Raw genomic sequence first — 282,624 nt, 5'->3', positions numbered from 1 at the left:
GAGACACCTGTGTCATTTCCAGTCAAAAAATAACTAGTTGAATAAAAGTAACTTTAAGTCAAAATTTGCTAGGGGTATGAATAATTATGGGCTTAACTGTACATACTGTACACACATCCATACAACAGTATGAATGATCTCAGACAGATGTGAAAAAGTGAATAACCTGAGCAAACATGAATATTGATGATGTGTCTTTGACAGGTGGTGATGAAGACTACGCTGAACCCGACCATCCTGGTAACGGAAATCTAAATCCCATGTCACATTCTATTTCCTGGGACCCACTGATAATTATTACATTTTGTAAATGATTTTTGTTTTACAATTGTAATAGTTTATTTAATGTTCATGTTGGTGGGTTTGTCCTGTTTTTAGTGGAATGAAAAACTGTTTTCCTTAAAAAAATCAGACACAGAAAGGTGAAGGACTGTGTAGTTTTCATGTACGCTTCTATTTATTTTGGTTATTGACATTGTTTTTATTCAGTTGAAAAATGTTTTTCTTGTTTAAAAAAATTATCAACAATAAATGTTGGTTTAATTCACTATTCTGAGACTACTTTATTGAATTATATTGTTTTTTGTAAATGTTCTTATATTGAATATGAATGTTAATATTATTTTATATGCTGTAAAACACAATTACAGTCTAAACAAATTATACTGTACACAATTACAGTGTTATACCATAAACCACATTTGCAGTACAGTGATACTATAAAACTTAATCACGGTAAGTCTTTCTAACTGTAAACCACGTTTACAGTAAAGCTGTTATACTGTAATATATGTTTACAGTAAAGTGGTTGAACTGTAAAACGTCACAACAGTAAAGATACTGTAGATCAGTAATTACAGTAACTTACTGGCAATAGTGTTGCCAGTAAGTTACTGTAAAAATACAATAAAATGTCTAACAGTGTATCACATAGCAGCTGGAGCAGTCTCCAATGGAGGTCAGTCCACTACTGCCACCTGTGGCCAAGTGCCATAGCCTGTCTACTACTAGATTAACTTGTGACACATCTGCCCCTGTTTCTATGACCACATTGAGTAGAGTCTGAGTGGCTGCACTTACCCTGGTGCATTCAAATCCACATTTTTCTTGTAAAACAAAGGGGGGGCTAGCAAAAAAAGTTTGGGAACCACTGTCTCAACCTGTGAGAGAGACTTCAGTTCTACTTACATGTCAGGAGGAAGGGGACTGATCCTCCATGGATCTTTTACTTGAACGTGTAAAGCAGGAAGTGAAAAATAAATGTTGTTGTTTTTGTTTTTTTGTTTCTTGGCTGTTTCTTCATTCATGCTTGTTCACTTTCAGTACTTGTACCTGACCATCTTCAGAGGAATGTGTTTTTATTTTTGTTAAGTCACCTAACAATGAGCTGTGAGTCATTCACTCATTAAAAAATGTTGACGTCACCTAGTAAGAATACGTAGTTGATTGTTGTTCATTTGCTGTATCATATGTTTGAAAACCCACTTTTATTCCTGGGCTTTAAAATCAGAATGAGTTTGTATTACTTTTATTTATCTTATTTCTCACTCAAATCTTCTAATTTTATGATTCTTTTTCTTAACTCTTATCATATCTCCCTATGTTTTTATTTTTTTAATTATCTTAATTGTACAGCACCTTGGTCAACGGTTGTTGTTTTAAATGTGCTATATAAAGAAATTTGACTTTGACTTTGACTATATGCTATCATTTTTTTTTAAATGCAGTTGTGAACTTTCAGAAGAGGTTCAGTAACATTTGAGTCCAGTGATCTAATTTATGGTTTTGATTAGAAAGAAGTAAATACAATATTTTAGCTCTTTCTCTGATGGGACTGAGACACTTATTATGTTTTCTAAATTCTGTCTACTGACTTTTATCCACAGAGTCCAACATTATTCATTTTGGGACAAATACTCGCTTCCAAAGTGATGGAAGAGTGTTTGCTTTTGTTTTTCTTGTGTTTTTTCTTTGATGAACATAAATAAAGATGTATAATAATAATGAAAGTACTTTGTCGTGTCTCTTTTTACATGTCAGTTGTTTTAATCATGTAAAATCCCTTTTTATCTATTTGCATTTTTTTGTCCACTCTGGGTTTCCTTTTTTTTTAATCATTTATAGTTATTAATACTGAATCGTTGCTTCCTTTTACGCAATCACACTGGCATAATGTTGACAGGAAGCAGGTTTGAATTGGTTTCACAGGCATCACTTTTATGAAGACTTTTTTAATTTAACTCAAATAATCTGTTCTGTATTTTATCAGGTGCTTTTCACATCAGTTAGGGAGGACGCCTCAGTGTTTGGAGTCATATCAACCATTAACTTGACCCAAACTAGTTGAGACTGGAATATTTGAAGTTATCATAATAGCTTTCTTAAGAAAACAGGCAGGTTGAACTCCTTAAATCCAGAATGGAGATGGTATATTGTTTGTTATGTCAGATTAATCTGCTTTCAAAATCAACAAAGAAATAGTTTGTTAGTGTGTTGAATCCTGAGAATTCCAGACTTTATATTTAAGTGTGTTACACTCAGGTTTGCATATTTGTGAGCAGCACAACAGGAACAGTTAGCAATGCTAAAAACATGGGCGTAACAGCCACGTGAGAAAACGTTTACAAGATGATTTATCATTCTGTCATCGTTCCTGACAGCTGTGTTTGGGATCACGGGAACACGTGTGGAGTTTCACTTTAGGCCTTTCAGAGTTCCAGGAAGTACTTTAACACCAAACTGTGATTTTTTTTCTGGTAGTTGTAAGGGAAGTAAGTCAACTAAGCCAAATAAAACTTCACTAAAAACTGAAAAACGAATGCTAATAGCTCAAACAAAAAAAACTGTGTCATCCAACTGGAAGTGAACTTTGACGTCTACATGAGCTAATCCTTATGTTTGTCACTCTTTTCACTTCGTGGCCTAAATTCCCAAAGCCTCATTCTTCCTTCTCATCAAGGATTTGGTGAGCATGTCTGTCATGTTTTGTCTGGTGAGCGTAGGAGGAGCCTAACCAGACAGGCAGGAATAAAGAACCTGTCTCCTACACAGTGCCAGGAAGAGTCTGTTGCTAAAGGAGCTGCTCAGGGCCTCTGCAGTATCATGCAGGGGGTTAGCAGTGTTGTCCATAACAAACCTTTGCTTGGCTAACATCCTCCTCTCACCCACCTCCTCTTTGGAGTCTAGGGGACTGGCCAACACAGAGCTGGCCCTCTCTACCAGTCTGTTATACCCACAGCACCGTTCAGTATATTTATAGATAGCATGTGAAGAGCTGAATAACAAAAAATACCAGGAAGTTTTACACTAGCAGTTTCACCTGTCATCTCTTTTACATGATCTTACCGTAATGATCCACACTCTGAATTACAGTAAAATACTGTCTCAGCTGACTGCAGGTTTCCCAACTTTCTAAACAGTCAAGCTGCATAATGAGCAAAACCAGCACCATTGCCCAACAATGAGACACAAGCTAAGTTTCATGATCGTTGATATGCAAATTGAATTGATTGTTGATCAATAGCCATCCACAGAGTTAAGGAATGGCTGCAATCACAGTATTGCAAATTGGTGAAATATGTACCCTCAGGCCCCCTCCTCAGGTCAGAGATTGTCGCTCCTATAATTGGTCTCTTTGAGTCCTTGCTCAAACAGTGTCCTTGTCACAGCACTGGGTCTGGTCACTCAGTGTCTGAGTTTTGGGTTTAAGTTATGCTCTTTGAATTATGATTTTCTGTTTGTATTATATTTATAGTTCCTGGTTTCTAGGCTTCTGTTGTGTTTCTCTGCCTCCCCTGTGTTCTTAGTGAAGGTTTAATTCTGTTCTCCGTGTGTTGTATGCTTAGTCTTAGTTTTCTGCCTTTATGTCTTCCTGTGCTCCACGTCTAGTTACTTTTGTCTCTGTGCTTTATGTTCCCTCTGTTCCAGAGCCTGTCATGTTTCCACGTCTCTGTGTAAAGTCTGTGTCTTTGCAAGTCTGTCCTGTTTTACTTTGAAAGTCCTTGTCCTACTTCAGTGTATTCTGCTTTGCTTCATTTGTCTCCTTATGTCTGATTTGTCCCACCTGTTCTCCATCCTCTAGTTTTCCTGCCTGTTCAAGCCCTGTGTCGTTCTCTGTTGGTTGCTGGTACATCTTCTTGTCATGTGCTGTGTTTCAGGTTTTTTCTGGTTCCTTGTCTCAGGTTGCATGTTTCTTGTTAGCTTTCCCAGTTTAGGTTTTTCCCAGTTTAAGTCACTTCCACTCTCTGCTTTTGTTTGTATTTCGCCTCCCACTGTAGATAAAGCTCTCTCACAGTTAGTCAGTAGTCAGAGCCTGCTCTTGGGTCCACACTCCTCTCCACACGATCTACCCTCGCAGATCATGAAACAGCTCTTCAGTGCACATGAGATCAGTGGCCTGCAAGTATAAATAATAGCAGAGTCTTGGCTTGATGAGGCCTCCATGTCTGCGCTCCATAAAAGCGTTGAAAAGGGGGGTGTTCAAGTTCGACAAGAAAGCATTACAGTGATGCAAAACAGAATGGGGCAACTGTTTTAGAAATTACTGGAAACCAAAATTGTCATTGTAAAAATGACCTGCACCTTCCTAGTTCAAAGTGCAATGCTGTGACAGCGTGCCAAGTTTACACACGAGCATATTGGCAACGCTCATGCAGAGAACAAGCAAGAACAATAGAATTACTACTTATTGTACTGGAAGTGTGAAACACGTGAGTTTGGTGTGGCATTCACATGAAAGGTTAAACAGGACGCGTCCAGCGGGAACCTGAATGAGTGATGACACACTGTAAGTGTGAACCAGTGAAACAAAACAGAGCAGAGTAGGAACAGTGATATTTGTAACAGAAGCAGGAGCTGTAGCACCTGTAGTGTGTGGAAAACAAAAGAATCACTTATTTGGAGTTCAGTATTTGCTTTGGCAGATATACATCCATAGACCTTTTCATTTCTTCTTCTACATAAACTAGGAATAATTGAAGCTTTAACAGATGGTGGTATCAGGGAGCCAGTCTGTGTGCTGGCTGCTGATGGTGTTTATTGTCTTTATTTGGGTGTGTTTGTACTGATATGCCAGTACCTAATGCAATTACTGTAAATGACCTGAAAAGCATTCCTGCATATCTTTAGCTGGCCATGTGTCACAATGGATGGATTAGAACAATCCAGCTCTGACCTGGGAATGATTCATCCCAACAACCATGGGTGTGTTCATCAAGCCGTCTGTGACACAGAGCTTCCTCGAATGAATTACTCTGTTTACAGATTTAAATTACTACAAACTTAACAATGAAAGATTTTACGATTTGTGGCATCTCGCAGCAACATTACTTAACACCCTGGATCATGTCTACAGCAACATACACGGTGCATACAGGGCTGCACCACATCCCCACTTTGGACAGTCTGAGTACATCTCTCTGTTCATGTGGCTTACAGACAGAAACTGAAACAATTGAACCCTGTCATCACACCTGTTAAACTGTGGACCACAGAGTCTGAGAGCATCCTACAGGACTGCCCAAACAGACTGGGATGTGTTTCAAACTGCAGCCACCAAGGAGATCTGCTCTGTCACTATACAGGACTATGCTGAATATGTGACCGAGTACATCAGTGCCTGTGTTAACAATATTGTGCCCATCACACACATCAGAAAGTTCCCCTGTTGACTGGATCAGCAGTCAGGTACGACGCATGCTGCGTACTCGATCTCTCGCATTTAAATCAGGCAATGAGACGGAGTACAAAGCTGCGAGGTATGGACTGAGGAAGGCCATTACAGCGGCCAAGAGGCAGTACAGAGAGAAGCTGGATGACTTCTATTCTTCTGCTGACCCCGGTGGATGTGGCACATCACAGAGTTTAGGGCCGCCATCCCACACGTCAGCTCTGCAGGCAGTCTGCTAGATGACCTCAATGTATTGAGCCAGCAGGACCAGATAGCATCCCGGGACGGGTCCTTAAAGCGTGTGCTAACAAGTTGGCTGATGTTCTCACTCCCGTCCTTAACCTCTCCCTCAGCCAGAGTACCGTCCCCACATGCTTCAAGACCACAACAATCATCCCTCTTCCCAAGATAATATAAGATAACATAATAATTTTTGCGCATAAGGTCATCTTACATATTAAACCAGCATGATTTGTATTTTCATTGTTCTAGTTCTATTTGTACATTTTAACCTGCATCTGTGTTTGGACAGCAGAGAAAGAATTTCATTGCACAGAGAAATGCTTTTCTTTGTACACATGACAATAAATGCTTTGAAGATATTGAATCTTTAACTGCTTAGTACAGGGACAAAGTTGACAACAGGGTCCAATCAGGGGTGGGGATATGAATTTTCCCACAGGGTCACATGAGAAGCTGGGACAGTTGTGGAGGTCTGCACTAATAAGCTTATAGACAGCGGCCCTCCACAACAGTCCCAGCTTCTCATGTGACCCCGTGGGAAAATTCACTCCCCATCCCTGCTCTGGAGACTGTGCCATTGACCTCCTTTGGGTTTTGTCTTAAACTATATTATTTACATTAAGGAATTATATACCTGATCCCTCAAAGCATTGTTTTTTATACTCTAATTAAGTTTATATTGCTGAATTTAGGCCTGTTTTTGTAGCCCACAAATAAATATTTTCTGTTTGAACCCTTTTCATGTTCATCATAAAAGGAAACGTATGTCCATGATAACTGCATACAAAAACATTTGCAACAGCGAACAGCAATTAAAATGTAGAGTAAATACTAGGAAAAGCTAACAGGGAGAACAAGAATAACCGGTATAACTCGTTGGGAAATTCCTCTGTGGGAGGAACTTTGTACCGTGTCTTACTTTTTAGAGAGACGAGTGTGTTTTTGTGGACATTCGTTCTGCGTTCATCACGTCTTTCAAGACCGTCTGCCTGCATGACCTAAACAAGTAAGTGATTATTTATACCAACCAGACAGCGTAGAGAATAAATACATGAAACAAGACATCAGCTGCCTTTTCTTCAAGATAGACTGACTTTTGATCCAAATATTGACAGAAATATTTTTAAATAGAGGCACAGAAATAGTATAAGTAGATATGTCAGAGATGATGTGTAAAATGTAGGTGTATGTATTGTGAATGTAATCTGAGGTTTCAATCTTTAAATTAGAGCAACAACTACTATTACTTTTACATTTTTAACACGTTGACTGGAGTTTGAGTGTTAGAGAGAACTCAGTAAGGGGAGAGCAGTGGCCAAATAAAATGCATTAATAAAGAGCTGAGGGCTGATTTATTGGGGAAAAATTCAAGTGAGTAAAATAGTAAACATAGTGATGAAATTGTAAGAAAAGGTTCAGAAACAATTTCTCTTTATGTTGTTTTCATTTGAATTTTACCCATTGTCTCAAAACGTCTTTCTTTTAATTTAGTTAATCTACGCTGAAATAAGAAGCATTTCTTTGATTTTAAATCTGTCTACAAAGAAAATTATTGAATGAAAAGTCTGAGATTTTCTCCACTATTGACTCTTTCACAGCCTATTTTTTTGACCTGTTTACTGGTAAATCCATTAGATTCATAAAAATGTTACAATATGTGGTCACTAGGACCTTCAGGCTCTGTTTGTTATGGCAGTAAATTGTACAGTTTTCACAGTTTGTTTGCTGTTGTGCAAATTTCTACAGATTACCTTGTATATTTGCAGTCTGCAGATTAAACTTAAACATAGTTGTTGTCTGAAATAAATCTGTCCACTTTTCTCTGCGCTACAGCATAATGAGCTTTCATGTGTTTTCCCCTATTCTGTGAAATATAAGTGAAAAGGGCACACTGGACGCTTTACTTTGATCTTATGTTTAAAAATGTTCTTTAGTCTTCTTGGTTTGCCATTTAGATTTTTTAAAACTTAGATTTATACACCTGCATCTTTACAATCTGACCTGAAGAGTTTAAATCCCATAGTGTACAGAAGAATTTCAACATGTGTGGGTAACAAAATGTTATTTCTCTGTCAGAAACATGGCCTCCACACTGACTGAAGAGCAATTTCAGTGCAGCATCTGTTTGTACAGCTTCAAAAACCCTGTCTCTATACCATGTGGGCACAATTTCTGCCTGGAGTGCATCAAACGTTATTGGGATGTGGCGCATAAGTCAGAGTGTCCGCTGTGCAAAGAATCCTTCAGAAGTCGCCCTGAACTCAGGGTGAATTTGGCCTTAAAAGAAATCACTCTAATATTTCAAAGGTCGGTTGATTGTAACTATACTATAGTGTTTTATTTCAACGTTTTAGCACATTTGATTGAAACTAATCAGATGTACATCATCATCTTAAAGCTTGTTAAAGGAAATGAAAGGATTCAAACCAGCTCCAACAAACAGACCCATCATTCCACTACAGCCATCCAGGTCTGAAGAAGAGAAGGAGAGCAATAAGATCAAGGTGGGAGAAAGAAGTGGTCAAATATAACGATGCTCATGGATTATCTTGTAAGGAACTCCAGATAATCCAAGATGTAAAACACATGTTTTCAACTTCAACCTCTGCAGACTCAGATAAAGAAGACCCAAGAGCAGTATCAACAGATGATCCAGACCCGAATCAGAAAGACCGAGGAGATCAAACAGTCAATGGAGCTGAGCAAAGTGAGCATTGCTTTTTAATCATTTACAGACATGAACATTTCTTGGCCTGTTTGCTCTCTAAGAAACAAAACTTCAATTAATTTGTTTGTAGAAGCTCACACCAGAAGAAAAATAGCAGTGTTTCACTGCTTCATGTAGACTGTATATAAAAGACAGAGGAGACTCCCCCTGCTGGTCATTAAAAAAAATGCATTAGCTTCACTTTTCAAGCCTGGAATCCACTTTTGGCTTTTATTTACAGTTTATCCTGCTATTATATGCATTTTATTTTATTTTTATTTTTTTTTAGAAAAAGGGGCAATACATATTAATGAACATTTTAATAAATGTAAATATGCCAGATTATAGCCTTGGGCTAATTTCCATCTGCAGACCCTCTGGCAGGTTGGTGTTAAACACAAGTTAGTAAAAACATACAGAGACACTATTTACAGGTCATGTAACAGAGACAAAAACAGTCATCACATTATACTAGAACAAACAAATGACAAGAAGAGTGGACACAGAGGACAGCATAGATAACAATAACGGAAACACATCAATTATATTGCACAAACCCCAGTATTGCATATGCCCTGACTATCGTGATATTGCGTTCACCCATTGCACTAACAGTTGTTTCCCTTTTAGTAATACACTAACTCTTTTTCCCGTCCAATATAAAGCATGATTATTAAACATGATCACATGTTTGTGTGTCCCTCAGCCGCCCTTTTAAGTGACTCTTAAAGATGGGTAGACTTGTACTTTCCCTCACTGACAGTGGAGTGAGGGAAAGTATGTAGACTTAAGTAACCATGTGCACAAAAGACTCTGATTACAGGGCAGACTAATTATAGAAACTGAAAAGCTAAAATCCTTTCATATCTTCTAAAGTCAGGATTACTTCAGGCAAAGTATTTTTCCATCTTTAGTAATTCATATATGGCAGTGAGGCTCTGTTTTAAGAGCTCTGTTGATCTTTTATTAGTTGTTTTTAGTGATATAATAAACCTTCATCATGTAGACATAAAGAGACATAGAAAAGTAGAGCTGAAGGTTGGTTGGGACAATAGATCAACTGTTATCAGAGGACTGCAGGATGAACTCACTGAGATCATCTTCTTTTTGAACTTATGTCTTCTTTTGGGGGGAAATGTGATAAATTATGGGCATATTAATAACAATGATCATACATAAGCAGTTTTTCCCTAAGTTTAATTTGTTTTGCATTTCACTGACGAAGGGGTAGCAAAGTACAAAGGTGGTGCATTTTAACATATTTCACATATTAATTAAACTCTTTTCATATCTGCAGAGAAATAAAGAAAGAGAGATACAGGCCAGCGTTCAGGCTGCAACAATGATGGTAAGTGCCATTGAGAGAAACCAGACTTTGCTCATCAAGGAGATCGAACAGAAGCAGGAGGTGGCTGAGAAGAGAGCAGAGGAGCTTCTCAAGGAGATCAGCCAGGAGATCATTGAGCTGCAGAAGAGACGCAGTGAGCTGCACCTCCTGGAGCACATTGAGAACCCAGTTCAACTCCAGCAGGTCAGAATCAGTATTTATGTTTAATATTTCTGCTCAGCCAAGCAAGTTTAAAGCATCTAAAGCTATTGTAATATGATATGAATACAAACCGGCCTGTCTGCTTTCTGTCACTGATGCTGTTTTAGAACTTTTTACGTCTGAACGCTCCGATGTCCGTCAAGCACTGGGCTGACGTCAGAGTCCAGTCGGACAGCTACGTGGGGACTGTGAGGAGAACTTTCTCCAAACTGGTCGACATCTGCCAGGAACTGGAGAGGAAACTGTGTGCAGAGGGTCTGTAATACTTATGATGACATAACATTATAGTCTCTGATTTTAGGACACAAGACTTTCTTTGTATCACCGGTTCCTTTGGTTTTATCAAAATCCTGCCACTTTTTGTATTGCATATATATTTATATCATATTTTACACTATAAGTCTGCACATCACTAACTTTAGTGATACACTTAGGGTCCAAAAATAAATCTTGTAACATTTGCTAAAATATTAGTGAATATTTTAATTGTTCTATGTTAATGTTTAATGAAACTAAAATGAAACAGTTTCTTTTCTGATCTTTTGCAGAGGTAAACAAGATGAATAAATATGCAGGTATGTGTATGGATATGATATTTATATTGTGATTATGTTATATGGATTACACAAGACTGAAAATTTATCACCACCATATCTAATAAAGACTATTACTGATGTCAGTAGAAAGAAAGTGGCTCTACACACTGAATTAAATAATCTTTATACATGTACATGATTCAGAATACAGATACACTGTTGCCAAAAAAGGTGACTTCAGTAACAATGCTTCAAAACAACAGGGTTATTTTTTCATATTATTTCTTTAATCCTGAAAAATATGAATAAATCTGAAATAGCAAATCTTTTTGTGTTTTTTTTCCTGTTTCTGTCTCCAGTGGATGTAACTCTGGATCCTGCTACTGCTGCTGGCTGGGTGGTCCTGTCCCCGGATAATAAAAAGGTGAGCTGTAATTATCAGCTGCATGATTCCTGACTGTAACACCTTAACAAGAACTCAGAGTTAAACAAAGTCTTGTCCTGTTCACAGCTGTTGTCTGTGAATTACAGACAACAGCTAATAGATGACAGATATTATGCAGGAACTAAAATGATGGAAACTAGTGGCCCAGAACTCAGGAAGATGCAAAATAATGACAATTATGGCATCAGTAGTTGTTTTGAATGAATGTGATCGTGGCAATCCACAGGTGAGCATGAGCTACCAGCAGTGGAGGAACCCGCTACCTGACGACCCCCGCAGGTTCAACTCCTGCGTCGCCGTGCTGGGAAAACAAAGCTTCACATCTGGGAAACGTTACTGGGTGGTTCAGGTAGGATAAAAGGATCAAATAAATAACTGCTGTGATCAGTGTGAATATTATCCAAAGTGGAACACAACAGCTTTATTTAGAGTGAGATTTGGATTAAAATACACCAAAGAAAATTACACATGAACACACACACAACCTGTGACTAGGACTGTATAATGTATATGATCTAAATAAGCAGGAAAATAAAACTCTTTACGCCCCCTGGTGGCTACATGATGTTCACTTCTGATTTTATATCTGTTGTGTTTACTGTCAGTAAAAAAAATTATTATCAGTGTGTAGAGCCCTACTCTGCAGTTTAGCATAATTTTTGTCCTTCTTTGTGTTTCAGGTTGGGGATAAAAGAGACTGGGATCTTGGGGTGGCCCGGGAGTCCATCAACAGGAAGGGCGCCATCACAGTTCGCCCTGATAACGGTTACTGGGCGATATGCCGACGTAACGGTGGTAGCCTGTGCGCCTGCGCTGGGCCCGCCGTCACTCTTCACCTTAAAGAAATTCCTCAGAAAGTCGGTATATTCCTGGACTATGAAGAAGGCTCGGTGTCCTTCTACAACACAGAGGCAAAGACTCACATTTATACTTACAGCGGGCTCACTTTCACTGAGCCGCTGTATCCGTACTTTAACCCCTGCATACATGACACCGGGAAGAACACGGCCCAGCTGGTTATCTGCCCGATCGAGGCTGGGATCACTGCAGACACTTCAGCACGTTGAGCGAGAGACTTGGAGGATCCTTGTTAAAACCTCGAGAGCATCCACATTAGTTGTTTGGATAAGTTGTAATCTGTAAATGCAAACAAAAGGCACTGAGAGCAGAATGAAAGACCAAGAACAGGAGAAAATATTCTTCTCCCAAGTGTAAAGCGAACACCCTGAATATTATCTTGATACAGACTGCAAGCCCAAGCTTAGCTCCTGCAAGGTGTTTGGACATATTTATTTATTTATTCCAGTCAAAAGCTATAAGTTAACCACAAGGTTTGCTATTGTCTCTTAATCTTCCTGATAATATTTATAAAGAGGTTTTTAAAAAGAGCTAAAGACCCAAGCAAGGGTTCATCTGAACCATCCACTTATGTCTACTAAGGTAGGACAAATGTATGTAAATGGGGACAAAACTTCCACTGATTACCGACACTGTTCTCTGACAATGACACATTAGTGATGGTTTAGGAACTATAAGATGCACCTATACACGATCACTGCGGTGGATAGCACTGCATGAATCCTGCCTACATTTTTACACTACTCATTCTTTGGTAATTTATTAATATGGTATAACTTATATTATAGCTCAAGACCTGATTTAAAAGAACTTTATGAATCCAACTTTGTTTGGATCTTTGGTTTAAGATCAGGGACACGTCACATAGTTGCATGGTCTTATGAGTTCAGAGGTGCATGTCTGTTTTTAGTTGGTAGCACGTAGATCATAGTACCACAATAGTATATTAACATCAGTATATGTTGTGCATGTAAGACATCGAGTATATATAATTTCTTGCCATTATTGTAAAAATTTGGATTATTGTGATGTATTTAAGCTGAAATAAATGTGAACCGAATCCCTGAGAGTCTGCTGTGTTCTTTTAACTTTTTATCCCAACACAGAGTTTAGACAAATTCTAAAGTTAGAATTACAAAATGGATCACAGAAAACATATCTATTGTGCGGAGTGCAAAAAACACTTTTTAAGATAAGATAACCTTTATTAGTCCCACACATGGGAAATTTGTTTTGTTACAGCAGAAAGTGGACAGTGCAAAGTTACATAGCAAAAATTAGAAAAACACTGGAATAGGATAAGAATAAGATACTGTACACAATAGAATAAAATAAAATACTTTATACAATAGAATACAAATGCTATATACAACTGAGTATAATACAGCGATGCCAGAAAAGAGTATTGCACTTACTGTTATTGCACATGTGCAGATGTGTGTTTGATCAGTTGACAGCAGATAGAAGGAAAGACCTGCGGAGTCTCTCCGTCCCACACCGTGGGTGCCGCAGCCACTGAAGGAGCTGCTCAGTGCTGTCACAGTCTCCTGCATGGGGTGGGAGATGTTGTCCAACAGGGATGACAGCTTAGCCACCATTCTCCTGTCACTCACCACCTTCACTGGGTCCAGAAGGCATCCTAGAACAGAGCTGGCCCTCTGGATCAGCCTGTTCAGTCTCTTCCTGTCCCTGGCAAAGATGCTGCCGTCCCAGCAGACCACACTGTAAAAGATGAGGCTGAGGCCACCACAGAGTCATAGAAGGTCTTCAGCAGTGAGTCCTTCACTCCAAGACCTGAGTCTCCGCAGCAGGTACAGTCTGCTCTGCCCTTTCCTGTAGAGAGCATCTGAATTATGAGTCCAGTCCAGTTTATTGTTCAGATGAACACCAAGGTACCTGTAGCTGTCCACAGCCTCAATGTCCGTACCTTGGATGTTTAGTGGTTGTAGTGGAGGATATTTGTGCCTGTGGAAGTCTGTGGGACTCTCCCCAGCCTCAGGCTCAGGTTGAAGATGGGCTCCATCACCCCACACAGTTGGTCTGTGCAGGACCTGACGACCCTTGAGCTGATGCCATCTGGACCCGCTGCCTTCTAGGCTTTCAGTTTACCTGGTTACCGCGAAAACAGCAAACAGTTAACACCACGCCGATGATGTTCACAGGACAGCAAGAGCAAACGATTGGGAGAATCTTGTCGTCGTAATCGTTCCCCTCGTACGCTTTATTACTCCGATTTCAGTGTTTTTCCTGCTCAACTAAAGCGCGCAGTTTACTTTGTGTTCACTCAAATGGAGTCCGTCAACTAGCTCCACCTGTGACCGAGTGCCATAGCCTACAGCCAGATTAACTTGTGACACACATCTGCACCTGGCTCTATCGCCACGTTTAAATTCGTTCCAAGCACAATACATTTTGGAACTTTATATTTTGCCTGTTTCTGTGTCTTGCAAATAAACCTTTACAATAAATGAAATGGTATTATGTATTTATTTTTGGCCTACATCATTAAGAAATGCCAAATTATATACACAAAGTTATAGAAATCACCACTCCCGTTGTTCCTGATGATTTCAATAACATCACATAATAACATGTAATATCACATCCTGTAAGCATAGCCTGCCTGTTAGTCATGGGATTTCCGGCTCTTTTTAGAGAACCAGCTCTTCGGCTCGGCTCACTAAAAAGAGCCAGCTCTTTTGGCTCCCAACCGGCTCTTCAGGTTGTTTTGTTGCTTTAATTAATTAATTATTAACAATAATATAAAATTCTGCACAGGAATTACTAGTGTAAAAAAATATATAAGCTGTGGTTTTATTTATATATAAATATATACGGTGGCCCCTAGAGACAAAGCACATACAAATTCCAAAACACATTTCTAGCGTTAACTGAACTTCCAAAACAGAGCAGATCACTTAAATTACACAATTGAAAGCATATGTGTATTGTTTATGTATTTATACACAAGCACTCATATATTCAAATAATTAAAAAAAAAAAAAAAAAAAAATGTTAATTTACCTGTTACTACCACACACCAAATCCGGTCGTTGGTACTTCCTGGCTTGTGTAGCCACTAGGTAACAAAAGCTCAACACTGCGCCTAGCATCCTGTCACAGCGAGGTAGATGAGCCGTGTAGGAAATAAAGTTGGATCCGAAACAAAAAAACAAGGAGCACAAGAGACCAAACAGTCCAAAAACACAAGAAAACAGTTCAAGAACACAGGAAAACAGATCAAAAAACAAAACCAAACCAGAGCTCAATAGGAGTCCACGAACAGTTCAGGGGGTCGACCCGGAGGTCGACAGCACAAGAGCCAAAACAGTTCAGGGAGCCGACCGTGCACACGGCAACAGCGGCGGTGCAGGAAAAACCAATCAGGAGGCTGGCCACTTGGAAGGCAGTGGCGGCCACCGAGCAGGTCCGGAGGCCGGCCGCGAAGCCAACGGTGGCGACGAACTTTCTCCGGAGGCCGGCCTCGACGGCCATAACGCCCAACTAGAGGCCTAGAAAGCGGCCGGCAGAGGCGAGGCGGAACAGGACGAGCTGGGTCCCATGACGGTGTGGCAACTGCAGGACCAGACGAGGCTGGACCAGGCGTGGACGAAGACACAGAGGCTGACGCTGCAGGCGTGGACGAAGACACAGAGGTGTCATGTTTCGGCTGTGTGCAGGCAGGAGAAGGACCCAAACGCAAAACTCACCACGCAGGAATTAAACTCAAAAGCTGCTTTATTGCAGAGTGGCAAGAAAACCATAACAAAACTAAACTAATCTGGGACATGGATAAACTGACACACAGGGAAACACAGCCATGAGGGAGACTACGACACTGACAAAGAGAAAACACGGGGCTTAAATACACAGAGGGATAACGAGGGAATGAGACACAGAAGGAGAGCACAGCTGGGAGTAATCAGGCTGGACGAGACAAGGGAAGTAAAACTAGAAACACTGACACTGACATGAGACACGGACCTTCAAAGTAAAACAGGAAACACACTGACTGAACTCTAGACATGCAACTTAACAGCAACGGGGAGACAGAACATGAAACATGGTACAGAAAGGCACAGTAGGCAACATGGAACACACAGGGAAGCCATATGACAGAACTTAAGAACTAAACTTTTGATAACCATAATTGAAACCTAGGGAATAACAAAGACAGTACAACAAAGGACTCAAAACAAACCATAATATACAAACACAAGATCTCTTCAAAATAAAATAGGAAACCTAATGAGACGCAGACATGACAACCAGAACTTGACAACGTAAGACACAGACATGAAACACATGAAGAGCAGGGGAGACTTAACAGGGGTTGGAAGACACAAGGGGAATCTAATAACAAAGAACTAGAAAAACTCATGAGCTTAATCATATAAACATCCAAATAAACTAAACTCAAAACACTGGGTCATAAGACCCAGGACCGTGACAAGAGGCTGACGCTGCAGGCGTGGACGAAGACACAGAGACTGGACCAGGTGTGGACGAAGACGCAGAGGCTGACGCTGCAGGCGTGGACGAAGACACAGAGGCTGACGCTGCAGGCGTGGACGAAGACACTGCTGCGGAACCTGACGGCAGCGTGGCGGTTTCAGGCGGTGATGCTGCAGGCGACGAAGTGGACGCTGCAGGCGGCGATGTGGACGCTGCAGGCGGCGATGTGGATGCTGCAGGCGGCAGTGTAGAAGTCGCAGGGGATGATTCAGCAGGTGACGGCTGAACAGACTTCCCCGGACCATCAGCTGACATGAGGATGTGCTGGCTGGGTCCTCCAGGACCCCCAGCAGACGAGGCGTGGGGCTGGGTGGGCTCCTCGGACCCACCAGCTGACTTGGCTTGAAGCTGGACGGGCAACTCGGGACCTCCAGCAGACGTGGCTTGAGGCTGGACGGGCGACTCGGGCCCTCCAGCTGACTTGGCTTGAAGCTGGACGGGCGACTCGGGCCCTCCAGCAGAAGTGACATGAGGCTGGACGGGCTCCTCGGGCCCTCCAGCAGACGTGACATGAGGCTGGACGGGCTCCTCGGAACTTCCAGCTAACTTGGCTTGAGGCTGGACGGGCGGCTTGGGCCCTCCAGCCGACAAAACTTGAGGCTGGCTGGGTTCTCCCGAACCCCCAGCTGACGTGGCTTGAGGCTGGACGGGCTCCTCCGGTCCTCCAACTGAGATAGACGGCTAAATGGGTCCTTCTGATCCTCCAGCAGAGGAAGGAGGCAGAAGGGCGAACTCACTGGAGCTCTCAGCAGGGGATGACGGCTGAGACTGCTCAGAAAAGTTCTCGGGTGAAGTTGCTGGAGCTGGTGGCTTAACCTCCAGGGGTCCAGAGTTGGCTGGCGACTGGCACCAAACCTCTGGGGAGGCCCTGGAGGGAGTTACTTTCTGGGAGATGACCAGCCTCTGAGAACCAGCTAAAGTCTTTATGTAGTGTGTTCCCTGTTTGTAATGAGACGGTGAGGGTGGTGACTGAATGAAAGAGTGGTCAGGCTGCTGAACTAGTGGCAACTGAGCTACAGGTAGCAAAGATGACGGTAATGGATTTGTAACAGGTGGTGGAGTGGCTGACTGAACTGCGGGCAGCTGGGCTGCTGACTGAACTGCAAACTGTATTGCAGACCCAACGTTAGACTGTGGTGAAAGTGTGGATGGGAGAACATGATCAGGAAAGACTGTTTCGGTGAGGTTTACAGCTTCCCCTGAATGAATCAGTGCAGGTGAAAAAGGGTCCCAAACATTTCCATTCGCTAAATTCATAATACCAGGCTTGGAAACAACAGAGTGGAAACAGTCATTAACACAGAGCGTGGGCTCAGGAAAAACAGTCTTTGAAGCGGCGACAGTCTTTGAACATTTTCTGTGTTTCCACTATCATCTTCAGTGGAAACACAGAAAATGGCCCCAGAATAAATTGTCCTTGTCTCTGGCAAAGCAGAAACAGTGTCCCTCTCACTCACCACAGCCGGTGGCTTACATGTCCCGACATCCGGCTGTGGGGTGCTACGCCGACGGCACGAACGTTGCTTTCTTTTCGGAGACTGCTCCGACGGGCCGGGTAATTCCTCCTCCGGCGGTTCGGACGGCACATCCTCCATGGAAGTGAGCGGGCGAGCGGTAGCAGCGGGGGGGTGAAGGTGGAGTTCGTGGAGAAGGAAGTTTTGTACCAGCGGGTGCAGTGAGTCCAATAGCCAGGGATTACCGGAAATAAGCTGTTGTAGCCTGGCTTCCAGAATGTAGAGAAACGCTTCCCCCTCATGCTCTAGCCAAAAGGTTGATTAATTTGGAAGCTGAGTCCGTTATGAGCTCTCGAAGCTCTGTGGGTGGGGTGAATGCCGCTGGATCCATATCTGGCTGGTCCGTACTGTCACGGTGAGTGAGATGAGCCGTGTAGGAAATAAAGGAGGATCCAAACGCAGGCACTTGTAAAGGTGTGAGGGTGGTTTATTAAACACAAAATAAAATGGACAAATGGCGAACGGAGCAAAGACTAAACTATACTGGGAACAAACTGACTACAGAACAGGAACCTGAACATGAATGAGAGCGAGCGAAAACAGATGACAGCAGGGAAACACAGATGAAGCAGGGTGGATACACAGACGGACCAGCAACTACAATGACAGAAGACACGACTAAAATACACACAGAGAAACACAGGGAGATTACACATAGGTGGTGGACACAGCTGGGAGTAATCAACGAGACGAGACAGGTAAAACTGAACACATTCACATGAGACGTAGACCTTCACAATAAAACAGGAAACAAGAAATCACTACACAAAGATGCAGACTCGACACTGAGAGACAGACAACAAATGACACAGACTTGAACTATACTATACAGGCACAACCAAAGGACAATTCCTAAAACATGAATAAACAGACACATAGAATTCCAATGATAATAATAATAATCAACAAAGCACAAGAGTAACAAAATGATCATTTGAAAATAAACCAAAACATAATAAACTCAAAATGCTTGGTCGAACCAACCCAGAACCGTGACACATCCTCTGTTGTCTTTTGTATGTGCTTCAGAGTTCATACGTGTTTTGGAGTTTGTACGTGCTTTGTCTCTAGGGGCCACTGTAAATATACTTTTATTTATTCACTCCACATAAAATGTAATAAATAAATCAAATAATAAAAAAACCAAATATTTACATTTCAACTTTTAACTATTTAAATTTTCAGCTTTTTCCTTTTAAACAAATTTAAAGTGAAACAACACAAAACACTGCAAACCACAATACAATTAAATATAAATTAAAATATGAAACAAAAAGAAGATGCACATTCTCTGTCATATGGGCCTGCATGAATAAACTTTCTGAATTCTTTATCATCTGCAACTGAAAATAGTTGTGGATGATTACTATACCTTTCTAATGTGACGTTGTTGTCCCTGGCCAGTGTTGCCAACTTAGCGATTTTGTCGCTATATTTAGCGAGTTTTCAGACCCCCTAGCGACTTTTTTTCTAAAAAAAGAAATGAAAGCGCGTATCGCTTTTACTCTCAAGAAGCAGCGGGTGCTGTAACGCACTCAGCTCTTCTTTTACTCTTTTACTCTTATGCTGTTTTGTGGATCACAAGGTTTAAAACTACTTATAAACACACACACACAAAGTAACTCCACCAGAGTGCCTATTTCGGGTCATTTTTGCCGGTCCAAGCCCGGGTAAAGGAGCAGGGTTGGAATTGTGACATTAAAAAAAACAATAATTTCTAAAAGAAATTTAATTTGTAGTTCTAAATAAACTCTAAATGCATTTAGGATGTTTTTTATTCACTTTATGTCTCTTCCACGATGTTATTTCTCTCTCCAACAACATAGGTTACAATTATATTAGCATGACCAATTATGCAAATTAGGTGATGACGTCATTTAGCGACTTCTAGCACTTTTAGGACAACCAATAGCGAATTTCCTTACTGAGGAGTTGGCAACACTGTCCCTGGCTCTCTTCCTCTCTCTCTTTCCCTCCCGCTCTGTTCCTGTGCTACTGCGAGTGTAACTACCGCCCCTCCCCCCTCTTCCCAGCGCAAAGCACAAGGCTCCCTTGCGGAGTGAAGCGAAAAAAAGTGCTAGAGAGAGGGTGAGAGAAAGAAAAAAAAGGAGCCGGCTCGCGTCGTTCACTTCAAAGAGTCGGCTCTAAGAGCCGTTTCGTTCGCGACCGACACATCACCACTGCCTGTGTCTTTTCTCTGGAAATTAACATTTTCAGCCAATATAGGTCATTCATGGCTGGAGAGAGTTGGTAGTCATATACAGTCTGTATAAGTGGGGTTAATATAATAAACATTTGTGGGGACATTGCAGTTACTATGAATTTACAGCAGTTACACAGTGATTAGTAATAAACAGAGCCAGTGAGAGTGAGTGGATTTAAGAAAGTGAGTGACTCAGGTGTGTCAGTTGGTGTGTCATCTGTTTTTGAGTGTAGGGGAGAGTTAGAATTTCTTGGTTTTAAAGCTATGTTAGGAATATTCATAATGTAATTTCCAAAACTTGCATATGATCTGCAATTTGTAGCAGATCTACTGACTATCACATAGCAGCTGGAGCAGTCTCCAATGGAGGTCAGTCCACTACTGCCACCTGTGGCCAAGTGCCATAGCCTGCCTACTACTAGATTAACTTGTGACACATCTGCACCTGTTTCTATGACCACACTGAGTAGAGTCTGAGTGGCTGCACTTACCCTGGTGCATTCAAATCTACCCACAAACATATTGAAAGATGCAATGCCAGCAACGTTAATTGTCAAGACTAAAACCAATCATTAAGCAAAGACAACAGGGATCATTTGTTTCTGTTTATTTAGCATGCACAACATTTATAGTCGCCTTCTGTACAGGGGAAGTCCACACATACAGTGTGGTACCACCTTCCGCAGAAAGCTGTTTTCGCGATCGCCTCCTGCATGAGAATATCACCAGGTAAACTCGCGACATTTTTAAACATTTGGTTGTTCAACAGCAACAGGACTGACAGAGTGTGTTTGAGGTAACCTCACAAATGTCACAGATGACACATTTGGTGTTTATTTGCTCTTTTGTCAGTAGCAGCTCCTGAAAAGCAAGTCTACCACACATCTGTTCGACCAACGCCAGTTAATCTGCGACGCCAGTTAATCTGCGATGCCAGTTAATCTGGAACATCAGCGGCCGCCTCGGGTCTCTCCTCCTCCTGCCTCCCCTTCCCTCATCCACCTGTTGGCCTCTGTGGAAGCTCCGCCATAGCCACCACCAAACAACTGACTTATTTTTACACATCTGCCAGCATCTGGCCAATGCACCATCTTTCATTGTTTATACCGTTAGTAAAAGAAAAAAAAAAAGTCATGACCCATAACAACGAAAAATCACCATCGATGGTGGGCCGGACTCAAATGTTAGTGAACTTCTCCAGCTATGGTCGTGCTATCAGTTAACCCTTTGCGTGCCAGCTGTGGCACGCGTGCCCAGGGTTGCCGACCACAGACGTATCGTAAAAGAGTTAGTCATTTATTTTATTACTACCTATAATTTATTGCAGTTTACTTGTATTTGCTTAATTGTTTACTAAATGTTTGAGGTGTGAAATAAACTGCAATGGAGTTTGAAAAGAAAATATGGGTGTGTGTGGTTGGAGGATGTGTTTGTGCGGGGGTGTTTAGGTGGTGGGTGGGGCGCGAATATTTTTCTTGTAAAACAAAGGGGGGCCTACAGGGCTCTAGAGTGCGACCAATTTGGTCGCAAATACGACCAAATTTTTCAGTGGTGCGACTAAAAATAATCTTTGGTCGCACCGGTGCGACCAACTGTTCGGGTAACAAAAAAAAAAAAATCTCTGCAACTCTCCGTCTGGTCAACAACAGACACACATTATGCCCCTATCATGGACTAAACCAATCAAAGATAGTCAGGGGCGGGACCTCTCTGATCGGCCGTGGTCCAGTTGAAAGTGCAGGTGGAAGAGGGAGGTGAGTAGCTTGAATAAAGCGATATCGATTCATTAAATCCTGAATTGACTTTTAAATATAACTGTGAAACGCCAGATTCTCAGATTAAAGCTCACAAAACTATTTCAACAACCACCAAACAGCAAATGAGAGCAGGTACACGGATTCCACACAAAGACGTAAACACAGAGCGGACCCGATGCATCAGAATCAGCTTTCTCTTTCTCGGCTTTCTCACCCGACGGCCCGTACATGGACACACTGTCGGAGCTCACCAAGCCCACCGTCCGCTCTGTGTTTACGTCTTTTTGCGCTGATTCTAAGCTGCAGGTTTTGTCTCTCTCCAACCAAAATTCACTGAGCCAGCAGCAAAAGAAGCAGCAAACTATGCTTCACATTTGATCAATGTCGTCATGAATTCCCTCTGACATTTTGCTGTTTTGCTTCCACCATGATAAAAATCTCTCTCTCTCTCTCTCTCTCTCTCTCTCGCTCTCTGTACTTCAAGAACAGTTTCCCGTCTCAAATCTCTGTTTTCTGCATTATTCATTTGCTTATTACCAGTGTTGGGTAAGTTACTTTAAATTAGTAACTTAGTTACATTACTAGTTACTTCTCTAAAAAAGTAACTCAGTTACTTCAAGTTACTCGTTACTTTCAAAGTAACTAGTTACTAGGGAAAGTAACTTTGGTTTTACTCAGAATTCTCTTGTTAATGTGTTGCTTCCGTAACTGGATACCCAGCAAGAGTGCCAGTCTTCTAGCTTGCTTACTTGCCACAAGTGCACTGTGCCACCTACCAATAGAAAGGAAAAAATAATGTGCACATTTCCATGAGAGAAATCCCACGCCTGGACCGTCGTTGACCGCCGCCATGATTCTAGCCTGCTTTTTACATCCAACACAAAAACTGCAGTCGTGGTGCTTTTGATTGTACTCAGAACTTGGAAATTCTGCCTTCTGAATAGGAAGATGTAGGTAACACCAGACTGCAGATGAGCTGCATACAGAGCTGGACTGGGACAAAAAAATCGTCCCAGTCATTTTGACTAGAGACCGGCCCACCATTATAGGAAAAATCATAAAGCCTTTGAATGAAAATAAACACTGTTGTGACAGTGATGTACACTGTTCTGATGGTATATATGTATCAATCTATCAATTGTTTGTTGTAAGACTCAGATAATTATTTTTTTAAAAGCGAGACATTTTAAATGAGAATAATAAAGAAAAGTATTTCCTTGTGCCCCCCTCCCTGTTAATGCCCTACCTGGCCCCCTGGCAACACTTTGCTAGACCCGCCCCTGCACAGTTACCAGCTGTCAGCTACGTAGAAAAGGATCCTGGTGTTATTTGTCTCTCAGAAACAGCTCATAACTTCCCTTCAACTCATCCATGTCACCTAAAAGGTAAACCTGTTTCTCCATCACCTGTTCAGCTCTGATGATTCAGTAAGGACATCTCCTGGTTTCATCTGCATGTTTCCCTCTCACCAGATAACCAAACCGATATCATGACCAGCAGCTTTACAGCTGTGGCTCCAGCAAACATCAGCTGATACTAGAAATTAATATTAAATAAATTCTAACAACAGCTGATCAAGCTTAAACGTGCTGCTGTTGTTTAACGCGACATCCGCTGGTTTCCTCTTTCTGGCGCAAAGTGGGCGATAAATAAACAAGAGAGAAAAGCCGATCAGCTGATCATTGATCAGTTACGTGATTGAAGTAGAAACGGGAGAGAATGAGAGAAGAAGAGGCAGCTGTGCAGCTTCAGCTTTGTGTCTTTTTCATTGTAGCTGAAGTCCGGGACAAACTGTGTTCCTTTTCACCTCAGTACGAAACGCGTAATATTTTCTCTGAATACGAGACGATTCTGTTTTTAGGGGACGGTTGGCAACTCTAATAATTAACCGTATGAACAAAATAAAGTTCAACATCAGTAACATAGCACCCACCCAGCTGTATAGAAACTCCGTCATGCTAGCTAGCACGCAGTACGAAAATGTCAGCATACCGAAAATAAACTCCACCTAAACTTGGTTTATATCTGACCCGGATAGACTGCAGGTCATAACTTCTTACCTGAAGTTCAGTTCACCTGACACGCGGACCGGCGGCCGCTTCGGGTCTCTCCTCTTGCCTCCCTTTTCCTTCATCCACCTGCTGGCCTCCATCACTTGCTAATGTTATTGAATCTGTGGAAGCTCCGCGATATCCACCACACGAAGTAACGAGTAACGAGCCTATCTAAATCCCAGTAACGAGTAACGCGTTCCTGGTTTTGGCATAATAACTAGTTACCGTGCTCGTTACCACAATAATAACGTAGTTACTGTAACGCGTTACTTAATAACGCGTTAGTCCCAACACTGCTTATTACCCACCAGTCTACCACAGCGCTGTCGGCCGCTGTCTTTTTCTTTTCTTTTTCTTTTTTTCACTTAAATGATCTCGGACAAGAAAGCCTAATTTCTGCTGTTCAATACTGAAGAAATTTAAACTTTTTAAAATTATACAAAATTACAGAATATTGCAGAATATTTTTAAGGTTATCTGCTATAAAAACTCAGGTGAGAAAAATCTCCTTCATGTTTTTCTGTGTTTTATTCTCGTTACTTTCACACAAAGGCATCTGCTGTGATGTTCACAATTCTGATGAAGTCTCATGTGTATCAGTGCTGATAAATGATCAGAATTATAATATTTCTGACTGTCTGAGGCTAAATTGAATCGAATCAGGACTTTGAGAACCGGAATCGAATGGATTATAGAAATCAGTGATGATACCCAGCCCTAGTGAGTAGCCTAGGCCTGACAGAAGTGGATGTAGCTGTGGGTAATAAGAAAAGATGAAAAGAACTATTGATAACTTTTGTGTTAAGTTAAGGCCTGATCCGTCTGAAATTCATAGCCAGCTCTGACACGGTGCCATCAACCTCTGAACGCTGAAAAAGCAAAGTGTATCCAGAAAACACACTTTATGCTGCAATAAATGCACTGCCCAAGTCCCCACTGCCTTTCAGCAGCATGCAACAGCAAACAGGTCGTCAGAGGAGCCAAGATGATGATTAAGTTTAACATTTTCTACAATATTGCCAAAGCACTTTAAGCACAAGATTGTTAGTTAATCATTTAGAAATCAATATTGTCTGTATGGACTAGAGATGGACCGATCCGATACCAGGTATTGGTATCGGTCCGATACTGACGTAAATTACTGGATCGGATATCGGAGAGAAATAAAAAATGTAATCCGATCCATTAAATATCAAAAAAGGACCTCACAAAACTTGCAACACGGCGTAACTCGGTTCATAACCGTAGCACGTCGGAGCAGTGTGCTCACGTGATAGAGCGGCTGTGTGTATTTGTAGCCTCACTACCAAACCAGCATTTCATCTCCGAGGAAGTTATCCCAGAGAGAAGTAAAGCAAGTGTGTCAGTTCATCTCTGAATGTTTGTAAAGCGTACCCACATTAAGCTTAACAACTGATACATGGAGCGACTGCCTCTCTCTCTCCCTCTCCTGCCGCTACTTCATGAAACTGCTAAAGATCAGCTGATCGGCTTTTCTGTTGCGAGTCTCTCTTCTTTGTTTTTGGCCCACTTTGCACCAGAAAGAGGAAACCAGCGGCTGAACAACAGCAGCACGTTTAACCTTGATAAGCTGTTGTTAGAATTTATTTAATATTACTTTCTACACCAGGATCCTTTTCTACGTAGCTGACGGCTGGTAACTGTGCAGGGGCGGATCTAGCAAAGTTTAGCCAGGGGGGCCGATAGGGCATGAACAGGGAAAAGGGGGCACAAAGACATACTTTTCTTTCTTATTCTCATTTAAAATGTCTAGCTTTTAATAAATAATTATCTGAATCTTACACCCAAAGTTTTAATCTGATGTAAAATGTATAGAAGTCCATTACTGTATATAGTAACTGTTAAGTCTAATATACCCTAGTAAGCTATAGTACTTTTTCCTTTGGGAAGATACCATCTGTGCAGTCTGCAATTCTGTAGAAGAAAGATGTTGAATCTATTTAATTATTCTTGAAAAATAATTTATTTCTGTGCATTTTTTTTTCATACTGCATCAAATTAAAGTTGATTACGTCGATTAAGCATCATGAGGTGGAGGGTGGTTCCCTTTTTTTTTTTTTTTGCTGGGAGTTTGCAACCCTATTAGTTAGGTTGCTTAATATTTCTGCTAAGTACTCTTTAAAATACCAGAATAGGGAGGAATGTGTAGGTTTAAGTTTATTAGATTGATCAGTGTTGCTGAACTATGAAATATTTTGGGTGCAGTGTATTTTTTTTACATACAGGTATAACAGAATAGCTTTAGTGTTGTTGTTTATTTAAACTTGAGTATAACCTTATACAAAATGCAGCAAGATATTTAAAAAACAGTTTTATTGATTAAAAAAAACACACTATATCGGATTCATATCGGTATCGGCAGATATCCAAATTTATGATATCGGTATCGGTATCGGACATAAAAAAGTGGTATCGTGCCATCTCTAGTATGGACTACAATTTCCCCCAAAAAAATGTACACATGTAAAACTGCGGTGTTAAGCGATGCGGTTGAAAAATTTGAGTGCGCCTAACTTTTGTGCCGGTACGCCTAAATTTTTAAAGTTAGGCGCACCGGTGCGCCCATGTCAAAAAGTTAGTCTAGAGCCCTGGCCTAGCAAAAAAAAATTGGGAACCACTGTCTCAACCTGTGAGAGAGACTTCAGTTCTACTTACATGTCAGGAGGAAGGGGACTGATCCTGCATGGATCTTTTACTTGAAAGTGTAAAGCAGGAAGTGAAAAATAAATGTTGTTGTTTTTGTTTTTGTGTTTCTTGGCTGTTTCTTCATTCATGCTTGTTCACTTTCAGTACTTGTACCTGATCTTCAGAGGAATGTTTTTTTATTTTTCCTAACAATGAGCTGTGAGTCATTCACTCATTAAAACATGTTGACGTCACCTAGTAAGAATACGTAGTTGATTGTTGTTCATTTGCTGTATCATATGTTTGAAAACCCACTTTTATTCCTTGGCTTTAAAATCAGAATGAGTTTGTATTACTTTTATTTATCTTATTTCTCACTCAAATCTTCTAATTTTATGATTCTTTTTCTTAACTCTTATCATATCTCCCTATGTTTTTATTTCTTTTAATTATCTTAATTGTACAGCACCTTGGTCAACGGTTGTTGTTGTAAATGTGCTATATAAATAAATTTGACTTTGACTATATGCTATCATTTTTTTTTAAATGCAGTTGTGAACTTTCAGAAGAGGTTGAGTAACATTTGAGTCCAGTGATCTAATTTATGGTTTTGATTAGAAAGAAGTAAATACAATATTTTAGCTCTTTCTCTGATGGGACTGAGACACTTCTTATGTTTTCTAAATTCTGTCTACTGCCTTTTATCCACAGAGTCCAACATTATTCATTTTGGGACAAATACTCGCTTCCAAAGTGATGGAAGAGTGTTTGCTTTTGTTTTTCTTGTGTTTTTTCTTTGATGAACATAACCAAGATGTATAATAATATTGAAAGTACTTTGTCGTGTCTCTTTTTCCATGTCAGTTGTTTTAATCATGTAAAATCCCTTTTTATCTATTTGCATTTTTTTGTCCACTCTGGGTTTCCTTTTTTTTATCATTTATAGTTATTAATATTGAATCGTTGCTTCCTTTTACGCAATCACACTGGCATAATGTTGACAGGAAGCAGGTTTGAATTGGTTTCACAGGCATCACTTTTATGAAGACTTTTCTTAATTTAACTCAAAAAATCTGTTCTGTATTTTATCAGGTGCTTTTCACATCAGTTAGGGAGGACGCCTCAGTGTTTGGAGTCATATCAACCATTAACTTGACCCAAACTAGTTGAGACTGGGATATTTGAAGTTATCATAATAGCTTTCTTAACAAAACAGGCAGGTTGAACTCCTTAAATCCAGAATGGAGATGGTATATTGTTTGTTATGTCAGATTAATCTGCTTTGAAAATCAACAAAGAAATAGTTTGTTAGTGTGTTGAATCCTGAGAATTCCAGACTTTATATTTAAATGTGTTACATGTAAATAAGGTTTGCATATTTGTGAGCAGCACAACAGGAACAGTTAGCAAGGCTAAAAAACATGGGTGTAACAGCCACGTGAGAAAACGTTTACAAGATGATTTATCATTCTGTCATCGTTCCTGACAGCTGTGTTTGGGATCAGGGGAACACGTGTGGAGTTTCACTTTAGGCCTTTCAGAGTACCAGGAAGCACTTTAACACCAAACTGTGATTTTTTTTCCGAGTAGTCGTAGAGGAAGCAAGTCAACTAAGCCAAATGAAACTTCACTAAAAACTGACAAATTAATGCTAATAGCTCAAACAAATAAAACTGTGTCATCCAACTGGAAGTGAACTTTGACGTCTACATGAGCTAATCCTTATGTTTGTCACTCTTTTCACTTCGTGGCCTAAATTCCCAAAGCCTCATTCTTCCTTCTCATCAAGGATTTGGTGAGCATGTCTGTCATGTCTTGTCTGGTGAGCGTAGGAGGAGTCTAACCAGACAGGCAGGAATAAAGAACCAGGCTCCTACACAGTGCCAGGAAGAGTCTGTTGCTAAAGGAGCTCTTCGGGGCCTCCGCAGTATCATGCAGGGGGTTAGCAGTGTTGTCCATAATGAACCTTTGCTTGGCTATATCCTCCTCTCACCCACCTCCTCTTTGGAGTCTAGGGGACTGGCCAGGACAGAGATGACCCTCTTTACCAGTCTGTTATACTCACAGCACTGTTCAGTATATTTATAGATAGCATGTGAAGAGCTGATTAACAAAAAAATACCAGGAAGTTTTACACTAGCAGTTTCACCTGTCATCTGTTGTACACCATCTTACCACAATGATCCACACTCTGAATTACAGTAAGATACTGTCTTGGCTGACTGCAGGTTTCCCAACTTTTCAAACAGTCAAGCTGCATAATGAGCAAAACCAGCACCATTGCCCAACAATGAGCCACAAGCTAAGTTTCATGATTGTTAATATGCAAATTGTATAGATCACTGATCAGAGGCAACAGTATCATTCACAGAGTTAAGGAATGGTTCCAATCACAGCATTGGTGAAAGAGGTCCCCTCAGTGCAGAGATGGTCGTTTCCATAATTGGACTCCTTGAGTCTTTCCTCAAACATGTGTTCCTCCCTGTCCACAGTGTCCTCATCACTGAACATAAGACATAGACTCATGAACAGACAGTATGACATCACAGACATGGCAACAGAGGGAACACAGTGACGTGGGACCCAGGCAGGCACAGAGACACAGACTAGACACAGAACAGAGGGGGGCTCAAAATACAAAAACACAAACCAAAACACAGGATAATAATAATCAACACAGCACAACAAGAGAATCAGAACATAACCCATAATACAGAATCATACCAAAACATAAGAAACTCAAAATGACCAAGAACCGTGACAGTTGCGTTATGTTGGTTTTGTTTTGTTTAATGGTGATGTTACTGTAAAATAACTTTGACATTTATTATTGTAAACAATTTTTGTTTATTGTAAGAACTCAATAAATACATGGAAGAAAAAAGAAGTGGTGAAAAAGTTCAACAACAAAGCATAACAGTAATGCAGAACTTAGAGAGACTTCAGTTCTACAGTTCTATAATGGGGGAGCAGTAACTGTTTTAGTAATCACTCAAAGCCAAAACTGTCATTGGAACAAAGACTTGCACTGCCCTAGTTAATGCTTTGCTGTGACAGCGTGCCAATTTAACACGCGAGGCAACAATCATACAGAGAACAAGCAAGAACGACACATGAGTTTGGTGTGGCATTCAGGTGAAAGCTTAAACAGGACACATCCAGCTGGAACCTGAATGAGTGATGACACACTGTAAGTGCGAAGCAGTGAAACAACACAGAGCAGAATAGGAACAGTGATACTTCTAACAGAAGCAGGGGCTGTAGCACCTCCATCAAAGTGTGTGGAAAACAAAAGAATCATTCATTTGGAATTCAGTATTTGCTTTTGCAGAAATACATCTGTATACCTTTCCATTTCTTCTTCTACATAAACGTGGAGCAGGCTGCTCATGGTGTTTATTGTCTTTATTTGGGTGTGTTTGTACCGATGTGCCACTACCTAATGCCATTACTGTATATGACATGAAAAGCATTCCTGCATATTTTTAGCTATCTGTGTCACATAGGATGGATTAGAAAAATCCATCTCTGACCTGGGAATGATTCAGCCCAACAACCATGGGTATGTTAATTAAGGCCTCCATGACACTGAAAGGAGCCTTACTCATAAGAGAAACCAGAGATTCCTCGACTAAATTTCTCTATTTACAAATGTAAAATTACTAGAAACATAAAATGAGAGATTTTACAATTTGTGGCATCTTGTAGCAACATTGCTAAGTGCTTAGTGTGGGGAAGATCTTTGTTCTGTTCCACAGGTCTGGTTAAAGGCTAAAGGTGACAAAGGTTTTGCAGCCGGGTCCAAAGGGTCTCACAGGGGTCGGGAATGAATTTTCCCAAGGGGTGACATGAGAAGCTGGGACTGTTGTGGAGGCCCACTGTTTATAAGCTTATTAGTGCGGCCCTCCACAACAGTCCCAGCTTCTCATGTGACCCCATGAGAGGCTCTGCCATTGGCCTCCTTTAGGTTTATATTTCTGAATATATTTTTGTAGCCCATAAATAAATATTTTCTGTTTGAACCTTTTCATGTTCATCATAAAAGGAAACGTATGTCCAATGAAAGCCAATAGGAAGGTAGATTATTGCTGCACCAAACAGCCTAGAAAGCGCACATTGTCGTTGCCTGTATTTATTAATTGCTTGGATTTAATCTGTAGTTAAACTGATAACTGCAGACAAAAACATTTGCAACAGCGAACAGCAATTAAAATGTCAAGTAAAAACTAGGCAGAGCTAACAGGGAGAACAAGAAGAACCGGTATAACTCTTTGGGAAATTCCTCTGTGGGAGGAACTTTGTACTGTGTTTTACTTTTTAGAGAGAGGACCGTGGTTTTGTGGACATTCGTACTGCGTTCAACACTCTTTCAAGGACTCTCTGTCTGCAGACCTAAACAAGTAAGGCATTATTTATACTAAGCAGATAGTGTAGAGAATAAGAATGCATGAAACAAGACATCAGCTACCTTTAAATTAAAATAGTAAAATTGTCAGGGTCCTGCGTCTCCTGACCCTGCATTTTTAGTTCTTTGTGATTTTTGTATTATTGTACTTGTGTGAGTTATTCTATGGTTTCTAGTTTTGATCCCTTGCCCTTCATGTCTCTCTGTGTCCCCTCTGTTCTGTGTAAGTCTGTGTCTGCATGTTTGAGTTTCCCTCTGTGTCTTTTGGTTCGTCGAGTCCTCTGCCTTACTGGTTATGTCTCTGTGTTTCTTAGTTGCGGTCTCCACCGTGTCAAGTTCGCCTCTCTGTGTCATACTTCCTGTTTTACTTTGAAGGTCCGTGTCTTATGTGAATGTGTTCAGTTTACGCTTCCTTGTCTCGTCAGTTCTGATTTCCCCCAGCTGTGCTCTCCTTCTGTGTCTCATTCCCCTCGTTGCTTCCCAGTGTATTTAAACCCTGTGTTTCTCTGAGTCAGTGTCGTGTCGTACCCTCAACAAGCTGTGTGTTCTGTGTCCATGTTTCTAGTGTTTAGTCACCTGCTCAGGTTTAGTATTTATTTTCCAGTGTTTCAGTCCTCAGTTCCTCTGTTCAGACTTTTGTTTGTCTTTTGGTGAGTTTAGTTAGTACGAGGTTTTTCCCAGCAATAAAGCTGCGCTTTAAGTTGTACTTCCGTGTCTGAGTCCTGCATTTTGGATCCACCACTCCTGCTTGCCTGCCTGCCACACAGCCAACCATGACAAAAATAGTAAAAGTGGATATCTTACAGATGATGTGTAAAATGCAGGTGTATGTATTGTGAATGTAATTTGAGGTTTCAACCTTTAAAATAGAGTAACTGCTACTACTTTTACATTTTTCACACACCTTAGTTGGAGTTTGAGTGTTAGAGGGAACACAGGGGCAAGCAGTGACTCAATGAAATGCATTAATAATGAGCTGAAGGCTAAATTTATTGGGAAGTAAGTGAGTAAAATAGTTAACATAGTGATAAAATTGTAAGAAAGGGCTAAAAAACAATTTCTCTTTCAGTCTTTTCCGTTTGAATTTTACCCATCGTCTCAACACTTCTTCTTTTAATTTAGTCAATCTACCCTGAAATAAGGAGAATTTCTTTGATTTGAAGTTTGACTACAAAGAAAACTATTGAATGAAAATAAAAATTAATGGAACTAAAATAAAAACTAATGAGTAATGAGTGAATAAGTCTGAGATGCTTCTCCTTCTATTGCTTCTTTCACAGCCCATTTTTTGGTCTTGATATAAAAAATGTTGTAATAAGTTATAACAAGGACCTTCTGACTCTGTTTGTAATGTCAACAAATTGCACAGTTTTCACAGTTTTGATGCTGCTGTGAAAATGTGTACAGATTACCTTATATATTTGCGATCTGCAGATTAAACTTAAACGTAGTTGTGGTCTTAGAAGCATCTGAAAAAAATGTGTTCACTGTTCTCTGCATGACGTCATGATGAGGTTTTATTTATTTTCTTGTTTTCTGGGAAATATAAGTGAATTATAACTAAAAAGGGCACACTGGGCTATTTACTTTGATTGGATATTTAAAAATACCTTTTAGTTTTGGTTTCCCATCTAGATTTAAATTTGTTGAGTCAGTTATTTAAAACCAGTGACCTATTGATCAAAATTTTCCTACATGATTCAACATTTTCTGGTTAGACAGCCTTTTTTCGGGCTTTTTAAAATGTAGATTTTTACACCTGCATCTTTACAGTCTGACTAGAAAAGTTAAAATCTATGTTGCACAGCATAGCGCACACAGGAATTTCAGTGATTGTGGGTAACAAAATGTAATTTCTCTGTCAGAAACATGGCCTCCATATTGTCTGAGGAGCAATTTCAGTGCAGCATCTGTCTGGACAGCTTCAAAAGCCCTGTCTCCATCCCGTGTGGGCACAATTTTTGCCTGGAATGCATCAAACACTATTGGGATGTGGCGCATAAGTCAGAGTGTCCGCTGTGCAAAGAATCCTTCAGAAGTCGCCCTGAACTCAGGATCAATCATGCCTTGAAAGACATCACTGAAAAATTTCAAAGGTTGGTTGATTATAACGATACTATAGTGTTTTATTTCAATGCTTTAGCAGATTTGATTAAAAATTAATCAGATGTACATCATCATCTTAAAGATCTTTGAAGGAAAAACCAGGATACAGACCAGTACCAGCAAAGAGACAAAGCGTGCCACGACAGTCCTCCAAGTCTGAAGAAGAGAAGGAGAAGGAGAGCAAGAGGATCAAGGTGGGAGAAAGAAGTCGTTAAATATAATGATGTTTATGAATTATCTTATAAGGAACTCCAGGTAATCCATTATGTAAAATACATGTTTTTAACTTCAACCTCTGCAGACTCAGATAAATAAGACCCAAGAGCAGTATCAACAGATGATCCAGACCCGAATCAGAAAGACCGAGGAGATCAAACAGTCAATGGAGCTGAGCAAAGTGAGCATTGCTTTTTAATCATTTACAGACATGAACATTTCTCTTGTTTGTAACAGCTCACATCAGAAGAAAAACAGCAGTGTTGCACTGCTTCATGTAGACTGTATTTAAAAGACAGAGGAGACTCCCCCTGCTGGTCATTAAAAAAATGCATTAGCTTCACTTTTCAAGCCTGGAATCCACTTTTGGCTTTTATTTGCAGTTTATCCTGCTATTATATGCATGTAGACTTAAGTAACAATGTGCACAAAAGACTACAGGGCAGAGTAATTGTAGAAACCTAAAACTTGTACATCTTCTAAAGTCAGGATTACTTCGGTCAAAGTATTTTTCCATCAGCTGTAATTCATATTTGGCAGCATGTCTCTGTTTAAAGAGCTATTTTGCTCTTTTATGGGGTTTTTTTCAATGATATAATGAAGTAAACCTTCATTATTTAGACACAAGGACACATGGAAAAGTTGGGCTGAAGGTTGGTTGGGACAATAGATCAGCTGTTATCAGAGGACTATAGGCTGAGATCATCTTCTTTTTGAACTTATGTCTGCTTTTGGGGGAAATGTGTTAAATTATGGGCATATTAATAAGAATCATCATACATAAGCAGTTTTTCCCTAAGTTTCATTTGTTTTGCAAAGTACAAAAGTGGTGCATTTTAACATATTTCACATATTAATTAAACTCATTTCATATCTGCAGAGAAATAAAGAAAGAGAGATACAGGCCAGCGTTCAGGCTGCCACAATGATGGTAAGTGCCATTGAGAGAAACCAGGCTTTGCTCATCGAGGAGATCGAACGGAAGCAGGAGGTGGCTGAGAAGAGAGCAGAGGAGCTTCTCAAGGAGATCAGCCAGGAGATCATTGAGCTGCAGAAGAGACGCAGTGAGCTGCACCTCCTGGAGCACATTGAGAACCCAGTTCAACTCCAGCAGGTCAGAATCAGTATTTATGTTTAATATTTCTGCTCAGCCAAGCAAGTTTAAAGCATCTAAAGCCATTGTAATATGATATGAATACAAACCGGCCTGTCTGCTTTCTGTCACTGATGCTGTTTTAGAACTTTTTACGTCTGAACGCTCCGATGTCCGTCAAGCACTGGGCTGACGTCAGAGTCCAGTCGGACAGTTACGTGGGGACTGTGAGGAGAACTTTCTCCAGACTGGTCGACATCTGCCAGGAACTGGAGAAGAAACTGTGTGCAGAGGGTCTGTAATCCTTATGATGAGATGACAGTCTCTTTGGAACAAGAGGCTTTATTCTTTGCATCACCAGTTCCTTTGGTTTTATCATAATCCTGCCACTTTGTGTTTTACATATGTATTTATATCATATTTTACACTTTAAGTCTGCGCATAAGTGGTACACTTAGGGTCCAAAAATAAATCTTAACATTCACCAAAATATTAGTGAATATTTTAATTGTTCTACGTTAAAACTAAAATGACACAGTTTCTTTTCTTTTTTTTGCAGAGGTAAGCAAGATTAATAAATATGCAGGTATGTATATGCATGTGATCTTTATATTGTAAATAAGTTATATAGACTACGCCATATCTACTAAAGACTGTTACTGATGTCACTGTAAAGAAAGTGGCTCTTCACAATGATTATAATAAAAATCTTTATACATGTACATGATTCAGAATCCAGATACTCTGTTGCCAAATAAGGTGACTTCACTAACAATGCTTCAAAACAAGAGAGTTTTTTCATATTGTTTCTTTAATCCTGAAAAATAAGAATAAATCCGAAATAGGAAATCTTTTATCTTTTTTTTTTTCCTGTTTCTGTCTCCAGTGGATGTAACTCTGGATCCTGCTACTGCTGCTGGCTGGGTGGTCCTGTCCCCGGATGGTAAAAAGGTGAGCTGTAATTATCAGCTGCGTGATTCCTGACTGTAACACCTTAACAAAAGCTCGGAGTTAAACAAAGTCAAGTTTTGTCCTGGTGTATAAAAAAAAAGAGCCAACAAAGTGTTGTTGAAGCTGTCAGAAATGTGCATATGTTTGTGTAATTAAGTGTATAGTCATTCGCTTAGTTATGATCACTTAGCTCATTATAGCCCTGTAATATTGCATTTCTTGTCTGTGAAATTAGTCTGTGAATTACAGACAACAGCTAATAGATGACAGATATTATGCAGGAACTAAAATGATGGAAACTAGTGGCCCAGAACTCAGGAAGATGCAAATTATGGCATCAGTAGTAGTTTTGAATGAATGTGATCGTGGCAATCCACAGGTGAGCCTGAGCTCCCAGCAGTGGAGGAACCCGCTACCTGACGACCCCCGCAGGTTCAACTCCTGCGTCGCCGTGCTGGGAAAACAAAGCTTCACATCTGGGAAACGTTACTGGGTGGTTCAGGTAGGATAAAAGGATCAAATAAATAACTGTTGTGATCAGTGTGAATATTATCCAAAGTGGAACACAACAGCTTTACTTAGAGTAAGATTTGGATTCAATTACACTAAAGAAAATTACACATGAACACCAATACACAAGCTTCGACTAGGACTGTATAATGTATATGATCTAAGTAAGCAGGAAAATAAACTCTTCGCGCCCCCTGGTGGCTACATGATGTTCACTTCTGATTTTATATCTGTTGTGTTTACTGTCAGTAAAAATTTATTATCATTGAAGAAGCAATCTAAAGAAATTAAGCCCTACTCTGCAGTTTAGCATAATTTTTGTCCTTCTTTGTGTTTCAGGTTGGGGACAAAAGAGACTGGGATCTTGGGGTGGCCCGGGAGTCCATCAACAGGAAGGGCGCCATCACAGTTCGCCCTGATAACGGTTACTGGGCGATATGCCGACGTAACGGTGGTAGCCTGTGCGCCTGCGCTGGACCCTCCGTCACTCTTCACCTTAAAGAAATTCCTCAGAAAGTCGGTATATTCCTGGACTATGACGAAGGCTCGGTGTCCTTCTACAACACAGAGGCAAAGACTCACATTTATACTTACAGCGGGCTCACTTTCACTGAGCCGCTGTATCCGTACTTTAACCCCTGCCTACATGACAACGGGAAGAACACGGCCCCGCTGGTTATCTGCCCGATCGAGGCTGGGATCACTGTAGACACTTCAGCACGTTGAACAAGAGACTCGGAGGATCCTTGTTAAAACCTCAAGAGTATCCACATTAGTTGTCTGGATAAGTTGTAATCTGTAAATGCAAACAAAAGGCACTGGGAGCAGAACGAAAGACCAAGAACAGGAGAAAATATTCTTCTCCCAAGTGTAAAGCGAACACCCTGAATATTATCCAGGTACAGACTGCAAGCCCAAGCTTACCACCTGCAAGGTGTTTGGACATATTTATTTATTTATTCCAGTCAAAAGTCATAGTTTAACCACGAGGTTTGCTAATGTATCTTAATCTTCCTGATAATATTTATAAAGAGGTTTTAAAAAAGAACTAAAGACCCAAGCAAGGGTTCATCTAAACCATCCACTTATGTCTACTAAGGTAGGATACATGTATGTAAATGGGGACAAAACTTCCACTGATTACTGACACTGTTCTCTGACAATGACACATTAGCGATGGTGTAGGAACTATAGGATAAATCTTTACACGATCACTGTGGATATCACTGCATGGATCCTGCATTCATGTTAAAATTATAGTCTACATTTTGGCACTACTCATTCTTTGGTAATTTAATGTTATATAATTTATATTATAGCTCGAGGACTAATTTATAAGAACTTTATGACTCTAACTTTTATTCTGTTTAAGGTCAGGGAGTTAGTTGGTAGCATGTAATTCAATTTCAACTCAGTTTAACTTATACAGCGCCAAATCACAACAGCAGTCGCCTCAAGGCGCTTTATATTGTAGGGTTTACCTTAGAATAATACGTACAGAGAAAAACCCAACAATCATATGACCCCCTATAAGCAAGCACTTTGGCAACAGTGGGAAGGAAAAACTCAATTTTAACAGGAAGAAACCTCCGGCAGAACCAGGCTCAGGGAGGGGTCATCTGCCACAACTATTTGGGGTGTAGATCGTAATACTACAGTAATATATTAATATCAGTATATCTTGTGCGTGTAAGACATCTAGTATATGTAATTTCTTGTCATCATTGTAAAAATTTGGATTATTGTGACATATTTAAGATGAAATAAATGTGAACTGAATCCCTGAGAGTCTGCTGTGTTCTTTTAACTTGCAGTTTTTATCCCAGTGCAGAGTTTAGAGAAAATCTAAAGTTAGAGTTAGAAAACAGAGCACAGAAAACATATCTATCATTTCCTTTTCACAGAACCTAACACTGCTCTTACACTTAGTGCAACTTACATTTGTGCACAGGTACATTACACTTATATTTTACACTTCACTTACATTTACACTGTAAAATGTAGGTGTAATTTACAAAATGCAAACTATACTTACATTTTACAGTTACACTTGCTTTGCTTTGCTTTTTACAAATGAACATTTTCCCATAAGGTTCTGCTATACCCTGTGTTGTATTAAGTGACAATTGCACTTCTTTGTCTTGTGCATAAACATGATGAAAAACACCAAGTCACAACCTTCTGCTGTTGAGCATTATATCTGAATATCTGAATTTGTAGTCAGATGAATGAAAAGAGATTCCTGAATAAAAGTTAAAGAGTTTTTTTTTACAACACAGCTTACTTAGAATGAGAAAATATGCAGATAAGATAGGTTTTTGGTGCTAATTACCCTCGAGTAGTCTCAGACCAAAAAATACTGCTTTTCTCATGTTTGTACACTAATTACGGAGCCCCGCAGGGGACATGGGAGAAAAAAAAATTACGATGAACTTTTGCGGGATCTCGCAAAACTAACTCGGGATCTCGCAAAACTTTTGCGGGATCTCGCAAAACTAACTCGGGATCTCGCAAAAGTTGAATTCCAACAATGGCGGCAGCTACTTAGTTGTAATATTACTCTTTCTGGGTCACAAAATAAACTTTTAAGATATTTTGAGGCGTGAATGTAGCTATGTAAACGTCAAATATCTGCTCGGTTTACAAGACATCACATATTTGCAAAAGTGCTCCGACGTTTTCGGAGATCTGACACCCACCATCTCGAAGCTAACGGGAAGTCGAGACCTACTACAGCCGGGAGGAACACCGCTCTCCCGGCACATCGTGCCTCGACCTCCCGGTCAGCTTCGAGCTGGCGGCCTCCGAAGAATGCGGCTAGAACTTCTGCGAGATCCCGAGTTTGTTTTGCGAGATCTCGCAAAAGTCCGTCTTAATCTTTTTTTTTCTCCCATGTCCCCTGCGGGGCTCCGTAACTAATAGTTTCTGAACAGCACAGTTAAGGACAGTGACATTCTCTCAGTTCAAATGTGGACTGTTTTTTTGTACCAGTTTATGCCAGTTTATTTTTTCTTTAAGTGCGGACCTAAAAAAAAAAAAAATCTGTAGTCTGAACTGTGACTGAATGAAATGAGCAGCAGTTACTTTGTCGTTCAGTAGAGCAAACATAGGAGCAGACACTGACCCACAGCAGCATTTTTAAATGACCACTGGGTGTCGCTGTAGCCTTAAAATTCACATAGAACCCAGAATGAAGCAGTATGTATATTTCTGTCTCCAAGACTAAACTAAAAGCTGCTGATGACTGAAACATTCGGCAGGTGGCGTGATTTACCAGATAAACCCACGTGAAGGATAAAAGTCCCAAAAACCCTGGCTCTGCTCTGCCTGTACATCTCTGAGTGTGTGGGTGAGGTGAGAAACAGAATGAGGCATGAATACTGTCCACTTTGCTGTCACTGCTTCAGGGCTGAAAGTATTTGGAGATAGTGGAGTTCCTGTCAAAATAAAAATATTGCTCACCGATCCCAAACAGGATGTTGCACATCTGTGACAGCAAAGGGTTAAAGATTTTTATTTATTTATTTTTTTAATTTATTGCAGCTTTGACTAAACCTGATATGTGTTTTGGTTTCGGTTACAGCTGACCATCACCTGACTGCCAAACTAACAACAGTCTCCAGTATAACAGACACTGAGGAGTGCACAATTACAGCAGCTGTGATAAATGTGGATAAAAGCACTGAAGGGGCTTTTGAAGTAGACAAGGTAGTATCCTCATGAGACCCTGAACTGGGATGCACAGATCGCATCCTGACTGTCCAGCATAAGAGTCCAGACTGGCATCTGTTAAAAGAAAACTGTTGTATAATAATGCTGTGGAGGGACAAAGCACAAATATGCAGTATATAGACAGCTCTCCCTTTTTAGCCATGCTTTGATTTGAATCCCACCGTCTCTGTGATGCTTCAGCACAAGATTTGTTACAGACATTCAACTCTTTCCCAGAGGAACAATGCTGCCGATTTTGCAGATTTCCTCACTTTTCATCGGGCTGTATCACAAGAACCAGTTGCAGTTTTGTTTTGTTTTTTGGCTGCGGATCAAATATGTTGAGAAATTTCTGATTTTTCCACTACAAGAGCGAGAATCTTCATGTCTTCCTTCTTTTTTCCAGGCGCCTGATTGACACAGGCTAGGACATCATCCCAGGCTGCTCTGTTCGTGCAGATGATCAGACACGTAACTTTGTTGGACTGGATGGATTCTGGGCGATCTGTAAACTATTTGCCGACTGAATTTCCACGGCAGGTCGAAACAAACCTCAGGTCACCAGGAAATAAACTGCTGCTTCCTGTGGCCACTCCAGCTCTGCCTGGGACAGAAATCTACTCCCCACCAGTGCCACTCCATAACAACACTTTACTCTAAATTTACAGTTTACAGTGATCTTTAAACAACGGCACACACACCAGTTATATAAATATTTCCCAGGTCCATCCCTATTAAATGTCTTACATCCCAGCACAGTAGTCTTACACTAGCAGACATATTTATTTATAGCAAAGGTACATGTAGATTTATCCTTGTTGACAAATTAAAAAAATTAACATGATAAAAAATAAAAACAAATATAGAGGACCCTTAAAGAAAAGCTCTCTATCTCCCCAAATAAACAGCAGGAAGTAAGCTTGAAAAAGATGATTTTTCAGTGCATGAGCTGAAACTTAGCCTCCTGGATGCGAGGTAAAACATCTTCACAGGCTTAAAAAAGTCCAGTTGCCTTTTTGTTCAAGTTCTTCAACAGGAAAGAAGCAAAAACATTTAGAGCATTCACATTCGTCCTGTCAATGACCCGTTCTGCCACATCCCACTTCTCAGGTGAACACAGACACTCTCACAGTGAACTCATTGTCCTGATCATGGAACCAGTTTTAGACTTTGTGTCGTCTCCAGTTTGTACACTAAAAGTTAATGTCACGCCACCACACGGCTGTTATGCCTAGTTGATGCTTGATAACCTAATAAAATCTGGACTTTTTACATTTGGTTGTGAACAACTGTGTTTTAACTCATACCTGTTTAATTTCCAAACCTCAGTTTGTTGTTTAAACCAAATCAATCAGCCTGTATGTAAACCCAAAACTTACGCCGCCCCTCTGACCTCCTCCTCTCTAAAAACAGCAACTAAAGGCAGTATGAGGAGTTTCAGTCGTCTTGTTTGCATAATCAAAGGAGGTGATAGCAGTCTCCCAAGTCTGCTAATAAGTGAAGGAGTCCACCAATATTACCAATATCTAGGGGAGAGATAACTGATAAAAGCCACTTCAAATTAACTGATAACAAACTGACTGTGATATTAAAACCCTCATTCACTGACATTAATGTGATAAAAATACTCAAAGAGCTTTACAGCACCACAGCCTGGGGATTTGTACTGCTGATGTTAAATGTTGAGCCAGTTCTGTCACTGATGATGAAGTTTCAGTCAGCGATCTTGTGTTTTCACCTTTCTGATCTTGGATGTGAACATTAACTGCAGCTCTTCACGTGTGTCAGCAGGAGTTTAGGACTCAGTGCTGCCACATGACTGCATCAGTGAGCAGGTGCACGTGTGTTTCTAATAAAGTGGTCTGTACGTGTACAAAGCTTATTATTGGTTAACAAAACATGATGTGTGTTAATGGTTAAACTACCCGACTTTCACACTGAAGGCTGGAGTCTGTATCTTGTGTAAAAATGCAAAATATAGATTTTTTTTATTAGTTAAGACAAGAAAAAGATTGTTGCTTGGATTAAAGATAATCTTGTTCACAACATTAACCACACTTTACATGCTGAGAACATTTAGCTAAGGTCTTGTTGTGTTTGTTTCAGATAATAAAACATCTCTATTAAGACTCAAGTTAACGTGCATTCAAGGCTTACACTGAAGGCCCTCAATCAGGAGTTCTCTCAGGTCACCATGACCATGTCTACATGCCGAAATGCCCTGAGTTACTCCCATGTGATTGGCCAATTAGATCCTTGTGTTAGCAGTAGAGCAGGTGTGTAAGTATAAGAGGTCTGAGAGGCAAAACCTCCTCTCTCTTTACAAGTTTGTTTCTCTTATTCAGGTGAGCTAACAACAAATGAAACACCTGATCTAAACAATATAAAAGCTTTATTGCTTGACTAATTATTAGATGCCATAAATGACAAATCTTGATGGTTTAGTACTGGAGCTGGATCTAAATTAAGAAAAGGGCCAGAGTTCATTTCAACCTGGTGATAATGTCTGCTTCATGCTGTGAGGTAGGGTTGTTTCCTGATCTGTAACCATGACCATGCATCACCTGATCCAGCTGGTATGTGGAGGTTTTGGCAGCGCTGGAACATTAAACATTCCTCAGGTGTGAGTCAGGTTAGCACAACCCTGTGGGCTGTTTTATGCACGTGCCTTTTGATGAGTTCCTATGGTTTGTTGACTGAAACAATAACAAGGAAAAGTACATGTAATTAAATGTAAGAGCAATGTTGAAGTTCTTCACTTTGCACTTACTTGTGTTCAGAGTTTTCTTCATCAGCTGAACTACTGCTACTTCACACTGAACCAAAATGAGACTGCACCAGTTTGTGTCAGCAAGTATTGAATGGACTCTGAAAATTTGGAGCACTATTCCTCTCTGGACACTGTGAGGCCTGCTTTGGTCATACATCATTTCCAAAAGGTAGTCATGTGCAGAGCTTGGTCAGAGCACCTTAGCATTACAGTTTAACAAATAAGCTTCCTGTTCAGTGGCAATTTAGTCATTCAAAAAATGCTCCTTGTCCCACTTCCTCCTCTAAAAAGCTGTTAACATAGCTAATTACTGTGCCTCTGCAGTGAACATAAGCATTGTGAAATCTCCAGTACTTGCTACAGAAAAAAGGTGTTACTAAGATGTTTAAGGATGCAAACACACACTGGTGCTGTTGTTCCTAAATAAGATATGTGAACAGGGGTGTAGTTTATTGTTAGTACGTATATATATATGTAAAGTTTCTGAAACAAGTTTAATTTTTTATATTTTTTGTTGTAGTACATTGAGTAACAGTGGCATCAGTTATATAAGATTATGTAAGAACATTATTATGTGTAATATTGACCTCCTTGTACTTCATCAAGATGCAAACAGTGAAGTGTTGCTTATGTAATAATACAACAAAGACACATTAATAATTAATCTGACCGTTTATACATAACAGACCTTTAAACATCTGCCTTACACACAAGACGTTAGCTGGACTCGTTGTGTGGACGTGACTCATTGATTTGAGCACAGGTGTGCACATGTGCATAAGTGACTTGAATGATTGATAAATGAATGCAAATGAACACTTGCTGTGTCTTTCCTAAGGCTGGCCTGAATTTTAGGTTTTGATTTTGAAGGATTTTGTTTTTCTGGTTGATCTTGGATTTTGTCCTCTGAGCTGACGATGGAGCGAGCGTCAACCAGAACAAGAGAAAAGATTTAGTGCTAAAGTGACAAAAGGACACCGGGAATTCTATAAGATTTTGATATTAATTTAAATTTGATGTTATTCAGTGGAAAAAACCTCATCATGTTGCACAGATAGCTTTGGTGTGTACCAGAGAAGCTAGAAGTTTCAATTTCATGTGAATTGAAAGTAAACCAAGAACAGAGAGAACACACCTGTGAAAAAGCCAATATTGGGAAATATTTCCATTTTTTTAAAAGCGCTGATAAAACTTCGTGCAGGACACTTGATAAATGGCACTTGCAACATCATGAAGTTACTGTGCACATTAAATAATAATTACTAATATAAATGATTAACTTCAGATTAATGCATGATATGCATCATTAATCTGCAACTGAGGCTGCTGGAACTGACAGACACACTGTATGATCTGGCACACACAGAAGGATAAGCGCTCCCTCTAATATGTGACTGAGTCGGGGTGTTCTGTTTATTCTTCTCTCAAAGATAAGATGGAGCTCTACAAAACCGGTTTGGCTTCCTGAAAATCTTTCTGCAACTCGCAGCTGATAAGCTGAAGTTGCCACTTGTGACCTGACAAAGAAACGAATCTCTGATGCGCCTGCTCTCAGACGCCTCCAGCTCCTCTGCGTCGATTTTCAAGGTCCGAGGTTAAACGAGCTGTAGCTGCAAAGGCAAACTTGTGTCATGTGACAAAAATGCAAGTTAGTTAAAACTAAAAAGCATTTAAGTTTGTTAACTTTATATTAATTACACAGAAAAGAAATTTATTTTGAACAATGTTATTAAATTGTATTTACTGAGATTTTACTGTAAGTAGTTACTGTGACAGTACTTTTTAGTTTAATCTATATCATTATGTTTAATCAATATAAACACATGATAGCAACTTCACAAAGTAAAGCTGATGCTATTATCATCTAAGGTGTTCACTTGTATTATCTCACTACGCTAAAAAGCTGTGAGCGCTTGCGTGGTGTAGTGTAGCAGGCAGCAGATGAAACTTTGTCAGCGTTACAATAAGAGTTGAGTGTCTTTAACTTCTGTTTGCTCAATCACTGCGCCTTACTTTTTGCTATGGATTACCTACAGTGGAGTCAGCAGCTGAAGCTGAAGAACCAGAAACACTAGACTGACTGCAAAACCTGCAAGAATGAACTCAGGGAGGAGCTCGTGAAAATAATCTCAGCACAAACAAAGAGTGGCTGTGAGGAGTATTTAAGTCTCTGTAGGCTGAATGTGCACTACACAGTACGAGCTGCATCTGTGAGGATCGGGGCTCCCAGCATGTCCACCCAAACAGGTACAATGTTATTATTATTACACCGCAGAAACTGGAAGATGAAACTGTGAGAGGAAACAGTGTATACCAAGCAGAGGCTTTTCTTTAAATGTATCAGATTACTTTTACTCAAAAATGTAGTTACTGAGTTATAACAAATGATATGAATGGTTGGAAACATGTTTTAAAACAGCACAACAAAAATGAGCTACTTAATCAGTCGCATTTAGGTTTTTAAGGTCAGTTTTCTGGTGTGGGAAACAGGACTCTACAACAATCTGTCTGAGTTTTAATATTTTATACTCATTGGTAAATATAGAAAACAAATGTGCTGGATGGGTGATCCCTCTGTGGTGTCTTGGGATAGTGAGCAGTAAGAAGTCTGACAATCAGCACAGGGAGCTTAAAACGACTGAACCTGTCCTGAAAAACAGCCGGTTTACAAAGTTTGATTCAAAGCGATATATTGCACTAAAAGTGGAAACAAACTAGTCTGTTAAGTGTAAGTGGTGTCAGCCTGCTGTAACATGACGCACTTTTACTGCAGTATTCACACTGGGTATTTGTAACAGTGCACTTTGTCTTGATTTTTTGCTGGTGCAACATGTTGGAATATTTGTTGGAAACAAATATTCAGATTTAGGTCCCCTCTGGACGTCTTCAGTTATGATCTTAAAATCCATTCTGCAGCTTTTTTGCCTTGTAGAAACAGAACCAGACGTTACATGATCACAGCTCAGTTAACACCATTAAATGTGGTTCATCTGTAGTTTGCAGAGTCTGTGTTGGGACTTTTTATTGCTCTGTAACTGTGAGCTTTCCATCCAAAAATGGATGTTTTAAATTTAATGAAAGGATGGATAAAGCAGCAGTTTCAGACTTCAGGTTTTCTATTTAAAGCAGACAAAAGCAAGCCAGAGTCTATTATCTTGAGCAGACATGTGATGTCACATATTTGACACGTGATTAAAAACAAATCAACCACAACACAAAAAAAGAAAAAGGCTGCCAGGATCTGTCAGGATGTTAAATATACATTTGAACTCTACCTCCAGCTATCATCTGCAAACAGGACAGACAGTACTGACTCTGTTTGTTGGGCACAGTATTAGAGTACCTATAAGGCAATGTGGTATTTTCCAGTGACAAACATGGCCTCGGTACCATTGGAGAATCAGTTCCGGTGCTGCATCTGCCTGGACACCTACACCGATCCCGTCTCCATCCCGTGTGGACACAACTTCTGCCTGGATTGCATCGAAGGCTACTGGGACACGAAGGACAGGTCGGAGTGTCCGCTGTGCAAAGAGACGTTCAAAGAGCGACCGGAGCTGAGGATCAACCGAGCTTTTTCCGACATGATTGAATTCTTCAAAAGGTTTGTTTTACTTCCAGACTCTTTGTGTCCCAATCCCAGTATCTTTATTGCCATTGTACAAGTACACCAAAAGTGAGGGCAGTAATGTACGGTGTTAAAAATAAATAAATAATAATATACAAAACGAGAGACATACAGCAAATGTGTGTACACCAGTCCCTGCATTCACGATACTGAATTAGAATTAATTTTTTAAAACTGCTTTAATTGTGTTTAAAGGTTTAATGGCCGTGGAGTAGGAAGCAGAAATCCCTGTGTTGGTCCAGGATCAACTGACCAATCACATTGTCTGCCCATTTAGTTAGCATTAGCCAAAAAGTTAGCTCTATTAAAAACTTTCACAAGGAAACCGACATGAGTTATCTTCATTTGGCTAATATCCAACCTAACTTGATTATAGAGCCGGGACATCCAGTATAATGAGCAAAACATTGGTTCTTCCCTTACTCTACCTTAAATTGACCATTACCTGCAATGTCACATACAGTGCATATTTACACCATGTCCAGCTGGCTATGCATTGTGTTTCTGGCACACCAGAGTGTCCCTAATTTGATTTTATTGTCTTGTACCGTTTTGTGTTCTCTTCCAGATGGCAGCAGGTCAAATAGATTATAACTTAAATGTACACTGAAGCCAAAAAATGTAATTTAACTCAGATATATTTGAATATATTCAATGATATTTAACTTTATCTTCAAAAGGTCTCTGTCACCCACACTGATGCAAGGGGAGGACGTCGAGCCGGCACACCAGCTATCTGACCGTGAAGACGTTCCCTGTGACGTCTGCCACGGGAACAAGGCCCCGTCGGTGAAGTCGTGTCTGGTGTGTCAGGCGTCTTACTGTGAGATTCACCTCGTGCCTCACCAGAGAGATCCAGCGCTGCAGAGACACCGTCTCACAGATCCGGCCATCTTCAACACCAGCCACCTGTGCAGAAAGCACAACAAGCCCCTGACGATGTTCTGCAAACAGGATCACACACCTGTGTGCTCCAAATGCACAGAGGGCGACCACAAGCACCACAAGATTGTCCCCATGGAGAAGGAGAGCAGGAGGGTGAAGGTGAGGGAAAAGCTTCTTCCTTTGCCCTTCAAGGGAAGTTTTGCTCTCAGAGTGCTCTTGTTTTTTGGTTTTTGGGGGATTTGTTTTCCTGATCTCAGAGTTTTTTTGTGCATTCTTCCTCTCACTGTCCCGGTTTTACATTGTTTGATCTTCTCCAGATGAATCTGAGGGAGACAAAGTCCGACATCCAACAGATGATCCAGGCCAGGCTGAAAAAAATGGAAGACATCAAAAGTTCAGTGGATCTAAGCAAAGTAGGTCGTTGATTGGTTCAAAAAGTCAGGCTTTCAACCAAGCAGTTCATTTATCCGTTTATTTATTTATTTCGTCGATCATTTTAATCAATAGAGGGCCACAGAGAGAGAGATCCAGAGCAGTTCTCAGGTCTGCAGCACGCTGATAACCGCCATCGAGAGGCAGCAGGCCGAGCTCGCCAAGGATCTCGAGGAGAGGCAGCTGGAAGCCGAGAGGAAAGCTGAGGAGCTGCTCGAAGAGCTGGAGAAGGAAATCCACGAACTGCAGACGAGGAGCAGCGAGCTGCAGCACCTGGAGCTCACGCGGAGCTCGCTCCACCTCCTACAGGTCAGATTTATCTGCTGCATTTTACCGTCTCTCTGCTGCATCCGCATCTTAAAGCTGGTGCTCACAAAAAGCTCCCTTCTGCTTTTAGAGTTTCCCGTCTCTGAGCAGGCTCCCGGCCACCAGAGAGTGGTCAGAGGTGGCAGTGCACTCCGATAACTCAGCGGGGATGGTCAGGAGAGCCGTTTCTATGCTGGGGGACATGTGCCAGGAAGTTGCAAACAAACTCTCAGCAGAGGGTGAGTAACCCCACAGCAACATGAACAACAAATCATTGTAAAAATAAATACATTATCTAATTCTTTAACTTCTTTGTCATGCAGAAGTGGACAAGATAAGTGCATATGCAGGTATGAACACAAATATATAGTTAGACATTTTTTCCTATAAATTTATTTGAGCTTCATCAGTACCTGACCTGCCATTTTCTTCTTGTATCTGCAGTCAATGTGACCCTGGATCCCGAGACAGCTTCAGGCTGGCTGGTCCTGTCCCCAGATAAAAAGAAGGTATCGCCCTATAATCAATGACTTTATCACGATAACAGTAAACACACTGAGATGGACATGCTGATTTTGTGAGCGTTTTATGCACAAGTGGAGAAGGAGATTCTTTGGCAGCGATGACGAGCTCATTGTTGATCCTCAGGTGAGCCTCGCCAGCCAGAAGAAGAAGACTCCGCTCCCAGACAGTCCCCAGCGGTTTGACTCCTGCGTCTGCATTTTGGGGAAACAAAGCTTCACATCTGGAAGACGCTACTGGGTAGTTCAGGTGGGATCATTATCTGAAAGTCATGTCCTTAAGAAATAGAAAAAAATCCAACAAATACCAGAGATGCTTCTAGCCCTTCAGTTGATCCATCTACAGTTCACTGAAGACTCATCGGAGATGGTCTCAGTGGAAGGGTGGCTGTCAGGAAAGGCTGAGGTATGCCAGATTAGACAAGAACTGGACTGAAAACCAGTGGAAACAGGTCCGATGGAGTGATGATCCAAATTTCAAATTATTGGCCATTACTGTCATGGTTTGGGTTTGGTCTGCATTTCAGCCAGCGGTGTCTCAAATCTTGTCAAAACTGATGGAATTATAAACCCTCAGATTTGCCATCTTGGAGGTGTATGACTGCTAATAGCTTCATTTCTTAGCATGAGAATGATCCTGGACACACTGCCAGTGCAGTAAAAGCTTACTTGGATAGAAAAACACACAGTGAAACAGTCAGTCATGGATTGGCCTCCCTAAAGCCTGGACCTCGACCTTGTGAGATTATCTGAAGGCAGCCAACATGCAAACTCTGTTTTTGCATTATACTCTGTATTTACATGTATGTTTGCACAATTTAATAAATCTCTTCACCAATGTCCCATTTTCTTAGCAAAATATAAAGAAATTAAACGACGTTTTCACTACAACGGGAAAAAAGAAGCTATGAATTGTTTTAAAAGTGGTTATTCTTTTCTCTTCCTCTTGCTTTTTCCATCTAATTCTTTGTACACTGTGTTTCAGGTTGGGGATAAAACAGACTGGGATCTTGGTGTGGCCCAGGAGTCCATCAACAGGAAAGGTGCCATCACAGTTCGCCCTGAAAACGGTTACTGGGCCATCTGCCGGCGAAAAGGTGGCAGTCTGAGCGCCTGCGCCGGACCCTCGGTCACCCTCAACCTTCACGAAATCCCCAAGAAAGTCAGCATATTCCTGAACTATGAGGAAGGGTCGGTGTCCTTCTATGACGCAGAGGCAAAGACTCACATTTATACTTACGGCGGGTGCAGCTTCAGTGAGCCTCTCTTCCCGTATTTCAACCCCTGTGTTCAAAACAGCGGGAGAAACGTGGCCCCGCTGGTTATCTGTCCTCTCGAGGGAGATGTCAGGGAAGAACAGGACACAGGCATCGATTTAACTGTATGATGTGACGCTAAGTAATGTTTTAGTTCTTATTCTGAACCATTTTTGGTTAAACAAGTGCTTCCCCTAGATGATTAAAATGGTTTTTCCTACAGAAACCACATATCACATGTCTGCATCAGCAGGCAGTCCAGCTGGAAGAGACACTAACACTGTAGTTTGAGTCTCACGCAGGAGTTTTTGTTCCACAGGTGATGTGGACAGTGCGCACAATGTTATTAAGCAACCCTGCCACTGGCTAAGATAGCAAGTTACTTCTGTTTGAGTGTGCAAACCCTAGCATGCAAAAACCTGTACAGCCTGTAAGATGGGAGTAAGTTTTGCTCTCTCTGTCATGAAGTGTGTGCAAAGCGGGTTTTTAACTTTTATTATTCAAATCTTTAAAATACTACTAGACTAGTATTTACTATACTTGAGATGCAAACGCTGAAACTGAAAATAAATTCTAGGTTTTTAAAAAAAAAAGAAGAAGAAAACCAAATATATGAAGCGTTTTTGTGTCCTGTTATTTTGAAGGAAGCTGGTTTGTTGTATATTTTAATGTGAGGTCTAAATAAGCTGCACCTCACCATTATATTCATTCACACGCATCAGGCTTCACATAGAGGAGAAATCCAGCTTTAATGTTTGAACATTAAGGCCTTCAATTAGTATTTGTTTATTTTTTTCCAGACTCTGGGAATATGTTCTATGTCATCAGACAGATTTGTCAGAATATAGGTTTTCATTTTTGGTTTGTTCTAAGGCATAAAACTTTAAAAACTCTTGCGTTTCATCAGATTTGTGCTGAAAGTACCTAAAACTCACCCTGAAACATTTCCTATATCAGTGTCCAGACAACAAACTGAACGACTTACTTTCCTGCACTCACACACAGAAAAACATAAATCCCAGCACCTCAGAACACACACAGATTACATCAACAGAGGGCCCTGTGAAGTATCCATAACAGGCCTCATAAGAGCTCCTCTAACTACTTAAAAACATGCTTCAGTGCTTCCTTTATTACCTCCTTAGAAACACTGAATCGTATGATAGAGATCATCCACCATCAGACCCATCATGGAAGCAAAAAAATGTGCACAGCTCATATAACTGTTAGTTAAAAGTGTCTTTAGAACCTATTAACAGAAAAAGGTTTAAACAGATGTGGTGTGTGTTCAGTAAAAAAAATACATCAAACATTTTATTATAAACAAGAAGCTTGTCGGTTTCTGTAGGTGCAGCAGTGCTAACCAGTTTTAAATGAGTAAATTCTTTGTTTCCTCTGCAACACCTCGATAGATCGTGTCTAACGTGGTGGTAATTTACCTTTCTAAACAAAATTCTCTCATAAATCAAAGCATCCTTTCATGCAGCACTCTTAAAAACCCCAAACTGGTTCCCAGAAAACACATTTTAATATTATTTGTATGTAACAATTAAATAACATAGTATAAAGAGTATTATACATATTTAAGCGATTCTGAGTCCGACTTCAGAGCACAGTTCTGCAGGATGTGAGCAGACGTAAGTACTCAGCATCTTTATGGTTTTATTCCTCCCTCCTAAGCTTTAATTGTTGTTCTGCTCATTTTACTAGGCTACTGTTCTGAATCAGAGTGAGCAGATCCAGAAAATGGAAAATACCCTGAGTGTGCTGAACTTAACACTGACAATCAGGATAAGCGGACACACAAAGCTGGTTATCAGCATGATAAGTTAACTCAGTGTTTCCACAGGGCAGGTGTCAGTATGTGACCAATCACAAACGGTGGTGTAGAGGTTAAACACACAATACGGCCTGAAAGACAAAGCTGCAGCGTGGGTGTGTGTGCGAGGAAAAGCTCTGCGCAGTAGTTAAGTTTTAAAAACAGAATGAATGTGCGAGCGCTTTAAACACTTTGGTGAGAAAGACTGGAAGAGCGCCACTATGCTAATAAATTTTAGCTTTTTGGAAGGCAGGAACAAAAATATGGCAAAAATACAAACTTTGTAAGTTAACTTATCTCTCTAACAGAGCTCTATCATTAGGACAAAGCACAATCTGATGGATTACAGTCAAGTATTTCATTAAATTAATGTAAACTAAGTTTTTGTTTTTATTCTCAGCTGCAGGCTTGAGTGTCATTAATGATCTGAGAGTAAAGAATAAATGAAATCTCTGAGTGAATTAGATCCACGACTACACAAAAATACTGCAAATAGCTGCTCTGTTTTAGGATGTTTATGGAACAATAGAGGAAATAAAACCAGTAAAGTTGGGAATAAAGATGTGTCTATGAATGTTTATTACTGATGCTCATCAGGAAGACATAAACACTTTAGATGCTGTTAAAAATTTACACCCACTCAGAAGTCTGAGGAATCTTCAGGGATGGTGATTTTCTGGAGCACTGGTCCATCAGTAGGCGGTGATTTCATACCTCTTGATCTCTAATCTGAAACATACCCTGTTCACTGCATAAGTTACCATGGCGATATACCTGTCTAAATTGATGAATGTAGTTTAAAAAAGGGGGGGGAAAAGCTATTTGTCCCCGCTATCACCTATTAATAGTCATTGACTAATTAAAAAACAAAACATTTTTTTAATTATAGCAGGGATACGCATGAGTTTGTGATGAATCCTTTAAGTCCCAACACATTTTCTGTAATATCTGAGGTTAGATGAGAAGGAGGGAGAAAAAGGTAGAGTGGGGGTGGGTTTGAGGAACGGTGAAAACAGAAGGACGGCAACGCTCGTGATGTGATTAAACGTCTGCTCAAACGCAGGGGTCCCCTGGAACAGAGATGTAGTGAGAGAGGGAGAATGAGAGAGAGAGAAGGGGAGAGGAGGAGAGATAAAGCTGAAGGTGAGTGTGAAACGAAGCTCTAACTTTACTGAGCTAAGCTGGTTTCTGTATGTTGCTGCAGGAGGAACGCTGACGAAGTGAAAGGTGGGTGATGGAGCATCTGCAGATTCTTTCTTTGAGGGTCGCTCTCGTTAAAACGACTGTACTTTTTGTCATTGCACTTATTGTCGATGCTTTTGAGGATTTTTTGGGACAACAGCTCTGATGTCACACAAGGAAATGCTAATACATTTAAAGGTTCTTCTATAATTTATCAAAGTACTGTCTGAATTCTTGTGTTTGCTTCTTAAAACAGTGGCTTTTTTAATAGTAAGCGTGTTTGTGTAAAGGAATGCAAGCGCAAAGAGAGAGAGAGGGATTAAATTGGAAAGGTGCACGAGGTGAATGAGTGGGAGTGTTTACCCACAGATGGCCTCTCGGCGGTGGGATTGTGATAGTCCGCTGTACCCCCTCCTGAGTCCAGCTGGCGTCACTCACGCGGGCCTCTTCCTGGCCAAAGCATTACCTCATCACTTCTATTTATTTTCTGCTTCAACATAAAGCAGTTTTCTATTAATATTCTCACCGTTTAATTAAGCGGCGATGTGGCAGAGCACCGGGATGGGCTTTTGATTACATTTACAGCAATGCGGGTTTGATAGATTTTAACTGTGCTGAGGCGCACAACTTTTCTCCAGCAGCACCGTGCTGTGTTTCCAGCCTGTTTTCAAAGTCGTCATGTTCTGCTATTAAAACGCAGAACAAGAACGAGGATAGTGTTTTTTTGTATACTTAATATTTTGATGCATGAACTTGTTCTAAAGGACTAAAGATATGTAAAAATGGTGGATTGGGTTGTTGAAGCAAACTAGGGGCAGGAGTCACCAAGGTTCAGGTTTTTGTTCACCAGTAAGTTTATTTGCAAACTAAAGATGATCAGGTAATCCAGTCACATTGAGTTTCGTGCAATGTTTTCATGTGAATAACTGTGTCATGTGCACTACTGATTTGCAGGCCTGAAGCTTCAATCCAGTCTGGACTTCTGACTCAGCACACTTGGCTGATGGCCACTCCTGCCCTGGTGTGAGGGACCGGACGCCACCACTTATTCTGCGCATTTATGGACTTCCTGTCAGTAGTAAGCCAGCTGAGGAGTGCCTGAATCGTCTGATCTCCAAAGAGATGAGACAAAGCCCTGGTTGATGTTTTCTTTCCAGGTGAAATTATGACCCCGCTGGTAAAGTGAGGTGCGCGCCAAGAAGAGTCTCGCTAAAGAGCTGTGGTGACCATTCTGCAGAAGAAACGCGAAGAAAAAAAAGATGTCTTGTCTGTCGTTTACCCCTGCACTCTACCTTGATGCCCACTCCGTCTTTGTCGTCGGACTGCTGCTGCTCGTCCACCGGGGGCCCTCTGAGGTCAGCTGCCAAAATGACACAGAGCCGATCGTGTTGGAGGGAAAGTGTCTGGTGGTGTGCGACTCCACCCCGTCGGCGGAGCCGTCAGGTAATGCCCTGGGCATGTCAGTGAGGTCAGGAACTGGACGGGTGGCATTTTCAGCCATTCGTAACACCAACCACGAACCCTCAGAGATGAGCAACCGAACCATGACCATCTACTTTGACCAGGTGGGTTTTAAGGCTTGTTTTTGGAATAGTGTGGTGCAAGTTAAGGTTTTGGTTGCATTTCATGAGTTCAACCAAAAATGACGCTTCACCTTCTGCTGCACTCTAAAAATGGTCAACAGACACTTACGTTTCAAGGACATAGACCACATTTTGTATTGAATCTGGAGAGGATCCAAATCCAGGACACTGCAGGCAGAAAACTAGCATTTTATCTCAAAAAATATCCAAAATGTCAAACAGAAGTCCAGTCAACACAGAGCAACATGCAGGGAAGCATAGACACTGTGACAAAGACAGAGAGCTGATTAGGGAATGGCCAACAGGACAAGGAAGGACAGTAAACAAAACTAACACAGGAGAGGAAAGAAAACAAACTTTCAAAGTAAAACAGGAAACAACCAAAAAGGAATGATACAGAAATTAATGCAAATCTTAAATAAGCATCACACAAGGAAACAGCGCAAAGGAAACATGCTTTGTTTGGACACAGAAAGATGGAAAACACTGACGACACATTTGTATACCAGACCAGATTATCTTTGTTTCAAAATTTCCAACTTAAAACTAAGGAAGCTTTGAATTAAGTAAAAAATAAAGTGTATTACTAAACCCCTAAATTAATAAACCTCTGATTCTAAAACCAGCAGCATGAAGCAGTCTTGTGGGGAGCCATGTGTGTATGTAGGTCAGGTCTCAGTTTATGTCCCTTTGTGTGCAGGTGAATTTTCATATTGGAATAAAAAAGTAAAAATATAAATAAATTGCAAACCTAGGAAAATAGGTCCCAACTAAAAAACTCTGTGCAGAATCTACTTTCAGCTGCTCCCTTATTTACAAGGAGCCACCACAGCAGGTAGCTCTGCATGTTTGATTTGGCAGATTTGCACTTCCTGATGTAACCACAAAGAGATTTGTGTCTCCACCCAGGATCAAACTGAGATTTCTGGCTTGTTAGATGTAAACCTCCTTCTTCTTTTGGCTGCTCCGTTTAGGGGTCACTACAGTGGATTATCTGTCTCCATCTCACTCCATCCTTACCATCCTCCTCTGTCACACCAACCCTCTGCGTGTCCTCCTTCACTACACCCATGAACCTCCTCTGTGGGCTTCTCTTTTCCCATATTCATTCCCTTTGTCCTCTATCCCTCCTCTGCACAAGTCCAAACCATCTCAATCGCTTTAATTTTGTCTCCAGCTTGTTAGGTAAACCACTATACTAAAGACCTCTATCCATATGCATTGAAATAGCAGGTCAGCAGGCAAATTTTGCAAGTTACATTTTGCATGACTTTCAGGACTCTCAAATAAGACTACAAGAAACAGTCGATAAAAGAGGAGCTTTGATGTCTGTGAGAAAATCTCATGCATAAACAGTTTACTGAGAAACCAAAGTGGTGAACTGACCAGCCAGCCAGTTTAATAATAACCAGAACAGACTGCCATCGCCATTTATAGATACAGCCTCTTCTGCTGCTACTAAACTTGATTTATTGCCATTAAAGTCCCCAGTTACTGATCACACTGTACAAACAGAAAAAAGGCTTTCACAGAAAAGCATTATTACGACGGAGTGACTCACTGCCAGTTCTCTCCCTCCTTGTCTTGTTCTCCTCTGAGGACGAGCACAGTGGAGGCTCAGTGAAAGCCACAAAAAGACTTCCAGTGATTACAGATTTTTGATTATGGATTACACATTCGTGGTTAGTTGGTTGGTTGAATTTGTGAAACTCTTTGCTTCTCTCTTTTCCTTCTTAGATCATAGTGAACGTTGGCAGCCATTTCGATCCAGCAACAAGCATCTTTGTGGCACCCAGAAAAGGAGTCTACAGTTTCAGCTTTCATGTTGTCAAAGTTTACAACCGGCAGACGATACAAGTAAGAACAAAACCGTAAAAGCGTCACGTAACACTGAACGCATCTGTTTGTTTCTCAAAGAAAAGTTAGATTTATTGCTGTTCTAAAGTTTGTGAATTAACAACATAGAGATGCTAAAGTCTGGTTCTTCTGTGATGTCCACACATTACCAGATGAGCTGGGACCTGAGAAGTACTGACAGGAGTCCCAGGAAGGGGCAAATCTGAGAGTCTGTTTAAAAACAGCTGTAATTCATCAACCATTAGTGTGAGGTTTTTGTCCCACCCCTTGAATTAAAGCTGGAAGTCTGCTCTTCCATTTAAAATTGATTCTACTGATGTATAGACACACAATCATCAAAACTGCATCAGCGTCCAAACATACCTGATTCTGTTTTACATGCACTCATTCACATGGCCACTAAAGGTTGTGTTCCTTTAAAATACAACTATAAATAAAGATCACATCTTTCACCACAAACAGCCTCAGTCCCCTGACTTAATATCTGCGAATGAATTTACGGGCTTCTCAGTGTTATTTCAGTAGAGCTGGTTGTTTCCCTGTGTAGCTTTACTTCTAATCGTCCATTTATGGACGCTATTCTCACTTTCGCGATGGCGCTGTACGACAAAAATGAAGTTGCAGTTGTACACATCACATCGAACTTTGTGCCTCTGCCTCCAGAGTTGAGGACATGAGTGCAGTTTTACTTCTTACTGCTATTTTAATGATATCAGTGCAGAGAGAATAATTCACAGATTATACAGAGGAAGAGTTTCGGGGGGGTGATTTCATTCAGTTTTTACTTCTTCTACTCCTGTAGCAGCACTGATGTGGAGGTTTTAGGATACAGTACATACTGTGCAAGGATACAGTACAGTACATACAGTACAGAGCTCTATGGACCAAGCTCATCCCCTTTTATTCCCTAAACTTAATCAAGGAGTTTTGCCAATGCACTATGACAACCTCGTGTGAATTAGTGAGCTTTAGAGATGCTTAGCATCTGTTTCACTTGTTTAACAGCTTACAGGGCATACATAGAGATACAGAGGACAATTAATTTCTCACCAAAACAGATTTAACACACTGTCTTCTAACCAAATTTTCCTTACAAATCTTACATCCTGCTTTCCCAGGTGAGTTTGGTTCTCAATGGCTGGCCTGTGATCTCAGCCTTCGCAGGTGACCAGGATGTGACCAGGGAAGCTGCCACCAATGCGGGTCTGGTGATTATGGAGAGGGGGGACAAGGCTTACCTCAAACTGGAGCGGGGGAACCTAATGGGAGGGTGGAAGTACTCCACCTTCTCTGGGTTTCTGGTGTTCCCGTTGTAGGGTTGACTGAGGTAGGATTATGAGAGTTGATGTTCCGACCATAGTCACAGGTGTGGAGGGGTGGGCGGGTGTAACATAAAGAGTTCTTTGTTACTTTCACAGCCATCGACACAAAGGAAGAGGAATTAACTGATACATTGAACTGCACTGATGCATCTTGATGTGTATCGATGAATTGGTGAATTCACTTTGCACCAAATAATCTTGGATGTATTTTCCATTTTCATCACATTTTTATGGCTTATTGTGTGTTTTTCTGTCATTAGTCTGTGGTTGCTTGCAGTTTTCCTTTTAATGCATGAAATAAGAAATGGCCAATAAAGAAAATAACTGTGTGTACTGACTGCATCAATCTATTAGCACTAACAAATTAATATTTTCAGTGCTAGCTTGCCAGTTAAAATGCTTTATCTCAGAAAGGTACAAAGGAGAATATGATCCAAGATACTTCACTTTCATTAAAATGTTCAGTGTAGCACTTCATTGTTGTCTTAAGTATACAGACTGTCATAATAAAGAGGATTGACAAATTCGGGCAAAGTTAGAAGTTAGCAGTATGCAAGCTAGCTAGCTAGCAGAGATACAAAGATTAGATGTTTTTGTGAAAATCCAGTCTGAAGCTTTTCAATGTTCTTTGTGTTTTGAAATGGGATGTGAGCAATACGCATCTTTGACTGAGAAACAGCACACTCATTAGCTAACAATGACTTAATTCTTTTATTCAACCAGGGCACCGTGCAGTCACTCACACGGCCTCTGTATACCAAATTACTCTCAAGTCAAATGTGAGGCTATCTGTCTGACAGCTAAAGCTTGGCTCAAACTGGCTCATCTAAAAACAAATGAAAGCACAGCACCAAATCTGCAACAGAATGAAGGAAAAAAATATTGGCCAGATTTTTTAAGTTCTTGCTGCTAAAACGAGTTTTTGAATCATGGACCATAGAGATTGTAGCTTTCACTAAGGCCTATGCTAATGAGTGCTATATATCTAAATAATAATACATATTCTATATAATAACAGAAGTGAAAGTGATGCATACCAAACTATAATATGAGTCAGATATTTGCATTAAAAATACTCCAAAAGTAAACATTGAGATGTCCAGCTCAGTGATTTGAATTAGCACAGGTGAGGCCTTAGAGCAGCTAGCTACAGCTAGCTTGATTTACAGAAAAAAAAAATACTGATGTGACTCAAAGGAAGCTGTGAAACTGTTAAGTTTACTTTTTTATTTAGAAACTACAGGTAGACTACATCAACTAGTTTAGCTTTTCAGTTATAATATCGCTTATTCAAATAAACAGAGGCCCTTACAAGCTTGTTAACCATTCTTCTGTTTATTTATTGGGCATACCGTTACCCTTTTCTTCACAAAGGCTGCATTTTGCTTACCATATATGTCCTTAGTTAAATGCTGACACAATTGTGGCCCCCAAACACCCTCTATTACACTTTACATATGCTCTATAAATCGCTCTGCGCAAACAGAAGGTTGCTCTGAAAATAGCAGGCCTCCCTGCTGTTTGTCCCAAGAGCTGTCCTGAAGGTAAGAGATATTGTACTATTGAGATTTTTACTGTGCCCATGAAAAAATGCAGGTACTTTTCTCACATAGAAAGAATTTTCAGTCATGAAAACTGCAGCTTTTTTTGTAAAAGTCATGAATTATACATGAATTTCTGTCTGTATTGGTCGCTCCCTCTGACGCACAGTGCGCACAGCGACAGTGCGCCTCTCAGCGGTGGATCCGGTGACAGATGGAGGGCTGGCAGTAGAAAATGAAACCATTGCCAGGAGCCTGCTGAGTTCACACTGGACCTTCACAACCTATTAGTGTCAACGTCCCGGTGCACAGCAGAGGCCTGTGTTAGCACTTTAGAGAGTCGTGTCTGGAGTACAAAAACAACATGAAGTGCAGTCTTTGGTTCCAAAAGCGAGATAAACTCTGTAACGTCTTCAAAGTTAAAGACAAACACAGAAAATGTGACAGAGAACGTTCACAAAAACACCACCACAGCTAAAGTAAACTTAGAAATACTGATGCAGATTACAAAAGACATGGCTACACATCAGTAATTGGACTGAATCACTGAACAAAGAAGCAGCAGTGCCCCCTACAGACAGGGGAGCGGAGTGAATCTTCCCCTCAACAAATTTATTAGACCACAACCCAATGTAAGGTTTACGGCACAGTGGCCCTAAATTAACAGCATTGGTAATTACCAAAATAAACTTTTATCTTTCAATCATGAATGATCCACCAGTATATATAAGGTCTTTATTCAAAATTATATTTTTTAATGCTTAAATATGATGTCATGTACAGCTGTGAGGCAGGCAGAGGTAGGACCCAGAAACAAGGGGAGTAAACTATAGGAGGTAGTTTGCTGTAACACAGTACTCAAAAATAAAATACAAACACTAATAGAAACAGACAAACCAGAGTGACAGGAAACAAAGGGAACATACAACAAACAGGGACACTGAGGACTTAAATACACACACAGGACAACGAGAGGATGGACAACAGGTGGGAACACAGCCGGAGCTACTACAGACTAAAGAGACGGAGGGAGCATGACATACACAGGACAAGAGACTGCCAAAATAAAACAGGAATAAACAACAAAGTAAGACATGTGAACTTGACAGAGGTGGGCAGTAACGCGCTACAAGTAATGTGTTACTTTAATCCGGTTACTTTTTTCAAGTAAAAAGTAAAGTAAGGGATTACTATTGCAAAAAAGTAATTAGATTACTGTTACTTTTCCATAAGCACACTGCATTACTGCGTTACTAAACCGTGAAATTGTTTGTGAGAGTGTCTCATGACAATGACATAAGAGCCTGCGACATCCGTGGCAGCAACAGGCGTGTGTAGATCAACAATGGATAATATGGAGTGCGGGAGAGAGACAACCATGCAGCATTTAAAGTTTGGAAGTACTGATATTACTTTGAGATTGATTCCATAAAAAGTGACAAAAACATTAGTAAACTCTGCGTGGGAAGAAAACTTATCTCTACAGCGAAAGTTAAACTTCAAATCTGAGCAAGCACCTAGCAAAGCGTCACAGGAATGTGAAATTCACAGAGAAACCCCCCTGGCTGATACCGGGCACCTTGCACTGGCCCCACTCCATACAAAACATTATTTTATTTCATATCCTGGAATATGCAGAAGACCATGACATACAATTATTGCTGTCATCTATTAATTTTCCAATGCACTATTTTACCGAAAAAATAGTGAAGCAGATTTTTTTTTTTTTATTACAATTATAGTTATTTACTCATGTTCATTAAGAGGAACATTAGTTTTAGTGGTTGACTCATTTCATTTCTGACTCCTCATATGTAAGCCCAAGGTGCTCGCTCAAATTTGGGTATGAAAACATAAATTCAGTTTGTTCTTTGCTGGATAAATAACAACATAATATTTGTTTTAAACAGGTTTCTAAAAAGTTTCCCTGTTTTTGTTTTATGACAGGTTAAGCATGGTAAAACAAAATAAATAACCTAAAATAAACACCTATTAAAGTCTTAGTGTGTTCTTTAACTGTTTAAAATGCTTAATAAATGATTCTGATGATAAAAATCCTCTGCAGAGATATTACTCAAATCAATATAAAAATGAAATACTTAAACAACTTTCTGACTGATAGCTTAAAAATTAACTTATTCTTATTTTTTGCATTTCTGTCACACGTTACAAATGGTAGATGTGCATTCTTATTCTAACATTTTTAAAGCCGCTGCCGCGTTCAGGAACTTGCTTATGTTGGTGTCTGAAATAAGATAAGAGCAGATAACAAAACATAAAAAATGTAAAGGAAATACAACACCAATAACTTCTTAGTATATTTATTAACTTGTCATGGTTTTTTTTCTTTAAAGTAACATCAGATTTTTTCCTTTTTCTTTCCACACAAAGTTCACAGGAAAAAAATTAACACTAAACATAAAGTTTACATTTCAAGTTATTATCTCAAAATTGTAAATTACTGATTCAAACTTTTGAATAAGTAGAAATTTTGAGAGATTTAACTGTAAGTTTTGAGATAAAAATCTGAAATTACAACCTGTCGGACTCAAAACAATAAATGTTTTTTGCGTCCCATTATCTAAAATGTCCAGTTTTGGGACAATACCTACCCATCATTTAAAATAAATCAGATACACATTAGGAGGATTTCAGCTAAAAAAAATGGCACAGTTCAGATAAAAACCATCCTAATATGAGAACATTGCACACATACAACACAACCATACCAAATAAATATTTCACACAGCATTGTTCCAGCACTTCATTGAAGCTACGTCACGCTTCAGCACAGTGAAAAATGTGTTTCTTGAGCAAGAAACAAAAAACAAAAATTCTTGATTGAAATTTAAGTTAAGCTGACACTTTAATATAAGTGACTTTTAAAATGTAATGAAGAAAAAGCATGTGTATAGAAAAAAAATTAAATAATGAGGACACTGTACATGCAGTTTATCACTGTAAGAGAAAAGTTTCGACTTAAAATCCACTCTCTATTATTTAAGAGTGGATATTCCTAATGTGGTCCCAGACACACTTCTCTGACCCACCTGCTATTCAAACCTTACTAATGCAGCTCCTTTATTTTTTAACATCTCAGCTACACGTAATGCACCAACAAATCAGCATGTGTAAGCAAACAGAAGTAACGGCGGTACATGTATTCCGTTACTCCCCAACGCTGGATATCACCCTGGGTCAACACACCTGAATCAAATGATTAGTTCATTACCAGAACTTCAAGACATGTTGAGGAGGTAATTTAGCCATTTAAATCAGCTGTGTTGAATCAAGGACACATCTAAAACCTGCAGGACACCGACCCTCGAGGCCTGGAGTTGGAGACCGATGCATTAATGCAAATCCTGCGTTTGGTTTTAAAACACATATTGACTTGTTGTGATTAATAGTCAGTCTATCGTTAAGGCGATTTCTGGCTCAATATGATCTCCTGGCACCGCCGCTTTGGATATTTGTTGACCACAGTTGGTGAAAAAGCATCAACCATATGACCAGACTTGGCCCATAATTGTACTGCTGACAGTGCAAAAGAAAGGTGTGATCTTTTTTTTCACTGGTTTCAGCATTTCAAATAAAATAAACAGAATAAATACAGAAAATAGTAGAAAACAAAAAGCTTTTTCGGAAACCTGCCCAGATATAAAAATCTACTACAACAGATTAAAAAAAAAAAACATGCAAAAAAACAAAAAAAACCTTAAATATGATCTCAAATTTGAGAAGCTAAAAAAAAGAGGGAAGATTAGAGAATACGCTCAGCCAACTCCTCCAGCCATGTTCCCCCAGCCTCCCAAGTGTGGCGGAGGGACGTTAACGGTAGATGGTGCTGTTGGGTGCCTCTTCCGCTCTAGAGGATCTGTGGCGCAGATGTGCATGGTGTTGTTGTCGCCAAGTTGTAATCCAACTACATTGCAGAAGTGCATGTTGACTCTAGGTGCGGCAGGATAGCAGAAATTCCCAGGGCTGGAGGACTGACGCTGCAGAGAAAAGAATATTTGTTTAAAGTGGTTCAGAATAAAAGCGAATCATGTTAGTTTTTGTCTTTGCTAACAACTATTTTGGAAACATTTCATTTGGTTTTCTTGGCTTCAGACAGCTCTTTTTGTTTTTCAGTTTTTCTACTTTAGGACCTCTATGATGTCACTGAGAACCGACGTCCCTAATACACTAACCTAACCTAACTGAACCCTCAAAGCACTTTCTTACCACAAGCCTGATTCAGTCATTCACATTTAAGTACTTTTTTCCTACATTCTAAGTGTTTTTAACCTAATATTAACACATTCATTGTTCAGTGGATACATCGGGGGTCAGTATTTTGCTCAAACATACTTTTACATGCAACCAACAGAAGCCTGAGATCAAAACACCAACCATCCGATTGGTAGACGACCTGCTCTACCTCCTGAGCCACAGCCACCGCTGTGAACTGTAAATGATACAAAGTTAAAGTAAACATGAAGCTGAAATGGAGCGTACCATGTTTCATCTCATGGCTAAAAATTGTGTGTCATGCAATAAACTTTTTAATCTTTTTTTTTAATCAAAATATTTCATAGCATAAGAAATGATGACTGAAGCTCAAATCTAACTGAAGATTTTGGCCCTCTGTTTTGGACTAAAGTAATGGGACACTTTCACATAACACCTACAGGACCTGCTCAGCCATGGAAACACATGCTATGAAGCTCCTGTTGTATAATGTTTGTGCTGATATTAATGCCAGATGATGTTTGGAGCTCTGCAGTTATTGAGTCAGCAGAGCTTTGGACACTTTGGACAAGTTTGCTCTTGTCATGTTCTTAACTACTGCCAGCATATATTTTTACTAGAATTGCTTTTATTTTGACACATTTTAACATTTATGAGGCAACATGCAAGTAACATTAGGGTTAGGTAGCTGTATGCTAAACAAGCACTCTTCATAAAATAGTTATGAAAAGCGGACTAGTCCTCGTATATTGTTTTTCTACTCTGCTGAAGGACCCAAAGCGCTTTATACAACATGCCTTATTCACAGCCATTCATACAAACACTTTTTTCTACACCTAAGTTCCTTAATATCTAACATACACACACATTCATCCATTCATTAAATCACATATTATACATGCATTTGGCCTTCTGAGATTCCAGACTGGATGTACCATATAGGAAAAAAGGGTAGTGTACATAACCCTCACCAGCTCACTGGTGACCAGTGCTGGTCAAGTGACTTGAAAATAGTAATTAGTTACTAATTACAGATTATTTCTCCAAGAAAGTCATCCAGCTACTTTACTGTTTACTTATTTTTAAAAGTAATTACTTGCTTCAATACTTACTTACTTTTTAAAAACATGATACACAACTTAAATAAAGCAATAGACCTTTCAGCCCAATTCTATTTTTTCTGCATGATCCATCATATACAATTGAATTTTTAGTAATGCAGTAACACAGCATGCTTATGGGAAAGTAACAGTAACATAATTACTTTTTTTTGCATAACAATCCCTTTCTTTACTCGTTACTTGATAAAAGTAATCGGATTACAGTAACACGTTACTTTTAACATGTTACTGCCCATCTCTGCTGGTGACCTGGTAAGTGTTGAATTAGGTTAAATTATGAAGTTAATTAACATATTTAAGCTCTTTTAATTTAAAAACATCAAACAACCTCACCTGGTACTGAGAGAAATGGTTTTGCTTAAAAGGTGGGCGCATGCTTTTCAGTGATCCATTCTGCGGCTTCCTCGAAGGAGCTGACGGGGGCTGCGACTGAATGGGCTGAACAGAGGATGGTTTAATTTTATAGCCTGCTGAGTGGGGATGGTCCACCTGAGACACATTGGCAGTTCGATGTGAAGGCGATTCTGGAAGGCAACACATTTATCTTCAGACATGAAGCCACAACAGACACTATTTGACTACAACAAAAGGTTGCCCCATCAGTCAGCCGTTTCTGTTCTGCTTCAGCAACAACTTCCTTCTTACCTTTGACTCTTGTGTTGTCTCTTTGATTTGCAGGCCAACTGCCAGCCACTTCCTGTAACAAAAGGAAATAAAATAATTGCTCTGTTGGTTTTGTGTGACACGGTTTAAACCTTCGAGTTACAGCAAAGATGAAGAATGTGGAATAAAGTGAGGATAAACCATCTTAACTAGCCTCATTTTCTTACAGTTCTTACAGGGTCTGAATGGGATTCGAGGGTAATGAAAATTATTTAGATGCTTCCTGTGGCTTTGGTGTAGTGACAGTGTGTAAAACTGTGATGACAGTGGCTGATGAGCTTTACCGCAGTGTAACTTCCTTTGGATTAGGGCTCACGATAAGTAACACTGATACTAATAATGGTAATAAAAAAACACACACATACTTTCCACTAAAAGTCTCTCACGATTGTTGTTCTTTCACAAGATACGCTGAAAATGTACAAACATTAACTTATTTCTTTTATGAATAAATCTATAAAATACACATCTTGGAAAGCATCTACACTTACTGTAATGTTTTAAACTTTAGATTTTTCTTGTTTTTTTTTTCAAGTGAAACAATAGAATTAAATGTGTGGTAATCTACGCCCCACTCATTACACAAATATGATTACATGTATGTGATTCATAGTGAGCGTTAAATTTTGGCTTAACGTAAGAGTCCATTTCCATCCCCCTCATGTGAAAGTCCTTTACTTAGATGATTGCACCACTTGGTCTTACTTCCTATATGGACTATTTTCTATTATGAAATTTAAACCACGATGTATTGCAGAAGTCTAGTTTCCATTCAGACCACTTGAATTACAATATGTTGAAAGGCTATTTTGGATTTTTTTTTTATGTTCAGTGATGGCACAATGTGAACCTTAATGTAAAACAAACACTGGACCACCAGTTCTAGATATTAATCATTAGTTAGTTCTTCAAGAAAAGTACACTTTATGATTCTAGTATAAATGTAACCTGAATTGAAAGTCTATCAGTCTGTTATGGCGGGGAGAGCAACCATCCTCACTAAGGGATGATTCCAGGGATTTTTCCAGGTTGATGGCTTCTTAAACCAGGGGTGGGGGAACTCCAGGCCTCGAGGGCCGGTGTCCTGCAGGTTTTAGATGTGTCCTTGATCCAACACAGCTGATTTAAATGGCTAAATAACCTCCTCGACATGTCTTGAAGTTCTCCAGAGGCCTGTTAATGAAATAATCATTTGATTCAGGTGTGTTGACCCAGGGTGATCAAGCACATGGTGACAGTGGGAAGGAAAAACCCCCTTTTAACAGGAAGAAACCTCCAGCAGAACCAGGATCATGGACGGGCGGCCATCTGCTGCGACCACTTGTGAGTGAAGGGAGGAAGACAGGACAGAACACACATGTCCTTTTTTAAATTTTAAAATTAATTATAAAATTAACTATTGTGGACAACAGTATTGGTCTTCTCCTCTTAATCTTTGAATTCAGGTGTTTTCAGTCTCATGCGTGCAGGTATATAAAGTCCTGCCTCTGGCCATAAAGTCTGCCTTTACAAACATATGTGAAAGAGTGGATCATTCTGAACACCTCACTGAATTACGGTGTGGTACTGTTAACAGGACGCCATGGTTGCAACAAGTCAGTTTATCAAGTTTCTTCCCTCCCAGTTAGTCAACGATCCCCTGAAACTGCTATTATTGTAAGATGGAAGTGTTTGAGAACCACTGTACCTCAGACCATGTAAAGTTACAGAGCAGGGTCACTGAGCCTAAAAGTTGCAAACCTCCTCTGGCATTACCCTCAGCACAAACACTGTGCACAAGGAGCCCCATGGCATGGGTTTCCATGACTTGTACATGTAATGCTAATGTCGTGCTTATTTTACATTTGCTCTTTGAAAATTCCCCTAGTGCAGTAGGAAGTGATGCACACAGTATTTCCCCATGACTGAAGAAGCGCAGTGTTGAAACACTACTGTATTGGCCAATTCATGGCAAAAGGGAAAGAAATGCCATACAGCACATTTCGAGTATTTGAATGTTGCTTTTTGCCACTCAGCTCATTCTGACTCCAACACTGATGGTTGTTTTATAATTTCAAACCTACATGGTGTTTGGAGCTAATCCTTTCTAACAACTATATATAATTTGTCAGCGTTGAACTCAAGCAAACGTGGCTCTTTCTGCTCACCTGAATGGGCGGGCGCCCTGTAGGGACATCTTCACAAATGTTTGCAGGTTTCACTATGGTGCTTGCTGCAAAAAATATACTGCTATTATTATTATTGTTATTATATTGACAAAACAAACTAACTTTTTATTGTAAAATCAAATGTCTTTTTGTAGTTCTGTAGCATCAGTTCATTACTAGCCGGAAAGACAAATAGAGCTCACATTGCTACATGTTGAAGACAATTAGAAGAACTTGAAAGCTGTAGTGAAGTTTGGTTGTTGTTTTTTTTGCTCTGTTTCACACAGAAATTTTAAATGGAAGCTTCAGAAAAAAATTCATGATTCAGACACTAAGTGAGAAATTAGCTTATCTTTGCATTGACTTGAGTCTCTAATATGACATAGCCACAGACACAAAAAAAATGTAATGAGTGCATTTTCAAATATTGTAGACTTTTTCTTTAATGCACTCATTCAAAAATATGCTTATTGGCCTTTTGCCATGAATATAATATACTGTAAATATAGCTACTGGCACCAGCTGTGAAGCTTAGCATAAATATCTGAACCAGGGCGTATCGCTCTTCCTGCTGTGACACCTATTAAATATCAAGTTGTAATGTATTCACAAGTACACTTTAAATGTGTGTTGTGAAACATATAAAACAATATCACAGAATATAATATATGCTGATTACAGGACAACAGACCTGCAGACTGAGCAATACAGAACCTCTCAAACTGCTCAGTCATTTCCTCTGATTCCGTCTGGTCCTGGAAAGAGGAAAAGAAACAGAAAATCAGTCCGTGACATAAATTACGAAAAAACAAAATAATATGCTGCATCATGTCAAAGTTTCACATAGTACCAAAATTACTTATGTTTATGAAAACAAGAGGTTTGTCCCTCACCAGTTTCTTCAGCACTCCATGAACGGCGTCAATAATTGCACGTTTGTGCATCTTATACAGCTCTTCTGTCACAATTGTGCACACTGCAGAGGGTGTGAAGACAAAACATTAGGGACAGCCAAGCTGTTCTGGTTTTCTTCAGAGTTTAGATAAACTGGTCTGAAAGATTTCTTCAGCAATTAAAAATGTGAAATATAAAGTAAATACTGTCCTTAACAAATGTATTAGTCCACCCGTTTAAAACTAAAAGTTATACTGTTATTTATTAGCCAAATAATGAACTGAATTCACAGGTTTATAACCAAATTTACCCAAATTTAAACTTCTTAAGGAAGCTGGGTTTTGTGTGCATGTAAAGCACTTCAAACTGTGGTACAGAAATAAAATCTCCATTTATTTGCTTAGTCCTGTTTTAATCAATAACAAGAGTCTCCAGCTATGCTAGATGCTTTAAGCACAATGCTAATGTTCAACCTATGTGGTTCAAAAATTAGATACATAAGTAATACTGACCACTTTACTGCATTAAGTATAAAATAGCATAAAATTGATAATACACATAAGAACTTTAAAAAAGCAATAAAAAGGGTGAACAGAAAGACCACATTGCAAGTTTACAAGACTGTGTCACTGATTCTGCAAGCCTCATCTCCTCAGGCACATCATTACAAATTCAAGGGACCCTGATGGCAAAAGGACCTTCAGATTTAAACCTTGGCAAGGTCAGTAGGGCCCCACCTCAGGCTCTAAGACAACCATCCCACCCAGTTTTCTTACCATGAGAAGTGGGTCTTTGAGCAGGTTTAGCCTCCCAGCATCTCTGCATGAGCTCCATTAGTCGTGCTAACCCGGCACGCCCTGCAGCCAGACAACGGATCTCGTCCAGCGATGGACGGTCCCCCTGCGGGATGCGGAGACGAACTATGCTGGACATTGCATCTGCATCAGAGGGATGTGTGCGTCAGAAGAGCATCAACATTTTACATTTCTGCACTGATGATTATTTTAATCATCTCTGCAGTCTTCTGGGGTAGCATAACACTGCATGAAGCTTATTGAGTGGCCAAAAGCATGACTTCAAATAAGCCTGCTAATGTTAAAAGGTACCTCTTTGCCAACCAATTCACCAGATAAACTCAATATGTGCACTTTTGATGCAACCGCTCAGTTGAGACCAGTCCTATTTATTCATATATTTTTATGACTTTCAGAGGTAAAACAAGCTATAAACATGGAACATACTTAAAATGACAGCAGAGTGTTTTTCTCGACATATCAATTACTGTTTCAGGATTTTGTCTTTAAAAAAGCGAGGGCCATTTTCAGGGCCATTTTATTTGAGTTTTGCAGACATGTGACTGCTAACCATGTACCGTTAACTGTGAGCCACTTAGAGGTTTGACAATAATGTGACATTTGGTGAAGAAAACCAAATGAGATGCCGCACTCTATGTGAGAGAGGGCATCTTGGAGGACCACGATTTCCAACGCCATCCTACAAATCACTTAAGAAGAAGAATATTGCTGCATAGTTTGAATGGAAGCGACAGATTTATCTACGAACACTGTCCCGCTGCTCTCAGAGCTGTAACTGAAGTGCGACACAAAGCAAGATTGGAGAAGGTTCGCTTACAAAGTAAAAGCTGTACATTTTAGACTACGATGATCTGGATGACTGAGAACCTGCACAGACATACTTGTGTCTCAGCTCTGTATCACAACATCATAACAAGTTTTACTAAAAATTCCTGAACAAAACAAGTTTGTTTTTTTTAACTAACATGAAAAGCTAAAGGCAACTATTGCAATCTGCCAGCAATCAAGGCAATCACTAGGATGCTTTTGGTGCAGAACTTTCTTTGCTGCTGATTTTGCTCACTAACAGAAACATTCAGGATCCACCAGTTGGGAAATATACATTTTTCCCAAGCAACCAGTGGTTCTATGATGGCCAACTGGGCTTCACTTTTTAGACTGGGAAGTAACCGCTGTCTGTTAGGCTACGTTCACACTGCAGGTCTTAACACCCAATTCTGATTTTTTGATCAAATCCAATTTTGTCTGGTTGTTTACGCTACAAATAAAATGTGACAGCAAACGCGCTCTAGTGTGAACCGTTCACGGCCCTCAAAGCGGCCCGCATGCGCAAAAGAAGACGTCACACACAACGCGCTCTGTTTATGGAAGTAAAAATGGCGGCTACAGAGCTAGTAGGTGTTGTTGCAGCAGTCTATCAATTTCTGCACAATCATAACCAACAGAATTTTGACAAATTAATTAGAGAAAGAAGGACTCTGTGAAAAAAGAAAGCCCGTGCTTTAACAATGGCTTTATTTGGAGCAGTGGCTGCTACCTCCGTGCAGAGGTATATATGCACATGGAGTCGTTTAGCTTGAATAGAATTGCCTCCCCATATGCTATCCATCCATCCATCCATTCACTTCCGCTTATCCTTTTCAGGGTCGCGGGGGGCGCTGGAGCCTATCCCAGCTGTCATAGGGCGAGAGGCGGGGTACACCCTGGACAGGTCGCCAGTCTGTCGCAGGGCCAACACACAGGGACAGACAACCATTCGCACTCACATTCACACCTAGTGACAATTTGGACTATCCAATTAACCTATCCCCACAAGCTGCATGTCTTTGGACGGTGGGAGGAAGCCGGAGTACCCGGAGGGAACCCACACAAACATGGGGAGAACATGCAAACTCCACACAGAAAGACCCCGGCCTGATGGTGGAATTGAACTCAGGACCTTCTTGCTGTCCGGCAACAGTGCTAACCACCGTGCCACCGTGCTGCCCCCCCATATGCTAATCAAGTCCAAAACCTCAGTTTCTGTCCATTGACTCACTCCGTCTCCAGTTTTCGCAGCCATGCTTTCTCGTGTGTCTTCTCCAGCGCTGATAATTGGCGTCTGTCTTGTGTCAGTGACGTAAAAGACGGATTTAATGCGACATGACCGTTCAAACAGCAGTCGCTTTCTAAAACATCAGATATGTATCGGATTCAGTACCACATACGAAAGTGACCCAGGTCGGATTTGAAAATTTCGGGTTTGTGCCGTTGAAATTGTCATACCATGATCGGATATGGGTCGCATATGGTTAAAAAAGTCGGATTTGATGTGCTTTCGCCTGCAGTGTGAACGTAGCATTAGACTCTATGCTGATCACAGACAGTCATAACAGCCATCCCTCAAGAGTCTCTCCATCTAAAGCAGTGCATTATCAGGGGCTGTAACATCTAGTCCTTTTTACTGAATCATTGTGTGAAAACAGTCAGTGGAGTCTTTATTTTAGTTGTTCTGTCTTCTGGTTACACATGGTGAATTTCCACTATGTGGCTTCAGTTTGCTGCCGGTTAGAATCAAAAACACTGGCTATAAAGGGGGCTCTGAGCATCACATGATTGAATGCATATTAACAGAGTCAAATAGGGATAGAAGCTGTTTTTGAGCCAAGGAAGGGGAAGATTATGGAAGCTACCTACGTGGATATGGTTCTTTTCCTGTGACGATGGACCACAACAGTATACCATAGCTGAAAGAGAGATGGAGAAAATCAAACACGACAATTCTAATAATGTATATCTGCAGTCATTGTCGAGTTTGTCAGTCTGCTCCACGACATCAGTAACAACAACACGACCAGATTACAGAGGGAGGAGTTAAGCAACTGGCTGCAGTTTGTCAAATGAGGAAGTCACATGATTACAGTTATGAAAAATTATTCCTCAGCCAAGTTCCCTGGAACCTGTTTACCTCGCGTGTTACCACTCGTATTTTTATTTACCCACCAGCACTGAGCCTGTGGTTAATGGCTGTGGATTAGAATGCAAAGTTCACCGTCTAATGTTGGTGTAAAGGTGAAATGTGGCATTGGTACTAATTCCTAAATATCAAAGGAAAAATTGACTCTTTTACCTGTAGATATCAGATGCCCGAGTTGGGTTGTATGAGATGCTAAATGCCTCTGGGGGCATGTAGCTGATAGTTCCCCCTTCTTCTTCGTCGCTGTGCTTCTTAGATTTCCGTGTGACACTTTGGGAAAACTTGGCAAGGCCGAAATCTGTAAGCTACACGGAAACAGAGGGAAGGAGAAGACAATCAGGCAGTTTGTTTGGACAAAAATACTGTATTTTACACAAACCCACAGTGCATTGTATTAAACATATTACTGCTTTATTAAAGACACCTTAAAAGAAACTGCTCAAACTGTTATCTATCTCATTTTACTGCAATATTTCCAGTCTTTGATGTTATCCATGAAAACAGTCATGGAAAATTATTTAAAATTACATTCATGACTTGTGGAGTATGTAAGTTGCACTTGAGTAACCCCTGAAATGACAAAGCAAAAAATCCACGAGAAATGCTGAAGTAAAACTACATTGTAAAAACCCCCTCAAAAATTAATTACATTGGCCAACTTTCTGAAAATCTTACATTTTAATTTTATAAACACATCACAGAACAAATATTTTTAAATGTCTTTAGATGTCTTAAGAGTTTTAGAGGATATTATTAATTAGGAAAAAATAATAGTAGTAATAAAAGAAAGAATAAGCCTCTATTTCAACATATTTACAGCTTACATGGTTGAGCCCTACATCAGAATCATATGTAAGCGAATTATAAACCATTTTTATTCACCAAAAACCTTTTAATAACCCAATTATTACAGGAGTGCTTCATAATAAAGTAGTCAAAAGGTCTTAATATTAAGCTAACAATAGTAAGAAATGGATTTAAAACCCTTTATTCAAATCAATCTAATATCTGCTAACATATTAAAAAATAAATCCATCTATCCACCAAAATCATCGAAATTTAGCTTCGTTGAGAAAGTTGGACCTATTCCAGCTGTCACAGGGTAAGAGGTAGGGTAGACTCTGGCTATCATTATTGTATTTGTAGAGTCACCAATAAAACACTCAAACATGTAATAAACGTGTTCATTTCATGCTTTGCCTCTTCAAAGCATGAAAAGGACCTAAATTTAATCATCAACGGATGAACACAAGGTCCTACAAGCAGTTGGTATCAAAGAAATAATTGTTGGCTAACAGCTTGTGATTGACGAGTATCCAGTTGTCTGGGTGGATGCTCTCCATCACACACAATCCTGCCAACATCTTTACTCAAGATACTTTGGAAGTCCTGTTTCTCATAACGTCTCTGATTCAGTCACAGTAAATACAGTTGGATGAGGTTTGGGACTCTTTCAAGAGGAAACTCCACCAGTTTTACGCATTAAAGTCTGTTTACAGTTGTGTAAAGCCTTTTGTGGTAAACACCATGATGTCATTGTGGTTAGGCAAAAGACTGTGGCTCAAAGTCAGATGGAAAGCATTAGGGAGACATGATAGGGTGACCAACCGTCCTCTTTTCCCCGGACATGTCCATTTTTCACGTTCTGTCCGGGGCATCCAGGGGGAATTTTTGAGATTGATGAAAATGTCCAGGTTTTCCTACAGGCCTACAGAGGACCCATATGTGTGATGTAATCCCTGAGCTGCTGCTTTGTGAGTGGTTGTTCTGCACTCACAGACGGGACAGACAGGGCGCCTGATGATGTTTAAAAGATGCCAAAGGGCAAAAGCATCTTTTCAGATGAAGTGCTAAAGAAATTTCCCTCGTGCCGTCCTGGTACTGGTAATTTCTGTACCATTATTTATTTCCAGAGGTTTTTACATTATTTTTTGCACTTGTTGACTTTTTATTTCACCATTCAAATTAACTGTTTGCTTAAAGAAAATGCAGTTTTCTTCTTTATGACTGGGCCAAATGTCCCCTTTTTTGGAAATCAAAATATGGTCACCCTAATATAAAACCTCTGCTGGTGATTCAAAGGTTTGAGTTTTCAATGTGAAGAAGAAAATGCAGCTGTTTGTATTTTTGCTTCCAAAATTTATAGAAAATAATTACTTCTAAATCAGCAGAGCACCATTTTAAATCCTAAACAATCACCTTGGCATTCAGAAAGGAGTCCAGCAGCACGTTGCTCGGCTTTAGGTCCAGGTGCAGCAGAGCAGGAGAGAGATTGTGGAGGAAGTTTATACCTAGGGCCACCTGGTGGGTCAGTCTGAAGGCCAGCGGCCAGGGCGGGGGTCCTTGTAAAGATCTCTGTTAGAGTGAGGGCAGATCGTTTTGGTTTTACACTTTGACAATCTCTTGTCTTACATTTTTCTCATTTAGCTCAGTATAATCTTCTACTCGTACATCATTTCTCAATTTAAACCCAGGTATTTGCAACTGGACTCTTCCAGTTCAGCTGCGTTGTTGTTTAAAGATGTTATACATGAAAACCTGCCTTACTTTTCCTCCTTATAACAATTTTAAGAAAGAGAAAAGTCAATATTAGTCTAGAGCCACCCTAACAGCTCTTTGAGGTTGAGCTTAAAGAAACGATGTCTATATGACTGCAGCTTACATGATAATTTAGCATGTTAGCATTAGCTAAGGTGAAGCTAATTATTTTGTAACCAGACACACTGATGAACTCTGAACTACTGACCGTAAACTGAGTCACAAATATGTGTAGATTTCCCTATAGGTGAATCCCAATAGACTTCCATGTTATAATGCTCTACTTTTAAGACTTGAAGTTACTGTATGCATAATTAGCGAGTGCTAGGGTTAGCTATAAAGTCCCCTTGTCTACTCTCTTGTCCATATGAACAAAAGACAGTGATGAAATTTTAAAATAACCCACACTGCCATAATCATTACTGGGAAAGTTGTAGTGTTCAGCTGAGCTTAAACAATATCAAACCAAGATTTATTTACTATTAGCTAACCTTGATTTCTTCTAATGATTATTATGAGTGATTCCTAGCTTTAAGCTCACGACTTGTTACCATGATGGCAATGGTACTTGTACACTGAAAAAAACAATTTATATCTAAGCTCAACCAAACAAGCCCTTAACTTAAAACATGACATTTCCCTGACCCTAGGAGAGATAGTTTTACATGTTGAAAAAAACAATACAGCATTTTAGAAGGGCTTGTTTATGAACTTTTAGGCCAATCTATCCAATAAATTTTGAGACACTATAATTCGTCAAGCCTTTTGGCCTTCATCTAAGTGGACCAGGTATGTTGTTTACCTGCAGGTTGGCCAGCGATCCTCTCTCCATGAACTCCATGACCAACCCAAGCTTTACTGGTCCAGAAGAGGGACTATGACCTTTAAAGACCCCAAGGACTGGAATGACGTATGGGCTGCTTCCTTTACACATCATTCTGACTTCACGCAGCAAGGATGAACTGGTCCTGTGTGTGTCGGATTCCCCCGTCAGTAAAATCCAACACTTGTTATTATCTAAAAACAGTTTGGGTAACCACTTACCCATCGTCATCATGGAGAAGTTTAACGGCCACATCGCAGCACCACTTTTGATGTCTGGCCTTGTAGACTTGTCCAAAACCACCAGAGCCTTTTACTTCCCAGTCATCCAGATCAGAATCTCCAATCTCCACGTGAGTGGGAGAGCTGCGCAGTGCCATAGTTCACTAGAAGAAAAAGGGAAATTTCTTTTTTTATTGTGTTTATTCTACCTTTTCAATCAGTGGCATAAATTAATTACCACAGTGCATATTCAATAAATAATATCCTCAGTAATAAATGGAGATTTAAAGACCTGAAGAGGCATTTACATATGTAATATACATGTACATATTTCACATGGGTGATTTTTTAAGCCTGATATTTTCATGAGCAATCATTTACTCGTGATTGTTTTAAGACACAATGAATTGTTTAAACACACAAATGAATCTCTATTAAGTGACATTTTGACCACCTGGGGTCCTTGGGAGCTGCAGTACCACCAGTGACCACTAGAGTAAATCAGCTATCGACTGTTATGCTAAAATATCCAGTTTAAAGAACACAGTTCACTAAAAACATCTTAAAAGATGACAATTTCAACATGGTTTTGGTTTCTAAAGCTAATTCCCACCTCCCAAGAAATGTCACTACATTTTTTGTTGACACAGCCTGCAACGACTGACATGTAAGGTTACAGTGAAGGGCTAAGAGATATGACGCTGATTTCCCACTGAGGTATAACTCACTCATTAGGCGCCACTTTAATTTGATTTTATTTCATTTGAGTCATTTCATTTCATTGTGTCTGATGAATTGGTGGGGCATTTGGCTTGCTGTGTATCATCTACTAACAGACTATCCAAGAACTCCGTGCTCCAGAATTCACAGTTTTGGTGAGAAAAATTCTGCTTATTTTTCTGTCAGTTAGCACCAATTAGCTGGTTTACTAGCATTAGTACACGACCTTCTCACTTAAATAGGGTCATTTCTAAGTTAAGGGCAATGGTCATAGTGTTTGACACAAAGTTTCAAAGGTAGCCAAATCCAGCCCAGCAGTCTGGCTTCTTGTACTTTTGGTTTGACTCTTTAGATGCTACATTCTTCACTATGTCTGTCTGATTTGTCTATGTTTGGACCACAAAGGTACCATATAGTATATCACACTTCGACTCATCACACAGTGCAATGGACGTTACTAAAAAATAAATAAATAAACTTTTGGCTTTTTATTTCAAAATGTATTATGTTATTTCTCAGAAGTTTGACTGAGTATGTTTAAATCTTCATATATTCGACTCCAATTTTGACCTATTGATGCCAAAAAATGTTTTCTTCAGTGGTGGAAACAAACTTTCATAAACTTCTTCCTTTCAGTGCTACATGCTAAGGTTCATCTCAGTTCCCAAATTCAAAGACTTTACATCTCATACTGAGAGGGTTTTTAAGGCAGGCTTTTTTTTGTGCAGTAATAAATAACCATGACCCTATAGATGTGTGTATTTTAACCATTTAAGATCTACAGTAAGCCTCAATGGTGATGACCCAAAACCTAAATAATACAACTGATTACATATCAAAATGTGTCCTCTTTGTTCATTTTACATTTTAAAGAAAAATAAGTAATCATTCTTACTGAAATGCATCAAAACACTTTTGCATTTACAAAAAAACCCACTAAATCTCTAAAACACATTAGGGTTACTACTTAGACCTCAGAGGGTTAAACGCAGAGGCGTGTGGCACTGCTTCATTCAACATGCCTACCTATATACAAATAAGAAGTAGGTCAAATTAATACTTTTCTGGGTTTATTTAGCCTGAAATGCCAAAACTGATACCCAAAGAGCAGAAGTGTTACGTAACGACTTTCATATCATGGAGTTTTAATGTGTTCCCCTTTGAAAAATGTTTACTTCTGTCAAAGGTGTTACCTTGTTATGTGGTCATCTGCTTAATTTGCTGCCAGCAGCATTATAAATACTGATTTTCCTTATTGCTTCAGTCATCGAGGAAGTTAGAACTCATGTTAGGAGGAACTAAAGTGCCTGTGGTAATGTCCATTTTAAAAGGTAAAATTCAGAGAACTAGTTTTTAAAGTCACACCTCAACACCTACACAGGAAACCACACTCTTTGTTTTTCAGGGGCCTTGACACGCTACAAAAACTCCAGAAAGTCGGCAAAATAAAAGAAACGTGTCAACAATGCAGAAACACAACAGCCCTGCTGTGAAAACTACCTCTGTGGACTTTTTTTTTAGTGAACACTGTGAAGTATTAGAGACTTTAGTAGCTCCCGTTGTTCCCCTAAACTGCAATTTATACGAATTTAAAGGATGCCTAATGTTGTGTCCACTTTGATCCAGACTGACACTATATTAAAGCTTGAAACCATTACAAACTCGTTGCAACACACTCATATAAACACTAGTAAGAGAATCAAGTGGATTTTTGAAAACATGGGGAATTACTCACCCTTAGTTATTTGCTCCTCTCCGTCATCATTCAATCATACCGAGTAAGTGTGAAACCCCTCATGCTCATTCAGTGACTTTCTACTCTCTACTAGAGGCCGGACCTGGTGGAAGCAGAAGCGAAAGTTCAGCTCCGACCAATAAATCTCTTTTCTTAACTTCTGCTTCTGTCTTGCTCCTTTTTATTTTTTTAACCCTATTTTTTTTCCACAAATTTAAATCTTTAAGTGTTATTTATCACCAAAAAAAGGGAAGAGGAGAAAGAAACAGGTGAAAAGTTACAAAAGATTTTTTTGTTGTTATGAGAGTAATAATCATGTTGTAAGAGTTTTTTTTTTCATTTGGCCACCAGATGGTGCTCAACTCAGTGTGTAAGTATGTCAGCTGAGTTATAGTAAATGGGAGGGTTTTACAAAATCACAACACCTCAACTATGGGGGACTTACAAAACAGCCATCACACTTTTTTGTCTTTACGTGAACTTACTTATGTGGATGAATCAGGGCTAAAACACAAATGAGACAAATAAAGACCAGCAAGTAAAGATAATTCTGAAATTAAAATGAATAAATACCCACCAATAAATGCAGATAAAATACATTTAAAAATAAAACAGGTAAGAAAAGATAGCGCCCTGTGTTGATCTTTTTTTTTTTTTCTTATGGTAATTTCATTAAAGGTTGGTTAAACATTATAGATGCAGGTTAACTAGTCCTAACTTTGTAACATGATCAATTAAAAACACTGGCATTAAAAGCCAAACACGTCATTATGTAATGACAAATAAACAGACTCATAGGTTCGCGTCAACAAGCCTTGTTTACGCTCCAGATGATTAAAATAATAACAACACCCGCCCCAGTTCAGACATTCCTGTGTCTTTTTATTACAGGTGTGTCTGAGCACACACCAGACATGTTGTCATTCGATGTAAGTCTGAAAGCAAGAATGATAATTTGATCTGCAATCACATGCTAAAGAATCAGGGTGTGTGTGCTGAGCATTGTTGTCCTGTAGAGCAGGAATGTCAAACTCAGGCTGAATGAGGGCCATGCTGAATCACATACAGGGACATAAATCTAAATTAATCTATAGTGACATGATTTATGTTTAGACCCATTGTCCAAAAAAGACTGAAATTTCTATAGCAGATTGTAAAAAAAAAAAAAAAAAAAGTGCCTTTTTCTTTCCTTTAATTGTTTATCTATTAGCTAATTGCTTTGGTGTAGCATGACTGGATTGGAGCATTGGAGTCTACGTCCAGCCAATTCTGGCCCCCGGGCGTTATGTTTGACTACTGTGATCATCTTTGAGTTGCTTTTTCAAACTGACCTTCATAAAGTGTACGATCACGCTGGGTACAGCCAGCCCTTCAAGTATGAAACTAGCTGCACATAAAAGTGTTCAAACAGGCTTTGCTCTTGAAAAACAGAGACTGCCTCAGTGCAAAAGAATCCACTGAATGTTCCTCACTCTCAAAACCGTCACCTTGTTTGTCAACTTTCATTTTTTCAAGCCTTTTATGTTAGCCAGGTTGTGACCTTGCAGGTGTGCTGAAGGAGCACCTCTCTGTTTGCACAGCTGCAAATGTTTATTGGGGACTGTGGTGAGGCGTGGTCGGCGATGCCGTGTGGACGCACCTGCACGGCATCTGCAATCACGCCCGGGGAGCACGGGTTGTGTGTTGTAAGTTGTGGTGTGATGTGATGTGCAGCTGGGAGCCGATGACAATAAATGGCTCTAAATGATGATCTGTGGTCCCGCCGTGCCTTATTCACACCACAGGGACATGAAGGGGGATGTCCCACCTGAGGAGGGCAACATGAGGTGTCATAGGTGGACAGAAATAAAAATCTAGAAAGAGGCTGACTGAGCTGCTTTGCATCGTTAGTGCAGGAGTAAATAAAAAGAAGGCAATGCAAGGGTCAAAACTCACATCCTTTAGGGTCTGTTTGAGCAGTTTTTACAAATAAAGGATGAGGCAAGTGTTAATCCGCCAGCTATTTAACTCCAGACATCAAGAAGCTTGTTTGAACTTAACTTTAAAAAAAACAACACATTTTCTGCAAACCAATGGGTTATAATCTCAAAACTTCAAGTTATTTTCTTAATATTGAGCTTTTTCTCAGAAGTTTAAGTTAGTAAGTCAGAATTTTGAGATTACAACTCAAGATTTTGGGAAACATTTTAATCAGGCCTCCAAGCCTGACAAGGAGGATTTGCACTGCTGTGCTTTGTTTCAGTCTTCCACACTTCATCTCATACTTTAAATAACAGAGCAGAAACAGTGTAAAACAAAAAAAAAACCTGATCTGGCTATCAAACCTACATAACAATGACACAACACGTGGTAAATGTTGCAGCTCGTCTAAAACAACAATGATGCTTACCAGCATAAACCACTATTCTCTGAACAGCCATGATGTAACCACTGATAACAAGTGTTTGTCTTCCTCAGTGACATGTCATACAGGAGATAAATTAGAGATAAACGCAACACGTGTACGTGCACTTCATGTTGCAGGAAGGCATTGATTCACATACAGTCATGTAGTTGCATCTGTGGGGTGGAAGAATCTAGTGAGCATGCTCAGTTGTTTCTGATTCTTTATCAAGATGTAAAGAAGAAAAAACGACTTGGAAGGGCAGTTGATTGTTGATGCACAAGTATCTTCCACAAAAACTGCTTAACACATATCATATGGAGCATCCAAAGATGCTTTTCTGCACACCTTGGTTGTAACAAGAGGTTATATGGGTTACTGTCGACATCAACAAGGCATTTTCGCACACAGAACTGCCGCTCGCTGGATATTTTCCCCTTTTAGATGGTTCTCTGTAAACAATAGAGATGGTTGTGTGCAAAGATCACAGCAGATCAGCAGTTTGCGAAATACTCAGACAAACCTGGCACCAACAGCCATGCCATGTTCACTGTCACCCTAAATCCCCTTTCTTCCTCATTCCTCATTCTGATGCTCAGTTTGAACTTCAGCCATTTGTCTCAATATTATCTGCACGCATAAATGCACCTAGCTGCTGCTGAGTGATTGGCTGATCAGATATCTGTGGTAACAAGCGGTTGAACAAGCGTACCTAATGAAATGGCATGTGAGTGGTTAAAAAAGGTCTATGTACAACAGCTGTTTAAGTTCTTTGCTTGTTTTTGTTTTTAAATAAATGTCACGGTAGAAAAAATGAGTAAAGCTGTCACCTTCCTGCGCTACTTTGTTTTATCACTTCATATTTTCTGCTAATCAGCAGTTCTTACTTCCTTTATAGACACAGTTTTCCCAAATTTTAGGATAATAAATGTATACTTTTGTTTTAGGGAAGCTCCGAGTCCTCAGCACAGCGATATGACCTAAATCAGACTTTACCCACACAGAAAAGCTTTAAGGGGGATGAGCTCATTGTCATTCATTTTGGATTTGTTGACACAGGATGTAGTGTAGGAGGTAGCAGCTCTCTTCCTGTCTTCGAGACAGACAAACTACCCCCTTGTTTTCCACCTCGAACCGTGGACGGAGATTTTTATTAAAAACCTGCATATTTAAAAACAATATCTATTTTTTTTATTTGAGCTACTGAAAGAGAAATGCGTTACCCAACGGCCTCAGCTTTCCACTTTACAAAGCCTGTCAGTGAGCAAAGTGAAAAAAATTTAGAAAAACTAGAAAAGGAGCGACAGAAAAACCCGTTTCTGACGTCAGTGGAAATCCCCTTTATCTCCATTGTGACTCTGACAAAAGTCAACACCTAAATGTATTTTAAAACAGATGTTCCGGTGCGTGGTTTAATCACACAGTCGTATATTTTTATCCAGCTTCACGTTAACAAAAAACAAAACCTACGACGCCTCCTTTATTTGGATCAATAAGGGAGCATACCGTAAATTCTTTCTGTGTCCGGTATTTCTCCCTTGCAGCCGTGCGCGGCCTCGGCAGGGTTATTATCAGGCGGTATCGCCTGATGTTACTACAGGCGGTATCGTGACCCAGCAAGACGTGACAACCCGGGCCTCGCTCGGTCGGAGCTGGTTTAGTTTCGGTTTTGTGCTCGGGGGTTTTCACCGGCTGGTATGATGTCCCTGCCCGGCGCTCACTGGCTTCCTCATCCGCCCGGCCCCTGCTGCCGTCGCCGCTGCAGGGACGTGACTGTGAGCTGTGCTTCCGCGCAGTGAGCGTCGAGGAGCATGTGGTAAACTTTGGACCGCTTGCGTAGTTGTTTTTGTTTTATGGTTGCGGAAGGCTGAACGGGAGCTGCCGCCGCTGTTGCTGCTGGAAACGAAACTTTAACGGCGCGGATCGAGCTCACGTAAGAAAACGACACCGACGCGTTACTGTTATCATTATTATTTGATGGTTTTATATGTTTAGAAAACATGTTTTTTTTGTTCCGCTAAGAGAAGCGAGATCGTTTCCTGGAATTCAGATCTAATAGAAAAGTGTTTCCCAAACACTCAGGCAGGTCCTAATAGAGCCGAACCATCGGGCCATGGTTTACAGGCTGCTGCTAGACTACAGTTTATTTCTATAAATTAGATTTCTTTGGCTGAGTGGGAGCTGAAGTGGCGGATTGGCCGTTAAAGCGGATGTTTTGTATGGAGCTGGTAATACTATATGAGCCATGTTTACATGAACTCCGAGGATTTCAAGTGCAAAGGTGGCGCATAGGTACTTGTAATGCTGTCATTCTGTGCCCCATGCTTTAAAATGTGGGGAAGCCTGCATTACAGCGGGTGTTCCCCTAGCCGTTTGAGTTGTTGCAGATGTCTGTGAGTTACTATATGAGTATTTCCACAAAAAAAGAGGAAACGGTTCCCCTCCAGCCAAGACCTGCTGCATTCAAACCCTGCCTCGGTATCACAGGGCTGCTATTATTTCCAGCTCCATATTTTAATTATTAGACTCTTCTAGAGCGTGTTTGCATCATTTATACCCGTGTGTATTGATAACTGGGCCTTGGAGCGTTCCTCAGTTTAGGATAGCTCTCTTCTGATTGGCTACATCTGGCAAACAGAAGGCTTGAACAGAAAATGTACATGTAAATGTCATTTTGAGTACACTGTAGTTGTTACATTTATTGGAATCTAGCCAAATGACATGTACTTGATTTCTTAGTATTTAAAATAAATGAACTTTTCATTTTATATATTTCAGTTGCATTTTATTCAGAATTATTGTATCATGTTAATGAATTGTGTTTTTGAGTCTGCTTGAAATCTACACCTAATAGGCAAGTCATAACGGCAAACCCTAGAGATTACGTTATTTCAACCGCACAGGTATAGATGGTGGTAACTGGTTGTGTCAGTTATTTTGTAGGTTCTACACAGGCCCGGCGCAGGGCTCTATGTTAAGGTTGAAGATAGACTGGGTTGCTAATGACCTGCATCAGGTTGAGGTAGGGTTAGGTTCTCATAGGTCCTCTTTTTATGGAGGGATGAGTATATAAACATGGACAGCTCAACTTGAGAGGTTTGGAGACGAAGTTAGAGAGGCAAGGCTGAGATGGTTTGGACACGAGCAGAGGAGGGATGGTGGATATGTTGGACAAAGTTCGTTGAAGATGGAGCTGGCAGGCATGAGGAAAAGAGGAAGACCACGGAGGACGTTTTGGTCTTCCTCTTTTGATGATGAAGAACAGGCAGACAGATGGATGCAACCTCTAAAGAGAGCATCTGAAGTAGGAAGAAGAAGAGTTAGCCAGCTGATTTAGACCTCAGACGCCTAACAGTTGAAACCACAAGTTATACTCTGAACTGGGCCAAGACCCTCAGGTTTCATGTGCAGTTTCTGGGTTAATTAGCCTTGGAACAGGCTGCAACATTTACTAACCAGTAACTATTTTGACGGTAAACTGATTATGTTTAGATTTTGGACTATTTAAATATTTGTAGATATTTCTTTACATAATTAATGGTCGGAACACAGAAAAGGTGAGCATGTGACTGAGGTGTGCAAAAGCTGCACTGACTTGAATCTCCTGTCTTTCGTTGATGTCAGGAAAGACTCCCAGCAGAATGAATGAGAGGAAATGACAAACTTCCCTTAGACGGGAAAATTCATAACCGGTTTTCAGCAGGAGCTGCTTAAAGATAATTAAAATCTACTATGAGTCCTGGTTATCTCTCATGCATTTTTGGACACAATAAGCTCACCTTCATAAAACTGTAAACATTTAATGTACATCATTTTACCCTTGTTAGAAAAAGCCAGCTGTTGTTTTCCAAAACACCCCAAACTGTAATAACTATGTGGCAGCAGTCTTAGTTTGTATGTTTTCTTCCTTTAACCTTTTTTAACCTGACGGATACTGAAATGTGTTTTTTGCAGTATGTTCGACCGTCTGTCACCAATTTAAGAAGAAAGGATGGATGACGAGAGAAGCGACGGAGGCGGAGGAGAGGCGGAGTTGGAGGATGAGTTCGCGTGCGCCGGGATGCTGCGGGGGTCTCTGACCTCCCTGCACAGCACGGTGGAGCGGATATTCAGTGTGGCGTTCAGCATCGGGGCGGACGATCTGCCTCACGGCAGCAACGGCCAAATATGGCTGAAACTGCGAGGGCCGAGCGCCAATGTGAAAGCCGCCAAGGTGAGGCTCTGCTCTTGTTTACAATGCCCTATCAGTCCAGAACAGAGATACGTTATTAGGCAGTGTGGCTCATAAACTCGATGGAAGTTGACTTACGAGAGGTTGCTCACTGCAGTAACCTCTGGCCAGGTCCAGCTTCACTTATCGGTAATTCTAACTGGTAACTGAAACTGGACTCGTCCCATTAGACTCTGCTGGGGATTCATCTGACAAGATGAGTTCACATTAGTGGTGCTAATTTTTCCTTATCCAGTGTTACTGCATTGATTTTAAGCTTTAGTTTAAAAAGGTGCCACAGCAGTGAAAGAAAACAAGCCAGAATACCATTTATGGGGAGCTTTAGCAGTTAAGTAGTAATCATCAGCTGATAGCTGAAGCTCCGCCCTGTTACCAGAGTGGGAGGGGTGTGACCCATATTTGCTTTATAACCACAACAAACTCATTGTGATGAATTATACACCTTCTAAGAGCTGGATCAGGTGACTTTAGTTACGTGTTTCTTTCTATTATTGTATCATCTTTACATTACAGTATAAAGAGTCTTGAGGCCCCTGTTGTTGTGATTTGGCTCCATCTTAATAAAACTGAACTGAATTAATGTATGTGCTGTGACTTACTTAGAAGTACTGCAAAGAGAACCAGAGAGAGCACTGTGCCCATGCTAGGAAAACGCTTGTTGTCGTGAAGATTTTTCACTCAACCTTTTGTGAAATAAGTTAAACAAATCACCTCAAAATGTCCAAAAAGCACACCTCGCTGCTGCTAATCAGGCAGGAAAGAGGTGCGAGATAAAGTGTGCGTCTGAGTAGTCATATATTTGCGTACGGTAGCTGGAAATGTATTTAAGAACTGTGAAACTGAAGCACTTTCATCCCCCCTACTCTCATTTCTCGGCAATATCCCTTTTAAGGAATATTTGCCCGTTCGTTACTTTGAGCTTCTCATCACGATCTGTCAGATCAGGAGGCCTTTTCTCTCTCTTTTAGTGTTTAATCTTTCTTGCATCAACTTTAACGGGAAATCTTTTTTTTCTTTACCCGAATCACAGCTTTATCTCAGGGGCCGCCCAAGCCGGTTTTTTTGTTTTTTTTTTACCTAATCACTCGAGTAAACAATCATTCTGATTTTACTGTTATTTCAGTATCTTCGACCGCCCCGCTTTCTCCATTGTGCACCATATTTCCGCATCCTCGTGCAGGGCTAACCCACTTGTGTCATTAATCCAGCTGTAAATTTAGTTGGGTTTTTTGTGTCTACAGTCTACTAAGTGTAAAGGGACCATTCCCAGGTAATGACTCATCAAAGTTTTTTAGGTGTTGATTCACTCGTTAGGTTTCGGTCCACATATGCAAGTGGCCTGTTGACACATGCAGTCAGAAAGATTCGTTCACTCATACAAAGACTAGCAGACTGATGCACTGCAAAGTCAGTCCCTGTAGTGTAGCAGTAGTAGCTGTAATCACAACGTTGTCGGGCATGTATGCAGTTTGAGAAGACATGCAAACCATACGTAGGTGGACTTCCTCTTTGCTAAAGGGCATTTTGGGAGATGCAAATATCAGCTTGACAGAGTGATATGTCAGTATTGTATTTTATTAATCTCATATTGTTTTACTGTCCTATTTTAGCTGTCTAAAAAAAAATCTTCTTCATGTGCAGACCGCAGCTGTGGATGTTCAAACGAGAATAGTAGGTGTATAAAACGACCAACGGAGGCGGAGATAGAGTGTCAGTCAGTGGATCTGCTGCAGCTACTGTCAGCCAGATGATTTTATAAACATAAATTATAATAAACTGCTTATTACCTTTCCTACTTTCTTTAATGTCCGCAGCTAGATTAGAGCGTGGAGGTTGCAGACTTTGAAACTTTAGCACAAACAGGGGTAGAAGGATCTCCTGTGGACGGACTTCAGTGGGGTCAGGGTTCAGTCATTCGTACCCACCGCATCGGTCTCTTTGTGCGCCAACGGTGACATCATCACACAGCCACATCCATTTATGCTTGCCAAGCACAGCTTTTGCAGCAACATCAAATGGTACGAGGTTATAAAAATCTAGAGGTTCACCATCAGCCAAAACGACACAAGAGCGCTGCTTGTGCTTTTGTTGTGTGGCGATTAAATCGAACTCTGGTTTGTTTTCCCCCTCGGTGCGATTCGTTTGTGCAGATGTGAACACGGCGATCACAGCAAAACAGCTGCACCGAGACCATTTAGAGGAGGTGGTCTTGGCTCAGTCCCAAACAGACTACAAAGCGTGTTTATGGTGAGAACGTGATCTGACTTCAATCTGACTGCATGTTTGAGCTAAACGCCTTCCCGTAGCTAGATATGCTTTACAAAACGTAAAGTATTTCCCAGATAAACACAAATTTATCCATGTTATCCACTAGGTAGTACGCAATACCTAGACACATCCGGCTAGTAAGTGGACTGACCGTTCTCGTGCAGTCAGTCCTTTGGTGTCTCTGAACTTCCACCTTTCTCTCTAAGTGTAGAAAATAATCAAAACCTTAAATATTCCCAACATGATGCATGGACAGAGCATTCAACTCTGGCTCTTCCCATGGAACTTCTTTTTCATAATTACTAAAGTTTAATAACACTATTTTGTTTTTTTGTTTATTTTTTTCAGTTATTTGTGAAAGGAGTTGTGAACCAGGAGGAACAGCAGGAGATTACGTATCCTGGGGTGCTTCACTGTGTCTTCTGCGGAGCCAAAGGCCTGTTCATGGACAGCCTGATAAAAAGCACCTCAGCACATATAGTGGTAAGAGCTCAACAACAGGCTGGTTTCACAGTAATAGTTACTATAAAGAGGCATTTGTTACACCTTTGTTTGTCTACTACATTGGTTCTCTAGCCTTTTAATAACTTTATCATTACTGAATAGATATTTTTATTAACGATGCACGAATTGTAGAAATCTGAGCTTATATTGATATTAAAATAACAACAGTTTTTTTCTTTTTTTTGTATTCATTTCCACTTTTGCCCCAAATAACCAAAGAAATCCTCTTTATAAACTATACCTGATCTGTTTTAAAGCCTTTCAGTTTGTCATTGCCCAATTTTTAGCTGGTAGCAACCAATGTGACACAACTGATGTGCATATAATTATGGGTATTAATGTCATGGTCATTTGGGGCATTTAATGATTTTTTTGAAGTGTTCTTTTTCCAGGGTGGGATAAGCACAGCATACATCATCTTTAATGACTTAAAAACAAGAATTGTGTTCACCAGTTTCAATTTGTTATGGATTTTCTCTAGTCATGATATCTAGAACCCATTGGGAGTGTCAGAAGTTCATTTCTGGGTCTCAGAGACTTATAATGCAAAAAACACGTCGCTCTAAATGAAAGTAAAAAAGGTTTAAAGGGTGTAATACATTAACAAGCTTAGTGTGCCCTTATTCACTGATGATGCAACAAAGATAGTGACTAATAGTGTGATATCAAGAGATTACAGTCCTGTTATTCCAATAAGAAATTACATTATTAGTCAATATCAGTTTTACACCATCAGATGGAAATGTGTCACATGCCTTCAACAAGTTAAAAACTGCCTTCAAAAGTAAGACTGTGAAAGTTTTTGGGAATTTCTGGTCTATTCTTAAGGCGACTTATAGAACGTAAAAATACAACCCTGCATTCTGACAACTTTCTTTTTCAGTATGATTTGTTGCCCATAAATTTCTTGGAACGTATCTTAATAATCTTACTTAAGAGGAAGAGGAAACTCCAGTATGAATATTTTGAGGTCCCAATTTTAATGTGTGTAAATGTTTAAATTAAGGCCTAAGGAGTGACTTTTACGGGTGACTACCTGATTTCTGGGTAGGAGCTAAGTCCATCTCCATGCAGGACCGGAGGAGATGTGGCCCAGTAGTTTTGTCCATATGGTGCACTTTTGCTTTACTATGAGCTTGAGGTAGTCTGGCCATTCTCCTCTGACTTCTGGCATTTCAAACCACTGGCACCAATATCCATGCACATTCAAAGTCACTTGCTTGGTTGATGCTTGGTTTGAACTTCAACGGGTCATCTTCTTCTACATGCCTAAATGCAATGAGTTGTTGCCATGTGACTGGCTGATTAGACATCTGCTTTAATGAACAGTTGAACAAGTGTACCTAACAAAGGGCCCTGTAAGTGTATGTAACTGTATTGGCAGATTTCCGCACCTGGAGAAGCCATAGACTGTAATTAAAACATTGCCACCTCCCATTGGCCTCTCCCATGGGTTCATAATTCCATGACTTAACTTTACCATTACAGCTGTCACCATCCTGCTTCCTTTATTTTCTCAGTCTTTTTAATTAGATTCTGTATTTGAATATGAAGAATTTGTAGGCAAAATAAATAAATTAAACATTGATCTGTTTAAGTAGAACTCTTTTATTCTTTTGGTTTGGTCTTTTTTGGTCTAAATGACCTGCTATATTATTATTTTTCAGTCATTAGTAGAACTCTGATTAATGCCTTTCTGTCTTTCTCCTACCAAATCAGGTCGGCTCTCCAGGATTCCTGCTCATATCTGGCCTGATGGAGCCGGTGGTGCGAGCCTACTCTCTTATTACAGACCTGGTAGAGAGGTATGAGGGCACACAGTCCAAGCGCATGGGGGATGGAGGCTCAGGTGAGTCCCTGGATTCACGACGGGCCTTTAAAACTCTGGTGGAGAAGTGGGAAGACAGGCACATCCTGGATCTTCTTGTGCTGCCAGGATCAGTAAAGGAAATCCTGTTGGACTTGGTGAAAGAATCGGGACTTGGATCAAGCCCTAGTTCATCACTGGCTGATGTAAATACAGAGGCAAGGCCACATGGGGATTCAGAGGATAGGTCTAAAATACCCAGTGCCCTAAAGCAAACAGTCCCTGATCCTTCTAGCACTACTGAGCGATGGGCTGAAGGGATGGCTGCATGCGCAGGAAATGACTTTGCAAATAAAGACTCCTTCTTCCAAGCTTTTCCCATGTCTGCAGGCACCCGAGGGAGGGCAGAGGGTGCTGAGGAAAGACCCACGCATTCACCACAGGAGGTGGGAGAAGAGCACTTGGGCCAAGCAACAGCATCCGGGGAGGAAAAAGAGCAGGAGTTGCAGCTGTCGATGGGAAACAAGGAGTTTTGGCTTCTTTTGAAATTCTTTACCGCCATGGGATACACAGAGGAGGTTGTGAAACGAGTGCTTGCCAGAACAGGACCTAAAGAGGCATCACAGATTCTGGACTTAGTTCAACAGGAGCAGGACCGCAGTGACCAAGAGCAGAGAAATCGGGTTCTCCCAAACCCAAAGAGGGAAGACGCCGTCGACCTGAATCAGACAGAGAAAAACCGACCCTGTGAGACAGAACACAGAGAAGATGGGGGAGAAACAGTAGGAGGCGGTGGAGCCATACGTAGCGATGGAGAAACTGAAGAAGGACGAGAGGGGGAAGACGCAACAGGGGATGCAAGACACAGTCAGGGAAAAGTCAACACAGACGTAATGAATAAAGAGCAAGAGGAAGACTTTGTGCTGGGGGTGTTGAAGAAAGCGGCAGCCAGCTGTGGGTACCCTGAACAGAACGTAACCAAACTGTATAACTTGTTGCCTGATGGATCCACTCACCAGCTGCTCCTGCAGCTGCAGAAAGAGGGAGTCAAAGAGGCAGAAGCCTTCAGAGAAGGACCGAGAGAGATGGATGATGTGGTCTTGGAGACTGGCGGGTCAAAATTTCAAATAATACCAGAACTTCAGCCTTATAAACCTCCAGAAGAGAGAGAATTCGATGGGCGAGAAAAGATAAGGGTGTCAAGGATTGATGGTAGTGTCCCTATTGAGGGACGAGATATTTGGACTAATAAACCCCAGGAGTCACCGGTGACCTTGTACAACTCACAGCAAAAGCAAAACCAGCCTTCAAAGTCACAAACTCCTCACCACATCGTCCTACCTGGGGTCAAAGGGCCACCAATGCCTACTTATGCCTCATCCATGGAACCTCAGCTCACCAATTTCCAATCTCATAAGCAACAAGCCAACACCAACTACTTGCCTAATCCATCTCCCACAAAACAGAATCATCACGCTCATAACAATGGCTCAAGGCACTCCTTTAAACAAGCACTTCAAGCTCCTCAGCCTTTATTCTCTGGCACGAAGGACTCGTCTCCCACCAGAGCGAGGGACAAACGGGGTTTCGCGTCTACTCCTTCGGTGGTGGTGACAGGAGAGCAGCGATTCCTGGAGAGCCTTCAGATCCCCTTTGAACTCAAGCTGACAGACAAGCCCGGAGACTCAAGACTGAGGACGATCATAATTGACGGGAGTAACGTGGCTATGAGGTAAGAATTACAGCAAATAAAGGCCATACTGGAAAAATGCCGTAAAGTATACAATAGAGTAGAAGATTTATTTTGGCGGGGTGTTTATGAGAAGGAAATATGAAAAAAGGAAATATAGATAGTCCTGTTAGGCCAAATGTGAAGGACTTCTTGAGAATTTGAAAACATATTTAGAAATGAGGATCTACTCTTTGTGTCCTTTTGCTCTAAAAGTAAAAGCTTAAAAGGAAATATATAGTTATTACTCCAGCTTAGTGGTACATTATGCCACAGTTTATGAATGATTAGTTGAGTGCATGTTTAAACATTTAAACTTGTTATAACAATGGCATTGTGCATTAATAAGATACCCATGCTGCAGTGGGCCTCTGTCAACTTTCCAGGAATGGTGATTGTATTTTCCAAAGAACTGATTGTAATAGATGGTAAAGGAACACCCGTGACTGATGTGTAGACTCTGTTTAAAGATTTATAAAGTTGTGATCGCAGTGTGTTCATTAATAATTGTACTCTGCGATGGGCTTACCTACCCAGCGAGTGGCAGCAGGAAGATAAACTGACCCAGAACCATTGGCGAACCATGACACTTACACAGAAACACAAAGCAAAGGGAAGGAACAGAGATCAATATATGTAGGTGCTAAATGGGTTTTTTAAAGGGTTTGATGAGTGAGAGTAGGTGCCATCAACAAATACATATGCTGCAGTCATTTTTAGCTCAGAGCTGGGAGTTGCATTGATCCCGATTTGACCATGTTACACATTTTGGTTTCTTCAACCTGCATGGGTAAAGCCTGATGCTCTTCGTATGGCTTATTTGGTGAGCCACAAATACACGATAGTGGTAATAGCGAGTGCCAGTTTTGTAGTTTCACTACTGTTTTGCCATCCTGGAATGGGAAGTCTGGGTTGGTGGGCCTTCTCTGACTTTTCGAGTGGAAAATCCAACTTGAAGGGTTATTCTGGTGGAAAATATAAGTGCAACATATCAACAGAGATACAGATGTCAAACAAAGGGGTGACAGGGTCACAAGGTCTGATACTCCGGGGAATTAGGAACTATCTCGTGATTAGCAAAGTGACATGTAGCCTAGTTCCTCTTAGATGTATTTTTAACTGTTGCTTTTGATTGGACAGCACAGTCATCAAAGGTCAGGGGTTCCAAGAACTGGAAGTCAGCATATTGTTCTTCACTGCGCTTCAACTTCAATATTAATGACTGATGGAGACACACATAGTGATAAAAGAGAAAGAAAATCCAGTGAACTGTGATCATATGAAGCATTATTTGTAACAGTGATTTCTACCTTGGATCATGTCTGATTTTAATGGCGATCTGCATTTTTCCACAGTCACGGACTCGGTCATTTCTTCTCCTGTCGGGGAATCGCTCTGGCTGTACAGCACTTCTGGGACCGAGGCCACCGTCAAATCAGCGCCCTAATTCCACAGTGGAGGCAAAAGAACGACCCCAGGATCAAAGGTAACGCTTTGAAACTTAATGTCTGTGTTGCTGAAATTGAACTCTTGTCAGGGTCGGGAGAGTGTCATGACGTTATCACATAATGATGTTCTCCTTTCTCACACGTAGCACACAGTTTACACAGTGAGCAGTTTTTTTATTACTGGAATATACTTGGTTTAGGTTTTGACTTACAGACATGTGAAAAAGAAAGTCTTTCACATGACTGTGTGAAAAATTAGATACACCCAATGAATTGTTGACTTTATCAGTCTCTCACATCACTGTGGAGGAATTTTGGCCCGCGTTACAAAATTGCTTCAGTTCATTGAGGGTTTCAGGCATGAGTTTATGCACAGCTCTGTTAAGGTCTATTCACAACATTTCAGTCGGGTTAAAGTCTGGAGTTTTTCACAGCACCTTGATTTTTTTCTTTTTCAGCCATTTTGTAGTAGATTTGCTGCAAGTGCTTTCTATCTAACATTCACATGCATTCATACTCCGAAGCTTAGGCAACATGCCCAAGGATATTAGCAGATGACCTGCTCTACCTCCTGGGCTACAGCCACCCCATGCTGTGCATTATGGTATTATATTAGCATCTACACCAGAAATCTTGTTGTTTTTTCAGATGTAGCCTTTTAAATCTAAGCTGTGCTGTCATGTTCTTTTTAGAGAGAAGAGTCTTTCTCCTGGCCGCCCTTAGAAAACAAGCCATACTTATTCAGTCTTTTTCTAACTGTGCTGTCACGAACTTGCGAACTGAGTCCTGTAGAGTCTGAGATGTAGCCATTGGTGGTTGTTGTTTTTTTTATAGTTTCTCTGGATAAATCTGAATGTTACTCAAGTCATTACATTTTTGTCATCATAAGTGGATGCCTGGCTAGCTCAGTCAGCAGAGCTTGAGACTCTTAATCTTAGGGTCATGGGTTTGAGCCCCATGTTGGGCAGTGTGTTTTGTGACAGAACTTATTAAGGAAGTGTGCGCGCAGAATAAAACAGTCTGACCAGTAAATTAGGATGTCCTCTCTTGGGAAGACTGTGGCTGCGTCAGACGAGAAAACTGCCCACACTTGTTGATGATCAGTCAATCGAGTGCGCTTAATTAGAAACACCTGGCTGCTACTTAATCTCTTACTTCCTATATGTGGCAGTGGAGTGAGGTTTCGGCTCAGCTGTAGAGGAGAGGTTTCAGGGGGCAGTGCCAGGAGAGACTAGTATGCATTTTCTGTGTCCCTCCCATTTAACACAGTAGCATCCTGGGGCTGGGAGAGAACCTCACGGGTGGCAGCTGGAGAAGCCAGAAGGACCGAGCGAAAACAGGGCATCATTTGAGAAGACTACTTTAAAGAGTGAAAGTCAATAGCAGAATAAAGAACACAGGCAAAGCTAAGCACCGTGTCCAAGTTTTTGTGTGCTGGGAAACCCACAGCGGCAAAAACCTGCTACACTATAGAAGCATGAAGGACGTATTTAATTTTTCAGAGGACTGGTGTAGGTAAGAGAGCTGTGTAAGCCGAGAGCATGCAGCTCTCAGCTTACATGACACCTTCCTGCTTTTACTGCCAGAGTTTACTGGCCAATACTTTGCTCTGTTCTCACATAGTTGCCACAAAGGAGCTGACAGGTTAAAGTAAGATAAATGTAAAGCAATGGGAGAGTGACATGGGTAGACTTCAGGGCCCCAGCTAAGTATAATTTTGATTTTCGATTAATTTCTTGATTATTTTTTGTTGAAGTAAGAAACTTAGTTTAGTCTGTCAGAGGTAACAAATGTGTTGCACAAGACACCGTGTCTCCGACCACAATCGAACCAGCAACTTTTGCTTGCTAAGCAAATGTGTTAAACTCAGTTAATAAAAACAAAACTTTACTGTTGATAAAGCTCAATTTAAATGAGTGATTGAAACTGCAGCTTTAGAAAATATTTTACTTAAAGGTTTAATTCCAAAAACTCTAGTTCATGGCTATAACTTCCGCTCTATGAGTGTGTAGCTAGCATCACATTGGGGTCAGGCTGTGACCCCATTGTTGTGCATGTTTGCTCCTTGTTCCTGCTAGCTCTGGATTCTGCAAAAGACTTCAAACGAGAAAACAAGTCATGCTTAGTGAATGCAGACTTCTTGTGAGCTTTCAGCATGCGTGTGGGTGTTTCCCCTCATAGCAGACTGCATCGTAAACAAAGTGTTGTTTGTGTCTGTCTCTCAGAGAAGCACTATCTGACAGAGCTGCAGCAGCTGGGCCTGCTCTCCTACACGCCATCTAGAGAGGTCCAAGGCAAGAGGATCAGCTCGTATGATGACCGGTACAAGACACTGAGATATTGTTTTGTTTACACAACCCATCACATTTCATGTGGTTTTGTTGCTGTCCACACTTCAGTCTATCTGGATACAGTTCAGATAAGCCAAAAACTGATACCCATGTTTTTGTGTTTATGCAGAATGATACTGCAGCACGCACAGAAGACTGCCGGAGTGATCGTGACCAACGACAACCTGAGGGACCTCTTGGACGAGTCCCCCGTATGGAGGGACATCATCAAAAAGAGGTAGGGCAGTGCTGCGCAGTCAGGGGGACTGAAATTTTGATTTCCACTAGAATGGTTTCTAGTGGACAGTCTCTGGGCGCTTTTGTCCATTTTTATCTAAAAGATCCTAAAAGTTGGGTTGACAGAAAATACTGTCAATACCTTACACAATTTTTTTCACTAAATACATTTTTCTTCTGCGATCTGTTGCTGCTTGTCCAGTCTTCTTCAGTACACTTTTGTCGGGGATCACTTCATGGTCCCCGATGACCCTCTTGGAAGAGGAGGGCCTCACCTGGATGACTTCCTGCGTTCAGAGCACAGGTAACAGACGCAAGATATCAGATCTTATCCAATCCTTTGAGAATAATTTTGCATGATGCTTCATTTTCTTCCTCAACATCTTTCAGGAGTCCAAATCCAGGAAATCACTCTTTTGCTGGTTCGGCCTCATCTTTCAGTTCCTCCAAACAGCCCCGCTCCCAAACAGAGGTCATCAACTTCCGTGACCGAACGCTAGGGGGCGCACTCGACGCTTTGGGAGGAGGCGGCCGGGGTAGAGGGAGAGGGCAAGGAAAGGGATGGGACACGGGACAGAAGCAGAAGCAGTATGGTGCTGCAGGTCATGGCCAGGGGGCCCGGGCCGAGAGGAGTCCTGAAGAAACAGCCAACCTGAGAGATCAGCTCTGTCAGGTTTTCCCTAATCAGGACAACATGGTGACGCTGGTGCTGCAGTGCCACTCGGCAGAGACGGACATCAACGTGCTGTCTGATCTGATTTTGGAGCAGCAATCAACAAACTAGAGATCTCTCAGTTTTAGTGTTTCACCATAGAATTTTCTCACGGAATTTTGCTCAGTTTTTATTCATTTTCTCGTGTGACAATAGACTCTATGTACAAGATGGATTTTAGCATCTGTGACATCATCTATTGGTTTAGGTCTTTTTTTTTTTTCTTTTTTTTTTTTAATCAGAACCATGAAGGTGAAGTAGCTGAGAAAATTAGGCTATTGTACACTCAGTTTTGGATTCACATTTCAAATTCGGAGGTTGCATCCATCTCTAATATGGATATAGTCTGGATGGAAATACCACAATAGCAACTACAAAGATAGATCGATCCTTAATTAAAGCTAAAACTTGACCAGCTCTGTCAAATGAACCAGCAAAATCCCTCAATGACTGTCAGTTCATTAACATTTGTGTTTGTTGTTTTGATTATTCTTTCAGAACTATACAGATGAATCCACAGGTTTTTGACCACATTATTCTTCCACATTTATGCAGTGCTATCAGTGTTTATTGTGTATTTTATGTTAGTCTGATTTATGTCAAAGCACCAGTAAAACTGAAGACATTCCAATTTGTAGCTTTAATGCCAAATATTAGCATGCTAACCCACCAAACTGGCATGAATGTATGGTTAATACATTAGTTAGCATGCTGACATATTAAACTGACATCCAAAAATTTAGTTAACACATAAGTTAGGATGCTAAAACCCCTAATTGACCACAATCATATGGTTAACACCTTGGTTAACAAGTAAGCATGAATATATTTGCTAGAATGCTAACATACATAGTTAACATTTTAGCATGCAAAAACACCAAATTAACATTTTGGTGCAGACACACCAAATTAATGTAAATATATATAAACATATTGGTTAGCGTGCTAATATTGACATTTAGCTTTAGTACAGCTTCCCAGCCTTAAGTTGGCTTTATGGTTGAGCAGAGGTAGCGTGATCCAATCCAGGGACTGCCCATCCACCTGCAGTGATGAGATGAGATAGCCTTTATTTGTCAGTTGCAGGTCTTTTGCCCGCAACCGAGATGACAGACCTTGCCGACCGTACATACATTACACAACATCACATTGGGGAGACAGGTCAGGCTAGGTAGCGAGGAAAAAACATCGAAATGTGTAACACAAAAGGATAATACAGGAATGCACAGATATCAACACACCATAGCACAATAAAACACAGACGAGCAACATGGGAAAGAGTTCCAGTGAGCGCTGTTGTCAGATGCAGGCAATGTCAACCAGTCAGCAGAATGCTGACTTGTCAACCAGTCAGCATTCTGCAGTTGCAAATGTCATCCAATTACAGCGACGCGCAGTCTAGATTTCAGAGGACTGCACGGGAGAGCGTCTTGGGTGGGGGAAAACCCCCCTGTTTGCCCAAAAGCTGTAAGCAGATGGACACATTTGTGACCATAAAACCAGCCTTAGAGACACTAGCTCAGCAGCAGAGTCTTATTTTTATTTTTTTTGTATTTTTATAAGACTAATATAGTCATTGTGTAATGACACCTATTAACAATCTTTCTCCGGGTAGTTTTAACTCTTGGAAAACTACTGTGAATCCCATATGGTATCATAATGGAGCCATTTTATAAACAGTCAGTCTGCCTTTGGTAATATAAAAATACATATTTTGTGTATTTTTCTTTTGTTTTTCCTTTAATTTTACAGCCACCGGTTTACTTAGAAAATAGGGTGAAAGATTTCTATCAAAGGCACATAGCTTGCACTGAGAATACATTTTGGATATACAGTAACTGGTGTAAGAGAGTGTGTCGTGCTGAGAACGTAAAAACCCAATTTTGCAAAAATCTGCACAATTATATATTTTAACTTATTTTAATTAGGTCTTTTGTTTCGCATAACTTTGGTTATGAGTCTATAATTATATCTTTAAGGTATGTCTGGATGAAGAAATTAAGAGCAAACCAAAACATGGAAAATTCATTCTTTATCAAAATGTCATTGTTAATGTACTTCAGTGTGAATAAATAGCCGTAATCGTATTTGTATTGTTAATATTTATATATTTTATTCTTAATTAAAATAATTTTTTTAAATGGTGTTTCTATTGTCCTCTGTCAATGTCTCCCCCATGTCCATCAGGGAGGGAGCGTGTAATCAATTGCGTTTGTTTGTCTGTCCGTCCGTTTGTTAGCAGTCTAGCGTCCACAGTTTTCGAGATATCATATTTGAATTTTTGTGTCACGGTAGACTGGTAAAAACGGACGTATATTACCCACAGTTTATTCGATCATCTTCAAACCCCACAACAATAATCCAGGCCTTGGGAGATGTAAGTGCCTAGGAGGGCTAAGCATTTGACCTTGACCTTCATTGTTCGTCCCCAAGATCAAAGCTTACCTTCAAGAAATATATGAAGAAACTGTCCGTCCATCCATCCATCCATTATCTTCCTCTTATCCGGGGCCGGGTCACAGGGGCAGCAGCCCAAGCAGAGAAGCCCAGACCTCCCTGTCCCCAGCCATCTCCTCCAGCTTGTCCGAGGAACACCAAGGCGTTCCCAGGCCAGCCGAGAGATATAATCTCTCCAGCGTGTCCTGGGTCTGCCCCGGGCTCTCCTCCTGGTGGGACATGCCCGGAACACCTCACCCAGGAGGCGCCCAGGAGGCATCCTTGTCAGATGCCCGAACCACCTCAACTGGCTCCTTCTGATTTGAAGGAGCAGCGGCCCTACTCTGAGCCCCTCTCAGATGGCTAAACTTTTCACCCTATCTCTAAGGGAGAGGCCAGCCTTTGGAGGAAGCTCATTTCTGCCGCTTGTATCCACGATCTCGTTCTTACCCACAGCTCGTGACCATAGGTGAGGGTAGGGACATAGATCGACCAGTAGAAAAAACCAATATGAAGAAACCATATTGAGTAATATATAAAAGTGCATGAAGATAGTTGTACAACACACCATTTATTTTTTCAATATGTTGCCCTATAATGTCACATTGGTGCCATAACAGCTGATGTCATCATACTGTAATAGAAAAATCCTAAAACAAGTTTTTGTAAAGTCCTTGCCCCATGAGCGGAGCTGCACTCTCTTCTTTTTCTTACCTTCTATCATTTCTACACTTACAATTTTGGAACATGGCTAATATTTTAAGTGAAACAGGCTATATGTAGTGTGGATGTAATCTCTGTAAACAACGAGCTCAGGCTTCAGAAGGCTATTGAATTGTAGGTATATGCACATAACTATCATGATGTGCTACTGACACCTCCTATTCGTGAGGATCAGCCAATGAGAAGAAGGCTGTCTTAAAGGAACAGAGAGCATATCCATACCAAGGCCCAGGAATAAATCGTATGGGAATAATTTTTTAAAAACACAACCGAATTGAGTGTTGTTGCTGATCATGTCCATCCCATTATGGCCGCAGTGTACTCTCCTCTGATGACTGCTTCCTGTAAAATAACACCATGTCATAAAACTCAGATAATCTCAAACTTATTTTTGACCATGAAAATTGGCTCACTGTCCTCAAAAGGCCTCCACAGTCACCAGATCTCAGTCCAACTGTGTGATGCTGTCATGTCAGTGTGGAACAAAATCTCTGACGAATGTTTCCAGCAACTCGTTGAATCTGTGCCATGAAGAATTAAAGCAGTTCGAAACAGTTTATTTTTAATAAAGAATTATGCTTCATATTTTATTGTAATCTAGAGTAAAAGATAGGTCTCATGTTGGATTTGTTCATATTTTTTGAGTACACAAACACATAATACACGAATAAGGAAAAGCTGTCTTTTTTTATCTTTCCCAAATGAATCAGATTTATAGACTTTTATATCAACAGCCATAAACAACAGGAATAACCCAGAGTGGAATTATTAATTTGAATAACGACGGCTTTGTTTCAGAAATGAGAGGAACACAGCAATGAATAATATTAGTTCCAGCCATGTTTGACCAACCAACCATTCATTCAGGTTTAGATTTGCATTATATTTTCCCCTAATCATCATTTTGGAGTCTTGGCACCAGACAGACAAACATTAAAAGCCTGGTAAGAGTAAATTCAAACACATTTGCATATGTGGTGTCTTTTCAGTCAGCATCAGTTTGGAAATGAGAAGCACATGGGGCTGTATACAGGAAATGGAGAAACAAACTTAAAAGCCCTGCATCTCTGCTTCACGGCAGCTGCACAAGGCCACACCTGCTGCTTACCTAATGTGCCAAAATCTACACATAATAGTTTAAATTGTGTCTTTACTTTGTTACTAGCAGCCTGTCACAAAACAGATCATTTGTTCTTTAGTTGAAGAATGAAGACTTTTAAACTTGATAGAAACTCTGTTTTTGCCCTATTATATATGGTATTCCCAAGTATGTTTGCACATTTTTCAATAAACCTATTTATTTGTATTTTGCTATTTTTACAGCATTTTTACTTCTTTAAACATAAAAACTTTCATGCCTGGCGATAAAATTGAAAATTCAATTCAATTTTGTTTATATAGCGCCAAATCACAACAACAGTCGCCTGTTAACAACATAAAACATAAAACATAAAATTCATGTTTTCCTTAAGCTGGTGAATCACTTCATTGACCTCTATTTGAAATAAACTAGCAGTTCGCAAGAGTTTCCACCAGAGGTCGCTCTCTGTCACGTTTTGAGACTTGATTCATCCGGTATCATGTCTGTGCACACCAGGCTTTGACCAGTGCTGCAGTTTCAGGTTCTCTGCACTGACTTTACGTGGATGTTGTGCTTTTATCAGTTTAATTAGCCTACATTAGAACCAGCTCTCCTCTACGTGGAGCTGCAGAGTTACAAGACAAGGTTTTACAAACTTTCTACCCAGAAGCAGCTCGATTTTGGGATGAAGTTCAGACATGTTTTCTCCGGGATAGTTCAAAAGGATAAAAATGTTGGGGTTTTTGTTTGGTTTTGTTTTTCCAAAGAATCCTGCCCTGTTTATTGTATTGCTTTTTTTGGTTTCTTTCCCTTCTGTTACTTCCTTTTCTGCTATTGTTAGTTTGTTTAGTTGCTCTTTTGCAGATAAGAAAACTAAAAGACTCAACAATGCATGCTCTCTTTGTTTGTATACAACAAGAGGTAGAGATTATGACTTGCTACTTTTTTTGGACGTGTCGTCCGCCTGTTACTGAGAATAGATGCTTTTTAAACTGGTTAGTTGAGTTTGGAACAATAGAGAAAATAGACAGCACATCTATTTTAGGATCATACTGAGCAACGCGGGGAGCGTTCTCACACAGGCCCTCGGGCATAAAGAGAGAAACTAAAGGTCACTTAATTACCTTGCCTGTCATAAATTATTCAGCAGTGTCTTAGTCACCCCTGCAGGAGCTTAAGGTGGAGACTGTAGGTCTGCTCAGCCTTTGCAAAACTAGTTTAACCTTTCTCCCTGCATCCCAGTGACTGACAGGTACGGACAGTGTGAGAAAAAACTGTCAATATTCCGATAAACTTTACTCATAATGCATAAAAAGTCAAGCGGTTCACTGCTGTTCTAAGGCCTGGTAATAGAAAAAGAGATACAGCAGCATCATCGGCTGTAATTTTCCACCTCCGTGTTTCCTGATTTAACTTGCACAGTTTCATTTCATCAGCTCATGTCAGTTCCACTCCTGCCATAAAACAAATTTGAGCTTTCATTTGCTTAAATCAGCAGCACTGATGGAGTGACACTGGTTAGTGAATCACACGTCACAAAGGTCTCCTGAAAGCAGCTTGTTTCCTGTTGGCCTGTTCTGAAATCCTGCTCTCTCGCCATGACCGGCTGGCATTGTGTTGTACGTTGGGCTGTATCCGGGCACTTCCCTTTGTTCACGTGCATTTATAAAAGTCAGGCATTTGTTAGGGGGAACTTTTCAGCACCCGCTGCCTTTTTGGACACCTGTTACATGATGATGGACACGCAGATGGTTTGAAATCATATCTAAGTAAGACAATAAAGTAATGACGTCCTTGTGAACAATAGTAAGTAGAGTTGAAAGTAGAGTGGCTCCATGAAATACTACATATTAACTATTTATCATTAATATTCACTAACATGAGTGACATTAGTTAACCCTGTAACACCATGTGTATCACGTGTGATGCATGTCATGGTTCTCAGGTTATGTGTTCTCCATCCAGTCCTCAGTTACTGTGATTATTTTCTCGTGCCTCACTGTGTATTCTCCTAGTTTAGTTATTTGTGTTTCTAGATGTTAAATTTTGTTCCCTTTCATGTCCAGTCTCTCGTCTCTGTGCGTCCTCCCTAGCGTCCCCCGTATGCAGTCAGTCTTCTCTCCGTGTTTGTTTCCCTTCCTCCTGTGTCAGTTCCCTTGTATTTAGTCGATTTGTGTGTATGTTACGTTTCCATTTAGTTATTTCCCTTCTTGTTTCCTTTGTTTCTTCCTCATGTTTCATCTGTTTGTTACCGTTTTTCTCTGTCAAGTTTGTGCCTCAGTGTTCATGCTTCCCGTTTTATTTTGGCGATCGCTCGTCTGGTGTGGGTTTTGTCCAGTTGTGTTTTCCTCGTCTTATTATTTTGATTCTCCTCTGCTGTGTGTTGTCCTCCACCTGTCTCCACTTCTCCTAATCTCCTTCTTGTGTATAAATTCTCTCAGTCTCTCTTTGTCAGAGCATCAGGTCACTATGCCTTTGTGTTTCCTGCTTCCAGTTTATAGTTTAAGATTTTTGGTTTTCAGTGAGTTATCATTTTAGTTCCCTTTTTTAACTTATGTTCCATGTGGTGTTTTTGCCATCAGGCACATAAACGGTTCGTTTTGTGTTAATCACAGTCGGGTTTTTGTGTTTGCTCTTTGGGCCTCGCCCTCCCCCACAAACAATCAGATTGTGAAAATATTAAAGTTTTTGAAACTTCAGTATAAGTGTTTGGGTTTTTCCCCTTTACAAAAACCTAAATAAGTTTCCATGATACATTTTTGAGCAATAAAATGCACCAAAAATGCAAATGTAGTAAATATGATACAAATTAAAGCTCATCAAGTTGATATTTAACTTGGTTCAGGCTTTAAAGGGTTCAACAGAAGCGCCAGACGCACATTCACGTCATTGAAGGTGTGGTGCGCTTAGGTGATGCGTTGTAGAAACCACAGGCAGGTAGCTTGTTGTTAGCTCTCTAGTCAGTTACGTAGTGTCTGTTTCATTTATTTACATTTATTTAAATCATAAATTTAGGTCTATGTTAAATTCTTTGTGACTGTTCTGCTCTTTGGGACATTTCAAAAACACTTAAAACAGTTAATTTGTTTTAAAAATGCACTCTGTTTATTTTATTTCTTTCTAGCACACTAGAAAGCCACGATAATGGCTGTAATACACAAATGATCAAGTATGGACAATATATTAATATTGGCAGTGCTGAGGTGGGTGGTAGAGGCAGGGGCTGCAAATCAAGTTCACCTCTGGGCTCCATGAAACCTTGGGCTGGCTCTGAGTTCATCTTATTTACATAGCGCCAGATCCCAACAGCAGTCCTCTTACACCGATTTAGATAAAGCCAAAGAATAAAACAAATCTACATGTGTAAGCACTTGGTGACAGTGGGGAGGAAAAACTCTCTTTTAACAGAAAGAAATCTTCAGCAAAACCAGGCACGAGTAGGAACAGCTATCTGCAGTAGTGTTGTATAAACAGACAGGGAGTTCATCATGCAAGATAAAGCTGTAATATGAACCTACAGCAACGTGACTAAAAGGTTGATTCAGGATCCCCTGATTCAGCCCCAACTATAAGCATTATCAAAAAGGAAAGTTTCAAGCATAATTTTAAAAGTAGAGACAGTGCAAATTCCCCAAATCTAAATTGGGAGGTGTTGCCACAAAGCTGAAGGCTGTGCCTCCCATTCTGCTTTTAAAAACTCCTTCTGAGAGGTACAAAACATTTTTTTTAAAGTGCTTTTTTAAGGTTAGGAGCTTGATTCTGCTTTAACAGTTGTGTCAAGTGACAGATCACCTCATTGTCAACTCAGCATTTTCAACCCAAAACACTTCTGACTCTGAGTCGTCCTGAGACTGATTGGTGTTTAGACAGAGCTGATCAGAAGTGCCATCCACCCAGCCGACACAGGACACACCGAATCTAACCTTCAGCACGACTTTGGATGGAGGAAACTCATGCAAATAAATAATCAGTCTTTATTCATTCCAGAAGCATAGTCCACAGAAGCAAAAAGTAAGTCACACAACACAAAAAAACAAGTTAAATAAAAATAAAAAAGACAGCGTAATCACCTGTCCATGACGAGACATCCACACCAGTGTCTCCATAATAAAAACTGATAACATCATCATTAACCTGATATCCATCAGCTCCATGATGATTACATTCTCAAAAGGGCTGAGCCTGCAAATAAATTTATACATGAGGTTTCACAATAGAGCTTCAAATGTGCTGACATGGACTGTAAATTGCATACACTCAAAAACATGAAATCTCACCGTTGCTGGTTTAAAGAATCATCTTTAGTTTTATTTTAAGAAGTTGTGTAATTTGGTTCCACCCAACTGTGTTAAGCAACTCCAGTGTGAGAGTGACGTGCTCTAATAGGGTGATATGGTACTACAAGGTCATTAAGATAAGATGGGGCCTGATTATTTAAGACCTTGTGTGTGAGGAGCAGGATTTTGAATTCAATTCTGGATTTAACAGGAAGCCAATGAAGGGAAGCCAATACTGGAGAAACGTGCTCTCTCTTTCTAGTCCCTGTCAGTACACAATTATTTTTTTCAAAGTAAATTTAAAAAAAAGCTTTTTTTAGCACATTGCTGAGTGTTTGTAATTTGAGATTGAGTGTTATCGTGCATACCTGATCTTAGCGCCCGTTCATCACGCACGCTCTGCAGGATTGTAAAACCAGCAGCTGCACCATGATACGAACGTGTGTGTTTGCTGATGTCATAAAATGACTGGTTTGCCGATATAGAAAAAATATTAGTCGACCCATAAAGCTGATTTGAAAGAAAGAAAAACAGAGACAGAGAGAAACAGAAAGAGGAGAAACAAACAACTATTTAACTGATTGAAACTCCAGCTTTTAATTTCACTGCATTTATTTTTGTTTCTATTATAATAAGATTAGACTTAAATGTATATTACTTACATACTATATATGCTGTGTGTCCCTGTCAATCTATTTTATCTTTGGCCTAAAGATAGTTGGTTCCTTGCTAAGTTGTCACAACACTGGTTCATCTCTTGTATTAGGTCCCTGTTTTATGCTTGAATGATTCAGAGGTCAGTGTGAAGCGATTCAACAAACAGCAGACATATTCCTCTGAGAGTGGTCAAGTATAAGGACTGGACTGAAAATGGGTTAACGAGGCAAAACACACAGGCTCTATGTACACCTGCAAGTTGGTGCAGTGATTTTGATCTCTTACATCTATGCAATGAAATACCTTGATGGTGTTTAACAGCAGGTGTTTTTCACTCTCACACTGTAATGTTTTCCCTTTTCTTTGCATATTTTTACTCCTTGTGCACTATTTGTATCTCCCATTTTCTCTTTTTTCCTTCATCTTTGCTGTTTTTGAGCTATACTGTTTTCATCATATATTTGCTTTTCCTGTTGGCCACTTTTTGCCACCAGTTTTTCCACAGAGTGTGCTCTTTTTTTTGCACTGTTTTCATCTCATGTCTCCAGTTGTTTTGCAGTCTACAGTTACAAAAGAAATTGAAGAACCATTTTCTGACCAAAGAGAAGCTCCCATCTGAATTTCTGCATGAAGTGTGGATTCAGTTTGGGTAACTTTTGTCCCTAATAAATGAAACCGTAATTTAAAAACTGCTGTTCTTAAATTACTTGTTATCGTTTTCTTATATTAAAATTTGATTCATGATCTGAAACATGAAGCCATGATAAATATGGAGAAAAAACCCCCCAAAGAAATCGGGAAGATTGCAAAAGCTAAACATTGGAATCACTAGCTTGGGGGGGAAAGGAACAGCTGTGAAATCCACACAGGAATCAGAACTCAGTTATTTTAAACAAGAATCCAAAACTCCGGAGCTGAGGTCTGCTGTGCTGAAAACAGTAAGGTTCACTGCAGCTCTGTCATTAGCCAGCATCGCCTCTAAAACCCTGACACAGCGTCAGATCTTCAGCTTCCACGCAGGACCGCTGAGGAAAACACGACACACCTGCAGCCTGACCTTTGACCCGTCCTCCCGTCTCTGCCTCTTGTTTACCTTCATCATATTTGCATAGCTGCTGCTGCCTGACCGGAGCGCTCGTCCTCGCGTGCTCACACACGCCCCCGCTCACCTGCCTGCCTCGCGCCAGAACCAATCCAGCGGTCGCTCGGTGCGCACAGACATACAGCAAGTTTCTGACGTCTGTTCTTGAAAAGAAAGGACTAATTTCACAGGATATTTTTCACCTTTTTTATTTTGTTATTATTTTTTGTGACCTTCTGTGAAAGTGAAGCCTGCGTGCGAGCGCTCCGTGGATGAGGGAGGAAGTTACGCGTAAAGAGGGAAATGAGGCTTATCGTGTGTGAGGGATCTAAGGCTGTAAGTGACAGTGAGTGAGACGTTAACATCATTTAAAAATGAGGTAAGAATCTCACCTGTCTTTCTAACACACTGACGCCGTTTAAATCGATTAATCCTCGTAACTGTAGCGCAGATGTTAATGCGCAAAAAGCGCCTTTTTTCCGCCTTGACGCACAGTTCACGTCGCCGCTTTAATTTATTACAGCTAAATAGGTTTTAAAGCGACAATAACCACCCAACAAAAGCAAGAAACGCACGCCAAACGGATAGACCTATTTTAAACTGTTCTCAGTCCTGATAAAGTATTTAATTCTTAATATTTTATGCCTCTCTGTTTAGCCAATTACCAGTTTATTAAACTCGGACAAACTTGCTTCCATCATCCATCAGAAACAGAGACAGATGGCTTTGTTACCTTCCCCCTTTTGTCTTTTTTTTTTTTTTTTTTTTTTTTTTTTGCCTGAATTTGCTTTTAAAGCTCTCTACAAACTCTGATTTCCAGGTTTTCCGTGTAGGTAAAATCTCTCTGTGGGAGGCTCTTTCTAAACTTCACCAGCTGCCCTTGAACTTATGCGAGAAATCATTAAATTGGGGGACTTTCTTTGGCGTGACCAACGAAAACAAGACAATGGATCGACTATGTGGCATTCAGCACACAGAATTAAGTTTAAAATAATTTTGTAACGAGATTTTTTGTAAGCTGTCAAACAGCCTTTCTGTGTTATGTAACCTAAAAAAGATGGTTTAAACAAATGGCTTTAAGCGTCCTTCAAGTGTAAAAGAAAAACTCCCATTTGATTAAAAAGAGTTTCCAAAGTTGGTTTTCATCTTAAAGAGATCCTGTTTTGTACATTTTTATGAACCGTCAATCGTAACTATGAAATAGTCTTTTACACATTTTTGAGAACCTGGACTAGGTATCTGTCCCTGCGTTGACTTTCTTGGAAAGCCCCTTCTTCTTTCTGTAAAGTGCTTCACAGACACGCAGAATAGAGTAGTGAAACCAGCGGGCATGGGAAAAGGACCACAAAGTAAGAACAATAACTGCGCTGTCTCTGCCACATGAGCAGACACAGTGCTCCTGTGTTAGAGAGCGTATGAAAGAAACCACGCTGTTGTCATTCAATCTCAAAGTGTGCGGCTTAAAGCTGACCTCCTGCGCCGGGTGCAGGTTGGTCAAGGTGAGCGCTTTGAATCAGATGAATTACTGGGTAATCCCTCCATGACTCTGCTATTAAATCTGATATCTGATGTATTTTTTTGCAGCAGACTGGACAGATTAAAAGGATATTTTAATCTGTGAATTGATGGGGACTTGGAAGTGGCAGTCATGGTGTTTTGCACACTGATCAGATACAGTGTGTGTGTGTGTGTGTGTGTTTAGCAAACTGAGATCAGAGGAAAGGGGAAGAGGCAGATCAGAGCAAACCACTGCATCTAGGTGGTGGCTTGAAAAAATGTTTCCAATGCTCAGCGGGTGCGTCAGCTGCCTGTCATTCCAGTACACACCTGAATAGGGTGAACGCATGAGTGTGTAACTGGGGAAGCGCCTGCAGCCAGACTAACAAGTTTTTTTGCATAATGGGGAAATGACTAGAAGAAGTCGGTCATTAAAATAGCATTAAAACTGAGGGCAGGTACAAACTGAGTGCTATCAGGCTTTGTAAGCTGAAGGTGAAGGTTTGTCTTGGTTTAACCTTTGCTGAATGTGTGGTCTTTCTGTGTTTTTCTTGTTGACAGGGAGACCCTTCGTCCTCCCAGTATGGATCAGAGCTCATCTAAAGAGGTTATCTTGCAGTTTAAGATTCCTTATCGGCAATCTTTGGGTCCGTAACACATCCAGAGGGAACGTCTTCAGCCTCATCGCCTGACTTGCAGAGTGCTGAAAACAGAGGAGCTGGACTCTCTCTGAAACACTCTCTGACTCTTCTCCTTGCTGCTCAGACGTTAACAGCACCTGACAAGGGAAAGTAAAGACAAACAAACACTGTTCTAGTGTGTTTTTGCCATGCAGAGGAGCTGACAGGCAAACAGGGAAAAGCAAAGTGACAGGTTGGCAGACTGCGAAAGCCCTCGCACTCACACTGGGTCACCATGCCAGACGAGTCCCGAGGTATCCAGGCCGAGGGGAAGCCTGGAGCAGAAGCTTCGCAGCTGTCCTTGGTGCCAAATATTGTTGTCGTCTCCAACGACGGGGAGGGCAAAGTCAGCGGGCGCAACATCATTGAGCTGGAGGACTTCACAGACAACTTAAAGCGCTCTGTTAAAAGCAGAAATGGCAGCACAGGCAGCCTCGTCATCGGAGGCGAGTCAGGACTCAGTGCATCCCAGGTTTCCGTAGAGGTGGGAGTGGCCAAAACTGCACAGGCCCCCGAACCAAACAAAGCCAACTCTTTGGTAAGGGGAGCAGGTGCAGATCGTGATAAGCTACAAAGTGACAGCAGGGCTTCGATGCAAAAGAACAGCTGCAGTGATTCGGACTATGGCAGCTCAAAATCCCTCCCCGGTTACGGCGGCGCGAGTTTAAGCGCCGATTCCTGTGACGAAGAGCTGTCTGAGCTCGATGGAAACGTATTCGAAAAGGCTAGCCGGATCTCTCCCATCAATCTTTCTGAATCCAGCTTGAACACCTCTCAGCTTGAGCAAACCCCTAAAAACACTCAGGATGACTATAGCATCGATTCTAAAACTGACCAGACTGCTAAAGCAAAAACTAAAAATTCACTGAGCGGAAGCTCGCCAGAATTACCCAGTGTTTCCCCCAGGGCCAGCCAATCCGGGGACAGCATCGACGTCAGGTGGGCCAACGAAGATGACCCAGACGACGACCGACGGAGCAACCTGTCCAGGCAGACTGTGATAGAGGGCGTGTGCTGCTGCTATCAGGCCACCCACAGGGCTTGTCTGCAGTGCGTGGAGGAGACTCCGTTAATGGTGTCTGGACTGGTGCTGACATTGGTCTTCAGTTTGGTCATCATCATCGTCCTCGCCACCACAAGGGTGAGAATTAAAGTGAACACTTACCTGCCATGGTTCAGTTTAGGAAATGCACCCCACTGAGCACCAGAGGTCTGTTTCCTGGTCCCTTTATGTCTGAATTTGATGCAAGAGGGTGGTAGATGTCCACATCACACACAGTTGTTGTTTCCAAAATAAAAGCATGTGGATCTGTAGTTTCTTTAGTGCAAAATGTGATTAAAATTGTAGATCAGAAAACATAACACCCACTCCAGATACACAGACCAAAACGCTGAGTAGCCTCATTGATGGCTATTTTAATCCAAGTTTCCCAGGGCAAAATACTTTACCCCAAAATGCATCCATCAAGGTGTGATAGGCTGAGCGATTAAAAGTTCTTAGAGTTCAGTAAACAGTAAGCACATTTATTTGTTTATGAGCATGTAAATTCTGTCTCTCACTGGGTGATAACTGTTGTGTTGAGCTTATTAATTATAGATGCTCTGTGGGCAATCTGTATTCTCCACTCCTCCTGTTCTTCTGCAGGCAACCTGCTAGACAAAACTTTGCAAGGAGGATTTACATTAGCCTCTGCTCTGCAACCTCGAGCAACCACTCACCAACCATTTGGGGAATGCACACTTTCCTCCAGTGAGCAGATGGTTACCAATAGGTTGATGACTGGTCTCTGGGCTGAGGCCTGTGACTGAGGCCTAAAGCAGCAAAATATAGCCAGCATATAGAGTCAGATAAATGCAAATCACGTGTTTGACACTGAGATGCCAAAGAATTAAAAGAAAAGATCAGAACTACCTCAATAATCTATCTCTGCTGCACCACTTTTGAGATTATCAATATGAGCGCGAGCAAGGGAGAAATCTTACAGCCAGCGGCACCAAGAAAATGGAGGATTAAACCTGTTTCACCAAAACGCAACAGCATTCCTGCTGCACTTCATTTAGACCGCATGACTTCTTACTGTTGCAAGTCATTGTTGTACATGAAAGCAGTACATACAAGTACCTGCCTTTGAAAAGTCTGTTTTAAGTAGTTTTCTGTCTCTAAAAAAGGGTGATCTGTAAGAACCCGTGTGTATCGTATCAGACAATACAATAAAAATAAAACGTCAAATTATTTGAAAATTTTTTTTTTATCACTTTAAGATAAGATCAGATAAGTTAAGATATGCTTTATTAGTCCCATAGATGTTAGATAGATAGGTACATTCATATCATTACAGCAGCAGATTGGACAGAGCAGGAATAAATAGATCCAGTATATCCAAAGAACAATAATACTATACAAGATAAAATGTACACATATACAAGGTATAATTTTGGTTAATGGTATTTACAAAGCCTTCCCTTTCTATCTAAATTTTGGGGGGAAAGAGAAAGAAAGTTGATTAATCACCTTTTTAGGCTTGAACAAAGGCTTTCACATTCAGACATTCACTATTCACTTTTACCTACTCAACAAGTTTTCTGTTTTGAGGTCTAAAAGACGTCTAAGAAGTTAAATAAAATATAATCAGATTTTTCTTCTCATTTATAGCCCAGCTAAGCTATATAATCCCTCTAACAGAAGAATGATAAAGGAGAAAGCACTTCTTTTCATTGTACTCGTGAATTTCAATTCACTTTATGTTCTCTAAAACACATAGACCTACATTTGAGTCAGAATACTGTCCAGTCTTGTGTTTGCACGGCAGCATTTAGTGCTAACGCTAGCGGCACACTGCATATGCATCACCAAGCTAGCATGCTAATCTCCCTCCCGTTTAATTTACAAATACTAACTTTTAAGGTGGATAGATGACCATAACATTTAGTCAAAACTAATATTTCCATTTTAAAAATAACCAGTCCTCCCTGTCATTGTGAAAATTAAAATACCTTTACTTCCTGTGGCTGAAGCAGATTAAAAACATGGCACCACCTGTTTGAAGCTGAGCCCGGCTTTCACGTCTGATGAATAAAAGCATTTTAATTTTGCTCCTTTGTGCTAAGCAGGCAGGTGTTTTTTGGATATAGTAAACAGCAAAGTAAGCTCTTCCAAATGCATTAATATTAATAGGAAGTACTCCTTTCCCTGCCAGTGTTAATGCTGTGCAGGAGTTTGTGCAGGAGCAGACAATTTAGTTTTCTTTTAGAGCATTTTTTAAGCTTTCAAACAGCTGAGATGTTGGTGACATTAAAGCACTATTTCACTTTTTCTGTCTCTTCACAGACAATTATCGAACATGTGGGCGCTCTGTCCATTGTTAGCATTGTTCTTTGCCTGAGCACGATGCTGCTCGTCTGCCTGCCCTGGCTGGCCACAGTGAGGCGCTGTCGAGGAGCGCTGGCCCTCTTCGTCTGGGGGATACTGTACATCACTGCGATGGTCTTCATCTTCACGGGTGGACAAGTCACAGCGTGGGAACAGGTGAGTCCCAATGGTCCCGAGCCGAGATAAATGGGAGGCTTGCATCAGGATGGGCTCCGGTGTAAAATCTGTGCCAAATAAACATACACATCTATCCGCTGTGGCAACTCCTTGGGAAATAAGGGAGTAATTAAAAGTGAAAAGACGCCCAGGACAGATGGGATAAGCTTTAAATTGCTGCATGTTTCTTTCTTCTTAGGTGGCGTTCTTCCTCTTCCTCTCTCTCAGCGTGTACACGGTGCTGCCTCTCTCGCTGGCCTGGGCCCTCATGGTCGGGATAGGGACCAGTGTTTCGCACGTCATCATCATCAGCGTCTACGTTCCTGTCACCAGACCAGAGACGCCAGATCTGGCTGTGCAGGTTCGCACACATGTCATATTTGAATATATTTAAAGTAGTTTCTAACGGCACGAGGGTCATGGTAGCCTTCCTCTTGTGACATTAATTGTTTTTCTCTATTTCTTTCTAATGAAAAGGATTTGGTTGTGCTGAAATTATAATTGGTGTGTGTTTTGGAAGTTCAGATGTAAATGTTGGCAAATATTTGCAAATAAGATTCACATCTAGAGAGATGCTTCCTTTTGCATGAGCCAGAAAAGAAAAAAAACAAACCTCAAATTCAAATAGAGTGATACAGCGGTATCAACAGGGCTCAGTTACTTTGGAAAAATGTAAATCACCCGTTGTTATTTTTAGTGAAGTCCTCAACACATGCAGTTGTAGTCAGATGTTCATGTTCACTCATCATGTGCGTGACTTTTAATGATTTCTTTTGGATTTCAAGGGTCGGATATAGACACCCCCCCCCCCCCCCCCCCCCCCCACTAATATTTGGGTTACTGTCTCTTGACATGTTGGGCCTCAAGAAAACGCTTTTGGTATCCATCAACAAGCTTCTGGCATAATTCTGGCTAGATGTATGACTACTCATCTTGGCAGAATCGCTAGAATTCATTTAAATAAGTTGGTTTCCTGGCACAGACCCGGCTTTTAAGCATAATGAGGATGGCGACTGGCAGCGGCTCCCGGGCCTGGCAGATCCCCAAAGAAGGCATCCCCTAGAAGCAGTAATAACTGTGCGTTACGAAGGTCATGGACCTCTGCAGTAATATAAGTGGTAGGCCTGCTAGTGAGGGTAAGTAGCCCCTGGCCTCAATAAGGTGGTCGAGGGGACTTTTGAAGGTCTTTCCAGAAGCTTAATGTTAGCCTGCTCTATCTGATCCAAAACCAGCTGTCCAGCTGTTGATCTGACAGGAAGGTGAAGGATATTTCAGTATTCATCTTCCTTGATTAAACATCCGCTTTGTGTGATGTACCAGTATCACTGACAGCAAAACAGCCCAGAGCGTGATGCTACCACCACCATGTTTGACAGATTGTTCGGCGTTCTCAGGTTTTAAAGCGTCACCTTTATTAATCCAAACATAGCTCGTGTCATTGTGGCTAAGTAGCTCAATCTTTTGGACTTTCTATTTCTGTTATTCAATGTTTCTTTTTCATTTTTAAGTTATTGTAGCTTTTGAAGTTTCGGGTTCTGTTATTTTGTTAGTGTTGTTTCTGGCTTGTTTCTTTTTTCGGGGGGGGGTCAGTATCTAGGGTTACTTCATGTCAAGTTGTTTGTAAGTGGCTTAGCTGCCCTTCTGTTTTGTTTGCTAGTCTTCTGCCTCGTGTACATTGTGTTTAGTTTTCCTTCCTTTCCTGTCCTGGTTTAGGTTCACCTGGTTCTTAATTGCCCTGCTGTTTGGTTTTTCCCGATAACTCTCGTGTCTATTTAAAGCCTTTGTTTGCGCGTGTTTGTCTTACTGTTGTTCCTCCTCTGTTTCCTGTATATTGCCTGCTTGTTTCCGCATTTGGATTTAAGGACTTTGTTTTGGGGGTTTGGGATTTTTCTGCTTCTGTAAACAGTTTCTTGTTTATTCAGCTCAGCTTTTCCGCCTGTATTTGGATACATGCTCCTCAATTCATGACAGCCTCATCTGACAAGAAAACTTTTCTCCGGACAGCATTTGGCTCGTCCATGTGGAGAGAGCTGCAAATTGCAGTCGAGATTGAAGGTGTCGATTTTGGAGCAGGGGCTTGTCTCTTGGTTGGCGCCCTCTCAATCCATGATGTAAAGCTGGCTTCAAACTGTGGACAGTGATGCTGGTGTTCCAGCAGTTTCCACTTCATGTTAGTCCTGAGCCTTGGTGGTTCGTGGGTTATTCCTGAACATCCGTGGCTCTTCTTTCAGGTCTTGGCAAAGTGGTGACACATTGAATAACTTGTACTTACATAAAATCATTTAAACCGATGAGCTTGTGTAAATTTACAATCTTTCCTTCTTAGATCTTCTCAGTTAGTTCTATCAAACAAATCATTTTTATGCTGCAAAAGGGAAACCGCCACGGTCATGACCACTAACGAGGCGTTAGTGAGTAGACACTGTAGAACATTCGGCACTAAATGTTTAAGTGACTGCATGTATATGTTTGAGCCTGTATGTATACTTTTGACCAGTATATGTTTAACCTTGTGCACCCAATTATTGTTTTCAAGTCATTAAAGATGCATGCCGTACAATCATTCCACCCTGGACAAAAAGCAGCTCAAAGAAATCATTAAAAGTCCAAAAATTACCACGGCGCTCATTCATGCCCATGATCCATGGATCAAATCAAATTAAATGTGTTTGCAAGCAGCTGTGCAGTTTGCAGTTCTCAGTTAGAAACGTATCTCATGCTCTGTGTCTCTAATTTGCATGTAACAGCATATATGAGAGGACAGCTAAAGTATAAACCACCCCCTCTCCTCTGACTGTTTCTTCTCTCAGCTGGTGGCGAACGCTGTGCTGTTCGCGTGCGTGAACGCCGTGGGGGTATTTCACCTGTACAGGACTGAGAAAGACCTCCGGATATCCAATCAGAAGCGAGAGGAGTTCAGCGCCATACGCTCCCAGAAGGAAATAAAGAAATATCAGCAGGTCAGCTTCTCAAACAGACGTGACTCACATCAGGCCTCCGAATTCCATTCAGACCCGTTTCATTGTCGTTTCATTTGGGTAGAGCATTCGTCCGCTCTCCTTACCTTTGTTTCGTACATTGCAGTTATTTGCTTACACGAGTGACACAAACCTGAAGTATCTGACCCCGCCCTTTATTGATTTTGGCTTGGAGCGTTTTATTGTCTTTCAAGAAAATATTATTCTTTTAAAATGTTTCTTTTGCTGCCAGCGTGACGAACCGGAAAGTTAATTTTCTTCGTCCCTGCTTGAAATTTCCAAAATAAAGATACAAGAGTGTGCTTCAATCCATACTACAGCTAAAGTAGTAAAATAAACAAATGAGATCATTTGATTAATTAATCACGCCTCCATTCCTCTTGGGGGCAGCTCGTTTAATTGACTCTGAATTTAAAATCGTTAAGTGTAATCGCTCTCATTAAAGTCCTCTTTACGTGACACTGTATTCTTTTCTTGCTATTAGTCCAATAGATTAATCATTCACTTGTCTGAAGTCGAGCAGCGTATATAATAAGCGAGCCTGAATGGGAACCATTTACAGCAAGTAAACAAATAGATGAAACTTGATCCACTGAGTAAACATGGCAGCGCTTCAAGGAGGCTTTTGATGGCCATCTCTTTCTTTTACAGCCATTGTGAACTCCTCACCCACCTTCTCCACACACACACACACACAAATGTAACCCCCGTCCTGTCTGTTTCCCCGGCAACAGGAGCAGCTCCTGCTGTCCGTGTTGCCACGGTACATCGCCGTGGAGCTGAAGTCGGAGGTAATAAGCAGGCTGTCGAAGCCCAAGAGCGACGTTGAGAATAAATCAACCTCAAACAACTTTCACAGCCTGTATGTACGGCAGCACAGAGACGTCAGGTGAGCAGCGCCGGGAGAAGGTGCTGATTGTCCGTTTGCGATGTCGCCTGTGATATCGTTCTGTTATTCATGTTTGGTGGGGTTAACTATCTCAAGAAGTGCACAAAGTCCTTAAAATGTAAAAATAGGCAGTGGAAGACGTCAGAATAAGAGACAGCAGACATTTTCAAGCAGGTTAATGGGACGGGCTCGTCTCCTGTATACACATGTACCAAGAAAAGGACTTCAAAAGTAGGAAATCAGGAATGTCCAGCTCATTTTGCATCATGGGACACATGCACTGATCTTAAGGGGGTCAGAAACTTGCCTTAGAAGAAGTTTAACTACTACTGAGATGTCTTAATATAAGAAAAAGAAGGTTTACATGACAAAGCAGTGCTGCTGTAATAAATGAAAGAAATCTAATAGGAATAAATGTGTGAATATCAGAAAAAGCTCTGGGTGGTCACTAATGAGACTGACCTGTAATTATAAACAGGTTTTTGTTAGTTGACAGAAAATGTTGTTTGTTTTCTGTGGAGTAGATAGTAAAAAATCAACAGCAACATATCTGTCGTGCAATTGGTTTAGCTGTGGTGTGAATGGCCACAGAGCAGGCCTTTATCTGTCAGAAAAGCTGCAAAACTCACGAGAATACAGTTAAAAGTCCAAAATTCACGCCCTCCTTCACCTTTTCCAAAGTGGGTCAGATTGGATTGGAGTCTTTACCGGCCCGATTCCGGCACACGGGCCTTATGTTTGGCAAGCCTGCAATAAATTGTCTCAAATTCAGGAGTGGATGGGTGAGGTCACAGTGAAAATGTCCAGCACACGGTCCTGCTGTTTACACCCCCGCCTCCTCCTCCACAAACAAATGTAGCAGTAGCGTCATCTGTTTGTGTCTGATGTCTGCCCAAATGACATAATGCTGACGTGAGAACAAGACCCCTTCCTGAAGACAACACAAACACAGCGCTGTGGTTGTGAACCACTTTGATCTAGAAAAACATTTAACTTAGAGTTATGAACATTTGTTACCACATAACCCCAACTTTGATATGGCGTCATATATGTGATATTTGCGTTGTTCTTTAACATTACCGCAGGATGCTATTAGTTCAGACTCACCAAATTATGACCAAATGCATCATCGGTGTTACGTGTAATGTTTTTATAAGGTCTATATTTAGATTGTACAATAGGGCTACACCTTTAACATTTACACACCTGTTCTTATGTGTGTAAAAAGAGTTAGCTGATAAGATATCTTAGCAGTTTTATCTAAATGCTTATAAAACATCTACAAGTCCTGATTTTGGCTTGGTAGCAGGCTTGTGGAAACCTCGGAGGTGACGATGAAGGCAGTTTATTCATTAGTCGCCAGAATTGGGAAGATGTGAGGGTAGCTTGCAGTGATTATGATGCTTAGAAGGACTTTAAGGCATAGAACAGATCCTTTAATGAATGGATGAGTGTCAATTAATAAGGCTTAAAGTAAAGTAGTGTGTTTGTCTGTGTGGGTTCATGTAGCATCCTGTACGCCGACATCGTGGGCTTCACGAAGCTGGCGAGCACCTGCACACCCGAAGAGCTGGTCGCTGTGCTCAACAAGCTCTTCGGCAGATTCGACGAGATCGCCAAGGTGCGAATACCAGCGCACCCACCCCGAAATAACCCTTTGGTTTCCCCACAAAGACTTGCTTTGTGTCAGCTCTGACCTCCCGGACTCACTTTCTCGTCCCTTTCTTTCCATATGTAGAGAAATGGGTGTCTTCGCATTAAGATCCTGGGGGATTGCTACTATTGTGTGTCTGGTCTGCCTGACCCCATTCCCACCCACGCCAAGAACTGTGTTAAGATGGGGCTGGACATGTGCACTGCCATCAGGTCAGTTTATCTCAAGTTATTTAAAGTTTTACTCATATTTAGGTCGATATCAGGCGATTTTTTTTCTCCACACATACAGACAGCTGTAAGAAAAAAAAAAGGAAATGTGCTTTACATTTGTTTGAAATGTCTGACGTGCCAAAAATAATTTTCCATCTAAGTAAAGCACGTCAGTTTTGTGAATTTGCATGTGATGTACCCTGTGTAACTTCCTCTTTGTGCTTGTTACGCTCATATTCAAATGTACGACTGAAAGCAGACTGTATCCTGCTGCTGGGAGCATACAGTAGCAAAATGTGGAAGCGTTACAACTATAAAGAGTCCATAATACACTGATGCTGCTCAGGTCTTGTGTTATTTTGTCCTACAATGTTCATGAAATGTCGAAATATCTGGCTTTGTTTGCACAGATTGCTCACTATTTGGATAAAAATAGGTGTATAAATTTACATTACAGTGTCATGTGTCAGTCTGATGGGAAGATTAATATTGGGGGTTATTTTAATAGTCTTTCATTTTTGATTTCCCCTCTAAGGCATAAATTGAAAACAGCATTTTGTACAAAAGCAGCTTTTACAGGGCTGTCAGTGTGGGTTATTGTTTAAAGTAAGGATACGTTAACATAAGATTATAATGTTCTTCTGCTGCATCACCATCTTTTCTTGTGTTTCACTGCACAAACAGGGGGTTGCTACTTCTGCAAAGTATTTGCTTTGTTTCTTATTTTTGTTGCTTTTAGCTTTATTAGTCATTAGTAGTTCCCGAGAACAGAAGTTGAATAAAATACTGGGACTTATGGGGCGATCATAGCTCAAGAGTTGTCAGTTTGTCTTGTAATCGGAAGGTTGCCGGTTCGAGCCCCGTCTCTGACAGTCTCGGTCGTTGTGTCCTTGGGCAAGACACTTCACCCGCTGCCTACTGGTGGTGGTCAGAGGGCCCGGTGGCGCCAGTGTCCGGCAGCCTTGCCCCAGGGCAGCTGTGGCTACAATGTAGCTCACCCCATCACCAGTGTGTGAATGTGTGTGTGAATGGGTGGATGACTGAATGTAGTGTAAAGTGCTTTGGGGTCCATAGGGACTAAGTAAAGCGCTATAGAAATACAAATACAGGCCGTTTACAAAAATACAGTGTAAAAAAGTGGAAGTGGAAGTAGAGAATAGCAAAACAGAAGGTTAATTTTTTTTTTTAAACCCAATGAAAGAACAAACAAAAAGGAAACAGCAAAAACACACACAATGGAAATTATAAAGATAAAACACAAAGGAACGGAAGTGCTGGATGTTTTGGATTTTTGATTTCTTCTTATTTTCCTGCGTCTCCCTTTAATCTCATTGGCTCCTCGTTTTACTTTGAAGGTTTGCTTTCGCATGTGTTTCTTTCCTCTCCCACTTCGCCCTCACTCATTGTTTTAATCTGTTGACTTGTCTTTCCGTCTCTGCCCTTTGTTGAGGTCAGCGAGCTGTGTCGAGCTTGACGTCAGAGTTTTCCATGTCAGGAAAATGGCTCTCTTTTGACCTAGCTAAATCACCATGGTAACTGATGCTGAACACATAACCTAGTCTGGAGCAGGTTGGGAGTTTTTCCTTCCAACTGTTGCCAAGTTCTTTCTCACAGGAGGCTGTCTGATTGTTGGGGTTTTCTCTGTATTACTGAAAGTTCTTTGAAGCGATGTATATATTATATATACACACTTATATATATTGTTTTATTTGTCTTTCGGTACTTTTCCTTGTCTTCTTAGCACCGTGGACGAAACAGCAAGGAGTGCCACAAATGATCAGGGCTGAACTTTTCTGATTTCATTCATACCTTTTTTTCCCTGTAGTAACCTGCGAGAGGCAACCGGGGTGCAGATCAACATGCGAGTAGGCGTTCACACGGGCAACGTGCTCTGCGGCGTAATTGGCTTGCAGAAGTGGCAGTACGACGTGTGGTCAGATGACGTCACTTTAGCCAACCACATGGAGTCCGGAGGTCTCCCTGGGTGAGAGAGGCTTAAAGTCAGTTTAAACATAATGAAACTCTGAGCTGTTTTTTATTATTTCTACTTTTAATTTATAGGCGGGTCCACATCACAGAGGAGACGCTCCAACACTTGAACGGAGCGTACGAAGTTGAGGATGGGGACGGGGGGAGTCGGGACCATCTTCTGAAGGGCAGAAAAACATACCTGGTGATTGACCCCAGGAAGCCACACCGTCCTCCCAGGAGGCATGGATTGGTAGGTGTCTGCCTGTCTGTGAGACACGGGTCAGGTTTTTTTTCCAAAAAATATCAAATAAATGTGAACTTCATCCTACTCCTTTCCAAGTATATAAACTATGTGGTAAATACAGATATTTGCAGAAACTGTTTGTTTTTTTTCTTTTACTTTGGTTTTCAGTTTACAGTGTGTTATGTTTTTATTTTATCCGTCAAATTTATTTTTGGTATTTTTGATCCCTGGTAAACTTATTAATACCCACATTAAATTTTCATGTTAAAATACTGCAGCCAATCAAGCTAAAACACCTTTCATTTCCTCGAACCTTGGAAATCCCAACCTCTGACTTCAAATAAAACACGTGTTTGTCTTCTTGTGAATTTCTTTACAACTGCGGGGAAATCATCTCAAAAGGACTCTAAGTATACTCGTGAAAATACCCTTCACTGTTCCTGCTCACATGACCCGTGACTAAAAAAATTCTTTAAAAGTGAGAAGGTGCCAGATTGAATCTTTCGAGTCTTGTGCTGCACGGTAAGGTCAAACGTGTTGTGCCTCATTCCATGTTAGGAATTTCAGCTGTGTTTGTGCCCAGCATAAGGAATCAACACGTTGGCGTAATATGTAATTTCACGACAGCAACCACAGTGTAAACCGTTATGTGTAAAAAGGGAAGCTGTTAGATTAAAAGCTGTTAGGAAGAGCCTGGATGATAGCGGTGTCCCTTCTGGAAACCCTCTGTTGCATGTATTGTATCTGTTAGGAAAACGAATCACAGTTCAAATCATGTTAAGCTGTAATATTTGCCCCAATTTCAGCCCAACCATCTTACACCAGGGGAGAACAGGCAGCGAGCGTCGCTCCGGATGTCTCAGTACCTCCAGTCCTGGAAGAGCGTCAACCCCTTCGAAGGCCTAAGCAACCCCGAGGCCAGACGGCCCAAGAAGTCAACCACCGTACGTATCTGTGCATTTGTGCTGTTGCTGCTTAGTTTCTCCCTCAGAAATGCAGCGTGTCACATCACCTCTGGGTCTTTGCTTGGCCTCTAATCAGCTTTTCATTATTAACTTGTTGTGCATTTGAGTGAGATGGCTTTAGTTCCCACAGTCTGTTTCTCACTGTGTTCATGTTTGTTTGATTCAGGAACGACCGGTTTCACAGGACGACTGGTTAGTACCAAAAGTTAACCAAAGATCATGAGAGAAGTCATGCAAAAATGCATTAGTTGTTTATCTAACATGTTCCTCTTTCTGTCCCAGTTTGGTCATTGATAACAGTGTTAGGGGATCACTGGACACGCTGGACATTAAGAGGTAAGATTTGTTGTTTTTGTGCTCCTTCAGTGTTAAAGCGGTTTTCACAGTCCTCTGAAAAACTCAGTACACCCCACGATTCAGCTGCTCGTAGAACAATTTTGTACAGTTCTCTTAAGGTCCCACTTAAGCATTCGTGTCAAGTTGAGGTCTGGACTTGGACTGAGTCATTGCACCACCTTGATTCTGTTCTTCAGCCATTCTGATGTAGTATTAATGCTTGGGACCATTGTTGTGTTGCTTGACCCAGTTTCAGCCAGGCTTTAGGTGACAGACAGATGGCCTCACGTCTGACTATAGAACACTTTAGTAAAAAGAGTTCGGGGTCCTGTGGCTGTAAAACAAGCCCAAATCATGACCCCTCCACCACCGTGCTTCACAGCTGATATTCTGTGTTTGGCTGTCTCCAAATTTGTCTCTGTGCAATATGACCAAACAACACAACACTTTGGTCTTTCATTGATCCAATAGTCTTGTGGTTTGTAAACCTAAGCTGGTCTTTTTTGAGAGAAGAGGCTTTCTCCTGGAAACCCTTCCAAACAAGCCATACATGTTCAGTCTTTTTCTAACTGTGCTGTCATGAACTTTACAGGCTTCAGTTGACATGTTAAATGTTAGAGTCTGGGCTTTGTGCAGTTTCTCTGAACATTGCACGGTCTGACCTCAGGGTGAATTTGCTGTCAGATCATGTCCTTGTGTTAACAAACACCTGTCTGCTCCAGAGCACCAAATTAGGTTCTCTGACATCTGCTGATGTTCAGTTAATCAAGGACATTTGTCATTAACAGCGCCCGACTCCAACCTTATCCTCTTAACTCCTGTGGACCCTGTGGGGTTGTATGTAGTTTTTCATAAGCATGCGTGACTGTTAGTCATTAAAATTAATTTAAGAAACTTGATTTATTGAATATTTCTGGCTTCTGTGATTCGTCCTCTGATTGTTTTCCAATCATTCATTCAGGAAGAGAGCAAAGAAGCTGAACTGTTTGACTCTGCTGTTCAACGATATCAACTTAGAGAAACAGGTAGATTCATTCTCAGGTCAAAGATGAGATTACTGTACTTTTAAGCACGTTTAAGGTTCTATTAAGCATTTTTAAGCCATTTACACTATTTTTTTGTTCGTTTGTTTGTTTTCAGTTCCGCTTTTCAGAAGTGGAGGGTTTGCACCACTCAATGAGCTGCTTAGGTTTAATTTTCGTGACTCTTTTCACCGTCCAGATGCTGGTCTCTAGGAGGTGAGTAATACTGTTTCTTGCTTGCCGTCTCACAAGCACACACGTCTTTTATTATTTGGGGAGAAAGTGGTGTGAACTATGAATTTTCACTCTTCCACAGGGACTTCGTGATGGCGGTGTCCTACGGTGTGACCTTTGCAGTGATGGTGGTGTTCTTGTTCATTGCTTTCACTGGATACTTGGAGGTAAACAAACCCAGGCGGGCTGTGTTTAATACATATCAACAGGTGATCCGCCTTTTATCGACAGTCCAACACGCGTACGTGCACCTGCAGTTTGGCGCAGCCTCACGGTTGACTGACGGCTCCAGAGGAACACACAGGAGCTTTTGCACATTTAGTCCTGCATTTTTTATTTTTAATACAAGAAAAAAGCAAAGAAAACAATGAAAACCAAACCATCCAATCTTATACCAACTCTCATAAATGCCTGAATGTAAAAATATTTCTTTGCTTTTAATGTAAACAGTCGCTGAGACACGTTTAACACATTTCTCCAAAGAGTTTTCCACATCATGTGTAGGATCGCTTGTAATGCAGCACCTCTGTCCATCTGCTCAGTCTCTTTGCATGAGAGTACCCCTTCACTTTTACCAAGTTTTGTCAACGTTATCATCTCACTCTAATTCTGGCAAGAGCAACGATTTGAATTCAGTTTAATTGAATTAAATAGTGCTTCACAGTTTGGATGAAAAGTGCAAACGTCTCAACATGCAGACACATGTTCATGCACAGCTATAGCTACTAATATCGCCAAGATGTTAAGATAGGTGACGTAATGAGCAATTTTTTATTGTTTCACAGAAATGGCGTTCCAAGATGCCGGTGGGTGTCCAGTGGATATCTGGGCTGTCCCGTGGTGTCTCCACCAGGGCGGTGCTGCGGTTGTTTGTGATCATTATCTGTGTGCTCATCACTCTGCTGATGGCCATGCTCAACCTTGTAAGTTCCTTCATCCGTCATTCTGCCATTAATGGCTCGGAGTAAAAAAACAACTTTTTTCCAAAGTTTTCTTTGGGCATCGGCTGCGTTTTCACTCATTTTCAGGCCGGTCGTTGTACTTTCAGAGGACATTTTCTGCTTTCTACTCACAGCCTTTCATCATAAACACATTGGTTCCCATTTCTTTAGTTGAATCTATTAAACATGTGAAAGATAACAGAAAAATTGTGTTTTTGTATCAACAAGGTTATTCCCAAAGAGCTGAAAACTTGCTATATCTCATTATAATGACCAGTTTGAGGAAACTGGAGGACGAAACAAGATGTGTTAGGCCTAAAAAACTATCTACAGCAGATGACCATCATTTGAAAGTAATGCAAATTACACAAGAACTGGACTTAAAATCAGTGACAACAGGTCTGATGGAGTGATGAATGCAAATTTGAATTTTTCCTCAGTGTCTACGGCCATCTGTAAAACACGGTGGTGGCACTGTCATGGTTTGGGGTTGCAGCGCTGTTGGAGATCTTGTTAAAACTGATGAAATTATGAAAAGCTTTAGATTTTGATCCACCATTCAATACCGTCTGATTGGCAATAGCTTCACTTTTCAGCAAGACAATGATCCCAAACACACTGTCGGTGCAGTAAAAGCATATCTGGATAGAAAAACACACAGTGAAACACTGTCAGCCATGGACTGGCCTCCTCACAGCCCCCTCAGATCTCAGCATATGCCATATATAATTTATTTCAAAGCATGCTTGCATCGGTTTCAATTAATCACTGCAATTAATTCCCTTTTTCCTAACAAAATAAAAAGAAATTAGGGGCGATTCAAGACTTCGGCACAGCATAGCGTTTAGCTATAAATTAATTCATAACAAAACAGTTTATGGCTAAATAATTGTTGATCTTTTGTAGATTAACTAAATGAACCTCTTCACTCTGTTTTACATTTTAATTTCTTGCAGCACTTCCTCCCTGGAAATAACTGCACCGGCATAGTCAACAACACAGAGTTGGAAAGTTTGAAACTCTACACGCTGCCTGTGAGTTAATAAATGTTTTACTGTGCCTTTATTACATGTTAAATAATGTACTTTACAATTTCTTCAGGGCAATGTGATAATTTGTTAGATTTCTTAATAACATTGTTATTTATAGATCTATGTGACTTGTTTTCTGGTCTTTAGGACAGACTTGAACTTTGCTAAAATACTTGACATTTAGCTCCCACATTTCTGAAAGATATTTGGCATAGAGCGCAACATAGCTGCTTGAACTTATACGAACATTTCACTCAAAGTATTGCAAGTCACGCCTAATCTGTTGTACTCGCATATTTCTCCTGCCACCTCCCTCTGTCCAAACATGCAGTATTACCTGTACTGCTGCCTGCTGGCCATGCTGGGAGTGATTGTGTTCACCAGGACGTGCATGTCTGTGAAAACACTGCTGCTCACGCTGGCTGTCGTGGTTTACCTCGCCCTCTTCCTCTATGTTTTCGAGCCAAGATCAAGCTGCCTCATCAGACTGTTTTATAATGATTCCAAGTGAGTACATTCCACTTCTCGCTTAATTATCCACTTTGGTTTTAAGCTATTTGGTTTAACATAGCACTGAATGTTGATGAGCCTCCACAGGAAGTAAAAGTGTGCAGGGAGAGGGTGTAGGAGATGAGGTGGAACTGGGCCATAGTGTGCTTTGCCCAGCCAAAGTGTTGGATTTCCTACCCTTTGTCTACCTCTGAGAGTCCAGATTGTGAATTGTGGTCTGGAGTTTCACATCAGCATTACTTATTCATCGGCTTTCTATAGACTGAGGCCCGCCCGGGGGCGCCGGCCCCATCGGCTGTGTGTGATACAAGACACTGGTCTTTGAACATATATGTAATGGAAACATGTTAGAAGTCTGTACGGTTCTAAATATAACAACATGCATGTGATTTTCCACAGGCCCGGAGTCCTGAAGGACCCTCAAATCATGTCTGGGATTTGGCTGTCCATCTTTTACATTGTATGCATCATACTGGCCAGACAGGTGAGTGTGCGCACAAATTTCTTTAACAAAGGAAGTGCTGTGATTTATACATCCGGATTTAAACCAGTGTTTCTTCGCTTCTCTCTCAGGATGAGCTGAGCTGCCGTGTAGATTTCCTGCTGGAGCGCTGTTTCCAGACAGAGAGAGACGAGATGGAGACCATGGAGAACGTCAACAAGCTCCTCTTGCAGAACGTCTTGCCGCTTCACGTCGCCTCTTTCTTCATGGGCAAAAACATCAATAACCAGGTAAGTAAGACATTCCCAAATGCACAGCTTCTATCCTTTACCTATTCATTACAGATCCAGTTGGGCACGAGCCTGATATTCATATTTATCTTCCGCTGTGTGACATTCCGAGGAATTTAATGATAAAATATTAAAGTGGGCGTGTAAGGACCATTTGCAGCACCACATTTTTGTCCTTGGAGCTTTGCATGATTCACAGTTCAAAATAATTCTTATTTATCAAGAACTGCTCGATTGAGGCAAAAATCAGTTATCCTGTTTGATTATTTGGCACAGTTGAACATAGATTTAAGGAATATTTTTAACAAACCAGCACGGTGGTACAGTGGTTAGCGATTTAGCGTTTAAATCCACCATCTGGTCTTTCTGTGTGTGGAGCTTGTTCTCCCCATGTCTGTGTGGATTCTCTCCGGGTTCCTGCTACAGTCTAAAGCATGCAGGTAGTGGGGTTAGGTGATCCCGAAATTGGCCATCAGTGTGAATGGTTGTCCGTCTCTGTGACTGATTGGTGACTTGTCCAGGGCGTACCCTTCCTCTCACCCTGTGGCAGCTTGGATAGGCTTCAGCCACCCACCTGCAACCCTGAATTGGATAAGTGACAGAAGATGGATGGATTGATGGGGAAAAAAAGAGAATAAATGTGACCGAATTTTATCTGGATGTGTTGACAAAATAAGAATCCTGGAGTCACTGGAAGCCAAAATTTCAATAAAAGTTTAAATCTAGTCGGTTGCATGCCTCTATATTTGTCCTTAATCGGGCTTTGGTGCAGCTCCTCAGATCATCCTCTATCAAAGACAAGCTGCTTTATCTCGTTTGCCTTCAAGCCAGTTTTCTTCTGATTGGCTGTCCCCTGCAAACAGAAGGTTTGTGAACGATAGGTGGGTGGGGCATTCTTGGCTGAGATGGCCATATTATGGATGTCCACTCTGTTTGACATCATACAGTGAAAGAGTAGACAACAATCTCAGAAACAGTGCTTAGACTGGTTTTAATTCTCAATCATTCAATCAGCCATATTTGAGAGCAGTTAGTCTGAAAGCAGATCCACTGTGGAGGGAAAAAATCAATGATATTTGGATGTTGAGTGAGTTGAGTGTTTGCACCAACATGTTAGTTTCGAGTTATGAAACCTTTTCGGAGTTTCACGTGCAAAAAGCAGCAGAACAGGTTTGACTTTTGAAGGCTCCTGCATGCAAATTAGATGAAAATATGCTTATCCTGGAATTATTTTTTTAATCATAATTTTATTTTACCTCCTTTCAGGACCTGTACAGTCAGTCATATGACTGCGTGTGCGTGATGTTTGCATCGGTGCCTCAGTTCAAGGAGTTTTACAATGAGACGAGCGAAAACAAAGACGGCCTGGAGTGTTTGCGATTCCTCAACGAAATCATATCAGACTTCGATGAGGTATGAGGAAGCTGACGCTGGGAAGTCCTGCTGCTGTCAGCGCCAGCCTGCTGGAACATTTTGTCTTTTCTGCCTCTTTCTCACTCTCTCTTCCTCTTTGTGTCTCTTTCCCGCAGCTTCTTTCAAAGCCCAAGTTCTCCTCGGTGGAGAAGATTAAGACCATCGGCAGCACCTACATGGCCGCTGCAGGGCTGACACAGTTGGCTCCGGGGGATGAAAGAAAGGTTTGTGACCCTGAAGTCACAGCTTTAGGTTATCACCATGCTGAGTAGGTCATTACCTGCAGGTTGCGCACAGGATGACTGACATACTAAAGAAAAGAATTTGGATTTGCAAATCCAGGCTTGCAAAGCCGTCTTCTGGTCTGCTTTTAAAGTGTAAACAAACTGCACCCTCTGACTGAATACTGTGATCTCTGGCTCCCCCTACAGAAATGTGACATGTCCTACAGCCATGTGCGCTCCATGGTGGAGTTCGCCATCGCTTTGATGGCCAAACTGGAAAACATCAACACACACTCTTTTAACAGCTTCAAATTGAGGATCGGTGAGTCTCTGCAGAAGAATAATGCAGATGTTACAGATTATTTATAGTCTTGTTATTCATTGTTATTTTCAGAGTCGAATCAGAAGTTGCATTTGCATGATGTCCGTTTATTTTTTCATTTTTATAAACAGCTAAACGATTTAAAGAAAGACAACACGGGTGCATGGATGGTGCTGATCTGACCTCCTCAGACATTCGTGATCTGTCTTGAAAACCATGAAATAATTTCTGTCTGCTGTTCACCTTCAGGGATCAACCACGGCCCAGTGATTGCAGGAGTTATCGGAGCCCATAAACCTCAGTATGATATCTGGGGGAACTCTGTTAACGTGGCCAGCAGGATGGAGAGCACAGGAGTACTGGACAAGATCCAGGTCAGTTTTGTTTTTTTGAATATATCCTGAATCTGTTTCTCTCACCAGTGTTTGATGGATGTGGTGTAACAAGCCTATAATATGATAATAAAGTATTGTATGGTGATTTATTGATGTTTGTAAAGGTGTTAATGCCTTATTAAAGGACGCCAGTCTGATGAAAGTTTCAATATTATTCAGTAAGATAAGATAAACTTTATTTACTGACTCTCAAAGGTTAGGAAAGTCCTTTGTTACAGCGGCTACAAATCAAACACAGCCTAAAATGAAATAGCTTATAGAAGAAGAGCAAACTATATAGCTCAATAAAATAACATAAAACAATACGACAAAACAAATATTTCAAGGTAAAAGCGACAAAGAAGTTTTATTAGATAGAAAAAAAATCTAATAAAATTGTAATGGACATTATTTTTGTTCATGATGGAATCAGGCCTATAAAAAGGACATTTTTATTTTCCCCAATGTATTTGTGGCTATTCGCCTGCTCTAAAGGAAAACTGAAGTATGAAGCTACTAAATGATGGTTTGGGGGAATTGCTACACCCCTGTAAGCCAGATATCACCATGATTAACATAAGAAATAACAAAGAAAATAGAAAAAAATATATTTAAAAAAATAATTCAGTGGATTTGTGGCCTCCTCTTTTCTAATATTTAAGTGCAGTGCAGTGCATTCATTCATTCCCAGTCTTTCATAGCGCTTACTTCAAAGCAAAATGATAACAAAACAAATTCAGACTTTTCTCTTAACATCAGTGTGTTTTTGGGGGGCATTTTTAGTTTTCTGGTAAGAATGCCACACAACAACACTACAATAAATACCATTGATAAGAAATCAATGGTTTTCTAGGCCTGCAACTTCTTCCTTTGTCCAGTTTCCTCAGTATTTTAAGGACACCCTGCTCATCAGGCTGAGATATGCCAAGTTTTTAGCTAATAGCTCCCTGAGAATCACCTTGTTGGTGCAAACACACTATTTCATGTATGTCAAGCTGCCATGTGCACGGCAGGGAACGAAGGAGACGCAACACTGGACAGAGGGAGACAGAGGCTTAAATACACAGTACAACGACGAGGGAACAGAAAACACATGGGGAACACAGCTGAGACAAATTAGACACGAGACCAGGGAAGCTAAACTAAGCACACTGAACACGGAACATAAGACCTTCACAATAAAACACGAAATGAAGGAATGCAAGACTGACACACGAGTTTGGCAGAGGAGTGGAGGAACGGCAGACGAGAGGGGACATGACGGGCTGGGGAAAACGTAGAGTGGAACACAAGAAAAACAAGACACAAGAGGGAATCTAATCATCAAGGAACTAAACAGAGACTACTAGTGAACCAGAACATAAACCATAATACAAAATATTACCAAAACACAAGAAGCTCAAAATGTAGGGTCAAAATGACCCAGAACCGTGACACAAGCTGTGTTATCTTTGGCATTTTTTCATGGATTCAACTGAAGAAATTGAAACAAATGGAGTGTTTTTACAACAGGTTGTTAGTAACAAAGTGGCTAAATTTGGTCCCTTGCTTTTTGGTTAGCAGTCTTTTTTATGCTTGAAGGATTCATAGGTCAGTGTGAAGCCCAACAACAAACATTACTCTTAAAAGGCAAAAAGACTGGACTGAAAACGAGTGAAAAAGCAGAAGATATTTCAGCTAAAACTTTAAAATACCTTCATAAAACCTGGAGAACTATTGTCCAAGAGCACTTTAAGAATTACAAGAAAGTCTGACTCTTTGGAAGCAAAATCTAAGGCGTATAGAACAGATTTTTTTAAGATTAAATTAAATAGAGTTTTTAAAAAAGTGGGTAGAAAAAGAAATTTGTGATATCCAAACAGAAAGCATCTACTGCATGTCTGTATATATGCATATATATATACACACATATAGACACAAATACACAAATTTGCTGGGCCAGTTCTGACCCACAGACTGTGTGTTTGGAGGGGAAGTCCTGTAGTACCATCAGCTTAATCGCCTATTATTTTATTGCAAAAAGCCCCCAAAACAGTCGCTTGGTTGCAATAAAAGAACGTCCATTTCTTTGAGACCCTCAGGTTCTCGTCACAATAAGGCGTTGATGTCTACTCCCCTCCTCATTGGTTGGACGTGCTGAGTGACAGTATGATGCTCAGACAGGACGTGGTCTGATTCATATAATCAAAATAACTGGCGTCAGGACTTTTCTGAATGTGACTCCAGCACGGCACCATCTTTTCCTTCATACTGAGCTGTGAGCTCTGCCTTGGCAGCTCGTTGCCTCTTGTGCTTTTCTGTTGCCTCAAGTGCTTTTTTTTTTGGCACAGCAGCTTAAAGGTGCCTGGAGAGACACACAACCTAACTCTTTTTATTGTCATTTTCTGGCTCGCAGGTGACCGAGGAGACGTCCCAGATGGTCCAGACCGTGGGATACGGCGTCACTCTCAGAGGAAAAGTGAATGTGAAGGGGAAAGGGGAGCTCACCACCTTCTTTGTTAACACAGATCACACGTCTCCTGATTTCTGATAAAGCCTTCACTGCAGGCCATGGCCCAGACACGAGCTGCAGGTGCTTGTTGTTTGTCTGTAGCAGCCAGGCTCGCACTTGCATGACTCATTCTGGGGTTTTCTTTTTTTCTTTTTCCACACGGAGAAACACAATCAGTGTGAAGGACTTAAAATAGAACACCACTGTATGTTCAGCCAGGCCGGCAGTCATTATAGACACCTGCACGGCCTCTATGTGATATAACGGCAAAGGTTAACACCCAGTAATCATTCACATCCACAGAAGAGAAGCCACCGCAGACTGGTCAAAGGAAGGCGCGCAACTGCAAGCAAGCAACCGAAAGCAGGGAGCTTTCCACGCGTGCTGCCTACTGTTTCTGTACTGAATCTGTGTTATCATGTGAAACTGCTGCAGACACTTTTCATTGTATTATTATGAAAACATTAAATGAAATATGCTTTCTTCTTTTTTTTTTTGGTACATTGGTCATGGCTGAATCACACAATACTTGTGCGTGAAGTTATAAGGTACCAAAGATCACTGCTGTTATATGAAGGATCATGTAGGATTTACATTTAGAGGATTTTATTTTAGGTTATTTATGTTTTTCACTACAGACATTTAGGTTTTAGCTCAGATATCTTTACATTTTTCACTTTTGTTTTTTTTACTGTCTTGCTGCATTTGCTGTCTTCGGATATAATGACTCGTCATTGAAGGAAAAACACTGGCACTGCTCATAACTTTAGCTACGCCAGTGAAGAGGGTTTATATATATGCAGCTGGAAACAGGTTTGGTAATATTTTTGCTTCAACCTGAGGGAATCACAAGCTGTTCCATGGGATAGGAACGAAAAATATTTGTGTAAAATGTATTTATTTTTGTGATTTTTTTTAGTATTATTGTTATTATTCTCTAACCTGTGCTTTTATTGTGAAATTCTGAAAAAAATAAGGACTGGCTGGTCATATGTCCTCACTGCTGGAGCCAGAGAGATTTAATGAAACCGTGTAACTCTGAAATATGATTTATTTATCCAGTGTGGCCCATAGCTGTCATTAATTATGCTGTAAAACATCAGAATATCAGTATAATTACGCCATTAAAAAAGAGTCACATGATGCACATTTGGAAATTTTGCACTTTAAAAAGATTTATTTTGTTTTGAAGGATCCTATTCTGATTGTGCTCGGAATATTTCTTCATCTTCTTTTTTTTTTGGATGTGTATTTCTGTGTAAATGGAAGAATTCACTCTATTTATAAGCTAATAAAAAATAAAAACTGATGTGTCTCTGTGGTGTGTGTGTGTGTGTGGAAGCTTCCTACGTGCATCAGTGAGCACTTTAACAAGAACTGTGGAATTTCCCCCTTTGCCTAACACGGTAACGCCCACAGGCGCTCTGATTGGTCTACGCTCCTCCCTCGGTTATGGCTTCTAACTTGCTATTGGCCCCCGCCGGTGTCAGTCAAGCCGCTTCCTGCTTCACAGTGTGGTTTGTTATTGCAGCGGAGCTCCTTTAAATGTGAGGGGAAATGTTGACGGTCGGAGCTCATGAAGTTGGTGAGTTTCTGATAGACGCCTACGAAATTAACTAAACTAACTGTCTTTGTCGTTTGAGAAAATGACGGAAAGTTAGCCTTTTGTCATTTTTAGCGGTATTTTGACAAACCTTCAGTTTGAACGCCAGTGAGGAAAATTTAAACGTTACCTGCCGCTGCTGCCTCTTGGCCCCGACAGACAGGTTGTTTCTTTTTTTAAAACCCTCTTTACGTGTCTTTTAATTAACTATTTTTCTCAAATTTTTAGAAAAATGAAGGGGTTAATTCCACTGTGAACCAGCCACACTTAACACACACGTAAGATGTCAGGGGCCCATGAGGAGATCAGGAAGCGCCGCCCCCCAAAAACGTTCTTGATCTCGACCGACATAAAGGTGCGCGACCAGCTGGAAGGTACCATTGCGCTACAGCGGGGGTTCATCTGCCAGGAGCAAGATTTGGGTAGAAAAGGGGACAGCCCTTGGGTTAAGGTATTAACATATATTTGCATTCACAGATTTACACAAGATTTGACACATGGAGGAACTTGTTGTGTAGTGCTAGGAGGAGAGTCTGAAAGGTGCTACCATTTGTCAGCTTCAACTTTACTAATACAAGCTGTTTTTATTTATCTTACTTCCTTAGAATGATTAAAATTAATTAACATTGGTGGAGTAATCTTGAGTATTTTGTGATAATATTTCGAAAAGTCATTTAAAGTGGTGTTTTTGTGCAATCTCAGTTAATTATATACATTATGCATCACTTGGGTGGCCCATTTCTTTTGTTGCTCCTATCACATTCACTGTGTTGAACTTCAGATGAGAGCATCGACCAGCCGCTGCTGAGTTCCTCCTTTTAAAATCTTCAGAGTTAAATTTCCTGTTGTTTTGTTCTTACTTTTTGCTTCATACTCCACACCACCATCCCTCCTCTCCCTTTTTCTTTCTCCCACATGTGTTTCTCCTCTTTTCCTGCAGGTGTTGGACAATGACTTCATGGGAAAAATAGACAGGAGATTCTTAATTGATGTCCCAGCTGACCTCACTGGCTTGCTGGAGGCTGTTAAAGATCCAGAGGCTCGACTAAAACTTCTAAGTAAGAAGCAAAATACTGCAGATTTTACAGCTGCTTACTTAAAATGTGCTCGAAGCTTGATTTAACTCACTTTCTAAGGAGAGAGAGTTCAGATTTGTGTCTTTTAAGTGCTGCCAGTTACTCATAAGCTGCCCTGTTTTTACTGCACACTATGCACACTGTAATAGCTGTTTAATTGTAGAGCACACTGAAGCTTTTCTCTATTATAAGTACATTTATGGCCTGAAATGTGACCAAAAACTGTCCCAGAGGATGTTAATCAAATGTAATTAGAAGTTTGTAATCTGCTAATTATTTGTTTGTTTGTTTTATTGTTCTGTGTTTTTCAGGCCAGCCTGGGAAGCTGCAGCAGTTGGCTTCTCTGCCGTCTGACTCCCCGCTGTGGGTCCAAATAGGTCAGCAGGATGAGCTGGCAGAGGCAGAGCTGAAGTACATCGGGCCCCTGACCAGAGGAAGCAGCGCTGTGTATTTTGGGGTCCAACTCAAGGTTGGCTTCATCATTGGATTGTTTGAATTTTCAAATATTTAAAGTGGCTTTAATCAGCAGTTTGAACTACTCATATGCTCTATATGGTGTAGCTGATACTGTTAAACCTGCTTTGCAGTTTCTTAAAGAGTAAAACTCACTACCTACACCACCTGTTCGGTACCAAACCTGGGCAAAAAAACATGGCAGAGTATAAAAGAGCCATAGTATAAAATCGCTAAAAGAAGAGACTTCCTGGGCTCTTTTTTTTTTTTTGACTTATTACCCAGAAGATTCACAGGATCAGTGCTGATATGGCTCTGTGGGTGCTAGCGCTACACCAGTCAGCTACACTGTTAAAACTGTTAAAATCTGACCTCAACCCTAGATTTTCATTAGGGTTGAGGTCAGGGATTTTGGAATGCAATTCGAGAAGCTCAGTGTGAGCCTCATTCATCCGTTCCAGTTTTAATTCGTGATTGGGAACACTGTCCTGTTGACACCCAACTATGTCCAACTTTCAAGTGTCCAGCTGTTTTGAGGGGAAGTTGAAGAATTTGGAGGGAGTCCTACTTCATTATTCCATCTACTTTGGACAATGTATCAGTATCACTGCAACAAAACAGCCCTAGAGCATGATGCTATTACCACCATGCTTGACAGTTGGTACAGTGTTCCTTGGTATGAATGTCTGACTATAAAAAAGTTCCCCATTTCAGTCATGCTTGAAGGTGTCAGTTTTGGAGCAGGGGCTTCTTTCTTGGTCAGCACCCTCTCAGTGCATTGTTAGGTTAAGCTGTCTTCACTGAAGCACTAGTCTTGCAGAAGTTTCCACTTCATGTCAGGCTTGAGCCTTGGTGGCTCCTGAACATCCTGACCAATTTCCTTCCATCAGAGGTTGACAGTTTTTTGTTTTGTTTTTTTTTTTCCATCTTCTTCCAGACGTTGGCAAAGTGGTGACACATTACTTACTTAAGTACAGGAAGAAATTAAATTGGAAATGAATGTTTTGGAAAATATCCACTGTAACCCTTGAATGCTGGTTATACATGCCATCCATAGACTGTATTTTCCTCACATCAGATTACATAAAATAATCACAAGATCCTCACCCCGTGTGTGAAATCAAGTAACCCACAGATAGTTTTAAAAAGCCTTCCTAATGTTGTTCATTTTACCCCTGTGCTGCCAAACTACCTGCAGACCCTTGGGATGTGAACCTCTAGGGGTGTCCTATACCTTCTGGCAGTGTGGTGTTGGCAGCTGATCCTTTGTGTCCTAGAGGTTGTTGTTGTGGATAAAGTTCGTTGAAGCAATGCTTGATCAGACTGGGATTTGGCCAGTTTGGACCTTGTTCATCGGACAAATGCTTTCACAGCATGAGGCACCAGACTGCCAGGTTCTGCAAGAGCTTCTTCCCACAGGCAGTCAGGATTGTGTACTCATTTTAAATACACATAATCATGCACTACAGACACACAATCCTATAATTGTTTGTATACATGAAAACACAGTCATCCTCCACAATGCTTCCTTTTCAACTGTTGCTGGCTTGTGCAATAGTTCTGTTTGCATAACTTTAGTTTAATATTCATCAGCACAGACATTCACGTGTGATAACTAACCTTCATTGCTGTTGTGCTTCTTTTACATATTTGTCATGTTAGTTGAGTCCACTGTGCAGTCCTTGTGTCTGCTGAATGGCAGTAAAGTTCACTCTGACTTTGACTTGTAGCTAACTAAAATCAAATATGACAAAAACATACAGTTAGCGGAAATACAAATAAAGACTAGATGTGTACTCACTTAAATAAAACAATAATATACATGAAGGGTCTTCAGATAATTGTGTCAACCTGTGTGAGGAGGCTTTAGCATGACTTTAACTCAAGTGTTTATGTTGTAGTACTTGTTATTAGGATCTTAAATGTGTTCTATGGAACATTTCTAAAAAACAAAATAAATAAAGCTAAAATGAACAGGGTGAATCAATTTTGGAGACTAACCAAAGTTACATTTATCTGAAAAGAAACATTTGGACATTCATAAAAATAAATAATGTAACTTATTAATTCACACTTTTCCTACAGTTTGCTGTCCTGATGGGGAGGCTGGTGCCATCAGGGAGTGCCATTGCCAACAATATGTAGTGGCTGGCACAGTCAGCACAATTACTGCATACATAAAGGTCCAAGGTTTCCGAGCATAAAACTGCACCAAAATATCCGGGGAATCCAATCATAGGGTTTATATACAAACCATAGATGTCGGAACTGAGTTGTTGTGTCACTGTTGTGTAACTATGTTAACTATGTGTGTGATTGTCCTCCAGGGCTCAGCGGTGGGTAGGGGACTAGGCAACGGCACTTACAAAGGCCAGAGGTTATTCACCTGCCCCGAAGCTTGCGCCCTCTTCGTCCCAGCCAGTCTCATCATGCCCCGCCAGTGGTCCAGCAGCTCCGAAGGCCAACAGCGACCCCGCGAGCGAGAACACCACCGCAGCAGCAACGGTCACCATAGCAGCAATGGCCGCCCAAACCATTTTCAGCCGCCACCCCAGCAGCAGCATCAGCACCAGCACAGTCGTCACGTTAGTTTCCGCCAGCATCCACCCAACAGCTCTTCTCAGGTGTCCCCCTTTAGCATCCTCCCACGAACTGCAGAGTCGGCACCCGTCACAACTCAAAACCATGTCCGAGGCCCTGCGTCACCCCCGCTGTTTCGCCCTGGGCAGCGTGTGTGTTTCCCCCTGGATGACAAAGTCTGTGCAGGGGAAGTGGTGTTCTGTGGGCCCCTGCCAGGCCGGGCCTCATCAGGAATGTACGTGGGAGCCATTCTGGTCAGTATGACCCACAAGAGAGAGAGAGAAGTTGTTTGTTTGTTTGTTTGTTTGTTTTGTTTTTTGTAGAAAATAAGACACATGTTAACTGTTAGCAAAAAGTATTTTCCCTCATTTTGACGGGCTTATACAATGTAATGGTGAAGCCGTTCTATCTGGATTTAATGTTTGACTCTGTGTTATGTACATTAGGACACTCCTGATGGTAACTGGGACGGGACTTACAAGGGAGAGAAGCTCTGCCACATTCCTTCAATCCTTTATGGAGCCCTGGTGTCAGTCAACAAGGTTTCCTTAGGTAAAGCAGCTGTTTACACTCAGAAAGTTCAGGCCTCAGTTATTTCAGGCAACTCAACAACTTTAGATTTTAAAGTTTAGATTTTCATCAGTCTTCTTAAAATAAACTGACTTCTATATAGAAAAATGGAATAAAAAATGGCAGATTTATTTCCAGTATTTTTCCACAATTAACACGGTCAAATGAGAATTGACTGAGAAACATAGAGACCAAAAGCCAAACCTGCCTAAATTTGGCAGCTGTCCACTTCAAGGTAATTTCCTTGTGCTTTTTTCAGCACTGCTTCCATTTTTAGATTCTGTGGTTGAGTCAGAAACACAAACAAAAAAACCCTGTGTTACACCTGACTTTGTTAACTGTTACAAACTACGCAAATCTAGCTTTTTTCTTTCCCTACAGAAAGTAAGTCATTACAATACTTGTGTTACCTGCATCACCTCAATTAACCATATAAACCTTGGGCCTACATAACCACACATAACCACACAGTATCTTAAGGGGAATTCTTTTCATTGTTTTACTTGCAAAGTAAGAAACGTTTAAACTGTTTACATGCAGTAATGAAAAATTTTTCCTTTTCCCTCCTCATAAACTGAAGTCACCAAGAGGGAAAAGACACAAGCGCAGCTTTTCTCTCCACCTAACGTGCACCGATCGACCTGACAGCAGTTCTGGTTTCTTCCTGTTAAAAGGGAGTTTCTCCTTCCCACTTTTGCCAAAGCTCTTGCTCAGAGGGGGTTATATGATTGTTGGGGTCTTCTCTGTATTATTGTAGGCTCTTTCACTTACAATATTGTTTTGGTGATTTGGCACTGTATAAATAAAAATGGAATTGAAATCAACTGTGAATCAATACACTTCCTAAAATGAAACAAAGCTCGATAAGTCGCTGTCTTTTTTTCTTTATGCTAGAAGAGCTAGAAAGCAGCAAATGACGACTTCGAAGGAGGCACTTACCAAGTTTACATCAAGTTGTGAAGTGTTTCTGCTTGTAATGGGTCACATGCCACATTTTTTTGACCTAAAACTCTTGCAGAAAAGAAACAATTAACACCAACAATCACTAAGTGAAAGCAATACAGAGATGTGTAAATGAACCAAATGAAAACGCAGTCAAAACAAGGAATTATGTTTTGTCATAAGGGCTGAGAGGATGTGAATGAGGGCTATGTGGACACAACTGTGTTTACACCTGAGCTTTGTAGAGACGAAGCGTTGCAGGAGCATAACAGTAAAAATAAACATCTAACTTCTTCACTTCTGCATCCTCAGAACCAAAGTCCCATCGAACCAACCCCACTCACAAATCTTCCAGAACCGTCCTGAAGGTGGCACTCCCCCCGGTTACTAAATCAGTCCCCATATCACCGCCTGCCTCTGCTCCAAAGATAGCCCTGATGCCCCCAATCAAACCAGCACTTAAATCTCCCCCTCTGCCTCCGCCAAAACCCGCCCAGAAACCCGGGCTTCCTGCCCCTCCTCCTCTACCGCCTCCCAAACCACAAGGCCTGACAGCCGGCCAGCAGCAGCACACCAACGGCACTCACGGACCCGCCTCACCGCTGAGGGCTCCGGGTAACGGTGACGACGCAGCAGAGAATGGAGAGGCAGGATCGGGCAGCAATCTGGAGGTGGGGTCGATGGTTGAAGTGAATGATCCGCCGCTGTTTGGAGTTATCCGCTGGATTGGATGGATAAACGGGATTTCAGAGCCAGTGGCAGGAATCGAACTGGTAAGGACAGTTTGTGTCTCAGTTTTTATGACTTTAATTAGATTGTACACTCAATACAGAGTTTTCTACTTCAGTTTTTTACTTCACAGACGGATTGAAAGCAGGTGCTACTTATAACTGAATCATTGTTTTCTTATGCCGGCAAAGTCGTGTTAGCATTATTATTTAAACAAAAACGGGTTATTTCCATCACCACATTTGTCACCACGTATCCTTTTTCATTATTACACAAACTTCCTGTTAACTTTTATGAGGGCAACGGAAAAGGAAGCTGCAGTTTGTTTACACTTAGAGATCATTCACTCTTTCTTAAAGGATACCTTTCATACCAAGCACTCATGTTTCTGCACGCTCTCTTTTCAAAGAAACTGTTGGCGTTTAATTGGTTCTTGTGGATTGATTGCTGATAAAGTCTTGCCTGTTCTTGATCCTCTTCTGTGTTCTGCTGGCCGCAGGTGGTCTGAAAAGCCTCTGCAGAAGTGTTGTAATGCTGCGTTTTTGGAGGACAGCTCCTTGTTACATAAACACTTTGTATATATTATTCTTGTCACTTGATTCATGACCTCAGTAAATTTTTACCTGGCGAGTTCATGGGCTCAGTCATTGACAAAAGAATTTCCCTCGGGATAAATAAAGTTATTCTTATTCTTATTATTCTTATTAGTTCAGAGTTTGAATTACTACAACATGATGTCCATTTTGTAAATTATCATCCCATTAAGATTGAAATAGGTCAAAGCAGGGTTTGAGTTGCTGAACTCGAGGCTTCAAAAGAGGATAGACAAATGTGTGACATCTCAGTACCTACACATACACAGAACAAAAGATGGATGAAGGCACCAGGAACTCATCAACTACTTAGCCCCTTGCTCTTGAAGTTGCAGTATGTTGCTCACTGTCTGTGGTCTCTTGTGGCCATGTGACTGTGAATCACTCCAAGTATAGATTAGCTTAAGGTTATAGAGAGAGATCTGCTATCGTAGGAGTCTGTGGGGACTGACTCATCCTGGGAGACAGCCTCAAGTGGGCATTAGAGGTACTGCAGTTTTTGGCACTTGTGCCGTGGCTTCACCTTTTTGTTACAGAGGTTACTGCTTCAGCTACATTAATTTTTTTTTTTTTAATCTATAGCAGTTGTAATGCCACATCAAGCTCAGTACAGAAACTGATTTCTTCCAGTATATTGTCCCAGTGGATTCATTTTTACCAGCAACAGTTGAATCAGATACTTTGTTACAGCAGCAGAGGAAACTTGGAGTTTGGTGTGTGGGCTCTGAGCACAAATATGCTGTATATAACACAGGGGGGTGATATGAGCCCCAGAGGGAGGATGTGTTTGATTTGTGAGGCAGGTCAGCACGTAGGACTCGGGCCGCCTGCCTGAAGCAGGTCACAGGTTTCACTCCATTAGTTTAATGACCTTCTATCATACTGGTTTACACTAGGCTAATAAATTCCCACCCTCTGTGTGTGTGTGTGTTTCAGGAACAGGAGCTGTCTGCTGGAACGGATGGCAGTTACCTCGGCGAGCGTCACTTTCGTTGCCCGGCCAACAAGGGGCTTTTCGTAAAGCTTCGTAACTGTAGACGGGACTCCAGATTCCCCGCCCCCGAGATGCCTGTCAATCAAGTGGAGCGATGCAACTCTATAGGTAGAGCAGGCTGTAATCTGACACAAGGCCACGCTAGCACCTCACAGTCAAAGCTCTCTGTCTCATTTTTGCAGACATGCTGATGATCGCTGTTAAAGTGGTATTTATGATGCTCTGATATCTAATACCATCTTCTGTGTCTGTGGCTGCCAGCCTTTGCAGAGTGGGGCAGTGAGCGCGTGGAGGAGCACACTCCTCCTGTGGAGGGGGACGAGGCCCGGGAGCTCTACCAGGGCTGGAAGAAAGGCATCCAGGGTCACCTCAACTCCTGCTACCTGGATGCCACGCTGTTCAGGTAACATCTGAGAAATTAGTTACTCTCCAACATCTCATAGAAAGAAGACTGTTGGTGTAAATATGATGTTTTGAGGTTTGAGAAGCTGGTTTTTCAGATTTATGCCAGATCTTTCAGATGGTTCACAAAAAGGCTGATAATGAATGTTTTTTGTCACTGTGCTCTATAGTGGACCTGCTGTGCTTCTGCTGTGTATACTGTTACAATACTGGATGCTCATATTAAATGTGACCATTAGAAGTGATGCATGTGACAGGCTTTTTTCTGCTGCTGGATGAGGAAGAGAGTAGATATGACTAAGACCGTCATCTCACAACTCCACCCACTTGGAAACCAGTGACTTAGAGGAAGGTTAGCAGTCTAAAACTGCTACCTTCAGTTGAACATATTGAAGGCAAAAGACATGAAAGTGCACTCACATACAATGTCACATGTCCGACTGTGGAATATGTCCAGTGTTATAAATATCTTGGAGCAGTTATTGTGAAGCTCTGTGCGAGAATGTTTGAGAAGGCTTCTTTGATTCCACGTTGATAAAAACAATGATGGTTTTATTTTATTGTGCTTTTACTGAATCGTTCTTATCTTTTTCTTCTTGGTGTCCTGGTTCGGATATTTACCTGTAAAGAACAGAAAACCACTCAGTCGAATGGTGAAGCGGTCTAACAGGCTGATCAGTGAAGCACAGCTGAACCCAAGCATCCCTGCACACCAGACAGTTACAGCGGTTCACTGGTTCAATTTTTTTTTTGCACAGAGTTTCAGTTTCCTCCTTCTGGACAAAGATTTCTGGTTTAAAAACAGCTTTGTTCAAGCAGCCGTCACGCAGATAAACAAATTATAGCTTTGCCAGTTTTGTGGGCTACATGATGCCCCAAATTAATTATTATTAATTCTCGCTTTTAGTATTTTTTGCATGATGTATATTTGTTCCATTGAGAGTGTGCATGTGAGGATGGATGACTCACGACTGCTGAACAAATCTACCTACAGGTATAAATGAAGGAGCCTGGGATGAAATGAGGGGCTGCACCAAGATTGCACCCAGCTGCTTGTTTTATACCCCGTCTGTGTGCTTTTGTCTCCACAGTCTGTTTTCCTGCTGCAGTTCAGCTGACTGTGTGTTATTCTGGCCCACCGACCCCGAAATCGACCAGAGCTCCAGTCAGGCTCAGGACCTTCTACGCTGCGACATTGTCAACCCACTGCGGAGGTCTGTGCTGTTGTCACTGTTGTGTTCATTGTTTGGTTTAAATGAACCGGGAGGTCTGATGGAAGGGACTGTGGTGCCCATTTCCTGTCTCTTAACTATCAGTTTCTGTTGTCACTATCTCTACAACAAAAACTGAAGTTTCTCTCATGACCACTTGAGACTGGCTTTAAAACACGAGTCAGTGGCCATGGTTATCTGATAACAGTACTAACACTACTGCTACTTATCCAGCACAGTGACCTTTGGATTAAACTTAACATGCTTGTTATACCAGTGTTCTGTTTGTGGTCGTTAAACACTAATGTCATTCTAATAGGAAGCCCACAAAGGTTGCAGTCATTAAACACCACATGTTCACGTGTTGACTAGAATGGGCTGAAGCACTTGTAACTTTAGTTTGTGCTCACATTCTTGTCATATATCTGTGAGACGTGTCTAAGGTGTTTGTGTGCTGCCGTGTTTTTAAAGGTACGGCTACGTGTGTGCCAGTAAGACAATGGCGTTGAGGCGACTGCTGGAAGCTGCAAACAGTGATATGGGCTTCACCAACCAGGAGAAAGGTATGTAAGTGTTCTCCTCCACCAGGGACTGTGCTGCAAACATTTTTAAGACTGTGAGGAATGCTGTCATACAACTCTTGTTCTTTCTGTCAGATCCTGAAGAATTCCTCAACAAGCTTTTCCAGCTTCTCCGAGTTGAGCCGCTTCTCAAGATCAGGTAATGTTGCCAACACTTTCTGTTTTTTCTTTTCTTTTTGTCTGCATGGACAGTGTAAAGTAGGACAGTTTCTCACTGGACCTTGGTTCCCAGATTACCTGCACACAGTCATTATCACACACACACACAGGTTAGCTGTTGCATCGATGTGGCTGGAAGTTGAATTTGGATGACATTTTTCCAACACGGCCGCTCTTCTACATTTCATGCATTCCTGTGTGAGAACGCAACCTGCCACCAGTTCACTTTGGTTCAAAGGTGATGGAAATATTTGCCTGGTTGTTGTTGAAGTTCACACTGTCTAAATCTAACTAAAGGAAAATGGACTTCCAGCCTGGAGGTCAAACAGACTGTGGCTCTTCCTAAAACTATTTGACTTTCCGCTTGTGTCTGTAGTGTCCCTGTGAAGACTGCGTTCAGTGTTTTTATGCTTGTCCATGTTGTTATTTGCTTAGAAATCCATGAAGTGTTTCACCTTCCTTTTATGTACTTCAGTGACTCAACGGATCTCAAACTTCACCTCTGACCTTGACTTCAAGGTCACTGTTATTCAAACTTGCCAGAGTTTTTTAATAGATGCACCTGTTTTATGAATTTGAAAGTCCTGTGTTGCATTGATCTCGAGTTATCATGACCACGCTGGCCGCCCACCTGTCTATCGTTGCCAGGGTAACAACAATACCCCATCAGTCTTTTATGGCTGAAGGGTAAAAATGGCTCCAGGTCCTAAAGAGTTAATGCAATACTCTCATTGAACCCCTTGAATTAAAGCTGGCTCACATCTTGTTTGATTGAAAATCTACTGTGAAGGCGCGCAGAGAGAAAAACTACAAGGAAAATTGTTAATATCCAAATATTTATGGATAACTATATGTTTACACAACCAAGCATCAAAGGTGGTCAGTCTTGTTACGCCTCCTCTCACAGTGTTTTAGGATTGTACCCGGTGGCTTCGTTCTGGTGTTAAACAAATTCTCGAGGGAAACAATAACACAGCAACACTGAACGAGACATGATCCACAGTGCAGCCAGAGGGCAGCATAATTAGACGGCTAGATCTCACGAGCTTGGTTTGCAGACTGCATTTAAAAACCGTACACATAAATGCTGGAATTTCATTGATAAAACCTGAAGCATAGACGTGTTGGATGGTTTGTACCACATAGAAAACCACATGCTTCAGGAGGTAATATTTGTTTATAAATACCACAACAATGTATCGAATGTTAAAGGTTTAGCAGTTAAAGGTCAAGTTCAGTAGCTCGAGTTAGAGGAGCTGAGGCCTGATCATCACCTAAGTCTTGAGCTCATTCTACATATTTAACTTCCCACCTTCTTCCTCTCCTCTCAGATCAATGTCTCAGCAGCCACAGGAGTGTCACCTCTATCAGCTTTTCCCACCTGCCCTTCCCCCCTCTCCCTCCTCGCCTGAGTCTCTCTCCCCAGTCGACTCCCCGATCCCCCTCTCCTCAGCGCCGTCCATGAGGGTCGCCAGTGTCCAGACCCTGCTGGAGTCCTCCTTCCTCCACTCCGGCCTCAAGTTTGTCGAGGTGACTGAAATAAGCCTGAGATTTCACATCAATAAGAGTAAAAAGGAGTTGCTATATTTTCCTATGTGTGGCTTGATGTGCCCACCAGGCTCCCTCTTGCCTCTTGCTGCTCATGCCGAGGTTCGGGAAAGACTTCAAAATGTTTGACGCCATCTTGCCGACCCTCAGCCTGGACATCACAGACCTGCTGGATGACAGTAAGGACGATCACAGGGAGCGATTTGTTATTTTGTTCCTGCTCACTGAAGATTTGAAGTAGCTTAAGTTTCTGTTCTCCTTTCTCTTGCAGCTCTGAGGCAGTGTACCATCTGTCAGGCTGTAGCCGAGTGGGAGTGTCTCCAGTGTTACGATGATATAGACATCACTCCTGGACATCTGAAACAGTACTGCAAGACCTGCAACGTTCAGGTAGCCCTTCACTGCTTCAGGTTTATAGAGACATGCGCCAAAGAGCCTCTGCTTTAAAGATGGAATCGTCTGCAGCAGTCCAGCTTAATTCAGCCCAGTGTTGTGGTTTTCTGGATCGCTGATACTCTGTAGACTCGCTCAGTACTCTGTACATGATACAGTGTTTTTTACTCATTGACTTTGATCACCAGGTCCACAGCCACAGGAAACGAGCGTCCCACAACCCGGTGAAGATCGGCGTCCCCGGGGAACAGTGGACAGGCCCCCTGCACTGCACGCGACAGCGAATGTCTCTGTTCGCTGTGACGTGCATCGAGACCAGCCATTACGTGAGCTTCGTCAAGAACGGGCCCCTCGACACCGACTGGCTGTTTTTCGACAGCATGGCGGATCGGGAAGGTGAAACTCAAACACGATAACCAAATCTTAAATTCAGCCAGCGAGGAGCACACGCTCACGTTTCTCCATGCGCTCTCACACAGGTGGAGAGAACGGCTTCAACATCCCCCAAGTGAAGGCTTGTCCCGAGGTGGGCCGCTACCTGAGCTTGTCGGAGGAGGAGCTGAGCAGAGTGGACCCCAGCTCCTTGAGGGAGGCTGCACGCCGCCTGCTCTGCGACTCGTACATGTGCCTGTACCACAGCCCCGAGCTCAGCCTGTACAAGTGACACGGACACTCAGCACAGACATGCAGACTGAAGTGGACGTGTTGTCCTCAGGTTCTTCACTTTGCACAGCTGTCCGAATAAAACATTGCACTTCATGTGAGGTGTAACATGAAATCTGCCTTATTCTCACCATGACCAGCATTTTTTTTTATTACTCCCTCCTGTGAAGTGGGGTTAGAGACTGAAGTTCCCAGTGAGATGGGAATGTTGAAGTGCAGCTTCTTTTCTTTGTGAGTAATGTTAGACACACAAACTGGCCTTCATGTACAAACCCATGAGGTTTTTTGTAACAGAAACTTTGCTCATCATCAGGAACACTCTCCAGTCTTGGCTGCCCGCAGCTTCACACACTCAGAGATGTAAAAATAGCAGATGTAGCAGCAAGAGTCCAAAGGTTTATAAGAAGATGGTGTAAAACAGCAAAGGTTAAGCTGGGTGACGTTTGTTTTACATCTGTAGGTCTGTTATTGGGGCTAATTTTTTGGGTCATCCATGTTTAAAACTGCTTAAATGCCAAACTGCTGCAGATTTATGGCCTGGCCTTAACGTTCACATCTTCTGTACATCAGGAGTTGCAGTTTGTCTACAAACAAGATGCACTTTAAACTCTTTCGTGAAGTGTTGCCCAGTAAAGGACGACAAGTGGTGAGGGTCTGAGAATAAACCACCGTCCGTCCAGAAAACAGTCAGCCATACTTCCACACTTCTACTGTGCCTGTTGAACAAAGAGCCTTATGTTTTGGTAAAGAGCTGTGTACACTTGCCAACCTGCTGGTGAGCTTACCTGTGCCTTAATGATGCTCTCACACTGTATGAAACCACTGTGCCTGTAACATGTAACACATGTACTCTGCACAGTTCAGTTTGCACTGCTTTATTTACACGTCAGTTCATCTGTATATAATAGCATTCCCTGTAACTTACAGCACAGATTGCACATCGATGTTTAAACTGTTAGATTGCTTACAGGTTCTTTAATGTAATCCAGCTACACGCAATGAGATTAAAGATTTGATATTGTTCCTCTGTCTTCGTGTTTTGTTTTGGTTTTTTTGCCTTTTTTATTGTTCAAATTTGTCAAGAAATGTAAAATGTGGGACAAAATCTATGAAAATCCATCTGTCGTCTTCTTGTTTGGGGGATTTAAACCAGACCCTTTTTGCTGTGAAGCAAAAATTGTACACCACTGTGCTTCCCAACTCTTAAACGGCTGAGTGAAAAATAATCATAATTTTCTAAAATCTACTCCCTTAAAAAAAGGTGTTCTGTATATTTTCTATACTTTCTTCCAGTGAAGCTTTCCCTAAATAAACTAATATTCCTGGAGTATAGAGTGGATATTTAAACGGTTAACGACAAGAAACATCATCAATATATCAAAATAGAACAAAAAATCACTGACTGATCATATCTTTAACACTCTAGTGTTCTGTGGATTGTCTACATTATATACTATATTGTCTACACCGCCTAAAAAAAAAAAAAAAACTACTGTTCAATTTTCCTCAATTTAAATAAAGTCTTGCCAGAATTAACCATCCATGTTATTAAAATGAATATTCACTTTAAATCTTCTCCGTACACGGTAACTTTTTTAACCCGAAAATTAACACGTAAATTTTCTATAATTTAAAAATAAATTATTTTATTTCCCCCTTGAGTATAAATAGTTTAGTTTAGTTTAGTTTAGCGGACGTATGACGTAATATCCGTATCAGCAAACTGCGTCATCATTTAGCGCCCCGGAAACAGCAAGACAGCGACAAGGGGATATCTAAACCTGAGCGTACGTCGAAAGCTAACTTTGGCTCTTTCCGTTAAAACGACACCGGTAAAAGAAGTTTTGGATGTTTCTGTAAGGTAAAATATTTTTTAAAATAACGCTTCGCTACCTCATTCACCTATAACGCGCTGCTTAGTCACAGCGTTGTGAGGCGATGGTGACCTCCTGCTTAGCTTCTGGTCGGCTCGCTTGTATTTATAGCTGGCAGCGTGTCGTGTACACACTTGAACCGTTAATGTTAGCTGTCCGGGAAACTGCTTAGTGTTTTAGCTATATAATAACAGAGGTACCCGCTGTTAGCAGGTGCAGGTGCAGAGACACCGGAGCTGTTCCGACATTTTACCTGCAGAAAAAACAGAAAACTGGCTGTTATCCCAGGATCGATCTGTGAGAGAAAAAACAGAATGGGGACAAACTGGGAACTCTGCTAGTAATAATTTATGTTATTTAGGGGCCATTCTTCTGCTAGAGCAGAGATCAGAGTGTGTTCACACAGTGTTAGTTGCAGAGTAAAGTCTTCTCTGCATTGCCTTATTTGACAGCATTAAAAACAAACACACATACACGACAACGTGACAGGTCACTAGTCACTTTATTAGGTACACCTTTTCTTTGTCCATTGCCCTCAATACATTAGACAAGAAGAAATGTCAAGACGTCCTGCTGAAGTTCAAACTGGGCATGAGAATAAGAAAGTAAGTTGATTTAAGTGACTTTAAACGTGGCATGGTTGCTGCTGCAAGACATGCTGGTCTGCTGGCACACAACCATCTCTAGAGTTTGCATGGAAAACAGCAAACGAGCCGAGTTCTCTGGGTGAAAATGCCTTGCTGCACTTCAAAACTAGACAACAGAAAACGTTGCCAGGTCTGATGAGTCTCCATTTCTGCTGCGACGTTCAGATGGTAGGGTCAGAGTTACCAGTAAACAGCATGAAAGCATGGATCCACCCTGCCTTTATCAGCAGTTCAGGTGCTGGTGGTGTAGTGGTGTCCGTAATATCTTCTTGGTACCAACTGAGCATCTTTTAATCTATTCTGTGAAGATTTAAAACAGGTCTGAAGTGACAGCGACTGTATAGCTGCTGCTTCTGAAGTACTAAAGGTGGCTGTGTGTGGTTAAGGCAGTGTTGCCTGTGTTGATGGATTTCTGGGTTTTATTTTCCTGATTAAATGTAACCTTACTTTATAATAAGTGGTTAAAATGTTTTCCTTTTGGGAAGATTAAAAAGATGAAACCTGTTCGATGTCTAAAATCAATGACTTACATTTATCGACTGGTGTTTTATACTCGTACTGTGTCTTTGGCTTTAGAGAAAGCTGCACAAGCCTTTTACATCTGCAGTTATTTATGCATCCTATCTGTGCAGGTGCTTTCTGTCTCCGAGGTCCAGCAGTGTAGTTGGTTGCCATGGCGTCTCCAGGAGGACAAGGAGGAGGAGCTCTGTCAACAAGAGGAGGAAGCGGTGCCAGGAGGATGAAGTGGGCTCTGGAGCTGAGCCTGGGCAACACCAGGTAAATGGAAACTGACACATACCCTGAACATTTGCCCACACCTCCAGGAGGAGCTGTGACAAACTCTGGCATAGAGGTGAGAGTGGTGCAGGCAACAGGTCTGTCCAGGTGATCAAATTTGCATGTAAGATATGATTCTGGCTTTAATGAATTATCAAACAGCAAGTCTTTCATCCTGTAATGGTTACACTTCTGAGCACGTCTCTTTCATTATTTCTGCCTCCCTCCATCACCAGACTGCTGTTCCATGTGTTCCAGGTGTAATTAAAGTTGAAAAAGTCAATTCAGTTCATAAACATAAAAGTTTTATAATCTTAGAAGTTTTCCAAAGAATTTGAGTAATCGTGTCACATTCATTGTCCCATTCCCAGTGAACAGTTTGGGATTGTGTCCTGCCTAAACTAAGTAGTTTTACATCGAATGCTGATCCTGATTAAACACCAAAGGGCATTTGTGTCTCCTGCTAGACTTAAACTAGCAACCTTTTACCTATGTCCCGCCTAAACTACAGATTATTTCTGCCTCCAAACTTTTTAGAAAGCAGCAAATCCAGTTTCTGTTTGTTGACCTGGGCGTCCTCACAGTGTGTGCATGTGGGCTTTACACTCTTGTCTTGAGTGGTTTAAATGCTGATATTAAATTAAATGGCAGAGCTTATGAGACGGTGAATAAAGGTTAAATCTGTTCGTGGTTTTTTTTTTTTTTTTTTTCCGGCTGCAGGAGCCGCGGTGACCGGCAGGGCGGTCAGGGAGATGTGGTTTACCCCATCGGCTACTCTGAGAAACCGGTCCCCGACACCAGCATCCAGGAGACGGACAAGAACCTGGTGGAGAAGGTGAGAAAAGCTCCAGATACACACATTTTTCCTCCTGTTCAAATGGTCCCAACCACCAATCTGTGGATTTAATGTCTATTTAACTTCATGGGTGAAGCCACCTTTGCTGAATTAGTTTTGCTTTACTTTGTGAGAAATAAACACAATAAAAATCTTTTTATAGTGACTATCCAGATTTTGTTTTTACTTTAGTTTTATAGTTTTTGTAGCAGCTTTATAATAACTATAATAACCATGGTGCACATAGTTTATTCTGTCAAACATGTGGAATCAGTACTTTGGGCAGAAACTGAATGTGGATTTTGGAACTGGCACAGAGGAGAGTCTACTTGCCTTCTCACAATGAGTGGTCAGCCCTCAGCCCATACTTTGGAATAGGTGACTTAAAGACAGTTGCTTTTATTTTGATAGGACATTTAAAACAATAGGACTATAGTCAAAATGTTTCCTTACAAACGTGTTAGGCTGAATGTGATCTGCTTAGAATTCAAAGAAAAGAGCTCAGTAAAGAAAGCGAGGCTCAGTCTTGGGTGGATGTAAGAGGGTCTTTAGCAGTGATTTAAATCAAACGTGTGCTGCTTGGTCTGACCCTCGAGCTCTCTCTCGTCTTGCTGTGGTGCAGAGGTGCTGGGACGTGGCCCTTGGGCCCCTGAAGCAGATCCCCATGAACCTGTTCATCATGTACATGTCGGGCAACACTATCTCCATCTTCCCCATCATGATGGTGTGCATGATGGCCTGGAGGCCCATCCAGGCTCTCATGTCCATGTCTGCCAGTGAGTATCCAGCGCTCACACACCGTTTATGTTCCTGACCGGACGCTAACTGCTCCGTTCATCCTCTCCTCCTCAGCCTTCAAACTGCTGGAGAGCTCCAGCCAGCAGTGGCTCCAAGGCCTGGTCTACCTGATCGGAAACCTCTTGGGCTCGGCGCTGGCCATCTACAAGTGTCAGTCGATGGGACTGCTCCCAACACACTCATCTGATTGGCTGGCGTTCATAGATCCGCCGCAGGTAAGGTCGTAAACATGCAGCAGGGATAAATAGTTCTTCAAATTGATACCCTAGCTGTATCTACTAAAAATCTAAGATGAGTTTGACCTTGACCTGAAGGTCAGAGGTCAAGTTTTCTGAATATCTTGTGAATGCAATAACTTAAATGAGGGCTGAGATGCAGATTTTGTAATTGATACCATAGGTGTGTCTACTAGGAGGGTGACAGGTACCACTGCTGGTACTCAGTGTTTTTTAGTAGTTGTAGTAATATTAATAATAATGATAGTAGTAATAAGAATGGGAATAATGGTAGTAATAATAAAAATAATAATAAATGATGACGATAACCTTTAGAATTGTCCCTCCTGTTTAAGTGTAAAGTTTAAGTACATTCACATTATAAAACTTGTCTCAGTTTGTCCACAAAGAAATCCATCAGCACAGCCGATGTTTGGGTTTAAACTTTATTAAGTTTGATAAAAGTTTCTGCAGCTCATTAAATGTCTGTGGACCCTCTGCTTATAAATAAAAAGGGAAAGCTGTAAGTGAATGGTTTGTTTACGGGGAAAAAAAAGACCTCGTTGTTTGTCATGACGGAGCACTACAATCTGCCACTGAGCAGGTTTTCACACTTTGTTCACATTTTGAGTAATTCGAGTTAAAAATACAGCCAATAAAATGAAGTAAAGAGCCTGACACAAGCTTTCCATTAGCTCAGCTTTTGGCTTCATCGGACTGTTTGTTGATAAAGCTGCTGTGAGCAGCTCTACATGTTTGATTTGGCAGATTCTTTCTAACGCAGTCCTTGAAGGGATGTGTGTGGAAGTTGTGACCGCTCACTGGTTCTCTGGATATGTGAAACACTGCGCTGTCTGCCAGAAACATGATGCCTGAAAAATGAAAGAGTAGGTTTGGTCTGTAAAGGAATTTTTTCATGTTTTCAGGCATTTTGGCTTCTTCATTAACTACTTATAAGACAGACGTCTCACGATCCTCAACCTGCTGAACTACTGTTTCTAGCTCAGTAGGGGGCAGAATTGGCTTAGTTTCAAATTTTCCTGAGGTCATGGAAGAAACCTTGCATCATCAATGATGTATTTATTTGGTCGTCAGAAACATCTTTGTAACATGCAGGAACAAATAAAATCTTACCTTTTTGATGTTAAAATACCTCAGAAGTGAGCCTTTGAGGGGTGACCGCACATAAACATTATACAGTTAATGTCTGTTTCATCACGTCCTTCCTTCACAGATATCTGAGCGACTGTTTTATTTGCAGGTCTGCTTGCAAATAAAACGATTGCAAGTTGATTTTAGGTGCAGTAAGCAAAAGTTCCCTGATTTGATCTGGGGAAGAGACGCAGATCCTTCCTTCTGGATTTCCCTCAGGAAGAGCATGCAGTGTTCCTGAATCAAACACACGGAGCCAGTTGCTGTGGCAACCCCTTGTACAGGTCCACAGCCGAAAGTAACTTTGTTACCAGTTTCACTTGGTATTACCCAGCAACCTCCTGCAACCACTTCCCAACCAGTCATATTTAAGGCCTGTTTATGGGAATTATGAATGAGTGTTTGCATCAGAAGTTAATGAGGGTTGTCTCTGCCTGTGGAGCTACCCAGAAAAAACCCAGAAAGTATTCTAATGGTGGTCAAACCACATTTTTATTGACATATGCTGAGGTGTCAGAGGGGAGGTTGTCAGATGTCGACTGTATGGGGAAAAGAGTTAAACGAGGTTAAACATTGTCTGTATTTTACACCATTAATAAAAAAAAAACTCCTCCTAGCATCCACAGTCATGTGCTCCTGACTATAAGAGCTTAAAACCAGCAGCTAACTGCCAATTAACTAACTATGGGTAATTAGTTTAACCGAGTAGTGTTTCCCAGTATTGGTGTTTCAGTTGTCACACAGGTCCCTGCGGTGTCTTGTCACACTGGTTGCTGCCTCTCACTGTACCCACATTTGTCTTCTCCACAGAGGATGGAGATCATGGGAGGAGGAATGGTTCTGTGAAGAGGACCACGTGTGCATGCAAAGGATTGATATGTTGACCTTCAGAGGTTCGATACTGTACATACTCCACCTGAGCCGCACCACCGAGGCCGCCCGGCACAGCTGACACGGAAGAAAATCCAGCTGGCTTTTGTTCCCCGTCCTCAGCAGATCCAGACTCGAAAACAGCACCGCCAGGGTTTCATCTCACACACATACACTATTTGCCTTTTATCAGAGAAACGTTACTTCTGCCAGCTGCTCTGCTTACATTTGCCGTCACCTCTGACGTTCTTCTTTTCTTAAAGCCAGCTGATCATCATATTTACTGCTGTTCAACTACTGTAATTTCAATTCCTTGTGATACATACTTCACATGCTCAAATAGGAGATTATCGACAAGGTTATTTTTGGAGGGTAAACATCACTAATAGCAGAGTGTTACCTGTAACTCCCGAGGGGGTCCCTGGGAGGAGGTCATTTCTCATGAATAGCAGAGTAGTTTTCTTTTTTGTTTTCTTCCATCAGTCGTTCAGTTTGTTGTGAACACTTCATTATGTTAACATGAACTCACCAAGCTAGCCCACAGAATTTACTAACCTGTTTAATTTATAGGTTTGTTTAATTTATACAGATTTGGTTTTTTTCCCTATGAAAATGTTCTAGGAAATAAATCCTTATTGGTTGAATTCAAATGAGTTTGGATGTTTGATTTTTGCAGTGGTTTATTGGTAAGTTGTTTCATGAAGATACTCCAGTGGAATTACACAGAAGCTAAACTATAAACCTTCTAATGAAGGCTGTGTTTCCGAGTCATGTTTTGGTGATTTAGGTGTGAACTACTGGGGACCGTGTCAGGCTTTGGATCTTCTTGTGCAACATGTTTAAATCTGGAGGAAAAAACTTGTTTATTTGCTCAGTTATGACATTTTTCAGCCATAAGCACGAGAGTTGTGTTTAATGTGTCAGAGTGATATGATATTACACAATATGACTGCTAGCAAGAGAAAAATGCACACCTGAAGGCACAGCCGATAAGATTGTTTTTAGTCGGAGACTGCGTACTTCCACTGAGGGTGGATATTTACTCCACCCTGTCCACGAACCCTGTTCAAAAGGTCTGAATCTAATTTAGTTTGTTTGGTTTTTCTCAGATATCACAAAGCCTCCCAAGTCTCTTTTTTTTTTTTTTTTTTTTTTAAATGTTTGTCTATCATAGTCATAAAGAACACTTTCAAGGATTTCTGGATTTATATTAGGGTTGGCTACAAATGTTAATCACTTCTCATTAAAGTCCCAGTTTTCAGAAATCCTGGAAACAAATAACCTGAACCACAATCATGAAGTCACAGAGGTAGCAAAGATATTCCTTTAATGTAACCGGCTTAAAAAATCCTTCAAGGAAATTCATCTCTCCGGTTCAGAAGCAGAAAATGTGGTCAATCCATTTCAGCTGTTTTGTTGCAAATGAAAGCACTGGTTGGAGCAGAGGCTGGTGCTGCTGCTGGGTTAAAGTGGCTCTACAGCCCCATCCAGCTCTCCTCGTGTGACGGCCTTCACACTCTTGATATACCTGACTGTGCTGCAGGGACTAAGAAAAACACAGAGTAAAAACAAAGAAAATCAGATTAGCTCCTTATCCTCCTTTTACCACCCGGACCATTTTGGGCTTCACCTTCTACCTCTGATGTATGTGTGTACTCTATGGTCTCTATGCATGTATGTACACACTCTACTGGCTTCTTTGCCACACTGTGATGGAGGGATTCAGAAAACCACTGAGGAAGGAAAAATCTAAAAGTACCAGTCTATCCTGCCCAGCTCAGCTGACAGTGAATTTAAACTTCTGTCTTTGTGTCATTCCAAACTTTTCCATTCCTTTTGCTTCTTCTTGTGGGTGTGGATTTATCAGCGGGAACACCCAGAACAGAACAATCAGGTATGGCAGAAACCCCAGAGGCCATGAGGGCGGCTTTCACAGCGTTTGATAGTCACTGGTGAATAAATATAAAAGCTTTGCTCTTAATGTAACGTCTGAGATTCAGAAATGTGCCTAAACATATTACATATATTATATTTAGTCAGTCTTCTGCACAAGTTTCTTCATCTATAATGCACACTGAGTGGCAATACTGTGAGTATTACCACTCAGTGTGCATTATATTTACAAACAGCACAGAGGACACACAGAGGGTAGCATCATCTGTATTACTGGTACAGAGATGATGTTTAAAGAGCCAAACATAAGATCTGCAGACTGATGTTACTGTACGTAAATATGCTGTTAATTTATTAGAATAAAAATTTTTGATGATTCAGTTTTTATTTCACCACAAACAGCTTGTGTGTTTACGTGAGGAGAGATGAGATTTTGAACAAAGATTAAGATTAAGATAAATAGATGTACCAGCACAAGGGTTAGAAAACATATATATTGTGCCTTTTAGTGTAAATATGTTAATAAGGTGTGGTGGACAGTGCACACATGGTTTCTCATGCCTTTTACCAGCAGAGAGAAGATGAAGCTCTGCAGCCTCCTGCATGAGGTGAGGGGGACAAACAGGGTATGTGCTGGATGAATGGAGCTCTTCTGGATCCAAGAGGTTCTTATCCTCCATCTACTGGTGTAGATGTCCCTCAGCGGAGCCTTCTTCTCTGCCGTGGAGCAGCTGCCATGCCACACAGTGACACAGTTACACATCTGGACACTCTCCTCCACTGCACATCGGTAGAAGAAGTTCAGGACTGAGCAGACTTCATCCTTCTGAGAGATTGACGGACTGGTGCTTACACAGCACCTTCCTCCTCTGATCTGTCAAAGCATATCAAAGTTTGGTTTTTGTATGACATCAGTTTTAGCTTTTTTAACAGTCGTATGGTATGGTTTTTGTTTTGTTTTTTAAGGTGACACATTACACAGATTTTTTGGTTTTTTAATAATAATTCCACACATGACTTCTGACCGGTTTGTCTGGTCCGACTCGGCTCTCCTGCTGGTGGGCCGGGCTGTGAGCTTACGTAGGGGGCGGACGGGGTGAGGCGAAGCTTTAAATGAGTCTGGGCGGCGTTGCTGTGGCGTTTATTTGGCCATGTGGAGAAGAAGGACCGGAGAAGTTGTTTTTTAGATGCTTGTCGTCTTATGTTTTTGCTGCTCCAAAGGATTGCACGCGAGCGTTTGGCTTCTACTAGCTAACTGCTCTTTTTAATAGAGAGCGCGAGGCACTTTAACTTTTTAATATAAAATAAAAGCAAACAGGGGAAGTGACAGCTTTATGTAACTTTTTAATCAACCCCTCGGGAAGTGTAAATTACTTTTTTTAAGTGTTAAAATTCCTTTAAAAAAAATTAACAAAGTTTTCCAGTTTACCTCGTGCCATGGAGAGGATCGACGACGGTTACTCGGCAACGCAGGAGTATCCACATCCGTTCATTCACAAAGTGAAGCTGACCAGGGCGCAAAGGATCCGGGTAACGCTCAGATATATATATCGATTTAATGTAGAAAATACAATAGAAAAACGCATATAGCGACGTGTTTAATTTTAGTGAACATCAGTCATTGAAACATTGAGTGTTACACCTGAAACCAACCATATGATGATTTTTATCAACACGGAAAAGAGGAGCGAGTCACTAAAAAAGTTATTTACGAAGTATTTACTATAAAGAGTTTTCTCGTGGGACTCTTAAGGTTTCCTCTTTTCTTCTATTTTTGCCAATTTTTTTTCTCATATCGATGCAATCCTCAGTTTAGGCTTCCACAGCTCCCTGTTTCACTATAAGCAAATCAGCCAAGTCATAAATGTTCCCAGCACGGACAGGCGGGGTTGATGATGAGAACAACATACCAGAGGGTTGCACAACTCTGGAAAACTTATCAGTGTGGCTGGGAAGCAATGAGACAGGCTTTCAATTTGGAAACATGTGTAAAACTGCACGTCTATTTGCATCTGAGTGTGTTCCCCTCAGGACAAACTTCACAGGTGCAAAGCTCTAATCTTAATTTTATTCAGTAGTTTCAGACTAAAGTTGTAAAACCACCCAAAAAACCCTATTTAATAGTTACAAATCAGAGTTTTCAGAGAGAATTAACTAACTAACCAATAAATGAGTCCGTCTGTTACATTATTTGACAGAAATCTGTGCCTCATTTGTAAATATTTCCTAAGCAAAAATGTCCACTGTGATTCACTCATTCTGATGAAACTAGGTTTAAGCAAATGTATTTATCTCAGTGCTGCTAATTTCAAATCATGCAAAGTCCAGTTTCTGAGCGGTATGAGATTTATTGGATCGTATGTGTGACTGCACATTTAATGTATTTCTTCTGATCCCACAGGGTATCATCCTCGGCAGCATCCTCTTCCCCATACGCGTCACCTTGGCGGGCGTTTGCTTCCTCATAATGTGGCCCATCGCCCGGCTGCGATTGGCCGGCCTGTCCGAGGAGGAGCGCTCCAAACCCGTGGAAGGCTGGCGCCGCTGGTTTTACCACCCAATCATCTGGCTGCTGAGCAGAGCTGTGTTCTTCTCCCTGGGTTTCTACTGGGTTAAGGTCAAAGGTCGCAGGGCGAACCTGAAGGAGGCGCCGGTGCTGGTCGTGGCGCCCCACAGCGGCTTTCTGGACATGCTGGTTTTGTGCCCGGCCCAGCTGGCGACGGTGGTGTCGAGGTCTGAGAATACCAGCCTGCCGGTCATAGGAGGTAAAGAAGGGTAGTTCATAAGTAGCTCATAGCTAGTTCTTAAGATGTATCAATATACACATTTCCTTCATCCACTTTTTCTTTATTGTGGGTGGACAATAATGACAACTTTCAACTAAAACAGTTAGAAATGACATATATTGTGTAGGGATAGATGTCAGACAACTATGACATGACAGAAGAATAGCAGCAAGAGTGAAAGGGAAGCTTTACAAGATGGTAGTGAGGCCTGCTGTGATGTGTGGTTTGTAGACAATCGCACTGACAGATAGATGGAGATGCTTAGATTTTCCCTGGGAATGATCAGACTGGACAGGAGTAGAAATGAGACAAAGAGACTGAGATGGTGTAAACATGTGCAGAGGAGGGACAGTGGGTATATTGGACAAAGGATGTGGAAGATGGAGCTGCCAGGCAAAGAGGAAGACCTCAGAGGAGACGTGGATGTAGTGAAGGAGAACGTGTAGAGGGTTGGTCTGACAGAAGAGGAGGATGCTAGGGACAGGGTGAAGATGGAGGCAGATGATCCATAAACTTGTTTGCTTTGAGGAAAAATAAACCATTTGAAGCCATCACCGTAGCCTCTGAGGAGCTGACGCACACTCGCACGTTTCTGACACCAAATAATGAATCAAGAAATTAACTGTTAGATTAATGTGCGCCTCCTTTTCCTCATGAATTCTGCTGCCGCTGTGCTAGAAGCCCTGCAAGCTTGCCCACACAGCTTATTGCATGCTGATGTAAGGTGCTGCTGAGCTATGGTCTTAACTAAGGCGCACACGCTGCACCGTTTCAGATGTCTCCATGTCTGCTGTAGGAGAGAAATCTGCCTTTGATCGCGTGTTTGATCTTTTACGGGAACCCCTCGGCTATTCTGCTGACTCAGCCTCCGATGACGTCATGAAGGTTGAGGGCTCCAAGTGTAGACTTCCTTGTTTACAAATCCAGTTACTTGTTTATCCAGGTTGGATTTCATAGAAGTCAAAATGTAATGCTCAGTGTTTGCCTACAGCCTGCCTGAGCAGTTATAGATAGAGTTAAATCTTCTCTTCTTTCTCTCTTTTTTCAGTGAATTTGATCCTCTTGTCTTTACATCTGAATTAGCTGAATTCTCTGCAGCACGGGATAAAACAAACTCACTGCTCGGAATCCATCATGACACCCCTCAGGGCTTCTAGTTGAGCTGTTATTTTGCAGCATTATCTAATTTAACTTAATGTCACTGGTTAAAAAACTGCACATATAGAATGACCACATAACTGATAACAAACACCTGAAAAGTTTCCCAACTTTGCACCCAAATAAGGTTTTAAGAAAGCTTTTTTCTCCTCTGGATTGTAAACCTGTCTGCTTTTAGTCACTTGGTTGCATTTTTGTAATGACAAGTGCCTGGGTGACATCATATTTTCCTGTGCTGTGGAGGTATTCACAGTGCAGTGTGCTGATAAAAGCAGGCATTCGCTCTCCACCTTTTTCACACAAACAATCCAGAGCGATATTTGGCCATCGAGCGGTTAGAGTAGGTGGGGGAACTCCAGGCCTCGAGGGCCGGTGTCCTGCAGGTTTTAGATGTGTCCTTGATCCAACACAGCTGATTTAAATGGCTAAATTACCTCCTCAACATGTCTTGAAGTTCTCCAGAGGCCTGGTAACGAACTAATCATTTGATACAGGTGTGTTGACCCAGGGTGAGATCTAAAACCTGCAGGACACCGGCCCTTGAGGCCTGGAGTTCAACACCCCTGCGTTAGAGGAAAGTACAAGCATGCGAGTAGATCCAAAGATAAAGAAGCGGCCCACACCGCTGGCTCCTGATCTGCTCTGTCTTACAGGGTGTCTTGCTTTCTGGCTCTGATTCTTGTTCTTTTCTTAATCGTGTTTCAGCTCTGCTGGAGTTCAACCAGTCTGTGCTGGTGAGCAGGAAGGATCCAGAGTCGAGGAAAAAAGCTGTCGCTCAGCTCAATGAGAGGTTGACCTCCGACGGCTACTGGCCTCAGGTGAGACGCTTTGGCAGCTGACAAAATGTCACTCCTCCTTCAGCTGGGTTCTTGTTTACAGAAGTGCAATTTCTACCTAATTTTCCCGTCAGACTTTGCAGCAGTTCGAGGAATGCAAAGCAGATTAAAGATAATCTTTTAATGGGAATGGGCCTTCTGTTTTTTTACTGCTTGTGGTTTAGAAAAAAATCTGTAGTTTGTCACAAGCGAGCAGTTGATCACGATTAGATAAAGTCCTCTTGATGGAAGAAGAGGGAAATGATCCACTTTTTTGCCTCACGGGACCACATTTGTTTACATTCGTGTCCTTAACAACAGTTTAAACATTGGAAAAGTCACCTCGGGGCAGCTGTTACTGCTGGTAGAAAGAGAGGGGACACAGATTAAAAGAAACAGCATTTTTGAAGAGAAATAAAAATTGTGGACGAGAAGAAAAGGGATGTTGATGTTTCCCAAAGAGCTGAAAGTGAAAAGAGTCATAAGCAGTCTGAAAGGCCCGTGTGAGGTGGCAGCATTGCCATGACATCACGAGCCTGGACATCACACTCTGTCTCAGCTCACTGCTTCTCTTCATTTCTGTCCAGATGCTGATGTTTCCCGAGGGGACCACGACTAACGGCAGCGCTCTCATCAAATTCAAACCCGGTGAGTGCGACCTACACGTGCAACTCATGTAGGTGACATCATGCTGGTTTTCCAGCTGTTTGAATGAATGATACAGGAATGACCTGTGTGAGCGGGAAGGGCGGAGCTGCACATTGTGCTGCTGCTGTGTGATTCACTGCTCCTCTTTTCCTCTTGTCTGTCTCGATCTCTGTCATCAGGTGCCTTCCTCGCCGGAGTTCCTGTCCAACCTGTGCTGCTGCATTACCCCAACAAGCTGGTGAGTAACACCGTGGACGTGCTGCTGGTGACGGCAGACTCCTTCAGTGGCTCTTTTGGGTTATATTAATCATTTGAGCCCTTCCATATTTTACACAGAACTGCCATCTTTGTCGGCTCTGATTCTGTTTATCATACCTGGACCGTGTCTTCGGTCTGTGACGGATATTCTCAAATGTTCCAGGGTCTTTGTTTTTAAAGAGGTCTGTGATCACAGCTCAGGTTTATGCCACACTGGGCTGGTTTGCCTGAAACTGCAGCTGTTTATCCACAGAGATCTGTACCAGGGAGATGCTATTTGGGCACACAGGCCTCAAAGAGTATCCAGATGTTTCCCATGCACCCCATACATGATATGATTGAATGGCTTTAATGAATCATGTCTTTAACGATGGCCTTGGTGTTCATTAAGGGTTTGTAACGTGTCTTGTCGGCTTGTTTATACTTTGCATATCTGAAAATCTGATTTCACTTCATGAAATCAGATTTATAATCCTGGGAAAATACACAAATAACTCTAACTCCTTAGTGCCTAATGTATCATATTTCATACCTACTGTTTTTGGGAGTTTTTGATGTTTCTACATCATCGATGTGTTTATTTCTTCCATTTCTCCCAGAAATACATTTCTAAGCAATTTTTTTTTAAAGTGGGGGAAAAATGTAGCAAATAGGATACAAATTAAAAGGCATATATGGAAATTAATATTGAATTAATTTTGTAAACAAATTTGTTGCTCTCCATTTTCAAAAAATGTGAATTTTCTGTCAATTATTTCATATTTAGTGGGTTTAAGCGAGTGCTGCTCTGAGCTTCTGGTTGTTTTGGTTTTGTTTTCACAAACCTGCATTACCTGCAGCATAGCTCAGCTGGTACGGATGTGTATATGTCATGTTCTCCGTGCCTCCCCTGTCACTTCCTCTTTTGGTGATGCGTTCGGCACACACAGTCCTGTATTTTAATCAGCTGAGGTTGCCTTTCTGAACACACCGTGATGTTTACTCAGGCACCGTGTTTGCATAATGGTTCCTGCCGAGGTGTGCCAGGACTGACTGGTATCATATATGCTGTAAAATAAAAAAATAATAACCCCTCCCTCTCTGGGAAAGCAAGATAAGAAAACCTTTAATGTTTATTTAAATTTCTTGTCTCTTCTTCAGGATACTGTTCGCTGGACATACAAAGGCACAGCCTGGTGAGTTCCTTCATTGCTTCGCCTCCACATCTGTCACACATGTTTAATGTCAGGGTTTAGTTTGGCAAACCTCTGAAAATGAAAATAAAAATCTACTTGAGGTAAACTCCAAGTAAGAACTTGGTCCTTAAAATATTTATACAAGAGCAGCTTTTCAGCATCCTTACGCTTTTTCTAGAAGCTCTAAGCAGTGCTCATCATTGTCAGCTGTAACAGATCAGCAGGGTCCTGTGCTAAGAAACAAGTCCAACACACCCAGGACGTCTGTCTTTATCTGGTTTCACTTACGCTAACATCTGCAATCAGGATAAGCAGTCGCACGAACGTGGCGATTGCTCGATATGAGCGCGTTCGTGTGGAAAAAGGTGGCGTCGCCAGTCTGACCAATCTCGGGCACGGGTGTATATTTTTACAAAGGAAGATAAAACCGCTACATCAGAGAGATATGAAGAAAACAAACACACGATGTGTGTGAGCTTGAAGTGCTTTTGTCAGACTAGAAAAGATTTCTTATATCAATAAAGTTTGGCCTGTTTGAAGCTGGGCAGTGGGCAAAAAGTGTGACTGCACAAGTTCAAAAGACTTCTCGGTGCCACGACTCAAATATTAAGAGACGTGTGTTTACAGTTAAGGGTCCCATCAAAGTTTTCTTTGGAAGTTTGTTTTTTTTCCTCCCAGCTGCAGCTCTGATGACATTTAACAGTCTGAGAGCAAGAAGAGAACATAAACAGTCACCCCACTTCTGTACACCTTTGAAGTTGCTTTTAAGAATCTGTATTTGTTACTGACGCTCATCAGGGAGAGAAAAAGACGTTAAAAACTCACGTTCGTCCTACTCTCTGTACACAGAGGTCTGAGAGATCATCCAGGAATGTTGATGCAATTCTTCAGATTAGTCAGCAGGCATCGTTTTCATACCTGTCTATCGCTAATCTCGAACATAACTTGCTCCAGACTAGCACACGTTGCCATGGTGAATCGCCTTAACTGAGGTTTAAACCTGAAGTCCCAGAATACAAAACACACAAGAGCCATTTCTAAAAAAGCAAAGGTTTAACAGTTACAAATGTGTGCAAATGTCAAAGCAGATGATTGGAGGAAATACATCACACTGTCCACACATACAGCTTTAGCTTCTGTTAACACACCACAGCCTATCAATAATTAAATTACACTTGGGGAAAAATGCAAGGATATTGACAAAATTGTTACAAATAATAAAGTCATTTTTAAAAATTTAATGATGTAGACAATATAGAAGAGTGGAGATTGTGTTGAGCAAAATTTAAAAACCAGGAACCAACGTTTTTTTAAAAAAGCTCTTCATACAGGTCAAAATTTTAATTTAATAAGTGTGAAAATGTAAATTAGTGAAGAAAGAAGTGTGATACTGTCAGAGCGTGGTAGTGGAGGAGCGTTTTTGTTTGACCTTTCAGAGGCCCTTGTGAAGCATGACACAGACGGGAAGCTAAATGAGGCTGAAGCGTTCCGGACTTCGGACTCTTTAAGGAAATGTGCTCGTTTTTTCCAGCGTGCGCAGTAATACTGACCGCAACTGATGACCACGCTCACTGCTGTTATGTCTGCTGCTGTGTCGTTATTACATTTTTATAGACTTGACACAAAATATACAACATCAAACCTCAATATTACACTTTTTGTAAACCAACACAAGATAAGAAAACAAAGGACAAACAGTGGGTGGGGAAATTGTTAATCAAAGGTAGCTAGTGTACAAAGGGAAGGGGGGGATGCGGATTTTTCCACTCCAATAATCCTGCCTTCCCTCACAGCTCATCTTTGGTGGGACAGTTGTGATCTTGTCCCATCATAGCAGGCAAATATGGTGCCATTGTTATTCAGGTGAATATATTACCCCTCCAGAAATTACTCAGGACCAAAACAGGTGTTAAACAGTATTATCGGTCACTATGCACTAAAATCCCTTTAACATATTTCCGATCACAGTAGCACCCCTGCACACGGGATCCTGCCTGAACTGGGATTTAATCAAAACAAAACTGCTAATTTTTCATGATGAATCTAATCTTCTGCTCTCTGTCTGTTAGGACCGAGGCTCTGTGGCACACGGTGTCCCAGCCGTACACCAACATGACTGTTGAGGTGAGAACTGGTCATTCAGCTTGTCAAACAATAGCGTATATATCTACAACTTGAAATGTCCTTTTACACACCCACCTCAGTGATGTGGGTGTGTACGCCCGCGTGTGTGTTTGACTGTGATGACTGGGTGTGGGCAGAGGTATGACAGAGTCGGCTTGGTTTAAAAAAAAAAAAAAAGTGTGTGTGTGGACTTTTGCCTCTCTGTTGAGCTGTTACTGTGACTACACCAAACAGTGTTTATCTCTTTATTGTGCTGCAGTTCCTGCCAGTTTACAACCCTTCACAGGAGGAGAAGAAGGACCCCAACCTGTACGCAGACAACGTTCAGAAACTTATGGCCAGGTGAGGTGCACATCTTCCCTTATTTTATGACACGTCAGCCTAAAACTTTGGCTGCTGCTGATTAATTAAAGTGGATTTTTGAATGCCTCCTTTTTCTTTTTTCTTTTTTTTTTTTAAATAATAAATAATCCCACTTACTGGTTCTCCTTGTTATGGGGAACCAGTTTGTTGCTCATGTTACAGCAGACATGCATTACAATGGAGGTACATTCCTGTAATTCCTGTGTCCAAGCACCAAAAAAATGTAAGCAAAACAAACAGTGGAGAATCAAAAATTGCAGTACCTCCAATGACCACTTGAGGTTCCCTCCAACAGTGATGGAAATCATAAATGGAACCAGGGTGACTTCTCCGACTGGTGTCTGGGCTCATAAACAACATAAATGGACATCAACTAATTATTGTTACCAAGAAAACCGAAGCACAGACTTGCTGCACAGTCTTTAGCACTTGGTTAGCTTAATTTTATTCTGATAAGCCAATAGAAATGTCTCAGAAGGCCCAAGCAGCACATACATCAATGACTCTGAGTAGTAGATAAGAACTACAAGTCAGTGAGCACCTCCAGCAGCATCTGTGAAGGCTAGGTTCTCTGTAAAAGAAGGATGTATACCTGGGCTAGTTCGCAGTGGTTCCTGGAGGTTTCTATTTCTTGCTGGGTGAAATTTGCTGTAAAAAAAAGGGGAGGGGGGCTGCAACAACAACCTCCCAGTGACTGCCACAGTTGTTGGCTGTCTGTAGATTGTCATGTTTGTCTCTAAAGGCTTGTTGACTGAGCAGTAGTAAAACTACAAAACTTGCTAATCAAATTGGAAATGAAGAAGCAAAGTAACAGCTGTGTCTTCAAAATAAAAGCCAACTCTTATTTTGAAGGAAAACTGTCTATTTCTGTCACTTTTCACAGTTCAGAGGGCAGCTGAACAGTGTTTGTAGATAACTCCACCACCTCCATTAAAACTACGACTGCAGCAGCATCCTAGCAACCAAAGCAATCACTGGGAGGTCTTTACCAGCTGTTTGGGAATACACATTTTTCCCTAGCAACAGGTGGTTGCCAGATGGTTGCAGACCAGTCTCTAGGCCTGTGTGACTGGAACCTTTTTCACTTGATCCTACCTATCACGTATCCAAGGTGACCAACAAGTGGTTAGCAGTTTACCTCAAAAGCACCAGAACTTATCTTTTTCCAACAGCTGTCACCACCTGGTGGCATGCAGAGAAACTGCAGGTTTAAATATGCCTTCCGTTCCTTGAGTTTTTAAATACTTTCTGGGTCTGTTTGGTGATTTTGTGTGTTATCTCTGCAGTGTCACATTTTTGTGATGTGTAGTTACGTGTGAGCGGTCACAGGAAATGATATTTCATGTTATGTACGAGGCAGATAGAGGAGAAAAGTAAAAACTTTCTCTTGGTGAGGGATTTGTGTCTGCTGGTTGTTGTGACGTAGCTGTGTCTCCTGTGTGTAAGGGCCCTTGGAGTCCCTGCTACAGACTACGTGATGGAGGGTGGGGTTCCTGTCAGCAAAGTCGGCGGTCTGTCCCTCCCGCTGGAGTCTCCAGCCAGAGAAACAGTGACGCTGCTGCACAAAAGCGGGTGAGAGATTACTTCCACTCATGTTTTACTAAACTTTAAAGCCTTTCATCTCCGTCACACATTGGCTTACTTCACCTCCTTTCTCCTCCTCTCCGTCAGTCTGGGAGCGCATGAAGTACAGGCGGCTCTGGACAGGATGATTGACAGGTGTTGCTCTGGAGCTCAGGGCGCAAAGGTCATCGCAGAGGAGCTCGCCTCCATCCTCGGGCTGAGCCACCAGCAGACAGCTGCCCACATCTGCAGCCTCTACTCCAAGGTACCGTCAGGTGTAAGCGCTGCAGCCAAGTCAGATCCTCTTAGGTTTTATGGCTATAAACTGCACCTGAGTGCACACTGTGTGCGCCAAATATTTGTTTTTCACAAGAACTCGAGACAGCTGAGTCAACTATGCTCAGATCTGATAAGCCGATAAGAATCAAAATGAAATGCTTCAGCCGCTTTCGATGAACTGATTCTTCAGGGAGGGACGGTACGACAAAGGTTCAGCGCGTTTCTCTGTCGCCGTTAGAAACGGCAGATTTTTGTGTAACCCGTTAGTGACGAGGTGAAACACAAACCCTTCTATCCATCTGTAACTCGTACTTACTGGCAGCAGGTTGAGCAGAGCACTTTAAAAGCTCGTCAGCCAGCTTCTTGTTAAAGAGTTTGTGCGACACTCGAGTGAGAACAGTACGGATGATTCTCAAAATCCAAAGAAAGAGCAGATCAATTGAGAGGAACAAGGACAAACTTTGCCCTGATAAACGTTAACCGATAAGTCACAAACTCGCAGCAGCTTCTTCTAACCACAGGATCCTGGATTTAAAAAGCCCTGCTGTGTTTGCCGAGAGCAAACAGACCTTGGGGCATATCATAAAGAGGAGTGCATTGTGATTTCGGTGTTTTGATTCATAAATGAGGCGTTAGAATAACTCATGTGTGCTTTTTCAGATTTTGCAGCATTTAAAAAGCTCAGAGGGAGAAGGTGCTGATGAAATCTGACTGTGTGTTTTAGGATCACTCTGTGGACCTGAGGCACATCTATTTTAGTGTCGCACCCCTGACTGGATGTGTTGACCTGAAGACGCTGCTTCACTCTGCTTTCACTGTAAGTCCTGCTGATCTCCTCACCTTTCTCCACTTTCCCTGTCTGCATTTAGAAATACGACACATAGTCAGGATATAATTTTAACTCTGTAGTAAGAAATTACAGAACTAAAGAGCCCTGCATGTTTTAGTTTTTAAGCCTGACTCCCCCAGTGGGATTTGTGACTCTTCCCTAGGATCAAACTGTGGACCTTAGGCTCGTTCAGCTTACAAAAAAACAGTCTTCACCTCCATAAGGAGCCTTTTTGTACCTCCTGCTGTTTTCTTGATTGTTCACTGTTTGTTTTTCAGATGTTTAACAGAGAGGGTAGAGGCAGCCTGAGCGAAAGGGAGCTGTCAGACCTGATGGAGGCGCTGCTGGGTGTCCCTCAGCACAGAGTTGCCGAGCTCTACGCGGCCGCCTCCGATCGGAGCCGGCTCACTGAAGGTGAGAATCAGCTGAACAGTGTAAATGAGGTGCAGAAGAAAGAGAAGTTTCCTTAAGAACCAGGTCTGTCATGAATGCCTGTTACTAGACAGTAGTAAAAACCATCCCTGCTGTGGCTTTGTTTCCACAGAGAGTCTGCTGCGGGTGCTGACTGCCCACCCAACCTTTCAGAAAGTGACGAAAGAGTACCTGAGGCCTGAGGAGGCTGCAGGTACTCTGTCCAACGGGAGGTATGTGAACAACAACGGATCCGTTTACAGCAACAGTAAGAAGTCTGAATGAGGACCTCGCAGTGGATTATTTTAGGGGGGGCAGATTGAACTGAAATACTGGACAAAAGATTGTAGATGTGAGGCGTGATGTGTTCATTGAAGTATTTATAACAGTGTATAAACCAGATGAGACGTCTGGTGTGACTAAATGATACTACAGTTCCTCTCTCAGGTGTGTGTGTGTGTGTGTGTGTGTGTTTGTGTTTCTGTTTCTGTTTTAATTACTCTGAATAAATTAATTTGAATATATCTTTGCTTCAGATGCTGTTAAAGTTGTTTGAATGCCTGGAACATGTTATTTATAAAGTTTCTTTGAATGTTTGCCGACGTGTTTTTTAGGAATCCAAAGATTTATTTTTTTCTACATGACTATGTGTATTTTTGTTTACACGTGACAAATAAAGTGTCAAGTGAATGAGCTGCTGTCCTGTCCTCCATCCTTTCTGTACTTACTCACAGAGTTCTGACTTGATTCTCTTTCATTCACATAGTCAAATCTTGAAGTGTTCCTTTAATCTTTTTGAGCAGTATATGCACTCACTCAGAAACAGTCGTACAGGTATACCTAATAAAGTGGCATCTGAATGTGTAGCTCAATAAAAGACATGACAAAGTTAATATAAGTTTTAAAAAACTGTAACACAGTACAGAGCTTGTTAAGTTAAAATCTGAATAACGGCACAATAAAGTGCCTTTATTATGTAAAATACACTCAAAACTAATGGCTTATGAAATATAAGAAAAAGCAAACAAAGTGAGAGTCTGATGATATTAAAGTGGCTCAGGATGTCAGTGTTGTGAGAGGACACACGTGTCCACTTTTTGCTCCACTTGTTCGGGTTTTCTTGGCTCCTCTCATCCTGTGCACCTTTAATATGCTGCACTACCATTTTTACACCAGCAGAGGGCAGAAATGTCCCCGTTAACTTCTTTGTGCTCACACTGTTGCTCCACAGGGCTGTGAAAGAAGCTCAGTAATAATGAGCACGATAATGATATTTAAAAACTAAAGAGCAGAGCACAGTGAAATAGATAAAAGGCTGCAAAAGTAGTGCAAAACCTCTTAAAACATCTGGTGGAATATCTCACAACTGCTCATGTTAATCAGTAACATTGCCTGCTGTAAACCTAGGATTCCCAGAGAGCATGAGCAAAGTAGCTGAACATTTAAAGAAAAACATAAAGTCCAAAGAGGCTCAGTTAAAAATTATCTCTGAAACACGCACTGGATCTGGGTGAATGTATGTGACCTTTTACCCCTCAGGGGCACGCCGTCTCAAACACAAACGGGACCAGTTAATCGCTGTGTTTATGGGGGCGAGTTAAAACGCCATCATCCAAGGAAAGAAAAAAAACATATAGATAATAAAGAAGATCCAGAACCATCCTGCAGTGCTCTCTGAACTCTGAGAGAGGTCGAAAAACTCGAAACCTCATCCCTAAAGGAGGAGGACTGTCGCCCACAAACAGTATGTTACACATTTTGTTCCAGCCTTGCGTTTGGTCATAATTCAGTAATTCAGCTCTATACAAAGAGTCCTCTCCCCCTTTGAAATATCCGGCTGGTTGTGAAAAAGTTGACAAAAGTTTCCAAAATTGTACATCATAAAAAAATAAGAAAACATTAAACAACAAACCAGCTGTTTGATTTAAATTTGTGTGTGAAGTAAAGACCAAACAATAAAGCACAGAAAGCACTGTGAGCAGGCACTTGGCAACAGTGGGAAGGAAAAACTCCCTTATAACAGGAAGAAGCATCCAGCAGAACTGTGCTCAGGGAGGTTCAACCATCTGCTGTGAGCGGGTAGGGGGGTGGGGAAGAGAGCAGCACACTGAGTGAAGCACGCTGTTGCTATCTAAACAAAAACGAGCAAATATTTTACACAAAACAAAAAGATAGCATCTTTATGGCATTCTGGGCTCTGCCTAATTCATCACCTACCTACTGTACTTTTTTACACTTTACATGTCATCAGTTTCCAGGACATCAGTGAAGGCTGTCTTTGCTTTAAGGAAAGCATCCAACCTCTGCACGTTGACCGAAACAACAGAGGACTCTGTAAGCTGCCACGTCTTCAGCGACTTTCTCTTTGATTTCTTTCATTTTATATATCCGCAGGTTGAATTGGAGCATACTTTGACCTCGCTCTCTCTGCTTTTAGCGCCTAATTATTCACGTTCAAAGGTTAAAGGTGAAAAATGAGAAACAGCTAAACGTTAGCCGACTTTTAACCTACAAGTCGAAACTGCCAAATCTTATATAAATACGTCTCTGCGCCGAAGGCTAAAGGCCTCAGACAAATGATCAGCCAGCGCAGTGAACAATTAGTGCAGAGGGCACGCAAAAGGCAAAGTTCAAAAAGCTGGAAAGTAGGACATGAGGAAAGTGTCTGGAAAGCTTGACTGTCAGAAACGAGGAGAGGAATGGCATGAGGCTGTAAACAGATGGCAAAGGAACAAAGAGAAACAGGACAAAGTGAGAGGAAGAAACAAATAAAACACAAAGTAACTCTAAAACATCCCAAATCAATGACACAGGGCTTCAGGGAGAGAATTGGGACAGTTTTTGATCCTGTTTCTGTGAAAAACCAAACTAGTATTTGTTGAAGGGAAGGCTTTGGGGAGCACACTGGGTCTCGTTTCAGGAAGAGAACCAGGAACATGTCACAATTTTATGATGTATGTCTGCTTTGCAACACTGATCAGGCAGTGACAGTCAGGAGTTATGTTTATCCCAGTCAGTGTTGGGGCTGCAAAACAACCCCTCTGAAAACACTTCATTGGCCGCATTTATGGTCGTGTGTCCTGTGTTTTGTGTTAATTACCATGTGATTGTGTCCTCTGTGTAGTTATATCTCCATGGAGGTGCACATCAACAAGAAAGCTGCTGCATTTTATTTGTTTCTACTGGCTGGTACCACATGTAACCAGTGTTGGTCAAGTTACTTGAAAAAAGTAATCAGTAACTAATTACGGATTTCTTCCCCCAAAAAGTAATCCCGTTACTTTACTGATTACTTATTTTCAAAAGTAATTAATTACTTAGTTACTTAGTTACTTTTTAAAAACACGATTTACAACCTGAATAGGTGATACAGCGATAGATCTTTAAGCCCAATTCTACTTTTTCTGCATAATCCATCATACAAAATGTAATCAAATGGAAAAGTCTCTTCTTAAAACTTGTTTTATTAGTTTTAATCTTTTAACTTTATGCATCAAGCAAAAACTTAATTATATGCAACATTCTCTGACTGGAAGAAATTTGTTTAACATTTAAACCTATTTTCTGCACATTCCAGCACATAAAATAAAATATTTTTTTTGTGTTTACACTCACTCTTTCAAATAGATGCAAGTAAAACACAGCAGAAAATAAATAAAGTCAAAGGCTAGTTGCTCTATTTTCACCTGTAAAGCAGGACTGGGGTAGGCGGAGGTTTGCCCTGGTGCAGGTGTGCCGCAGCGGTCAGTTGAAGACACCACGAGTTTCTCTGTGAATTTCCCATTACAGTCGTAGCGCACTTGGTGCTTGCTTGGAAGTTTAGGGGTTTTTTTCGCTGTAAAAAGAAGTTTTCTTCCCACGCACAACGGACACTAATGTTTTTGTCACTTTTTATGGAATCAAACTCAAAGTAAGGTCAGTACTTCCACGCTTTAAACACTGCACGCTCATACTCTCTCCGCACACGATATATTATCCATTGTTGATCTGCAGACAGCTGTTGTCACGTTGCACTCGCTTACGTCACTGTCATGAGACATTCTCGCAAAAAACTCACAGTTTTAGTAACGCAGTAACACAGCGTTCCTACGGGAAAGTAACTGTAATCTAATTACCGTTTTTGCAATGGTAATCCCTTACATTACTCGTTACTTGAAAAAAGTAATCGGATTACAGCCCATCTCTGCATGTAACACACTGGGACACAGCCACGCGGTAATTAACACAAGCTGCACCAGCACAAGCATCAATGCATGACATCAGCCTCTTAAATAAGTTGCTTCGTAGGATCTACCAAGACTCACTGCAGAGCTCTAAATTAGCCATTACCGTGATCCAATGTCTGTAATCCACAGAGGACATAAAACATGGACATAGCTGCTGTGACTTTATATTTGGATGGAGTCTCTCCATTTTGAAGCCTCAACTTTGGTGTCTTGGTGTCTGCCGTTTGGGTTTTCTGGAGCCAGAAGTCACCTTATCTGGATGACACAGTCGAGTGCAGAGTTATCAACTCATTGCTATCAACAGCTGATAGCAAATTACCTCCATAAAGAGTGTTCGTGTGCAGCACAAAGACAGAGCTGTGAAAAATTATTTGCCCACTAACTGATTTCTGAGGGTTTTTTTTTTTTTTTGCATATTTGTCACACTTGCATTTTTCACAAATTTTAGACAAATTTCAGACAGATTTTAATATTAGACAAAGATAAACCAAGTAAAAAGTTGTTTTTAAAGCTGCCCAGTAGGCACGCCCAGCCATGATTAGGAGCTGTGTGACAAAGTAAGGCAGGCTAAAAGATCTTAAACAGCTAATAAACAAAGTCACTGACATCTGTCAGACTGGAAAAGGTTATAAAGCCACTTCTAAGCTTTTGGCACTTCACAGTCATCCACAAATGTGAACACTCAGGAGTGACCGAGCTACTAAAATTTCTCCAAGATCACGTCAACGACTCATCCAGGACGTCACAAAGGACCCCAGAACAACATGTAAAAACCTGCAGGCCTCACCTGACTCAGTTAAGGTCAGAGTTCATGATTCACTAATAAAGACTGGACAGAAATGGCATCGATGGGAGAGTCCAAGGAGGAAAGCCCACTGCTGACCAAGAAGAACACAAATGTTCGTCTCATAGTTACCAAATAACATCCTGATGATCCCCAAGAGATAAGGAAAATATTCTCTTGACTGATGAGACAGAAGTGAACTTTTGTGGAAGGTTTGAGTCCGGTTACAGAACAGAACGGAACGGAACGGTTGGATGGATAAATAACAGTATGGTAGTAATCCTACCATAACAGGGATCATTTTGCTATTGCTGCAAACTAACAGAGAGATTTATAGTGAAAGGTTTGCTGGCTGCATTAAACAGCTCTTCCTCCAGCTCACCGCCTGCTTCTTCTGTCGGGTGTGGATGTGTTTCACAGAGGGAGGTGGGTAACAGCGACGCCCTGTAGACAACAATAGCAGAGAGCAACATGTGAGAGGGGAGTAGCAGAAAGTCTTTTACAGCTTTTGTTACAGTCGTTGATTCATGAAAGTGAAAGGAGGGCTTTTAACGCAGGGGACAGTAATCCAGAGAGAGACAGGGGCAGGGGAGAAACCTCCACATGTCCTGGCTGTTCATCCACAATCTCAATGTGCATAACCTCCAGCAGGTTTATGCACATAGAAAAGTAGAACAAAAGAAGTAGAGTTAGGAGAAGAACGGGCCACGTGAAATACAGATTGAACTGAGAAAAGGTTGTGGACGGTGGGAAAACACCTTGGTGTTAGCTTTAACTTTAAACTGTGATAATTAGTTTAGGTTTTAGTTTAGCTTTAAATCAGTTTGGTGGATTTGCACAGTTTTATGATTTGAAAATGTGTTTTCTTTAGTCAGAGGTGGACTTTAACTTCATCCCCGACCACTTACAGTAAACCACTGTGTTATTTAGGGCTGTCACCATATCAGATTTTCTCCACACGATTAAAATCATTTAATGATATGATTGAACGTCTGGTATAGAAAATAAAAAATGAATAAAAAACAGTGCTAAGCTGTGTGTTTTGTCTGTTTTGGGCAACTGAATTAAAATACAAGGGAGAGTTTGTATACATAACTGTAAGTGAGCAGGTATGTACCATTAACCAGACACTGGAACTACTGTAGCTGTCTCTGATACTAGTAGGTAAACAACAACTCCTATGTTAGTGTGGAAGTTATCACAAAGATAGCATTATCACACAAGTAACATGGAAATATGGAAACGTGTTTCCACCAATGAATTTTTATGTATTTATGTGTTTTATTTTGCTGTTTTAAGTCAGAATTTCAGGTTGGTATGTTGAGATAATAACCTGAAATTCTGACTTATTTATGGCAAGAAAAAAATTAAATAAATCAGCAGCGGTTTCAAGGTGTGCTAAGGCTGTACACACCAATCACAGCATGTAGCTACGTACAGATCTGGACACTCATAAAGGGAACAATAACAACACCTTCATTAATTTTGGGTCCCTGAAACTGATTGTCTAGTTTTCATGATATGTTTTCTGATGTGATGCCCATAATAACTGAAATTCTTTTAGACAACATCAATTTGGAGGGAAAATGAGGGCAGGTGCTAATTTTCAGTTAGCTTCCAAAGCATTGGTGAAGTTCGGCTCATATGACATTGACTTGTAGTAGCAGGAAATCTGGAATCCTGCAAATAGCTCCTTCCTGTAGGAAGCTCCTGAGGATGTTTTACCAGTCAGTGGTTGCTGGAGTACTTTTCTATGCTGTGGTGTTCTGGGGGAGCAGCACAGCAAAGGAGGACTCATCCAGGCTGGAAAAACTGATCAGGAAGGCTGGCTCTGTGGTCGGCATGAAGCTGGACACTCTGGTGACAGTGGCAGAGAGAAGGACACTAAAAAAACTGCTGGACATTATGGACAATGCTGGGCATCCTCTGCACACGGCCATAAACAACCAGAAGAGTCTGTTCAGTGACAGGTTGCTTCTCCCAAAGACAAGAACCAACAGACTTAAAAACTCCTTTGTCCCACACGCCACCAAACTGTTTAACTCCTCTCTGGAGGGGAGAGGGAGGGGAAGCAGGAGGACAAAGGAGGGGGAACAACTAAGCTGTAGTGCCTCTTCACTTCACTGTGCAATACCTTTTGTGCAATACTTTTTGTTAATAGTCAATGATACAATAGACTTCAATGCTTGAAATGTGCAATTCACTTGTATTCTTATTCCTATTTATTCTATTTATCCCCTTCGTATATTTTATTTATATATGTCTCTGTATTTATATATGTGTGTATATATATAATAACTTCTGTCGGTGCTGTGCTTTTTGGAAACCGAATTTCCCAGAGGAACCCACCCGAGGGATTAATAAAGTTTTATCTTATCTTATCTTATCTTAAATAACACGTTTTAAAGCTTATTAAACTATGCTTGTCAAACTGCATTATCTTTGACATTTTTCACAGATTCGAGTAAAGAAACCTGAACTGATTATGTTTTGTTTTTGTTTTTTGTGACAGACTGCCAGAAACAAAGAGCCAGTTAGGTGACTTTTTATGCTTGAATGGTCATAGGAGAGTACCAAGTGGCTTAACAAACAAAAAGATCTTCCCTCTGTCATTGGTCAAGTACAAGGACTGGACTAAAAATGAGTGAAAAAGTAGCTCATGTCCAAAGAAAGACTTTCAAACACCTTCAGAAAGCTATGTATTGCTCAAGACCGCATTAAACTACAAGAAAGACTGGAAGTAAAATATCTATCGATCTATCTATATCTATATATCTATATCTCTATATATCTATATCTATATCTATGTATGAAGTACCCTCAGAAGGTCTGCTAGATGACGTTAATGCAGCACTACGGACGATACCTACAGCCACGATTAGCGAGACTAACAAGCTGATCTACAATACGGCAGCAGTGATCAGTGAAATGCTTGGCTACAAGTTGAACAGCCACAAGGGGCAGTACCCTCCATGGAGAAGGAGGCTACAGCAAGCTGTCCATACCTGAGGCCTTGGAAACTACCAAGCAAAGACTCACAGCCTTGGCCAGCCGCTTGAGGAGGTACACCAGAGAGATTGAAGGCAGGAGAATAAACCAGCTGTTCTCCACAGAACCAGCAAAGGTGTACTCTCAGTGGCAAGGGAACAATAAGAGAACAGCACCACCAAGGCTGGAGAAGGACCCATAACAGCAATGCTCAGTGGCTAGTGGATCTGACCTCCCTGAACAGGGTCCAGTAACCATCACGGTGGCAGACATCCAAGCAAGGGTCTCCAGTATGAAGAGTTGGACAGCACCAGGCCCCGACATGGTTCATGCCTACTGGCTGAAGAAGCTGACTGCACTCCACGAGCGTCTGCAGCACAAATGAACCAGCTGCTAGTTGACGAGAGACACCCGGAATGGCTAACCGAAGGTCGGATGGTCCCCAAGGACCCCAAGACGGGACCGGTCCCATCCAACTACCGACCAATAACCTGCCTCAGTACTACATGGAAGCTCCTGTCAGGCATCATATCGGCTAAGATGAACAGGCACATGGGTCAATACATGAGCGGGGCACAGAAAGGGATTGGCAAGAATACCAGAGGTGCAAAACACCAGCTATTGGTAGACAGAACAGTCAGCCGAGACTGCAAGACCAGACTGACCAACCTGTGCACTGCCTGGGTTGATTACAAGAAGGCCTATGACTCAATGCCCCACAGCTGGATACTGGAATGCCTAGAATTGTACAAGATCAACAGGACCCTAAGAGCCTTCATCAGGAACTCAATGGGGATGTGGCGTACAACACTAGAGGCCAACTCCAAGCCCATAGCACAAGTCACCATCAAGTGCGGGATCTACCAAGGAGATGCTCTGTCCCCACTGCTGTTCTGCATAGGCCTGAATCCCCTCAGTGAGAGCATTAACAAGACTGGCTACGGATACCAACTATGGAATGGAGCTGTTGTCAGCCACCTCCTGTACATGGATGACATCAAGCTATATGCCAAGAGTGAACGAGACATCGATTCACTGATCCACACTACCAGGATATACAGCAATGACATTGGGATGTCATTCGGGCTGGAGAAGTGTAGTCGGATGATAACAAAGAGAGGGAAGGTAGTCAGAACTGAGGGGATTGAGCTACCAGAAGGCAACATCGCAGACATAGAGGACAGTTACAAGTACCTGGGGATCCCGCAGGCGAATGGGAACCATGAAGAGGCAGCTAGGAAAGCTGCAACCACCAAGTACCTGTAGAGGGTCAGGCAAGTCCTGAGGAGTCAGCTGAACGGTAAGAACAAGATCCGGGCCATCAACACCTACGCCCTGCCCGTGATCAGGTACCCTGCTGGTATAATAAGTTGGCCAAAGGAAGAGATAGAAGCCACTGACATAAAGACAAGAAAGCTCCTTACCATGCATGGAGGGTTTCACCCCAAGTCCAGCACCCTGAGGCTGTACGCTAAGCGGAAGGAAGGGGGCCGGGGACTGGTGAGTGTCAGCACCACAGTCCAGGATGAGACAAGGAACATCCACGAATACATCACGAAGATGGCCCCAACTGACCGAGTGCTCAGTGAGTACCTCAGGCAGTAGAAACCCAAGAAAGAGGAGGGAGACGAGGAGCCATCATGGAAGGACAGGCCCCTGCACGGTATGTACCACCGGCAGATAGAGGAGGTGGCTGATATCCAGAAATCCTACCAGTGGCTGGACAAAGCTGGACTGAAAGACAGCACAGAGGCACTAATCATGGCAGCACAAGAACAAGCTCTGAGCACAAGATCCATAGAGGCTGGGGTCTATCACACCAGGCAAGACTCCAGCTGCAGGCTGTGTAAAGATGCCCCTGAGACAATCCACCACATAACAGCAGGGTGCAAGATGCTAGCAGGCAAGGCTTCATGGAACGCCATAACCAAGTGGCCGGCATAGTGTACAGGAACATCTGTGCCGAGTATGGCCTGGAAGTTCCGAGGTCAAAATGGGAGACGCCCCCAAGGGTGGTGGAGAATGACCGAGCTAAGATCCTGTGGGACTTCCAGATACAGACGGACAAAATGGTGGTGGCTAACCAACCGGACATAGTGGTGGTAGACAAACAGAAGAAGACGGCCGTAGTGATCGATGTAGCGGTTCCGAATGACAGCAACATCAGGAAGAAGGAACACGAGAAGCTGGAGAAATACCAAGGGCTCAGAGAAGAGCTCGAGAGGATGTGGAGGGTGAAGGTAACGGTGGTCCCCGTGGTAATCGGAGCACTAGGTGCGGTGACTCCCAAGCTAGGCGAGTGGCTCCAGCAGATCCCGGGAACAACATCGGAGATCTCTGTCCAGAAGAGCGCAGTCCTGGGAACAGCTAAGATACTGCGCAGGACCCTCAAGCTCCCAGGCCTTATACATATAAAAAACACCCAGCGCGCCCCTGCGGGCGGTTTATCCTTCAAGCTCGGGTCCTGCGCGACATATATATATGGAACGCCATATATATATATATATATATATATATATATATATATATATATATATATATATATATATATATGTGGACTATTTAAGCAGAAGAACTCAGGTGTTAGAGAAGAAAGGTTCAGGTCAGTGTAGCTGTGTGCAGTTTGACCTTAATTTCCATTGATTTAAGTTCAGTTATATTTAGTTGAACTGAGTTAATTTGGAGTTGAGTTTCTTATTTATTTTTTGTAAATATTGTTTGGCTCCCAAATGCTGAATAAATTACTTGCTACACTGGACAGCATCAGTCTCCTGCACTTCTTTGGCCGCTTAAGTCAAGTCAAGAAGTTTTTTTAAGCATCTTACAGTTACACTCATATTCTGGATGTCTTTTAAGCTGATTAAGATGTTTGGTAACATCCTGAAATAAAATGGTTTGGCAGTTTCTGTAAATCAAAGGTAAAACTATCATTTCCAAGGATAAATAACCTTTTAAAAACCAAAGTCAGAACTTTTTAGGCATCATTTTATCATATTTTATAGGTGTTTCTTGTAGAAGTCCAGTCAGTTTACTTATGGTACAATAGTTCTATATAGTTCAACTGCTCCCTGATTCACAGGGGTCACCACAGCAGTTAGTGTCCAGTGTTTGATTGGGTAGATTTTTACACCGGATCCCCTTCCTGACAAAACTCTGATGATTCAAAGATTTTTCGAAGATTTTTGTGATCCCTCTTGTGAGGTACAAATCACAAGTTTTAGTTTCAGGTTTAGTGAATGAAATTTTAGTAGTCTATTATTCTACTACTAGGGTGACTCGATCTCACTCTTTATCAGGACTGCACAGTGTTTTTATCACCGTTTGTCCCTCTCACACATCTTGAGATATTGTGCCACAGTTTGAATGGCTCTGCAGGACATGCACGTCTAGCTTTTACCCTATGGATGTGAAGGAAAGTCTTTTTATTATAGTCAGGAGGTTATATCAAGGAAAGTTAAATGCCACAAGTTTTGTAGATTTTGATAAATATGATGGGAGCTACCATAAAGAAAATAAAGCAGTAGAACAGGTTTGTTTATTTTTTCTAGCCTTATATGTGTGTCCCATAACTGCATATTACTCAAATTTTCTGATATGGCTCAAAAGAGGTATGCCAGTTTATCTGTGCTTCCAAACTGAAACCCAAAGAAAAGCAGGGGAGCAGCCAAAATAACAGTGAAATAATATTCAGGCTAACTCTCAGAATTGCACCACATACACAGTGTTTGCCTCACATTTAGTTTGGTGACATCTGGTTTCCCGTCTGATCACATTTATGAATGTCGTTTGCTAGTGTTGATGACTGATGACTATACCTTCTCACTCAAATATAGTAACTTCTGGCTTCAAAAATCGACAGTATGGCAGCTAACATGCTAACACTGAGGCTTCACACTGGGTCCAAGACCATGGGTGCCTGATTGTGGCTACAAAAATCTTTTGTTAAGGTTTTTTTTGCGTCACATCATATACAAGAGCTGTCTTTCATATTAGGTATGATACAACCACCAGTTTCTAGGCAAAAATTTATATCGCCAAACTGGATAAAAGTGGTTCAAGGAGGTTTCTAATTGGTTGTAAATCAAATTATAGCTTTGGTTGCTGTTAGATTACCAGTTTTTAATTTTTTACCCACTAACTACTAGCCTGACGGTAGTAAAACTTGAAAAAGTATAACCCCAAATGGAAATGGAGAAAACTGTGCCTTAACAGCATATAGCCAATGGAAAGTGGGTTTATAAAACCAGTCAGCATAAAAGTTTAACTCAAGTATTTGAACACACTGTCAGTGCTGTGTTAGCAAAAACTAAACTAAAACTTTAGTGTTCTATTTTTTAATATAGAAAGTCATTTGAATGAATATTTTAGTTTAATTAGAAATTTAATTATAATTTTTTACAATTTAAATATATATTTAATTTAACTCAGCCACCCTTACTCATTCAAAGTAACTATCTCTCTAGCACCTCCCGGTGGCTCCAAGCTAAATTGCAGCCAAAATCTGTATGGTCCATATTTTATATACAGTGGTAATATAATATTTAACAGGATGAGACGCTTATAATGGGTATTTGGGACTTCTATGAAATTAAAATGACATTTTAAAGTGTAATTTGTAACTGTTTCCTGGTATAAGTGAGCTTCTGTACCTTTCACCTAGGCAAAGTTTACCTCTCACCCAGCCTTTGACTTCGGGGCTCAGTGGGCTGAGCCACTTGTAAAGGGGCGGGACAGGTGATGAAGTAACAAACAGAGGGTATAAATTCTTTAGCTTGTGTGAGGTTTCGCCATGAGGACGGTAGAAACTGAAAAAGTTGTGTTTTCTGCTAGCTTTTCTTTGTTTCTAAGGCTGTTGCTTTTGCCCTGTCCGAGCTAGCATCAGCTAACACTCAGGTTTTCAAACTCCAACTGCTGAGGACACTTTTCCGAAAAAAGAGAGGCGCTGAGCAATGAGCGCACCCTGACCTGCCTTTTCCCCTTTCTCTTTTTCTTTCCTCTGGCATTTTTTTAGAGAAACTTTCAGCACCAAAGGAGTCTGAATCACTTTTTGAAGGTTTTTATACTTAGTAAAACTTGTTTTTGCTTTCTCGCCATGGAGAGCCAGAGCAGCAGGGACAGCAGCAGCAGGGCTGCTACACAGGAGTACCCGAACCCCTTCATTCATGAGCTGAAGCTCACCAAGGCGCAGTGGATCAAGGTAATCATTAAATGTATAGATTTTATGCTTGAAAGTAGGGCAGGATGTCAGGCAGACTTACTGCCCCACTTTAAACCTCAGTTAATATTCGGCTTAACCACAGACCCCTGCTAACTCTGGGTTTAACTCCGGTTTTTCGGGGTTATAAAGGTAATCCACGAAATGCTAATTTATGCTACCAGATGTGATAGCATGTTTTATTTTGTTTTTAAATCTCAGTTTTCCACATATTTCTGCATCAATTTAACTTAAAACATAATCAGAATACCCAAATTAATTAATCAAAGTTAGCAAATGAAATGGGAATATTAGATGGATATTTATTTATTGAGGAAAATGATCCACTGTTACTAGAAAAAGTATGTAAAAAAATCTCCTTTTCTGGTCCTTTTGTGTAACTTCCTCTGTAAATATAACTTAAAACATTAACCAATGTTTAAATATTTCTGCTATAAGTAGACAAGACTAATGGCACTAAAAATGTATATGAGATCAGATATGTGGTCATGTAATTATTGAGAAACATGTTTCATAAGCACTGGAAAAATATGTAAAATCCGCTTTTATGGTCTTTTTCTATTCTAAATATAACCAAAAACATCACCTAATTTTTACCCTTTTTTTTTTTTTACCCGTAAGTAGATAAATCTAAACAAACCAAACTGGGGAAAGTATGTCAAAAAACAGTTTTGGTATGAATTTCTCTATTAATGTAACCTGATTTTCCTACGCTTTTACTATAAGAAGTAATCAAATTTTGCAAATAAAAATTCGTTAATTACTTAATAAGTATAATGATCCAATAGTAATTACCTAAAATTGGGAAAAATATCTAAAAACTTATATTCTGGTCTTTTTCTCTGAATGTATAAATTGATATAACCTAAATCATCAACCAATTTTTATATATTTTTGCTGTAAATAGATAAAAAAAACAAAACAAAAAAAAAACTGAACAGATGAAATAAGGCTGAGGAAAATTGTCCATTGCTGCACATTAGTGATTGGAGAGAAGTGTGTCTCTAGGAGTAGCAGTGAATTTAAAGGTCATATTAGAGGTAAGCACTTTGAGTCGGGGATGGGGTGAAACTATTTAACTTTTAGATCTGTACTCAGACTGTAGGTGACTTTTCTTAAGACAAATGATGTAGTGAAGGTCAGACTTGGAATCTTTTGTCAGGTTTGTCATGGTCAGACCTGCCCATACCACTTATCCAGACTTACAGACCTTTTATAATGCGTTATACACCAAGTCACATTAACCTGCTAACAAACTCACGTCTACTTTTTTTAAACTCAATTCTTCCGTAATGAGGCATCTCTGTTTTGACATAGATATCATAAATCTAAATTATAGTGTTTCTGTACAGAGTATATTAAATATTACACATCTGTAAACCACATGTTTGTTTGGATTTACTTTGAAAAGTTAGTTTGAACCTTGACTTTGAGGAGTTCACTGTAGTTGGTTGCACCCAGATCATCTATATTTTAGTCTTCAAATGATGCTAACATACTATCACACATACAAATAAGAACTGAAGCTTTAATATGTGTTTTTTTCTTCAATTGTGTGTTTTTTAAGAATTATTTTTCTTACAAATGAATGATTACTGAGATTATTTTAGAGTATCTGTCATGCATAAAGGAAAGAGAATAAACATATAAAATGTATTACTGTGTAACGTATGGCACTGAAATAGCTCGGTTGCTCCAGCTCGGATGAAACACATGGTGTTGATGGAGCTGCTGAGTCCTCCAGGCATAAAATTTTAGACAGTGTTTTTCTTCAGGTTTTATTACAGACTGATTCACTGTGGACAAAAGTTGGTTACTTTTTGAAGGACCTGCATAGCTGTCTTATACTAATTGTTAATGTAGTACAGGGTGGAGATGAAATGATTAACAAAGTACGAGTGCTGAGAGGTGCGTGTTGTCATGGCACTCCGCTGGACAGACGTCGATGTTTACGTGTTGTTTCGCCTCGCCTTGATGGAGTCACGGCACAGATGATGACACTTGAGGAAAGTGTTTCTGTGGGTGAAGACTCAGAGCAAGGGTGTCCGTGTGTGCAGCGTGTAGGGGTCGGTTTGGTAGTAGATGTTAAAGGCGAAAACCTCAATGGCTGCCATATTGGAAGCATTGTTTCTTCTTCTTCTTCTTCTGTTTTAGGGGATTAATAAGAAAAACATTAGTAACAACAAAAACCACACATACGATCGCTTTATTATTAATGAAAAACAAAGAAAAAGAAAAACCCTTTGTCTCTGTCTTAGTTATCTTTAAGCAGGTTTCCCCAGAAGAGCATTTAACCAGCTCCACCAAGCAAACATGGCTCATTAGCATTATATAAACAAACACTACGATTCATATATCTTATATTTTCTTAAATCTGGGAGGAATAATAGTGTTTGTTTGTTTGAAACAATGACATCTGCTAAACTTGACCTTTAAACTAAGCTGACCTTGATGTGTGCCGTGTGCCATTTAGATGTCTTTTTGTCTGCAGAGAAGTGATCAGTGGGTAAATTAGTGAGTGGTTGAGTTTAGATTGACTTTAAGGCTTTGTGATGCCATGAAAAGACGTAAAAGGGGCATGTTTTTAGATTTAGACCATGAAACAGTGTTTCTGATGTTTGGTGGCGTGTGTTTCACTTGATTGAACCCTGCATTATGTTTAAACATCTCTAATTTTCCCCTCTGATCCTGCAGGGCATCATCCTGGGCTGCACCCTGCTCCCCATACGGGTCTTCCTGGCGTGGATCTTGTTAATCGCCGCTTGGATCGTCGCTGTGCTGCGATTGGCCGGCCTGTCTCAGGAGGAACGCTCCAAACCCTTATCAGGCTGGCGGCGCTGGTTGTTCCACCCGATCCTGTGGCTGCTGGGCCGTGCCGTGTTCTTCTGCGTGGGCTTCCACTGGGTTAAGGTGAAAGGTCGTAAGGTGGATGTGAAGGAGGCGCCGATCCTGGTAGTGGCGCCCCACAGCAGCTTCTTGGACATGGTGATCATGTTTCCAGCCGGGGTGCCGGCAGTTGTGTCGCGGTCGGAGAACATAAACCTGCCGGTCATAGGAGGTGAAGAGAGAGAGATGGAATTTGTTTACTTTGCCATTGTTTATACACCTGGAAGCACCTGTCGGATCGCTAAAGAGTTTTAAAAAAAAGTATCCTGATGGGAGCTGTTGGTGTTTCTCTGTTTTGCTGACTGAGACACAGTTCACATTTTACAGGCTGAGCTATCACTTGGGTCCTTTTTTGAGGTCCAGCTTGCATTTGCGGTATAGACAGGATGTCCACCTACTATGCAGCAATATCTGGAGTAAACAATGAAGACGGTCCAGTTACAAGATCAGGAGATTCACTCCTCTAGCTTCTAATCTGCTCCATCTGCTCTAATAGTTTTAGATTTCTGGGACTTTTTATATGTGACTTTTTTTAATGTTTCAGCTCTGCTGGAGTGCAATCAGTCTGTTCTTGTGAGCAGGAGGGATCCTGAGTCCAGGAAAGAAGCCGTCTCAGAGCTAAACAAGAGGGTCACCTCCAATGGATCCTGGCCTCAGGTGAGATGTTTTTGTGTCACTCGACACTCTTGTGAGTTCTGTCGTCTTTCTGATAAAAGGGATAATTAATATATTATAATATATAAGTATATAGACTCAAACTGCCTTTTCTTCATACCTGTATAGATACTGATGTTTCCTGAAGGAACCACAACTAATGGCCGCTGTCTGCTCAGATTCAAGACTGGTGAGTTAAATCTACACACAGAGCCAAAGAAAACACCCTGAAATATAAATAAAATCTCACATGATGCCATGTTTCATTAAAAAATAACCCCAATACTAATAATAATAACAATAATAATAATAATGATTAAAAAAGTTAAAAACACTGTTTCTGAGATCTTAAGCACCCGATTTGGGCTGTAAAAGAACAAATACATGGAGGTTTAAAGCATATCTCATCGTGTTAAATGCTTTCAGCTTCGACTCCTCTCTCCGTGTCTCAGGTGCTGAGCACTCAGACATAATAGGAGAAATCAAAGATGTAGAAAAATGAGAAGTGATTGAGGAGTTCTGTCTTATTTCGGTGTCTCTGTCACATCAGGTGCTTTCGTTCCCGGCGTCCCCGTCCAGCCCGTCGTGTTGCATTACCCCAACGAGCTGGTGAGTAAAATCATTAAAGCGGCAGCTTGATCTGCTTGTTATCAACAACACAGCAGCTTTATGTGAATGAAACCGATCGTGTCGATTACGATGAGGACGAAACCTCCATGAAATGAAATGTAATAAACTGTAATTGTACGACAGTGCAGAGGCAACGTTTAGTTTCCTGCCAGTAGAGTTATGTGTTGATTTGGGGGTGGGTTTTCTTCTCCTTACACCTGGTTCAGTTTCACTCGTGCTAACAGAGCAATGCAGAGGCTCATCACTAAGGACTCTCTGTTATGGTCACATTCATTGGTTTCATTGGTCGCATTCAGACAAGCTTTCACTTGTTTTGCTCTCTGAAGTTAATCTGAATGAATGCAGTTAAACCTGCTACAAACAAAGACATTTACCTGCAGCTGCTTAACCCTCACACCTTAGACTGTCATGATTTGGCAGGCGCCCAATATTTATAACATCTTACTAGACTCCATTAAGTAATGCTTATCTGTCAGTCAATATATTCTGGGCTTGGTGATTGTTCTGTAAGACATCAGGGTGTTTGCTCAGCCATGACACTGATGAGTGACGAGCATCAGTTTAATGGAAAGGCAGGTTATAAGGTAATAAGAAAATTTTTAAAAATGAATCAAAATGAAAGGATGTAACTTGTGTAAGCACAAAAAGTATTTCTTAACCTTTTTGTTACTGTTTGATTCATTTGCAACATATTAAAAAAATCTTGTTTCCCATATAATTCTGTCCAAAAGCTGTGACCACAAAAAAAAACTGAACGTGAGTCGATCGCATTCCCGCTGCAATAGCGCCGCCAACGACATGCTGCAACTCGTTCCATAAAACCATCCTCTGCGGCAATGTACATACGAGTCTAGTTTGACAGGAGGCGAAGACCAGAAATGTAATTTTTCCTCCCACTACCAGGCAGGGTTTGTGAGCTATTTTAGCCCAGATGGCTGCAGTTAAAAGGTTACATCTATCTGCAGCTGTTCAGCAAGCACAGCGAGAGAGTCACAGAGCAGACTTCAGTGAGCAGATGTGATTTTAGGCCAAATACAGAACAGAAGGAAAAGGAGGAGCTGGGGTGGATGTAGGCTGCCAAGCCCACCACCAATAACTTTTTAAATAGTCCCCGAAAAGGAAGACACCACACTGGAGCAATCACTTTCTACTACATGCTTCGTTCACCCAGTCACACACATTTATACAAGCACTTTTTTGGGTTCAGTATCTCCCCCATGGACAATTAAACATGCAGACTGGGGGAGCAGAGGATAGAAACACTGCCCTTCCAGCTACTAGGGCTTCCTCGGGCTCTACCTCCTGACCTCCAAGTATCCAAGAATGTTTATGTGTCAGAGCAATTTAGCCAAACTGCTCTGCAGACACATCAGAGTACAGGCTGACCAAAGGTCCTTACAAAGAGGAGGACAGTAAAGTTACATAATAAAACAAAACAAACAAAACTGGATGAAAACAATAGTACTGATAATATTAATACTGAAGGAGATTTAATCCTAGACTGAGAGAGCCAAATCAGCTTCATAATGTCATGTGGGTGTCTTTGATATAGTCACTGACTGACATGTACTTGTGAAACTGTTTGTAGTGCAAAGCTCACTCATTTTTTAAAGTTGCACAAGCTGTATTGTGTGTTAGCTCTTCCCCAGCAGTAAATACTTTGTTTGCGTCATGTTTATCTGTCCAAAGATCCGTGCGTATGCACACTAACCTACATCAGGCTGCGGCTACATCTTCTAAACAAACTGTGGTGTTTGTCCAGGACACTGTTTACATACTGGGTCCTGTCAGCGTGTGCAAACGGGGGAAATGAAATACTGTTAAAGTCATACATGCTGTGAGAAAATGCGTCACTCAGACTGATGCTAAACAGTTTAATGCAAGCTTTTCTCTGACTCTCCCTCAGGATACTATTCGCTGGACATACAAAGGAAGCAACTGGTGAGTCTGTTCACTTCTCCAGCTCAGAATCTGTGTGTTTTATTGATGACATTATGAGGCAGCAGAATGAATCAGGTAGTAGCCTCATGGACTTTGAACTTATTTTTTTTAACTCTTTCACTTTCTGAACCTGCTCACGGACCTGAGAAATGCTGCTCATCAGTTTTAACTATCACTTATACACAGAAAGTGTTAGCTTTGTATCAGTGTTATAAATCCTGAATGGTTAGTTATACAGAGGGCTACTTTAAAAAATGGATTTATCAGACAGTTGAAACTGAGACTGAATGTAAGCACAGGTCCCTTTTTTAGCGTCAGTCTATTTAAGGAAAATATGTAATAATGAGTCACATATATTACAATGAATTCCTTCTTAGGGCTGAAAGTTGTATAATTGGAAGAAAATAGATGGATGTGTGGATTTAGAAAAAAGTAACCAATATTTTCCTGTTTTTGTCTCGTTAGGTTTCAGGTGCTGTTTCACACGCTTTCACAGCCGTACACCAACATCACTATTGAGGTAAGAGCTCACTCGGCTCACCAACACACTCGTTATCAATCATTAGACGTTATCAGCACATCTGATGATGTAAAGGTGTACACAGGGTGCATTTGGTACAAGTGATATCAGTAGTGGAGGGTGTGAGCGGGGGTGTGGCAGACATTATGTCTTCAGTTTGTAAAGCTGCTTTGACAGCGCACGTGTGTGTGTGCACATGTCTGCAGAAGAGATCCTCTGCGTGTGTTTGTGTTGATTCGTGTGGACACCCTGCCTGCCTCTCTATTGAGCTGTTACTGTTGTCTACACGCTGTGAACACACAAATCAATGTTTGTCTGTTTCTTGTGCTGCAGTTCCTGCCTGTTTACACTCCGTCCGAGGAGGAGAAGAACAACTCTAGACTGTTTGCAGGCAACGTTCAGAAAGTCATGGCGAGGTGAGACCCATGTCACAAAGCTGTTTTTATGACTCACTTGTTTGCCTGAGTGTATCAGTACTTGCTTCTGGAAACTACCATCTGCTATCAGCCATACCAAAAGGGCCAAAGTAAAACATCCGTGATCCTCCAAATTAAAAGCAATCACAGAAACCACTGAGCACATGACAGAAACTGCTCATTTTCTGCATCCAGTGTCCTGCAGGACTGTGCAGCTTGGCTGGGCTTTCATCTGAGACCCTGACATCTCACACCCAGCAGTTTTAGCAGTGTTGTGCTTTAAAGATGAGGCGGTCGTGGCTCAAGAGTTGGGAGTTTGCCTTGTAATTGGAAGGTTGTCGGTTCGAGTCCCGGCTTGAACAGTCTGTCGTTGTGTCCTAGGGCAAGACACTTCACTTCACTTAGAATAGAATAGAATTTAACTTTATTGTCATTGCACATGTCACAGGTACAGGGCAACGAAATGCAGTTTGCATCCATCCAGAAGTGCTTTAGCCGTGATATAGATATATTACAATATATATTAGCAATAATAGAGATGTGTAAGTATATTACAGAAATGGGTCTATTATGGTATGTTATAATGTACACGGTATGAAGTATGTTATGAATATTCTATAACTATAAGTATGTACAGGCTGTAGTGAGTACAAGCTATGAACAGGATATAAATATGAAAAACTATACAGAAATATGAGATATACAGTTATACAGAAATGTGAACTATGCAAGTTATAAACAGTTGTAGGATTAAAAATTATCGTATGTACAGAATGATTATTTACACAGAACTATACAGTAGTGCAGTTAAGATAAGTGAGATATGTGGATAATTTCTACAGAGGCTGTATAAAGTGCTGGTGGTTGTGAGTGGTGGTTCAGTCCATGTTATTATTGTGTGTTTGAGGGTACAGTTGTCCATTGTGTGTGTGTGTGTAGGTGGTTGTGGGTGTGTGTATGTTCAGTCCATGAGTTTAACGTGGGTCAGATGTCAGGAGGCAGAGTTCAGGAGTCTGACAGCTGTGGGGAAGAAGCTGTTCCGGTACCTGGTGGTCTTAGTCCGGAGGCTCCTGTAGCGCCTCCCAGAGGGCAGGAGGGTGAAGAGTCCATGTGATGGGTGACTGGGGTCTTTGATGATTTTCCCAGCCCTTTTCAGACACCGCTTCCTGTAGATGTCCTTTATGGCAGGAAGTGGTGCTCCGGCGATGCGCTGGGCAGTTTTCACGACCCTCAGCAACACCTTAGCTTGCACTTACCCACTCGATCTCTGCGCTCCTCTAGTCAGTTGGTTTTATCAGTTCCACGCTCACAACTCAAATCTAGAGGTGACAGGGCTTTCTCCATTGCCGCCCCGAGACTCTGGAATAGTCTTCCCCCCTTTATAAAATTCTCTTCATCCTTGGAAGTCTTTAAATCGAATCTTAAGACCTACTTATTTCCCAAGGCTTTCGGATCTCTTTAATATCCTTTTTAATTTGTCTACCTGGTCTCTTAGTTTACTGGATGGTGGTGTTCACATATGTGTGCCTGTGTGTGAATGCGTACAGTTTTGTATATGTATGTGCATATTTGCACTTACATTATATGCCATATACCTTTACATGTTTTACAATTCTTTTTTAAAAAATGTTTTCTTTCTATCTTAATTCTTTCATTATATTATTCCCTGTTCAGCACTTTGGCCGACACATGATGTCTTTTAAATGTGCTATATAAATAAAGATGACTTGACTTGACTTCCGGTCCGAGGCAGAGCAGTTCCCGTACCAGACTGTTATACAGTTGGTCAGGATGCTCTCGATGGTGCAGCGATAGAAGTTCACCAGGATGTCTGAGGACAGGTGGTTCTTCCTCAGAGTCCTCAAGAAGAAGAGGCGCTGGTGAGCCTTCTTGACCAGCTTGGAGCAGTTGGTCGTCCAGGTGAGATCCTCGGAGATGTGGACTCCCAGGAACTTGAAGCTGCTCACACGCTCCACAGCCATCCCCTTAATGTGGATGGGTGGATGTGGGTCAGCATTCCTCCTGTAGTCCACGATGAGCTCCTTAGTCTTCTCAGTGTTAAGCAGCAGGTTGTTTGTGTCGCACCACTCAGCCAGACGATCCACCTCCTCCCTGTAGGCGGTCTAATCGTTGTCACTGATGAGGCCAATCACCGTGGTGTCGTCTGCAAACTTAATGATGGTGTTGGAACCATCAGCAGGTCTGCAGTCGTGGGTGAAGAGGGAGTAGAGGAAAGGACTCGTCACACAGCCCTGTGGTACACCGGTGTTCATTGTGATTGTAGATGAGCAGCGGTTATCCAGCCGGACATGTTGGGGGCGGTTGGTCAGGAAGTCCAGTAACCATTTGCAGATGAGGGAACTGATGCCCAGGTCTGTCAGTTTCCTGATGAGTTGTGAGGGGAGGATTGTATTGAACGCTGAACTGAAGTCTATAAACAGCATTCTGGCGTAGGTGTTGTTGTTGTCCAGGTGTGAGAGGACAGAGTGCAGTGCGATGGAGACTGCATCCTCTGTGCTCCTGTTCTGGCGGTATGCGAATTGGTGGGGGTCCAGGGTGGGGGGGAGACAGGATTTGAAGTGTGCTAGGACCAGCTGCTCTAAGCACTTTGTGATGATGGGGGTGAGTGCTACTGGGCGGTAGTCATTGAGGCTAGATGGGTTGGAGTTTTGGGGTATCGGGACGATGGAGGTGGATTTGAAGCAGGCCGGTACCACAGCGTGGGCCAAGGACAGGTTGAATATGTCTGTGAGCACTCCTGCAAGCTCCCCAGAACACGCTCTGAGAACACGCCCGGGGATGCCATCAGGACCTGCAGCCTTGTGGACATTGATCCTGCTCAGCACCGCTCCTACATCGGTGGGGGAGAGAGTCAGAGGTTGGTGGTCCGGTGTCACATCTGTTTTGGTTGTGATTGTGGGGTTCCCTCGCTCAAAACGAGCATAAAAGTTGTTGAGCTCGTTGAGGAAGGAGACATCAGAGGATGCGGGGGAGGGTTTGGTGGTCCTGTAGTCTGTAATGGTCTGGAGTCCTTGCCACATGCGTCGGGGGTTGGAGTTGGAGAAGTGTTCTTCTACCTTCTTTTTGTAGTGGTGTTTGGCTTTTTTGATGCTCCTCTTTAGATTAGCCCTGGCTGTACTGTAGGTGTGTGCATCTCCTGACCTAAAGGCGGTGTTGCGGGCCTTCAGGAGGAGACGAACATCCCGGTTCATCCAAGGCTTCTGGTTGGGGTACATGATGATCCGTTTCTGGGTGGTGACACTGTCTGTGGTTTTGGAGATGTAATCCAGTACAGATGAGGCGTACTGGTCCAGGTCTGTGTGGGTGAACATATTCCAGTCTGTGTTTTTAAATCTGTCCTGGAGCACTGCGTCTGTCTCCTCTGGCCACACTTTAATTGTCCTCACAGCAGGTTTCACACGAAGTAGATAAAAAGCTGCTATTTAGCGTTTTTTTATCTACTTCGATAGATAACAGAATGATAACAAGTTATTATTATCATTCTGTTATGAAACTCAAACTAGCGTTGGCTGTTTTAAATGAAAAAGGCTTGCTAGTATCTCAGGGACTAAATATTTGTATAATGACTGATGATAATATCTGTAAACTGCACTTTGGAGCCACATTGATCCTAACAGAGCTCACAGCCTGTGTTTCCATGTAGAAAGAAGAAAATGTTAGAATAATAACAGAATCATCCAGTAATTGAGATAAAATCTCTCCAGAGCTGAAGGACCTCTTCAGGCAGATTAAAGGGAAATCTTTGTGTTAGACTTCTGTGTGTCAGTTGTTGTAATCTGTTTGTTTTTTTTCTCCTGTGTTAGCGCTCTGGGAGTCCCTGCCTCAGACTACGTGATGGCTGGCCGGATTCCAGTCAGTAAACTGAAAGACCTCTCTGTCCCGCTTGAGTCTCCTGGCAAAGAAGCGATGACACTTCTGTACAGAAAAGGGTGAGAGCCCGTTTGGATTTACCTTTTACTAAATCTGGGTTATTTATCATGTGAGAAACAGGCTACTCCTCCTCTCCCTCTCCTCACACTGTGGTCCTCCTCTCCTATCAGTCTGGGCCCACGTGATGTAGAAGCAGCGTTGGACAGGATGATTGACAGGTGTCGCTCAGGAAACGGGGGCACAAAGGTCAACGCAGAGGAGCTCGCCTCCATCCTCGGGCTTAACAAAAAGACAGCCGTCCACATCTGCAGCCTGTACTCTAGGGTACTCTTACTGTTAGAGCCAACAAAGCTCTTCGTCAGCCACAGATGTTCCAGATGTTTTGATTTTTGAGGCTTGTCAGTTTATTCAGTAGCGTATGAGTTTGCTGCAGGAAGCAGATCAGGAGAAATGCCACCAAAATAAAAGCTCAGATGACAGAGAACATGTTTTTGTGTGCTTGTTGTGTTTCAGGATGACACGGTGGACCTCAGACACATCTACTTCAATATGGCAGCCCTTATCGGACATGTGGACGAGATCTCTCTGCTTCACTATGCTTTCGCTGTAAGTCCTGCTCTCTTAGATTCATATTTAGAGCAGACCTCTTGTTTTTGTCGCTGACACAGCCTTCTCGTGTTGCAGGCGTTCGACAGAGAGGGCAGAGGCAGTCTGACTAAAGAGGAGCTGACGGAGCTCATGGGAGCGCTGCTGGGTGTTCCTCAGCAGAGCACCGAGGAGCTCTACGACACTGCCACCAAGGACCAGGAGCAGCTCACTGAAGGTGAGAGTCAAACGGCGAACCAGCTGCTGACAGCACATCGCTGCACGGCCGCCGGAGATTTTAGAGCCTCGTGTTAGCGTTGTTGCAGACAAACTACAAACTCGTGGTGAGTGTGAGGATTAGAGAAAAAGGTGCAGACACAGGAAGTTTTAGCCGCTTGTTAAGTGATGAAGCATCAACCCTGCTTGGTTGAGGCTAACATCTGCTTTAACGTGTTGTATTGTGTTTTATTTTATTTAAACAAGCCCCTAAAAATAATCAGTGGTCACTGTGGGCTTCTCTGGCTGTTTATTAGCACCGTTCATATGCAGCACATCTTTAAGCTCAGTGTTTAAAACCTTACAAGGTTCACGGGTCACCAGACACTGAGTAAGTGAATGCTCCATAAAAGAATCACTCTGAGTCTGTCTAAGATTTCAGTGGCTACATGAAGCAAACCACACAGCAGCATATTAATTACTAACCTTGCGTTGTGGATCGATCCTCTCAGCTGTTCTCCTGACTGTTTGCTCAGTTCTCAGCATCTTTCCCTGCCATATGATTTCATTTGTCTCTGCCCATCAGGGACCTTCACATTGATTTTTATTGAGTGGAAAACGCTCATGCTCCAGCTTCACTGTGCTAATGTGTTTATATTACCCTAACCATAGCTCTGTAGCTAGCCACCAGGTAGTGCACTGTTATATCCCAGCTAGCCCAGGCTCAATAATCCCACAAATATTGCTGTGGTTATTTCCTGTCGTCATCTATGTGTGAAGTAACAGCAGAGCTGCACATTTTAGTTCTTTAGAAATCCCTCAGTCCGAACGTTTTACTCTCGGTGATGCCGCAGTGTTTGAGCTTAGGAACCAAAGAAGAGTTTGGACTCACTCACAACTAATCGTGTCAGAGAAACACGAGATAACAAAAACTTTGAAACCACAAACTGGAATATTGTGACTGAATTTCCAACTGAATTTCTTGTTTCCAATGGGAATAATGCACGGCAAAATTTGATGTGCAACACTACATGAAACACAAGGCTGGAAGGAAGAGGATTAAGAACCCACGAGGGCCATCACATCCACCAGCAGAGAGTTACGTCTGTAAACGATAAACTAGCTGCATTAACACAGGAGCATAAACACATAGTTAGTCTGCAGGACCATGTTTGTCTCACAGTAAAAGCCTGCTGTGGGCTTCTTTGATGAAGTCCACAGTTTAATGTGACAGCTCTTTTACTCAGCTCAGGTTTTTTGTACTTATTTACTGTTGACAGTGATTAAAATAACCTCTTTGTTCCCCGGGCCTGGGGATCTGGGCCTCTGGACAAGCCGACTGAAAAGCCAGTTTTGTCTAGTTTATTAGTAACTTTATATTTTATATTACAAATTTCTATTAGAAAAAATAATCATCAAACCTAGAGGATACATGTGTTTAACCCGAGCTTGGTCTTCACTGAGCTGTGCTGCGTTAAACTAAACCGAGGTGGATGGGAGCAGCTAAAATGTCTTCACATTTCCACAGAGAGCTTGCTGCTCGTGTTGACAACCCACCCGATCTATCAGAAAGTGACGAAGGAGATCCTGCAGCCCGAGAGACCGCCATCCGCCAACGGGACGTCTGTGAACAACAACAGAAGCCTCCTGAACGGCTCCGTTAACGAGGACAAGAAGTCCAAATGATGATCTCCTCTCTGTAATTGGACCTTCTTTGTGTTTCCCCAGAGTGCACAATGGCAGGGCCAGAGTGAAACAGGACAGAATCAGCTAAAGATTGTATTTTCAGCTTTTAAGTCTTTTTTCCAGCTGTTATGTTTCAAAAAGTGTTACATATCCTATCAGTCTGCACCGACACAGAAAAGCCAAAAAAACAATCGCTGAGGTTTAAGGATAGTCTGAGTGATGCTGCTGTGGCTCTCTGAGGTGTTTGTGTAAGGACAGCTCCTCCTGGGTTTACTGCCATGCCTGTTTTTCATCCTCATCGTGTACAGTCACTGTCATTTGTATTTATAACCTTTCCACTCATGTGTTTTAGTGACTTTTGTGTTGTTAAAGGGATAATGATGATGATGAGGATAATAGTAATAATGATAATGGCATGTGCAAAAACAAAGTATACTCTGGAAGATTTATTCTGTGTGAATGAACCGTGTTTACATTTGACAAATAAACTGTGAATTCATTTACAAAACCTTGTTTGTTTTCCCGCCTTAAGCGCCTGTAACAGATCAAACTGCAGCAGGAAATGGACGTTAAGTGTCCTGAGGTGTTTGTCACAAATAAACATCACTTTTCTCTTACTCATTTATTTTTCTTTCAAACTGTTGCTCTTAGCTTCTTTTGGACTTTGCCGCCCTCTCGCTTTTCCTCTTTGGGCTGCCTTTCCTGCTTTTTTTTGTGGGACTCTGCTCCAGTTGCTCCATTGCCATCCCTGCGTTATCTCCCGAGCGTCCCCTCTTCCCGGTGGCCTGCCATCCCTGAGTGCGTTTCTTCGCTGGGCTCACCGTGAGGTCTGCGCTGGCTTCCAGGCTTGGTTCGTTGCTTGACGCGGTTGATTTTTGAACTTGGGGCATTGTGTCGCGAAAAATCCCTTCAAAGGTGTTTGTGCTTTCAGGGCACGTGTTTGGGAGCGATCCAGATGCTCTTGCATTGTCCTTATGTCTGACAATAAAAGTGAGCTCACCATGCATCCCGTCCTCCATGTTGGGACTCTTGAGCTGTTTCTTCTTTGTCGGCTCCAAAAGCTGCTCTGCAGTGCTCATTAGTTTTGTTTCCCGGCTCCGCTTTTTCTTAAGTGACTGCTTTCCTTGTTTTTTCTGCAGTTTTTTCCTCTCCTTGTCTTTCTCTATTCCGCGTGTTCTTGAAAGGACCTCACGGAGCGCTTCGAGAATGTTGGTCTTGGGTTTGGTCTGATTCTCCTCACTCGCCTGAACCTCCTGTTCGAGAGTGTTTGTAGTCACACTTTTCTCTCCACCATTCATGCCTGGCTGCTTCTTGTTACTCTTCGTTTCTCCTCCTCTGGGGTTGTTGAGTTCTTGGGTCTTTTCAAAGTGTGAGAAGTTGCTTTTAACTGGGAGATTAAAGTAGGCAGAGCTAGAGTTGCTGGCTGAATCAGAGGGAGAAGAGGGAGATTGAGCAGGTGGAGCTGTGGTCTGAACCTTCCTGCCCAAGAAGGACAATATGGAATTCAGTGCATCATCGCTTCTAAAATCCGAGTCCGGAAACCAGTGCAGGATCGATGCGAAACAGTCATCTTGAGAAAAAGCATCGGAGGCATCCAGAGGGTTGTAGTTGGGTGAAGGCGGTTCTTCTAAAAGGTTTGAGAGCAGGAGGGGGGAGCAGCTGATCCCAACTCCATTCTGGGATGAATTTTGTCCGTTTCTATTGGGGCTACTTGCAAAGAGGGAGCCTGGAGCATCCAAAAAGAGTGACTGTGAAGATACCGTAGGTGTTTCTCCGTAGAAATGATCGCTGTTTGCAGGACATGGAGGCAGCTCCTCCTGCAGGATCATCTGTAGAGCAAGAGAAAAAACAAAATATCGCCTAAACATTCATTTTTAATAAAGATTTATGTTTTTGTTTTTTAATTATTGTTACTGTACTGTATCAGTATTTAAAGGATGCTACCTCTTGCTCTTGTTCCTCAAGGTCCTGGCTGGCAGAGAGGGGAGACATGAGGGCTTCGATATTCACAATGGACTCCACCTGGCACAAAGAGCAAAGGCAACAGTTTGAACAACAAAACATCATAAAAAGGGCTAATACTCAGGAAGTGCTGTGAGCAAAATGTGCTGCAAGTATAGTTACAAAGCTTTCTTTATGAGTGAAACATGTTTTTATTAAACATGTGAACATAATGCAACACAAACTCTTGTAGAGGTTACAAAGTCAGGGAAATATTTTTTTAAATTACGAGGATCATGCACATCTAGTACAAGCAGAGGGTAACGGTCAGCGGGACACAGATTTTGTGTCCTTTGCTCTAGCAGCGCATGCTGCATCCAATGTGAAAGGGCCTTCAGGGTCATCCAGGCAACAACTAGACTCTAGGTAAAAATCTGTATTCACCAACTAGTTGGCAAGTGGTTGCTAACCAGTTTTTCATGGAAGACGCCAACTTGCCTGCAAACACTCGTAAGCTGCACTTTTACAAGCTTCACTATGACTCGGCAGTTAGTCAACAAGTATTTGCAGACAAGTCAGACCCTCTTTAGGACCACATTCTCCTAGATACACCCAGCTACCTCCAGCAACCACTGACCGACCACAGGAAGGTTGCACATTTTCCTGAGCAGCTGGAGGATGGTGGACAATCTGAGGGAAACTGTCCACTCACACTAAAGCCTCACCTGCTTAATCATTCTTTTTCTCTGCAATGGGACCCAAAACATACAAAACATAGCTTCGTGTTTTATTCAGTAAATCCTCAAATTATTGACTGACCCATGAACTCATTGGGACGGTGTTTATTGAGCTCGCCGATCAAGTAAGGAGCAGGTTGTTTTACAGACTATTGCATTCAGATTTAATGTTTACAAACAGAGGCATCGCCCCCTGCTGGCTATTAGAAATAATTCAAATCACAGGTATTTCCCCATCAGCTTTTTCTTAACAGTTGCTAATAGCAACAAATATATGACACTTTACATAATTTATTGGTGTGATACTGTCTTCCTGCTCTAAATATAATGAAAGGGTCATGCATGGACAGTTTACCTTACTGACAAACTCCTCGTCTCTGCACAGCTCATCCAGATACTCCAGGAAGGAACTGTTTTCCATGTTCAGGTACCCAGCCTCTCCATGCTCCTCCTCCCTGGGGTCTTCATCCTGAGTGGGAAGCAGCTGGAACAGACAAAGGGTAAAATATCTATACACAAACACAGCTTACAAAATTGATTTTTTCTGCTTGTGGATGACTTGGTTGAAAAAAGCTGTTTACAGTTTCAATACAGCTGCTCACCTGGTCAAAGAAAGACTCTAGGAGACTAAAACATTCCTCAACGGAATGTTTGTTCACTGCTTCCTCATCTAAAGAGGCTGTAGGTCCGGGAAAATCACAGTCCTCTGTAAGACTGGCTGGGATGTTTTCTTTGGGAGTCTTGCCTTCATTGCCTGTGTTGGCTTCATTGCCTGGGTTGCTTTCATTGCCTGGGTTGGCGTCGTTGCCTGGGTTCCTTTCATTGCCTGGGTTGGCGTCATTGCCTGGGTTCCTTTGATTGCCTGGGTTGGCGTCATTGCCTGGGTTGGCGTCATTGCCTGGGTTCCTTTCATTGCCTGGGTTGGCTTCATTGCCTGGGTTGGCGTCATTGCCTGGGTTGGCGTCATTGCCTGGGTTCCTTTCATTGCCTGGGTTGGCGTCATTGCCTGGGTTGGCTTCATTGCCTGGGTTGGCGTCATTGCCTGGGTTCCTTTCATTGCCTGGGTTGGCTTCATTGCCTGGGTTGGCGTCATTGCCTGGGTTGGCGTCATTGCCTGGGTTCCTTTCATTGCCTGGGTTGGCTTCATTGCCTGGGTTGCTTTCATTGCCCGTGTTGGCGTCATTGCCCGGGTTGGCGTCATTGCCCGGGTTGGCGTCATTGCCTGGGTTGGCATCATTGCCTGGGTTCCTTTCATTGCCTGGGTTGGCTTCATTGCCTGGGTTGCTTTCATTGCCCGTGTTGGCGTCATTCCCCGTGTTGGCGTCATTGCCCGTGTTGGCGTCATTGCCCGTGTTGGCGTCATTGCCTGGGTTCCTTTCATTGCCTGGGTTGGCTTCATTGCCTGGGTTGCTTTCATTGCCCGTGTTGGCGTCATTCCCCGTGTTGGCGTCATTGCCCGGGTTGGCGTCATTGCCCGGGTTGGCGTCATTGCCTGGGTTGCCTTTGTGTGGCTTGTTCTTCTGGTCCTCTGTGAGTGAAGGCAGACATAGTAAAAACAGTCTAATTAAATTTCAATCATATTTGATTTTTTTTTTTTTCAGCTGGTGGTCAGCTTAGCTGTTCAGGTACCTTTTGCACAGCTCATTGACCCCTGACCTCCTGACCCTGCATGCACCTCTGTCCACTGTGATGCTGTTGTCACCTCTGCGGGCGAACTTATGTAGACCCTGTGGCACAAATGGTGGAGTCAGACATAATCAAGACATATCCAGTATATATACTATATATACTATATACAGTATATACAGTATATATAGTAATATATATATATATATTATATACAGTATATATAGTAATATAGCCCTTACTGATCTGCACAGTGAGCCTGATGGAGCAGCACGATCTGCGGACACAGAATTGGTGGGCGGTGCCTGGGCCTGGACCTGACCTCTGGCAAGGAGCTGAAGGGCAGCTGTATGTAAGGCTGGGCGTTGTAACTGTAGGTGGGCATGGGCAGCCAGTAGGACTGTTGAGAAGAGTAGGGCCTATACAGGGGCTCACCAGGCGATAAAGGCTGGAGGTGGAGCGGAGGCGGGTAGACAGCTGGCAGGAGGATTTGGAAGGGGTCCACCTGGGCTGGGAGATGCTGCACAGCATGCTGCTCATTTCCTGGATGACAGTCTACTCTGTTTCTTTGCCATTCTGTAGCTCTTATTTTGGGGACAAATGGAATTACCCTTGCAGCTGAGCTCACAGGAGACAGCTGCTGTTGCTGAAGGTGCTGCCAGTGTTGCTGCTGAAGGTGTTGGTGGAGGTTGGGGTGTTGCAGGGACACTGGAAACAACCGAGCTGGATCCATCCTGGTCCTGTGTGTTGCTTCTTTACTGTCAGAGATAATAGGGCGATTCATATTGGTGATTTTAACGGTTATAGGATGGATGAGGATCAAGAAAGACCATTCTGTGTTACACTCTTTTAGATGTCAGAGGTCAAAGCATGATGGGTGGACTGGTTGGAGCTGATGGGAAGGCAACAGTAACTCAAATAAACACTTGTAGGTGCACACAAGGTATGCAGAAGAGCATATCTGAATGCACAGAAGCAAAAGACCACATCTGGTGTCACTGCTGGCAGCCAAGAACAGGAAACTGAGGCTCCAATTTATACAGAATTACCAAAATTAGACAACTGAAGATTATAAAAACTTTGCCTCTTCTGATGCCCAACCTGGGTTAAATAAAGGCTTATCGTCTCTTATCTTAAAGCCAGCTTTCACTCTTGCAAATAGGTGCTTTGGAGCTCCACGTATGGACAGCTCCACGTTAACTAACATGTAAATGCTTAACGTGGCGTAAAGACAAATATATCACTAATGACACGACGAGCTGTGACCGTGTCACCTGCGTGGACATATGTCAGAAACGACAAACAAGCCGAGTCTGGGAAGCTTAGAAGAGCGATCTGCCTTTGAAAAGGCCGTAGTAAGAATAAAATCAGTGATGGTGTGGGCTGTGTGCTCTAGCAGAGTAAAACATTTGTCACACAGTTAGGCGACAACATTACTGAGCCGGGCTCAGTGCATGCAGATAAGTTTTTATTATTAACTTAGTGTTTAGGTGAGGGAGTTTAGATGCTTAAGACTGGGTTAGCCGTACTGGTGGTACAGAGTCACCTCTAATTTCAACACAGTGGCTTAATATGAGCAGTTATGACAACCTTTATGAAAACAATCAGTGCTCAGTGAAAGATATCCACACAGTGGTGTTTGCAAACACAAGACAGCCTTTCAGCGTTGCATGCACACGACAGAAACAGTGCACACTGTAGTTAATAGCATTTCTCACTTACCTTTGTTGGTGAAGATAAAATGATCTTCTCTTAGATGCTGTAGTAGGTGCACACTCAGCTCAGACCAAAATTCAAAAGAAACCAGATGAAGGCAAATTTTTGTACATAAACATTCCATATTTCACCCAGTGATGCACAAGAATCCCCCCCCCCCCCTCACACACACACACACACACACACACACACACACACACACACAAATTACTTTATTTATAGTACAGCTTTTATGTATTGTAACTTTATATGACATGTGGGTTCATTGTTTTGTTTATTTATTTATTTGTCTGTTTTTGATTGCAGACACAAAGAGCTGTATTGTTTTATGAAGGAGTACAACATAATCACTAATGAAAAAAAATGCAAATTATGCAAGAAACTTTCGGTTTAAAAAGCAGTTAACATACAACATAAAAATAAATATTTATTTTATCTTATCTTATTTTATTTTATTTTTCAAATTGGTCACGTGACAATAATAAGCGATCGCGTTATGGCAACAGAGTTCGGATCTTGTCTCCAGGGTATGTTTGAGATTCAAAAGGAATGCAGAGGGTAGAAAAAGCTAGTGAGACTTCGTTTCCCAGAATGCTCTGAGTGCTGAACCGGATATCCGCTCTTCCTTCCTAGAGCGAACCAACGTTAGTTGCACGTGGAAATCTAAGGGAAAAAGAGCCCATTACAGCAATTTTTGAGTTGTTTTCGATATAAACAGCTCCGTATACATATTTTGAACCCCTGAAGTGTAAAAACAAACCAGCTCGGTCGGGATGTTTCTGCAGTATTACCTGAATGAAAACGGGGACAGAGTCTACACTCTGAAGGTAAAGTTGTGTTTATCTCCGACATGTTTCGCTTTATTCTTTGTAAACGCGTATCTGCTGCTAACGTTAACGTAGATGTAAAGAGCTGAAACACCTGTGAAAATGACCAACTTTAAAGTATGGTCTGTTTTTTTTTTTAATATTTATGTTGGTATAAAGTAAACATTACAGCAAAACGTTTCGGGGGTTTTATCGTCACGAAGCCACCATACGCACAGTTTTTACGTGTCGCATACATTTAACAACCCGAGTGGAGTATGACTCGATAATTGTCATAGCTTGAGGTAAAGCTGCTTTGAAATCAAAATAAGACATGTGCGTTTAACTAAAGCTATTAAGTAGTAGGGTAAGTATAATATAGTGAAATATGTCAAATTGAGCAAGTGAAACATGATAAAAGTAGGTGGCTAAAAGTAGTAAAACACGACAGTTAACAGAGTTTATTGGGCAGAAGTTAAAGTAGGCTTTGGCATGTAGCTCAGGTGTGGTGGGGCAGAAAGTTGGAATAGCAGTTTTCTTCAATATCTGTAGTGTTTAATGTTTTGTGGACAGGCTGCTATCTGCTTAGAGCTCCTCTTGAGCTTGACTGATCCCAGCAGAGCTAGCTCTATAAGCAACTGTATTAGAAGAGCTCATTATAATTGTCGCCCCTGTAAATTCTGTATAAATGTGAGACCACCCTTAATCTAATCCACCAACGAGGACTGCACCTCTTCACCGTATCGTGAGATGATTTAGGACGTTAAGCTTTAAATTCCCACACAGCTGAGCGGTCCTTGCCTTCGAGCGTAACTCGTCTGCTTCCCCTGCGGTCCGTTCTTGCTTCCATCTTCCTCCATCTCTTGAGTTTGAGGTTATCACACATTAACTTAAGCAGACAGATCCTGGGTTAGGACTGCACACACGCAGTTTCTGTGTTTGGCGGTATTCATCGGGGTGTTTTGAAATTAGCTGCAATTACAGAATAACCAGATGTGTTGGGCATGTAAGAGGGTGTGCGCCCACAGAGGAATGTTTGGAGTTGCCCTCGATGCGTTTCGTCAACCATAAGGACATGTCCAACCCTTGGCAACTTAAATGCTTTTAGTCGAGTTTGAGGTACCTCATGGTTTTTGTCACATTCACTACGAACATTTTCTTGCGTGACTTCCCTGTAGCTGTCGTGTAGTTTTACCTTTCTTCCTAATAAATAAATGAACATCTTGCTTTTCATTTTAACCATGTTGTTTATTAAATCTGCCTCTGTTGGAAAGCCCTTTCGACAGCAAGGGCGTCTTGCATCCTGTGACTTTCCAATCATCTTGAAGGAAATGAGAAATTATGGGCAAGTTTTAGCTCAACGCCTGTTGGTTACCTATTAGTTTGGTCACAAGTGAAGAAACTCTTTTGCTGGGTTGTAAAGCCGGGAGGTGGTCTAGTTGCCTGGGGCCAGTAAACACACAGCCTGAGGGGGGCAGAAGCGGTCTGCAGACACAGGAAATCTCAGGGATTGAATGTGAACTTGGAATATTTTTTGTACACTGAAAGAAAAGGGAACAGTTGGAGCTCTTCTTTCAGATATAGGTTACTGGGGAATGGTCTTATTCCTCCAGCCCACTTAAGATCAAATTGGTCTGAATCAGGATCAGCTTTATTGAGAAATATAGGGATCAGAATAGACAAACAGTGAATATAGACAATAATAACATGACACTGACAACTGCAACAAGATTAGTGTGAAGATGTTGGACTAAATGAATAAATAAGGGATAGCTGGTTACGATACATACAGTAAATAAATGGGAACTTGAGTGTTGTGTATATGGTATATAGACAACAAAATGGTGTATACAGCTCGCTTTGGTTCAGCAGCAGTAATAGTGGATGTTTTAAGTACAAACAGTATGTGAGTGTTGGTGTTACAGTGTGACGGCCTGTGGGAAGAGACGGTCCAGATGTCTGCTTGTTTTGGCATGAAGTGCTCTGTAGCGCCTACCAGTGGGGAGGAGTTGGAACAGGTTGTTTGCAGAGTGTGAATTGTCTGCAGTAATTTCACCTGCTCGTTTCCTGACTCTGGATTTGTACAAATCCTGCGTGGAGGATAGGTCGGCACCAAAGTTTGTTTGTTTTACCTGCAGACCCCAGTATCTGTTATAGTCTGGTCTCGTCCTGTTAAATGCTAATCCAAACCATACAGTAATGTTTTTCAGAGTACAGAGAATGAACTTCTTGCAAAAGCTCAGGCTGTTTGTCCTCTGCTGGGTCTTCTTGATGATTTTGTCTGTGTTGGATCCTGGGAGGTTGTGGATCCCAGAAACCTCAAGGTTTCCACAGCACACACAGTGATGTTGAGTAAGTAACTCTTACCCCTGTGGCAAACACCACGTCTTTAACACTGGGGCGTGTCCTGTCACTTTAACCAGACATGCACCTCTAGATTTTTGTAACCTGAAACATTGTGCAGCTGGCTTGAAGACATGAGTGTAAGATCATTTAAGTTTAACGCCATTTTAATGATGTTCCATTGCAGATGCTCAGAGATTCACAATTAACCAGAGGAATATGTTTCAACAGTTTGAAAATGAGACTTTATGGAAAACCCCCCCCAGAAAAGTTCAGTAATGTCTTTGCATCTAGTTTTGACTTCTCCTCTGATATCAGCTCTGTAATTGGCAGTGTTTTCTGAGTGGCGACTCCTACTGTTGAGGAGAATACTGCAGTGCCTCAACAGTGAGTATAAATGGAATTGTCTGTGATGATGTGACTATTGGAGGGTTTTCTGGCACCTTGAGGCGAGGGGGGGGATGGTGTTGAACGGCTCCAACTGAAGTCTCTACATTTCTGAGCATATTCAGCTCAAGATTGTTCTGATTACACCACAGGGACAGCTGTTCAACCCCACATTTGTATAGAGACTCATCAGTCATGTCATCTGCACACCTTATGATTTTGACGGACAGGTCTTTAGCGGTGCGGTTGTTTGTGTGGAGGGAGAAGAGCAGATGGGGAGAGGACACAACCCTGGAGGGCACCAGAGCTGATTTTTCCAGGCGCTGGATGTGGTTCTCCTCAGCTTCATCTGCTGCTTGCTGTTTGTGTCTCAGGGTCCAAAACTCTGGGCTAGGAGGACCATGACTTCTGACTGCTGCAGTTCTAAACTGGTCCTGGGTCTGAATGGTTGTCTCTCTCGCTCCCTGTGTTAGCTCTGCGACCCTGCCAGCTGTCATGGAGAAATCTGAAAACGCACTGAAAATCTCTCTTCATGATTTAAAACCCTTAAAAAGCACAAGCAGACAAGCACACTCTTTTCTCTTTCCACAGAAGGTGACTCCAGATGGGGAGCCCACCAGCTCGGCCCACCCGGCTCGATTCTCCCCAGATGACAAGTTCTCCCGGAACCGGGTGATATTGAAGAAACGCTTCAACATACTGCTGACCCAGCAGCCCAAGCCTGTCCTGTGAGGAGGAGAGAGACATGCCATAATGGAGCTAGAAGGAGAAGGGCGAGAAAACACCTGAGCCGGATTTAAAGGACTGCTCGTACCCTCCATTCATGTGATGATGGAATTTGTTCATATTTTTTAAGGGTGGCTGTTTTTAATTTGTTCATGCTAAATAAATCTTTGCGTCATAGCTCCTCACGTGTTGCCTGTGTGTGTCAAAAATCCAGACTGGCTGACAGCTTGTTGGACAAATGAAGCATTTACATGCAGATCGTCTTTAATGTGCCACCAACCTACCAGCCAGGGGGCGCTGTATTATGAAGGTTGTCCTACAGGATTTCCCTATATCCAAAATAACACGATCACGTAATTTGTGGCATTACGAAAACACACAGCTGATGATAGATTTGAGGAAGCACTTTAGCTGAGCCTGCAGCTATTCTCTGATTTGTTTCCCAAGACAGCCATAACTTCCTCTCAAAGCTTTCTTTTTTAAAATCATGTCTTTCACTTGTGCAGCCAAACACTGGAACAATTTGTAAATATAGGACAGCCAGGTGTCTCTTTGTGTGTGACTGCACAGGTTTGTTTGTTTTTTTAATCTTTTGTCCACCTGTCCCACATTCTGATTGGCTCTATGTTTTGAAATTCAGTGCTGTTAGAGAAGACACTAAGTCCTGACTGGTACGGAGTGGCTGTGATCAGAGGTATCCAGCAGGTCAACACTTCACTTGTGTTTTGCTGCCGACAACATGTCAAAGGTGGAACTGCAAGTGACTCCAGCATCACAAGATTTGTGCACAACATGATGCAAACTAAGAGAAAGGAAAGGAAATGCATCTACAGTGAAAGCTGTGAACGTTCTTGTAACTGGATGGAAGGTTTTGAAATCCCTGTAGATGTCATGGTGTTGTACCCTGGAGTAAACGAGGATATTATAAAAAAACAAGCAAACAGTATTTATGCTAAATGTTGATCACTGCTTATTTAAAAGAAGCCATTACAAAGAACTGGTACAAAGCTGACCTCCAATTGTTAAACAACGGATGGACATTGTGAGGGAAGTCACCTTCATGTCAGCTGAAAAGCATGCTACCTTTTTCTAACTTAGATGGATTAGAGAACTATAACTTAGAGAATATAGTTGTAGTTTTTTTTTCTTCTAAATTTTGTGTGCTTTCTTAAAATGTGACAAAAAGTTTAGAAAGGAAAAAAAGTTGTAACTCAAAAAGGTGCATTTGGATTGACACCCATATTTTTGTAGAAAACAAACAGCAGTTATTCAGACCAAAAGGAAAGAAGTACTAAAATTCACCTCCTTATGCTCATCGAATACTGCTCAAAAAAATAAACCTAATTTAAATCAAGGGACCACTCAGTCATCACAGGTTAACCCAAAGTCAGTTAAACTTCAGGGAGATCAGAGTGTCCGGTTTGGAAACATGCTTCTGCGCAGCATTTATGACATCATGAAAGGTTGTTGACTGGGCTCAAGTCTGGGGTGTGTGAGGGACAGTCACATCCAGAATCTGCCTGCACACTCTGATCACAAGAGGCCTGATGTCCCACATGAGATGAACCCTGGGTTCACTGCATCAGCATAAGGTCTGAGGATTTAACCCCAGCACCTTTTTGGCCTGTTTTTAGGCTGACTCTTAATAAAGACAGATTAACATGCCTGAAGCTGAACCGTTTTACACTGAAATGATCAAGCCTTCCCTTCATTTTTTTTGAGCAATGTATTTACTTAGTAAATGTCAGATTAAAATCAAATTACCTGTAAAAAGTACTTAAAGCTTTCCCAACAGAAAATACAGTGAAACAATGGAAAGAACTACTCTAGTATTTGTAGAAAAACATACAATTTAAGTCAGAAAATAGCAAAGGCCATAGTATTTCAGATATTTAATTTTACATTCTTGAATTGTTAATGCAACAGTAATTCATACAAGTTACATATTTTCGAACCAGGTACTGGTTCCCAATATGTGGATTTCGACCTAGTCCAAAGGGTCAGACGATAAGTGTGAGGAAAGAAGCAAAACTAATGTTAGGTGACAGAAGTACTTTAAACTTATTTTTAATATGGTAAAGTAACTAGTAGCCACAGCTCGCAGATAAATAGAAATAAAAGTACCAGAAATGTAGTACAAAGAGCAAAAGAGTGTGTAAAAAAATAAATCAGTATTAAATCTGGTATTTATCAAAAATATATTTAAAGAAATAAGTGATACATTTCAAATTTTTATCAGCACTGGATATAGGATAGCTAGCCGCTGTCTATTCGAACTACATTTCCCAAGTAGCTTTTACCTCGTGTCTGTCACTACGCATGCGCAAGACGTTCGACGGCGAGGAATAGAGGACCTCCGAGGCGGTCGCGCGTGTGTATGGTTGAGTCGGGTTGAACAAAAAAAAAGAAAAACAAGTCCCGAGAAAACCTGGAAGAGACTCCCAAATCTTCATCGATGTAAAACAGCCATAAGTGCATAGGGGAAACGCGCTGTAAAGGAAGCCAGAGCCAGGTATGTGTTTCATGTGATAACTGTCTGAACTCCGGGCTTCTTCTCTATCGGTGTCGGTGAGGCAGCCGGGGCTCCGCGGAGTTGACAGTTTATGGCACGGCTAGCCTCTGCGCTAGTTTCGGTTAGCCGCGCCGACTGTAGGCGAGCGGCTTCACCCGATACGACCTCCCCGTATGAGTGTGTGTATGTGTGTCCACCTATGGACATCCCGGGTGATGGGTCGGTGCTGGACGTGATGCTCTTCGACAGACGACGCTTGGTTGAAAGGAAAATCGCAACTTTGTGAGTAACGAGCTAATTACCCGGCCGGTTTATCCCGGAATAACCACGCGTCTTTTGGACGTTTTTTACGCCTTTATTTTCAAGCCGCTCTTAAACAGGTCCCTCACGTCGTAAAAATCGCTCTTCGCAAGGCTTGAGTTAATATCTGCTTGGTGTTTTATCCTAACGCTGGTTCTGGCCATATCGTATCGTCTGCAGGTGTTTAGTGACCGGTTCGAGCCAGAATTATTATGGCCAGCTTAATTGGCTTACAATGGGCGGTGGTTAGAGAGGCGAGGATCACAGGCAGCTTTGATTTCCCTAAACTGGTTAATTAAAGGCTTTTCTTAATTGATAAAGGTGTGTTTGGCCATGTCCTCGTCTCTGGATCATATTTGCTTACAGCCGCATTACCCTCGTGATGGAGGCTGCCTGCCAAGAGAGCAGGAGGACCTAATCTCCCAAATTTGACTGTAAAGTTCCTTAACTATAGTAAAATTACGGCAGTGTTTTCACTTAATTGATCCCAGACATGGAAAAATCTGGAACTAGGTGGGGTTAAAGCCAGTTACTGCTAGTTTAGCTAAAAGAATAATCTGTAGTCATGGCGGTTAGATATGTTTAGGAGGTCAGGTAGCCTCACAGATATTGATCTGGCAGCTTGGCAAACTAATCCATGATCATTGATACTGGGCCACAATTGGTAGCAAGGCATTACGACTGTCTCCTGATGCAAAGGTAACAGCTTAAAATGTAAAAATAGGCCCCGAGTTAGCAGGAAAAAGGAACAAAATGTGCTCAGTCTTATGCTTGGACAAAAAAAGGTGGCTAAATATGCTGTAATGTTATCTAAGTGACACACATAAAAGTAAATGTGTGTGTTTAACACATTCTTTAAAGGAAGCCGGAGCCAGGCATGCGTTTCAAATGACTAATGTTTGAGCTCTGAGGGTTTGTCTTGGGCATTTGTAAGTGTTGATAAGGCAGCATTAATAAAAGAGGCACCAAAAAAGTGTATTTTGCTGGCACTGCTTGGGTAAAGGGTCACTGCAAATAAATCACTGCTCAGTGAAAATGTTGTAAACTGTATGCAGTAAAACAAGTGAAAATCAGTCAAACTAATGTACCCAAAAGTGCAGTGTTAAATATTCCAAGGTTAAAGCAATGCTATGTGTATTATAGATACAATATTATAAGTGAAAATAATCCAGGTGTAATGAGAAGTTTGATGGCCACAGGTAGGAATGATTTTAGGTTTTCAGGTTTATTTATAAATTTTCTAGAGCCAAAACACAAGAATTCACCTCTAAGTGCTTTATATTGTAAGATAACCCTACAATAATACAGAGAAAACTTCAAAAGCTAGATGACTTCGTATGAACAAGTACTTAGTGATAGTGGGGAGAAAAAAACTCCCTTTTAACAGGAAGAAACCTCCAGCAGAACCAGGCTCAGGGAGGGGTGGCCATTGACTGGTTGGGGTGAAGGAATGAAGACGGGCCAAAAGAGACACATGATTAGTACCTTCCAACTAGTGGATGACCTGCTCTTTCTCCTTCCTTTTCCTCTTTCCTACCTGCATGATTGCATGATGTCATATGCACATTGCTGGGTTTTTTTTGTTTTGTTTTGTTTCTTTGTTTTTTAAACCAAGCTGTTGATGGTGAAAAATCAATCTTGAGGTTTCAGAACAACATTTCAGAAACAAACTCATGATGTCACGATCACTACGTCATTCTTTTCTACTGTCTATGAAGCCAACATTGGCAGTCATTCTTTCTTTGATTCTTTTATGATTAATAGTGGGAAAATTTAAGCCTCCACAGGTTTGGAGAATCTGCAAAACTCCAAAGACAAGTTACAGAATTTGATAAAATCCTGCATGTGACTCAGGCATGCAAAAGCTCTGCTGCCATGAGCTTGATGTCGTCATTTAGTTACGCACAACTGTGAGAAAAACACACTGACACTGATGGAAGCATCTGATAAGCCTGGAGACATACAGCTCACATGGACTGGGTCATTTTGGAATCAGCCCTCAGTGGCAGTTTTAAAGGCCACATCTTGCTCGCTGACCACAGCATGGTCACTGAATTGTTTCTACATTGCTCTCTGTATGTTGGCATCACTACACATCAGCGTGAACTTAAAGTTGGGTTAGATTTAGACGGGCGTGCTGGTCTCTAGTGGGACGCAAGGCTCAGTCGTCTATCAGTGAATGTCAGACTGAAGATTGAGGTAGTAATATCTGCGCTGAGGCTCTCTGACATCTTCTGCCAGCTCATTCGAGCACCTCACTGTACGTTGCCCCCCCCCCCCTTAATCTAGTTTTCTTATTAGAAACACATGCCGGTGAGTTATAATGGAAACTCTAATTTCCTGTAGGTGTAGCTCTGCCACTGAGTTTGCCAAATGTAGCTGGAGGAGGCTCATGAAAATAACCTCACGCCTGCCTCAGAGCAGATGCTTTTCACACTGCAGCCTTCTTTATCTTTGAGAAACCCCCCTCCTTACCCCCTCTCCACCCATCTCGTCCACTTCTGAGTGCAGACTGACAAAGACTGTTAGACGGGTAGTGTTATGAAACTGCAAAGAGAGGCCAAGTCTGCGAATGCAGAGTGAGAAAAAACAGCCAGGAGCTACTGGCACAACCGGTTGGAACCGCTCTCTTTTAATAATTAAATTATGATTCAAGCTAAAACAACAATTCAGCTACACAATGTCCACCTGTGCTGGGTCACTTCTATCCCTCAGGTTAGTTAGCACACTGGATATCTAGTTCACTAACCACTGAAGGCGCTGGACGACAGTGATGTTCACACTGCTTACAGTTTCACACCTCCTTTAGTTAGAGAGCAGTCATGCTGCTCTGAGAAGATGATACTCGTGATGCACAGTCGTTTTCATGGAGTTGTTTCATTGGCATGTAGAGAAAAGGAATTGGGTGGAAATGTGTGGGTTTTTTATGTTGATTTAAGAAGCACCATGACATGCAGCCCCCCCCCCCCCCGTGCATAGATGCATTTTATGGTACAACAGAAGAAGTGCAGGGCAAACAACTTGGTGTTAACACACACTGTATATAAAAGATGGACACATCCAGATCTCCCTCATTGGTCTATGGATGCATTTAGTATTTTAGCTGCTGTTATTATCTTGTTTTTTTTCAGATTTTTTTCTGTTTGTTTGTGTTTTTTTTAAATTACATTCTGCTTTATGTTTTCCTGTCTGTCTGTACCCCTCACTGTACCACTTTCTTCCCTTCCTTTGCCCTGGCTCTGACCTCTAATGTGTGATATCACTATAAAGACATCTTTACCTCTAAGGTTGCTTGACAGACAAGTTTTACTTATGTTTACTTGAGAAATGGCAGAGAAAGACAAGTTTAATGCACGTGACTGCTGAGCCATAGGAATTGAAACAAAGCGCAGGTAGAAGAAAGAGCGCACTGAGGGTAGTTTAAAGATTTAGCTTGATAATAAAAGACAGCGTCAGCTGTTTGTGTCATATCATGTCTCAGTTTTTATTCTACACATTCACAAATTTATAGCCAGAGGAGTTGATCATTTTGTGCTTGTGTCACTGGAAACATTTATTTGTTGTACCTTTTCTTTCACATGCCGTGTGGAAGACATCTAGTTTGCTTAAATGGAGAATTTCAGCGTCAAAAGGGCAAATTGTAGAGGCCGCCATTACCTCAGCATCAACTGCAAAATAGCCTAGCCTAGCTCAGCTCAGCTCAGCTTAGCTCAGCCCTGCTGGCCAGTCCGTGACTCCTCCTTCCCCTTCCCTCTTCTCCTGCATTCCACATAGTGCCCCTACCCACCCCCTGTCTCTTTCAAGTGAGCTGTAATGGCATCGGTGCGCTTCACCGTGACGCCCACTAAGGCGGAGGACCTCCCAGGGGGGTCAGACTTGTCGCCTGACATCAGCCTGCGCTCCGGTTCCCGTGTGCGCTTCGAGTCAGACAGCGCCAACCGAAGTGACCCACTCAGCGAAGTTTCGGGAGGTGTGACGTCGACTTCTGCAGGAGGAGGGACTGACACCCCGGATCACAGCAGCATAGACCAAGGTGAGGATACACACACCTAACACAAACACATTGCTTTTTAACTGATGGTGTTTAATCTTTATTCTTGAGACATGACAGCCGTCACGTCCTCTTTGAAGTTTCTTCATTGGCTGCGTTACGTGTGACAGGCCTATGCAGTGTCCATGATTTAAGCATTGAAAAAGGGGGAGTGGGATCAGGCTTATGTTGCTTAAGTCGGTGTGATGTTTCCTGGCTTTTGTTACATGATGACTGGTTTTAAAAATTGATGCTGATAAGGTTTTATTGATTCTGCTTGCAGGCCAGGTGATTTACCTAATTTTTCAGTTTGGTGTCTGAAAACGGTGTGGCAGGAGAACAGAAAAAAGCTTTGACATGTGACTTCCTATGTGGCATGATATCTGCATCATTGACTTTGCAATGTCCAAGTGTCAGAAAAACATCCATGCATCGATAAAGGATATTGATGAGTCTTGGAGACTTATGATTATGAAAAGATGGGGCAGTTTGGGTCCAGTTCCACCTGATTTCCTGCTTTTGTTTCTGAATTTTACTGGTCAGTCTCTAATGCCAGTCATAGTTTTTCTGTCTTACTTGAGCCCCATTTCAGTTTGTTTTAGTTATAACAGGAATTTCCACACATTCTCTGTAAAGTTAAGCTGTGTTCAAGTTCATGCAGTTCACTTTAGTTCAGTTCCCTTTGTTTTTTGTTTTCATACCTCCAGACAGCAGCAGCAGACATTTCAGGGAACATAGTAATGTGAGATAAAGACTATGCAATATTAGAAAGGGAGCTGATAATGGTGCTTCTATGTCTGCTTGTTAGATGCTTTTTTTTTTTCCAGGTCCAAGCATCTACTGTGTTGTTATTCTTGGATCTTTTTTTAGTTGTCATTATCAGGCCTTTACAGTTTTATTAGCACTAGTCGTGCTTTTAGTTCAGATTTTTATATTGATTGATATCCAATTTGATATTGATATCTATCGATTAAAAAAAAAACTGATATCAGCTGATATTTTCTGTTTTATTTTTGTTTTTTCCCTTTTAGACACACGAAACATAAACAGAGTTCCCTCACATTTGTTATGTGTCGTCATTTATGAGTCCTTACTGAGATATAATGACTCACAGCTCTGCTCGACACCGCTTGGATCAGCTGGGTTGTTGTTTGTGGCGTTCCAAACACGAGTAGCCTAGAGGACGAGTGCCATCTCTGGTGCACAACAAAAACTACACTCATAATGTGTTGAAGGGTGTTTCTCTCATCTCTCTTCATTTATCTGCCTTTTAAAAAGCAATACTGATATATCAGCCGTTACATTGTTGAGGTTGTAATTAATGTTCCTGACAGGGATCAGTGGGCACATTAAGGTGAGGATCAAGACTCATTCATCGCCATTGGTCTGAACCATGCTGTAGCATATTAATGAATGAACTCATGAAGGCATTTGTAGAGGCTGATCTTCATCATGTACTTCCTACATCTTTGTACTGTATAAAAATTATTCTTTGGTTCTTTGTTTTTTTTTCTAAATCCAGAATTGCTAGTTTGGTTTGAACAGGAAGAGCAGGGCACCCGCTGGGCGTGGGTTCATGAGGGAAACATTAGTTATGACGGCTCATGTTAAAACTAATGCTGGATTCCTATGCAACAAATTCCCACACATGAACTAGTGAGACTGGTTTTCACCGGACACAACGAAAGGTCTTCTACAGCTTTTTTGCCCAGACTGTTCATTTTCTAGGAAATCAAAAGGGAAATGCTATTTTTAGATTCTTGAGATGTGCTCATGCATGTCTCAAGTTGAAAAATGTATTTTTAAATAGGTTTTATGGCTCTCTGGGCTGTTAAGCTCTCCATTTGTTTTTCTAAGTGAGAACGTGAGGCCAGAGTGCTCCCCTCAGGGTTAGTCGGCCAGTTGAGCAACAGTTGAACTTCACCGTTATTGCGGTTAGCAGAAACTGAGAACAATAAGAGGATTTTATCCTGTTGTGATTGTAGCGCATGTTCCACTTCCCTCACTGCTGTTCACAGCCAACCTACAAAACTGATTCACTTCTTTCCTTAATCACAGAAACCCCTTCACACGCACAGATATGTGTATTTTCAGAAGTATCCAGAAGAATAAATAGAGGATAATGGTAAACACTTTCCATGTGACTGATGTGACTGTGCAGGTGTCAAAAGGGGTTATAACCGTGCAGAGATGATCCGATAAAGCTCTTGCATAGTAGTAAGCATGGCCCACGCTCTTTAATAAGCTTCCATAAATAGAAATTAAGCCAGTTAATCCGACTGAGTTTCGGTCAAGCTTTAGTGATGCTGCGGTGGCCGTTTGTGAGTCTGTGCAGAAATGGCAGAGCAAGCGTGTCAGATGAAGAAAAATGCTGTTGTAGAAGTAAATGAGCCAAAGTCCTGAAAGACAGGAGGTGTGGAGAGTTATTTTCAGAAAGGTCATAGACTCTGTGATCCATTAATGTTGACACCGATAAAGTTCCCTACTGAAGCATGCATATAGTCCACACACTGCTACATCTGGCTCCAGTAACTTTCTGCTCCACTGACTGTATGTCCACACACACACACACACACACACACACACACACACACACACACACACACACACACGCAGTATCATACTCAGGTGTGGGCGGAGGACCTGTCCTCTTGGGGCCACACACACAGCTGTGTTCCCCTGTGCTGAACTGGGTGAGGATTATAGAATGAAGTTGAACAGCTGAGCACAGAGAGGACAGCAGTAAGAGCTCACATGTGTCTCTGGACAGCTTTTAGTTTGGCTAAGAGGAGGTTTTCAGATCAGTACTGGTGTAGATAGGAGCGTATAGAACTCGATGGATATCCACCAATATACTGTCAAACTGCAGTGTTTCCTACAAAGAGTGTTTAAACGTGTGGAAGGAGGCACACCGGCACTTTTATTTGCAATAGTAACATACTTGGTGACAATAAATAGTGGATTGGTGTTCAGATGCACCTCAGTCGGCGGAACTGCAGGCTGCGACAGTAGTTCTCGTTTTGCTCTGCTGCATCAGTGATTTTGGCATAGCGACACATAAACATTAACTTGCTGCTGAGAGACTCAGCTAAATGACATCCTGCTGACACGGGCAGAGCAGGGTCTGACTGGTTTAAGATGGCCGACTCATCTTAAATGAGTCGCGCAATTTCTTGGGTTGCAGTTTAAATACCTGGCAGCACATCCAAATAAAGCCTGTTTGTGGGAAAACACAGAAATGTATACTTTGATATTTGAGGAAAAGCAAACTTGGGACTGTATTTGCAAGTCGAGTCGGTTGAGAAGTGTCTGACCTGAGTCACATGTTGTTGTCTGAATCACTGAACTTTTTTTAAAAGAGCAGCATCATCGGTAAGCTGTGCACACCAAGGCCGGTCTCACAAATGACACAACAACAAAACTAAGCACATGGAAGCAGGTGGTTTCCCCGATGCTCTCAGCTCCAATGCTGATTGTCAGTGATGTTGGCCCAGCGTCCAGACAGTGCTGCAACCTCTGCTATAAGCCAGACACCCTGTCCTGTGACAGGATTTAATAATTATGCTAGAAGATGATAAGTTTTTTCTGTTAAAGGCAATTGAGTTTGCACATTAAAAAAAAGTTTATTTTTTTAAGAAGGCATTTGTGTGAGTATGTATCCTGTCTTGATGGTGGATGGCTATATTAAATATGTCCTAATTGGTCCTTGTGAGCCAAAAGCTCAGACTTCAGCTCTAGATGCTGGTTTGTTTTTTTGGTTTTTTTTCCTACTCTTGGCTTTGTATGATGTCACAGTTTACTGTGTAAAGTTGCTGTTCAAACCTGTTTGTGAGGGCCAACCAATCAGAATCCCAATAATTTTGGCTTAAAGAAGTGTGTTCAAGATTATAACTGAAATGTTGATTATGCAGAGCTCATCTAGTCGAGCCAAACAATGCAAATCTAAACGTGCTTTTTTTCCCCCCCCTCGTGAAAACTGAAAGTTCAGATGATTTCTCCACAACAAAGTTCTGTTGTGTTATCAGGCAGCAGCTGAGGCAGTCAGCCTGAGCAGATAGAAAGTGTGAGTCTCGACAGTCCTGATTAACAGGCTAAGTGCTAAACATACTGAGGCTACGTCCACACTAATGCGTTTCGCATAGTTTTCTCTCCGTTTTGGCCTCCCGTCCCGTCCACACTGAGACGGCGTTTTCCCCGAAGGAAAATGCAGCGTTTTGAAAAAAACGCTCTCGAAAACGCATACATTTGAAGACAGTGCTTATGCACCGCAGTGTGGACAGTAAAAACGGAGACTTTCGACAGATAGCGTAGGGCATTATACAGCAGTTGTTTTGTTTACTCTCAATTTTAACAACCCTATTAAAGATTAATATCAGTCTGTACATGCTCCAGATAGCTTTTCTTCGAATTCTTTAATTCTCACTTGCTTTTGCAACTTTGTACTTTTGTGTTACTCGCAGCAACAACTCCACCTATTTGTTTGTCCATTTAAAAATCTCAGTGCTTTTAAATAAAAGTAAATAAACGGAAGACAGAATTGAGGCAGGTCGAATCGTGTTGCGTTTCACGCATGCGTATTACTGGAATGTAAGCGTTTTTGGCCATTTCAATGTGGACGCACAACTCTGTGAAAACGACTGAAAACGATCGTGTGGACACGGAGCGTTTTCAGACGACAACGCCGTTTTCAAATCTATCCGGGCGAGTGTTGACGTAGCTTGAGTGTCTGTGGGCTTGTTGAGATGTGGAGCATTCACGTTTATCTGTGTTCATCTGACATGGTTCAGTTTCTGTGTGTAAAGAGCAGCGTCATGAAAATCAGGAGCACGCAGTAGATGACCTGCCAGTTAACGTTTTTTATGAATAAATGAGCGAGCTACCTGATCAGCTCGTTAGTTAAAATCTCCCAGCATGCCATCGTGCTTCAGCTGTTGATTGTTAGGAGTGAGCTTTTGCCTGTGTTGAGTCAGTATCACACTCGGTATCTTTGGCCAAATGAAGCACTGCGAACAGGATGGGAAGTTACCACCCACCACACAAATGCTGGCTTTTTTTTTCTTTTTCTTTTTTTTAAATTTCCTCCCAGGGATCGTTGATTTATTTCTTCTTTGGCATGTAACCAGCCAATGTTCTAAAAATAGTCAGTGAAAGCTGCTGATGCAGTTTTAGATTCACCAACTGGTGTGAACTCATTCATAGAGTAAACACTGAAAATGAATCATGCTCTCAACCCCCCCCTGGCCGCACCATAGTTTTTACAGGTGTGAAGAGGTGGAAGTTTGCTGTGTTTACAGGAAAATAAAGTAAATATAGGAAGATTTGTTATTTATTTATTATTATTATTATTATTTCAGTTTGGGGTACCTTTACATTTATTTAGGGGGAATCCACACTGTTATTATTTATTTTGCTATTGGGATGTTAAACAAGAAGGGAAAAGCCAAACTTTGCCACACGTGCTGAGGCGACGGAATGCCTCATCCCTCAGTCTCTGGTTTTCTTCCGAGTGCGCTTCTGTGAAGCGTGTGACCCTTGGCTGCTGTTAGCGTGAGTGTGGCGTAGCAGGGAGGGGGAAGTGATGCTGCTGACTCAGGTGCTGCCGATGCAGCGGTCTGCACCGACGGGAGGAACCGAGCCAGCGACACGGGGCCGCTGCATCAAACTGTGTCTGTGAGGGGAAACGGCTGAAAGTCGACACCACCGAGCCATGATGACAGCGTGACAGCGATTTAAAAAAAAAAAAAAAGGCTTCCTTTGTGCTCAGTCATATTCATGCTGCATCACCCTTTCCTTTTCTTTCCCTTTGTTTATGATTTCTCTCTCTGTCTCTCTTTTATTGGCTAGGTGAGGGAAATTCGAAAACCTCCAGTGTGTACATCAACAGCAATCATCAGGTGGACGATGACGACTTCTACGACAAAAACCTGGCCTTGTTTGAGGTTCGAAACATTTCAGCCACTCTTTCTAGTGGCTGTATTTGCTGCTTTCTTTTAATGCATTCACTGTTATGGTTTTATTATACAGCACAGGGCTAAGAATAGAAAATGATGCTCTTTATGGTTACTGTTTATTTGATGAATGTCTGCTAACTGGAGCCCAGAATAACCAGCATGTGGCTGGTGGGTGTAGATAATTTCAAGTTTTATAGCTTACAGATTTCCTTTTTCTCTCTCCCACTTCTTTATCTAGCAGTTCAGTATGCCTCTTTGTCTCCTCTTCTTTTATAGCTTCTGTCTGTTGCCTTTCTCTGGTTGTCATTTTATCTTTCTTTCACTTGATTTCCTATCTTTACTTCATCTCTGCCTCACAGTAATTTCTGCCCTTCCTCCTCTCTGTTTCTTTCTTTTCCCCATCTTTACTCCATCTGTTTTAATCTCTTTCTCCCTCCACCATACTTCATTGTCTCCTCTTTTTCTTCGTCCTCTACCAACAGGAGGAGATGGACACTCGGCCGAAGGTGTCCTCTCTCCTCAGCCGCCTGGTCAACTACACCAACCTGACTCAGGGGGCCAAAGAGCACGAGGAGGCCGAGAGCATCGGAGAGAAAAAGAAACCCAGCAAGGTACAAAAGAATAAACCTTGAAACACACGTAAACACAAGTGCGACCTCGTAAAACTAAAATCCCTTCAGTGTTTTAATGAGATTCACTGGATGGCGAGGCGAGTTGGGTAATCTGTCCATACGTGGTGCATGATTCCAGCTGTACTTTGTCTGGCTGAACAATGATCTTTTACTGCAGTGTCATAACCAGGATGAGCCCTGGTTGTAGCAATGGTGTAGTAAGTACAAAGTTGATCTGGATGACAGTGACAATCCTCACATGGTCACCAGTTCATATGTTGCACCTGAAACAATAAAAAATAAAGACATCCGTTTGTTTATCATCAGTTTTTGAGGCCCTGTCCTAGAAAACTGACACTTTCTGCCGCCATCCTGACTCCCTGCCTCCCGCTGAAATTGCGTTCGGATGTGACCCTGATGTGGAGCCCAATCCTTCCTGATAAGGCGCTGGCTGGCCCAGATAAGAACTGCCTGTCTGTTTTGGCGGTTTGAGAGTAATTGCACGTTTGCCGGATTGCTCGGACACATTTGCCAACAGACGGCAGGGAAAGTTAAACCAAAACATGTTTAATCCTCCCGTCTGGACCCCACCGTGTGTTCAGTACAAGCATCAACATAAGTCTGGTACAGCAGGGAGGGGTCGTGCAGTGATTTTAGGGCCTTACCTGGAAAGATGACAGTGGAGGAAGCCTAGTTTAAAGACCTGCTTTAAGAGATAAATATTTGGATAAGAAAACATTTGAATGGAGAAGGAGCAGAGTTAAATCCCAACTGGACCAGAGGAGAAGTGATTCATGGGTCTCCATGTATGTGTGCTTCCTGCAAGCAGGGGTATAACATGTTAAATATCCAAACGTGGGTTTTAGGACACTAAAAGGGTCATTCCATATGAAATCAGACACATATGGGAATAAAAATTTCCCATCTGCCCCATCATGTTTTTAGCAGTTAAAAGCATTTTGCTGTGGGGCTCGAGCCTGTCCCATCTGTCGCAGGGGGTGAGAGCTATCTGTTAAGGGGCAAACACATTCACACCTACAGCCAATTTAGAATCACCAGTTAACCTAACATGGACTGTGGGAGGAAGCTGGAGTACCCTGGCGGAGCCCACACAAATGAAGTGGTCTAATAATGGCTAAAACGATGTTCAATGAAAGTCTGAATTAACCTTTAATGTTACATCAGTTTAATGTGTTTAGTTTCTTTTTGTTTACAGAATGAAGGTATTATGATGGACTCAAATAAATGAACAAATTCCAAATGAGCACCTCGGAGGGTAACATCACGTGCTGTCTTTGGATTTCGTTTCTGCTCAATCCTTTTTTCTTCTGTGTTTCCTTCCAGTCGCCACAGATGGGGACGCTGATGGGCGTGTACCTGCCTTGTCTGCAGAACATCTTCGGCGTCATCTTGTTCCTGCGGTTGACCTGGGTGGTGGGAACTGCTGGCGTGCTGCAGGCCTTCTGTATTGTTCTTATGTGCTGTTGCTGTGTGAGTATTGGAGTATTAGCAAACAGCCCCAAGGAGACAAAAACAGGAAACCTCTCTAAATGACTGCTGTCTCTCCTCTCCAGACAATGTTGACCGCCATATCAATGAGCGCAATCGCAACCAATGGAGTCGTACCAGGTATTCCTTCAGCTCTTTGTTTCTTCCTTCATTCTGTGGACCGAGTGGCCCAGGGATTGTTCCTTCTTGTCCTCCTTCTTGTCTTTCTGCTTCTTCCTCCTCATCTTCTTTACCTTTCCCTCCTTTCCTTCCCTTTCTTTGTTCTTCTCTCTACTCTTTCCTCTCCTCCTCATTCTTCTTCTTCCATGTTTTGTTCCTTCCCATTTAACCAGACTTAGAACCAGTATGAAGAGCACAGTCTTAATCTTATTAGATTAACTCTACATAATGAATGTAAGTTATTTCTGAACTTCTTATTATTCATTCTGTTATTTATTGCCACAAAGAAATAAAATGTGCTCTTTATAAAAAGCTATAAATCCAGCAGGGTGCTGAGTTTTACTTTCAGTTTAGGTTCACCTCTGTGTTGTCTGCTTCAGTTACTCTGAATCAAAGTGTATTTCCACAATAAATCACATTTTTATGGGGACACTTTGCAGTGGACTGAGTCTGGTGGCCTCTGTGGATGTTGTGTTGACTTTTGTAGTTTGTCTTTCCCGGTTGTCCTTCTCATTTTCCAGCTTTGGGCGCGCTGAATACGTTTTGCTAATGAGTGTTATTTCTGTGTCCCGTCTCTCCCTCTGTCTGCCTCTCCCTCTCTGTCTGTGCCTTCATTAAAAACCTAGAATATTTATCTGCCATTGACCTTTTCTCTCACCAAAATGCCTCGAGGCGAATATCCTGACTGTCAGAGTAGGATGATTGATTGACTTATTTTCCAACAAGCATGCCACAGTTTGATAATTGAATGTAGAACGAGAAAACCTCCGTAAAGTATAAAATTAATCTCTAACATTTTCCGACTTTCATCAGGCATTTCACCCCACGCTCTGTCTCACCTGAGCAGCTTCCAGCTGTCATGCTTTCTAGTCTCAGATGGTAGCGACTAAAAGTGTGCGTGTGTAGAGTTTACTGAGGTCAGGCTGAACAAGTAATAAAGTGTTTGGCTTCTCAAATACAGCAGACCGAGTGACCTGAAAGTCCGGCAGGTTTTGTGGCCTTGCTCAGAAACATCTCACATTAAATATGTCTAAACCTACAACATTCATATTCAATTGAATGTTTTTTGTGACATCGACCCTGCTGTGTGTTCCTTTTTGTTTGATGTTCAATGCTGCTGTTTGGAAACCAAACACTGAATTATGCTCGCAGTCAGCAGAGTATTAGTATCTGCTCCTGCTGCCTGATTTGTGTTATACGTGGTTCAAATGGTATCAGCAAATAGCCGCCGTTTGCCTTAGCACACTCGGAGTAGCAGTTGTATAGGGGCAGTGTGAATTTTACCGTAATGCGGGCTGGGCTACGTTACCAGAGTGTTGGCTTATTCGCATACAGCCTGGAGCTCATTGTCAGAAGGTTATGGTCGGATGCATTAAGCTCAACCTGGTCCATCACTTGGAGTGAACTGAGCAGCCGCTGCCGTGTGCATTTGCAGATGCCGTTTGAATGAAAGTCCGCTCTGTCTGTATTTGTGTCACATAGAACATTATGCTTACTTCTACAAGCATAGTATGACTCCTCTTTTCTCCCCTTTTGCCTCCCAACATCATAATGTTACTAACCATCCACCCCCTCCTCTCTTTCTCTCTTTCTTTGTCCACCCTTCTTTTCCCCCTCCAATCTGTTTCTGTTTTCATCCAACTTTTTTCCATCCCTCTTTCTCCCTCTTCGTTTCCACTTCCTCCAACCCTTACGTACACCTTCCTCCTGCTTCTTTCCTCCCCCTCCAGCGGGAGGTTCCTACTTCATGATCAGCCGCTCTTTGGGTCCAGAGTTTGGGGGGGCGGTAGGCCTGTGCTTCTACTTGGGCACTACCTTCGCTGGAGCCATGTACATCCTGGGAGCTGTCGAGATCCTTCTGGTGAGTTGCTCTGTTTGCTTTGTTGTTGTTCCAGTTAGCATCGTGTTCTCCAGACTTTTCTCTGGGTGTAAAGACTTACGTTGTGATTGTTGAGTGACTCTATACCGATACCAGGTAGCAACGACTCATTGCCTTCACTACATGTGGACCTCACAAAACCCATAAGCTCAGTTATTTTAAATAAACATGTGACCTGAGTTAGGGACACAAAAGGAGGCTGACCAGTTTTATTGACAGGCTGATATTATTTATATGTATCATCTGATTGGCTGATTTGCACTAAACGCACTTATATTACTGAACCTTCAGATAAGTGAGGCCTGCTTCTTACTCTCTTCCCTCTCCCTCTGACAGGTGTACATTGCACCCGGAGCAGCTATCTTTGAAGGTGAAGGAGCAGCCATGTTGAACAACATGAGAATATACGGCTCCATCTTTCTCCTCTTCATGGCCTTGCTGGTTTTCGTGGGGGTCAAGTACGTGAACAAACTGGCCTCCGTCTTCTTGGCCTGCGTCATCATCTCCATTTTATCCATCTATGTCGGAGCGCTGGTTTCTGCCTTCAGCGTGCCGGATTTTCCGTGAGTCCTGATTATTTGGAAAAACACAGAGCTGACCGATCCTTTATGCGTCACATTTTTGACTGACTGGGCTTTCATCCACAGCGTATGCATGCTGGGAAACAGAACTATCAACGCCCATGATGTTGTTGACAACCACTGTAGTAAAACTGTCCTGGTTAAAGTTGCAGCTGAGAAATTAGACAGCAACTTCACGATTAACGGTGGGTTCAGATTTCCTTCTTTCTGTTACAAGTCATGAGGAGTAAGAGTGTCTCTCTGAGTTACACCAGTGTGTTTTTCTGAAATGCTGGTTTTTGTTTTTGTTTTGTTTTTTCTCTCTCTGATAGAAAACAGCACAGTGGGCCCCACCTTTGACCCCACCAGCCATGTCCCAGAGGTGATGGTGGAGAAAACCACGCGTCTTTGGAAGTTATTTTGCCATAACTCACAGCTCAACGCCACCTGTGACGAATACTTCACTTCAAACAACTTCTCTGAGATTAAAGGGATCCCCGGACTGACTAGTGGGGCCATATCAGGTAGAGTGCATGCATGAGGAGTGCAGTGATTCTCTGAATGAGAGATCATATAAAATATGAACACGGCCAATGTGATATCACCCACCTGTTACGAAGCCAAGCTGAGTGTTTTACCGTTGCCTCTTTGTTTGTTTGTTTTTTACATCTGATGAGGGTGGTCGTTGGCCAAGTCTGGCTGTGTCCATCTTCTTTTTAGTCTGTGGTCTCCATGGAAGTTCCAGGAAAGTCTGGGATTGCACTGTTAGTGTTGTTTCTTGGCTGAAAGCTAGAACCTCACTTATAGCTGACCAGTATGAAATTACTTCTTATTCACTGAGTGTGCATTTTAAAAAATATAGTAGATTAAAACTTTAGACCATCACATTTAAACAGGCATTAAATTGTTGTGCTAATGTTGTTTTTGCTAAGTGACAGTAAGAAGGTTAAGTAACCAGTATCTCTCCCTCTGGGCTCAAAATGCATTCTTGATTCTGCAATTAAAACAGGAAGAACTTAGCATTGATGTTTTCCCTTGTAGCTATTAACTCAGCTTGAGCAGCTGAATGATGGAATAACAGGAGTGAAATAAATCCTGACATACTGTGTTCTGTAACAATAATGGACCTCAGCTGGCCTGATGCAGCAGAATGCTTTAAAAGCAATCTGGTCTGAAGTTATGTTGGTGCTTTAAGGAGAAAGATAAGAAATCCAGTATTTATCCCCCAATATGTGAACACGCCAAACATCTTAGATGAATAAAATGAACATAATATCACAGACAGGACAGAATTTCTAGGTAGAGCCGAGAGGCAGAAGGCTTCACAGCTCACAGTGGTCCTCAGGTGGAAAAGAGTGGAGTGCCCACCCCAGGCCAGGGACGAGTCCCTCCACTGCCCCAAATGGAGGAGTTTAAGTAATTTGGGGGTCTTGTTCACGAATAAGGGGAGAGGGAGATCGACAAATGAACCACATCACTGCACTGCTCTGTTGTAGCAAAGAGAGAACTCTATGTAAATGTGAAGCTGCCAGTTTACTGGTCAATCTTTGACTTTACTCTATCTTAGAGAAAGGGTGAGGAGTCCAGTGATGCGAGAGGGGCTCAGAGTAGAGCCACTACTACTCCTCATTGAAAGAGCCAGCTGAGGTGGTTCAAGCATCCAACTAGGATGCCTCCTGGCTGAGGTGTTTTGGACTCGTCAAACTGGAAGGAGGCCCCGGGGCAGACCCAGGGCATGCTGGAGAGATTACATCTCTCAGCTGGCCTGAGAATGCCTCCGTGTCCCCCTGGATAAGCTGGAGGAGTAGCTATGGAGAGGGAGGTTTGGGCTTCTTGGCTAGGACTGGCGCCCCTACAACTGAGTCCTGGATAAGCAGCAGTTGGAAGATGTTTTATCGAAGGAGATGGAGGCAGATATTACACCATCTCACTAATGTTACACTAATTAGTGCCTCTAAATCTCCTGTGTGTGAATGTGTAAGTGAATGTTTATCCTCTGCCAATGTCAGTGACTGATCTTCCTTGGGGTTTGTTTCTCCCTCTATACAGAGAACCTGTGGGGTACATACCTCCATAAAGGGGATGTTTTGGAGAAAAGATCCCTCCACGCCTCTCAAGCTGCACACCCAGCCTCTGATCGCTATCCGTACGTGTTTGCTGACATCACCACCTCCTTCACAGTGCTCGTGGGCATCTTCTTCCCCTCAGTCACAGGTACAGACGTTCCTAAAATACTAACTAGGCTCCACTCAGTGTTAATTCAGAAATATAAGCATATAAGATATTTAAACCTAATGTTGGCTTGGTTCAGTGATGAAAACGGATCATTGACAGGAAAAGCGCTGTAGGCGTGATATTGATTCTCGCTCACAGTGCAGCTGCTGATTCAGGCATCTATTCTTGGATTTCTGTCAGTGTGTCTGTGCAGTTGGCTTTATTTTCACTTTTTAGCTTGAAAACACTTAAAAAACAACAAAAAAGGAAAAAATATGGAGATGGATTATCTTTGATTTGAAATATTGATCACACATTACACTCATGAGTGTGTTTATTAAAAAACTGTGGTATATTCAGTGTAACATTAAAGTTGATATTTTAAGCACAAAGCTGTTGAGTTATCACTTATCTCCTCTTCCTTTGAATGATTTTGTTCCTCAGGAATCATGGCCGGCTCCAACCGGTCGGGGGATTTAAAAGATGCTCAGCGCTCCATCCCCATCGGAACCATCCTTGCCATCCTCACCACCTCTTTAGTCTGTATCCTTTCATCGGACAGTTTGATTGAACTTTCATGCACTCAAATTCAAAAGCAACTCAAAGCACAATTTAAGATGCTACAACACAGTTCTGAAGTTGTTAACCTAAATGCTAATTATGGAATTATTTAATTACAATAATGTGGTGTTATTAGTGGATTAAGTCTGTCCACCTGTTTTATTTTCATGCTGTCTGTCCATCCTTACATCCATCTCTGAGAATACCTTGAATTCTGTTTTTTGTTTTTTAAAAGGTTGAAATTTGCTAATCAAAGGTTAAGATCAAGGTCAAAGGTCGAAAGTTCAGCTTTAGTTTGCTCACCATTCTCGCTGTTACCCCATTAGAGCACTTCACTCCCAGACTGCGGGCTTACTTGTTGTTCCTGGAGTATTTAATGGTAGAATGGGAGGCAGAGCCTTCAGTGTCAGGCCTCTCTTCTATGGAACCAGCTTCCAGTTTGGAATCAGGAGACAGACACTATCTCTGCTTTTAAAACTTAAAACCTTTCTTTTTGAAAATGAAAAAATTATAGTTGGGGTTGGATCAGGTGACTCTGAATCTTCCCTTAGTTACTCTGTAATAGTCCTAGGCTGTTGTGAGCTTCCCGTGACGCACTGAGTGTTTCTTCTTCACTCATCTTTTTCACTCTGTGTGTGTTTGCACATGACTCAGCATTTAATTATTAGTTATTATTACTATTTACTAGTTAATCTCTGGCTCTCTTCCACACCGTGTTTTTGTCCTGTCCTTGTCCTCTCAACTGGTCGTGTCTGAGGGTGAGGTGGAGATTTCTCGCTGTTAAAAGGGAGTTTTTCCTTCTCACTGTCCCGAGGTTGTTGTTTATAAGTGGGCATCTGTGCTCCTGTAGGGTCTTTGTATTACAATATAAAGCACCTTGAGGCGAGTGCTGTTGTGATTTATGTGGAGAGTCCACAGAGACTGGATGGTGTATCTCGACCGGGCAGTGGAGGCGTATGACTGAGAGGCAGTTCATCGAATTTTCTCAGCACAGTCCGGCTTTCGTGGCACTGAAAGTACTTTGTTTTGTTTTTTTCTTTCCTGACCTGCTGTTCATCCAGATCTGAGCAATGTCGTGTTGTTTGGAGCCTGCATCGAGGGGGTGGTCCTCAGAGACAAGTCAGTACACCTGCTCTTGTGTTTGTATTTGCATGTGTTGTGTTGTATGTGAGGCAGAAGGACTTTCATGCTTAAACTTCTTCATGTCTTGTTACTTCTGCAGGTTTGGACATTCAGTTAAAGGCAATCTGGTGGTGGGAACTTTGGCTTGGCCCTCGCCGTGGGTCATTGTGATCGGGTCCTTCTTCTCCACATGTGGCGCGGGCCTCCAGTCTTTGACCGGCGCTCCACGACTCCTGCAGGCCATCGCCAAAGACAACATCATCCCCTTCCTCCGGGTTAGAGCTGCTAGTTTTCAGTTTAATTACAGGGACTGTCCAAGCACTTCTCCTGTATTCTTGTTGTGCTCAGGATGAACTTAATGATACTGTGTGAAGCAGAGATCCCTGCTGATGTTGAATTACTGATGTATTTATGCTGCATACTTCAGTTATTTCCACTTGCATACAGAAACATCTTGCAGCAGGGGGAAGACGGTGTGCAAATACCTTGATGGAACTGTGGTGCTTTAAAAAGCTTTAAAGTGATGGTGTTTTATGTTTTCTCTCATGTACAGTGTGACCCATTTATTTAGGTAGTGTAATCAGTAGTTACCTGGAGATGCTGTATTTTCTGCAGTTCCTGCTTTCACTGAAGCTTTTGATTATTTCTTTGATTCTCAGTGCTCAGGCTATTGCCTCCTTCCACTCTCTATGTAATAACTATCAGATTTTTATTTTTCCATTTGCAGTACTTGCCATTTCCTTAAACATAGTGTGATTTGCTGGGTCTGTGTGTATATTTGAACTCTGTGTGTTTCTGGCAGGTGTTTGGCCACGGGAAAGCTAACGGGGAACCTACGTGGGCCCTGCTGCTGACAGCTCTGATAGCTGAGCTGGGGATTCTCATCGCATCTCTGGACATGGTGGCTCCTATTCTGACAATGTAAGATGAAGTTATGTTACACGTGTGTGCATGTGTCATGCACACTTAGTGTTTGCCTTCATAAACCTCAGTTTGAATCTCTAACCCTCTTTCCAGGTTCTTCCTCATGTGCTACTTGTTTGTAAACCTGGCCTGTGCCCTCCAGACCCTCCTGAGGACACCCAACTGGAGGCCTCGCTTCTCATACTACCACTGGTATTACCAAAGACTCACTCACTCACTCACTCACTCACTCACTCTCTCTCTGTCTTTCTCTCTCTCTCTGACGTCTGCTCTGCTCATCTGTCCAGGAGCTTGTCCTTTCTGGGGATGACTTTCTGCCTGGCGCTCATGTTCATATCCTCTTGGTACTACGCAATCGTTGCCATGGTGATCGCCGGGATGATCTACAAGTACATTGAGTATCAAGGGTATGTTGCCATGGAGATGTACTCCCTCCACATGATTGTGCATGTACAGACTGGTGTGTAAACGTGTCTGTTTCGTGTTTGTTTCGTGTAAACGTGTTTATTTTATTTTCAGGGGGACTCAGAGGAGTGTACAGTGTATACTGTGTGTGAATAAATATAGCTGTATGTCCTCTTATATTTTCTGTGTGTATGTCTGGGTGTGGTTGTGTATCAGGGCAGAGAAGGAGTGGGGAGATGGGATCCGTGGTCTGTCACTCAGCGCTGCCCGTTATGCTCTGCTGAGGCTGGAAGAAGGACCACCGCATACTAAAAACTGGAGGTATTGAAATGTCTCACAAACACAGGATGCAAGTTGACCTTTTAGGAGTTGGTTGAGTGTTTGCACTTAAGTTTGCGTGCAGTGCTGGGAGTAAAGCTGCAAGACATCAGAATCTGCTTCACATTTAGCATTATAAACAAGAATCAGATGATTTGAATGTTCTTCTCTTTTGGTGGGCAGTAGTACTTATAGTAGATCAGTAAATTAAGCACTGCAGGTCACTCCTATCATTTTTACTCAAACAGATCTAGGAGAGCTCCAGGTTACTGGACACAGCTTTTATGGCACAAATAAACTGAATTTCAGTTTGTTGCTCCGTAATTACATTTTGACATGTTAGCCAGCCATGGGGCCTCCGTGTGACTTTGTTGTGTCTCTTTATGTGCTTCAAATGATGCTGACTGAGCTGAACTGACTGACTGCATCAAGACAGGAGGACAGGGGGTGAGCGAACTCTGAAAATGAGTTGGCTCATAGTGGTGCTGTGGTTTAACATCTGGGGAGATGCACATCAGGCTAAATGAAAGGCCTATTTATTATCCTTTACAGCGCTTCCATCATGTCTCACAGTCCTCAGCTGATGTTTGCCAAGTTAGCACTGAATTATAAATGACCAATTCTCCATTTATTTTTATTTTTTTTTTATATCTGAGCACTTGGCTGTGAGGTTTTCAAAGCCCATTTAAAAATGTAGACAGCATAAAGTCAGACAATCTGAGGCTCTGCTGTCACTAATATTTAGGAAGAATCCACTAACGCACACACGCTCTTGTTCATCGCCTTGTCTGTCCGTGTCCAGGCCTCAGCTGTTGGTGTTATTAAAACTGGACGAAGACGCCCACGTCAAGTCTCCTCGGCTCCTGACGTTTGCCAGCCAGCTAAAGGCAGGAAAAGGCCTGACCATTGTTGGTACTGTTGTCCCCGGGAACTACCTGCAGAGCTATGGAGAGGCGCTCGCTGCTGAGCAGGTAGGGCCGTTTGTTATTGATGGGTGGAAATGTATTTGCTTTCAGATAATGTGGAGTTGGACCTTTTACCCTTCTTTCCTCAGACTCTGAAGCACCTGATGGATAAGGAGCGCGTGAAGGGCTTCTGCCAGTGCATCGTGGCTCAAAAGCCACGTGATGGGATCAGCCACATGATCCAGTCGAGTGGCCTGGGAGGAATGAAACCCAACACTGTGGTGATGGGCTGGCCTCACGCCTGGAGGCAAAGCGAGGACCCACAGTCCTGGAAGACCTTCATCAGTGAGTCAGGAGAGGACAGCAAAGCGGTTAATGGGGTTGTTTCAGCATTAACAAGCTAATGGCGCCCCCTTTCCTCCTTCCAGACACGGTGCGGGTGACCACAGCGGCCCACCTTGCGCTTCTGGTGCCCAAAAACATCTCCTTGTTCCCTAGCAACTCCGAGCCCTGCACAGAGGGCTACATCGATGTGTGGTGGATCGTCCATGACGGCGGGATGCTGATGCTTCTGCCTTTCCTCCTGCGACAACACAAGGCAAGAAAACAAAGTGTTGATCTTAAACTCTAACAAAGCCTTTAAAGTTTTCGCTGAACCCTCTGCTCTGTCTCTGCCCAGGTGTGGCGCAAGTGTTCAATGCGCATCTTCACAGTGGCCCAGATGGAGGATAATTCCATACAGATGAAGAAGGATTTGTTAACCTTCACCTATCAGCTACGCATCGATGCTGAGGTGGAAGTAGTGGAGATGGTACGCACAAAAACCCCAAACGTCTCCCTCATTTCTTCTTATGTATCTCTCTCTCTCTCTGTCTCTCTCTATCTATGAGAGCTAGATAGAGAGAGAGAGAAAATATAATACAAATACAAAATCTGAAACTATACCTGATTTGAATCCAGCTGATCTCCCTTTAAGGTCATCCTTTTAAGCACTGCTTCAATTACATTACCGGGTCTGACCACTTGCACTTTGACTGAAATATTCACCTTTTATGGCTGCACTGGTTTGCCAGCTGAAACATTTAGATGCATAATTTTTTACAGCCTTTAAGATCGAATTCATGTTGGGATTGAATCACAGATTTTTACATATAAAATAAACAGTTAATACTTCTAGTCTCTTGACTAAAGAGATTCTACTGTGATGATTAAGCCTATGAGCAGGAGGTGTCTCTCTGCACTTCAGTACACCAGAGTTTTGTGTTGAGGCCTCTGGTGGATTGAATTCTTTAAACATGAAAACAGAAAGAAGGATCCTGCTTTAAATCCCTTCGGGTACTCGCACTTCCTCCCGCAGTGCAAAGACATGCGTGTATGTTAATTCTGAACTGGATGAAGTTCTTAAAGTGTATAAACTGAACCACTGCGTGAATATAAGGTTAAATGTGGACAGTAAAATATAAATTCCAGTCTGATTTCCACTAATCTCTACAACAGCTGTTTTCTCACCTCTTCTGAGCATGTCCATGTACCTCTTCTCAGCACGACAGTGACATCAGCGCATATACCTATGAGAGGACGCTGATGATGGAGCAGAGGTGTCAGATGCTCAGACAGATGCGACTGTCTAAATCTGATCGGGACAGAGAGGTAGGTGTGGAAAGCTTACAGCGGGGTTTTGTGTGGTGTGAAAAACGCCCGTAGGTTTGCGTAGGGTTGATTAGGAGTTGTGTTTGAAACTTTATGCAAGCTGGGTCTTAACAAGCATTTGTTCACCACTTTCACCAGGAGAGCCCTAGCAGTAGCAGCAACAATGGTAGGCCAGAGGCAGGTGTTGCTACAAGGTTTCAGGTGAGGTTAGAGGTCAAGGTCAGCTGTGAGTTCATGACTTGGGAGGAGTTTATGGAAATATAGAAATAATTTTTTTTTTTTGTTCTAGAAAAATAAACTGGAACAAAGTGGAGATCAGGTTCCCCGTACAGACACCATGTTTTGGCTTTGAGGTCACCATTTTCTTCCAGACTAAATCAGATTTGAGGACAAAGAGCTCAGTGTTCAGGTCCAAAGGTTGCTAAAGAAACTGAAGTGCAGTGTACTGAGGTGATACTAAAGAAATCCTGGTGGGTAACACTCATGGTGAAGGACACGAGCTACTGACAAAAAGAAGCACTGCAGACGGTAACTTGCATTGAGATGATTGTTAAACGTTCATGTCACCTCCTTTTGCCGCTCATCTCCTCAGAGGGTACGCTGGAGTTTTGATGATGTAAGTTTGCGCAGTAGAGAAGCAACAGCTGTCTGAAGTAGAGCAGATTAGACTCTGTAGAGTAGCCTGCAGTCAGGGCACGCTGTGAAAGTGAAGAGTGAAACCCTCTGAACAGCTGTGAGTGCAGCTGAGCCCTTCAGATGAAGAGTTGAGAGAGAGAGGGAAAAAAAAAAAGCGATGTGGTCACCGTGACGTCAGCTGTCGGTTTGTGAAGTGTCTTCACGAAGCTGGGACTGAAACTGCAAGCATACGCTCCTCTCACGCTCTTAGAAACAAAATTTACACAGTGAGCTGAACTCAGGGTCAGGAGGTGTCGCCGCCTGCTGGCAATTAAGAAAAACAAATCAGATCTTAGAAACTTGAGCTCTGACTTCACTTCTCAGACCAGAGGAGTAACTTAAATGTACACCAGCACTATCACATTCACATGGAGCAGCTTTAATGTAACTGCAGCTTTAATTTTTGAATTACTTCACAATAAAATAATGTGACCTTAATAATTACAGGATGGTGGGGTGAACTTTTTCCCAGGGTTCTTCATTGGGGTCTGTGAGGGAAAAGTTTGAAACCCCCTGATTTAAATAAAACACTGAATTGTTACGGAGTGAATCCTTTGACCTCCCTAATGTAGATCAAATCCACATTTATTTCCCTCTGTCCAGTTCTTTATCTGAAGGGTTCAGTTATTAACGCTAACGTGTCAGATGCTTCTTTCTTTAACTGTTCTGTCATCTTTGTTTCCCTCTACCCTTCACACTCGTTCTCATTTCAGATTTTCAGAAGCTTTTTGTCTCTGGCCTTTTTTTATTTTTGCTGCTGTGTCCCTGTAGTTGTGCTTCAGTGCCCCTCCAGAGTAGATGCAGGCCGTGTTTGATTTTGGGGAGTTAGGTGACCTTGTGTTTTCTGTAGGCGTATCTTTCCCCCAGGTACAAAAGTCCTGGACCCTTCACGCCAAACACCTCCAGAGGAGACAGAGACAGACAGGTACAGAGAGACGGAGAGAAGCAGGAGTCAGGAGTTACTGTAGAAAAGAGAGGAGGCATTGCCAATGAGGTGGAAGAAAAGGCTAGAAAAAGAGATGAGAGAGAGCGTGTTTGTGTGTTTTCACACGCTAGGCCCAGCTGGTGAAGGATCGTAACTCCATGCTGCGTCTGACGAGCATCGGCTCAGACGACGAAGATGACACAGACGGCGGCGAGCGAGACCGGGCGGGGAGCGGCGGCGGCAGCTCTGAGCACCACCGCCGCATACAGATGACCTGGACCAAAGAGAAGACCACACAGTATAGAGCGACGCACTCGGGCTGCTCCACCCCCGAGGGCTTCAGGGACATGCTGAGCATCAGGCCGTGAGCAGACACAACAGGTTTCACTGTGACACTGACAACCACGGTGACCAGGTTATTTAACACATCTCATTTTTCCTTCAGGGACCACTCCAACGTCAGGCGAATGCACACCGCCGTCAAACTCAACGAGGTCATTGTCAACAGATCCCACGACGCCCGGGTCGTCCTGCTCAACATGCCTGGACCCCCCAAGAACACCGAAGGAGATGAGAACTGTATCCTTAACCCTGAGTCTGCACCAAATTAGATTTTAGGTGCTTGTTTTTGCAGTTACTGAGTGTACTTTTGTTACAGCAGACACCTTTATGATGGCTTTGCCAGTAAACAGAGTTTAAAAAAATAAGTTCACTAAAGTTCACTAAATCACTAGAGCCTTAAAGACCAAAGCAAATTTTGCTTACTAACATGATTATTAAAACATATATAAGCTTTTCATTTATTTAAATAAATTCAATTATATTATCCAAGTAACATAGTATGAGACGTTCGTTAATTCATTGAGCAGACATGGAGTTCCTGGAGGTCCTGACAGAGGGATTGGAGCGTGTTCTGTTGGTGAGAGGCGGAGGAAGTGAAGTCATCACCATCTACTCCTGATTGGACAAACACAGGAAGCCAGCATCAAGCAAAGCAGCCAGTCGTGCAGGAGAGAGCAGAGTGAAGACGGTGGGATCTGGGGAACCTGAAAAAGAGCGAGCCGGTGACTGTCGATTGTCACACTTCCCTGTCGTGGCGCTGGTTTCCATCCCACATGCTGTCAAAGCTACAAAAATGCCAACACGATTCCAACAAGGAGCAGAAACACAAAAATAATAACGAGCTGTGTGTGTGTGTGTGTGTGTGTGTGTGTGTGTGTGTGTGTGTGTGTTTGTTTATGTTTGAGTCACCCACCCGAGGGTCCTCTGACTCGATGAGGAAGGGAGCACAGTTGTGTTAGGAGCGATTGCGTTTGGAGGGGCGGACCACAGGCTAACGGTGAGAGGCTGCGGAGCGGCCAACCCGCTGATGAGACTCAGGGTTGCTTTTTGTACAGAATGTAATTTGGAAGCAGACAGCAGTTTTCCGAGTTCATCCTGAATGTCAGAATCAAGTATAGTTTTGTTTTTGTTGCTTCTCACAAACATATGTTTACTGTTACCAGCGTATCGGTACTCTTTATTTTCATGTCCAGGAGTATTTGCACACAACTGACGAGAATCTGCTTTATTAAGACGCACTGACAAGGATTTATTTTTTGATTTTCGCTGCTACTACTTAGAATTTAGTCACAACAATCTTTATCGTAAAAATGTTGGGTGTTTAAAATTCAGACATCTTACCTCAAAAATGAATTTATTCATATCAGATGAATATTTTAATAAAAACAGCATATTAGGACAAAATTTCAGGCTATAAATATAAAATTTAAATAGATAAGAAGTAGAAATTCTAATAAGGTCTATTTATTATATTGGCATTCAACAGCACTATGTTGTGTAAAAATCTGATAACACCTGATTTTTATTAAATTTTTAAAAATCAAATAAAAATTCAAAGGTACTTTTTGTAAATTTCTGTATTTTAGAAATAGTTTGAAACATCAAAAATGAACTAAAGTGACAGCCATGCAGGCCTAGAGATTGGTCAGTGACAACCTCCCATTCCCCAACTGGTTGGCCAGTGGTTGCTGGCAAAGTGCGACACAAACTGGAAACTGGGACTGTTCACTTCCAAAACGTTTATTTCTTTACCGCTGCTACACATTTCTAAATGCTCAGCTTTTACTTTGAAGGTGAACAGTCTCCGTTTCCTGTTTGTGTTGCAGGGTCAGTGTAACCTTTATTTATTAATTATTACTATTATTATTATTATTTACGGTGGCGCCAGGCCAAAGGCAATGCACATTGAGGAAAGGGGGGTGGGACTAAAAATAAAAGCAGCACCTACCTGCAAACATCCCACTGGTGAAGTGCTGCCCCCTGGTGGTAAGTTTTAGCTCATTTTTGCAGAGGGTAATTAAAAGAATTTCCCCTTCAGAACTTCCATAATTGGAAGAAAACCTGTCAGAACTCAGTTTAAAATCACAAGGTTTATTCCAGAAACCCATCGAACCTTGCTGATGCAGCAGTGTCCACTTCTTCTTCTTTTTTCCTTTTTTTTTTGTAATTGCTTAAAGAGGATTTCGGTCTTTATGCACCACATTCACAGCTGTGGATGTGACACCAAAATGAAACCAGTGCAAAGGAAATGGTCAGAGGTTTTCTCTCTGCTCTCTCTGGTTTTCTCTCAGGCCCACGCTGGACTGCACCTGAATAGTTAGTAAGTTATTAGACGTTAGCGTAGAGTTGGGTTTAGAGACTGGGAGGGGGGACAGTTTGTGGTTGTTGCCATAACAACCTTGTAAAGGGAAACAGTATTGTGGAGACACTGGACCATCGTGGAGAGGACCACCACACTGCATGTGTGTACATTTTTTATGTGTGACTGAAGCCCATTTGTTCGGCTGCATTGTGTAGGGCGAAACTCTCCACCTCACCTGAAATAATCCTGCTGGCATCCTGCTTTGTGCTCTGTGTGTGTGTGTGTGTGTGTGTGTGTGTGTGTGAGAGAGAATGTGGGCTCACAAGCTAAAATGAGGAGCTCTGAACTACAGGTGTTTGATTCCACTCTAACGCTTTTTTCTTTTTTACAGTGTTATTGTGCAGGATTGTACTCTGTTCATTGTTATTTCCTAAACATTGTTTTTTCTTGCTTGTACATAAAAATGAAAAATCCCAAGTTTTATCTTTTTTTTAATTACATTAATATAAAAAGGAATCAAAAAACTTTGCTTGGAAAAAAATGGGAATAAATAAAGCAGTTTTGGAAAAAAATGTGCGCAAACTGTGATCTGTGTTTTTATTGTGTATTTGATGATTGATAGTGTAGGTGATTGGATTATTTTGCCTGTTTATAGACTGACGCATTTATCAAATCTTTTTATGTTTTGACTTTTTAAATGTAGACATTTCAGTGGACTTTAACAAGAACAGCTGATCAGATGATTTTAAATTAATTAAATAACTGAAATGAAGATCTGTTTGTCCAAAGAAAACTTATTTGAACATAAGCTGCTTTCTTTTTGCTCATTTTTAGTCACATCCTCGTACCTGACCATTTTCAGAGGCATGTTTACCACGCCACAAAACACTCACCTATGAATGATTCAAGCCAAAAAAAAGCACCTAACTCAAGGGATGAACCAGTGTATCTACTGGCTACCTATCAAAGAAACGCATCACTGGTTTTCATTTCTTCAGCCAAATCAGTTAAAAATACCAAATTTAACAGTTTGACATGTTTCTTAAACTATACAACTTATATCAAACTACAACTGGGCGTGAATGACAGATCTAAATAGGCTGAAATTAGTGCAACCAGCATGAACCAGTGCAAACTGGATAGTGCAATGTGCATATGACCTGAATGATATAACAGTGGGTTACAGTGTTCATCAGAGTGACAGCCCAGGGACAGAAACTCTGTGGCAGCTGGTTTTAGTAAACCGAGCTCTGTAGCACCTGGCTGAAGGCAGCAGCTTGAACAGTTTGTGTTCGGGATGTGAGTGGTCTGCAGAGATCTTGACATGCCCTACAGTGTACCCCTAAAAGAACCTGAGGAAACTGGACAAGTGAATACAAAAGAAGTGCCAGAACTAAAAAAAAAAAACCCAACTATCTACAGCAGATTAACAGTGTCTGAAAGTCATGCCCTGAAAAAAAATCCAACAAAGACCTGACAGATGCATCTGAACCTTCAGGTGATGCATCTACTGTTCACTGAAGCCTCATTAAGTTGTCAAGAGGCTACTATTAAGGAAAGGAAACAGGAAAAAGGCTGAGCTATTCCAAACTACACAAGAACTTAAACTCAGTGACAACAGGATTTATGGAGTGATGAATCCAAATGTAAAATTTCAGGTTCAAATTGTCAAAATGTACAGAAGAACTCAGGAGAGAGGCCCATTAGTGAGTGTTTACAGCCATCTGTAAAAACATAGGCTCTGTCATGGTTCGGGGTTGCATTTGGTGTTGGAGAACACGGATATATTTCGGTGCGTGTTGTACTCGTGTAACTATGCATGTGAAAAATAAAGAATCTTGAAAGTTACCATCAGATTTTGATCCATCATGCAATACCATCTGGAAAAATGATAGGCAAAATCTTAATTTTTCAGCATGGCAATAATGGCAAACACACTGCCAGTGCACAATGAAACATTGTGAGTCATGGATAGGCTTCAACAGAGCCAGGACGTCAATATTATTGAAGCAGTGTGGGATCATCTAAAGGCTAACATCCAAGGAAGAACTCTGAATGTCCTTCAAGAAGCCTGGAGAACTACTCCTGAAGACTACTTAAAGAAATGACAAGAAACCTTGTCTAAGAGTTCAGGCTGTGCTGAAGAATAAAGACAAATATTGACTTTCAAGCACATCAAAATGATACAAACACTGTTTTTGCCTTATGAACTACTTTTCCGTGACCCAATTTCGTTTTTTTAAACAAAAGAATAAAAAACATAACTCCCTTTTTAGGACTTCCTTTTAATTGCTTTTCTGTTATCAATGTTATAAATTTCTACGTCTTACTTTGAAAGCCAAGCTTCCAACTTGTGCTTGCCGAGGTCACGTGATTCTGCACGTACAATCCGGAAGCCGGTGCCATGTTGTGATATTTGAGGAAATCACTTCTGGGTGAAGTTCCCTGGCAAAAGTGGGATTAAAAACAAACAAACAAACACAGTTAATCAGGTTTCGGGGTGAGCATGGAGGTAAGAGTAGCTGGTGTTAACACAATAAACTGCTGCGCACGCACACAAGATGACAAAATATAGCACGCGCAATCTGGCTGTCAGACCTCATTGGCGGCCTGCTGTACGCGCTGACCTCACTGATCATTGTTCCTCTGTTCACGGGCTTCACGTTAACTTCTGCTAACATGTTCAGCCTCGTTTTAACCCAGCTGTCTGTCCGTGGGTGTGTCCGAGCAGGCGGACCTGAGGCAGTCTCACTGTTGGTGAACTTTAATCGGTTTAAACAACAAAAAAATATGCCGCTCGTGTATCCAGGAAGGAGCCACAGGACAGAGCAGTTGAATCAGCTGAAGGTGGCTGTTAAACGCCAACAAACAGTCTAACATCCCCATCCAGTAAAAACCAGCCTAATATGGGGTGTTAGTCCATGTCAGACAGGAAACTTTGACTGTTAAAGGACTTAATTTAGATAAAATATGAGCGCTAACCGGGTTAATTGATGCTGAACAGCAGTAGCAGCCAGCTTCCCTTTAAACCTTTCAAAATAAAAGGAGACATTACTGCACCATAATATTAATTCTCTAGAATCTAAACATGTTATATCAGGTGTATTAAACATAAGGGCCGGGAACCATAATCAGCCCGACAAAGACTCCAGTCCAGGCCACTGGAAGGCTTTGGAGAATTTGACGGAGTGGATAGATTTGAAACTTTCAGTGATATTCTCACAAATTTTATAGCTTTTCCTATTGGTATTCATGCTACACCTAATAATTACCCAAGAGATAAACAATTAAATGACATAAAAGTTTTTTTTTCAATTTCTACTGTAGAAATATTCTGTTTTAGGAAAAAAGAACGTTATTAAAAATACAAGACAGTTTGGGCAATAAGCTACCAGAAGTTTTTCTGTTATTTTACACATTTGTCACATACAAAAACTGTAACATATTCTTGCAATTGCACTTGTTTTTCTCATGTTTAGATATGCCAGGGATTAAATGTGTAGTTAAACATCTTGCTGTTCTGGCCCACTTAAGATCAGAATTGGCTTTATGTGGCCCATGATGTAAAATTAGTTTGACATCCTTGTCTTAGATACCATAAGCAGAAAAAAAAAAGCATACTTTAAAATGAAGGTAAACATGATGCACGGAGCACTGTATAGTTAGTAGTACTGTAGTACTGTGTAAAAGTTTTCAACCATGCTTCATTTCTTTTCAAAATAAGATGTAGTTACTGTTTGGCACAGAAATGTTTTTATGTATAGGGTTTTAGATTTACAAGGGGAGGTAAATCAAAAACCTGGAACAAGCCAGTCGAATTCCAGTGCCTGTACTGCATTAGTAAGTCAGGAGTGGTAGAAAAGTATGTGAGGGCGGTGCAGAACGTGTTTGAGGACAGTGAGACAGTATTAAGGTGCAAGTCTCTTGATGCTTGCAAGGGTGATGGACAGGCTGACAGATGAGGTCAGGCAGGAGGTGGTGGTCTGTTCCAGACAACGTGATCTATGGTGAGAGTAGGGAGCAGGTGGAGGAGCAGGCGGCGGTATGATCTGTCGAGAAGGTGAACGCAAATCCGTAGGTGCAAGGCAGAATACGTGTGTGGGAAAAGTCATTTGCAAAGACTAGAGGTATAGAGGTAGTGTAGGAGTTTTTATTACCTGGGGCCAACCATACAAAGAGACAGACAGTGCACAAGAGAGGTAAAGAAGAGGGTGCAAGCAGGGTGGAGACAAGTGTGACGGGTGATTTGTAAAAGAAGAGGTTGACCAGTTTGGAGACAGATCAAATGACATGTTGAGGATGATTGATAGGACAAAAGATGTTGAAGATAGAGCTGCCAGGGAGGAGGAAAAAGAGGAAGACCACAGAGACGATCCATGGATGTTGTAAAAGAGGACATGAAGCTCCAGTAATGATTTTATCTGTCCACGATTATTTTGAAATCCGCGTCGCCCTACATCCGGCTTTGCCCCAGTGTAGCTTGACCGCTGCCTGTTTATCCAACCCACGATCCGTTTCTCGGGATCCATTGAGGATCCTGGCCCGGGCCAAAGCGAAGCTTAAAAAATCGGGGACTCTGTGTGTTTCCCTTCGCTGTCAGACACCTTGACACGACCGCGGTCGGTTTGCCTTTTAAACGGTGACTGAGACGTCGGAGGAGTGGCAGGCAGGCAGACAGACAAACGGGCACCGGGCTGTCTGGCGGAGGGGGGGCTGAAATGTGAGCGCCTCTGCAGGCTTGCGTCAAAGCCAGCTAACGCTAAACCGTGATAGGACAAAGTCAGCGAGAAAGACGGTTAAACGGCCACGTTACCTCGTCAGAGAGCCGGCCAGCGCACGGGCCGGGCTATTTTTGGCACGCGCGCACACACACACATGCTCAGTTTAGCTGGCTGCCAGCCACGGCTGTCACTGTCGGCGGGTTTTTAAAGGAGAACCCGGGCTAACGGCGGCGGTGGTCGGTAACCAGCTTATCCGTTAATCGCACGCTGACAAGGGGGGGAAAAAATCAGGGGAAAGGAGATCCGGTTAATAGCCTGACGTCGTATCGCAGCGAAGAAGGGGGGGGCTCACAGCTCACACATGAGGCCCAGCTGAAAGGATGGATCTGAATTTTTACTCGGATTTAACGGACGGTACCGGGCAGCACGACGGGGATCCGGAGTTCCTGGATCCGCAGTCTTTCAATGGGTTTGACTCCGACAACAAGGTGACTGAACAGCCGCTCCGTGCATGCTTATTCGAGTACTGGACCCTTCAGTAATGGAGTATTTGCGTTTTTAGAGAGGGTTATAGTTTCAGTTTAGGTTAGAAACCCTTAACCTATATGTGCGATTGAAAATTATCCTTAAAACAAATCGATAAAGACACATGTTGGACTTTAGGAGCCAACATGTGAGAGCGTATGCTCCTCTCCTGTGTTGAAATAAGGCTGTTTGAAACCATATCTTCTGTTTAACACTCTGATCTCCAGTGATGATATATTTGTTTTTCGTGCTTACCTGTTTCAGCTTCAGTCAGTTACTTTTGACCTTGTGTACAAAAGTAATTGCCTTCTTTGTCAAATCAAGATTTAACAGTGATTAATCGCATTTTTTTTAGAAAGCCAAGTTCAGTTTCAGTAACCACACCCAGCCCTGATTACTGCCAGGCCTGATGAATGAAGACACCACTTCAGTAGAAGCTGTCTGACAAAGTGAAGCAGGCTAAAAGATCCCAGAAAGCAACACATGCCACAATCTAAAGAAGCAAATGAGAAACAAAGTCATTGACATCCATCTGTCTGGAAATGGTTACCCCGCCTTTTCTAAAACTTTGGGACTGTCTGAACCATGGTGAGAGCCATTATCCACAAACGAAGAAACCTTGGATCAATGGTGAACCTGTCCAAGAGAGTCCGACCTACCAAAATTACTCTAAGAGCACACCAACAACGCATCCAGGAGGTCACAAAAGACCCCAGAACAACAGCTAAAGAACTACAGAGTTCGTGATTCAACAGTAAGGAGAAGACTGGATGAAAATGCATCCATGGGAGGGGAGGTCAAGGAGAAAACCACAGCTGACCAACAAGAACACAAAATCTCATCTCATATTTACCAAATAACATCTTGATGATCCCCAAGAGTGTATGCAAATATTCTGTGGACTGACGAGATAAAAGCTGAACTTGTAACGTTTGGCTAACACAGTATTTCATAAAAAGAACATCACACATAGTGGTGATGGTCTGCGGCTGCTTTGCTGCTTCAGGACTTGGACGACTACCATAAAGGAGAATGTCCGACCATCAGTTCATGTCCGGAAGCTCAAGAGCACTCAGTTTGTGCAGCAGGACAATGATCAGAAACGCACCAGCAAGCCCAAAAACCAAAATGAAGGTTTGGAAGTGGGCTGTTCAAAGTCCGTACTTAAACCACATTTAGATATTTTGGCCTGACCTTAGACAGACTGTTCATGGTCAAAAACCCACCAATGCAACTGAATCAAAACAATTCTGCTAAGAAGAGGGGGCCAAAACTCCTCCACAGTGGCGTGAAAGACTTGTTGCCAGTTATCCCAAACACTTGATTGCAGTTGTTGCTGCTAGGAGTGGCACAAACAGTTATTAGGTTTAGGGGGCAGTTACTTCCCCACAGGGCAGATAAGTTTGAATAACCTCTTTCCCTTAATAAATAAAGTCATTTAAAAACTGCATTTTGGATTTGCCTCTGGCACCCACAGACAGTCCTGTTTTTTTACCTGCACAAGCATATTTACCCTCACTAAAGTCAAATACATCTCAGAGTGTCAATTGCAAATTTTTCAATATATCCAGACTATATCTTCTTTACTAACCAGGTGTAAAGAGGCAGCCTCCTCTGTGACTCTCAGTTTAAGCTAGATTTGCTGGTAAATGTGTGTTTTATAGCGTACCCCTGTGGATGATGAGTTTAGGTAGCTCTTTGAGTTGCTGTGATGATGGTGCCGCCCCTCCTCCCTTACTGTTGCTCTCTCTTCCCCTGTGTTTCAGTTCCCCGGAGGCAGCGACAACTACCTGACGATTCCTGGTTCCGGCCACCCCTTCCTCTCCTCTTCAGAGGTAAGCCTTTATACTTGAGACACGAGCATTGGTCTGTTTGTTTCTGCAGAGGTCCCACCTCTCAACAGCTCCTGTCAGAGTTGGAGACGTTAGAAGTGTCTAAGAGTCCTGAAGAAGGGGAGAAGAAAAAAAAGAAAAAAGAAAAAAAAGAAACCAAATGCACAGATAACATTTTCTGTCACTTCTTCATATATTTTATAGATACACAGGCTTTTTCCTGGCTCAGATAGGGCACCTGTGGACATGTGCACATTTGGTCCATATGTAGTTGAGGCAAACGGTCTTTGTTGCTTGAGTTAAGTGAAATTTGGCCTCTGTTCTGTTATTTTTGGCCATTTTATTGACAGAACTGGGTTTAAGCTGAGTTAAATTAAACCCTGCTCCAAAAAAAATAAATAAAAAATGCTGTCTAAAAATGTATCTGATTGCAGTTGTGATGATTTTTCTTTAGTAGAAACCACTTTTTTAAATATGGTGTTAAACTGCCAGTGCATAATATTTTAAGTGGTAGGCTTTAATGACATTGTAAAGGCATCTAAAAGAAAAACCGTGACGGTTGTAGAACACCTGCACCACTGTAAAAGTCACTGAAAAGCTCTGTCTTATCTCACCACCTGCTGCACAGTTTACCTTCCTGTTTTTTATTTTGGCGGTAGGTCACCTAGAAAAGATAGTAAGTCTTACTTTTGGACTCTGTTGGCGTAGCTGATGATTAACAGTTCAAAATAATCCTTGTTTATCTGCTACTGCCCTTTGAAACAAGCTGTTTCAGTTCCTCCAACCTTTAAGTTAGCTTCTTTCTGATTGGCTGCCTCCTGCAAACTTGAGGTTTGAACGGTAGGTGGGTGGGGCTTGAGCATAGTAGATGACTATATATTAGGGCCATCCCTTCTTTTTGATGTCATAAAGATCCAGGAGTAGAAACATTTAGTCCTTTTTTGGATACTTGCACATATTCAAAGGTCATTTAGTAGCTGCATTTAATGTGAGCATCCACCATTTGTAAGACTGTTTATCAACAGAAGCTAGGCCCACTGCACGGTAGGGAAGCAGAGCTGCTGTTCCACATGGCAAAAGGTCTTTTGGAAACCCTTGTCACTGATTTTGCATCAGTTTAATCAAATGTTTTGGGTATTTTTGCTAATTATATATGTATATATTTAAATTTGAAAAATGTGTGGAGAGCTGAAGAGATTTAATATCCAATAATTCAAGAAAATCGTCAAACATTCTCAAAGACAGCACACTTTGCCATCAGTTAGCATTTTTCCACAGGGCACACTGTAAAATCTTTTATCCAGATGTTTCAAAGAGACTCTAACGGTTAAGAAAACATCTGGAGAACATTGATAAGCGACTGTAAGTGACCCTGTGAGTTTTTCAGACATTTGTAGTCTGTTTATCTTTGAGAAAACAGGCACTTAGCTATGAGAGTTATTTGTAGCGCAAGCTGGGGCCGGGCGAGCTCATACAGGGAGGGTTTGATCCAGCACAGAGCTAAAGTCCTCTTTCCACTTGATGGTTTGGCTCAACTTCACACCAGTTGTTGTTTTTTTTTTTGTCTTTGAAGATAACTGCCTTTTTTTTTTTCTTTTTAAAAAACCTCACTATTATTAGGTTTCCCAAAAGGTTGAGCCGGTACTAAAAGGTGAGCATTGACATGTGCGTTGCAGGAGTGGTCTTAAAAAAGCTCTGAAGAGCCTTCAATGGAAACCTGTAGGAGAGTGCCATAATGCAAAGATGCCAAAGAGCCATTCAGTAGCCAAACCAGGTGCAAAATCAGGCAGCATCAGAGAAACTGTAACAGTGCATAAATAATGAGAATTAACTCTACCTTTTACTGCCATTCATCAGATATATTATTGGGACAAAGATTGAGTGTAGAGAAATGTACATTTAACTTTACAGAGTGAGTCATCATTGTTCCATCAGACAGGCTGCCCGAGGAAGTTTTATACTACCCAAAATAACAAATAAAAAGGAGGAGGAACTGAAGTTAATACTGAGAAAAATGACACAAGAAACTGTCAAACACTATTAAAATAAGATATTTCTGCTGATGAATACACTGAGCTGAGTTATAGTGCTGTTGCTTTAAATAATACATGGCTTATGTTGAAATCTGCTGTGCTGTAGGGGAACAGGCTGTGTTGTCTTGTTTGTGTTCATGTTTGAGTTGTTTCTTTTCAGATGGTATATTTGTATAGAGCAGGAATAAAGTCATCCTTTCCATAGTCTTCTCTGTTCTCTGGTTTTTAGGATGATGTCAGGGGTTCATACAGCACCTTTGTGACAGTAAGCTGAAAATGACAGTGATGCCCTCTGTGAGGAGGTATTGATACCATAAGCAAGTAAATTTAACGCAAGCCTTTACGACAGAGCACAAATGAAGCTTAACTTAACAGCAGTTTACAATCTTGCCACGTTAAGTAGCTGCAGTTTTCTAGCATTTACTTAAACCATCCATCTTCTGCTGCACAGAAACCCAGACCTCCCTCTCCTGCCCATCTCCTCCAGCTCTGGGGCTCTGTGTTTAGACACCAGGCCAGCTGAGACATGTAATCTCTCCAGAGTGTTACAGGGCAGCTCGCAGTGCGTTTGGAGGAAGGTTGTTTCCCCCCCTGCATCTCAGGAACTGCATTCATGTCCCAGAGCTCGTGGTCACAGGTGAGGGTGGGAGCATAGATGGACTGGCTCCATTCTCCTCCTGCTCATGAAGAAGACCCTGAAACACTTGAACTTTCTCCACTTGGATCAACAACCCGTCCCAGACTCAGAGTGGGCGCTCCACTCTTTCTGGTTCCACTCTCCTGGAGACAGGCTGGACTCATTTAAACAATGTTCATGTTATTCCAACCTGCTGTCCACCTTAGCCTGTGGGATGGAAACTGTTTATAAAAAGGCTTTAAATGTCACACCCCACCGCCTCGAATCCAGACACCTTTTTGATAATTCTGTCCTGTAGAAAACAGGCTTTTTATCGAGAATGAGTCATCAGACACGATTTAAAAAGCTGCAAAACTGACTCATCCAGCGTGTGAGTCAAACGATGGGGGGCTTTCAGTGATGCAGCTGGAGACACATGATGAATTTGGACATTTAGTTTGAGGCCAGTCAGAGTTTATGTGGACGTCTTTTCGCTGCTGCTCTGCCGTCAGGATAGACGGGAACCTAAAAGCAGAAGCAGGCTGCACTTTGAGGAACAGTCATTATGTAAATGTGCAAGCAGCTGCTTAGCTGACTATGGCATCATCAGGTAAAACATGTAAACACACACCTGGTTTTAAATCTACTTTAACAGTTTCTATGCTAAAGTTGTGAGTTTTTTGTTTATTAAATGGAAAAAACCTGATAAACCTGAGCTTTCCTCTCTCTGATGGGTTAACTGAACAAAGATCAGCTGCCTCTGTTGGTTTTCCACTCCAGCTATTAGCAAATTCTTGTCAAAGAGCTTCCTGTTCCCAGGCCTGAACAATCTGTCATCGTCAGAACTTGTAAATGGAAATCAGTGTCAGAGAAAACTTTGGTAGGGGTGTGGGCTCGGGGAGGCTTAGAAGGGTTAAACGTTTGGAGTCGATTTAGTGGAATCTTCGCTGCTACGCATACATGAGGCCAGATTTTATCTTCAGAAACGCTGAAAACGTCAGATTTAAATCTTAAAAATTAGTAGACGGGAAAATATCACAAAGTAATGGTTCGTTTATGCTTCCCTGAAGAGATGTGACAGCTGCTGGGATGTGCTGGGATTTCGGCTTATTCGCCACTATTTTATTTACTTATTATGTATTTTAATTTTATAGCGTTAGCATCAGAGCGCATGAGTTTGGTGTCATCAGAGCTCAGAGGTTCCCACATTAGAGCCGGTTACAGCAGCTTGAATTGATGACAGTCTGGAGAATGTGAGATGGTTACAGGGCTGTGGTGGTGTCACCGCTGTCGTGTGTGCGACAGCCAGTGCAGTGACTGTTAACGAGGTTTAAAGCAGCAAATGCCAACACAAAAATGTGTTGTAATTTAAGGCTCACAAATGGCTCCTTCAGTATATTTTCTATATGACCATTTAACATTAGTACATCTTCGTCATCCTCTTCCTTCTCACATCCAGCCTCGTCCCCTGAATTGAAGTTGAGGCTTTAACACATGAAAACATGCATAAACTTGCTTATATATTCCAGATTTTTAAAAATAGTTATTTATTGTCAGCTCACAGCGATCCAGCTAAACAACAGCTGCGGGTTTTAAGCTAACATTGTACTAAAAAAACCAAACACCTTTTCTTCAGTTTGATGTTCTCACAACGTATGAGAATTTATTCACTAAGTGCCGGAGTCCAGTGACGTTAGATCCTAACTACTTCTTCTTCCTCTCCTCTTCTGTCTCCCCCATGCTCACCAGACGTTCCACACTCCCAGCCTTGGCGATGAGGAATTCGAGATCCCTCCCATCTCTCTGGACCCGGACTCTGCCCTCTCCGTGTCAGATGTCGTGTCCCATTTCGGGGAGCTGTCGGAAACTGGACCCTCGGACAGCGTGGTGGTACCCGGGAACGCCGTCGTTGAAGGTGACGACCCCTCGTTCGCGTCCACTTTTGTTAGTGCTGCCTCTCAGGGGCTGGAGCACCTGACTCTTGGAGTCATGACCCAGCCAGGAGGGAATACTTTGTTAGGGTCGTCGCTGGGAATGGTAAGGAATACGTGACATTTTAACGTTTACCCACCTTTAATCTCCTCTTTAAGTAACGCTCCTTACTCCTCCTCCCTATCCCAGGATCTCGGTCATCCCATTGGCTCTCAGTTCAGCAGCTCGTCCCCGGTAACCATCGACGTCCCTCTAGGTGACATGGGCCAGGGTTTACTGGGGTCCAATCAGCTCACCACTATAGACCAATCAGAGCTCAGCGCTCAACTGGGGCTCGGTTTGGGCGGCGGGAACATACTTCAGCGGCCGCAGTCGCCCGAAAACCCGCTGTCGGCCACAGCCTCGCCCACCAGCTCGCTCCAGGATGATGACATGGACGACTTCAGAAGGGTGAGTCTTAAATATAACCAGCGTCTGGCACTCATCTGTTTGAAAATGCATCTCATTCATTTACCCCAACGTGCCCCTTTTGTCTCCTCATCCTCCATCAGAGCGTCCTAGTCGAATCTCCGGTCTCTCTGGCCGTCTCCCCTGGAGTCATCTCCCTCGATCCCTCCCCGTCTCAATCCCCGCTGTCTGCGCCGACCTCTAGTGTCTCCTCTGCTACGGGAAGGAAAGGAGCAGGAGGGGGGAAGAAGGGGAAGAAAAAGAAGGATCCCAACGAGCCTCAGAAACCTGTGTCGGCCTACGCTCTGTTCTTCAGGGACACACAGGCAGCTATTAAGGGACAAAACCCCAACGCGACTTTCGGAGAGGTCTCCAAGATCGTGGCGTCCATGTGGGACAGTCTGGGGGAGGAGCAGAAACAAGTAAGAGGGTTTCTTTGGTTCCTTCAAGATTTTTAAGATTGTAAATGTGCTTATGTATTCATCTAATATTTATAATTTTTAGGTTTACAAGAGGAAAAACGAAGCAGCAAAGAAGGATTACTTGAAAGCGCTGGCAGAGTACAGAGCCAGTCTGATTTCTCAGGTGAGTCAAACCTTGATAGTTTGAAGCAGACAAAGCAAAAGTATGCTAGCATGACGTCCTGATCACACAGGGTTTAACTCTTTAACTCATTCCCTCATAAAGACGACATTTGACGACGGTTTTCTACACCTCAGTGTATATCAGTAAAGACACGGTTTGACAATGACAGGATGAATTTACTATTGCTTACTCAGTATTAGACCCCCGTGACTTTATTCATCTGTGGTGCCACGTTAAAGTTTTCAGAGACTGGACTAGATGAGTGCAGAAGCCAGCTGCATTCATAATTAGTTGATAAGTAATTGATAAGAAGCAGACTAATGAAGCAGACCTCTCGGTGTTCTGCACATAAACCTATAATATTTGTTAGATGAGAAAAATCTGAAAGGCACCAACACCAGACCAGTTCATATTGATACTGTAACTTTCAGCTGTATCCATGTGGATGAGTTGTAACATCTTTCACTCATTATACAGTTGTTATGAGGACCTGTGGTTCAATAACTCATATCTGGATTTTATTAAAAGGAAATGGTGACACGTGATGCAATATGATAAACTTAAACCATGAAGAGTTTCTGTATATAAGAAGATGTGCTCTGTGCTCAGGTGTGGTGGCAGTGGGGAGTAACTGCGGTGATTAAATGATTTGATGACACCAGACCAATGGATGCCCTTTTTAACTGTATTCTAGATATTAAATCTTTAATGGCAGAAAACTTTTTACAGCTTAACCAGGACAAAACTGAAGTTTTAATCATCGGTCCTGAGGCTCAGAGAGAGAAACTCTTGTCTAAATTACAGGCATTTTCACTATGTCCTTCGCTACAAGTGAAAAACCTGGGTGTTATTCTTGACTCTGAGCTTGGTTTTATCCCACATATTAAACATGTAACCAAAATTGGATTTTATCATCTAAAAAATATAGAGTCCGCCCTATTTTCTCTCGGGCCAACATGGAGATGTTGATGCATGCTTTTATTACCAGTCGCATTGATTACTGTAATGCCCTGCTCTCTGGTCTCCCCAAAAAGAATATTTCACCCTTACAACTTTTACAAAACTCTGCAGCTCGTGTGCTGACGAAGACCAGAGGGCGGGCCCACATTACACCGGTTTTAGAATCGCTGCATTGGCTCCCCGTGTGTTTCAGGATCGATTTTAAAGTTCTTTTATTGGTTTTTAAATGTCTTAATGGTCTTGGGGCTTCTTATCTCTCAGATCTGCTTTTACCATATGAACCCTCGCGGACCCTGAGGTCCTCTGGTACTGGCCTTTTGATTGTCCCTAAAGTCAGGACACATACTCACGGAGAGGCAGCTTTTCAGTGGTATGGTCCTCGACTGTGGAACAGCCTGCCGGAGGAGCTCAGGGCCGCAGAGAACGTTCATGTTTTTAAAAACAGGCTCAAGACCCACCTTTTTAATTTAGCTTTTACCTAACGTTTATTTATTTTATGCTTATTTATTCTATCCTGTTATTCTATTTATATTATTAATTTAGTTTTACCTAATATTTATTGATTGTATTCTTATTCATTTTTTATCTTCTTACTCTATTTATATTTATACTGTATCTTTTTATCCTTTATATATTCTTATTAGGTCATATCTCCAGTGTTTCCTCGGAGGGGGCTCTCTGCACTGGGGCTGTGATCGACCGTGGCTGCTGGGGCTCTGTGGGTCTTCTCAGCCTGGCTGGGGGGCTTCTTTGCCTCCCTCCTGCTGTGTGCCCAGCCTGGAGGCAGCGGTCTGTGACCGGCTCCCGGTGCAGACGGCTCCCTGTGATAGTGTTTCCTCACCTGGCTCATGTGTGCCCAGCCCAATTTTACTTTGTAAATGAGAGTGTGGGGAGTGAGTTGGAGGGCGGGGCGGGGTGGGCTGCTTTTAACCATGTAAAGCACTTTGTGCTACATTGCTGTATGAAAAGTGCTTTATAAATAAAGACTGATTGATTGAGAGGGAGCTGCTCTCACCACGAGAGCTGAAGTTGAAGTTCTATCGATTTAAATCATGTAAACCTTGAGTATTGAGTATACACTGGATGTTTTGGGGTTTTTGGGTTTTTTTTTTGTTTTCTGGTTTTTTTACTGATGATTTATCAAAGAGCTTTGACTACCATGAGAAAGGTTTTCTTACAGTTTAAAGATGTCTCATGTCATTGAGAAACCGTTTCTATCGTGATGCTTTGGAACTCCAGCTGTAAATCTGGTAGTTCTGATGTTCTGCATTGTAAAGTTTAGGATATATTCTGCTGTCCTGGTGCCGACACACCGGAGAAACACAAATATCCACCCAAATGTTTCCCTTCCTTCTTCTTCTTCTCTTCAGGCACCTATTGAAGTCATGGAAACCACACCATCACCCCCACCTCCAGCCCCGGCTCCTGTGGTCACAGCCACGCCTACGCCCATCCCCGCCCCCACCCCGCCCACCCGGCCAACCAGGTCGCAGCACTACAACCCAGAGGAGAACACCATCACCAACATCTGTACCTCCAACATCATCCTGGACCTGCCTCAGGTCACCACCCGGTCCCGCACCGGGGCCATCAAACCGCAGCCTCCACCCGCGAGCACTGCCCTCAACACTGCCCCCGTCGCCAAAATCATCATCAAGCAGACGCCGCTGCCTTCCGGCGGCATGTCAGCTACGGTGACGACCGCCTCCTCGCCCCGCCAGCCGCCGCCGCTGCAGCAGATGCAGAGCACCCCTCCTCCACCCCGGCTGCAGCAGATGGTGCACGCCCAGGCGCCCCCGCCTCTCCAGGCCAAACCGCGGGGTGGAGGAGGAGGGGCGGCGGCAGCCACCACTGCTCCGCCGCCGCTTAAGGTAGTGCCGTCAGCACGCCAGTCAGATTCAAGCGCCTCGATCATTGTAACGTCATCGGGGGAAACCTCCACGACAGTGTCTGCCGCCACCTCTGCTCTGGCGGTGGAGGTTGGACACACGGGTGAGGTGACGGGAGGAGAGGAAGTGGTTGAAGGCGAGGAAGGGGTGAGCCGCTGAACTTCGAACATGTCGATTTACTGTTAAATGCTTGGATGAACACATTCACATAAATTTCTGTATTTCTCTTTTTGCCTGCTCTTTCAGATGGAGGTGGAGGTTAATGTCGCTCCTGGCCCGAGTGTGACTCCCGCCGCCAGCCCGAACATTTGCGTGCGCGCCGGCTGCACGAACCCCGCCGTGGAGAGCAAAGACTGGGACAAGGAGTACTGTAGCAACGAGTGTGTCGCCACACATTGCAGGTGCGTACAGACAGACCTAAACTCGACTCCTGGAGTGTGCGTCAGTACTTTAAATGTGTTTCCACAGCGTGCACTACTTCACTTCCAGAGGTTTGTGAAGTACTTGGTGGTGTTAAAGATGCTGTTTAACAAAGAAACACAGAGTCAAAGCATAGTGACTCTGAGATCGGTCGGAAAAGACGATTAATAATCCACAGGTTCACCTACTGAAACCTTCAGTTTTACTTCCTCTAGATTAGAGCCTTACTGGTGTGTAAGTGATGACTAACATTAGCAATATATCAGTATAATATATTTGACATTTATAATGGCTGTGTAACAAACCCACCACAGACCCGACCACGTTTCAACGCTTTTCAGCACACTTTTATTCAGTTGTCGTTTCTACAGCACTCAGTCGCAGCTTTTTAGCTGCACCTACGCATACACAACAACCACCACAGGATTCACAGGACCCTAGCTCATTGACTTTTAAGTCGGCGAGGCGCGATTGTAGGTGCCTCTCAGATGCATCCACCTCCTCCGCAGCCGTGCTGCAGACCACACCCCGCCACAGGCTGATTACATGAAAATTCAACGAAGCTAAATAAGAGACGAGAGAAACACTTGGACTGTATCGGATCACCAAATGTCAAAATCGGTTTAAAAAATCATGAAAATAAAATCTTATTCGTCCGCTCAACTCGCACATAAAAATTCACCAAAACGCAGAAATTTAAACATTTGACCGAGATTCCTGTTTGAAAGACCACCATGGCACTGTTTAACATAAAGATGCCCCACCCTCAAATATTTCAGGTACAAAAATGTTCAGTTTTCAGCTCTGAGAACTTATTTAGTTTTAAAATCAAAGAACTTCATGGTGCTCTTTGATTAAAGTTAGTTTGACAAAATTAGTTTTTTAAATTTCTTTCTTTTTAAAGACTAAAACAATTGCCCGGTTCTTTCGATTGTGTTTCTTTAAATACCTGATGAAGGCTGGTATCAGAGGCAGGGGTGGATCTACAGGGGGGCAATGGGGGGCCCTTTATGTCCTCTCAATAGTTGAAGAACTAATTGCTTGTTTTTCCAAAAGCCTCTTATAGTCGTTGTTGTTGTTGTTGTTGTTTTTTTTTTTTTTAGAAGAGATAATGATACAATGTAAAATTTTCTAGATGTGATCACAGGTATACCAACCATTTATTTTTTTATTTTTTTATTTTTTTATTTTTATTTTTTCTGTGTGTGTTCTCACAACAAGCTCTTTAAATAAACTTTCACTTTTGGTTTGCGTTGTGTAGTTTTGGCAGAAAAGTATAGAGACAAGCTTCCAAACAAATTATTGGAATGTGAACAGTATGGATCTCCATGTCTTTAAACCCCTAAAACTGGATTACAAGTGCATCTTACTCAGACCTGCTTGAACCTAATGTTCTCATCATCCTCTTTTTTTTTGTTTTTGTTGTTTTGTTTTTTTGTTTGTTTGTTTTTTTCTCCACAGAGACGTTTTCATGGCCTGGTGCGCTATCCGAGGACAGAACTCCACCACGGTAACATAGGACCAGGACACACCTGAGGGGAGGAGTGATGCTCGAAGACAGAAAAGGATGAGAATACCACATGAAATGCAAACGAACAGAGAAAAGACTGAATAATTGACTCAGGTATTGGCACATAATGGTTTGTTTTATCGTGCTCCGTCATCTTGTGGACACACAAAAGAAAGAAAGGGGAAAAAAAAAAGAAGTCCCTGTGTTGTACCTCCCTGTGGCACAAGAAGCTTCTCCAGCTGAATAAAACAAACTCTTGAGTCATCTGCGAATACCGCGATCACGTGGACGGCGAAGAAACCACAGAGGCTCGGCTCTGCTGCTCCAGACATTTCCTGCTCTTGATCATTGATTGTGAATTTAAAACACAGACTTGATAAAAAGTAATGTTTTATACGGGCTCACGGTGTTTTTGTTTTGAAAAGATAGGGAAGAAAAAAAAAATCATCACAGACGTATTCAGTTTATTCATTTCAGAAAAATTAATCTTTACGTGTGTTTGCTATTCCCTTTACTCATCATGGTGAGGACCAATCAATGTGAACAAATTGTTTTGTTTGAGTCGTCTGTTCTTGAGTAAAGTGGGGCTGTTTTTTGGGGTGTTTTTTTGGGGGGGGTTTTTTAAAAGAGAAAGGGGGTTGGGTGCGGGGGCGACATGCGGGCAAAAGCACAAATGGTCTTAAAGCTACTTTGGAGTCGCGAAGAGGTTGAAAGGTCTGAAGCCATTCAGAGACCCGGTGATCTGCTGTCTGCTAAATGCTGTTTGTCACCTTTTACAAGCCGCCTGAGGGGAAAAGAAACAAACAAGGTTACTTCCAACTTAAATAAGGTGCTAAGATTCAGGAAAAGTATCTCTGTCTGTCGTTCTCTCTTCCTGCTGGAAGGCCCTGTATCCTGAGAGCTTTTTAAATGTGTGCTGGGTTTTTCTTAATGAGGAAAAATTTCTGTTGGAGGAAAGATAAACAAAAATAAGAGAGATGTGTATCGGAGTAAAATACAACACACCAGCTCTGACAAACACTACTTACTGTAAAGGGAAACTAGTGTTAAAGCTTTATCTTTTAACCGGGACATTGTTTCAGGTGAAACTGAAGAATGATGGCTGCTTCCAAAAAACAAACAACGCTTCCCAGTTTGATGAGATCCTGCAGCGCAGACGTACTGGAGATGTTTTTAATCATGAAATAAAAATATTTTATGTTTCAGTACACACCTGGTGACAGTTTGGCCTCACGTTTTATGGCTGTAGTAACAAGAATACACACTTTTATTTTCTGTTTATGATTTTTCTACTCATGTAACAAGGTTAGATTTGCTGCCGAATGTCTGACTTTGTTGTTTTTATATTAATTTAAAGAAAAAGTGTGTGTGCGCCGTTCAGGAAATATAAGTAAATAAATACACAGACTGTATGACACAAAAAATAACAAAGCTAGATGCTACGGCATCATGGCCTTGGACTCATTTTTACAGCTTTTTAATACGAAAAAAGGAGGAATTTTAATTAAAAACTGTTTGACATTTGTGAAAATAACTATTTTTCCTTTATTTTATTGCGTTTACGCAATAAAGGGGGATTTGTAGGTGTTTCCATGTTATGTTAGATTCTGCTTTATTATATTTTGGGTATAAATATTGTTTTTTCAACTCACTGACACTTATTTTAAAGCTTTAGTTGTTTTTGTATTATTATAACTCAAGAAGTGCAATAACTATGGTACTAATTACAAAAGTTGGGACACTGTAGAATGTAAACAAACAGAATGTATAATATAGAACTACATCACAGTAACAATCACCTCAAGCTGCTTTATGACTTTATTACTGTAAGGTGAAGACCCTACAGTAATAATTTAAAAACCCCAAAAATCATATAACCCCCTTTGAGCAAGCACTTGGTGATGGTAAAAGGGACCACTTTGAAAAGATTTGAATGCAAACTTTCTAAGATAGATTTATTCTAAATTGAAAGTTTGACCTGATGGTGGTGCTAGAGTTTCATTATCAAGGTGCCTTTTATGTATTCAATAGTGCAAAGTGCTTGACACAAACCATTTTCCGTCAAATGTGTTAGCAACATTTGAGGAGAATCAGAGGGTTAAATCCAGAAGAATAAATCAGAAAACAAACTCCAAAACTGGGCTGAAGACCCAGGACCGCGACAGAAAGTTTTACTTAATAATAGTAAGTAGTCTTCCCCTTCAGTTTTTGACACAACATTCACAGATATTTGGAAGCAGTCTTAAGATGTGGGAACTATGGGAAATTCACAAGGATGGAGCTGCTTACCAGATCTTGCCCCCGATGAGATTGATATGTACGATATATATACACTACCAGTCAAAAGTTTGGACACACCTCATTTAATTTTTTTTATTATTATTACTATTACTATTACTTTCTACATTGTAGATTCTAACTGAAGGCATCGAAACTATGAATGAACACATATGGAGTTATGTAAAAACAAAAAAGTGAAATTACTCAAAACGTTTTATATTTTAGATTCTTCAAACTATCCACCCTTTGATTATTTCTTTGCACACTCCTGGTATTCTCTCAATGAGCTTCATGAGGTAGTCACCTGGTTTTCCAAGAGTCTTCAAGGTGTTCCCAGAGATGCTGAGCACTTGTTGGCCCTTTTGCCTTCACTCTGCGGTCATCTGCTGCAGCACTCCATCACTCCCCTTTGTCACAGCCTGGAGGTGTGTTTGGGCTCACTGACCTGTTGAAAAATAAATGATCGCCTAATTAAACACAAACCGGATGGGATGGCACGTCTTTACAGGATGCTGTGGTAGCCATGCTGGTTCAGTGTGCCTTCAGTTTTGAATAAGCCCTCAACAGTCACCAGCAAAGCAAACCCACACCATCACACCTTCTCCTCAATACTTCATAGTTGGAACGATCCATGCAGAGACCATGCGCTCATCTTTTCTGCGCTGCACAAAGCCACAGCAGGTGGAAGCAAAGATCTTAAATTTGTACTCATCAGACCAAAGCACAGGTTTCCACTGGTCTAATGTCTTTCCTTGTATTTCTTGGTCCAAACAAATCTCTTCTGCTTGTTGCTTTTCCTTAGTTGTGGTTTCTCAGCATTTGAGGCCTGATTTCTGCTGTGTCCTCTGAACAGTTGATGAAGAGAGATGTCTGCTACTGGATCTCTGTGTGGCATTTATCGGGGCTCTAATCTGAGGTGCTAACCCTATTAAGAAGGCAAGAAATTCCACAAATAATCTAAAATATAAGATGATTAATTATGAACTCATCTGACAGCTTTTGTGATGTCACTGATGTTGTCAGAGTCAGACTCAGAATCAGATCAGAATCAGAAAGGGTTTTACTGCCAAATGTTGAGCAGGTTCATAACATTAGCAAATTGCTGTGATACTCAGTGCAAAACATACTGCAAGACACACACATAAATAAGCATAAATATAAAAATTAAAAGTGCTAAGCAGATTGATATATACATGTACGCAGATGATGATCAGTGCAAAAATGGAACAGATGCAGAAAACACAGTATAAGGTGACATGTTTGTGGTGGGAACAGTCTAGGGCTGCTCAATTAATCGAATTTTAATCTAGATTATGATCTGGGTTTTCAACGATCATTAAAAATGACTGAGCCGATTATTAGCACCTCCCTCGTGCTTTACTCTCGCGCTGCTCCGTGTGGCAAATCGAGCGCACCTCTCTGCGTTTCGAACACGCGTCACAACAATTAAGAGGACCCGAGGGAAGCTCGGAAAGCTAAGCAGAAGTTATTTGGAGAGGAGAGGATAATGGCTGCTGAAGAAAGAATGCCGTTGGTTGAAAAGAGAGGTAAAACGACTTCAGTGGTGGAAACATTATGGGTTCGCAGAGTCAGGCGTGGATCAAATATTGTGCAGTATTTTGAAGTTCACTAAACATATTTTTTTTACATTTTTCATTTATTTTTTATATTGCAAACATTTGCACTGTAATCAGTATTTGCACACTATTTTATATTATTTTTTGACAATCTTTAAAGCCATTATTCAATACATTGTTATTGTTAAATAAATATCGTCAAATAATCGAGATCTCAATTTCAGTGAAAATAATCGTGATTATCATTTTTGCCATAATCGAGCAGCCCTAGAACAGTCTTAAGGTTATTGTTCATGAGTCCAACAGCAGAGGGGAAGAAACTGTTCTTATGGCGAGAGGTTCTGGTCCGAATTGACCTGCTTCGCCTGCCTGAGGCGAAGCAGGTCAAACAGACTGTGTCCAGGGTGAGAAGGGTCAGCTGTGATCCGAGCTGCATGGTGTCTTGGAGGTGTACAGGTCCTGTAGAGATGGGAGTCTGCAGTCAGTCACCTTCTCAGCAAAGTGCACAGGACGCTGCAGTCTCTGTTTGTCACTGATAGTGGCTCCAGCATACCACACTGTGATGGAGGAGGTGAGGATGGACTCGATGATTGCAGTGTAGACTTGCATCATCGTCCGTGTTGACAGGCTGAATTTGTTCAGCTGCCGCAGGAAGTACATCCTCTGCTGGGCCTTCTTCATGACTGAGGTGATGGTGGGCTCCCACTTGAGGTCCTGGGTGATGGTGGAATACAGAAAGCAGAAAGAGTCCACATTAGTGATGAGGGTGTCAGTCAGGATACAGAGCCAACAGTTCTGTATGCCAACTGCAGGGAGTCGAGGAGGGGGGCCGTGAGGGTCTTGAGGTAGGAGAGAACCAGGCGCGCAAATGACTTCATGACCACAGATGTCAGAGCAAACTGCCTGATAGTAACCCTAAGCACAGCAGGCAAATCTACAATACAATAATAACGGTGTTGACTTGATGCAATATAAATGTGGCAACACTCTACAAGCTTGCAACATTCTTCACTCTTTCCTTGGAAAGATGTTCGCATTTGGCAATCCTTCTCTGAGTTGTTGGAATATTGGAGAATGTTGCTTTTGAATGGACTGATTCCTATGCGGAGATTTTCTACTCTAACTTAGCACTCAAAGCATTTTATGCAACTTGTTCACCCAAGAACTTTTTTCTATACTTTTCCTAGGTAAGTAATTTCTATGTAAGAATCACACACACATGTATGTGAGAGCACCTTGGGGTTAGCATCTTGCCCAAAAATAACTGGCAAACATGCTTAATCAAACCAGGCACTTTCTGATTACACACAAAGACCCCTGCTAGTCATTAGACTTAAACCACTGCCTGCTTTCAGGATGTGTACAAATACAGCTCATACTAAAGGCACGGATGGTGGTTGACCCCATGATCATTGATTTACAAGACCAATGGCTCAGCAGGCCATCACACCCTGAATGATGTGGTGCACATTTTCCTGATGATAATGTATTTGTTTTATTTATTTTACATTACAGGTTACAGACTGTAACAGACTGTAAATAAAACTAAAACATTAAGCACAACTTTAATAGAAATAACTCCATTTAATAAAATAGATTGGAATAAGGTCATTACAAAAACAAAAGGAGCTTAGTTTTAAGCTTCATCTCTATTAAAATAATTTTAAACAGCGAGTGAGTTGTTTTGTTGATTTAAATTGATAAAAGAAAAAATCAATAAAATTTTAAAAAGATTATACTTTGATTTCTGGAGGTTTTCTTAAATGAGTGGCCAGTCTGTGGAACAAGAAATCCCCAAGAGAGAAAACATCCCAGCCTGAAGAAGCTGTGACCTCCGAGGAACAGAAACCTTCTGTGTAACATCAAGTTTGCAGAAAGCACAAGCACAGACACAGTCGTTCACACTGCTGCAGCTAAGCACAGTAAAATGTACTCAGACAACATCAACGCAGCCACTGTGGGCCCAGATGACTGCACCGTCCAGCTGCTGGGCAACATGGTCGCTCAGATGGTGCATCTGTGCCATGGCTGATTTTCCAGCATGAAATGTCCACGCTGTTGTGATCATCTCAGCAAGTCCATCAATTGCCTTTCACTCTTCTTTGTCCTTTCACTTGTGTCCTGTTTGTCAGCGTCCCATATAATTTCTTCAAAGTAAGTACTGTATATGATGCCAGTATTTTCCCACATTTTCTAGATGCTGTACCAGTACTGTGTTTAAAATGCCATCAAAAGCTCAATTAAGTGTTATTCTTATTCTTCTTTCTCACCTTTCTTTCTCTGTCTTCTTTCACTTTTTAAAGGTTGCCATGTTAAAAAAAAGATCTTGTGCTACCATGCGGTTTTGTATTGTTTTGGTAAATAAATAGTTTATGAAAATATCACTAAATCTGTCATTTATTAATTTTAATATTGATTAGTGGTCATGTCTCACCTCTAGTCTTCTTGGTCTTAATTTCAGGTTTCTAGCATGTGTTGTATATATTTCAGGAGGTTGACTGGACCAAGAAGTCTTTTTGTTCCCGCTATGTACTGTTTAAAATCCAGAATAGGGAGGACTGTGTAGGTTTAAGTTTATTAGATTGATACATATGTACCAACAAGGCAGTGTACATCATAGTGTTTGTTTTCATTCAAAGGCTTTATGGCTTTTCCTATAATGCCTGGTGGGCCGGTCTCTAGTCAAAATGCCCGGGCCGATTTTTTGCCCCAGTCCAGCCCTAACGTTGGTTCTGGCTTACCCTTATACTGACCGCTCTACAATCACATACAGGTGTGTTCCCAGTTAACCCAGGCACAAAACAACGAGGAGGAGGCGTGAGTAGTAGAGCAAGCGAGAGAGAGAGAGAGAGAGAGAAAGGAAAAGAGAGGCAAGTAGCCCATCCGGCTACACTCAGCACATGAACATATTTGGTTGCAGTAATAATATACGCCAAATGTGTAAAGCTTCTATCAGCATCATGGACACAGTCATCAGGACTTTTGACTGAGAGTGGAATAGAGGAATTTATTATTTGACAAGGCTGGTGTTTTGAAGGTCCAATTGTCGTTTTGTGTGGGGTGTGTAGTGAATTCAGTTAGAGCTGGATAACTTCCTGGGAAGCAAACCAGCTGGATGAAGGAGGACGGCAGCTTTCTCGTGGATACCTGACTGTTTACGCCGCTCACACGCTGAACGTAATAGTGTGTTATTAATATGTTGTAGTTAAACATCTAGGCTTCTCCCTTTTGGGATTGAAGAAGAAGAACTCTCGTTGTCTCTCGTGTATGTGTACAATACATAATTTTTTATTTTACACACTTATATAACCTTTTGTGTTTAGCTTCTATCCACGTGCGCACCCACGGAAATGAGACAACTTCTTGTTATAGAAATATATAAAGAAATCATTTTCAGTATCATTTTCATAGTAGGGCCCAAAACAAGCTGTCATTTTGTTGTGATCACATAACCAAGCATGGCGACGTAAGGAGTCGCGCGTAAAACGATGAATTTTACGCATATTACAGTTTCTTTTGAAAATTATTATACAAGAAATCAAACATCACGTTTTATAAGAAACGCGGAAATATAAGTAAATAAATGCACAGACTGTATGACACAAAAATACCAAAGCTAGATGCTACGGCATCGTGGCCTTGGACTCATTTTTACAACTTTTTAATAGGAAAAAAGGAGGAATTTTAATTAAAAACTGTTTGACATTTGTGAAAATGTAACTATTTTTCCGTTATTATTTTTTTCAATTTATTTTGGTTTATATTGCTTTTTGAGTCAAAAGTCTCCAGATGCAGATGTTTGGTTTCCTGGTATTTCAAGACATTTACGCAATGAAAGGGGGATTTAAAAAAAGCAAAAAACCCAAAAAGAAACAAACCCCCCCAAAAAGAAACAGCGGAAAGTGAATCTCATGTGAAGCAGAGGAGCTCAGAGTTCTTTCACTATTCTAAATATCTTTGCATGTGAGTGCAGATAGTAGTGGGAACATTTACTCTATAAAGTCCGTGAATCATGTAGGTGTTTCCGTGTTATGCTAGATTCTGCTTCTGGAAAAAAAACCTCCCTTTGAACAGGAAGAAACCAGGCTTGGAGGGTGAGGGTGGTGGTGCTATGTTGATTGTAACACTAGCATGACCTGTGCACAGTGCGAAAAATGTGTGTGTGTGTGTGTGTGTGTGTGTGTGTGTGTGTGTATATATGAGTATGCACACACACTCATCCTGTGTACACTAGTGCAGACAAGAAACTTGACTGTTGGACAACAGCTGTTCCATATTCTGATTATTTGACCAATGTTCTCATTATAAAAAACAAAACAAAACATAAACACACACAAAAAATAAAGCAGAAAAAAAGCCCCTCTTGAACTCTGCAGTTGCCAGTCCCAAGCCTGGATAAGGAAAGAGGAGAGGTGAGTGAAAGGGATGTCTAGGGTCACAAAAATCAACATGACTCATTCTACAGGACACAGATGTGCACCCAAAATTAGAAAAAAATTGGATGAAAGATTTTGAAGATACATGAAATCTAAAATTGAAAGTTTGAGCTGATGATCGCGCTAGAGAAAAGGTTATGTCATCACCAAAATATAATAGGGTGTCAGTAATCATGAAAAGATTTCAGTGCAAACCTTCCAAGATACATTTATTCTAAAATAAAAGTTTGGCCTGATGGTGGTGCTAGAGTTTCATGGTGTGGCACCGTGGCCAAGTGGTACGAGCTGAAAATCAACAGGAATAAAAAATCTGTTTGATTCTTTTGTATAAGACATTTCCAAAGAAAAGAACAATAGAAGCTGTACAAACCTATAAGAGGCATAAGAATAAATTGATAAGGATCATGAGAAGCAACAAAAAAAAATCACTACAGTAAACCTTTAGATGAAAATAAAATAATATGAAAAACATGTGGACAGTATTAAATAATGTTGTAAGTAAAAGAACTAAAGGATTGGAATATCCAAATTAACTTTCAAATACAAAATCCAACGACTAGTGACATAAAACAAATTGCAAATGGTTTTAATGATGTTTTTCTTGATGTTGGTCCTGGCTCGGCTAAAGAAATTGTAAAAACTGGACACCCTCCTAAAACTAAAACTATTAATGTAACAAACTCAATGTTTATGAGGGGAGTAGATAGAAGAGGAAATTATTGATGTACTTACATCCTTTAACTCCAAGAAATCACAGACTGTGATGGCACTGATATGGACTTAATTAAAGATATTATTGGATGTATTGTGAAACCATTTACCTACATTTGTAATCTGCCATTAGAAAGTGGCTTGTTTCCTGATAATAAAGCTGGAGATAAACATCCTCTCACAAACTTTCGGCCCATCTCTCTACTACCGCAGTTCTCTAACACACTGGAAAAAATATTTTATAATAGATTATATGACTTTATAACAAAAAACAGTGTGGATTTAGACCCAAAAGGACCACAACACTTGCCTTATTGGAGTTTATAGATGCAGTAACAACTGCTATGGAAAACAAAGAATATGCTGTCAGAGTTTTTTTAGATTTAAAGAAAGCATTTGATACAGTTGATCACAACCTTTTACTTAATAAACTATGCACATATGGGGTCAGAGGGGTGGCATTATCATGGGTTAACAGTGACCTTAAAAACCATAAACAATTTATCCATAAATGCCATAAAGTCAAAATTGAAACCCGTTGTGTGTGGGGTTCCCCAAGGATCAGTTCTGGGGCTGCTGCTTTTCATATTGTACATTAATGAGATATGTGCAATTTTAGAGTCTTTGAAAATAATATTATTTGCAGACAACACAAACTGTACTGTGGAAGTAACTTGGAACAACTTCTGAATGAACTAGAAAATTAATTAAATAATCTGAAAAGCTGGTTTGAGGATAATAAATTAAAATTAACCCTGATTAAAACAAAATTCATAATATTTGGGAATCGCACATATTCTACCAATAGTAAACTGACAATAAATAACACTGAGACAGAGTAAATGAAAACAATTTCCTTTGTGTGATAATACAACACAAACTATCCATTACTTATATCAAAGGCATGGTATATAACGTCGTTATATACTCTCTATTTTTCTATTATACTGCCGTACATGACATACTGTGTGGAAGTGTGGGGAAAGACATAAAACACACACCCATCCAATATACATTCTGCAAAAAAGAGCAATAAGGATGTCAATAGAAAATTATACTTAGTAGTCAGTATAATCTTTTAATGATATAAGTTTCCATATATGCTTAGAGTTGTATAATCGATTGTGTAGTGATAGGATGTGTGATCTTTAGTAGGCTGCAAAGGCTTTGTGTGCATTCCAGAGTGTTCTGGCATTCACACCCACATCCTGGGGAAATTTAATTTTCTATCTTCCTAACATGGAAACATTTCCAGTAGTAAAAGTAGAGCTGACTTTACTTAGTGAACAGAGCCTACAGCCTGCAGGAACAAAAATGGTATAGACAGCATTGTATTGAACAGATCTAAATGAATACAAACGTGCAATAAAACTCTGAATTTGTCTCAGAATGTCATCTCTATGTCTGTTTTTAGCTAAGTGCCTTTTGTTTAGATGAACTGTTGGACTTCCAGACCAGCAGGTTTAGGGAAGACTTTATGGGGTCTCACTCTTTCGGTTTTCATGTTTAAAGAATTCAATCCACCAGAGGCCTCAATACAAAACTCTGGTGTACTGTGAAGTGCAGAGAGACACCTCCTGCTCATAGGCTCAATCATCACAGTAGAATCTCTTTAGTCAAGAGACTAGAAGTATTAACTGTTTATTTTATATGTAAAAATCTGTGATTCAACCCCAACATGAATTCGATCTTAAAGGCTGTAAAAAATTATGCATCTACAGGTTTCAGCTGGCGAACCAGTGCAACCATAAAAGGTGAATATTTCAGTCAAAGTGCAAGTGGTCAGACCCGGTAATGTAATTGAAGCAGTGCTTAAAAGGATGACCTTAAAGGGAGATCAGCTGGATTTAAATCCAGTATAGCTTGTTTTATTCTCTCTTTGTTTCCTTCTTTCTTGGAAGATCATTTCAGCAAACTTAAAGCTACTTAAGAAGAAATGAGGGAGACGTTCTGGGTTTTTGTGCGTACCATCTCCACTACTTCCACCTCAGCATTGATGCGTAGCTGATAGGTGAAGGTTAACAAATCCTTCTTCATCTGGATGGAATTATCCTCCATCTGGGCCACTGTGAAGATGCGCACTGAACACTGGTGCCACACCTGGGCAGAGACAGAGCAGAGGGTTCAGCGGAAACTTTAAAGGCTTTGTTAGAGTTTAAGATCAACACTTTGTTTTCTTGCCTTGTGTTGTCGCAGGAGGAAAGGTAGAAGCATCAACAGAGACTTGACGTGAGCGTCTTCGTCCAGTTTTAATAATACCAACAGCTGAGGCCTGGACACGGACAGACAAGGCGATGAACAAGAGCGTGTGTGCGTTATTAGTTATATTAGTGACAGCAGAGCCGCAGATTGTCTGACTTTATGCTGTCTACATTTTTAAATGGGCTTTGAAAACTGTATAGCCACAACTGATTTCTCAAAGTGCTTAGACAAAAAAACAAAAAAACAAAAAAAACCCCCCACAAAAACCCGGCGATCTGATCATTTGTAATTCAATGCTAACTTGATAAACATAGCTGAGGACTGTGAGACATGATGGAAGCGCTGGAAAGGATAATAAATAGGCCTTTCATTTAGCCTGATGTGCATCTCCCCAGATGTGAAACCACAGCACCACTATGAGCCAACTCATTTTCAGAGCTCGCTCACTCCCCCATCTTCTCAATTTGTGATGCAGTTAGTGAAGAAAAACACAGTCAGTTCAGCTCAGTCAGCATCATTTGAAGCACATAAAGAGACCCAACAAAGTCACACGGAGGCCCCATGGCTGGCTAACATGTCAAAATGTAATTACGGAGCAACAAACTGAAATTCAGTTTATTTGTGCCATAAAAGCTGTGTCCAGCAACCTGGAGCTCTCCTAGATCTGTTTGAGTAAAAATGATAGGAGTGACCTGCAGTGCTTAATTTACTGATCTACTATAAGTACTACTGCCCACCAAAAGAGAAGAACATTCAAATCATCTGATTCTTGTTTATAATGCTGAATGTGAAGCAGATTCTGATGTCTTGCAGCTTTACTCCCAGCACTGCACGCAAACTTAAGTGCAAACACTCAACCAACTTCTAAAAGGTCAACTTGCATCCTGTGTTTGTGAGACATTTCAATACCTCCAGTTTTTAGTATGCGGTGGTCCTTCTTCCAGCCTCAGCAGAGCATAACGGGCAGCGCTGAGTGACAGACCACGGATCCCATCTCCCCACTCCTTCTCTGCTCTGATACACAACCACACCCAGACATACACACAAAGTATAAGAGGACATACAGCTATATTTATTTATTCACACACTGTATACACTGTACACTCCTCTGAGTCCCCCTGAAAATAAAATAAACACGTTTACACGAAACAAACACGAAACAGACATGTTTACACACCAGTCTGTACATGCACAATCATGTGGAGGGAGTACATCTCCATGGCAACATACCCTTGATACTGAATGTAGTTGTAGCTCATACCGGCGATCACCATGGCAACGATTGCATAATACCAAGAGGATATAAACATGAGCGCCAGGCAGAAAGTCATCCCCAGAAAGGACAAGCTCCTGGACAGATGAGCAGAGCAGACGTCAGAGAGTGAGAGAAAGACAGAGAGAGAGTGAGTGAGTCTTTGGTAATACCAGTGGTAGTATGATAAGCGAGACCTCCAGTTGGGTGTCCTCAGGAGGGTCTGGAGGGCACAGGCCAGGTTTACAAACAGGTAGCACATGAGGAAGAACCTGGAAAGAGGGTTAGAGATTCAAACTGAGGTTTATGAAGGCAGACACTAAGTGTGCATGTACACATGCACACACGTGTAACATAACTTCATCTTACATTGTCAGAACAGGAGCCACCATGTCCAGAGATGCGATGAGAATCCCCAGCTCAGCTATCAGAGCTGTCAGCAGCAGGGCCCACGTAGGTTCCCCGTTAGCTTTCCCGTGGCCAAACACCTGCCAGAAACACACAGAGTTCAAATATACACACAGACCCAGCAAATCACACTATGTTTAAGGAAATGGCAAGTACTGCAAATGGAAAAAAAAAATCTGATAGTTATTACATAGAGAGTGGAAGGAGGCAATAGCCTGAGCACTGAGAATCAAAGAAATAATCAAAAGCTTCAGTGAAAGGCAGGAACTGCAGAAAATACAGCATCTCCAGGTAACTACTAATTACACTTAAACTACCTAAATAAATGGGTCACACTGTGCATGAGAGAAAACATAAAACACCATCACTTTAAAGCTTTTTAAAGCACCACAGTTCCATCAAGGTATTTGCACACCGTCTTCCCCCTGCTGCAAGATGTTTCTGTATGCAAGTGGAAAGAACTGAAGTATGCAGCATAAATATCGGTAATTCAACATCAGCAGGGATCTCTGCTTCACACAGTATCATTAAGTTCATCCTGAGCACAACAAGAATACAGGAGAAGTGCTTGGACAGTCCCTGTAATTAAACTGAAAACTAGCAGCTCTAACCCGGAGGAAAGGGATGATGTTGTCTTTGGCGATGGCCTGCAGGAGTCGTGGAGCGCCGGTCAAAGACTGGAGGCCCGCGTCACATGTGGAGAAGAAGGACCCGATCACAATGACCCACGGCGAGGGTCTAGCCAAAGTTCCCACCACCAGATTGCCTTCAACTGAATCTCCAAACCTGCAGAAGTAACAACACATAAAGTAGTTTAAGCATCAAAGTCCTTCTGCCTCACATACAACACAACACATGCAAATACAAACACAAGAGCAAAAAACAAAACGTACTTTCAGTGCCACAAAAATCGGACTGTGCTGAGAAAATTCGAAGAACTGCCTCTCAGTCATACGCCTCCACTGCCTGGTCGAGATACACCATCCAGTCTCTGTGGACTCTCCACATAAATCACAACAGCACTCGCCTCAAGATGCTTTATTTTGTAATGTAAAGGCACTACAGTAGCACGGATGCCCCCCTGTAAACAAGAACCTGAGGACAGTAGGAAGGAAAAACTCCCTTTTAACAGGAAGAAATCTCCACCTCACCCTCAGACACGATCAGTTGAGGGGACGAAGACAGGACAAAAAACACGCTGTGGAAGAGAGCCAGAGATTAACAGTAACTAATAATTAAATGCTGAGTCATGTGCCAACACTCAGAGTGAAGAAGATGAGTGAAGAAGAAACAGTGCATCACAGGAAGCTCACAACAGCCTAGGACTATTACAGAGTAACTAAGGGAGGACTCAGAGTCACCTGATCCAACCCCAACTATAATTTTTTTTATTTTCAAAAAGAAAGGTTTTAAGTTTTAAAAGCAGAGATGGTGTCTGTCTCCTGATTCCAAACTGGAAGCTGGTTCCATAGAAGAGAGGCCTGACACTGAAGGCTCTGCCTCCCATTCTACCATTAAATACTCCAGGAACAACAAGTAAGCCTGCAGTCTGGGAGTGAAGTGCTCTAATGGGGTAACAGCGAGAATGGTGAGCAAACTAAAGGTAAACTTTCAACCTTTGACCTTGATCTTAACCTTTGATTAGCACATTTCAATCAGTCCACCTTTTTTTTTTTTGTCACTGAATGATTGATTTATTTTGAACATGACTAAAATAACAACAAAATACACTTTAAACAATAATGAAACAAAGAAAGAGTTGGTACAAACAGACTTAAAAGTAAACTCATTTGATCCTACCTCAATATACAATATACATGTATAATTACATACAATTATATAAGTCTACAAACAGATTTCATGCATAAAAATCCTAATAATGATGAAGCTAAATGTTGGGTTTAATTGTGCCTGTCTGTAGAACAAATGAAATGTTTTGAATAAAAAGGGGTCAACTCATATCTCAAATCAGGCAACAAAGTATGTATTTCATTTACAGTGACAGAGTTTTTTTTCCCCCTTCCCCTCCTTCCTCTCCCCCTCCTTTTTACATAAAATATAATTACCATTATATAAACAATCACATATCTATGTCTATACATATATATTTATATACCTAAATGAGTACATACAAAGGAGGGGAGAGAGAAAAAAAAAGAAATAAGAGAAAGAAAGAGAAAAACAAAACAAAACAAACCCCCCCCCCAAAAAGAACTATACACCTGCCCAAACCTATGTATATAATCTTGGAGCCGATATGGGAGGAGGCCATCCCTCCCAGTTTTACTTATTAAAGTAATCTATAAAGGGTTGCCAAATTAGGTAAAACTGTTTAACATTATCTCTCAATGAAAACTTAATTTTCTCCAACTGTAAATGATACATTGTGTCTCTTAACAAAGCAGAGTGAGTTGGGGGGGCTTTATTTTTCCAATTTAGAAGTATAAGGCGTCTTGCAAGCAATGTTATAAAACTCAAAACACGAATTTGTTTATTATTTAAGTATTTAAGTGTCGCTACACCAAAAAGTGCCATTACTGGGTCTGGAGGGAGCTGTTTTTTAAAAATATCAGACAAAGTTTTAAATATTTTAGACCAGTAGGTGGCAATGTTAGGACATGTCCAAAACATATGTGACAATGAGGCAGAATTCTGGCCACATCGATCACATCTTGAGTCCGCCCCTGGAAACATCCTTGAAACCTTCAATTTAGACAAATGGAGCCTACGCAGGACCTTAAATTGTAATAGTCCGTGCCTGCAACAGACAGAAGTAGAGTGAACCAGTTCTTGTGCTTTAGCCCATTGATCTTCAGTGATGTTAGTACCCAGTTCCTCACTCCAAGCGTTTCTCAAGTGGTCCAATGTAGTTGTACTGTGTATTTGCAAAAGTTAGTTATAGATCTTAGAAATAGCTCCTTTCTTTAGCGGGTTCATCGGGAACAGATCATCTGAAACTAGCTTTTGTGGTTCATTGGGAAAGGATGGAAACGTTTCTTTAATAAAATGACGTATTTGTAAATACTTGAAAAAAATCTCTGTTTTCTATGGAAAATTTTTTGCTGAAGTTGTTGAAACGAAGGAAAAAGATGATCAATAAACAGATCCTTGATTGTGTGTATCCCTTTGTAAGTCCATAGCTGGAATGTTGATCCTGAGAACAATGTGTATGCTTGATTATGAATTAATGGTGTAAAGACTGAACATTGACGCCAATGAAAATGCCTTCTAATTTGAGACCAAATTTTTAGTGAGTTAGACACTACCAAATTTTTACATTTATGCTTACCCAGATCTGAGTTTGAATGAACCAAAGATTTAAGAGTATTAGAGAAAAAAGTCATACTTTCCATCTGTTCCCAATCAGGTCTATGTTCCCCGCCCCAGAATGACATACAACGTATATTACAGGCCCAATAATAAAACTGAAAGCAAGGCAACCCCATCCCTCCTGTAATCTTGGATCTTTGGAGAAAAATCTTTTTTATTCTGGGTGTCTTCTTGTTCCAGATAAACTGAGAAATTAACTGGTCTATTTTCTTAAAAAAAGTTTTTGTGATCAATATTGAGATACATTGAAACAAAAATAAAAATTTGGGTAAAGTACTCATCCTAATGATATTTATTCGGCCAGCAAGCGAGATGGGCAGTTTAGACAGTCTTTCCAAGTTCTGTTCAGTTTGATGGTATAAATTAATAAAATTATGTTTGAAAAGGCCAGAGAATTCACGGATTACAGTTATTCCAAGATATTTGAAGGTATTTGAGATTGTAAAAGGAAACGAAGTCAATGTAGCGCTATCTAACTTTTATAAAGAACTAATCGGAAACAATATGCTTTTTGTTAAGTTGATTTTGTATCCTGAAATTTTCCCAAATTCAGTTAAAACTGTCATAATTTTTGGCAATGATTTAGTAGGGTCAGTGATATATAGCAACAAATCATCTGCATAGAGAGACACCTTATGTTCTATACCAAATCTCCTTATTCCTTTATAATCCTTTGTAGAGCGTAATTGAATGGCGAGAGGTTCTATGACAAGTGCAAATAGCAATGGGGACAGAGGGCATCCTTGTCTTGTAGAGCGGTGGACGAGGAAAGGACTAGAAGTTATATTATTTGTGTTAACCGAGGCCTGAGGTTTTGTGTAAAGCAGCTTAACAAAGGAGATATAATTAGGGCCAGTCCACATTTTAAAAACAAAAAACAGAATTCAAGGTATTCTCAGAGATGGATGTAAGGATGGACAGACAGCATGGAAATAAAACAGGTGGACAGACTTAATCTACTAATAACACCACATTATTCTCATTAAATATTTCCATGATCAGCATTTAGGTTAAAAACTTCAGAACTGTGTTGTAGCATCTTAAATTGTGCTTTGAGTTGCTTTTGAATTTGAGTGCATGAAAGTTCACTCAAACTGTCCGATGAAAGGATACAGACTAAAGAGGTGGTGAGGATGGCGAGGATGGTTCCGATGGGGATGGAGCGCTGAGCATCTTTTAAATCCCCCGACCGGTTGGAGCCGGCCATGATTCCTGAGGAACAAAATCATTCAAAGGAAGAGGAGATAAGTGATAACTCAACAGCTTTGTGCTTAAAATATCAACTTTAATGTTACACTGAATATACCACAGTTTTTTAATAAACACTCTCGTGAGTGTAATGTGTGATCAATATTTCAAATCAACGAGAACCCATCTCCATATTTTTTATTTTTTATTCCCTTTTTTGAAGTGTTTTCAACCTAAAAAGTGAAAATAAAGCCAACTGCACAGACACACAAACAGAAATCCAAGAATAGATGCCTGACAGGTTTGATCCTGAATCAGCAGCTGCACCGTGAGCGGGAATCAATATCCTACAGCGCTTTTCCTGTCAATGATCCGTTTTCATCACTGAACCAAGCCAACATTAGGTTTAAATTTCTTATATGCTTATATTTCTGAATTAACACTGAGTGCAGCCTAGGTTGTATTTTAGGGACGTCTGTACCTGTGACTGAGGGGAAGAAGATGCCCACGAGCACTGTGAAGGAGGTGATGATGTCAGCAAACACGTACGGATAGCGATCAGAGGCTGGGTGTGCAACTTTAGAGGTGTGGAGGGATCTTTTCTCCAAAACATCCCCTTTGTGTAAGTATGTACTCCACAGGTTCTCTGTATAGAGGGAGAAACAAACCCCCATGTAAGATCAGTCATTGACATTGGCAGAATATAAACATTCACCTACAAATTCACACACAGGAGATTTAGAGGCCCTAATTAGTGTAACATTAGTAAGATGGTATAATGTCTGCCTCCGTCTCCTTTGATAAAACATCCTCCAACTGCTGCTTATCCAGGACTCAGTTGTAGGGGTGCCAGCCCTAGCCAAGAAGTCCAGACCTCCCTCTCCATAGCCACTCCTCAGCCAGGAGGCATCCTAGTGAGATGCCTGAACCACCTCAGCTGGACCCTTTCAATGAGGAGTAGTAGTGGCTCTACTCTGAGCCCCTTCAAATTCTCATTTCTGTGAGCTGTGAAGCCTTCTGCCTCTCGGCTCTACCTAGAAATTCTGTCCTGTCTGTGATATTATGTTCATTTTATTCATCTAAGATGTTTGGCGTGTTCACATATTGGGGGATAAATACTGGATTTCTTATCTTTCTCCTTAAAGCACCAACATAACTTCAGACCAGATTGCTTTTAAAGCATTCTGCTGCATCAGGCCAGCTGAGGTCCATTATTGTTACAGAACACAGTATGTCAGGATTTATTTCACTCCTGTTATTCCATCATTCAGCTGCTCAAGCTGAGTTAATAGCTACAAGGGAAAACATCAATGCTAAGTTCTTCCTGTTTTAATCCCTCTGGGCATTTTGAGCCCAGAGGGAGAGATACTGGTTACTTAACCTTCTTACTGTCACTTAGCAAAAACAACATTAGCACAACAATTTAACGCCTGTTTAAATGTGACGGTTTAAAGTTTTAATCTATTATATTTTTTAAAATGCACACTCAGTGAATAAGAAGTAATTTCATACTGGTCAGCTATAAGTGAGGTTCTAGCTTTCAGCCAAGAAACAACACTAACAGTGCAATCCCAGACTTTCCTGGAACTTCCATGGAGACCACAGACTAAAAAGAAGATGGACACAGCCAAACTTGGCCAACGACCACCCTCATCAGATGTAAAAAACAAACAAACAAAGAGGCAACGGTAAAACACTCAGCTTGGCTTCGTAACAGGTGGGTGATATCACATTGGCCGTGTTCATATTTTATATGATCTCTCATTCAGAGAATCACTGCACTCTTCATGCATGCACTCTACCTGATATGGCCCCACTAGTCAGTCCGGGGATCCCTTTAATCTCAGAGAAGTTGTTTGAAGTGAAGTATTCGTCACAGGTGGCGTTGAGCTGTGAGTTATGGCAAAATAACTTCCAAAGATGTGTGGTCTTCTCCACCATCACCTCTGGGACATGGCTGGGGTCAAAGGTGGGGCCCACTGTGCTGTTTTCTATCAGAGAGAGAAAAAACAAAACAAAAACAAAAACCAGCATTTCAGAAAAACACACTGGTGTAACTCAGAGAGATACTCTTACTCCTCATGACTTGTAACAGAAAGAAGGAAATCTGAACCCACCGTTAATCGTGAAGTTGCTGTCTAATTTCTCAGCTGCAACTTTAACCAGGACAGTTTTACTACAGTGGTTGTCAACAACATCATGGGCGTTGATAGTTCTGTTTCCCAGCATGCATACGCTGTGGATGAAAGCCCAGTCAGTCAAAAATGTGACGCATAAAGAATCGGTCAGCTCTGTGTTTTTCCAAATAATCAGGACTCACGGAAAATCCGGCACGCTGAAGGCAGAAACCAGCGCTCCGACATAGATGGATAAAATGGAGATGATGACGCAGGCCAAGAAGACGGAGGCCAGTTTGTTCACATACTTGACCCCCACGAAAACCAGCAAGGCCATGAAGAGGAGAAAGATGGAGCCGTATATTCTCATGTTGTTCAAGAGGACATGGCTGCTCCTTCACCTTCAAAGATAGCTGCTCCGGGTGCAATGTACACCTGTCAGAGGGAGAGGGAAGAGAGTAAGAAGCAGGCCTCACTTATCTGAAGGTTCAGTAATATAAGTGCGTTTAGTGCAAATCAGCCAATCAGGTGATACATATAAATAATATCAGCCTGTCAATAAAACTGGTCAGCCTCCTTTTGTGTCCCTAACTCAGGTCACATGTTTATTTAAAATAACCGACTTTAAGGGTTTTGTGAGGTCCACATATAGTGAAGGCAATGAGTCGTTGCTACCTGGTATCGGTATAGAGTCACAACGTAAGTCTTTACATCCAGAGAAAAGTCTGGAGAACACGATGCTAACTGGAACAACAACAAAGCAAACAAAGCAACTCACCAGAAGGATCTCGACAGCTCCCAGGATGTACATGGCTCCAGCGAAGGTTGTGCCCAAGTAGAAGCACAGGCCTACCGCCCCCCCAAACTCTGGACCCAAGGAGCGGCTGATCATGAAGTAGGAACCTGCCGCTGGAAGGGGGGGGGGGAGCTGGAGGAGGAAGTTGTATGTAAGGGTTGGAGGAAGTGGAAATAAAGTCGGCGAAAGAGGGATGGAAATAAAGTTGGATGAAGACAGACACAGATTGGAGGGGGAAAAGAAGGCTGGACAAAGAAAGAGAGAAAGAGAGGAGGGGGTGGATCGTTAGTAACATTATGATGTTGGGAGGCAAAAGGGGAGAAAAGAGGAGTGCTTGTAGAAGTAAAGTGAAGCATAATGTTCTATGTGACACAAATACAGACAGTGCGGGATTTCATTCAAACGGCATCTGCAAATGCACACGGCAGCGGCTGCTCAGCTCACTCCAAGTGCTGGACCAGGTCGAGCTTAATGCGTCCAACCTTAACCCTCTGACATCCAGCACCAGGGTGTATGCGAAGAAGCCAACACTCGGATGTTAGCCCGGATTTCACCGTAATGCAGCCCGTTGCAATGCTCTCCATTTGTCCCATATGTGTTCACCTTTTTTTTTTTGCACATTATACACATTATTCTGTTTCTATTTATTTGCTATGATTTGCTATTTGTCAAGTAACATTGCTGCACTCACTATCCCGGGTTTGTTTGTGTAAGCGTTCTGTTGCCGGCAAATCAAACATTCTGCAAATTAAGGCAAATACTCAGTTACATGTTTCTTTATATTTTATTATGTTATAGATTAAGTCATTTGTTCATACTTACTTTGTTTGTCTTTTCAGTCTTCATGAGGGTCAGGTGTGGGGAAACGCCCACCTGGCATTAGCGGTGTTGACTTGATGCAATATAAATGTGGCAACACTCTACAAGCTTGCAACATTCTTCACTCTTTCCTTGGAAAGATGTTCGAATTTGGCAATCCTTCTCTGAGTTGTTGGAATATTGGAGAATGTTGCTTTTGAATGGACTTATTCCTATGCGGAGATTTTATACTCTAACTTAGCACTCAAAGCATTTTATGCAACTTGTTCACCCAAGAACTTTTTTCTATACTTTTCCTAGGTAAGTAATTTCTATGTAAGAATCACGCACACATGTATGTGAGAGCACCTTGGGGTTAGCATCTTGCCTAAAAATAACTGACAAACATGCTTAATCAAACCAGGCACTTTCTGATTACACACAAAGACCCCTGCTAGTCATTAGACTTAAACCACTGCCTGCTTTCAGGATGTGTACAAATACAGCTCATACTAAAGGCACGGATGGTGGTTGACCCCATGATCATTGATTTACAAGACCAATGGCTCAGCAGGCCATCACACCCTGAATGATGTGGTGCACATTTTCCTGATGATAATGTATTTGTTTTATTTATTTTACATTACAGGTTACAGACTGTCCTTTCCCATGAGCATGCGTAGGTTGGGCGGCACAATGATGCAGACATTAGCTTATTTTCACTGTGTAAATAAAACTTAAATAATGTTAAACAATTTTCATCATTTCATATCACCATGATCTAAGCCAAAGTGAAGGTAGACAATAATGAGGTCAGTTTGTAACCTCAAATGTAAATAAAAAAAATATTATTGGGATAACATGTTTTCACAACACTAATAACATTGACTGCTGTCAAATATCAATGCCAGACTCGACTGACATCACTGTCAGCTTTACTCCTCTTATTGTCAAAACTCAATTCAAAACTAAATAAAGAGGAAGATTCTCACTCTAGGTCTCAGACTCCACTGCATGTCAGAAATGTTATACCTGTCCCCGCGCTTCAAATCCATGCGACCGGCACCGATGTGAAGATGTTGCTAGGCAACGGCCCGTCGCATTCTGTTTAGAGGTGGGCGGGGCTTACAGGGATACTTCAAAGCGGAGACTTCAAAGCGACTGATGCTGTGACCTCATAGAACACACATCATAACGCAGCACTCTGAAACGCATATAGGCAGGTGTTAGTAGCAGGCACTATCATTCAGTCCAGTCAATGCACCGGAACCAGACACACGAGGTAAGAGCTGACAGTCGTTCACACTGCAGCTAAAAACAGTCAAATGTATTCAGACAACATCAACGCAGCAACTGGGAATCTGCTCATAGATGGCTTTTTTTTAAAAATTAACATGTTACAGTTGCGATACTTGCTGGCAGGTCGCCCAGATGACTGCACCGTCCAGCTAATGTGCAACATGGCCGCTCAGATGGTGAAGCTCTGCGCGAACTCTGTCAAAACCCCACTGGTGCAATATAAAATCCCACAAGAACGATGCATCGACAGCCTCTTCAGCCAACTGGAGGTGCGCATCGGCTTTCTTGCTTCCGCTCTCTTCACGGAATGGGATCAGAGAGCTGAAGAAGGCTTTATAAAAGATCTTTTCCGGGTGTCGTGTGGGAGATTCGCCCACTGCACGTCCTGCACCCAGCAGGAAATTCAGGTACAGGAAATTCAGACAGACAATTGTTCTGTCCCACACAGAGAACAACCAGACAAAGATCTGGAGTCCTCGCTGTCTGTGGAACTGTCACAAATGCCAAAACTAGAAGAAGCCTCAGAGGTAGAAACAGAGCCTGAAGAAGCAGCCGTGGCCTCTGAGGAGCAGAAACCCTCTGCGTCACCTCGAGGTGAACCAGAGGGAAAAAGGCTCCTCAGCACACTCCTTCAAGCTGTGCTTTTCCAGGCTGCAAAAGAATCCAAAGCCTGCCCCTTAGACTCCCTCCACCAGCACCTGTTAGATCAAATCTGCTCTGAAATAAAAACAGCAGATTTGACTTTATCACCAAAGGCCCTACAAGACCTTGCAAAGGACATTTTCAAAGACCTCTGCAAGGAAATTCCATTGAATTTAAGAGAGCCGACACTGGACAAACTTTTCATCTCTGTGTTTAAGAAACACCTGGCATCTACAGAGAAACTTGTCCGAGAGTCTTCTGAAATCAAGGCTCAGAAGCAGCTTTCAGTTGATGTCTGCGTGGACGAACTTGTCATGCGTGCTTTCAAAAAAGCATGCGTTTCCTACACAGATGATACAATTTCTGCAATTAAGAACCGCTTGGTCAAGAAGATCTGGGCTGAGGTCCAAGATATTGATTTTCAACCTTCCTCGAAGACCTTCAAAACCTCACACAAGGTCATTTACAAATCTCTACTTAAGGAGTGGAAGGATCCCGAGTGTGTCATGATTTTAATTTGCTTCAACCAGCAAGCAGCTGAGGAAACAGTCATCACGACATTTAAAGAACATCTGATGTCGGCAGCGGCGCCAGCAGGTCGTATCAGCAGGTTCATGTCATTTCTGGGTCGGTGTTTCGGCATCACCCGCAGACAACAGTCGGTGTCTCCCCTGTAAAAACTGATATCAAAGTTACTCTTTAAATTGGCTAACAACAGACGATCAAACAAGCCAATTTATTTAGAGAGTTCTTAAGAACGAGAACTAAAGATGCTGAAATCAGATACAAAAGATATAAAAACAGGTTAACTAATATACTTAGATATAGTAAAAAGGAATACTATATGAAGCAATTACATATAAATAGAAATAATAATAAAAGATTATGGGAAATACTAAACAATGTTATAAAACGTGGGACTGGACAAAATAACTATCCCAAGTATTTCATTTGTAATGACCATGAAGAATACAATATGGATGTTGTGGCAAATAGTCTCAATGAATTCTTTGTAACTGCTGGACCAAATTTAGCAAGAACAATCACTGATCCTGGGAAAGCACAGGAAAAACCGGATACACTGATTGACAGAAATCCATATTCTATGTTTCTTACAGCCGTTGACGAAAATGAAGTTTTTGAAATTGTCAAAAAGTGTAAAAATCAGAAATCTTTGGATTGTAATGATATTGACATGATAGTGGTTAAAAGAGTCATTGAGGCTATTATAAAACCGTTTACATACATCTGTAATTTATCATTTCAAACTGGTCGATTTCCAGACAGAATGAAAATAGCAAAAGTTATACCTCTATACAAATCTGGCAACAAACACCATTTCACAAACTACAGGCCTGTCTCTTTATTACCTCAATTCTCAAAAATTCTTGAAAAACTGTTTAAAAACCGACTGGAAAAATTTATAGATAAACATAAACTACTCACTGAGAGTCAGTACGGATTTAGATCAAGCAGATCAACATCATTGGCACTATTAGATTCAATAGAATACATCACAAATTCCATAGACAAAAAGCAATATGTGGCTGGGTTATTCATAGACTTGTCAAAGACATTTGACACTATAGATCATAATATATTAATAAGAAAACTGGAACGTTATGGTGTCAGAGGGGTAGCTTTAGATTGGGTCCAGAGTTATTTAGGTGACAGGAAGCAGTTTGTGAAATTAAATGGTGGTTGTTCCTTAGGTATGGACATTGCTTGTGGTGTACCCCAAGGGTCAGTTTTGGGTCCAAAATTCTTCAACTTGTACATTAATGACATCTGTAAAGTGTCCAAAGTATTAAAAATGGTACTCTTTGCTGACGATACAAACATTTTTTGCTCTGGTGATGATCTGCAGAATTTATTGGAGGATATGACTAATGAAATAAGTAAAGTGAAGTTCTGGCTTGATAAAAACAAATTATCATTAAATTTGAATAAATCTAAACTTATGTTATTTGGAAATAGTAGTTTAAATACAAATGCAAAGATTCAAATAAATGGTGTTGATATTGAAAGAGTCAGTGAAAATAAATTTCTGGGGGTAATAATAGATGAAAAACTTAACTGGAGAGCCCACGTAAGATATATTCATTCCAAAGTATCACGTAGCATTGCAATACTAAACAAGGCAAAGCAGGTATTCGACAGAACATCCCTTCATATTCTATACTGTTCACTGGTTTCACCATACTTAAGCTATTGTGCAGAGGTCTGGGGCAATAACTATAAAACCACATTACATTCACTTTTTACTCTTCAAAAAAAAGCAATTCGAATCATCCACAATGCAGGTTATAGGGAACATACAAACTCACTATTTTTGCAGTCTGAAATATTGAAAATGGATGATCTAGTGAAATTCCAAACAGCACAAATTCTATTCAAAGCAAAAAATAAAGAACTGCCAGGTAATATTCAGAGTATGTTTTTTTTGAAAGAAGGAAGCTATAATTTAAGGGGTTTTTGTAACTTCAAAACAGGCAAGGTACGTACTACAAGAAAAAGCTTTTGTGTTTCTGTTCATGGGGTGAAACTATGGAACAGTCTGAATATGGAATTAAAGCAATGTCCAAACATAAAACAGTTCAAAAAGAGTTATAAAAATATGATCTTCTCGAACTATAAAGAAAAGGAAAATATTGAAATTAAGTGAATGTCTCTATTTAAAAATAAATAAATAAATAAATAAAATAAATAACGATTAAAAAAAAAAAAAAAATTCATGATGTAACATTATAGCATAAAGTAGATCAGAAATCTGTTCACTATTTCTATTACAAATTATATCAGTAAGGAAGCTGACTAAATATTAACTGATAATTTATGGCAACGGGGTGGGATTAAATAAGTGTTTACTTCTTCCCACTCCCTTTCAACATGTAAATTAATCAGAATGTTCTTTGGGGTGTTTTGTATGTATTTTGTATAGTGTATATATATATATATATTTTTTTTTTCTCTCTCTCTTATTTTCTTTTCTAAATGTACCTGTATATTGTTCACATGTTGAAATAAAAATTACCAACCAACCAACCAACCAACATCCAATGAGTCATTTTAAAAACCCCTGGGCTGGTCGCGGCAGATGGCCATCCCTCCCTGAGCCTGGTTCTGCCGGAAGTTTCTCCCTGTTAAAAGGGAGTTTTTCTTCCCCACTGTCGCCACATGCTTGCTCAGAGGGAATTGTCCAATTATCGGGGTTTTGTTTCTAGTCAGTAAATTAAACTGGCACTTTAAATTAATGATGAAATTTCAGAAAATCGAATAAAATTCTAAAACAAAAATCACACTCTGATTTCTGCTTGCATTCACTGTCCGTCGGACAAATGTATAAATATTCAGCTTAGACTGAACGCATGTCGAGTAGCTGTCATTCAGTCCAAAGACCCCTGCTAGTCATTAGACTTAAACCACTGCCTGCTTTCAGGATGTGTACAAATACAGCTCATACTAAAGGCACGGATGGTGGTTGACCCCATGATCATTGATTTACAAGACCAATGGCTCAGCAGGCCATCACACCCTGAATGATGTGGTGCACATTTTCCTGATGATAATGTATTTGTTTTATTTATTTTACATTACAGGTTACAGACTGTCCTTTCCCATGAGCATGCGTAGGTTGGGCGGCACAATGATGCAGACATTAGCTTATTTTCACTGTGTAAATAAAACTTAAATAATGTTAAACAATTTTCATCATTTCATATCACCATGATCTAAGCCAAAGTGAAGGTAGACAATAATGAGGTCGGTTTGTAACCTCAAATGTAAATAAAAAAAATATTATTGGGATAACATGTTTTCACAACACTAATAACATTGACTGCTGTCAAATATCAATGCCAGACTCGACTGACATCACTCAGCTTTACTCCTCTTATTGTCAAAACTCAATTCAAAACTAAATAAAGAGGAAGATTCTCACTCTAGGTCTCAGACTCCACTGCATGTCAGAAATGTTATACCTGTCCCCGCGCTTCAAATCCATGCGACCGGCGCCGATGTGAAGATGTTGCTAGGCAACGGCCCGTCGCATTCTGTTTAGAGGTGGGCGGGGTTTACAGGGATACTTCAAAGCGGAGACTTCAAAGCGACTGATGCTGTGACCTCATAGAACACACATCATAACGCAGCACTCTGAAACGCATATAGGCAGGTGTTAGTAGCAGGCACTATCATTCAGTCCAGTCAATGCACCGGAACCAGACACACGAGGTAAGAGCTGACAGTCGTTCACACTGCAGCTAAAAACAGTCAAATGTATTCAGACAACATCAACGCAGCAACTGGGAATCTGCTCATAGATGGCTTTTTTTTAAAAATTAACATGTTACAGTTGCGATACTTGCTGGCAGGTCGCCCAGATGACTGCACCGTCCAGCTAATGTGCAACATGGCCGCTCAGATGGTGAAGCTCTGCACGAACTCTGTCAAAACCCCACTGGTGCAATATAAAATCCCACAAGAACGATCCATCGACAGACTCTTCAGCCAACTGGAGGTGTGCATCGGCTGTCTTGCTTCCGCTGTCTTCATGGAATGGGATCAGAGAGCTGAAGAAGGCTTTATAAAAGATCTTTTCCGGGTGTCGTGTGGGAGATTCGCCCACTGCACGTCCTGCACCCAGCAGGAAATTCAGGTACAGGAAATTCAGACAGACAATTGTTCTGTCCCACACAGAGAACAACCAGACAAAGATCTGGAGTCCTCGCTGTCTGTGGAACTGTCACAAATGCCAAAACTAGAAGAAGCCTCAGAGGTAGAAACAGAGCCTGAAGAAGCAGCCGTGGCCTCTGAGGAGCAGAAACCCTCTGCGTCACCTCGAGGTGAACCAGAGGGAAAAAGGCTCCTCAGCACACTCCTTCAAGCTGTGCTTTCCCAGGCTGCAAAAGAATCCAAAGCCTGCCCCTTAGACTCCCTCCACCAGCACCTGTTAGATCAAATCTGCTCTGAAATAAAAACAGCAGATTTGACTTTATCACCAAAGGCCCTACAAGACCTTGCAAAGGACATTTTCAAAGACCTCTGCAAGGAAATTCCATTGAATTTAAGAGAGCCGACACTGGACAAACTTTTCATCTCTGTGTTTAAGAAACACCTGGCATCTACAGAGAAACTTGTCCGAGAGTCTTCTGAAATCAAGGCTCAGAAGCAGCTTTCAGTTGATGTCTGCATGGACGAACTTGTCATGCGTGCTTTCAAAAAAGCACGCGTTTCCTACACAGATGATACAATTTCTGCAATTAAGAACCGCTTGGTCAAGAAGATCTGGGCTGAGGTCCAAGATATTGATTTTCAACCTTCCTCGAAGACCTTCAAAACCTCACACAAGGTCATTTACAAATCTCTACTTAAGGAGTGGAAGGATCCTGAGTGTGTCATGATTTTAATTTGCCTCAACCAGCAAGCAGCTGAGGAAAAAGTCATCACAACATTTAAAGAACATCTGATGTCGGCAGCGGCGCCAGCAGGTCGTATCAGCGGGTTCATGTCATTTCTGGGTCGGTGTTTCAGCATCACCCGCAGACAACAGTTGGTGTCTCCCCTGTAAAAACTGATATCAAAGTTACTCTTTAAATTGGCTAACAACAGACGATCAAACAAGCCAATTTATTTAACATCCAATGAGTCATTTTAAAAACCCCTGGGCTGGTCGCGGCAGATGGCCATCCCTCCCTGAGCCTGGTTCTGCCGGAAGTTTCTCCCTGTTAAAAGGGAGTTTTTCTTCCCCACTGTTGCCACATGCTTGCTCAGAGGGAATTGTCCAATTATTGGGGTTTTGTTTCTAGTCAGTAAATTAAACTGGCACTTTAAATTAATGATCAAATTTCAGAAAATCGAATAAAATTTTAAACGAAAAATCACACTCTGATTTCTGCTTGCATTCACTGTCCGTCGGACAAATGTATAAATATTCAGCTTAGACTGAACGCATGTCGAGTAGCTGTCATTCAGTCCAAACTGTTTTAGGTAGAAAATGCAGAGAACATCCTGTTGTAATATTTTTTAGTGAGATTTGATCCATGCAAAGTTGTACATTTAAATGAAATCATACAGTGAACATGAGATACACCTTCCTGTTTCAGCAGCCAAAACATTAAGCACAACTTTAATAGAAATAACTCCATTTAATAAAATAGATTGGAATAAGGTCATTACAAAAACAAAAGGAGCTTAGTTTTAAGCTTCATCTCTATTAAAATAATTTTAAACAGCGAGTGAGTTGTTTTGTTGATTTAAATTGATAAAAGAAAAAAATCAATAAAATTTTAAAAAGATTATACTTTGATTTCTGGAGGTTTTCTTAAATGAGTGGCCAGTCTGTGGAACAAGAAATCCCCAAGAGAGAAAACATCCCAGCCTGAAGAAGCTGTGACCTCCGAGGAACAGAAACCTTCTGTGTAACATCAAGTTTGCAGAAAGCACAAGCACAGACACAGTCGTTCACACTGCTGCAGCTAAGCACAGTAAAATGTACTCAGACAACATCAACGCAGCCACTGTGGGCCCAGATGACTGCACCGTCCAGCTGCTGGGCAACATGGCCGCTCAGATGGTGCATCTGTGCCATGGCTGATTTTCCAGCATGAAATGTCCACGCTGTTGTGATCATCTCAGCAAGTCCATCAATTGCCTTTCACTCTTCTTTGTCCTTTCACTTGTGTCCTGTTTGTCAGCGTCCCATATAATTTCTTCAAAGTAAGTACTGTATATGATGCCAGTATTTTCCCACATTTTCTAGATGCTGTACCAGTACTGTGTTTAAAATGCCATCAAAAGCTCAATTAAGTGTTATTCTTATTCTTCTTTCTCACCTTTCTCACAAGTCTTCTTTCACTTTTTAAAGGTTGCCGTGTTAAAAAGAAATCTTGTGCTACCATGCGGTTTTGTATTGTTTTGGTAAATAAATAGTTTATGAAAATATCACTAAATCTGTCATTTATTAATTTTAATATTGATTAGTGGTCATGTCTCACCTCTAGTCTTCTTGGTCTTAATTTCAGGTTTCTAGCATGTGTTGTATATATTTCAGGAGGTTGACTGGACCAAGCAGTCTTTTTGTTCCCGCTATGTACTGTTTAAAATCCAGAATAGGGAGGACTGTGTAGGTTTAAGTTTATTAGATTGATGCATATGTACCAATGAGGTTCGGTTTCCTGGTATTTCAAGACGTTTACACAATAAAGGGGTTATTTAAAAAAACCAAAAAACACATACATAAATACATCAAGTCCGTGAATCATGTAGGTGTTTCCGTGTTATGCTAGATTCTGCTTCTGGAAAAAAAACCTCCCTTTTAACAGGAAGAAACCAGGCTTGGAGGGTGAGGGTGGTGGTGCTATAATAATAATAATAATAATTATAATACATTTTATTTATAGGCGCCTTTCAGACCCTCAAGGTCACCTTACAGTAGCACATAAACAATACCATAAAAAACATTAAAAAAGATGTATATATAGCAAACATGGTAGATAAAATTTAGACATAAACAATCATAAAAGCAAATATAAAAACTGAGCAAGGTAAAAATGGCCTAAGACAGATCAGGTGTATGCAATTCTGAACAGATGGGTTTTGAGTAGTGATTTAAAAGAGGTGAGACAGTGTGTGGTCCGTAGAGCAAGTGGAAGTGCATTCCAAAGTCTCGGGGCAGAACAACTAAAGGCTCTGAGTCCCATGGTAGTCAGGCGAGCAGGTGGAACTGACAGAAAGGAAGCTGAAGAAGAGCGGAGTGTACGAAGGGGTGAGTATGTATGGAGAAGATCGGATAGATATGGAGGAGCGAGGTTATGAAGCGCTTTGAAAGTGAGAAGCAAGATCTTGAAATTGACACGGAGGTGAATTGGGAGCCAATGGAGCTGTTTAAGAACAGGTGTTATCTGTTCAGTGGATCTGGTTCTGGAAATAATACGAGCAGCTGTATTTTGAACCAACTGCAGTTTATGTTTAAAAGATGCTCAGCGCTCCATCCCCATCGGAACCATCCTTGCCATCCTCACCACCTCTTTAGTCTGTATCCTTTCATCGGACAGTTTGATTGAACTTTCATGCACTCAAATTCAAAAGCAACTCAAAGCACAATTTAAGATGCTACAACACAGTTCTGAAGTTTTTAACCTAAGTGCTGATCATGGAAATATTTAATGAGAATAATGTTGTGTTATTAGTAGATTAAGTCTGTCCACCTGTTTTATTTCCATGCTGTCTGTCCATCCTTACATCGATCTCTGAGAATACCTTGAATTCTGTTTTTTGTTTTTAAAAGGTGGACTGATTGAAATTTGCTAATCAAAGGTTAAGATCAAGGTCAAAGGTCGAAAGTTCACCTTTAGTTTGCTCACCATTCTCGCTGTTACCCCATTAGAGCACTTCACTCCCAGACTGCAGGCTTACTTGTTGTTCCTGGAGTATTTAATGGTAGAATGGGAGGCAGAGCCTTCAGTGTCAGGCCTCTCTTCTATGGAACCAGCTTCCAGTTTGGAATCAGGAGACAGACACCATCTCTGCTTTTAAAACTTAAAACCTTTCTTTTTGAAAATAAAAAAAATTATAGTTGGGGTTGGATCAGGTGACTCTGAGTCCTCCCTTAGTTACTCTGTAATAGTCCTAGGCTGTTGTGAGCTTCCTGTGATGCACTGTTTCTTCTTCACTCATCTTCTTCACTCTGAGTGTTGGCACATGACTCAGCATTTAATTATTAGTTACTGTTAATCTCTGGCTCTCTTCCACAGCGTGTTTTTTGTCCTGTCTTCGTCCCCTCAACTGATCGTGTCTGAGGGTGAGGTGGAGATTTCTTCCTGTTAAAAGGGAGTTTTTCCTTCCTACTGTCCTCAGGTTCTTGTTTACAGGGGGGCATCCGTGCTACTGTAGTGCCTTTACATTACAATATAAAGCATCTTGAGGCGAGTGCTGTTGTGATTTATGTGGAGAGTCCACAGAGACTGGATGGTGTATCTCGACCAGGCAGTGGAGGCGTATGACTGAGAGGCAGTTCTTCGAATTTTCTCAACACAGTCCGATTTTTGTGGCACTGAAAGTACTTTGTTTTGTGTTTTTCCTGACCTGCTGTTCATCCAGATCTGAGCAATGTCGTGTTGTTTGGAGCCTGCATCGAAGGGGTGGTCCTCAGAGACAAGTCAGTACACCTGCTCTTGTGTTTGTATTTGCATGTGTTGTGTTGTATGTGAGGCAGAAGGACTTTGATGCTTAAACTACTTTATGTGTTGTTACTTCTGCAGGTTTGGAGATTCAGTTAAAGGCAATCTGGTGGTGGGAACTTTGGCTTGGCCCTCGCCGTGGGTCATTGTGATTGGGTCCTTCTTCTCCACATGTGACGCGGGCCTCCAGTCTTTGACCGGCGCTCCACGACTCCTGCAGGCCATCGCCAAAGACAACATCATCCCCTTCCTCCGGGTTAGAGCTGCTAGTTTTCAGTTTAATTACAGGGACTGTCCAAGCACTTCTCCTGTATTCTTGTTGTGCTCAGGATGAACTTAATGATACTGTGTGAAGCAGAGATCCCTGCTGATGTTGAATTATCGATATTTATGCTG

At 41.6% G+C, this 282,624-nt stretch overlaps 16 protein-coding genes, 3 long non-coding RNA genes, 1 other non-coding gene and 1 pseudogene across 37 annotated transcripts in view; 17 read left to right on the top strand and 4 right to left on the bottom strand.

Annotated features, from left to right (window-relative positions):
• Positions 1-250, top strand: part of LOC100696883 (uncharacterized) — a 4,202-nt gene extending 3,952 nt beyond the window's left edge. For both annotated transcript variants that reach the window (XR_002060026.2, XR_002060025.2), the window contains one exon: positions 205-250. This is a non-coding gene — a long non-coding RNA (uncharacterized LOC100696883). The remainder of the gene's footprint in view (positions 1-204) is intronic.
• A 6,616-nt stretch (positions 251-6,866) lies between these two features.
• On the top strand, positions 6,867-13,180 carry LOC109194277 (E3 ubiquitin-protein ligase TRIM39). The gene is made up of 10 exons (XM_019355030.2): positions 6,867-6,917; positions 7,988-8,218; positions 8,310-8,415; positions 8,523-8,618; positions 9,916-10,149; positions 10,275-10,422; positions 10,716-10,742; positions 11,063-11,127; positions 11,375-11,497; positions 11,829-13,180. Exons 2-10 carry the CDS (start codon positions 7,992-7,994, stop codon positions 12,213-12,215), a joined length of 1,413 nt encoding a protein of 470 aa, XP_019210575.1. The 5' UTR covers positions 6,867-6,917; positions 7,988-7,991; the 3' UTR covers positions 12,216-13,180.
• A 17,831-nt stretch (positions 13,181-31,011) lies between these two features.
• LOC100694987 (nuclear factor 7, brain) lies at positions 31,012-37,760 on the top strand. The gene is made up of 10 exons (XM_003458773.5): positions 31,012-31,095; positions 32,966-33,196; positions 33,289-33,400; positions 33,508-33,603; positions 34,303-34,536; positions 34,662-34,809; positions 35,075-35,101; positions 35,402-35,466; positions 35,846-35,968; positions 36,316-37,760. Exons 2-10 carry the CDS (start codon positions 32,970-32,972, stop codon positions 36,700-36,702), a joined length of 1,419 nt encoding a protein of 472 aa, XP_003458821.3. The 5' UTR covers positions 31,012-31,095; positions 32,966-32,969; the 3' UTR covers positions 36,703-37,760.
• A 1,349-nt stretch (positions 37,761-39,109) lies between these two features.
• Positions 39,110-40,923, top strand: LOC112843095 (uncharacterized). Its single transcript, XR_003215218.1, has 3 exons — positions 39,110-39,330; positions 39,560-39,684; positions 40,094-40,923. It is a non-coding gene; the product is annotated as an uncharacterized LOC112843095 (long non-coding RNA).
• A 2,899-nt stretch (positions 40,924-43,822) lies between these two features.
• LOC100694728 (E3 ubiquitin-protein ligase TRIM39) lies at positions 43,823-50,378 on the top strand. 2 transcript variants are annotated; one of them, XM_003458772.5, is made up of 11 exons: positions 43,823-44,044; positions 44,494-44,704; positions 45,827-46,061; positions 46,766-47,129; positions 47,288-47,383; positions 47,478-47,711; positions 47,800-47,947; positions 48,032-48,058; positions 48,153-48,217; positions 48,357-48,479; positions 49,215-50,378. In XM_003458772.5, exons 2-11 carry the CDS (start codon positions 44,689-44,691, stop codon positions 49,614-49,616), a joined length of 1,710 nt encoding a protein of 569 aa, XP_003458820.2. In that variant the 5' UTR covers positions 43,823-44,044; positions 44,494-44,688; the 3' UTR covers positions 49,617-50,378. The 2 variants fall into 2 exon arrangements, with proteins under 2 accessions (XP_003458820.2, XP_025761829.1); XM_025906044.1 differs by lacking the exon at positions 43,823-44,044 and having other exon boundaries at positions 44,432-44,704.
• A 2,002-nt stretch (positions 50,379-52,380) lies between these two features.
• On the top strand, positions 52,381-57,577 carry si:dkeyp-74b6.2 (cerebellin-1). Of its 2 annotated transcripts, none has more exons than XM_005463912.4 (4): positions 52,381-52,531; positions 53,441-54,051; positions 55,807-55,926; positions 57,045-57,577. In XM_005463912.4, exons 2-4 carry the CDS (start codon positions 53,746-53,748, stop codon positions 57,240-57,242), a joined length of 624 nt encoding a protein of 207 aa, XP_005463969.1. In that variant the 5' UTR covers positions 52,381-52,531; positions 53,441-53,745; the 3' UTR covers positions 57,243-57,577. The 2 variants fall into 2 exon arrangements, with proteins under 2 accessions (XP_005463969.1, XP_005463970.1); XM_005463913.4 differs by lacking the exon at positions 52,381-52,531 and adding an exon at positions 53,154-53,335.
• A 3,517-nt stretch (positions 57,578-61,094) lies between these two features.
• Positions 61,095-81,679, bottom strand: ripk3 (receptor-interacting serine-threonine kinase 3). 2 transcript variants are annotated; one of them, XM_003458770.5, is made up of 14 exons: positions 81,545-81,679; positions 77,656-77,758; positions 75,201-75,364; positions 74,959-75,124; positions 73,818-73,973; positions 71,772-71,923; positions 71,339-71,388; positions 68,624-68,785; positions 67,847-67,929; positions 67,645-67,708; positions 66,954-67,018; positions 64,789-64,840; positions 64,477-64,667; positions 61,095-62,787 (listed from the first exon to the last, which is right to left on the bottom strand). In XM_003458770.5, the coding sequence occupies exons 3-14, from the start codon at positions 75,356-75,358 to the stop codon at positions 62,566-62,568; spliced, it is 1,521 nt and encodes a 506-aa protein (XP_003458818.2). In that variant the 5' UTR covers positions 75,359-75,364; positions 77,656-77,758; positions 81,545-81,679; the 3' UTR covers positions 61,095-62,565. The 2 variants fall into 2 exon arrangements, with proteins under 2 accessions (XP_003458818.2, XP_019210573.1); XM_019355028.2 differs by lacking the exon at positions 77,656-77,758 and having other exon boundaries at positions 81,545-81,639.
• A 152-nt stretch (positions 81,680-81,831) lies between these two features.
• Positions 81,832-97,205, top strand: khnyn (KH and NYN domain containing). The gene is made up of 9 exons (XM_005463911.4): positions 81,832-81,971; positions 83,993-84,251; positions 86,886-87,020; positions 88,761-90,580; positions 91,933-92,063; positions 94,251-94,347; positions 94,486-94,593; positions 94,795-94,896; positions 94,983-97,205. Exons 2-9 carry the CDS (start codon positions 84,030-84,032, stop codon positions 95,374-95,376), a joined length of 3,009 nt encoding a protein of 1,002 aa, XP_005463968.1. The 5' UTR covers positions 81,832-81,971; positions 83,993-84,029; the 3' UTR covers positions 95,377-97,205.
• Positions 92,920-92,992, top strand: trnak-cuu (transfer RNA lysine (anticodon CUU)). The gene has a single exon. It is a non-coding gene; the product is annotated as a tRNA-Lys (tRNA).
• An 8,418-nt stretch (positions 97,206-105,623) lies between the features above and the next one.
• On the top strand, positions 105,624-131,114 carry LOC100693919 (adenylate cyclase type 2). 2 transcript variants are annotated; one of them, XM_005463909.4, is made up of 27 exons: positions 105,624-105,938; positions 107,618-108,877; positions 111,065-111,262; positions 111,462-111,623; positions 114,073-114,222; positions 114,975-115,129; positions 116,639-116,750; positions 116,868-116,995; positions 118,821-118,979; positions 119,057-119,216; positions 120,017-120,154; positions 120,342-120,367; positions 120,458-120,511; positions 121,473-121,536; positions 121,652-121,749; positions 121,850-121,934; positions 122,553-122,690; positions 123,665-123,742; positions 124,071-124,246; positions 124,649-124,733; positions 124,823-124,981; positions 126,248-126,394; positions 126,511-126,618; positions 126,826-126,940; positions 127,190-127,314; positions 129,710-129,886; positions 130,109-131,114. In XM_005463909.4, exons 2-26 carry the CDS (start codon positions 107,972-107,974, stop codon positions 129,842-129,844), a joined length of 3,861 nt encoding a protein of 1,286 aa, XP_005463966.1. In that variant the 5' UTR covers positions 105,624-105,938; positions 107,618-107,971; the 3' UTR covers positions 129,845-129,886; positions 130,109-131,114. The 2 variants fall into 2 exon arrangements, with proteins under 2 accessions (XP_005463966.1, XP_005463965.1); XM_005463908.4 differs by having other exon boundaries at positions 129,710-131,114.
• Positions 131,115-131,238: 124 nt separating this feature from the next.
• On the top strand, positions 131,239-145,331 carry cyld3 (cylindromatosis (turban tumor syndrome) 3). The gene is made up of 17 exons (XM_003458768.5): positions 131,239-131,390; positions 131,637-131,859; positions 132,349-132,466; positions 132,796-132,953; positions 135,265-135,771; positions 135,964-136,069; positions 137,342-137,802; positions 139,288-139,453; positions 139,607-139,748; positions 140,839-140,961; positions 141,430-141,521; positions 141,615-141,678; positions 143,030-143,228; positions 143,317-143,425; positions 143,518-143,636; positions 143,828-144,035; positions 144,119-145,331. The coding sequence occupies exons 2-17, from the start codon at positions 131,692-131,694 to the stop codon at positions 144,301-144,303; spliced, it is 2,925 nt and encodes a 974-aa protein (XP_003458816.1). The 5' UTR covers positions 131,239-131,390; positions 131,637-131,691; the 3' UTR covers positions 144,304-145,331.
• Positions 145,332-146,008: 677 nt separating this feature from the next.
• Positions 146,009-152,114, top strand: emc4 (ER membrane protein complex subunit 4). Its single transcript, XM_003458763.4, has 6 exons — positions 146,009-146,163; positions 147,456-147,600; positions 148,321-148,435; positions 149,058-149,211; positions 149,288-149,448; positions 151,411-152,114. Exons 2-6 carry the CDS (start codon positions 147,497-147,499, stop codon positions 151,444-151,446), a joined length of 570 nt encoding a protein of 189 aa, XP_003458811.1. The 5' UTR covers positions 146,009-146,163; positions 147,456-147,496; the 3' UTR covers positions 151,447-152,114.
• Positions 152,115-152,682: 568 nt separating this feature from the next.
• LOC106097036 (uncharacterized) lies at positions 152,683-154,625 on the bottom strand. The gene is made up of 3 exons (XR_001223367.3): positions 154,389-154,625; positions 153,932-154,237; positions 152,683-153,016 (listed from the first exon to the last, which is right to left on the bottom strand). It is a non-coding gene; the product is annotated as an uncharacterized LOC106097036 (long non-coding RNA).
• Positions 154,626-154,755: 130 nt separating this feature from the next.
• On the top strand, positions 154,756-166,465 carry lpcat4 (lysophosphatidylcholine acyltransferase 4). Of its 2 annotated transcripts, none has more exons than XM_003458767.5 (13): positions 154,756-154,893; positions 155,765-156,128; positions 158,013-158,125; positions 158,710-158,770; positions 158,950-159,008; positions 160,169-160,203; positions 162,273-162,327; positions 162,587-162,669; positions 164,137-164,262; positions 164,362-164,518; positions 165,257-165,349; positions 165,640-165,775; positions 165,906-166,465. In XM_003458767.5, the coding sequence occupies exons 1-13, from the start codon at positions 154,801-154,803 to the stop codon at positions 166,055-166,057; spliced, it is 1,527 nt and encodes a 508-aa protein (XP_003458815.1). In that variant the 5' UTR covers positions 154,756-154,800; the 3' UTR covers positions 166,058-166,465. The 2 variants fall into 2 exon arrangements, with proteins under 2 accessions (XP_003458815.1, XP_025761297.1); XM_025905512.1 differs by having other exon boundaries at positions 164,362-164,530.
• Positions 166,466-178,509: 12,044 nt separating this feature from the next.
• LOC100693120 (lysophospholipid acyltransferase LPCAT4) lies at positions 178,510-202,585 on the top strand. Of its 4 annotated transcripts, XR_002060020.2 has the most exons (16): positions 178,510-178,967; positions 181,680-182,043; positions 182,416-182,528; positions 182,655-182,715; positions 183,076-183,134; positions 185,062-185,096; positions 185,562-185,616; positions 185,950-186,032; positions 189,857-189,982; positions 190,094-190,247; positions 190,437-190,529; positions 190,608-190,746; positions 192,253-192,423; positions 194,376-194,504; positions 195,474-195,588; positions 202,558-202,585. XR_002060020.2 is itself a non-coding variant. In XM_025905511.1 (14 exons), the coding sequence occupies exons 1-13, from the start codon at positions 178,863-178,865 to the stop codon at positions 192,408-192,410; spliced, it is 1,545 nt and encodes a 514-aa protein (XP_025761296.1). In that variant the 5' UTR covers positions 178,510-178,862; the 3' UTR covers positions 192,411-192,423; positions 194,376-195,177. The 4 variants fall into 4 exon arrangements, 2 of the variants coding, with proteins under 2 accessions (XP_025761296.1, XP_019210568.1); XR_003219038.1 differs by lacking the exon at positions 194,376-194,504; XM_025905511.1 differs by lacking the exons at positions 195,474-195,588; positions 202,558-202,585 and having other exon boundaries at positions 194,376-195,177.
• Positions 192,645-198,586, bottom strand: LOC102076856 (dentin sialophosphoprotein). Of its 3 annotated transcripts, none has more exons than XM_019355017.2 (8): positions 198,437-198,586; positions 196,957-197,472; positions 196,718-196,815; positions 196,131-196,616; positions 195,691-196,094; positions 195,444-195,572; positions 194,355-194,432; positions 192,645-194,239 (listed from the first exon to the last, which is right to left on the bottom strand). In XM_019355017.2, the coding sequence occupies exons 2-8, from the start codon at positions 197,445-197,447 to the stop codon at positions 193,058-193,060; spliced, it is 2,868 nt and encodes a 955-aa protein (XP_019210562.1). In that variant the 5' UTR covers positions 197,448-197,472; positions 198,437-198,586; the 3' UTR covers positions 192,645-193,057. The 3 variants fall into 3 exon arrangements, with proteins under 3 accessions (XP_019210562.1, XP_019210565.1, XP_019210561.1); XM_019355020.2 differs by having other exon boundaries at positions 195,691-196,310; positions 196,581-196,616; XM_019355016.2 differs by having other exon boundaries at positions 195,691-196,616; positions 198,437-198,585.
• Positions 199,014-202,875, top strand: nop10 (NOP10 ribonucleoprotein homolog (yeast)). Its single transcript, XM_003458762.5, has 2 exons — positions 199,014-199,257; positions 202,558-202,875. The coding sequence occupies exons 1-2, from the start codon at positions 199,204-199,206 to the stop codon at positions 202,696-202,698; spliced, it is 195 nt and encodes a 64-aa protein (XP_003458810.1). The 5' UTR covers positions 199,014-199,203; the 3' UTR covers positions 202,699-202,875.
• A 2,133-nt stretch (positions 202,876-205,008) lies between these two features.
• Positions 205,009-232,760, top strand: LOC100692845 (solute carrier family 12 member 6). 6 transcript variants are annotated; one of them, XM_025905623.1, is made up of 27 exons: positions 205,011-205,204; positions 209,279-209,537; positions 215,379-215,473; positions 215,968-216,096; positions 217,441-217,587; positions 217,671-217,725; positions 219,495-219,625; positions 219,980-220,206; positions 220,291-220,409; positions 220,536-220,727; positions 222,253-222,417; positions 222,862-222,960; positions 224,040-224,097; positions 224,201-224,375; positions 224,903-225,021; positions 225,118-225,216; positions 225,312-225,431; positions 225,646-225,750; positions 226,550-226,718; positions 226,802-226,997; positions 227,081-227,250; positions 227,332-227,463; positions 228,195-228,302; positions 229,828-229,902; positions 230,034-230,266; positions 230,348-230,481; positions 230,772-232,760. In XM_025905623.1, exons 2-27 carry the CDS (start codon positions 209,318-209,320, stop codon positions 230,861-230,863), a joined length of 3,564 nt encoding a protein of 1,187 aa, XP_025761408.1. In that variant the 5' UTR covers positions 205,011-205,204; positions 209,279-209,317; the 3' UTR covers positions 230,864-232,760. The 6 variants fall into 6 exon arrangements, with proteins under 6 accessions (XP_019210560.1, XP_025761408.1, XP_019210558.1 ...); XM_019355013.2 differs by having other exon boundaries at positions 208,775-209,537; XM_025905624.1 differs by lacking the exon at positions 205,011-205,204 and adding an exon at positions 205,258-205,486.
• A 2,168-nt stretch (positions 232,761-234,928) lies between these two features.
• On the top strand, positions 234,929-250,410 carry tox4b (TOX high mobility group box family member 4 b). Of its 2 annotated transcripts, none has more exons than XM_005463907.4 (9): positions 234,929-235,058; positions 239,559-239,627; positions 244,023-244,310; positions 244,395-244,655; positions 244,757-245,074; positions 245,157-245,237; positions 247,568-248,233; positions 248,333-248,487; positions 249,968-250,410. In XM_005463907.4, exons 1-9 carry the CDS (start codon positions 235,053-235,055, stop codon positions 250,023-250,025), a joined length of 1,902 nt encoding a protein of 633 aa, XP_005463964.1. In that variant the 5' UTR covers positions 234,929-235,052; the 3' UTR covers positions 250,026-250,410. The 2 variants fall into 2 exon arrangements, with proteins under 2 accessions (XP_005463964.1, XP_003458812.1); XM_003458764.5 differs by lacking the exon at positions 234,929-235,058 and adding an exon at positions 237,057-237,755.
• Positions 250,411-260,758: 10,348 nt separating this feature from the next.
• Positions 260,759-270,571, bottom strand: LOC112845416 (solute carrier family 12 member 6-like; annotated as a pseudogene).
• An 8,968-nt stretch (positions 270,572-279,539) lies between these two features.
• The window catches only part of LOC109199701 (solute carrier family 12 member 6-like), a 4,315-nt gene continuing 1,230 nt past the window's right edge, over positions 279,540-282,624 (top strand). The window contains exons 1-4 of the mRNA XM_019355006.2: positions 279,540-279,631; positions 281,011-281,084; positions 282,149-282,206; positions 282,310-282,484. Coding sequence (XP_019210551.1) covers positions 279,540-279,631; positions 281,011-281,084; positions 282,149-282,206; positions 282,310-282,484 — 399 coding nt within the window. The remainder of the gene's footprint in view (positions 279,632-281,010; positions 281,085-282,148; positions 282,207-282,309; positions 282,485-282,624) is intronic.

The sequence above is a fragment of the Oreochromis niloticus genome, linkage group LG3 (assembly GCF_001858045.2).
Source record: "Oreochromis niloticus isolate F11D_XX linkage group LG3, O_niloticus_UMD_NMBU, whole genome shotgun sequence".
Classification (NCBI taxonomy): domain Eukaryota; kingdom Metazoa; phylum Chordata; class Actinopteri; order Cichliformes; family Cichlidae; genus Oreochromis; species Oreochromis niloticus.
This window is presented reverse-complemented; position numbering and strand designations above follow the sequence as displayed.

What these genes read in the sequence shown, in the direction of transcription:
- nop10 (XM_003458762.5), top strand. Translation starts at nt 199,204, where the DNA reads ATGTTTCTGCAGTATTACCTGAATGAAAACGGGGACAGAGTCTACACT. An exon ending in ACAGAGTCTACACTCTGAAG is followed by an intron (nt 199,258 to 202,557) that starts GTAAAGTTGTGT and finishes CTCTTTCCACAG; the next exon opens with AAGGTGACTCCAGATGGGGA.
- LOC100692845 (XM_025905623.1), top strand. Translation starts at nt 209,318, where the DNA reads ATGGCATCGGTGCGCTTCACCGTGACGCCCACTAAGGCGGAGGACCTC. An exon ending in TCACAGCAGCATAGACCAAG is followed by an intron (nt 209,538 to 215,378) that starts GTGAGGATACAC and finishes TTTATTGGCTAG; the next exon opens with GTGAGGGAAATTCGAAAACC. An exon ending in GACATGCTGAGCATCAGGCC is followed by an intron (nt 230,267 to 230,347) that starts GTGAGCAGACAC and finishes TTTTTCCTTCAG; the next exon opens with GGACCACTCCAACGTCAGGC.
- cyld3 (XM_003458768.5), top strand. Translation starts at nt 131,692, where the DNA reads ATGTCAGGGGCCCATGAGGAGATCAGGAAGCGCCGCCCCCCAAAAACG. An exon ending in GGCTCGACTAAAACTTCTAA is followed by an intron (nt 132,467 to 132,795) that starts GTAAGAAGCAAA and finishes TGTGTTTTTCAG; the next exon opens with GCCAGCCTGGGAAGCTGCAG. An exon ending in GAGCCGCTTCTCAAGATCAG is followed by an intron (nt 141,679 to 143,029) that starts GTAATGTTGCCA and finishes CTCTCCTCTCAG; the next exon opens with ATCAATGTCTCAGCAGCCAC.
- khnyn (XM_005463911.4), top strand. Translation starts at nt 84,030, where the DNA reads ATGGATGACGAGAGAAGCGACGGAGGCGGAGGAGAGGCGGAGTTGGAG. An exon ending in GAACGACCCCAGGATCAAAG is followed by an intron (nt 92,064 to 94,250) that starts GTAACGCTTTGA and finishes TCTGTCTCTCAG; the next exon opens with AGAAGCACTATCTGACAGAG. An exon ending in ATCAGCTCGTATGATGACCG is followed by an intron (nt 94,348 to 94,485) that starts GTACAAGACACT and finishes GTGTTTATGCAG; the next exon opens with AATGATACTGCAGCACGCAC.
- si:dkeyp-74b6.2 (XM_005463912.4), top strand. Translation starts at nt 53,746, where the DNA reads ATGTCTTGTCTGTCGTTTACCCCTGCACTCTACCTTGATGCCCACTCC. An exon ending in TGACCATCTACTTTGACCAG is followed by an intron (nt 54,052 to 55,806) that starts GTGGGTTTTAAG and finishes TTTCCTTCTTAG; the next exon opens with ATCATAGTGAACGTTGGCAG. An exon ending in ACAACCGGCAGACGATACAA is followed by an intron (nt 55,927 to 57,044) that starts GTAAGAACAAAA and finishes CTGCTTTCCCAG; the next exon opens with GTGAGTTTGGTTCTCAATGG.
- LOC100694987 (XM_003458773.5), top strand. Translation starts at nt 32,970, where the DNA reads ATGGCCTCCATATTGTCTGAGGAGCAATTTCAGTGCAGCATCTGTCTG. An exon ending in AGGAGAGCAAGAGGATCAAG is followed by an intron (nt 33,401 to 33,507) that starts GTGGGAGAAAGA and finishes CAACCTCTGCAG; the next exon opens with ACTCAGATAAATAAGACCCA. An exon ending in TGTCCCCGGATGGTAAAAAG is followed by an intron (nt 35,467 to 35,845) that starts GTGAGCTGTAAT and finishes GGCAATCCACAG; the next exon opens with GTGAGCCTGAGCTCCCAGCA.
- emc4 (XM_003458763.4), top strand. Translation starts at nt 147,497, where the DNA reads ATGGCGTCTCCAGGAGGACAAGGAGGAGGAGCTCTGTCAACAAGAGGA. An exon ending in ACAAGAACCTGGTGGAGAAG is followed by an intron (nt 148,436 to 149,057) that starts GTGAGAAAAGCT and finishes GCTGTGGTGCAG; the next exon opens with AGGTGCTGGGACGTGGCCCT. An exon ending in TCTCATGTCCATGTCTGCCA is followed by an intron (nt 149,212 to 149,287) that starts GTGAGTATCCAG and finishes TCTCCTCCTCAG; the next exon opens with CCTTCAAACTGCTGGAGAGC.
- LOC100693120 (XM_025905511.1), top strand. Translation starts at nt 178,863, where the DNA reads ATGGAGAGCCAGAGCAGCAGGGACAGCAGCAGCAGGGCTGCTACACAG. An exon ending in AAACCTGCCGGTCATAGGAG is followed by an intron (nt 182,044 to 182,415) that starts GTGAAGAGAGAG and finishes TTAATGTTTCAG; the next exon opens with CTCTGCTGGAGTGCAATCAG. An exon ending in CCAGGAGCAGCTCACTGAAG is followed by an intron (nt 190,747 to 192,252) that starts GTGAGAGTCAAA and finishes ACATTTCCACAG; the next exon opens with AGAGCTTGCTGCTCGTGTTG.
- ripk3 (XM_003458770.5), bottom strand. Translation starts at nt 75,358, where the DNA reads ATGGCACTGCGCAGCTCTCCCACTCACGTGGAGATTGGAGATTCTGAT. An exon ending in ACTCCTTTCTGAATGCCAAG is followed by an intron (nt 71,924 to 73,817) that starts GTGATTGTTTAG and finishes GTTTCCGTGTAG; the next exon opens with CTTACAGATTTCGGCCTTGC. An exon ending in ATGGAGTGCTGAAGAAACTG is followed by an intron (nt 67,709 to 67,846) that starts GTGAGGGACAAA and finishes TCCTCTTTCCAG; the next exon opens with GACCAGACGGAATCAGAGGA.
- lpcat4 (XM_025905512.1), top strand. Translation starts at nt 154,801, where the DNA reads ATGGAGAGGATCGACGACGGTTACTCGGCAACGCAGGAGTATCCACAT. An exon ending in CCGACGGCTACTGGCCTCAG is followed by an intron (nt 158,126 to 158,709) that starts GTGAGACGCTTT and finishes ATTTCTGTCCAG; the next exon opens with ATGCTGATGTTTCCCGAGGG. An exon ending in ACGCTGCTGCACAAAAGCGG is followed by an intron (nt 164,263 to 164,361) that starts GTGAGAGATTAC and finishes CCTCTCCGTCAG; the next exon opens with TCTGGGAGCGCATGAAGTAC.
- tox4b (XM_003458764.5), top strand. Translation starts at nt 237,648, where the DNA reads ATGGATCTGAATTTTTACTCGGATTTAACGGACGGTACCGGGCAGCAC. An exon ending in CCTTCCTCTCCTCTTCAGAG is followed by an intron (nt 239,628 to 244,022) that starts GTAAGCCTTTAT and finishes CATGCTCACCAG; the next exon opens with ACGTTCCACACTCCCAGCCT. An exon ending in TAGGGTCGTCGCTGGGAATG is followed by an intron (nt 244,311 to 244,394) that starts GTAAGGAATACG and finishes TCCCTATCCCAG; the next exon opens with GATCTCGGTCATCCCATTGG.
- LOC100693919 (XM_005463909.4), top strand. Translation starts at nt 107,972, where the DNA reads ATGCCAGACGAGTCCCGAGGTATCCAGGCCGAGGGGAAGCCTGGAGCA. An exon ending in CTGTTTTATAATGATTCCAA is followed by an intron (nt 124,247 to 124,648) that starts GTGAGTACATTC and finishes GATTTTCCACAG; the next exon opens with GCCCGGAGTCCTGAAGGACC. An exon ending in TCATATCAGACTTCGATGAG is followed by an intron (nt 126,395 to 126,510) that starts GTATGAGGAAGC and finishes TCTTTCCCGCAG; the next exon opens with CTTCTTTCAAAGCCCAAGTT.
- LOC109194277 (XM_019355030.2), top strand. Translation starts at nt 7,992, where the DNA reads ATGGCCTCCACACTGACTGAAGAGCAATTTCAGTGCAGCATCTGTTTG. An exon ending in CAAGATGAATAAATATGCAG is followed by an intron (nt 10,743 to 11,062) that starts GTATGTGTATGG and finishes TTCTGTCTCCAG; the next exon opens with TGGATGTAACTCTGGATCCT. An exon ending in TGTCCCCGGATAATAAAAAG is followed by an intron (nt 11,128 to 11,374) that starts GTGAGCTGTAAT and finishes GGCAATCCACAG; the next exon opens with GTGAGCATGAGCTACCAGCA.
- LOC100694728 (XM_003458772.5), top strand. An exon ending in ATGATTGAATTCTTCAAAAG is followed by an intron (nt 46,062 to 46,765) that starts GTTTGTTTTACT and finishes TATCTTCAAAAG; the next exon opens with GTCTCTGTCACCCACACTGA. An exon ending in AAACAAACTCTCAGCAGAGG is followed by an intron (nt 47,948 to 48,031) that starts GTGAGTAACCCC and finishes TTTGTCATGCAG; the next exon opens with AAGTGGACAAGATAAGTGCA.
- LOC102076856 (XM_019355016.2), bottom strand. Translation starts at nt 197,447, where the DNA reads ATGGATCCAGCTCGGTTGTTTCCAGTGTCCCTGCAACACCCCAACCTC. An exon ending in CAGGCTCACTGTGCAGATCA is followed by an intron (nt 196,816 to 196,956) that starts GTAAGGGCTATA and finishes TTTGTGCCACAG; the next exon opens with GGTCTACATAAGTTCGCCCG. An exon ending in TTGAGGAACAAGAGCAAGAG is followed by an intron (nt 194,240 to 194,354) that starts GTAGCATCCTTT and finishes CTTGCTCTACAG; the next exon opens with ATGATCCTGCAGGAGGAGCT.